Source organism: Lygodium microphyllum, chromosome 4 (genome assembly GCF_053477565.2).
Source record: "Lygodium microphyllum isolate KBCC chromosome 4, Lygodium_microphyllum_v1.1.10, whole genome shotgun sequence".
Taxonomy (NCBI): Eukaryota; Viridiplantae; Streptophyta; class Polypodiopsida; order Schizaeales; family Lygodiaceae; genus Lygodium; species Lygodium microphyllum.
This window is the reverse complement of record NC_141138.1, coordinates 160212682-160501039: the sequence shown is the minus strand read 5'-3', so window position 1 is coordinate 160501039 and position 288358 is coordinate 160212682. Positions and strand designations below refer to the sequence as shown.

At 40.3% G+C, this 288358-nt stretch overlaps 1 protein-coding gene and 1 pseudogene across 5 annotated transcripts; both read right to left on the bottom strand.

The window, feature by feature from the left end:
* Window positions 1-58823: 58823 nt before the first annotated feature.
* LOC148037837 (pentatricopeptide repeat-containing protein At3g12770 pseudogene) lies at window positions 58824-63350 on the bottom strand (annotated as a pseudogene). Of its 2 annotated transcripts, none has more exons than XR_015690701.1 (2): window positions 63280-63350; window positions 58824-63185 (listed from the first exon to the last, which is right to left on the bottom strand). The product of XR_015690701.1 is annotated as a pentatricopeptide repeat-containing protein At3g12770 pseudogene, transcript variant X1 (transcript). The 2 variants fall into 2 exon arrangements; XR_015690702.1 differs by lacking the exon at window positions 63280-63350 and having other exon boundaries at window positions 58824-62561; window positions 62704-62839.
* Window positions 63351-103212: 39862 nt separating this feature from the next.
* KEA3 (K+ efflux antiporter 3) lies at window positions 103213-229956 on the bottom strand. Of its 3 annotated transcripts, none has more exons than XM_087676787.1 (21): window positions 229416-229956; window positions 229162-229320; window positions 209356-209749; window positions 162749-162850; window positions 125929-126009; window positions 125702-125803; window positions 125456-125533; window positions 118443-118511; window positions 118308-118358; window positions 118089-118202; window positions 117899-118000; window positions 117663-117797; window positions 117028-117209; window positions 116711-116852; window positions 116559-116627; window positions 116372-116473; window positions 105832-105993; window positions 105661-105750; window positions 105245-105406; window positions 104568-105122; window positions 104291-104480 (listed from the first exon to the last, which is right to left on the bottom strand). In XM_087676787.1, the coding sequence occupies exons 2-20, from the start codon at window positions 229221-229223 to the stop codon at window positions 104622-104624; spliced, it is 2700 nt and encodes an 899-aa protein (XP_087532913.1). In that variant the 5' UTR covers window positions 229224-229320; window positions 229416-229956; the 3' UTR covers window positions 104291-104480; window positions 104568-104621. The 3 variants fall into 3 exon arrangements, with proteins under 3 accessions (XP_087532914.1, XP_087532913.1, XP_087532915.1); XM_087676789.1 differs by having other exon boundaries at window positions 209356-209730; XM_087676788.1 differs by lacking the exon at window positions 104291-104480 and adding an exon at window positions 103213-104020 and having other exon boundaries at window positions 229162-229956.
* Window positions 229957-288358: the final 58402 nt, after the last annotated feature.

The window sequence follows — 288358 nt, the reverse complement described above, 5'->3', positions numbered from 1 at the left end:
TTTTCATAAGAAACAAGTAGAGCATGAGCTCCTTTGGAGCTCATACATATAGACCTTTGTTGAAAGAAGAAGACAAAATCTCTTGATAGCTCCTCTTACTTCATGATACTGATCACCAATTATAGTAGAATAACATGCATATATTTCTTGAAGACTAAAGATAAAGCCTTTATAAAATTCAAATAAGGACAGGTTTTGGTAGAAAAGGAACTCGACAAATAACTTACCATGGTACATACACCTCAACAAAATGACATTGTGGAGCTCAAGAATTGTGTCTTAGTGGTGGAGATATTAATGAGTATTCTTGAAGGGAAGAATCTTCTAGATATGTTTTGTACTGAAGCAACAAACATTGTTGTTTACATCCTAAATCATAGCAATAGTAAAGTTGGAAAGGAATGACTCCTCCAAAGGTCTTTAATGGATAATAAATTTTCAACTCCTTGTTTTAGAATTTTTGAAGGTGAATGTTTTTTTGCATATACCACATGCTTGAAGAACAAAGCGGGATGCAAAGAGGAAAAAATGTATTTTCCTAGGGTATATAATGTAGAGTCAAAGAGTTATTGACACTACAACCCTACTAAAAGGAAGGTCATCATAAGTTGAGATGTGGCATTTTTGAGAAGCTACATCAAGTGAAGAAGGAAGGTCCTTCTTCATACATCCAAGAAGTCCCTACTCAACCATAACCACTAAACATAGGTTAGCCCACCCCCTATACTTCTTAGGAGTCATGAAGAACACCAACATGACAAAAATAATGAGCTTGACAAGCTCCACAAATGAAAATTATTGCCTAAGTGGGTAACTTAGCTCTTGGATAGCAAGGATCCACTAGTGGTTGAAGAAGATCCGAGTGTGCCAAACTGGTCCAAGAGGGTAGAGAAATAAAAGATGACTCAAGAACATTTGATTAAATATGCATTGATAGTGGCATATAAGATCTTGTTGCCTTGAAGAGGCAATGGAGAATCCACACTAGATGGAAGTTATGCAGGTGGAATACAATTCCATCAGGTTGTGTAATTGCACTTGGGACATTGTAGATTGTCCAAAGAATCATAAGGTGATTGGCACCAAGTGGGTCTACAAATACAAGGCCAATGGATCACTGGATAAGTATACAACATGGCTAGTAACAAAAGGATTTGCATGATAGAAGGTTTTGACTAGAAATATAATTTTACCTCTACAACTAGATTGAATACTGCTTGTACCATTCTAGCCCTTGTTGCATACATACCATGGGTGATGGATAATGCAAATGGATGTCAAATCAGCCTTCTTAAATGGATATCTTAAGGAGGAAGTATATGTGAAATTACCACACAGTTTTGAAGTTTCAAGTGTTGAAGGCTAAGTTTACAAACTTTGAAAGGCACTATATGGATTGAAATGAGCCCCATGTGCATGGAGTGAGTAGATTGACAAAATACTCGATAAGTATTGGTCTTAAAAGAAGTCATTTGATGCTAATTTTTATGTGTTTGAGGAGATTGGTAGGTATGTGCTCATTGCAACATATGTGGATGATCTCACTGTTTCTAAGGATCATGAAGAAGGGCAGCTTTATTAAACAAATGTAGCTTTAGAAAGTGAGTTAAAGATGATAGGTCTTGGACTTATATATATTTTCTCAAGGATTGGACTTTGGTAAGAACTAGACAAGATTTTCATCTCTCAAAGAAAGTATGTTGGTAAGTTACTTGAAGCTCTTGGTATGGATGACTGTAAGATAGTGGTTACTCCGTTTGAAAATTAACTTAAATCTTTCAAACGAAGACATATTTGCATTTATTGATGATAAAAATTTAAAAGAACCTATGGGAGGCCTTCTTTACTTGTGTAATGCATGCCATGATATAAGTGAAGCTATAGGTTTTTTTAAATAGGTTCTCCAATAAGCCAAAAGAAAGGCATTGGAGGCAAGGAAAGTGTGTTTTAAGGTGGATTGCATGTACTTTGGAGTGTGAAATCTCATAAAGTATAGGTGGTGAGAGCACTTTGACTATTATGATTCAAATTAGGTAGAAGATATGGATGGTGGAAGATTAGTAACATGCTATTGCTTCTCAACAAGATTTAGAGTCATGTCATGGATTAGTTAGAAGAAACCTACACTTGCTCTTTCTTCGACCAAAGTTGAGTACAAAGAAACATATTTCCTTGCATGTGATATCTTATGGTTAAGAAGGCCTTTGGTGGATTTGGGTGCATTGTAAAAGGAGCCTACAAACCTCTTATGTGACAACCAAAGTTGCACTACAAGAAACCCTATATTTCATTTCATGAGTGCAAAAAACATATTGATGTTCAATAGCATTATGTGCAAGACATTATTATTGATAAAGAAGTGGATTTGGAGTATTGACGCACAAAATACAATTGTGTAGACAGTTTCACTACAGCTCTTCGAAAAAGTGCATTCTTGGAGTGACATCTTGATAAACTGGGTATTAGACCAAGGGAGAAGTTTACCTTTGAGGTGAATATTGCTTTGTTTGTCAATTACTTATAAAGTTCATGTACTATACTACATTCTTTTTCTTTACATCCAAGACATAAGAATAAATTTAGAGCTCAAGATGGAGAGCTAAAGGGTGCCAAAGTAAATACTAATGGTTAGTTGGGATATTCAAAATGCTATTTTGGACTCAAACAAGTACGGACAACATGGAAAGACAATGTAGTACGAACAACATGCTCTAAAAACAATGTATATAGTATGTTCAAGTCATGAGACTATGCAATGCTTTTGTTGGAAGAGTATGGAGAAGTAAAACTAGACCTTGACTTATTAATAATTGGGGGGGGGGGGGGGGGGGGTGGTACACGCTCACCCCCCTTCAAGGTAGATCCTTTTCTTTTTCCTTATTTTCTTAAAAAGGTTGAAAAAATGAAGTTGAAAATTAAATTAAATGAAGATAATGAAGGAAATGTAATAAAATTTTAAAATAAATACAAATAAAAAAATATTAAATTAAATAATTATAAAAATTACAAAAGTCAAAATTTTCTTTTCTTGAAGGAAAACAAAAATGGAAAGGGGGGTTTCTTGGATTTGGGAGGGAGGGGGGACACTCTGTATGCAACCCCCTTTAAGGTAGATCCCTCTCCCTAATTAAGGCTTATAATTTTTTTTTTCAATTTTTTTCTTTTTCTTAAAGAAGTTAAAAATAAAGTTAAAAATTAAATTAAATTAATAAATAAAAAATAAAATAAATAAATTTATTAAATTAAAATAAGTATAAATATTTATACAATTTATGTTTAAATATATTAAAGTTAAAAAATAAAATAATATTAGAAAAATTAATAATACATTTAAAAATTTAGGATAGGTGATAAAATAATATTAAATATAAATAAAATAAGAGATTTTAGAGATAACTATAAGAATATAAAAAAAATTAAAAAGTAAAAAAATTATAATTGAGATAAAAATTAAAATAAAATCGAGCTAAATAAGATTGAATCAAACGATTTTTAAAAAATAATTTATTTTAAATAAAAAACCATAAAATAGAGCAAAATAAATTAGTTTATGAGTATGTATTAGTATTTCTACATAGGAACATAAATATATGTGTAAATTTTGATAGTTCAAATGCAAGGAGGGGAGAATTGGAAAGGTCATACATGTTTATTAGGGAAAATTTTGGGTATGTTACATTCTCTTTCTCTTAGAGAAATCAAAATGTTGTTATCTCAAGAGAAACTTTGGGTGATCCATTTAGAGGATGGGTTCTTTATCTAGGTCGCATCTTCTTCTAGAAAATCTTTCCATTTGATCATATATTCACATAAAGTGTAATTTCTTAAAGGCTTTTCTTTGGCTTCTAAGATTCTCTCAAGTTCCATGGATCTCAAGGATTCCTTGAGTTTACATTACAATCTGCTCATCATCTCAATGACATGCTCGGGGTTAGGGACATAAGATTTTAATGGGCTTATATAAAATATATAATGAATATTTAGATGAGGAGGCAAGGCTAACTTATAAGTATGCGTCTCAAGGCATTTCATAATTTTGTCCGACCAACAATATCTTGAATTGAGCTTTTTGAATTTCCCAAGAGATAAGGAACTCTTATTGGGCTGCTCGAACCCTTGGAAGACCATATCTCCTTCATTGAAGATTTGCCTTGTGCTCTTGGGGTTCGTATAGGCATTCTATTGATCCTAGGCTACCTTTATAACTTGATGAATTATCTTCACCTACTCTTGCATGCCATCTAGGATGCTTATGGAGGCTTCAACCTTCATAATTGTGTCAAAAAATTTAAGATGTGATAGGCACTCTTGCCCAAATAATGCTTAGAAGGCTATCATCCTGATGCTTTGTTGCATATTTCACCAATGGCAGGTATTCAATCCACCTTTTTCACTATCTGTTACAATAGGTTCTTAAAATATCATCCAAGACTTGATTGACTTTTTTGTTTGCCCCATCGGTTTGGGGAGGATAGACTATGCTGAATTGGGTTTCCATAGCTTGAAAGAGACTAGTCCAAAATTTGGAGGTGAAAGGGTGTCAAAATCACTAATAGTTCTTTTCAAGAGTCCATGCAATCACAATATCTCCTTGATGAATATCATGATGATATTTAAAGCTTTATGAGTTGTTTTAATAGGGATAGCATGAGCTACTTTGGTTAGCATATCCACAATCGCTATAGAATCATACCCTCTTTGGATAGGACTATGTACACTATAAAATCCATGTTGATATACTCCTATTGCATTTGGGGAATATCAAGAAAGGATAATTTGCCAAGTAGTTTGACCCTTTCGGTATTAATCCTTTGCTAGCTCAAGCATTGGGTCACATATTTAAGAGTGTTCACCTTCATTCTTGGGGTGAGAATTAGTTGCTTCTTACTACAATCAAGGTCTTTGCAAAGCTAGGATGTCCAACCAAGGGATTTTTCTATCCATGAGGCATATCCACTGGGTTGTTATTTACTTCCCATAAGATCTTCTTTTTCAGTTCCCAATTCTTACATACATACAACGTGCACTAATAGTATGAACATTCATATTGAAGGAGATATTATTTGAACTTGGCTTCACCCTATGGGGCCTTCTTTTCTAGTTAGATAATGTTCTTGATCTCAGAGTATTCCAAATCATTAGGAGCTTTAGTGGCCATAGCATCAAGGATGGGATTTTTGGGCATGAAACCAAGACTTGTAAGGCTTCCTTGCCTTGAAGGATCTTTGATTATTGGGGCATTTAGAAAGGCTTCGTAATTGAGACCATCAGCCATAACATTTTTCTTACCAGGGTAGTACTTGATCTCGAAGTCAAATTCTTGTGGGACTTCAAATTATAAGATCTAGCAAATGAAGATCCAGTAGAAGCTCTTATGATTAGTGATGAGAGTGAACCTTTGATCAAGCTAATGTCACCAAAGTTTGAGAGTGGGAATGATCGCTAGTAGCTCCAAATAATATGTAGCATAATTCTTTTTGTATGGTTTGAGTTTTTGAGATGAGTAGACTATGGGTCGACCCTCTTGTGAAAGTACACATCCCAATGATACTATGCTAGCATCTGTGACCACTTCAAATTCTTGGGAGAAGTTGGGGAGCTTTAATATTAGCACTATAGTGAGAGATATCTTTAGCTTATCAAAGATTTCTTGCTCCTTAGAAATCCACACTATCTTGGTTTGTTTCTTAGGAAGCTTTGTCAAGCGACCTTCTTCTTTTTCTTCATTATTATCTATCTTCCATTCAACAATCTACACACAAAGTATCTCACTAATGTGATAAATACCTTTTGACTCTAAAGTCTCTTTACACACAACCTCTCTTTTATTTTGTACATACATAATGTATAAAGATAGCCTATGTTATATTTCTCAACACTCCCCCTCAAGATCAGAGTGAGCTGATAGATACAATACTCCAATTGCACTTTTAGAATACTCAAGATTATCTTTGCCAAATGCTTTGGTAAAGATGTTCATTATTTGGTCATTGGTTTTGATGTATACCAAGTCTATCTCTCCAATTCATAACTATCTTTGATGAAATGGCAGTGCATTTCAATATGCTTTGTCCTTGCATGGTAGACTGGGTTCTTTGCCAACATAATGCTATTACTATTATCATAGTACATGATAACTCTACCATCTATCTCAATCTCCATATCACATAGAAGTAGTTTAGCCATGTCTACTCACATGTTGCAAAAGAAATGAAAAATTGTAGGTTATTTCTTGTTGCTCCAACTTACCATGGCTAAACCAAATGATAAAGTATAAGCATTGGTGGATCTCCTATCCATGATACTTCCTACCCAATCTACATTTGTGTATCAAAACAATGTAGGTTTGATCCCTTTCTCATAGAACAAGCTATAGCTAACTGTCTTCTTTTCATATCTCAAGCCTCTCCTCATTGTATCCAAATGTGACTTCCATAGATTTTACATGAATTAGCTCATCAATCCCACTGAATAACTCAAGTCCAGTCTTGTTAAGATTAGGTTGATCAAGCTATCACCCATCTTCCTAAACATAGTGATATCCTCAACATACTATCCATCATCAGCTATCTTTATGTTTTGATCCAATGGTATATCCACCATTGGCTTACATGTTGTTATCCCATCCTTCTCAAACATCTCTAATGAACATTATCTTTTGGAGCCCCAAGAGAGACACCAAGGAAAAGGGGATTCTAATGCATGAAAATCTATATTGTAACATCAACAAGCTTTTATTTCATTCTTTCGATGACCAAAACAAAGAAAACAACAATTCTTCACGCAGCATCATAGTAGATATCTCCCACGGATTTGATAGAATCAACCATAATCTTCAACATCTTCTTAGAATCCATCAATAGAACAAGGAATATAAAAGAATACACCATTTTTGAATGGAAATCAATCACATAGTATTCATCTTCAATGTCTTCATAGTTCTATCTCTCAATCTCTCATATACAGATACATTATTTTCATAGAATTGGCTATCTCTAACTCTCTCTCTCTCTCTCTCTCTCTCTCTCTCTCTCTCTCTCAATAATACATCATCTCCTCACTACAATACTCAATAATGACTCTCAATAATCCTTCTTAGGTCGTGGATGCACCTCCCAAGAGGTATGTTTGTGTCGAAGAGGCACCAGAGCCACTACAATGTCTCTTCATAGCTCACTTCTGTCTCTGTCACTCCAGTCTTCTCTTTAGTCTTCAGCAGCTACTTCTTCTATTTGTTTTAGCTCTTTTGAACTTAGATTCATCCTTTCCAAAAGTTAAAAAACTTTTTCAAAGTCACACATACATTCTACAGAACACTTACAGAAGATCTATAGAACAAAATAGAACAAAAACAAAACAGAGATAGAATAGAGACAGAAGAGAGACAGAGGCTCTACAGAAGGTTTACAGAGGGTTACAGAAGGTCATCAGAGAACATCGGAACCTTATAACTCATACTAAAACCATTCCAAACTATCAAAAACTATTCAATAAGCTTTCAAAAGATTTCAACCTTCATCAATCATCAATCCATGCTTCATACAGAAGAAAATCAGAATAAAACAGAAGCTATGCAGAAGGTATCATAACCAATCAGAACCTTAACAGAACCTATCAGAACATCACATAGAGCTTCATATTTCCACTAAGAATCATCATGAACATCCAAAACATAATCAATATCATCCAAAACACTCTTAAACACTTCCATTAACAACCATTCATCACTCCAAATCCATAAAAAACTAACCATTCAGACCTCAAAAACAACAAAAATCAATCAAAAATTCATTATTTTTCCACCCTTAACATATCCCCACACTTAGAAAGGAAGCGTCCTCGTGACCTAAGGAAAATAAGAATGTAAGTTCAGTAAAGAGTTCAATTTAATCTTCTTTAGTATCTTCAATAATCACCCCAAACCACGACCCCAACTTATCACCTGTATATCTAGAAAATACTACAACGAAAGAAAAACACCCATTTGGATATTATCTCAATTTTTAAAAAAATTGTTAGCAATCATAAAGTCATAAAGAATATAAGAGTTTTCTTTGAACCAGCATCATCTTCTACTAGCTTGTAGTCTAGCATCTTCTTCATCAATCTAGCTTCAACTTTAGCTCCATCCAACAAAGATACAATATATGCATACCACATATACAACTCACACAGACACAACACCATGTAATCTGAATGGCACATGCCCCCAAAAAATGGAGGGCACAAAAAAATATTTCCATTAAAGAAAAAGAACTGATACATCCAAAAAGAACTCCACTGCTAAGCAGGATGCAAACACTTCTTCTTAAACTGCATGCTAGACTTGAGACGCTCCAGAGTTTTACTCTCATCTACAAAATGCAAAGGCACATTCTGAAGGAACTATATACAACACATTCTTTCCAGCAAAATAAGAAATCTGGTAGGGAAAGCTTGTGTGAAGTAATACAGAATATCCATTTGAGCAGCAATCACATCCACATTCGGATTGATGATCAAACGGGGGATACACTTGCGAGTGTTCAGATTAGACTGCTAATGCATAAAAGCAAGGTACCAGCAAAAATGAGCTGCAAGACATACAGAGGTATCCTCAGAATGAGCATGCACCTGAGCAAAATGAAGGTAAGAGTTCGAACATGCTGTAGAGGTATCCCAGGACCTTGGAATGAAAGGCCAATTAAACACCGGTCCTGTCATAGAATCATGTAGTGTCCATTGTCATCGACGAAGTATGTCACTATCATACCCTGGTGTATCTAGCATGGATTGAGGATGAAGGTTAATGTAATCGGAAGGAGAGGGGAATGGAATAAGAGGAGAGAATTGTAAAGGAGGATAGGATAGATCATAAAAAGAAGGGAAATGAAAAGATAAGGAAGATGGAAGAGATGGAAAATTCAGCAAAACTTATGAAGGGAATCTGTGAGAAAACAAAAGGAATAGGAGGAACTACAGGAGGAGGTTCAGAAGGGGTAGGCGATGATGTCGGATCGGCAATGAAAGGACAAAAAGTAAAGACAGGAATGTGAGGGGAATTAGAAGGAGTAAAAGACAACAGAGGAATAGTGTCAGGGTTGGAAGTGAGGAGGGAAATATACAACAGAAAAGATAGGACATAAGAGAATAAGACAAAAGATCAGTGGGATCTAATAGATAAAAAGAACAACAATAAGCAAGATCTTGGAAAAAAGAATCAGTGAATAATGGATGATCAGCAATATGACACAACATTTGAGTTTGCAAAGGCTGGATATCAGATTTGTGGAATACACCCCTGAGATGACGAGGCTCCAAAGCAACATCCTCAAAGGTAGATGCCAAGCATGTCCTCTACACCAAGATGTCTGCTTATGATAAGTTTACAACCCTTCAGCTAAAAGAAGCTCCACTGAATGTACATATATCACAGCCTGTAAGATCACATCTCCCACATAAATATTCAAATCCTCCTCATTAGGAATCTGCAAATGCCCTGTAAGATACATGAAGGACAGCAACTATACTTCATGCGAAATCAGCTCATCAACAAATCTGTTAAACACAAACTTCAACAAATCTGTAGACCACAAATTCTGCCACCCATTCTCTGGAGGTTCTAAATCCACATTGCTCAAAGAGATACACAAGGCAAAACGCTGCTGATTATACTTGATCCAGAAAGACGGTGGGGGTGACACCAACTTAGCATAACTAGTAAAATCATCCTACACATAGTTCATTCGTTGTTGAAGGCGTTTGACCTTAGCAGAAAAACCATTACACAACTTCACCTTCTGTTGTAACTAGTCAAGCTCCTCGTTGGAAGATACTACATAAGAAACCACAGGAAGTGGAGGAACAGAAAGAGTAAGAATCTTCTGATTAAGCTCTGCAATCATCTTCTTCTATGACTCAATAGTTTCCTGAGAAGATTGTAGCTGATCCTCACAAGTACCCAGCCTACTGGCTACTTTTGGGGTAACTACTTGAGCTTCTAACTTTTGAATGGTGGCCTTCTGGGAATCCATAAGGGTAGTAGCTTCAGTCATTTGTTTGTGAATATCCATTAGGGCGGCTTTCTCAAATGCTAGATCCTCCAAAGCCTTACTCAATTGACTAGTCAGGGAATCCACTTTGTCCTGCAAGGAAGTATACACCGATGTGTAAATGGATTGAAGACAAGTCATCAGTGAAATCTCCGATGTAGCCTGAACACCAGAAACTAGTTGAGGAAGCAAAGGTCCAGCTAACATTGTTTGTAAGGAAGCAAAGGTCCAGCTAACATTATTTGTAAGGAAGCAAGGATCTGTTTATCCAACTACCCATCCCTTTGTGCTGCAAATAGATTATGACATGACAAGAATTAAGGGAGAGAGATGGTAGAAACATGAGGAATGGATTCCTATGCAGGAGAATCAGAAACTGAAATAGAAACAGGACTAAGGGGCCCTTTAGTACGCCATCTTTTACTGTGAGAGAATCAGGTAGGGGGACTCATCCTTCAAATCAGAATTGGGCTATAATGGAGGAGGAGTTGGAACAGAAGGTGGAGGCTGCTTTAGAATAAGAGTAGGATTAGGAACTGGCACACCACCAGGAGGAGGTGCAAAGGAGATAATCTTCTGAAGAAAAACAACGTAGGAGACATTACTGCCCTGACCTTTTCGAACTCTCTGAAAATGATGATTCATCTTCGCGAGCATGAATGATGCCCAATTGAACTTAGCTCCCTCCAGGATCCTAACAGAAGCAGTGAATAGCTCCTTGGAGAGACATTTGGAAGTAGGCTTCCTTGACATGAACCTGCTGTCTTATAGAAACTGGCAAAGTTGTTTCCATACCAGGGAGGAGATGTGAGCTACAGAAACCCTAGAATTGGTGATAACTTTGTTGAAGACCAAAGGAGTAGAGGTTTCTTTCTGCAGGAGAGAAAGGATCTCCTCAGATGTCAATAATTGATTTCCACTAGGGACGAAAGACGCTGAAAGAGGCAAACACAACGCATCACTGATATTGGTTGTGGATAAGCAAAAGCGTCGGTTATAAACCAAGCCAGACTAGTTCTTGTAGGATGCCAGGAAGAAGTAGCAAATTGTGTTGTCCACTGGCGGAAACTTCAAAGCCACAAAAGGACGAAGACCAGCACGGCAAATGTAATCTGCTTGCAGGAGAAGAGCATAGTCATGCACCAGCAACGGCACATGTTGGATGACAATAGGAGAAATAGAGGTAGATGCCATTTAGACTACAACAAAAAAACCCACACACACAACCAATGAAAAAGATAAAAAATTTCCTGCAAAACTGAGACAAATCAACACTGAGAAGAATATCAAAACAAAGGACAGACGACCAGACTAGACTGGACCAGACTTCCCCAAACAATCCACAACCTACAGAAATTTTTTTGACATGACATACGTACTTGTGCGACCGAAAGCTTCATGCTATGCAACCAGGAGGCACCCTGATCCTGAGTAATTAAGCAATCAAAAATAAAAATGGAAACACACCGTACCCCAAACAATGACTAGACTCAAACAGAATCCAAGACTTGGATCAACAGAATAAAGAGAGATGAACAAGATTGACATCTCGAACTTAACAAATCCCAACCCCTGTAAACGCATTGCGTAAACCTATGGTGCAGTGAACGTGGATGGGTGAACACTATCGAATTCATTTTAACCATGTACAAATTAGATTGCAGTTCATTATTAATTAACCATTAACCGCATAGTGAGTCAATTATGCAATCCCAACCCCTACTTAGACTGACTTGACTGACTGGGGGTCTCTAAAAATGCAATTCATTGTTACAATTTACCTGATCTGTGGTGCAAAGCGCATGCATTCGTGACGGCGAGGGTTCATTTTAATTACAAATAAATTGTGTCTGTAGCGCATGTGCGCGTGCATTGTGGATTTATTTTTAGAAAAGTATGTGGGTTCTTGTGCCATGTGCTCGTGCAATGGTGGGGTTTCTTTTACAATTAACGGTCAGGTTCCTTTTAAATTAAAAATTAATGAAGTGCATTCTGTTTATTTGGTGGGTGCAACGGTCTGTTGATTTTATTACAATTACATGTGTGTTATGGTGCAACGTGAGAGAGGGAAAAAGAGAAAAACCTGGCCATGGGTGGGGTTGTTTGCAAAGTCTGATACCACGTCCTTAAAAAAAAAGGAAAGGCGCAATCCACAAATATTCCACACAACGGACAAAAGGTCGACTACAACTAGTCCTCCTGTCATTAAAAAAAAACGAAAAAAACAACTAACACATTGACAAAAAATAATAATAAAAAAGATACATATGACCAAAATAAAAAGATGGATATGTTGGGATGTTGAATTGATTGGGATTTATGATTATGATTTTTTTTGGTTTTTTAAAATAATAGGTTTTGGTGTTAAAAAAAAAAAAGGAGTAAACATGAAATTTCAGCAACCAATCATGAGCATCAACTGTCAAAAAGATAATCAGATTTAATTCACATTATTCAGCTCATTTTTGAGATTTAAAATGAATTTTACATGAATTTGGGCATCAAAATTAGGGTTTTGTCTTCAAATAATACTTTGGCCACTTAGGGAAGCATTTTCAATTGGTCAAATATTCTCAAAATGTACAAGGGAGTTTATGAAAATTTTTGATTTTTTTTGAAATTATATCGATATTTTAATCAAATTTTAATGAATTTTGGCCAATTTTTAATATTTTTGAAAAGAATTGTCAATTTTTAAAAATTTTGCAATTTTTTTTGGATATTTCCAGTTTGAAAAATATTTCAATTGTTTGTAGAAATATTGGAGTTTTTAAAAGATTTTTTCTGTAATTTTTTTGAAATTTAATTGAAATTTAATGAATATTTGAATTTTGTATGTGTTTTTAGAGATTTCAGGATTTGAAGTACTCGTGACTGCATATGAACAATTGCTGATGAATGTGACTGCGTACGAATGGCTGCAAGACCCTACCTCACGAACAAGGCGGACGCGTGTGCTTGCGCGTGAATGCACGTGAACATCCATCGACACCAAAAGGTCGACCACATCGCGCAAAGGGGGGTGAATAAGTTAGAAGGGTAAAGGATGGAGGTAGGGGGTGGGATAGGGGGCTTAGGTGGGGGGTGAGGTAAATTGAGAGAAGGGGAGGAGGTAAATTTGGGGAGGGGGTCAAATTAGGGGGGGGGGGTGAAATTTGGGGGTGGGGGGTTTAAATTTGGGGGTGGGGGTAAAATTTAGGAGGGGGGGTTTCAAAATGGGGGTGGGCATTCAGAAATGGGGGGGGTGGGGGGTCGCAAAGGGCGGGGGGGGGGGGGGGGGGGGGAGGATAGGAGGTGAGGGAGGAGGAGGGTGGAGAAGGAGTGGTGGAGGAGGGAGGCCAGGCGGGCAGTGAGGGTGCCCACGGGGGGGGGGGAGACGGGGAGGGAGTCGCATCGAGAGGGGAGAAAGCGTGGGGGGGAAGTCGCAGTGGGCAGGGAGGAAGGGTGGGGGGGAAGTTGCAGGGGGGTGGGGAGGGAAGGGTGGTGGGGGGGGGGGGGGGATAAAAGAAGAAGGGGGGAAGGAGGAGGGAGAAGAAGAAGAATGGAGGAGGGGGAGAGGAAGAAAGAAGGAGGAAGGAAGGAAGGATGGGGGTGTGGCAGGGAGAGAGGGTGGGGATAGAGGGAGGTAGGGAGAGGGAGAGATTGGGGAGAGAGAAAGAAAGAAGAAGGGGGGAAAGAAACCGCTGGCCGTGGGGGGGGGGGGGGCAGGGGGTAATTTGTTGTTAAAAAAAAAGGAAAAATAAATAACTAAAGAAAGAATAAAGAAAGATAAAAATAAAATAATAAAAAGATCCCTATTGTCCCGTGCTAATGCGCGGGACCAGGTAAAAAAATTTGCAGTGGCAGGAAGCGATAGGGGCCAGGATGGCAAGGGAGGAGTTGCGAACACCACGGGGATGTTGCGAGACACGGGAAAGCAAAAACACGTGCGTTCACGCGTGAGGTGAGACGCGCAAGAACACGATAAAACAAATAAAAATTAATAACTTGCAAACCGTTCGTTGGAACGCAATGCGGTAAAAAGGAAAATTGGGCTGGAAGGTAAGAGGGAGACGGCAAAAAAGTACAATGGGGTGGCCAGGATCAAATCAGGGCGTTCCCTTGGAAAAAACACGAAAAACGACGCCAAAAATACATACAGGGATTAATATTGGAAAATTAGCATGCCGAAATGTGGGACGGAAAGAAGGAAAATTGTGCCAAATAACGTGCCTGACAAACCGATCACATCAAAACACGGTTCCGACCAAGAGAGGACATGTTTACATGGAAAAAAACCCAAAAAACGAACCAAAAAATGGGCTCAAAGATGAATACAAAAAGAATCGAGTAGCAAAAATGAAGGGCAGTAAAAAGGGAAAATGTCCGTGGGAAGGTGATGCACAGGGATGTCATGTCAAAACTCACTTCTGGTGAAGTTAAAAGGGGCTCACATGTGAAAAACAAAAAAAATGAAACTAAAAATATATTGAAAAATTAATAACGAAAAATCCAGCAGTCGAAATAGGGTGGAGAAAAAAGAAAAAATGTGGGGAAAGGCTGGGAGACACAACAGTCAAATGAAACTGGAATTTCAGTGAAAATAGGGCATGTTCACATGGAAAAATATTAAAAATATGCACGAAAATGACCTGAAAACGTGCAAGAAATAATATTGGATGAACCATGCATCGGAAGGACATGAAGAAAAAAGGAAAAATATTAGGGGGAAGGTGGAGGATAGGGCTGTCATGTCTGATTGTTGCTGGGAAGCAATAAATGTGCGTTCACAAGGAAAACCGTCCAATTTATGAGAAAGACGTCAAAAATTAATAACGTGAGAACCATCGACCAGAATAGGGGTCAGTAAAAAGGAAAAATAGTTAGGTCAAAGGGACAAACAGGGCTCTAAGGTGGGATGTGGGTTTCGGTGAACGTAAAGGGTGCGTTCTCATGGAAAATCATCACAATAAGGGATAAAGGGAAAAAGAGAAGGAATGGCCGCAAGGGTGGGTTGAACACGGACGGGTGGGTGGGGAAGGGACCCCATCAGGGTAAAATCAGGTCATGGCATACATGCAAGTTTTAAAGTAAGGCATATGCAGGGGGATACGCGTAGGGACACGTCCCCACACTTAAAACCTTAACAGACAGGGTTACATGCAACAACATAGCCTAGGACTCGTCAACCGACTGAACTCTGGTGTCCCCACACTTAAAACATAACGTACACTTGCAATCATAAGGATAAGGTTAGAAAGACTTTGCCCATTTTGTGTATGGTCGAAGGAACCATCACTGCTACTACAGAAGGATTGAAGTCAGCTGCAGGAGGTACCATGGCTCGCTCCAGTGTTCAGCCAGCATGGCAGGGACCATGCAGCAGCACCCAGGAAGGTAGCTGGTTGATGAAGCCCGTCAGGGGAGGTGTCGTTGACGAAGGATAGTCACTTAACTCAAGGGCACTCAAGAGGGATGAAAGAACAGTCACTCACCCGATAACTTACATCACTCGAGTTAATAATGATGAAATCCAAATCTCGCACCTGGTTTAGGAATCGAGGGAATGGGGTAGAAGGAATATGCCAGGGTGTACAATTGATGGTGCATTAGTGCGTCCAACCCGTTTGGCATAGGTGCAAGCATGAAGGCTAGGGAGCCTTGCAGTGCAGTGTACAGAACAGAGTGATGTGTCCTGTGCTGATGGCAGAGACCCATCTCGTGGGTGCAGAGGGAAACAAAAACGTACCTGACTCCAATTGTCGTAACGTTCTTCAAGCCTCACCTCTCAATACTTGATTGAAGAAACACCAATCATACTCAGCCCACCCTCTATCTCATGCTCTGTTGAAAGATCCAGGAGGGCAACTCATTCTTGAAACCCATTGATGTAATCCTCACTGGCACTTGTGTAGAGGTTGTATGCCTTGTGCGCGTTTGATGGTGCAATTGTGCATCCCACCATGTGCCGGCATACAGTGTAAGAAGGAAGGCCAGGGAGTCTTATGGTGCAGTGCACGGAAACAGATCGTGCATTGTGCATTGAGAGGCCCATCCCGTGCGTGCAACACTCCGTTCACACATCTCACCTCTCATTTGATTTGAAGGAAAAGACTGGTCACTCAGCCCACCCTCTGTCTCACGCTCACTGATAGATACAATGGGCAGGCCAGACACACGTCCCCATCCTGTTAGGATGAAAGCTCACATCACTCAAGGGGTTGGTGATGAAGATCGTATCGGCTATTATTGTCATCAAGCTATTGAAGACGAGGCGTACCCAGGGAGGCAGCCAATAAGTTTGGTACTTCAATGATTTGTAAGAAAGGTTGTCTGTTAAGAAGGGCAGACGAACTGATATATTATAGAGACAACGCACCAAGGGAGGTGGCTTCAAATTACTTGCTGGAAAGGTTATGCTGGTGAGTTAGCTATCCTAAACTGCGGGGTGTTACCACCTTTTCCACAGTCAGCTTCCCACCCAAGGGTATTTTCACATTTTCTTGGAACGAGGCCTGTTATGACAGGGAATTTCTTCCTTTTCTCCCATAATAGTTTGTTTGTTTTGTTTTGTTTTTTTTTCTTTTTTTTCATTAATAAAGAGAATGGTAGAAATACCATGTGTCAGGACCAACCTCACCAACGTTGCTGAATCAGACGAGAAGAGAACAAGGTAGGGTTGAGAGGTATTTGTGAGGGGCTAGCATAATAAGACCGCCTCATGAGGAGAATCATAAGGGCTATCAGAAGCACGAAGAGAAGGATAGTGCGATGCCAAAAGGGAGAGGGTAGGTCGATTGTGATTATCAAGATCCCCAGGGAAGGAAGTACTTCTTCAGACGATAGCCATTGATCAGAAAAGGATGATTAGAGGGATCAACAGTCTGTACCTGAACAGAGCCGTTAGGATTGACAGCAAGTACCTTGTATGGGCCCATCCATCATTGTTGAAGCTTGCTAGGAAATTTGCAAAATCTCGAATCATAGGGTAGTAAGGAGTGGACTTGCGATGGCAGATCTTATACAGCTCCTTTAGCTCCTCCATGATTTTGTTAAGGAAATGAGTACCTCTGTCACTTACCAGCTCGAGGGGACTGCCAAAACGGGTGATAATATTCTCATACATGAATAGAACTACGCTATTACCATCGTCCCGCTTCAGAGCTTTAGCTTCACACCACTTTGTGACATAATCCGTATATACTAAGACGTATCTGTTCTACTTCCATGTGGTGGGTGGACCAATGGGACCCACAAAATCAATCCCCCACTTCTCGAACGGCTTTAGGGAAAGAATAGGTTGCAATGGCATGGCACTTGTTTTGGTGGGTTTCCCCATTCACTGACAAGCATCACATCTCTTGCAATAGTCATGTGCATTCTTATGGAGGGTCAGCCACCAATATCTCGCCAATAGAGCCTTGCTGGATGTCGCTTCTCTTGCAAAGTGTCCACTACATGGTTCATCACGGCATACTTTCAATACTGTGCCGATTTCATCCCCTGCAACACATCTTTGCAATACTTCATCTTTGCCTCTCTTGTACAGTGCACTGCCTAGCAAAGTGTAGGGGGCTGATTCTAACAAAAGCTTCTTCTTCTCATGGCTTGAGATGCCAGGAGGATACTGTTGAGTTGCCAAGAGGTTGGCTATGTTTACATACTAGGGAGTAACTGTTTCAACTAAAAACAAGGAAGCATCAGGAAGGTTTGGATCATCCTGTTTTTCTCTTGCAATTTGAGGGATCCGTGATAGATAATCGGCTAGGACATGGGAACAGCCAGGCTTAGTGACCACTTCAAAATCTAACTCTTGGAATAGGAGCAACCATCTCATCAGTCATCCTTTAACATCTGCTTTGTTCATCAGGAAGGACAGGGCTTCATGATCCACGTAGAACTTGAAATGCGTTGACAATAGATAGTATCGAAACTTCTTTAGTGCAAACACCATTGCCAAGCACTCAAGCTCTGTCACTGTATAGTTCCGTTCCCTATCAGTGACCTTTCAGCTTGCATAATATATTGGTTGATCTAATTTAGAGAGGCCCTTTTGAGATAGGACAGCACCTAGCCCTTCGACTAATGTATCTGTGTGCAAGTGAAACTCCTTCGTCCAATCAGGAGGCTGCAAGATAGGTGCTTGGATAAGGCACTGTTTTAGGGTATTAAAGGCTCCTTCGCAGTCATCAGTCTCTAAAGGAAATCCACATCTTTCCTTAGGAGCTTGTGCAGAGGGGCTGCCTTGGTTGCAAAATGTGCAATAAATCTTATGTAGTAGCCCACATGGCCAAGAAATCCTCTCAATTGCTTGAGGTTTGTTGGTGCTGCCAAGGCGGCAATCTTCTCAATCTTCACCGAGTTTGTTGCAATCCCCTGTGCAGAGACAATATGGCCCAAAAGAACTCTTGATGAGACACCAAATACACATTTGTTGGGGTTGAGAGAAATCCCATACTCTCGGCGTCTGTCAAAACATTGCTCTAGGTGTCCCTAGTGCTCACGGATTAAACTATAGACACAAAAGTCATCAAGATACACCTCAATGAAATCATGAAGATGATTCTAGAAGGGCAGCCATCATTACTCACTGGAAGGTAGCAGGAGCATCACAGAGCCCAAATGGCATCACTCTATAGGCATAGGTCCCCCATTCTATGGTGAAGGTTGTTTTTGATTGGTCCTCTTCTGCAATTTGGACTTGGTTATATCCGCTGAATCCATCCAAAAGGGAATAGAGCTCATGGCCTGCCACTGTGTCCAATTGTTGATCTGTAAAAGGGATAGGGAAATGATCATTTTTTGTCTTCAAGTTTAGCTTTCAAAAGTCCACACATATTCAAAGTTTCTCGTTCTTCTTGGGTACAACCACAATGGGCGAAACCCATTCACTGTTAGCTACGGGATAAATGAACTCGGCTTCAAGAAGTTTCAATAATTCAGCCTTCACCAGAGCAGAATAATTAGGATTCATATGCCTTTGTCTTTGCCTTATAGGTTTGGCATTAGGCTCTAGGTCAATGTGATGTTGGCATACTATGGGATCAATCCCCTTTAGGTCTTTGTACGACCAAGCAAACACGTCTAAATTCTTCTTTAGTAGATCTCGCAGGACCACTAGTTCTTCTTCTGGAAGATTGAGACCCACTTTCAAGTGACATTTAGTACTGTTAGTATCCAAGAATGTTACTTGTCTTTCACCTTCCACTTTGCAGATAAATGTCCCACAGATTTCTTTTGGATAGAGGTCAGACTCTTTCAAGGGAGTAGTGTCCTCGTTTGATGTTCCACTAGAACCAGTGTCCTCCTTCTGAACAGATGACTCATTTGTTTGTTTAGATTGCTAGAAGGGTATCAGAGCTTTGTTTGCTTCTGTGTGTGGTGATTTCTTCTGGACTTAGGGATTCATCTTCAGAGGATGCGTCCAGGAATGTCACATAGCATGGACCTTCTAGAATCCGTGGCTTTGATGGTTCTGGCTTTTGTTGACAAGGGGCATCATCATCATATTTTCTCCAAAATGAATGGTCAGGGCGACAAGAGCCATTGGTGAACTTAATTTTTATATCTTTGATCCATTGCTTATGTAGATTCCACATGCTTTGTGGTCTATTGGTCAACCCAAATGGAACCATGGTCATTCCCTCCAACACCCCGAGATCTTCGACCTCTGAGGTCTTTGTAAGGACATCAACAAGATCGTCCGCTATCAGAGGATCTTCTTCAAGTGCACTTTCATAACCTACTTTGTTTTCTTCCTCATTGTGTTCATCCTCTTCCTCTGGAGACTCTGTCTCTACTTCTGTAGAGGCTCTGTAGGAGAATAATAGATCCTCCATCTCTGTGTCTGTTTTTGCTTCTGCTTCTGTCTCTGGCTCTGTCTTTGTTACTGTCTTTTGCAATGCCATGTAACATGAAGAATAGTACATGCATGCTTCTATTTTGCTGTTAGAGGTGATTTCAGAAGTTAATTCTAGTTGAGATAGGAGGTATTCTCCCATGGACAAAGACTTTGCTTCCTTTGGTAGTTGGCTTACAGTGCCCACTGTTAGGGACTATGCCTCTGTTTTCTTGGAAAAGATCTGTTTAACAGCCTCTTCGTCTCCTGATGTACCATCTGTTATCTCGTTGGAAGAGTCAGTTATGACTTTGATGGATGTGGATCCATTGCCTTTTTGTGATCCATACAATTTCAACACCACTTTATTGGGTCCTTTGCTTAGGGTTAGGGTTCCTTTGAACCAGTCCATCCTAGCTCTTGCTCCAAAAAGCCAAGGTCGTCCCAACAACAGAGGGTATGAGGTCCCATAAGAATTTTGTTTGACTACCAAATATGTCAGCCAATAGTCTCTTCCTGCAAGGGTTGTTTTTACGTATGGGAGGATGCCCAACGGTTTAATTCTGCTTTGGTCTGCCAATTTGATAAACCACTGTGTAGGTTGAATTCCTTACAACCCTAAGTCCTTCATTGTCACATCCGTCATTATGTTTACTGATGAGCCTCCATCAATCAATGCATCTCAAATAAAACATCCTTCAATCCATATACTAATCTTTGGGGTTCCAGGATCTAGGAAGGCGTTAGCCACATCTACTTCCTTTACATGCTCTGGGCGTTATTGATCTTAGTTGTTGAAGGAGCAATCCTTAGTCCATGTCTTCTTATCAAGATGCTTTTAAATTTCTTTTGGCAGCTGGGAGATAGCATTAGCAATTGTTGGAATGTTAAGTTAGGTTTAAAAGTGTCTAGGTCTTTTACCAAGTCATATTCTTTGATAGGATCCACAGGCTTTTCTAGCCTTCTGGGGAATGGGGCTACACCCATTTTTATATTTCCTTTTTCTTCTAGTAATGGCAACATCGGTAGTTCCTCTGTTTTTGGAGGTGCTTCTGTATCATCTATCTCCTAGACCTCTGGTCTTGTTTTTGGGACTGTATCTGTGACTCTATGTGGCACTATAGTCTTTCTGGACAACTGGTTCCTTATTCTTGGTGCATGTGATAGCGACAACTTCCAACTCTACCAAATTGGAGGCAGGCTCTTGTACCTTCTGTTGGCTATCAGTGGCATTGGCCTTGACATGGGCTGGACTTGGACAATCTTTTATAGTGTGGCCTTCTCCTTTGCATCGATTGTATAAGGGCTTATAGTCCACAGATCTTCTAGGGTTTGGACAATTCGGGGAGATATGACCCTTTTCTCCACACCTATAACATTCCACCTCTGATCTTTGACCACCGCCAGACTATCGTCCTTTGTAACTTTGAGAGGGAAATCTCCTTGGACCAAAATTAGGACCAAACTCCCTAGGCTTTGGTCCAATGTCCTGTGTTGTCATTTTGGATTCTAGCAAGTTGAATCTTACATTTTCATCCTTCTGTCTTTGTTTGTTCATCTCTTTCAGAGAGCAAATATCCTCTATATGGTTCTTCCTCAAACAGTAGGAAGAAAAGGCTCCAGGAATGATTGGTTTTCGGGTACATTCAATGGCTAAATGTCCCGCTTGATGACACTTTCCACACCATGTATTAGAACACATCACATCTCTCCCAGCTCCCGCAGGGGTGGATATATTGGTGGTATTCATCTTCAGCATCTGTAACTGCTCTGTAATCACATTCATAAGCACTTTCTTGATACTTGCAACTGAGTTGGATAAGCAGTCCTTCAAATTTTCACCTCTTGAAGTACTTGTAGTAGTGTTTTGTGAAGCTTCTGTAATTACTGCATACACTGGTTGGGTTGATCCAAAGGGTCCTCTGTTCTGGTTCTGATTCAGAGCTCCTGTTGAGACTTGGGATTGTTGATTCCAGTTGGTAGGGTTCCATTGTTGTTGAGTTGCCATTGGAGGAACTGTTTGAGGCCACTATTGTTGAGGTTGAACCATCATTTGAGGCACTGTCGTCTGTGGCGACCGCAGTGGATTAGGTGCATTATACTGCGGTACTGTTTGCATTTGGGGATAGGGGTAGGGAACTGTCCTTGGGACTGCATTTGGTGGGTATACCATTCCTGTCATGGGAGGAGGTAAGACTCATATTCCTGGAGTCATTGACAACCTTGCTTCAATTTCATCATACAATCTTGTACCTTCCACTGCAGCTTGCAGATTGACTGGTCTTCTCAATTCCACGAACTTGCAAACTTCTGGTTGTAGGCCTCTAAGAAACACTCCTTTTTGGATGCCTTCATCCTAATGATGGTTAGTCCATCTCTTCAGGATGGATTCCATTTGTGAGACATAAGCTTCTACTCTTTCTCCAGAGGACTGACTTAGGTTCATGAACTCCTCTTGCATCCACTCTTCAAAACCTTCATACCTAAATTTAGTGAGGAAGGCCAACTTTTGGTCGTCCCATGTGTCAAAAGTTCCTGCTGCTTGTCTCTCATACCACTAAAACGCCGCGCCTTTGAAAGTGGCAAGGAATATTGCTAACCAATGCTCAAGGGTTCTGGCATTGTTAGTCACACATGCTAGCATAAATTTTGCTACATGAAGATCAGGGTCTTCATTGTACTCTCCCTTAAAAATTGGCAATGGGACTACATTTGCTGGCCTGTTATCAACATTTCCAGGACGAATCTGACTAGGAAGGGGACCTTGAGTCGCCATGGGGACTTCTGTAAAGAGTGCTTTTAGGACATCAAAAGAGGCTTCTGCTGCGAGCTCGTTCTCAACCTTGATTCTTGCCTTCTCTCTTCTTACGTACCTCTAGACTCGTTCTAACGCTTGCCTCTTGATTGCGTTATTCATCAGGGGCTTGGCTCCAACCAGTTGTTCAGTACTCAACAAAATAGAATCAGAGAGGGACTTCAGTCTCTGGGGGATTCTCTGGCCAACATCCCTTCTACTTCCTTCTTTTCAACATATCTGAATTCGGCTTTCAAACCACTACAGAGGGGGAGATATTCCGTTCTAAAAGTATCAAAACTCATTCTTCTTAGGATCATTGTTGTGTCATCATCCTAATATTACCAACTTCTGATGGTTTCAATAGTGTATATTGTGAAAAACACTCTGTCTACCAACTTCTAGTGGGTTACTAATTGGACAAACAGAAGATTGTCAGACACTAAGCATCCCACGTATCTTGCTGTTGAGCACCCACAAACAAATTCTAACTCTTTTCCTTCTTGTTTTCGTGAACCTCCACTGACCACGACTCTTGAAGCTTCTTCACAATCTCCCACTGGATGATGTCTGGAAACTTCTCAATGAATTCTAAATCTTCCATGGATGGCCATTCTCTATGTTTCCACCCTTCAATTTGTTCCCAAACAATTTGCCACCAAGTTTTTGTTGCTTCAACAGGAAGAGGAAATAGTCCACTACATAGAGCTTGCATCATGATGGTAATATGTTTCCGCCATTGTGGGATGAACTTCTTGTAGAATGTGGCTTTGGCAATAAGAATCTCCAACTCTTCAATGGAAGAAGGAACTTTGCAAGCATCCATTGAATTATCCTCTTATTGGCAATGCCACTTCCTTCATTTTTAGCCTCTTTTGATGCCTGTTGATAGCAAGTTTCCCCAGCTGCACACTAAAAACATGGAGCCCCAAGAGAGACACCAAGGAAAAGGGGATTCTACTACAAGAAAATCTAACATCAACAAGCTTTTATTTCATTCTTTTGATGACCAAAACAAAGAAAACAACAATTCTTCACGCAGCATCATAGTAGATATCTCCCATGGATTTGATAGAATCAACCATAATCTTCAACATCTTCTTAGAATCCATCAATAGAATAAGGAACATAAAAGAATACACCATTTTTGAATGGAAATCAATCACATAGTATTCATCTTCAATGTCTTCATAGTTCTCTCTCTCAATCTCTCATATACAGATACATTATTTTCATAGAATTGGCTATCTCTAACTCTCTCTCTCTCTCTCTCTCTCTCTCTCACACACACACACACACACACACACTCAATAATACATCATCTCCTCACTACAATACTCAATAATGACTCTCAATAATCCTTCTTAGGTCGTGGATGCACCTCCCAAGAGGTATGCTTGTGTCAAAGAGGCACTAGAGCCACTACAGTGTCTCTTCATAGCTCACTTTTGTCTCTATCACTCCAGTCTTCTCTTCAGTCTTCAGCAGCTGCTTCTTCTATTTGTTTTAGCTCTTTTGAACTTAGATTCATATGTGATGGTACATACTTTCTTGCACTCTTTATTTCTAGAGTTCTAATATGTGGTATTCCAAATTTATGATCCATAAAGTCATTCTTTGTACTTTCATCCATAGGTTTCTTTGCTTGTGCAATTTCTGCCTTATTTTGTGTACTCCTTAACTTGCCACTCCATGATGTATAGATCCCATTGCTTTCTTCATGGACTTGAGAGCTAGTCTAGCCACTAGGATAAAAGTGTATCAAGCCCTTGGAGCAAGAACTAAAACCAGTTGACATGAACTCGTCCCAAGGATGTCCTCAATGCGCTCATTCCTTTTATCATTGTTTGCTGCAATTTTATTCACATAACCATCATCATCATCACTACTTTCATAAGCATCCATCTCAACTACAACTTTAGGTCTATACCAAGACTCATATTCACTAAACCGTACATCTTTACTTATATAGACCTCTCTATGATAATATAATAGCATTTGTAACCCTTCTTCTCATCTAGATAGCCAAGGAAAATACTTTTGACAACCTTCAACTCCATCTTTTTCCTCAAATCATCAAGGACATGAACATAGCATACACAACCAAACACCCTAAGTATGCAATTATAGGTGTTCTTCCATACATATTCTCATATCAGAGACAAGTGATGAGTTAAGGTTGTAGGTGTCATGTTCATAATATAAACTACAATATATACTACCTTAGCCCAATAACTCAAAAGCATGTGTATTTGGTTCATCATAGCCCTTGCAACTTCTGTAATGATCTTGTTCTTTCTTTCTGTAACACCATTCTATTGAAAGGTGAGAAGAATCAAAGCTTACACAGGAGAGCTATGGTGGGAGAGCAAGAGCAAGAGAGAGAGAGAGACTCACAATGTGGGAACTCCAACAATCACAATGTTGACTGGCCTTCCCTTTATTCATCTGTCACTAAAAGAATAAAGAATAAAGTGATGGTGACGGGTGCCCACTGCCTGTAGTGTGTAGGCGCGGGTACTATCAGTGTAGTAATACACGGGTGGCTAGACGGAGGTGCCTTTACCCCCAATAGCCTCCCACTTAAAGGCAGACAATGATCACAAGAATCAAAATGAGAATAGTCAAGGGGCAGCAAGTACTGCAAACTAGAAAGCATTTTCATTCCCTTAACAGACATGTGCCCCAAACATGCATGCCAAAGAGATACATGAGGTAAAGACCCCACAGACAAAGCATGATCAATTGTAGATCCAAAAACAACTAAGGGGTAGAGGCTACCAGCCTTGACACCTCTCGCAAGTACAAGCCTGCCACGAGTAAACTTCCATGCAGAGTCTCCAAAAGATACCTGATATCCTACATCATCAAGCTATCCAGCACACATGAGACTATGTGTCAATGCACGTACATGATGTACATCGTGCATAACAAAACTATTGCCAGAAGGAAACCACAGCCTAACATCACCAATGCCGATAATCTCAAGAGATCTGTCATCACCCAAGTGCACAGAGCTTGAAACAGAATGGTATGAATGTAACCACTCTCGACAAGGTGTCACAAGAAAGGATGCACATGAATCCAAGAGGCAACACTGTGCATATAGAGAGTGTATCTCTGTCATCTATGAAGCACTAGATGAAGGTGATACAAGGATATGATCCCCATCACTACCCTCGGGCTACATAACATTGATCTCTTCAATTTTAACACTTGACTTAGCATGTACTATGCTGCGATCAGAAGACTTTTTCTGCACTTTCTCTTTTCCCTTGTCTTTGCGCCTTTCATTGCGCAATTCATGACGCTGTGGCCTTTCTTCCAACAATGATGACAAGTCAGATTGGCATTTCTCCTGTGAGACTTACTACGCGACTTACCACGCGACTTGGATCAAGGTTTTTGCGAATCCCGTCCATGGCCATTACCACAGTCATTCTTTGCATTTCCATCATGTCGACCTCTAACTGTCAAAGCATGAGACACAAGAGAGGCATCCAAATTCTTACGTTTTATCTCTTCCTGCAGAAGAGAGCTCTCAATATCAAATAGCTTCAGAGTAGTGGCAGAAGCACATAAGGCAGTGCATCCCAAGACTCATTAAGAGTTCCAAGCAAGAACAATGGAGCAACATCCTCTTTGAAACTAATACCCTGAGAAACCAAGTTCTTCACAATAGCATGAAACTAGCTCAGATGAGTTGACATGGTCACATTCTCTTTCATGCGGAGATCCATAAGCTATTTCAGCCAATACATTTGACTTGTAGGACTTTACTTGTCATAGAGGTTCTTGATCTTATCCCAAAGCTGCCAAGCACTCTATGCTTCTTCAATCAGATTGTAAAGTACCTGTTCAATGAGAGACAAGATGAGGGTGGACTTGCATAACTCATCAAGCTCCATCAATTCGTCATTAGTCATAGTTTCAGGTTGCTTTTCACTCAACATTAGTGGCTTTATTTGCGATCTCTGCACCAATACATGCCAAACTTGGCTCTTCCAATAGGCATAATTCGTACCATCAAGCTTAACAATATTGAAGATAGCACGGTCAATGGAAGAAGATGCCATACTACAAGTTGAAATAGTGCAGATAGTTCAAAATTGATTGCTGTGTAAATGGCAAAAAATGACCAAAAACCACCAAAACCAAGGCAAAATGGTGAGAAATGAGTATTTAATGATGCGGCCCACCAAGTACTATCAAAAGTACATCAAACTAGGATGATTCAGTATGAAAAATACATGAGAGTTTGGAGATATATGTTTGATGTAATAATTTGCTGTAATGTACAATGAGAGTTGATAGTGTACAATGATTTAGCAATGTACAATGAGAGCCATTAGCTTTGCCACCCTGGGCCGTGCCCCCACCACTCCTCCCACCACCCCCACCATTCCTCCCACCCCCCCTATGCCCCCCTTTCCCCCCCACCTACTAAACCCCTTACCCCCGCCCCCCCCACCCCCACACCCTTGCAGGCCCCCCTTCCCACTCGAACCCCTAAATGCGGCCACACGCAATACAAAACCCAAACCCCCTTCCCCCCCTTTTCCCCATGGGTTTCCACACCCGCCCCAGGCCTCGTTTCTGGCCATGGATCATGCCTTGGTGTCTTTGTGTTTGGTGCTGGATTGAGTCTTGGTATGCTAGACTTTTCTATGCATTGGTTGTTGCTATTCACGCACTATGTGTATGTAGTCGCATACATGTGATGTTCAAGCACCCGTTCACGTGCGGGGATGCGCATTTTGTTCCATCCGTGCCACAAAGTTGCCGTTTGTACGCAATTATTGCCGGGTACCTTGCTATCCCGACTTTGATTATTTTATTCCCATAAATTAGAACAACTTGTAAATTCATTAAAAATTGGAAAAATGTGTAAAAAAATCAATAAGAAATTCATTAAAATGTTGCAAGTGACACTAAAAATAAAAAATTTCCAGCCAATTCTTGAAAATTTGATAATAAATATCAAAACACGACAAAATAATAATAAATTTAACAAAAGATTGAAAAATATTTAAAATACAGTAAACCTCATAAAAATCTAAAAAATGCCAAAAATACCCAAATTTATGATAAAAATTCTAAAAAATGGTTGAAATCATTTACCAACTTTTTGAAACATTTGAAATTTTTTATTAGTGGATAATATAAACAAAAAATTAGAAAATAATTAAAAACCTTTAATTTTATGAAAATTTACCTACACAATGGTTGAAAAATGCTTTAAAAAAATAATTATAAAACCCCCAAAAAACTTTAGAAAATCATATTCACCTTCCCTTATGTTTTTGGATCATTTGCATGTGCTTAAATGATTACCATTAATTTGAAATAATTAATTTTTATAAAAATATTATTTTCTATGAAAAAAACAAATTTCTTTTTCCACTTTGCAAATGGTTAGATAATTTTGGGAAATGTTGACAAATCGATTGGACCGCTCTACTTAGCTTTCAACCTATATTGGACTGAATGAACACAATTTTCAAAAAATTAAACAAAAAAAAACAAAACACAAACAAACAAACAATATATTAATCATATAGTCATTCTATAACTGATTTCAACCTAAACCCAACTCCACATATGTATACACAAATATTTTAAAATTAAATTAAATTAAGAAAACAAAAACATACGAATACATCTTTTCAAAAACAAAACAACATAATTAAAGAAAAACAACAAAGTCCACAGACCTAACACATAGTTATTTAAATGCCAAACCTTCTTGTGTCCCTGTTCAATTTTATATTTGGATGTGGTGTTTTGTAAATGTCAGGAGGCTGACTGTTCTTTGGTTGCCTTGTTGGTTGTGTACACAGATTTTTCCTATCTTTTGGATACTTTACAAGTGGGATTTTGCATGATAGAATTTGCGGGTGTCTACACACCGCCAGGTTCTTTCTTTTCCTCTTTCCCTCCTTCACATGCACATCAACATACAAGTAATTGTAAATAAAAATCACCCGACCGTTGCATCCACAAAATTAACACAATGCACTTTCGTAAATTTGTAATTAAAATGAACCTGACCGTTAATTGTAAAAGGAACCCCCGCTGTTGCACGTGCACTTTGGCACAATAACCCACCTAATTTCTAAAATTCATCCACACTGCCCTGGCACACGCTCTATTCAGACACAATTAATCTTTGTAATTAAACATGAACCCCCCAAAGTCACGTATGCATGCGCTTTGCGCCAAAGATCATGTAATTTCTAAAAATGAATTGCATTAGTAGAGACCCCCCGTTTAGTCAAGTCAAAATGAGTGGGAACGGGCTACGCAAATGACTCACCCTACATTAACGAATTAATTTAATAATCAACCAATCTTACTCGATCATTAAAAAAAATGAATTTGATAGCAATCACCCACTCACTTCACTGCACCTTAGGTATATGCCAATGTTTACAGGGATTGGGATTTCTTAATCAAAGGTGTCAATTGTATTGGTCTGAGTTTATTTTGATGGTCCGAATCTGTGATTTTGTTTTGAGTCTAGTTAGTGTCTGGGATACGGTGTGCTTGACTTTTTGTTCTTTTGGAGTGCTTGATTACGAGGTTTCTGGGTGCTTAACTATTTGCATTGCATGAAGCTTTCGGTCGCATGAGTGCATAGGTTATGTTGAATTTTTTACGGAGGATGTGGATTGCTTGGGGAGGTCCAGTCTGGTCTTGTTTGTTATTATATTTCTTTGTCTTGATATTTTTCTTAGTGGTGGTTTGTTTGGGTTTTGTAGGAGTTTTCCTATTTTTTTTGGTTGTGTGTGTGGATCCTGTGTAGTTTGAATGGCATATTCCTTTACTCCCCCGATAGTGATCCAACATGTGAAATTGCCGGTGCATGACTATTCCCTTACTTCATGTCTTCAGTCTATCTACACGGGGTTTTATAATTCATTGCAAGACAAAGTTGACTCCTTAACTAATCAATTGAGCAAAGCCTTGGAGGACTTAGCATATGAAAAAGCTACCCTCAGTGACATTCATAAACGTATGACTAATGCTACTGCTTTGATGGATTCTTGGCAAGCCCAAATCAAAGAGTTAGAAAATAAAGTAGCTACTTTGGAAGCTGAGAATGTAGCTTTAACTCAAGGAAAAAATGCAGCTCTTGAGGACATGATAGAGTCAGCTCGTAACTTGGGTACTTGTGAGGGTGAATTGCATTATTCCCAAGACACTATTGAATCACAGAAGAAGCTTATTGAAGAGCTTAACAAGGAAATTGCTATTCTCTCTATTCCTCCTTCAGCTTTGGTAGTTTCTTCTGTCTTGTCTTCTATAGCGGAGCTTGATTAGTTTGCAGCAAAAGGCTAAGCTGTGTGATGGGTTTTCTGCTAAGGTAGAACGCCTTCAGCAAACAAATGAATTGTGTGCAGGATGACTTTACTTGCTATGCTAAATTGGTGTCACCTCCCCCCTCCTTCTGGATTAAGTATAATCAACATAGGTTTACCTTATATATTTCTTTAAGCAATGTGGATTTGGAACCTCCAGAGGATGGGTGATCAAATCTATGGACTGCAAATTTGTTGAGAGCTGTCTTTGATAGATTTGTGGATGAGTTAGTTTCACATGAAACCCAATTATTATTTTTTATGTATCTCAAAGGATATCTACAAATTCCTAATGAGGAGGATTTGAATGTTTGTGAGAGGGATGTGATTTTGCAAGTAGTCATGTATGTTCATTCAGTGAAGCTCTTATTAGTAGAAAGCTTAAAGACTTATCATCAGTAGATGTCCTGGTGTAGAGGGCATGCTTGGCATCCGCCTTTGGAGGATGATGCTATTGAACCTCGTCATTTACAAAGTGTCTTTTATAATTCTGTTACCATCTCCATCTGTTTCTATTAATCTTCCTCCCTAATTAGTGATGGATACACCTGGATATGATAGTGATATTCTTCATTGAAGGCAATGGATGTTGCATGATTCTTTGACAGGACCATGGCCTCTTATTCTAGGGTCTTGGGAGACATCTACTTTTCATTTTTCTTGGGTGCATGTTCAATCTGAGGATACTTATGTCCGCCTTGCTGCTCACTTTTGTTGGTATCTTGCTTTCATGCATTAGTAGTCTTATTTGAATACTCGAAAGAGTATCCCGCAATTGATCATAAATCTAAATGTGGACGTGACTGTTGCTCAAATGGATGTTTTATATTACTTTGCACAGGCTTTCCCTATCAGGTTCCTTCTCTTGTTGGAAAGGATGTGTTGTTTACAACTCCTACAAAATGTACCTCAATATTTTGTAGGTAAGAGTAAAGCTCTTGAGCATCTCAAGCTTACCATGTAGTTTAAAAAGAAATATCTTTGTCCTACTTTGAAGTGAAGCCTTTTCTTGGTTGTATTATCTTTTCTTAATGGAATTTTTTTTCTTTGCTCTCCATTTTTTGGGGGCATGTGCTATTTAGACTACTTGGTATTGTGTCGGTGTGAGTTTTACATACGTTCTATGATATATGTGGTGTGGTGTATTATCCAATTTATCCTCTTATGTGGAGTTGAAGATGAAGATGGACCTAACTGAGAAGCTGATGGATGGTGGTTTGTGATTCTATTTGATTGATGGATGGATGCAACCTTTTATAACATTTACGAATTTGTCATGATTTTCTATTGTTTATAAGATATGTTAATGGATAAAGGTGTTTTTCTTTCATTGTATTCTTTATTAGATACATGTTATAAGTTGGAATCGTGGTTGGGTGGTTTATTGAAGATACTAAAGAAGATCGAGTTGAGCACTTTCATGAACTTGTATTCCCTTTTTCTTAGGTCAAGAGGATGCTCCCTTACTAAGTGTGAGGATATGTTGAATGCTGAAGTGACTTGATTTTTTGGCTGATTTTTGTTGTTTCTGAGGGCTAAATGGTTTATTTTTGATGGATTTTGAGTGATGATTGATTGTTTTGGAAGTGTTTGAGAGTGTTTTGGATGAGATTGACTATGATTTGGAAGCTCATGATGATTTTTAGTAGAGATATGAGGGTATGTGATGTTCTGATAGGTTCTGTTTAGCTTATGTTTTGTTCTGATTCTCTTCTATATGAAGCATGGATTAATGATTGGTGGAAGTTGAGAATGTTTGAAAGCGCATTGAATGGTTTTTGATAGTTTGGAACGGTTTTAGTATGAGTTATGTGGTTTCGATGTTTTCTGTTGACTTTATGTAACCCTCTGTTGAGCTTCTGTAGAGCCTCTGTTTCTGTTCCTGTTTTATTCTGTTCTGTATGCTTCTGTAAGTGTTCTATGGAATGTATGTGTGACTTTGGGAAAGTTTTATAGCCTTGGAAAGAGGTGAATGTAATTTCAAAAGAGCTCAAGGAAGTGGAAGAAGTAGCTACTGAAGACTCAAGAGAAGACTCGAGTGACGTGACAATAGTGAACTACGAGGAGTCATTGTAGTGGCTCTGGTGACCTTTCATGTTAGACACACATCTTGGAAGAGGTATCCACAACCAAAGAAGGCTTATTATGAGCTGTTATTGAGTATTTTAGTGAGCGCATGATGTAATATTGAGAGAGAGAGAGAGAGAGAGAGAGAGAGAGAGAGAGAGAGAGAGAGAGAGAGAGAGAGAGAGAGAGAGAGAGAGAGAGAGAGAGAGAGAGAGAGAGAGAGAGAGAGAGAGAGAGAGAGAGAGAGAGAGAGAGAGAGAGAGAGAGAGAGAGAGAGAGAGAGAGAGCTAATTTTATGCAAAACAATGTATCTATATATGAGAGATTGTGAGAGAAAGCTGTGGAATCTTTGAAGATGAATCATATGTGATATTTTTCCATTCAAAGTGAAGCATTCTTTTTTATTTTCAATGTCTATTAAAGAATAATATGAAGAAAATGAAGAGAATGATGGATTGTTGAAAATAAAGCCGTGAGAGAATTGTTTCTATGAAGCTGCGTGAAGATTTCTTATTCCTGGTGTTGTTTTCTTTGTTTTGTGATCATATAAAAGATGAAAAAGATGGTTGTTGATGTTACAAGATAGATTTTCTTGCAGTAGAAACCCTATTTCCTTGGTGTTCCTTTTGGGGCTTCACTATGCCATTATAAAAATCCTAAACAATGACTAATGTGAGATATGCAATTGGAAAAAATACTTTTCACATGTGGGTTGGTTCAAAGGTGGTCATCATATTGTTGCTACATGTCATCCATTTTTGAACTGGTACTATGTGTGGGCGAAAGGAAAAAAATGAGGTCATCATTATATTTTCTTGGAATCTCATTAATATAAAGAGGTCCATGACTCACTTGCAAGCATGCCTTTAACTTCTTACTTGCCAGTAAGTATCTCCTTTCACACTTGAGTAGGTGCCTTTGAACTCGAAGGCTAGTCACTCCCAAAGTTTATGACAAGGTTTTCTAAGGGTTTTTCCACGTTATCAAATGCTTCAAGCCCAAATTACTCTAGTGATGAATCATAAAGTGACACACAAGCAATGTACACCATTAAGATAAGGAACACACTTGGCTTGGGAAGAGAATCCATAAGATGCATACTAACATAGCTCCCTCCTATGCTACATCCTTGTGAATAGGAAGTTTGTGTTTACAAGATAGGATAGAACCAAGTAGATAATGCTCACATCCATGAATCCAATTGGATTTGAAGATCAATCCCACCATCCACAGTAGGTTTAATGATTGCGTTAAAGGCTGTGATTTGTGAAAGAATAGATTGCAAAAATGAGCTAATTAAAACTTTCCCATGTTTGAGAGGCACATTGCAAAAAGGAGCTAATTAAAAATTTCCCATGTTTGAGAGGTACATTGCATTTCAATTGTTGATGGGAGCCAATAGACCACTCAATGGTTGCCTTTTCCACTTAGAAAAATGAATGTTATATGTCACCAAGAGATAAGACTACTCATAAACATGCAAATTTCACTTGCACATTTGAAACAAGCAAAACTCAGTTGGTTCTAAAATAAAGAAATATGAAGTGAATTTATCACTTAAATTTGCACAAAAATTTCTCCTTTCATAATTTAAAATGTTTAACATTAGGATATAAATTAGACTAATCTAAAGGCACTACCCCTCAAGAATGACATTTATAACCACTCTTCAGCACAGTTGTTGCTAGTGTCAATGTAATAGCCATGTCGTTGAAGCACAATACTCCTCAAAATCTCCTATGAATCTTAATATTCTTTTTGAATGATTAAACACACAAGAATCCATGTGTTGTCTAGCAAGTAGCCTCCCTACATCCATCTCATTTTTTCGGTCTACACTCATTGACTTTTTTTATGACTACACTCTTTTTTCCCTCCATTTCTCCACATCACAAGTATTAAAAGCTCTCCTCCCTCACCATGGGGGACCCCACTCATTGCTCCCCTTAGAAATGGTGGTGGCTCCATTCCATTAATGTGCCTTCCATTATGTTCCTTTAGGAGTGGGCAAGGCTCCTTGGGCTCCCCCTTGCACACCCATAAGTGGGTGGGCACAAGGTGAGGCCCTCCTTGTGGGCACAAGGCAATGCCTTGTTTGTGGCCACCCTGCCCATCTATGTTGATGCAAATACACAAGGTGGCGTGCAAGGGAGGCACATGCATCCCATGGGAGGTCTCACTCTTTGTTCCCCTTATAAGTTGGGGGAAGATGGGGGCTTGTTAGTGAATAACCCCATTATTCACCATTATGAGTGGGCGGCTCGTTGGGATCCCCTTGCATGCTCATAAGTGGGTAAATCCAAGGGAATCCCACTCATTGCTCTTCTTACAAGTGGGGTGGACTCCACTAAAGAGAACCCCCCTTATGCACCTTGCCGGGGGGGGGGGGGGGGACTCTCATTGGCCCCCTTTGCATGTTCACAAGTGGGCCACCATGGGGGAAGGCCCCTTTTGTAGGCCACCCTAATTATCTATGTCAACGCAAACAAGCAATGTGGCCACAAAAGAGGCCTCCTCCCATGCCCACCATGGGTGGTGTCACTCATTACTTTCCTTAGGGGGGGCACTAAGAAGCCCCTCCTTGTCTACCTTTGGGAGTGGGGATAGACACATGACCTTGGTGGCTACAGAGGGGGGGGACTCCCCTCATACTTGCCAATGGGGGGGACTCATTCATGTGTCCCTTTACAATTGAGGGAAGGGGGGACTTTAACTAATGATCCCCCCTTGGAAACCTTTAGGAATGGGAATGCCTCCTTGCATTCTCCTTGCATACAATAAAAGGCATATGGGGAGACAAGCAAGATTAGGTAACCACAAGGGGAGGCCCCACTCATTACATCTCTTATGAGTAGGCAAGCATAGGGGAAGGTCCTAGTGATTGCTAACCAATTTATCAATGTAGATATGCTAGTGGCTAGCCCACAAGGGGACCTCCCTATGCTTACATGTGGGGACCCTTCATTGCTCTCCTTATAAGTGGGTGGAACCCCCATTGTGCGCCATTATGAATTGACAGAATGCCTAGGGGGTGCACCTTATAAAACATGTAAGATACCATGTGAGTTTAAAAGAAATTGTATCTTATTAAATAAAATTTACAAGATTATATTTAAAAGAGAGATTTTTAAAATTACAATTTGAAAAAAATCCATAAGTTTAGTAAAGTGAAAGGGATCATTAGGAGAAATATGGACTCTCTTTTTTGTCCCTTAAGGATTGAATAAACAAATATAGGCCTAACCAATGAGAGAGTTGGGATTCCAGATTCATGTAACATGAATCTTCTAGCCATATCTTGGCCCAAATATTTCCTCAACAATAAAATAAAGGGAAATGTGGGGAATAAAATACTGTCACTTCCTGGAAGTTTGTGACTCAAATTTTCACTTTTCTTATTTTTTTACATTTGACTTTTTATTCATCCCCTTTTCAGTTTTTCCCTCTTTCTTAGGCGAAACTTAAATTTATCATATCTATTTTCTCGCTTTTTCTTTCATGACGAAATTTTATAGTTTCATTGTTGCTTGCCCCATATGTAACCCTGTGAAATTTCATTTCCTCTACACAAACATAGAGTGAGTCTCACATGTTTTATGAGAGCAGAGCTTGTTCTACCAAAGCCCTAAGATTTTCTTCACAAAACTTTATAGGTATATTGTTCTCTTCCATGGGTGTTCTATGGTAAAGTTTTATCTTGTTTGGACAGAACCTATTCAAGTTATGTGCATTCTTTGACATGTAATTTCTTTTGTTTTGGTACTCTAGGAGTCTTTTACAGTCAATAACAATGATATTTTGAACACTCAATTTCTTCTTTAATATCTTACGGTTTCTCTGTAAACAAAGTTACAAGTATGTTGTCTTGTTTTTTTGCTTCTCCATAGTTAAATTTTATCTTGTTTGGAAAAAATGTATGCAAGTTATGTGCATACTGAGCTTTCCTTTGTTTTTTTACTCCAAGAGTCTCCAAGGGTGGAGAAAAATGATTTTTTAAAAACTCTTCTTCAACATCTTTGGGATTCTTTGCAAAGAGAGTCATAGGTATATTGTCATTTTTTTTTTGTTGCTCCATGGTTAAGTTTCAACTCATTTGGACAAAGCTTATGTAAGTTATATGTATGCTTTGACCTGAGATTTCTTTTGTTTTTATACTCTAGAAATTTGTCAGTGAGAAGGAACAATGGTCTTGTTATAAGTCAACTTCTTGTTCAACATCTCTGGGCTTCTTTGTGAAAAGAATTATAGGTACAATGTTTTTTTAAAAATTGCTCCATTTAAATTTTATTTCATTTGGAGAGAATATTTGTAAATTATACACATGCTGATAGGTAACTTTTCTATTTGATTATTATAGATGTCTTCATGGAGGAAAAACATCAGTAACATACTTGTAGTGGAGATCTTCAATAGGAAAGATAATGGCAATAATTGGATTTGTGATAAGTACTATAAGTTGGATTGGATTTTGATACAACCAAGTACTTGAGGGAGTTTCAAGGTTGGGCGTAAGGATGTTGCAAATCCCAACAAACATTGAAAAGGTAGAATTTTAGAGTTCAAAAAAGTGTTTAATGGAACAAGTATAATAATAGAAGTGTTGATCCAACATGTTTATACGCACAAACAAATCTTTGTACACACGAGAACTACATTGCAAATTATAAACAAAACAATAAGTTTTTAATTATTATCATTATTTATTCTTTTGCATCAAATTTTTTAAAAAAAATCTTTGCAATTTTCTAATTCAATCTTGTTTTACTGACAACTCTATATCCATCAACTTTGCATGAATGGTAGGATGTGGAATGTTTGAGCGGCAAGATATATGTTTGGCATGAAGACATAGGTTCTTTGATCTATGATAATAAATCTGTAAGTCAACTTGTAACTCAAAATATCTTTTTTTATAATTCATTGTATGTAGTAGAAAGCCAGAGATTACATCATGTCCCATTGCTGCCACTATCTAGTGGTGAATGGTTGATTGGTAGCTTGGAGTTGTTAGGAGCATGTAAGTCCAATATAAAATCTGACATCAATAGTGCTATGAAACCCAGTACAAGCTCCAAAGATGTGCATCTTAGTTGGTTTATTCTAATCTCATTGTTTGCACATTTGTTTGGTTCATGTGATGTTTTGAAGAAAACAAAGATTACATATCAATGCAAGTTTCCATCCAAGGAATGGATGAGTTAGCTATTGGGCAAGTCTTGGCAAGTCAAAAGAACACATTTTGATGAGACGATTGAGTATAGGTCAACCAATCTGATCTCACATTCAGGTAAATCTTTTTTACTACTTTGCATGCCTTGATTTAATTGACATAGATCTTACTTAGATGAATTGTTGTGTTATTCACATTTACTTACCATTATTTTTGTTTTTATTACATGTATTTCATCGCTAGACAAACTCTGTGCATTCGCTTTGATATAGAAGACGACGACTTTTGCGAGGGGACTAGATAAGCTTGGATTAAGATACCCAAGATGAGACACATACAACTCTCATAGATGTGGTTATCTTGTGGAATGGTCATAATCCTTTTGTGGTAAGCGTAGAGAGCCATTGGCCCATTTCTTTTATGAGACAAGAAATCCAATTAATGTCCAATGAGCCCATTTGCAACTTCTATTTCAAGTTAGATAATAGAAAAGTCAAGATTTGTAGAGTGAGCAATCCATGACATGTAAACAATGTGCTTCTTCCCATATCCTTGAGATAGTGGAATCCTTGTAAATTTTTTAAATAGAAAATGAATACAATTTTTTAAAAAAAATTTGAGTACTTTCAATTTTGATCATCTTTGTTTATTGTGATCCAAGCGTGCGATAGTACATACTGTAACTAGTTAATCGTGTTGATTAAAATCATAATTAAATTGTAGGCTGGAGTTCTATAATCTATGCAATATTGTCTTTTGCATAATGATATGTTGTAACTCATCTCTTCTACTCATTTCTTAAATGTAAATATTAAATTGGATCCAAAGGAATTTTAAAGGTATTTTAGATTTCTTTTCTTAGAAAAATTCTATATTTTCTCTAGTTGGACTTGAATATACTCTACGATCCAAGTATATTCAAGGATATAATAATGTAGAATGAAGTGTTTGTTTGTATGAGTAATTTTAACGGTGACTTTAAAGTATTCAAATAAAGAAACTAAGGTAAGAGTTTTAATTTGAAACTTTAGGGTTAAAAAAGAATATTTATTTAAAGCCCTAAATACATAAAAGCTATAACTCCAAACTTATTTTCACTTTCATTCTCTACTTCTCTACACTTGTGCTCTTATTTTTTCTCTCTTTGTGTGCCATGGCTACCACTCCTGCCTTTGCTGCATGGATTAGCTTCACATGCTATGCATACATATGAGACCAAATATACCCTAGGTTCTGGGTGACCTTGAGTCTAGAGAGCTCGCTTTCTACCCTAGACCCTAGCTCTAGTATAGTGGCATCGTTTTGTGATTTGGCAAACCCTCTCACACTTGCTCTATTCTAGACTCTACTCTCAAGTGGGGGTCCCCAAAGATTTCTTATATAGTTTACATGCCGGATCGAGCCATGCAAAGGTGATAAATTGAGCCCTGGTGCATATGGGGCAGCATCTCTACATCGCCAAAACAATGCCCACCTCATCATAGGACCACTCAACGATGGATCTCATCGAGTATGATGCAACATTTGCCATATATGTTTTGTGCATTGAGGTGCAAGAGGACATTGAGACGAAGACATTGATGCACCGTCTCGATCACATCTAGAGTATTTTGAGAGGGAACCTGAGGAGATCACACTCGATCTGAGAGTAGATACAACACATAGCTTAGCCATTGTGCACCCACCTCCATGCCCTGATGAGATGCCAACAAACGATAAGCCACCCCTCACTTCTCTCCATGTTGTCACCATCGAGGAGGTGGAATATCTACTCATGTAGGATGTATTAGAAATTTTAGAGCTAAGGGAAGAAAAACTATACTGTATCATGGTGCATGATGCACTTGATGATTTTATAGATTTTGATATACATGATGTCCCAACACATATTGATGAGGTGGCTTGATATGATGGCACGAGTGTCGATGACATCTCTGCCATTGTGAGCATCCAAGAGAAGATTGAGGATGTGGTGCCATAGTATGAGATCTCAAATGAGGAGTTTGAGAGGTTGCAAGAAAGCCTTTTTGGTCATCGACTTGACTACATAGTACATTCCTAGGAGAGAGACAAGGATGGCCTAGTTGCAGGAGCAGACCTAGATGCTCCATTATAGTAGCAGATAGATGATGTAGAGAAGGTATTGTTATCGGATTCGCGTGCAAATTCACTAGTAGGGTCTCTAGGGCATCGGGATCCTTGGAGTAAATTTTTATTGGGATCGGGCCCCCAGAGCAGCCCTAGCTAAAGGATCACATTTGGGGGCCTGAATCTGCAAGGGTCCCGATGCCCTAGAGGCCCTATTGGTAAATTTGCACGTGAATTAGATGTATATATATTTAGCACACTCCATGCATATAGTGAGTCTGACACTGAACTTGTGTGATGCAAGACATTGTCTATATTGATGAGTTTTCATCTAGGCAAGGTGGCCGATCTGGTAGCCAAGGAGGGGTGCAAGACTCGGCATTGAAGGAGTACATCGGCTAGCTTTTGAGCAACATTATTGTATTTCATAAGACATGCTCTCCGGATTTTGTTGAGAACTTCCTGAAGTTGAGGGCACTAATGAAGGCTGGGCTCTTCAAGACCATCCCGACGAACTCTAGCTTAGAGAAAGTAGTGTTGCTTTGACGTTCAAAGCTTCTCTACTCATTCTCGAGTACTAGGTTTGGGCTACTTTTTTCCATGGTGGCCCGTGGCATGGTTACTGGTGTTCAAGACCCTAATGCCATTAAACAGGAACTACTAGGGCAAAATGTGTTGCTGCCTATGATCAAGAATAGCTCCTGACCATGGGGAGTGTAGCTCGAAGAAGCCTAGGAGAGAGTAGATGTACTTATTGCCAAATGATATCTCATCTCACCAATGTAATGCACTTTGTAATCTTCTCTTAAAGTAATGAAAACCGATGTTTGTTGGATTTGCGTGCAATGTAGTTTATCATACATGTCAATTATTATTATTATTTACTTGAATGTTACGTTAATTTGTGTTGGATTTATATACAACACGATTCGTACCCTAAATTTAATATGTAGTGCTTTATTGAGTTCGTACGTAACATTTATTCATTCGAACTCATGTAACAATAACTCAAAGACATAAATAAAACACATAACAAGTGAATAAACAAAAATAAGACACGTGCCAAAAACTGTGTATTTATATTCATAACATTTTACATGGGATCCATTACAACCAGGGTTTTACAAAATCTATTTGGAAGCTACATTTTGTATGTGTTTTTGTAGTACATCCTTATCGTTGTTGATCTCCACGAGGACTATCCTTCCATCGTCGAAAGAACCTCACTATCCGTAGATCCCTATCAGTGAGACAGTGACTCTCCTTGCATGCACTACTGCATAGATTGAGTCTTCAAACAAGTCGATGAGGTAAGCTTTGATAGCTTCTTATAATGCAAGGAGGGCCCGGGCAATCCATCAATTGGGTTATTGCAAGTGTGATCCATCTGGGAAATGCCTCTTGCTATTCTTTATTAGTATGTTGTTCATAATCTCCCGCACCAGCTTCTGGAATGGAACCTTTTGTATCAGGAGGTGCGTGGACTTCTGGTAATGGCAGATCTCGTGAAGAGCCAATGTGCCTGGCATCCATCGACGCTTGTGATGTTGCGTGGTGGTGGTGGAGCTGGGGGAGTTGGCTTGTGCATGGTATTTCTAGGGGGTGTCTCCGGGCCTTGTTTGGTGCGTGCCATATCTTCTAGGAGAGAAAACTCAAAACTCAAAAGTGAAATGTGTAAAATGAGGTGAAACTTAGCCAAAATTTTTAAAAACCCTTAAACTTGAATTAATATATCTAGGCTTTGGAAAAATATGACTAGTGATCCAATTGATGTAAAAATTTACATGTGGACTCCTCTAGGACACATCAACTACAAAAAAAAGGCCCCATCAGTTGGCTTGTGCATGGTATTTCTAGGGGCATGTCTCCGGGTCATTTGCTTGGTGCATGCTATGTCTTCTAGGAGAGAAAACTCAAAACTCAAAAGTGAAATGTGTAAAATGAGGTAAAACTTAGCCAAACTTTTTAAAAACCCTTAAACTTGAATTAATGTATCTAGGCTTTGGAAAAATATGACTAGTGATTTGATTGACGTAAAAATTTACATGTGGACTCCTCTAGGACACATCAACTACCCAAAAAAAAAGGCCCCATCATAAGCCTTTGAGACACCTGTCCGGAGGCTCGCATCTAAGGCCCTGAATCTGTCCTAAAGGCTTTTGATGGGGCCAATTTTTTAATATCCACCATGAGTTTTTATGATGCCTGGCATGTGGGTGAAGTTTCATCGGATTTCAATTTATAAAATTAAAGATCCAATCATTTTTTGAAAATGCATTAATTGAATTATACTTCACTGATAAACATGTTAAATGTATTGTTAACCAAACTATGTGAAACATTGGAACCTTAAAAATTCACAAAAAATAAGTCATGGGTCAAATGAAATATCGCATATCGGGTATAGTGTTACCAAACCGCTAAATACAATAAAGATATAGTGCATCAGCCCATGTACAACTGATCCTAGATGTGTGCATGATTGCGCATTGAATTTATCCTCAATGAAACTACTTTCAAAATTGGAAACTTGAAAATACACATAATGCAAATCATGTTCAAAATAGAATATCAATATCGGATTTGGCATTACGAAACCATGAAATACATGGTAGATAGTGCATCACACCAAGTACAACTAGAGCTAGGTAAAATTTAGCTCCATTTTGCAAGCCACTACGATCAAATACTTGAAGGTCAATTGGAAAGATAACCAAAAACTAAGCTCCTTACAATCTACAACCAAACCTGAGCTAAAAACATAGATCCAATTACAAGATAGCTTCTCAAAGCATATTGTTGACATTAAGATTAAATGCATCCTTGTTGTTGCGGATCCTATGAACAAGAATCATATCTATGGGCTTAATAGTGATACATCGGGCATGAATGGCTAAAAGTTGACAATCACTTATTAGATCAATCAAGTAACTTTCAACTACTTCTTGGAGAGCAAGCAAGGCTTGGCTTGACCATCACCCCACATTCCTTACCTGGTTCCTTAAAAAGAACTTGTGATGATGCCCTAACTACAAATCTTGCAATATTTCTCACACCAACCTAGAGAATGGAAATAATCAAATTGGCACTCTTCTGGAATTTCCCTATCTTTTACCTCATCTGCAGTCTGAGGCATACCCAGCTCTGGCTCCTTTTCTTCACCTAAAACAAATTCATAAAGGCCCTTTCCTATGAGGAAGTTTGTCACACGAAACTTCTATGAAGGGTAATTATTCTTGTCGAGCTTCTCAATAATGGGATTTCCATTGTTCTCTACTATTATCACAAACATGGATATAGCACAGCAAGCTAGTCTTTTGCAATCTTTCATAACACGTGCACAGCACTATGCCAAGTAACCTTTTTCACTGATTGCTCAATAGTACATGTAATCTGCAACCTATTTGTAGATAAACCTTATGTTTGCTTTCTGCAAATACCTCAAAAATTACAGATTCAAAATGTGTAACCTGTGCACCCACTTTCGGTCAAAATAGTCAAAATCACAGTATACCCTGAAACTACTGTCCACAACCTTGCAGCTCTAAAATGGGGCCTTACTAGAAACATTTCTACAAGTCTTGGTAGAGAGCTAATCTTGCAATTTGTAGCTCCCCTTTGCATTCAATCAAATCTCAAGAAGGCAAAGGTAGAGTCATTATGGATGTAGTACTTCAAAGATCCCCGCAGTGGTGGGAGTTGAGACAATTGCAACAGCAAGGTAATTTGCCTCGATATATCTAATTACAATGTATTCAACCTTTGCATATGATTAAGATGTATTCAACCTCTGCAAAACATGAAATCTTGTGAGCTCTCATAGAAACATGGCTTTTTTAACATTTGCATCTGATTATGACGTATTTGACCTCTACAAAACATGAAATCCTGTGAGCTCTCATAGAAACATGGCTTTTTCTTTTGCCCCACTACAATCCCAAGCCAATGCAAGGTCTCTAGATTTCAAGCACAAAGTGACAGTAAATGCCTTATGGCTGGATGGCTGGTACAATCCAACCTGGGGTTTTGAAGAGCTCAGAAAAATTGCATCAATGCTAGCACTTGAACTGAGCGAAGTGACGCCTCGAAAGGAGAAAGGAGCTACTTTTCGAGAGGATATTGCTCATGTTGTGGGACTTTTGAAGGCATATGCAAAGAAAAATGATCTATTCAAGGGAACAAGTCTACATGAGGACATTCGCAAATGAGGGTTTCTTGAAAGAAGCCCCTATGTTGCAAGCACTTTAATAACTATGTATGCTAAATGTAGGACTCTTGCAAAAGCACGACAAGTGCTTGACAAAGGTACTAGTCATGATAGATTCTCTTGGACTACACTGATTGCACGATATACACAAAATGGCCACAGTTATGAAGCTCTAAAATACTTCGATAAGATGCGTCACAAAGGCTAGTTTCATGATTTAGTCACCCTTCACACATGCATTGAAAGCATGTACTAGCGTATGAGCACTCAATAAGGGAAAAAGTTTTCATGATGAGATTGCTAGATTAATATTGTTGGAGAAATATATTGTACTTGGCAATGCCTTGGTGAAAATGTGTGCCAAGTGTGATATTTTGGGAAAAGCACGAGTGTTGGATGAGCTTCCTATCCAAGTTGTAGTCACTTGGAATGCACTACTTTTAGGGTATGCATCGGCAAGGCAAAGAAGCAATGCAATGTTTCGATAAGATGTGACATGAGGGATAATCCCCCATTGTAGCCACCTTTATTTGTGCGTTGGGGCACTTGACAAGGGCGAACAACATTTCCAACCACACCAATCTAACAATTCAATGGTAGATTTGTTCGCCCCTGTCAAGTGCTCCAAGGCACAAATAAAGGTGGCTATAGTGGGGGACAACATTTCCAACCACACCAGTCTAACAATCCGATGGTAGATTTGTTCATCCTTGTCAAGTGCTCCAAGGCACAAATAAAGGTGGCTATAGTGGGGGAGTATCCCTCATGTCACATCTTATCAAAACATTTCATTGCTTCTTTGCCTTGCTAATGCATACCCTAAAAGTAGTGCATTCCAAGTGACTACAACTTGGATAGGAAGCTCATCCAACACTCGTGCTTTTCCCAAAATATCACACTTAACACACATTTTCACCAAGGCATTGCCAAGTACACTATATTCTCCAACAATACTAATCTGGCAATCTCATCATGAAAACTTTTTCCCTTATTGAGTAGCGTACATGCTTTCAATGCATGTGTGAAGGGTGACTAAATCATGAAACTAGCCTTTGTGATGCATCTTATCAAAGTATTTTAGAGCTTCATAACTGTGGCCATTTTTTGTATATTGTGCAATCAGTATAGTCCAAGAGAATCTATCATGACTAGTACCTTTGTCAAGCACTTGTTGTGCTTTTGCAAGAGTCCTACATTTAGCATACATAGTTATTAAAGTGCTTGCAACATAGGGGCTTCTTTCAAGAAACCCTCATTTGCGAATGTCCTCATGTAGACTTGTGCCCTTGAATAGATCATTTTTCTTTGCATATGCCTTCAAAAGTCCCACAACATGAGCAATCTCCTCTCGAAAAGTAGCTCCTTTCTCCTTTCGAGGCGTCACTTCGCTCAGTTCAAGTGCTAGCATTGATGCAATTTTTCTGAGCTCTTCAAAACCCCAGGTTGGATTGCACCAGCAATCCAACCATAAGGCATTTACTGTCACTTTGTGCTTGAAATCTAGAGACCTTGCATTGGCTTGGGATTGTAGTGGGGCAAAAGAAAAAGCCATGTTTCTATGAGAGCTCACAAGATTTCATGTTTTGTAGAGGTCAAATACGTCATAATCAAATGCAAATGTTAAAAAAGCCATGTTTCTATGAGAGCTCACAAGATTTCATGTTTTGCAGAGGTTGAATACATCTTAATCATATGCAAAGGTTGAATACATTGTAATTAGATATATCGAGGCAAATTACCTTGCTGTTGCAATTGTCTCAACTCCCACCACTGCGGGGATCTTTGAAGTACTACATCCATAATGACTCTACCTTTGCCTTCTTGAGATTTGATTGAATGCAAAGGGGAGCTACAAATTGCAAGATTAGCTCTCTACCAAGACTTGTAGAAATGTTCCTAGTAAGGCCCCATTTTAGAGCTGCAAGGTTGTGGACAGTAGTTTCAGGGTATATTGTGATTTTGACTATTTTGACCGAAAGTGGGTGCACAGGTTACACATTTTGAATCTGTAATTTTTGAGGTATTTGCAGAAAGCAAACATAAGGTTTATCTACAAACAGGTTGCAGATTACATGTACTATTGAGCAATCAGTGAAAAAGGTTACTTGGCATAGTGCTGTGCACGTGTTATGAAAGATTGCAAAAGACTAGCTTGCTGTGCTGTATCCATGTTTGTGATAATAGTAGAGAACAGTGGAAATCCCATTATTGAGAAGCTCGACAAGAATAACTACCCTTCATAGAAGTTTCGTGTGACAAACTTCCTCATAGGAAAGGGCCATCCTTGCAGGCGCATGGGAGGTCCCCTTTGGTGGCCAACTTGCCCTTGCCTATTTGCATCAATGCTGATAGTGGGTTGGCCCACAAGGAGGTCTCCCCATGCCCAACATGGGGGGCCCACTCATTGCTCCCCTTACTTATGGAGTCCTTGGGCTCCCTTTGCAACGAGCATGGGGGAGACCACACTCATTGCTCCTCTTACAAGTTCTTTTTTTCCTTACTCATTATTCCCCTTTCAAGTGGGTGGAGCCCCCCTTGTGTGCCTTTAGGATTTGGGGAATGGGGATCTTCTTTGGGCCACCATGCGGACATGGGAGTGGGTCCCCTTTGGTGGCCAACTTGCCCATTTGCATCAATGTAGATGGGTGGGTTGCTCCCAAGGATGTCTCAACCCATGATGGTCCCATTAATCACTCTGCTTATAGCTTGTGGGGTCCTTGGGCTCCATTTGCATGCCCACAACTCAATGAGCATGAGGAGAGGCCACACTCATTGAACCTCTTACAAGTTTTTATTTTTGGGTGGGGGGATGGCACTTCTTGCTCCCCTGATAAAGGGTTGGAGCCTCCCTCGTGTGACCTTAGGAGGGAGCCTCCCCCATGCTCATACTTGAGGACTTCCCTAAGAAGCCCCTCTTGTGGGCACAAGGGAAGGGCCCCTTTGTAGCCACCCTACTTGTCTACGTCAAGGGGTGGCCTACAAGGAGACCTACGTCAAGGGTGGGTGAGGAGGGGGGGCACTTATTGCTTCCTTACAAGGGGTTGGACCCCTTGTTGTGTGCCTTTTAGTAGGAGGGACGGGGGGGGGGGGGGGGACTTCCCCTGTGCGCGCACTAGGCGCATAGAAGCAGCACCCCTTGTGGGCACAGGGGAGCCCCCTTTGGTGGCCACCCTACCCGTTTGTGTCAACATTAGCCAATTCATCTAATTCAATTAAACATTAGATAATTAATAAAATTAATTGACTTAAGATATTTGTGTATATTTAATGGAATTTCACCAAATTTAACTATTAAAAAATCTTTAAATTTTTTTCAATAAATAAGCAAAATCAATCATTTTACTAAAATTAGATGTAACACTATTTTGATCATATTAACATTGCTTTTTAGTAATAAAGCCACAAATCTAGCTATTATATCCCTCATGGAGATTTTCATTACTCTTTGGATACACCCATTCATGAAATTCTAAGCGAATCTTTGAACTGTGATCTACAACATTAAAGATTGTGAAACATGTGTCACTCTTGTGGAATGCTAGGGCTTGAATTTAGAGGTTTCTACTACCTACAATTCTCTAATTATGGTTAGGTTAATGTTTGAACTTTATCATTACATAATTCTATTATCTTAAAGCACTAGTTGAAGAGGTTCAAGAATGAGAGATTGTGGTGGGCATACACATCCATGGAATTTTAATGGCTATTTGGATATTTTTTGAGAAAATTACTAATCACAAAGTATGAATTAGTGATATAATTTCTTTTGGAGATTTTTACATGTACCCACACCATAGACCACTTCATAGCTTTGATCAAGAGGTATCATCACATGTTGTTTCAGAGTCCACTAAAAATATGTGGTCGTAGTTGCCAAAAGAGGCTAACAATGATATATTGACTTGAGCTTCCAATGAAAAAATATTAGCTTTGGGGGGGACTCAAACACTTGAACAAAAGTAATTATATTTGCAAAATGTCCTCAAAGATGAAGAGGTCATTGAAGATGATAATGAAAACAAAGAGCACTATGTTGAAATCATATTTGGCACCTTGGAGAGCAAGTGAAGGTATGTCATGTTGAATGTATTGCTTCTTTTTTTGTGAAAAGGACAATGGAACATCCACCTATTCCATTCACCCTTTGTTACATGGCTAGGCCCTCACGAGAGTACATGGACATCATGGCTCAAAACATAGAGAACTAGGAACCTATGTGGAGGGAAGTCAATGGATATCCAAGGAAGAATTAACATATGAATGGGTTGATCTTAAAGGGAGAAAATGTTTAGTTTGGGATGCCATGTGCTTAAGGGTCTCTCTTATACATACTAGAAATACATTTGTCATTGGTCTTGCACTTGATTTGTGAATATAAATAATTGTAAAACATCGATGCATTAGTGTTGTGTTTTGTATTATGTTTATTGAGTAATATTTGGATTAAACCGGCTGTTGAACACTCTCTCTTCCTCTTTCATCCTATATTTATCTACATTACTCTCTCCTCTTATTTTCTCGACTAGTACTCTCTCAACTTACCTCATTACTATCTCTCTCTTTTTCCTTGTCTCCTTGTTCCTCTCTTTCCTTCTTCCTCTCACTACACATATAAGAAGGATGAGAGTGAGTGAGACCTTTAGTATGATAATGAACAAACTATGAAAATGAGAGAGAGAGAGAGAGAGAGAGAGAGAGAGAGAGAGAGAGAGAGAGAGAGAGAGAGAGAGAGAGAGAGAGAGAGAGAGAGAGAGAGAGAGAGAGAGAGAGAGAGAGAGAGAGAGAGTGTGTGTGTGTGTGTGTGTGTGTGTGTGCGCGTGCGTGCGTGCATGTGCATGCACATGTGTGTATGTGAGATATAATATCACTCATACACACACATATGTAAGTAATATTATGTCTCACATACACATGCTCTCTCTCTCTCTCTCTCTCTCTCTCTCTCTGTGGGACCTTGTGCATTATCATTCTAAAGGTCTATATTCATTTCTCTAATCTCTTCATCCATTAAGAAGAGCGTTAAAAGGTCATTATTGTTTACATTCTTATATGCTAGTGTTTAGGGTTTCCTTTATAGATCATTGCATTATTTTGTAGTCCTCTTGATTGAGAGTCTCTCTTGTAAAAAATAAAAGCATTAGACTTGTGTCCACAATGTGGTTTTGTTCCTTAATTTAGGGTTTACGTTTCATTTTTTGCAATCTCTTTGTTTACTCATTGTATTTAACAAGGGCACATGTTAACTAAGATTGAATATAAATTTGAAAGGAGGTGCACCTAAAAGGCTCAAATTTACTTGGTGCTACATACGAGTCTAAAAGAGAATAGTTCATTTGACAAAGAAGAGAATTGATTGAGAGATAATGGCTATATATACCTTTGCATAGCCAAGTTGGCTCATGGAGAGGAGTTTTTGCAATGCTATATGATTTTATATAGAATTAGAAAAACATGGTGGCGATTATAAAATATTATACAATTTGTATTACCGATGCGGTGAACTTTTACAAACATCACTAATGCATCACCACATTCATATTCAAAAATGATAAGTAATATTCTAAAATTACTATTTTTAATTGAAATAGGAAAAGGAAATACTGTTGTCTTTGATGGTGATGAAAGCCAACTATGCCTCCATGCCATATTTTCCTTATATTTAAAAAATTCATGTCTATATATGTCAACAGGTCTATTGATACCATCTCTTTAGGGAGATCTTGTTGATTTGAGTATTGTAGGTAGATAGTACTAACTTACCAAAGGGATTTGAGGCATCCTTTAAAATTCAAAGGTGCCTCCATGTTGTGAAGGCATTCTCCCTTCTACTTGTCCATATTAAGGATGTTGCTTAGAGAAGATGCCTCAGTTGTTGTAGTCAAGTAAGCAAGCAATTGGTTTGGAGGTGATTTACTTGGGTCTAAAAATGGATTCTAACATGCTTGCTTTGATTAGTTTCTATTGCTTATTGTGATCACTCAATGTAAACAATTAAATTTATAGATGGTTGCATGGCGTCCTATAATGGTTAGATTTACATAGTGATAATTGTATGTGCTCGAGGATATTGTTTGAAAGGGGACTAGTGCCATGGGGAACTTAGAAGAAGTTCCCAATGACTAGAAAACCCTCAAAAGAATGACATTAATAAACAAGAGATTTTGTGGGAAAGTATGATATTATATATGGAGTTTTTTTTTTCTATGTTATTAAATGCCTTTTCTATGCATTGACAAATTGCATTGGTTGTTTGCATTGCCATTAATCGAAGGTTCAAGTTAGAGACATGGCTTCTTCATGTGTAAGAGATGTCATTGAGTTTGAAAAAACTAATCCAGGCTCTCATTGCACAATGATCCTTCTTTGATAAACATCTAAGCTAGTGTTCCTATAGCCTCTTCTCAACACTAGGAGGTTTTTTTCCTTTTCTTTTTACCAAACCCCACATCTTTGGTCTCACTATAAGCTCTTCTTAAGTTTAGTAAGTTATTTTCTTCTTTTTTGTTTATTAGATCCCACATGCATAATACACATATGCAAAGAGTCAAGAAAAGTGACTTAGCTTGCATCTTCACGACCAATGAGCTTCAAACAAATGTGCCAAACTCCTCAATGAATCCACCACTTTCTTGTTCCAAGAATAGTTCTCTTCTTGTAGTTCTCTTCTTGTGTCCCAAGAAACCCATATCATCTTTCACAATAGTTGTCATCCATGTGAAATAAAACCTCTAACCTATGTCCATTCACACAATGCTTATGAAATGTAATAGGTATATATGTCCCATATTTTAACTCTACGTAGTAGGATACGGGGAAGGGCACGGATGCAAGTCAGGAGCTAGCGACGATGAAGACAGAGCTAGCAAAATTACAGAAAATGATGAGATGACCAACATGCCCTCACGTCCAATGCATGTGTTGTGGCGGAAACCACCTTCTAGGCGAGTGGCAGGACTCGAGGTCTCGACCTTGTCCCAATTGCGATAGGTTCGATCACGATGTCATGCACTACAAATTACCCAGGACACTGCCGTACTCACAACCATACAGATAGTCTTACCTAGCAAATAGATAGCAAAACTTTTTCAGGAGGGGAGCCCCATTAGCTCTCCCAGCACCTAATGATGCCAAACCAACCATTCCTAGGATGGAGATAAACCCTACATGCATACCTAGACCACCTAGACCATAACCCATCCATGAGTGACGATCCAGTTCACTATGTGGAGGAGCCGAATAGGTGAAGAGCCTTATGTGGACCCCTATATATCATATGACGAAGATGGCAATGCAATCCCTATGGATTACCGACCTATACCTCTGATGGCATTAGGTAGAGATAGAGGCAGAGGCTTTGGAGAGCGGACCCAAGAACTAATCTTGTGTTGGAACTGCGGTCACCCAGGACACATCTCCTTGGATTGTCTCGAACGGGAGCAGAATAATCGGAAAAAGGCCAATCTTAGATGCCCAGAGTGTGGAATCACTCACATGTTTGCCGAATGCCCAAGACGAAGACCACTCTCTAGTGCAACAAACAAGCCATCTACACCATTGGGGCTATTTGGAGTTGAGACATTTAACAGAGAGGAGATACCCATCCCATTGCATGCCATGACCCATGCACAGACAAAGAAGGCCGGCATATCACTACTTGAACCTAGCAACTTAGATGTAGCCTTAATCAGAAAGAAAAGTTGGAGGTGAAGAAGAAAGAAAGTTGATGCAAAGGTGGTGCTAAAAACAAAGAGTGCCATGACACTATCTATTGAGAAAAAGGTGATAGACATAGAGGCAAAAATGTTAGCTCCAAAGATGGCTGAGAAGGGGAGTGCGAAGGTCGGGGAGAAGCCCAATCCAAAACGCCAACTCAAGGCCATTGAAAAGGTCAAGGAGTGGGTGAAAAAATCCTAAGAGCACCTAAAGGATGCTAAGCCCATACTAGAAGATGAGATTGATGATCTCTCCAAGTGTAAGCATACCAGTCTCATCTCCACAACCAAAGTCAAGGGACACGGCTATGCCACAAGCAGTGCTACTTAAAGAGAGTCTATGCGTGTAGGTGCATGCACACACACAAAGAGAGGGAGTCTACAAGTGAGTGAGGAAAACTTTCATACTAATACACACTTAAAAATGAAAAAGTTCAATCTATTTTTTGCACTCCAAAAACACTTAGTTGGAACATGAATTGGAAAAATAGCTAATGCATATAATATACATGGAGAAAAATTAAGAATGAGACCATGTACATCATATTAGAAAAAAAAACAATCTTTGTGCAATAACAAATAAAGAAGCATTAAAATGTATCTGTAAGAAACATTATCACAAGTAGCACCCACATGTAGTATCTAATGAAACCATTTTTATAAAGAAGAATTTAAAAATATCTTTTGAAAAATATTCTTTACATGGACTAGATAAATGAAGTCTGGTACCATAGGTGCCACACTAATCCATTGTTGTATTTTCAAAATCATATTTAAAACCTTGCTCACTTTCATCCTCCAATGGTTCTTATGCTTGCACATCCAACCCCACCTACATGGCAGGTCATTTACCATTCAATTAGGTAGTTTAGTCTAAATAATTTAGAATTGGCTATTTTCATTCACTAGTTATAAGTGGGTCTAATAAAGAAGTAAGAACACCTAGTAAAAAAGTAAAAAAAGGTAGGCCTAGACCCTGGATCTAATAAAGAAGTAAGTCCATTTGTTAATTCAATGGAAGTAGAGACAAACCAAAAAATGGACACTTTACACCTCTGGTCAATCCATACATATTTATGATGATGATGATCAAGCCAAATCCATACTCTTTATTTCTCCAACCAAACCATGTGTTTTCTAATGTTGATATATTTCCAATCCTTAAGTCTATGTTCAAACTCCATAGAATATAGATTGTACTTGGCATATATGAAGCTGATTGGAACAAAGAAAGAGAATTTAGCTCACCATCAAGGAGTTTAAAGGTGGATGACATGTGAACAAGTGGTAGATTTGTCAGGAAAGTAAAGGATGAATGATTAAGTTCAACTTTGGATCCACATTTCTTGTTTATTCGTCATCCTCTCCTAGATACGTATTCTAAATATGCATACGATACCCACACATGTAAGATATAAGAGGCACATTTAAGAATATATCTTTGTTAGCTTTGAGAATAATGGGGCTATCAATAAAGTGGATGAGCTCAATTGTATGCATATACATGAGTGAGAATCAAATTATTGCATTGCATATATAGGAAGGCAATGGTGAAACAATGAATGATCAACAAGGGTGGACCATCCAAACCCCTTTGGGTTCCATTTTGAAGGTATCAAAAAAATCCTCAATTGCATAGCACTTTATGTATCAAGTACTAAGTAGAATATTAGAGGCTCTTTTTATTGGCCTACATTATATATGTATCAATGAAAATGGATTAGAATTCTTTGAAGCCAAGGAACAATTAAGAAACATTCTTGTATACATGGGAAGAAAGGATTATCAAAAGTACAAAAGAGACATGAAGGTGATAGCCTAGTTTCATTACTTACAAAAAAACATAACTTCATCTAAACATCACTCAACCACAATATATTGAAGTTTCAAACTCTTGTTATTGTTTGATTTTCAATAGTTTGCTTGTTTTTTGGATATGACAACTCTATAAATTTCACTTTTCCAATAAGTTTTACAAAAGAACAGAGTAAAGAGAGAGAGAGAGAGAGAGAGAGAGAGAGAGAGAGAGAGAGAGAGAGAGAGAGAGAGAGAGGATTTGGCTAGCCAAGTTTGTAAAGTTGGACCATGAATTGAGCAATTATAGATTACATAGATTTTTTAGCTTTTCTTCCAAAAGGATTCAGTGGAGATGAGATCCATTGTTCCAAAAAGAAGCCTACTATGATTGTCTTTCCTAGTAGGAACCATACTAGTCGGCTAGCTTGTTAATATACCTTATCCATATAACTCAATGCAAACTTATATGCTAGATCTATGCTTAACATTGTCAAAACAACCCATATTAGCTACGCCTCTATAATAAGGAAACCTACCTAACTCACTTTTAACACTGTCGGCTTCTATTGAAATACAAAACAAGTAGATGCAAGGAGAGCACCACCATGGAATGTGAGGCAAATTGTTGCTTCCGTAGTAATACCAAGTAAGTTAATATGGAGAGAACACTAACATGCAATATGAGGCAAAGGTATACAAAGGATTGGAGATGGAAGGAGACACGTGATAGCATAGGAGAGTGCAAGAGTGAGAGGAGACTTGCAAGGCCAAAATTTGATGAGTCCCTCAAATTTTTTTATGATAGACATTTTTTGAAAATGCCTTTCAAATGACAAATGATAGACAATACATGCTAGTTAAATGACAAAAAATATATATATAAATGAAGAGTACTATAAAAAGGCTCAATTAAGGTAAGTAAAACACAATATTGAAATCACATAGGTCATAATATCAAATGGACAATCCAATTTAAATCTCATAACTATATAGCTTAAGTCTATTAATACTTCAATAACAACATAGACATTAGATTATTGAGACGTTTTAGTGAACCCCATTGCATAAGTAGCAATAACATGAATCCATTCAATCATTCTCGTAGGAACAATATGAATCCATCTACTCGATGAAATCCATAGGTGAACTAACAATAATTCTTAGCTCCCATCGAAATATCCCAAACATCTTTCCAATCAATTTTAGAGCTCTCACGTGTATTAGTGGATAGCAACATTAAGGCGTCTAATGTGTCGAGGCATAAGCTACACCTTGAGTTACTTTTGATCAGAATTTGCCTTGAAAATTCACGCTCACATGAAGCTATGTTTGCTGGAACGACTGCGCTAGTATGCCAGAGACGCATCGTACTTGCATATAAGTCCATGTCTTTGTAGTGCTGCATACATTGGTAGAATCAACAAGCGATACCCTCGTCACTATCTTGAATCTTCCATAGAGGTTTGTCTCCAAAAAATGCAGCAGGTTTTGCACTTTTGATTTGCTTAGGGGGTTAATTATGTTTTCAGTTTCCTGCTAAGTTAACCACGATGGCGATTGGTAGCAGGAAATGAAGGGAACTCCACGTTGAAAAAATTAGGCCATCCCTCACGTGTGACAAAGGCAGCTGAAACTGCGTTGGTATAATGGAATGACTAGCTTGGTACTCGCTAGTTTTGTCTTGCTCCTTCTCTTGCATCGTGTTGCGCACCTCCATTGCCTCTGCTTGTTCCTCCACTGGTGCATGCTGCTCCACCATCTGTTTGCCTGCTCCTCCACCCATGCTTCTCTACCTGCGCTGCTCCTCCATCATGTTTCTGCCTGTGCATTAGCGTGTCTCCAGCGGAGTGTGGTCCTCATCAGCGTGCCTCCATCGACGTGTAGATTGGTAATTAGTGTCACCAAAATCTCCACCATCTCTGCCAACATCACCATCACTGAGACCAGGTCTCTCTCCTCCCCCCTCTCTCTCTTGTGGTGCCCTTGCATTTCTGGTTTGAGACGTACATTCATTGCATGATGGTCAAATGTACATTGATGGTACTGTGCACGATATGATGGTTCACACAGGTTTGCATGACACACATTGATGGTTGTATGTGTGGCATTATGGGGTCTTGGATGTTGATGGTTCTCCGCGTGACATGTGACCATTTCCATGGGTTTTCTCGACTTGGAAGTTGGAATTGTTATTTTTGGGAAAGTAGATATTATGGTTGTCTGTGTGACATCTGGTGGTGTTAGGGCAATGCACCTCAAGGGTTTTCTACTCAGGATACGAAAAGTTGCATGGGTATGGTGAGCTTGCGAGGGTTACTTACAGAGACCAGATATTATGGTTGTCTACATGACATGGGGCTGTTCTCATGGATTCTTTGAGGTTGCAAGGGATACGCTGGTAAATTATACAACATTTGGACAGTGCACATTCAAGTATCTCCGGTTGGGATATGGTAGGTTGCATGGGTTCTGCGAGCTTGCCAGTGCTACATGTGAAGATCAAACATTGTGGTTCGAAGCATGACATAGGGCAATTCGCATGGGTTCTCTGAGCCTTTAGGGGTTATCATGGAAAGTTACATAATATTGGGGTGATGCACGTTCAAGGCTTTCTGCTCAATATACAATAGATTGCATGGGCTCTTATGAGCCTGCTACGGTTGCCTTTGGTGTATACTCCGATAATGATTGTGCCATGTAAAGGAGGAACTGTGCTTTATGCCGAAGGTGTTACATCTCTCGACTATGTCTTAGGACCAAAGAATCCTAACATGCATTTTCATTATACACGAAGAGCCATAGGAGCAATTGCTCATGCATGTTAAGAAATTCCAATCGCAGAGAAGAATAGTGCGTGGATTATCAATCTTACTTTGCAAAAGCTTCTAGTTGTTAGTCCTGACTCCAACAATGTTGGAACCATAAACACAAATGACAATCCACATTCATATCTGAAACCACTTATATTGCGATCATGTGATCCATCTTATGTCTCACCAAATCTTTTCACAATCCCATTGTGATGTCATGTAAAATCATATGCACTCCTAGAATAAGAAACAAACCCCTTCCTGCCAAGCTTAGTATGTCTTTTATCCAGGAATAAGCTTATATGAAAGGTATTAAAAAGGTTTGGAGGGGAGCCTCTGTATGATTCTGGAACTGGTGGGCTAATTGTACTGCAGCAATAATTCGGTTTTCTAAAAACTATGGCTCTAATAATAAAGCTAGTAATTGGAGGATAGATATTCTCTAATGCTATAAGATTTCGAGATGCTAATATATGTTGTTACATTGGATCTTGCTGATGAAATTCTGCATTTCTTCCTCCAAAATGCTGAAGCTTTCTTAAAAAGTCCAGAACAATTTAGAGTTGACGGTACAAACTCCAACTAAGAGCACACTTAAGTCCTTATGTTTCTTCCTCCAAAATGCTGAAGCTTTCTTAAAAAGTCCAGAACAACATAGAGTTGACGGTACAAACTCCAACTAAGAGCACACTGGGAGCTTATGTTTCATGTCCAAAATCTGTTTTACTTAAATGCGTTGCAACAAAGCAGTAGGGGAACACTATGTTTATTGAGGATCAAAATGAGCAGCAACATGCAGCTGATGAGGGGGAGATTGGAGCCGTATTTAGGAGACTCCTTAGTTCATTGTGCCATTGAAACCTAACAGTGACCAGGGATGGCTGGAGCACATGACCGACTTCTTGAAATCCTATATGAGAGGTTCGTGAAGATGTTGCTCTTCTTGAGAGACCCTTCATGTAAGATGAATTCTTTTATGTCTTGAAGAATATGAAGGAAGGTGAATGATTGGGATCATATGGTTTGCTTATTGATTTTTTCCAAGCTTTGTATTCTGCATGTGCAACGGAGGACTTATTAAACTCATTTCTAAATCTTTGGAAACATCAAAGTCAAGTCAGTGGAGCCCCCTCATTATGCTGAGTATGTTATTATAAGGTTTTATCAAAGGCCCTAGCTCTCATGATAAAGTTTTTTCTTCCAAGATTGCTACACCAATTTCAGCTCCGACTTCAATTAAATGTGCAAGGTTGTTTAGCACATGTGATGCACATGGTAGTTATTTCATAGTAATAGGCCAAGGACCCCAAGAATGTAGTGGGTACCAAAGACAAAAGTTATAATAAGTTATGTCTGACAGGTACTAGATGGTACTTGGTGTCAGATTTGAGCCTAGACTAATTTATTGGCTACTAATGTCAATAATGATATTAGAGACTAGACATTAATTAATTTATTAATGCTAGTCTAAAGGCTAATAATTGCTCAAGGATACTTGGAAAACAAATTGGCCTAGTCAATTTAATTATTGGCTAGTGAAATTTATTTTTTAAGCATTAGAATAATTATCAAATTAATTTTTTGACAATCGCCTCAAATTGCTACTGAGAATTGAGGGCCTAAGACTTGAATTTCAAAAGTTTAAATTGAAGAATTTCAAAGAGATTCAAGAGGCCAGTCAACTAGATTTAGGGCTGAATTTGCTTTTTAAGGAGCAAGGTGAAGGCCAATCTCCAAGCAAACCAAGGGGCAAATTAGTTTGGAAGCTTGCTAGTCTGTTTTGATAGCAAGAGGTACTTGGATTAGCCGAGGAGATCACAGGATCTCAGTTATACTCTTTCCATTTGCAATATAAGATAAAGATATATTGCAAAGGGCTTCAATTTTGGGGCTAACCGAATGTCCGATGTCCAAGATTAAAGTGGTAAAGTGTGATTTTCTAATTAGTACTTAATGAGGTTATTTACCACCCTATCCATGGAGAAAGGCTGGTTTCACATGATGCAATCTTCAAACTATGGACTATGTTGTGGAAAGCAAGCAAGAATTTGTTTGATTAACATGGACTTAAATAGAACCTATGTTTGCCATGATCACCCAGCCCCTTTTGAGAAACCTAGATGCCAAGCTAGGGATCAATCTATGAAGGATATGCAGCTGCCCAATTACAGGCTTTTCTGTACTTGTTCATTGCAGATGATAAATCACACATGGTGGATGCAAGTGACTGTTCAATGGATGTTCTGAATCTGGAAGTCTATGAGCAATTTGCTGCAATCTCAGGCTCTCATATCGGCAATGAAAAGACTGAACTAGAAGTCCCTGACTTCATGAGTATGGTTTGAAGCCTTTCTACCAACATAAGCCTTTCAGCACCTGGATGTCCATTAGGGTTAGGAATTGCCTTAATGCTTTGAGTGGCTATTGAAGCTGAGTTTCAAAATTGGGAGAGCTGAAATCATGGTCTGGCAGGCAGATTGAGTATAGGCAAGAAGTTTTTTCTTCAATGGTTTATTTTTGTGGCCTCAAGTCTTTCCATTTTCCCAAATTAATTGGCAAAAGGTGGAACAGATGGTTAGGGGGTTCTTTGGACTTACAGAGAGACAGTCATGAGCAGTCTTGTGGAAGCAGATTTCTTCTTCTAAGAAGAAGGTGGCTTGGGTTTGAAGCCTCTTCAAGAGAGACAAGAAAAAAACCAGAAACGCAATCAAGATAGAAAGCCCTTGAAAGGTGCAAGCCAATACACCTTTAGAGCATCACCCAATCTGTGAGTTTATCTAACAAGCTGAGCAAGACAAAAATCTAAAATTATTATCAGTTGCTTCCATATTTTTAAAAACTGTGAGCATATCAATGTTTACAGCAAAGTCTGATGCAGCAAGGTGGCATCACCTTCTGACTATAGAACTGATTCTGTTTCATTGTACAGTAGACAAGAAGTACTGGAAGAAGCGCCTGCTATCTCCATCTCTTTCAACTGAGATGTGGATTAATCAATTGTGTATAAGGTAATCTGTTCACACAGCCTCTACAAAGTTGCAAGTAAAAGAGATATATGTACAGGATGTTTGTACATGGTCTTCGGAATTCAGAATGAACCACCCTGATTTGAACATGTAATGATTAAATGGTTGAGAAAAAGGTTGGAATCTGATTGCCTAGATGGATTTTATATCCACTTCTTTCCAGGCCAAAATGCTGCTATGTGTATTTACTGAGCCTACACACATACCCGCCACATTACTAGATCACGATGTGTCTTTGTCAGACTCAGAGACAAAAATGGTAATCTCATCATGCAAGGCCTTTATGTTCATGCCACTCTGGCACTAGATAAAGATGGTATATTTGTTTGATGGCAGTCATATTACCAATAATCTGCACATGAGCACAAACCATGCCTAAAGTGATGCAGCCTGCTGGAGTCTCTCAAAGTTATCTCTCTTCTAACAACCACACTGATGAATTTGAAAGCACTGTGGCAATCCTTGCACATCCTTAGGTTCTTGATTATTAAAAGTGGTGTTCCAGGAGGTGTCTCAATCAATCCAAAGGACAAAGCTAGCCTCTCACTATGATGACAGAGCATGAACTTTTTTATATCATCTCCTGCATTGTGGAGTGCCTGCTTAGTATCTGGGACATAACCTATCTTTTCCAACTGTTTGTTTAAAATTTTCAACCTGTGATATATTGCATCGCTTTCAGGGTGAGACCTGCCCCGGGCAAAAAAGCTGTGCACTGTATTATTAATTTCAATCATGCTACAGCCCGGCCTCTTCTGTAGCCCTCTTTCCATCATCTCAGTTCTTAATGTTTCAACATCGTCCCATCTCTGATGTGCAGCATAGATATTTGAAAGTAACACAAAGGGTGCAGCATTATGTGGATCCAATTTTGTTACATACGTAAAGGATCGTTTACCTCGTTCTATATCATTGTGTATTCTGCAGGTGCCAAGAAGGGCCATCCAGCTCACAGCAGTTGGTTGCATTGGCATTGTATAGATGATGTCTTCAGCTACATCAAGTTGCCCTAACCGTCCAAAAAGGTCAATCAAGCACCCATAATGAGCTACGGTTAGTTTGAATCTATGATTTTCAGTGACTGATGAGAACATTTCACAAGCCTCCTTAATAGAGCCAGTATGGCTGCATGTTTTTAAGACACCAAGGAGAGTTATCATATCTGGATCAATACTTTCTTGCTGCATCTGCTGAAAGACCTGTGTAGCCTCCTTTATCTGACCCTCCTGTGCATAGACACCAAGAATGGTATTCCATGACACCACATCACGTTGCATGTTACTGAATACCGAGTAGGCCTCCTCCAGAGCCCCACACTTTCCATACATATTGATTAGAGCATTATCCAAGCCAGTATGTGTCTCAAATCCCCTGGCAATAATGGACCTGTGAAATTGTTTCCCTTCCTGCAGTGCTCCCATGTTAGTACAAATAGTCAGACAATTTAGAAAGGTGAGCTCATCTGGGCTAAGTTTGCTGTCCTCAATTTCATGCACAAGCTGAAGAGCCTCCTTACCATATCCACACGATCCATAAACATAAATCATGGCATTCCAAGAGGCCAGATTCCTCACATTCATTTGATCAAAAGTAGATCGGGCATTCCGGATGGCTCCACATTTCCCGTACATATTGATGAGTCCATTGCCTAAAAGAACATCTGATTCAATGCTGCAGTCAATGCATGCCTGTATCACTTCATCATCTGCCATTATTCCAAGATTTGCATATGCGGATAGAACACTAACCAAGGTTATATTGTTTGCCTTCAGGCCCTCTGACTTCATTTTTCCAAACAAATGAATAGCCTTTTTGCTAAGACCTTGTTGAGCACACACAGAAATAATGGCTGTCCATGAATATATATTGTGTTCGAGCATCCCATCAAAGACGCATTGAGCATCTTCCATCACACCACATTTGCCATACATATTGATTAGCGTGGTGGAAATAGCTATGTCATTGTCGAACCCTTTAGTTATTACATAAGAATGCATCGCTCTGCCTGTTTCCAGTGATGCTTGGTTGGCATATGCACTCAGAACATTAGCGCATGTTATTTCATCCACTTCTAGGCCTTGTTGCTGCATTTCATGAAATAATTGTATGGCTACCTCACTGTAACCATGTTGATTGTAGGCACCCATAATAACATTCCAAGAAACCAGATTTTTTGTGGCCAATCTACTAAAGAGCAGCCATGCATCTTTGAGAGCCTCACATTTCCCATACATATGAACAAGTGCATTCCCCAAGCCATTATCCACTTCGATTCCAAAGGCAACAGTGCATGCATGGATCCTTTGACCTTCAACAAGGGCTCCTAGTTTAGCACAAGCATTCAAAGCATTAACATAAGTGATTTTGTTAGGGACTAGACTTACCTGCTGCATCTGGTGAAAAAGTTGAAGAGCAGCCTCAGGCTGCCCATGCTGTACATAAACAACAATCATGGAAGTCCAAAAGACTACATCATTGCTTTGAATTCTTTCAAACAGAGTATGTGCCTTTTCTAAAGAACCACATGATCCATACAAATTGATAAGGGCAGACCCTACTACAGCATCTGACTCCAACTCAGAATCAACTACATAAGAGTGGATCATAGCACCTTCTTTAAGCGCAACCTGATGGGAACAGGCAGACAACATACTAGCTACAGTAGCAGCGGTTGCCTTGAAGCCTTTTTGCTGCACTTTTTTGTAGAGGGCAATGGAAATTTCAAGATGCCTTTGCTGAGCATATGCCCTTACAATGGCATTTAAGGAGACATTGTTAGGTTGGTCCACTCGATCAAGAATCCAATATGCTTCTGCAGTGGCTCCAAATTTCAAATACATTTCTACCAGTGTGTTCCCTACGGTTGAGCTTAAATCCAAACCATCTTCAATAAGATAGGAATGGAGTAATTCACCATCTGTGACATCAGCCATGGAAGTGCATGCCTGGGCAAGGTAGGTAATAGTCATAACATCTGGCTTGAGACCATCCTCATTCAACTGTAGAAATAACTCGATAGTTTTCATAATATGACCTTGCAGTATGTAACACTCCATCATTGCGTTGTAAGAGTTCACAGATTGTGGACAAAAGTTTTTGAACACACAATAAGCTTCCTTTAATTCTCCACACATTCCATGCAATTTGATAAGAGCAATGCTGAGTTCGGCATCATGAGCAAATAAACTTTGAGTTATGTAGTTTTGAACAATTTTGCCTTCTTCGGTGGCATGCAGATTAGCACAAGCGCTGATCACTGCGTGTAATATGATCTTATTTGGCTGGAGGTTGCATTCTTGCATTCTCTTATAAAGATCAAGAGCAGTCTGGCTGTATCCTTGCTTGACACATATAGTAATGACAGCTGTCCAAGTGATTTCATTGGTTTGAGGCATTTTGATGAACACAGAAAGAGCCTTCTTCACGGCACCACATGTTCCATACATATGAATGAGGGCAGTCCCCACGTCAATATTGAGTTCAACGCCATCTTCAGCAGCATATTGATGTGCCAACACACCATCAGGTAAGGCTGCCAGTGAAGCGCATGCACTCAAAATAACTTTGACAGTTACTCTGTCAGGCCTTAAACCTATTTGCCTCATGTCTGCAAAAAGATCAAGGGCCTGCTCGGCGAATCCATGGTCATTATAGCAAGACATGATGGAATTCCAAGAAGCCCTGTTATGTTGACGCATGCGGTCAAACACAGCACGTGCATCATCAACAGCACCAAAACCGCTATACATTTTCATTAGAAGATTAGCTTCAAAAGTGCTAAACTGATATCCACTTGCAACAAGGCAGCCATGAAGGATCTCACCTTCTTCTAGGTTGCAGATCTGTTGCAAAAGGCTGCAAACACTCTGTTGTCGAGTGCGGTTTTCTATCCCGGTTCTACTTTTAGTCTCTTCCCAGCCGATTCGTTGCAATAATTCAAAGTTTTTGTCGATTCTGGCAATCTGACGGTCGTGCATTTGTGACTGACCGAGAAGGGTGTTGTCAGGGTAAAAGGAACTTCCGGCGTTAAGCGAAAAGCCAGTAATCTTTGCTGCAGTGTTCCAATTAGGGCAGAAGGCGTTGCTGTCAAGGTGCGGCCGTACTCGCAAATGAAACGGGCCATTGTTAGAGGCTTCGAGCACCTCCTGATGATTGGCAACGTCGGCGCAGAGGAGTAGCGGGTCTGCACGAGAAGCAGGGCAGGCCATGCCTGCGGTAGCCACAGCCAAGACAGGATCACCATTGTTCCCTTCGAGGGAAGCTTGCTTTGCCAACTCCACAACGCAGGACGATCACACGTCTCCGCTGGATAACGTGAATTATTAGATACAGAACGAAGAATAGTTTGCTTGTGATAATCTTTGCCCCGTCGACCTCATAATAAAAATAAAAACATTACCGCAGTCTTCTGGAATCTGGAATCTACATCACGGCAGTTTTGCACTATAACCAAAACGATTGTGCTTCCACTTCGCTTCGTTTGTCCAAATTTTTTTACTCTTTTTAAATCTCTCTCTCTCTCTCTCTCTCTCTCAATTTATCTTACTCTCTCTTCTCTTCTCTCTGATTCCTCTCCCTCTTTAATTTTAAGTATTTTCTCTTTCTTTCTCTCTTTTTTCTTCTCTCTCTCTCTTCCTCTTTTTCTCATGTGTATATATATATGTATGTATATATATATATATATATATATATATATATATATATATATATATATATATATATATATATATGAGAGAGAGCGTGTATGTTTCTCTCTCCTTTCTTTTCCTCTCCCTCTCTCTCTCTCATGTTTTCCCCCTCTCTTTCTCTCTTTCCTTTTCCTTTCTCGTTTTTCATTTTCTTTTGTTTCCCTCTCTCTCTAACTTTTTCTTCTCTTTATTTTTCTCTCACCTCATAAAAATTATTTCCTCTCATTTTTAAAAATTTCCTCTATTTTTCTTTCATTTCTCTCTCCCCGCTATCTTTCAGTTTTTAGCATTTTTCTCTCTCATCTGTCTCTCCTTTTCTCTTTCATCTTCTCTCTTTCCAAGAGCTCTCTCTCTTCCCACCCTTTTATTTATTTCATAAAAAGTAGCTTTATCAAAACGTAAACTATATATATATGCATTGACATAGCAACGATCACAATGCCACCGACATTGCACTCTTAGGGGCTGACTTTGTCAATGCCTCCCTCTACATGTCGAGCGAAGATAAATATTAGTACGGGCCCTAGATTTTTGCGGACGTATTGGTTCTCTCTCGGTTACTGGCCGGTCGTTTAAATTTTTGTATTTATTTGAATAATTAGTTTCCTAGATGTAGACCTTTCAACAGCCTGTTACACGGGTGCATGGTTTTGAGCATATGCCTCTGACAGTCAAGGTGTAGGGTTCGAATCAGGGAGAGTCCATCAAGGAGAGACCAAACCTCATTTTAGGGGCCTTTTTAATCCAAGGGACCCATAGTTATCGGGTATGGGCTGAATCCATGAAAATTTGTGGGGCTCGTGCTGATATATATCCACAGCCCTACATGCCTGGTCTCCTCGATACTACATGCGTCAAAGGCAAGGTAGTGCTTTGCAAGTCCAAAGACACAATGTTGAACATGTAGCCTAGTGTTGAAGATGGTGGCCTTCTCGTCGAGGGGGTAGTGTGGATAGATGCAAACTCGTTGACGGAATTGCTAAATGATGATCAAAGTATGAAGCTCAACATCATATCGAGGACATTGATGTCATGGCTACACATGTTAGGGGTGGTAGCACTACTGCAGACAGCGCATCCAGACTTGTATATGCCTACCTTCTAAGTTCTGCTACCTCCACATTTTCTTCTTCTTCTTCTTTTTCTTCCTACTCCTTCTCCACTAGGAAACTTATTGAGTGAGAGAGGGAGGGAGGGCTACAACCATGAGAGAGAGAGACGCACACGCATGCACATGCGTACAATGAGAGGGGGGAGATGTGGTGCCCTACTCCTTCATGGACCTCTAGCATGAGAGAGAGTGTGTGTGTGCGTGTGCATGTGTGTATGTGTGACTTTTATGGATGAGAGAGAGAGGGAGAGAGCTCCATGGAAGTTAGGAGAGAGAACAATATTCAAATTTCAAATTAGGTTGGAGGTTTGGGGCTTCCAAACATACAACCAAAATAATATTCCCAAACAAAAGCTTGTGGCTCTCATAATTGATCAATTGGTCATCACAGTCTGAGACACTGCGTCAGCATACCTTCTTGTGTACCAACACTCTATGGTTGTACTGCATGTCCCTTATTAAAATGGAAAAGTCATTAAGGTTAATAAAAACTAGGTGCTCTGCTCCTTAGTTGCATGTTAGTGGGGGGGATGCTTCACACCAGTTTTACCAATAGCAATTAGAGCACTTTGTGTCCTAAGATGGCAAGAGGGTTCACATTTGGTGCTATAGCTCGCAACTAATTTACACTACATGCCCATTATACTATATTACAAATGTTTTATAATATTATTTATAATTAGGCTTTATAATAAATATTTAATAGAAGTACATTGAGAAAAATATTGATTGAATTATTAGTATATAATATTTAACATTGCTTGATAGTAAAGATAAAATGTCAATCAATATATAATCTTTAACTTTTTATTTATAATAAATGATTTAATAAATAATATTTTATTACAATATAAATAATTATGTTTATGAATAACTTATAATAAAACGTAATTAATAGGATTTACCAAAACATAATTTTTATTTATAAAAATATTTGTTAATTTGATAAATACATTAATTATAGGGGTGAGCAAGTGGGTTGGGGGTTGTAACATGGCACACCCCAATGACACCATGTGGCAACCCCCTCAAAGTTTTCATTAATTTAAACCAGGCCTATTAACCATGTTTTGTGTGGTTGGCATTGTTGTGAAGCTTCCGAGGCCACATCTTTCATGCTTCACATTTTTTTTTGTGCAGTTGCTTCCCTTTGTTCACAACATAAAACAAAGAGCGAGTGTCACACCTTACAAATAATGTAATTTGCATGTGATGATGCACTTTTTAAAGCTACTTGAAGCTATGAAACAAACTCTTAGATATTGAACGCAGGCTTTATGTGAGTTGAACAATATATATTTTTCAATGTGACATTTAGTTTCACTCTATTGGCCTTTGGTTGCTTTATATGGGATTGCATGGTTGCCAAGCTAGATGTTCCTCATTAGTTTCATGTTTTTTGGGTGGGGAATATTCTTCTCTTTGCAAAACATGAAGGGGATGTGTCTTACATTGTGCTTCACATACATGGCTAGTTATATGTATAAATAATCTAGCCACTTGAATTAAGATTTAGCTCCTTTATTAGTAGACCTATGTGTTCCTAGAGATGTGGGTGCACCTATAGATGATTATGCGCACACACATGCTATGCATTTACACATAAGTGTCGGTCTAGGACTACATTCATAGGAAATTATGGGTTTCATGAGAGAGAACATTAGACCCAAATATGTTAATTGATATTAGGCAAGAAGGCTACCTAAAAGTAATTATAAATCATAATTCCATAGGTAATGTAAGTTGGAAGGGGTCTAGGGAGTGGGACGGCGTGGATGTGGGAAAGGTAGACCAAATTGAAGGTAAGGCGTCTCACTAAGCCTTTCATACACACTTTGAGAGAGAGAGAGAGAGAGAGAGAGAGAGAGAGAGAGAGAGAGAGAGTGTGTGTGTGTGTGTGTGAGTGAGTGAGTGAGTGAGTGAGTGAGTGAGTGAGTGAGTGAGTGAGTGTGTGTGTGTGTTGCATATGTATGTGGGGGAGAGGGTGGGTGTGGTTTTATGTGAAGCTACAATATTCACACCAAAGAGATTTTGAAAGAGAGAGAGAGAGAGAGAGAGAGAGAGAGAGAGAGAGAGAGAGAGAGAGTGTGTGTGTGTGTGTGTGTGTGTGAGTGAGTGAGTGAGTGAGTGAGTGAGTGAGTGAGTGAGTGTGTGTGTGTGTTGCATATGTATGTGGGGGAGAGGGTGGGTGTGGTTTTATGTGAAGCTACAATATTCACACCAAAGAGATTTTGAAAGAGAGAGAGAGAGAGAGAGAGAGAGAGAGAGAGAGAGAGAGAGAGAGTGTGTGTGTGTGAGTGAGTGAGTGAGTGAGTGAGTGTGTGTGTTGCATATGTATGTGGGGGAGAGGGTGGGTGTGGTTTTATGTGAAGCTACAATATTCACACCAAAGAGATTTTGAAAGAGAGAGAGAGAGAGAGAGAGAGAGAGAGAGAGAGAGAGAGAGAGAGAGAGAGAGAGAGAGAGAGTGAGTGAGTGTGTGTGTGTGTGTATTGCATATGTATGTGGGGGAGAGGGTGGGTGTGGTTTTATGTGAAGCTACAATCTTCACACCAAAGAGATTTCAAAACACACGTGGGTACATACACAATCTTCACATCAAAAGAGATTGCGAAACATGAGTTCAAGAAAGCTATTTTGTGTGTGTGTGTGTGTGTGTGTGTGTGCATGCGCGCGCTTTTGCGTGCATGCATGTGAGGTAGAAAAGTATAAATGTGAGGATGAGAGTACAAAAACCATCTCAAGGAATACCAAATAATACATGAAGGCATATGAGTATCTGAGTTTCAAGGAAATTTAACATGATAAATATTGATCACTATTGCATTTGTAAATGAATGCAAGTAATCGAATTTGGTTACACAAATGACTCATCAAATACCATACCAAGGGCAATGGGAGTGCTTTATTATACAAAAATTGATCTAATTGGTGTCATTTGGCCAAAGAATGATCTTTCTCATGTTTTCTCTTTTGGGTCCGATAACCTTTTTGAAAGATTCTCTCTGTCTCTCTCATGATATTTAATAAGCATATATGGGCCTCTTTTTTTTTTTTTTTGAAGGAAGCTTGAAATGTATATTATTAAGATAGTATAGTTTATATAGCTGAGGGGTTGATATAGCTTCTTTATAGGGAAGCTACCTATACGCATGTTTTCAAGTAAATACAAAAGGGGTGATTTTCTTTCTTGATTCTCTTTAAGTAGAGTTTGCTTTTCATCTCGAGGAGAATGCTTGCTACATCATACTTTACAGTCTCCAGCTGAGCAGCATCATGCAGCTTTTGTAGTTTCTCTGCATCTATTTCAGCCTATAGTAAAAAATCATTCTTAAATCCATGTAGAGGATCAACACACAACTTATAAAAAACCTTCTTGTTCCTGCAAATCCATATATTCCACATGTAGAGACTTCTCACCAAATTCTAGACAATTGGTGGAAAGCCATAAGTTTCACCCAAGATTATCTCCTTCAAAGTTAATCTAATTGGATGGTAGGGCATGAGAATGACCTACATGAAGCAAAAAATGTTAGTATTTTGTGGATAGCTACAAAAGAGGTGAGGAATAGATTCTACCTCTTGATTGCACCTTGGGCAAAGGCCATTACTCAATCCCACTTTTAGAGCCCTCTCATTAGTCCACAAACCTTAGAGAGTAGCCAGCCACATTAGACAAGACATTTTGGGTTGAATGACTCGTAACCAAAAATTGATGAATTTGTATTTCCATTGATTTGGATTCCAATTGATGTGCCACTTACCATATAATTTACAACATAGCTCTTTATTGCTCATTAGAATGTCTAGTAGGGGGAGCAAAGGTTTGTTTCTTGCTAGAAAAACTCCCCAATTGTTAAATGGAAGATTCAATCAAGCTCATGGCATCTTAGAGGTGGGGGCCCCATAGTGATATTCTACTGTTGATTAGTGCTATGTCAGAGATTTTCAGGCTGAATTGGTCTTGGAGCTAGTCTTCAGATAGCCATGTTTTGGCTATTGGCTCCCACAGGTCACCCCAAGTATTGATTCCTCTTTTGTGAAGTTTGAGAGCTTTGTTAAGTTCAAATGCATGTATGGAACCATGGAAGAAACTAAACCAAATTGATTGTTGAGCAGCACATAGGTCAAGTTGGGCAAAGGTGAGGGTATGAGGAGTTTTTTATATTTAAACCATGCCTACCAATTTTTTTTGGTCAATCCTAAACATGCTTTAACTTTAATTTCCATTGGGCTGATAATAACAGTGAGAGGAGGTAGGTTTTTCCATTTAGGGTATTGTACAACATGGAATTGAGTCACACAGGCATGTAATAGTGTAATCTAGTCCTCTTCCTCTCAGTTGATACTCCTAGCCATCGATTTGGTAGCAAGTTTATTTGCCAGCCCCTGGAGATTTGGTAAGCCTAGCCCCCCCTCTTTTTTAGGGATAGTACACAGATCCCATGATACCTCAGGGACTTTAAACTTATCCCCATCCCCACTCCACAAAAAGTTCCTACCAAGTTGTTTTAGTTGTTTAATGTCTGCTTCAAATGGTTGGCATCATGCCAGAAAGAAAATATTGGAGGGGATGAGCAAGTGTTTTGATATTAAACACCTTCCTGCCAAATTAGCTGGCATTCCTTTCTATCTTTCAAACTTTTTCCTAACTCTCTCAAGGACTCACTCCCGCCTTTGCTTCATAGTTACTCCAAACCCCATGGGTATCCCTAGCAGTCTGAAAATTGTGCCCTCTTCTATCTCCTTGCATCCTACTTCCAAGAGCCATCTCAAAGGGGGGGCGTGTGTGTATAAATCATGATATTTAATAGGCATATATGTGCCTCACATTGTGGAAGAGAGTGTGGGAGGATGGTATGTGCTCACTTATGATGACGAATTGTAAGTAGATTTCCAAAACCTATCGAAACATTTCAAATGGATTATGGCCTCGAGTTGTTCTTCTCTTTTCATTTGAGAGGCGCCAAAAGATGTCAGCCTGAAACACAGGTGAAGGGGATTCATGCCATGATAAAGTACTAGCAAGCGTGTGGACGGTCACCTGGGGACTCGGGAGGTTCTTGTTGGTGGCCTAGGCCTGAAGGGGCTACGTCATGGTCTTATGATGGCCCACCACCTTCCCCTTTCCGTCTCCTCCCTCCTCTACCACCATTCCTTCTCTCACGCCTGATCCTCGCAACTCCCTGTCTAGCCGTATAGCATCGACCGCCCATCCCTGTGTTTTTGCCTTGATCATTGTTTCTTACTTTGTGGTCGATGCCACGCTCGCTGCAGCCTACCTCCTTTTTAGCATTGCTGTCAAAATATACCATCCAGCGCTGCTTGTTGGATATAGCGGCTATTCCCTGCCATCTGCCTGCAGCCAACGATAATGTCCCTCACTTGGTTGGCGTGCCCTATCCAGAGTTCATGATGGACCATACTGTAAGGATGTCTGACACAGTACTACTACATACTGGAATCATCACCGAACTTGGTGATACGTATTACGTCCCTCTATGACCAACGCTGACGTCGATGCGGTTATCACTATTGAGATTTGGGCCCACCTTGAGGTTGGGCAATGATTTTACACGCAACGAGAGAGGACCGAATTCGTGATGGGAGCGCCTTATATGCACAATGACAATGGTGAAGGAGGTGAAGCACATAATGGACCTGCAACATCGCCTTCTACATTGTGTTGCAAGGAGGCAGCTTTTTCGTCGAGCAGGGCCTGGTGATGGGATACTGACATGGTTGGGGACGGGGGGGCTTCCGCATTGAGGCTGCCAAGATGAATGCGTTAACCTCGCGGATGTCATCATTGGACACCCCATCCACTACAATACAATCAGAGCACAGATCCAGATGCATGACATGCATTTATGGGTACATCAGTGTATCTGTAAAAAACCCCGTTTATATGTAGGGACTGCCTAGAATATACATATCTCAATTAAATATGGGTATAACCAAATCCAGTACGTGGCATGGTTAAATTTGCATAGAAAAGAGTTTGTATACGCACGAGTAAAGATGTGTGCAAACTTATGCAAAACTACACGTGCATGTGAATGCTTATACATTATTTACCGAGGTAACATATAAGAGGGAAAGTCCCAAACTTGACCTTGAGAAGGACCTCAAAACTCTTGGTATTTTTAAGTTCCAAGGACTAAGGGGGGGATCTACCTTGTGGTCCCAATGAATACATCTCTTTCTCTCAAGCTTGAGTGTGCCAATCTCACTCATGTTGGGGTCGCTACGCATAATACTTTCCCAAGTCAACTTACGAGAGCTCCAACCTTGCCATCCAACTAAGTAGAGAGATCATGAAGGACGATCCATACTAAACATTCATGCTAAAGCAAAGTGTTGGATGTGGAGGTTGCACTTCATGGTAAAGTAAAGACCAAATTACCATTATACCCCATTGTATACCTAAGAACCCAATCCCGCTCAATTGTTGACTTAAGCAAACCTATATATAAAGACTTTTCCAACAAATATAAATTATTAGAGCATTGCTTTCCTTGGAAGGTTGCTGGAAACCATATTTTGAAATCAAGATCTTGGGGATGTTTTCCCATAAAGTACAAGGAGATGCTAGTAGCCTTAAATCTACAAAAAGCTACTTAATGCATAGCTTGATAGCATTTCTTCCCCCTTGCCATGGCATCAACCCATCACAACTCATTGAAGGCATGTTGCTCTCAATAGACCAACTTGTCAATATCTGCCATATCTCTAAAGGGACCCTTTGAGACTCTAGCCACATATCGAGATTGTATCATAATCCATTTCCATGCCAAAGCCATCCTCCATAACTGCTTATTTCCTTGTCTTAGGGCCATTGTATTGCACCTTACACTTCATCCAAGCTTGCATCATGCATGCATGTAGAGGGCTTCTTTCTAGCTGGGAGATAGACTGCTTGCCCTTTCCTTGAGAATTGGCAAGCTTTCATTTGTAGAAAGGTGTGTTTATCTTGACACCAGGTAGGGTCAAGTGTATCTGGAGTGCTTCGTAGTCCACATCACATTTGGTTGCACACTTGAAAGATCTTCCAAGTAGAATTTTCTTCCCTATATCCTCTCAATTTGGAAGCATATAGAACATAATTGGCAAGATTTCAATGTCCAAGGTCATTAAACATTTGTACTTTCATAGAAGAGAGTATGATGATCAGATGTATAGGTTGATTATTGCATTGGTTGGCCAAGTTAGATTGTCCACTTGTAGTCCATGTATCATAGGTAAGGATATTATAATCCACTCCCTCATGGGATTTGATCTGCATAATATTTCAAAGATAGAGTCAATTCATTGAGTTATCTTTTCTTGAATGACGATGGCAATCCCATGTGCAAAAACGTTTTCTTAGTGCATGTCAAAATGGACGATATGATTCTCATTGATTAGAGTGTAGAACATATATATTATTGTATATATCGTAAGCATACAAAGATGAAACTCTCTTTATACACTGGTACAAAAGAGGTAAATCCTTCATACACAATTGCTGAGCATTGTCAATTGGAGGGTAGTTTTGCTATTGACATTTCATAGGACATGGCAAAAGGCAAAGCACTAGAGATGTGTGCACACATACACTTTGGTAAGTCTACCATTGAGATGCATGCTAAAGGCACTAGATTTTATGACGACAATACTCTAGGTATTCTTCCTATTGACTTTGATCAAGCCATGGGTCTCTATGATTATTGAGCAAGGGAGTCTAAAGTTTATAACATAACACATGCCACATTTTTATATATAGCTTTTTCATCTATTTATAAAATCCAACCAAGGCCACGAGAGCTTCTTCTAGAAAAATTATTAATCTTAATACAAGGTACTAAAGGCTCTTTTTTTGGTCATTTGTTTGATGCTAGGCCTAGCTAATCCAAAATGTCCAGCATTCATTGGCTACTCTAGATAGAGGATTGGAGTAGTGGCTAATCGTTTGGATAGGTGTTGATAAGCTAGCTAATCCAAAATGGATAGCATTCATTGGATCCTCCAAACAAAGGATCAAACTAGTGCTTGGACATTCTTCACCTTAGCTAGATGGATCGAGATTCCTTTAGTTGAGATAATTAAACCTACATACTCGATCTTCTTTTTGAAGAAAGCACATTTACTCTACTTTCCATTGAGCTTATTTTCCCTGACGATTTTATGGATGATTTGAAGGTGGTTTGGATGGTCTTCTTCTGCTTTGGAATAAGCATGATAGGACCTAGATTTTACTAATAGTTTGAGTTGATTTGTGTGTGGAAAATGATTCAAATCCCATATATAGAAATGGATGTCATTTAGATTAATAATGTTGGGATATGGTAGATGGGGTGTTGATAGGGATTTAGCGAGGTGTATTTAGTTGATTATGATGAAAGGTATAATTATATGTAGGGCTATTGATTTAGTGTATAGGGTCTAGAATTTAGGCCATTGATAGACTATGGCTACAATTTAGGGTATATGGTGGACTAGGGTCTAAGATTTAGGGTAATATAGGGTCTAGGGTTTAGGCTATAGTCATGATCTAGGTTCTAGGATTTGTGGTGCAAAGTTTAGGGTTTTAAACTTAAGGTATAGATTCTAGGACTTATTAAGGTTTAGGGTCTAGAATTTGGGGTAAAAATTTAGTGTTTAGGGTCTAAAGTTTTGAATAAAGGGTCAAGCTTTTAGGGTATTTAGTAAAGGGTTTAGGATTTAGAGTCTAGAGTTGAGGGTTGAGGGTTTAGGTTATAATGCCATGTTGGATTAGGTTAGGAAGGTGTGAGATGTAGGCAATTGTGTTCTTGTGATGGCTAAATAGATTTAGTGTAAGGTTTTGAGTTTAGTTTGGTGGCTTGGGTGAACTAGGGTTTGGGAATTGGGTCCCAATATCTAAGATTAGGGATCTATTTATTGGGACTCTCACACTATGTACAATGCATTGTTTTTCCCTTCTAACGAAGAGTCAAAATTAAATTATTATTCTAATGAATGGTACTAAATATACAAGGATGGTTATATGCATTTCTTTCTTACTTGTGATTTTTCATAGAAATTTGTCAAGATATCTACCTTAAAATTGCAAGGCCCCAATAATCAATTTTGATTTACCATTTCAAACCTATCATGCAAAAATCTCAAGAAAACTAGTAATGAAAAAATAGACCACACACAAATGATTCTAAAGTCTCCTAACGTTGCAAAACTAGAATCTGCATATACTTAAGTACTTTCAAATAACAATATCTTTTCTCCAACCAAGAATTATTCAAAGTCCACAAGTATTTTACTTTCACAATCTTATATATGCACTTTGAAATGTACATTTTTACTCAAATATTAATGTATCTTTAAACATGCTATTGATACACACAAATATTTGAGCCAGCCATCATTTTATTTTAGTTTTCAATCTTCTTTTGAGTTATTCACGATGAGAAATTGCTAGGAGCTCTAATTGAGTGATCAACAAGACTCAAACGAAGAGCATGAGCTCCCATGTGGGAGATGCCATGGAAGAGAGCCATCATGGAGAGAGCACACTTTTGCCCTCACCCACTATTTTTGTCCCCACATAAAGGTGAGTTTATTTTGCTATTATTTCCCTTCTTCTCTTCATCTTTGTTAATCTCCCTTTATCTGTCCTTTATTCTTATTTTCATTCTTCTTCTTCTTATATTTATAATCTGCAAAGGTAAGAGAGAAGAGAGTATATCCATCCTCTCAAAGCAAGTGAGGATATTTTAAAGGATATTTCGCTTCTCTTTCTTCTTTAGTTTTCTATTTTTTGCATGTATTCTTCCTGTTTACAACAATGATAAGTTTTTTCAATTTTGTTTTAATTTTAGGATTTAAATAATCTCTATATGCATATATGCAGTTAATGGTTATAGACGTAGAGGGACTATTTATAGTGTCATGTAACACCATGTGTATTTTGTAGGTTTATGCACCTTTTACCACTTGAGTAAACATGCTAGGGTTTAGGCTACAACTACCTCTCTCTATGTAGACTCATAAGACTATGCACATCATCCAAGGTGTTTCTAGTGGCATAAAACAAAGCATGTAAGTTGCAAAGAAACACATAGTTTCTCGTGTTGTTAAACACGTTAGGGTTTAGTGACTTTATTAAAATTTTATTTTTGAGTTTAATTTTATGTATTTTGGTTTTCTTTATAGATGTATGCAATTATAGCTACATATATTGTGGTTGGGCCATATTAATTTGCATATACTTATTTGCATTTTCATCAATTAGTTGCAAGAAAAGGTGGAGAAATGTGATGAAGAGAAAAACATTTCTCTCTTACTATGTAGAATGCATACATCACAAGGAAATTTGAATCCTCCTCCCCAACTCACCCTTTGGTAGGGTGCAAACCCCACATGCACCACACTGAGACATGCACAATAGGAATGTTTCCTATGTACATTTAGTAAGAATTTGTGTTTTGACTTGTACTATGTATTATATCCAAGATTTGGCTCCTACCTCTTATGTAAACTCATTTTAAGTTATAGTACACAAAAATTTAAACATATTTTCTTTAACATTTATTGTGTCAAGTTATGTTATTGGGTGTAATTTTTCACACCACATCGATTCTATTTATATAAATAATGCACAATGAACATGCAATAAACGACAAAAGAAAGGAGTTGCTAATTATTCAAAACTAAGGCTCCAAGCATAATTTTGCAATTAGTAGCTTCTTGGTCTTTTCCCCCTTTGATAAAATGTGTTTAAAATTCCATGTAAGTGTGCATGAAAACTGCGAACGTATATGCACATTTAGAAGTTTGTGAAAGTTGTAGATGTATCTAGTAAAAGTCATATTTAAAATCATGATGTCAGTTATATGTATGTGGCAATGTAGATCTCTTGACATGAGATTTTGTACGATTGTAGATGCACATGGAACTTTTCTTCTTAGTTAAAGAAATGCATCTATGAGGGCATCTATAGGCCTAATCCCTTATCATGATGTGTAAGTACAACTTTAACCCTAAGGCTTCACCTCCTCAAGTGCATGGGTTGGGTCTACCTTGTCAATGTCATCTATATGTGTTTCTTGTTTTCCATCCTATTGCTCAGCACTCACATGCTCATATTTACTTGTATATGTACCCAGCTTCATCATGTTGTAGGCATCTTACACCTTCACTTGTACCAACTCCATATTCTCATCATACAAGATAGAAGATGAGCTCTGAGTCCAAGCAGAGCATCAACTCTAAGAGAGAGAGAGAGAGAGAGAGAGAGAGAGAGAGAGAGAGAGAGAGAGAGAGAGAGAGAGAGAGAGAGAGAGAGAGAGAGAGAGAGAGAGAGAGAGAGAGAGAGAGAGAGAGAGAGAGAGAGAGAGAGAGAGAGAGAGAGAGAGAGAGAGAGAGAGAGAGAGAGAGAGAGAGAGAGAGAGAGAGAGAGAGAGTGTGTGTGTGTGTGTGCATGTGTTGAAGTCTTAGCATCATCATTAGTACTATTGTATAATCTTGACATTATGGATTGGTTAAAGCACGTAGCTCTCTGGGGAGTAAAATAAAAAAAGATGGCCCATTTTTAGTAGCTTGCCAAGAAAAAAACCTTACTGAAAGAAATGCAAACCTACCTGAAAGATCATATCTCTATCGAATGTAACACACACACACATATGTATGTATGTATGCACGCACACACACACACACACACACACACACACACACACACACACACACACACACACACACACACACACACACACACACACACACACACACACACACACACACACACACACACACACACACACACACACACACACACACACACACACACACACACACACACACACACACACACACACACACACACACACACACACACACACACACACACACACACACACACACACACACACACACACACACACACACACACACACACACACACACACACACACACACACACAGGCATATATATATAGATGTATAGATATATATAGATAGATCTCTCTCTCTCTCTCTCTCTCTCTCTCTCTCTCTCTCTCTCTCTCTCTCTCTCTCTCTCGTATGATGCTTGTACTCCTATTGAAAAAATACAAACCCTATCTAAAAATCATATCTATGTCCACCAATAGCAAGATCTTATACTTGTCTAGTAGCCTTCAATATGAATCTTATTTCCAATGTGTTGTATTGATTTATGCTTAGTTATTATGCCTTGTGGATATGAAGGCAACAACATAAAGGAGCATTTAAATTTCTGCAGATTAGTATGTAGTTGGTAGAAATACCTTTCAAAGATTATTCTTGGAGGGAGTATGGTCAGAAATTGATTAAAGGATATCTACATCCAAGGTAAGCATAAGTGCATGCCTTGGTGGTTTTATACAAAAAAATAATTCTTTTTTCTATATGCATTAGATTTTTGTCCAAATAATTTTTTGTATCAATTTTGAAATACATCAAGCAAGCCTATACGCAAGGGAGGGAGAGGGAGGCTATAGTTTAGATGTGCATCTTACAATTGAACTTGCATATGTCCTACCTTTCATCAATAACAACAATGTGGAAAGTTAAATCCTTACATTCCAATAGTGTCATTGACTGAAATTCTTTCTATTGAATTTGAAGTAATTTGTTAAATGCAATGTACCTAGCTTTGAGCTAAATGTTATGTTAATGTTTTTGTTGTAGTCTTGATTTGAGCTAAATTATTGTGCACTATGGTTAGGAATGTGAACTAAAAGGACCATTTAGGTTCCTTCAATTTGTACAAAGGGCAAACATACCTTTTGATGATTATTCACTTGTGTGTGTGTGTGAAGGGTGTGGTGATGCCTAGGAAGCCTTGCTGAGAGGAACATGTTGTGGGGAATTCACTATGTTGCAATCCCACTCCCTCCACCAATAGGATCAAGAAAGTTGGTTTTCTCTCCTTTATTTGAGTTGCCTCACTCTTCTATAGGGGCATGTAAAGCTTTCGATCCTAAGCTTCAAGCAAGGCCTAAAGCAACATATGAGAGAGAGAGAGAGAGAGAGAGAGAGAGAGAGAGAGAGAGAGAGAGAGAGAGAGAGAGAGAGAGAGAGAGAGAGAGAGAGAGAGAGAGAGAGAGAGAGAGAGAGAGAGAGAGAGAGAGAGAGAGAGAGAGAGAGAGAGAGCGAGGGGGAGGGAGGGAGGGAGGGAGGGAGGGAGGGAGGGAGGGAGGGAGGGAGGGAGGAGAGAGAGAGAGAGAGAGAGAGAGAGAGAGAGAGAGAGAGAGAGAGAGAGAGAGAGAGAGAGAGAGAGAGAGAGATCTTTTGCTATGACACTAAATTTTAGATGCAAGTGCTCTTGCCACAGTTTAGGTTTCTCTTGTCACTATTTTAGATATAGGTGTTGCAATTTGGGATTCAATCAAGGATTGCTTGGATTGGTGTCTAGTAATATCTTATCTTAGTCTAACATTTGTAAATGAGTTCTATGATGTGATTCATATGATGCTATTATTTATCATGCAATTTTGTTATGATTCAATGTGTATGTTGTAATGAATCATGCATTTTTGTTATGATTCAATGTGTATGTTGTAACAAATCATCTATCATGGATTTCTATTGTGTGTGTTGTCATCTATGATGGATTTCCTATTGTTCTTTCAGTAACTATGTTGTAACAAAGAAACTTGAAGTAGCCAAACATTGATCAATGAACTACAAATATGAAACATCTGTATAGAAAGAACTTTTCATGGACTAATTCACCTACGCTTGCATGTCTTCACTATATACTAGGATTTAGCTTAATAGAACCAAAGTCTCATTGGCTAGCATGTTACATATTCTACAAGTGTAAAAATGGTTATATTTGGTCAAAATGTGTGCTTGATATGTATCCTAGAAAGTGTATCATAATTGTTGATGTTTAAAATTTTAGATATTAACTAAAAATTCAAAAACTTTTATTTTTTATGTTGTACTATGGTTATTGAATATTGGATTGATAATCAATAGATACATATGATGCTAACACATTACCCAGAAAGTTGCAACTAATAAGACTTGGATTGGGGTTTAAAATAAATATTCTCATTTACCATAAGAAAACTTGTGTGGCTTTTTCATTTATGATTATACACACATCTTTCTCTTGATAAAGCTACTTTTGTATTATTATGTTGTAGATGATAATGTTCTTCACTGCAAGGGATTGTAGTATTTATTGTGAGTAGCATAGAGGCAAGGAACAATGGAGAATGAGTTCTAATCAGTGGCTTGTTTTGGAAAAGGCCTTGCAATATGAACAGTAATGAAACATCGAGCTTCCTATTTGGAGCTTTACTATTGTACAAAATAAAATATCAATTTGTTTTATATGTTAGGATACATGGAGATGTGTCTGTGGCTTTCACTAAAGGATTAACTTATGCTACATTGAGCATGGTGTCTAGATCCCAAGTCTTCATGGTATGGCATTAAACGGATACCATGTTCAATGTGATCATGCATTGGACTTAGGTTGTTTATACCTTGTAGCTTCAAACTTACTTTATGCAAAGCTTTGTGTTGGTGTCCTAAACCTCGCTTGGCATGTAAAGACACAAGGCTTTCCTTACGCTTGCGCTAACCATGGTGTCTGGGTCCCATGTCCTTATTGGCTTGGCACTCAAGGGACAGCATGGATTAATGTAGTCATGCATATGGCTTGAGTAGTTTATAGTTTGTACTTTCTGCTTTGTGTGAGTGTCCCAAGCCTTGCTTGGCATGCAAAGACATAAGGCTTTTCCTATACATGCACTTCATGGTGCCCACTTCCTAGATAGGATGGAAGTCCTCAAATTCTAGAAAAGAGGTGGAACGGCCTAAACGAGTCATGAGTCCTTGTGGAAATTGTCACGGAATAACTTTGTAGTGGTCATGATCCTTATAGATGTTATAGTAAAATAATTGAACCCTAATTAAAATGTATCTACTTTTGAATGTTTGACTATTGATTTGCTATGCCTTAAGGAAGTGCAACAAACCTTGTATATTGGGTTAATTGTATATGTTTAAACAATGTGGTAGCATAAAATGTTTAGATAACTGAAGCATGTTGAATGCATGGTGTGGAATGAGGATGGATGGAGGTCCCAAATACCCTATCTTGAGGATGGGTGAAATGGATTAGTTGAGTGGTTTTGTGCATGATTATTTAGACTAGAGTTGATTGATTATAAGTGCTTAAGTAATAGGTTAGAATCCAAACCAATATACAAGGAAATGATGTGTGGTAGAATACTGTCCTTGAGACTATGGATGTTCCCTACTCTCTATGAACCACATGCAATGCTGGTTACCCTCTTCGTTGAGAGGTCACAAAGTGATCTCTCAAAAGATGGGCATTAGACTACCATATTACAAGCTTACGAGTTTAGGGTAAGTTTGGTCCTTTGGGATTTAGCCCATGATGTTTGATTGCAAGTTAGGCTGAGAGACTACTCGCTACATCCATGCACTTTATTAGGGTTTGGATAGTGTTGCTCATTAGAGAGGTGTTCAAGTGACTACTAAATGTTGCCTCCTCTTACCTAGCTAGGGGTAGGTACATCACAATAGAAACCAATCCTTATGATTTCATTTATAGAGAAATAAAAATTCACGATGGAAAAAAAGTATAATCCTTATTATTTAATTGTTATAAAACAAAAAAAAAGGCTAAAAAGTATATTTTTATCTCAAGGATTAGTTATCTCCATAACAAGCAAAACAACCTTAAAAACTACTCTTATTCTAGTGGGAACACTTGATTCTGAGGGTTTGAGAGCAGCTAAGGAAATCATCTACTAATCTTTTCTTTCAAGTTTTCTCAGGTGATCCCAAAATGAGAAGAAATCTCCCCAGCCTATGTGGCAAAAGGTTGAGCAAGCCCAAAGCAAAGAGAGGACTATCAAACATGAGCAATGGTTTTTAATCATGAGGGTGATGTGCGTGCGTGCATGCGTGCGTGCGTGCGTGTGTGTGTGTGTGTGCGTGTGCGCGCGCGCGTGCGCATGTGTGCGCGTGTGAGTGTACTAAAGGGTTATATCCTTGCTAATTCCCAACATGCGTGTCACATGACTCAAATCTTGATCAAAGGGTACCTTCAGAGTTCTCAATTTCCCTCACATCCTAATTATCCGCATTGGGACCTTAAGAGTTCTAAATTTTGTGAACTGCTTCTAGAATCCCATGGGTCAACTAGGATATTCTCCTCTCATGAGAAAATTTTTGTATGTAAAGAACCATTGTTAAGATTTGTCATTGGCCTAGTTGACATTCTTAGGGACAAAGGTACTGTGCATATGCCAAAGCCTTAGTATCACTTGGCCTACAAATAATACATGTGCTCTCTCTCTCTCTCTCTCTCTCTCTCTCTCTCTCTCTCTCTCCCTCCTCAACAACCAAACCCTCACCACACAAATAAATGAGTGATAAGGTAAAGAAGCAACATGCTTAAAACTGTGGGGGAAATTTCATGCATGACTAAAGGGGTGTAATGTAGATAAAATTTTGCCTACTTTAGCCTAGGTTATGAGGAGCTAGGGTTTGCTATAAATAAAGATAGTCAACCAAGTGTAGGTAGCATCTTATCTTTTTATCATTCTTGGAATAGCACTTCCTAAGGGCCTTTGTCGTTCCTTCCTCCTTGGTATGGGTGTGTACATGCCCCACCGTGGCATAGAGGCAAGTTTCTCACCCCACCTTAGCACGAAGTGAGTTCCATGTTGTAGTTTATCATTGATTCTCAATAAGAATATGGCTTCTATTTTCATATATTCATGGTTTCTTGGACATTTTCCTCATATAGGTGATAGTGAAGGCTATGACTTCCAGCATTTCATGTATTTCATAAGCATTTTATGTTTGTGAGATGCTTCCTTTTCTTAGATTTGGTATTAGAGAAAGTCTTTAATCCATTTGATGTCATTATCAAGCTATTGAGTGGTTTTGTGCATGAAAGATTGGTTACTATGGTTAATGATCTAGTCTTTGTCTAGTTATTACCTATAATCATGACTAGGTAGGTTCTCCTATAGCAAACTATGATCATTTTGGAGGTTGCTGAGAAGATCATGTAGCAAATGGTGGCTTTCTTGCCATTTTGGAGGTTGTGACCTTTTTAGAGACCAATTTTGGAGGTGCTTAGAAAAAATGAGGCTCACAAAGGTTAGTGGAGTCTAAAGATCCCTCTACTTTCTGAAAGTAGGGTTTCATCATCTTCTTCCTCATCTCTCTCAAGCTCTTCCTTGAGCTTTGATTGTGGATTTTCTTACATATATTCTCTCTTTTACATCAATGACTTGACTACTTGTCAAAGCCTCATTAGAGAATGACACAAGGAGTATGCTCATAACCATTTTGGAGGGCTTGATGCAAAAACGTGGCCAACAGGACCAGCTCACAATGCATTGTCCATAAGGTAGACTATAGGCCAAAGAATAGAGTCCTTTGATCCATGATTTGTGGATGAAGCTCATTCCATACTCCATCTCCTGTATTGCAAGCTCTATGGATCAAGTTATGTTATTGGAAAGAGGTGTATTTTAGGGCAAGCTTTGCAATTCTTAAGTATATCTCTATAGAGACCTACTCCCAAACTTTCCATCTAGCATTAATGTTCTAGTGAAAGGGTGTGTTTGACACTTCCTCAAGACCTCCTTATCTAGAATTCTAGCTTTAAGGGATTCTATTTTGACATAACTCTTTTGAGTGCTATTGTTCTCAAAGATTGAATGCTGAGAGTAATTCCTCACAAACTTGAATGGATCTACATCAAAGGCATCATCCCACTCATAAGTTGGACCAAAAGAGTAGACAAATTGCTTGGTGAAAGGCTATTGTGTGAGACATTGATGAGAGATGAGTGAAGACAACATTGCCTAGGAGGCATATCCTTCTAAACAATGACCTAAAACACAAGTTTTTGAAGCATCTATCAAAAGGCTATTGAGAGGGCCTCCTTGATGAGAGCAGAAGTGGATTGGAATTGTGAAGTTGATGAACACGATGAGTATCTCAAGATTCTTGAAGGTTGCAACTCCATTTTTCTCAAGTTGATTCAATTCCTCTTGCTAAGACTTACTAATTGATGTAAGATGTATGTAGACATATATGATTCAGTGTATATACACCCATACTCATCAAATCCCCTTGCCTCACCACACAATATTCTTGAGTAGACATGACTAACCAAAATTTGGTTGTAGAATGAAACACTCCATGCTAGCAATCTAAACCTATTTGAAGCCATTCTCACCACTTGAGCAACAATAAAAGAGGGAATACATTGTCATAAGACATGGGTTTAGCATGCATTAGATTTGGTAGCAAAGGCAACATCCACAAGAAGAAAAAGCATTGGACAAGATCTTCTCATGTATGAGGTCTCGATAGGAGGGAAGACAAAACAGTAGGATAGTAGAGAAGCTCACCAATAGCAAGTAGAAGAGAGGTTGTAGATTATCCAAATAAATGCAGAACACTAGAAACTTCAAAATCAAGACAAATTTCCTTGTTATGGCATTAGAACAAGCGTTAGACTCGAAAAAATAGGTGTTCACATTTGAGCAATCACAATTGCATACTACTAAGTTGGAGTCATATAAAGATGATTCTAGAAAAAGAGGAGATCATATATTAAATTCTTTAAAGAACAAGTTCAAGAGGAAGCTAGCCAAGATATTAATAAGCTAGGAGAAGATTAATGATACATTTGCCAATTTTCCATACTATCTCAAAGAGCATACAAAAGATTTTGTTGATTGAGTCAACAATAGCTCAACTTTGACATCATAATGACACCAAGTTTGGGAAATTATTTCGAACTTCTAGCCACCTTATTTTAATGAGTGGACTTCGAGATAGATATTTTTGAAGAGAAATTAGTGAGAGCCCTTGCACAAAATCTCTAGACATCATTACTCATTCTTGATAGTTTTCTAGCTGTACAACATATCAAGGAGGAATATCCTTTTCTTGATTCTAAATCTAGAGAAGATAAGGATTTTAGCAAGGAAAATGTGAGAAGGATTTGGCAATTAAATTTTGTTGATATTAATGAATCTAATGATGACAATGATGATGAGTCCAAGAATAAACACCACCAACATGAAGCTAAACACTTTGCGCAACAATTTGAAAATCTTGTGAGGTTTCCTAACTCAGCTTCAAGAAATAAAGGGACCTTGTACTAGAGTAGAGGAGCTTGTGTTCTCCCATTATCTTTCATTGCAATAACAATTTGATTTCTATAGTACCTTAGAAAGTTTCTCAAGAGCATGACTTGGACCAAGGGCATGTGCTTTAATAGCTTGCCAATTCCAAACAAGGTCTTTTGTAATCTTCATGATGATATTAGATGGAAAGAAACCCATCTTCTCTCTCATTTTTTGTAGTTGGTGAAGAGGGACCATTTTCACATATTCCTAGTTTTACAAGGGAGGAGTTTATGAATAAATATTTTTCCTTTATGATAGTTGTTGAGAAAATGGAGAGAAAATGGCTCTATTTATTGCAACTTCAAGTCATATTCTAGAAAAGAGCTTTGAAGTTCATACAGTAGCTCTTGGTCACATTGCAAAAGGATTTATTGGTAAGAAGCCTCACTTGATTCAAGAGGCTGATGCACTACTTCTTTAGCTTCAACCCACAAATGCATCTCCTGATTTAGTTGGCAAATTTTGTATTGTTGATTAGCATCTTGAATTGTATTTGAAAGAGGAATGTGTGCACTATTGCTTGGAGAACTTGACACCTGCTATCCATGTGTGGGCTTAGATGATATAAATTCTCATTGCAGGAATCCATCTATAACAAAGCTTGTTAAGGAACATTCAATTGAAAGTGAAACAATGATTATTTGCCTAGCCTTTACAAACTTTTGGAGAGTTAGTTAACAGGTGTAGATTTTCTAAGCTCCCGACAATTTGAGAACTTGCAAGTGAAAATTAGTGATTATTATGACTATCTCAATGTTTTGAGCTTTCTCGATTCATCAATTAGTAGGAGTAATTAAACTAACTACTAACTAGTAACAATGAATTAAACTAACTAATTAAGTATTAAATCTCAATCATATCATTGAACTAAGAATTATCAAAGAATTAACCTCAATCATATAAGCTAAAAATGGAAATTAAATAATTAATAAGTAATAATAAATTAGTGGTAAAATGATTAATTAATTAATAATATGAAGTAAAAACAAAACGATTAACTAACTGGTGGTTAGAAATGATCGAATGAATTAGTAGTTAGAAATCATTAAATACTTAGTGGTAGTAGTTAATTAGTAAATGATTAATTAATTAGTCATAAAAATTAGTTAGATTAATGATCAAATAATAATACATTAATCAATCAATTAATATTTAGTGTAAATAATTAATTAGTTAAGATTAATTTGATTAATTAATTAATTCAATTAATTTATTAGATTAGAGTAGATTACTTAATTAATTCATCATCCATTGCATCGATATTCATTTTCTAGCATTAAATTAATAAAAATTTAACTTAAAATTAATAAATTGACTAATAGAATCTGTCAAAAACCCACCCTTGTTTTTAATTCAAAGTGAAGTATAAGTGATGACTAGAGCTTCAAGACATGAAATATAGCCTTCAATCAGCAATGCATGAGTATTTTGTGGCTATTTGGAGTTATTCAAAATAGTGCAATTCGCATTAAATATCCTACTTGGTTTGTTGTAATGGTTGACTTCTTCTCCATCAAAATGGTATGTGTCTTGTAGGCTTGATGTTTGGAAGCTTTATATGCTATTTATTGGTAAGGATGAGTGAAATTCATGGAGTAGAATGAAGATTAAAAGCTAAAGGTTCCATGGAGGTTTCAAGAATGAAGAAGGAGAAGCTCTTTCACAAAAAGTAAATGTGGTCTAGGGTTCAAATAAGTTTAGTTACTACCCTTTTGACAAAATTACATTCAAAATGGCATGGAATTGACGCACAACTTGCTATTTTAGCCATAGTGTTGCTAAATTTGTCTAAGGCTCCTATAAGAGCTTCCAAGATAATCTTTGCTTCATGTAGATGACCTGCAAGTAGCTACCGTGTATTTCTATACTGGTTGCCTTGGATTCTATGGAGTAAAATAGGGAAAATCTATATGGAAAATGAGGAAATCAAATGGACCAAGAGCTTAAGATCTAACACCACTTGTAAAGAAGAAGGTAAAGAGGAGAGAGAGTCTTTGCAAAAGAGAGAGAAAGTCTAGATAATGAGAGAGGAAATACTAGAAATAGAGAGAGAAAGACGAGAGAAAGAGAGAGAAAAGATAAAGCCATATATGTTGAGCAAGAAGGTTGGAGATGAAGAGGATTTGGATTACTAAATGAATAATGAGAAAAATAATCCTCTTACACATTATACTATGCAATGTGGCTGCAGCATTATTCTCTATGCAATGTGACTAGAGTATTATTCTCTTACTTAAATTAAATGTCTATTTCCCACTTCATTACACTAAACCAATATCAATAGCATTCATTATTGCCATATGGAAATTCTTTTGTCTATCATTGAGCATAGCTTCCATATATAAGAAAGTTTTCTCTTGTTTTGTCATAGCATAAACTTATTTGTCCAAGATCAGCGGTTTTACATGGTTCTGCATTATCACCTTAGGTAATCCATGCTAGTTATGATTAGGACAATATAATCTTCACTAAACACAATGGCCAATCTTCATTCCCATTGGATCTAGACAAGTGGAGAACCAAGTTAGAATCCTACTTTGATCTCTACCCCAAGATGAATGAGCAAAAGATACACTTTGTAACTCTTCATCTTGAGGGAATTGCACACACTCAATGGAACTATGTAAAGCGTGAGAGTCAACCTATCCATGGGTGGAGGACTTCAAGGCACACATAGTGTAGTGTTCATCTCTCTGATAGAACTCCTAGAGGCTACTTTAAAGACAATTCAATGAATGGAAGAGTTGAAGCTCATCAAAATATTCCTATTTGAGGAACCTAGGGTTAGTGCCATAATAAATATGAATGATTAGGATATTTATTAAGATCGGTATATTTATGACCAAGTAATTGACATAATCCCTCTTGATAGAATATCACATCTGAGTAGACTACAATGAAACAATTATGGCATGAAAGGTTTCCCAAATAGCCCAATCAATATCATCTTCTCAAAGTCTATGAAAAGCCCTATTAGCATTATACATATTTTATGCAATAAAACTTGAGGCTTTTGTGGTGTAAATAATCACACATAAATTTTATCAAAGTTTTTAAGGCACTTCCATCTCCAATCAATTTGTTTGATCGACAAGAAAAGAAGTTTTTGCTGAAACAAGTAAAGCAATAGGCAAGCATCCCATAATAAAACCCAATGTTGAGACTTTGGATTGAATAAATGGACTACTTTTTTGTTGCTATTGGGACAAAAGTTGGCATCAAGTTATGATCACTTGACTCCATCTCACAGGAGAAGCACTTCTTTGTTGGAAATAATGGTGGCATGACGAGGTTGGCCAAGACCTCCCTTACTTAGGAGTAGATTAAAGCAACAATCCAAGGAAGGTACCTATCTTCATCTTACCATATAGAGATTGCAAAGACAATCAATGTGCTATATTCTATATTAGTGGCACTAAAAACTCTACCCAAAGTATGCTGGGCATGTGAATAAAATATCAATACTGGCACAAAAAAAACTCTCAATTGAGCACCTATTCACATTAATGCAACTTCACCATTCTTCATTTGTTTCCAACATACCCTTTGCTGTGCAAGTCCCCTTAAAAGTGGAATACATCACATTATCAATTATATGCAATGCATCAAAGTAATTGCACCCCTTGGAGATAGTGAGAAGTAGATGCAAGTAGTATGGTACTCTATATCTAGGAGCAAAAAAAAGAAAATGGTTGCATGTAGTTCCTTGATTTCTTTTTATCTGGAGTGGAGAGTCTTGATATAAAACTATGTTAGCCGATGGTTGTAAGTAAACAAGTCTGTAAGAGTTTTTTTTTGGGCATTTTCATTTTGTAACACATCATAAATGCTATTAGAGTTATGAAAAGCAACACTATTCTCCATATAAATGTATTTGTAATTGTTGAGGATTGGATTTCTCATCCATGAAGTTTGTATTCAAATATTCGTCAACATGCTTGGGAAGTAGAAATACATCATGCATCAAAGTGAGGAAAGACTGTAATATTTTATTCACGAGACTCTAAAAGGTGGGTCAAGTTTTTATTAACCCAATTGACATTACTAGGAAATGATAGAGTCGTCGATCAATCCTAAACATTATCTTTACTTCATCACCTTCTGTCATGATCATAGCATGATCTCAAATCTATCTTTGTAAAGTACTTTACCCCCTTAAGCTCATCAAGTAAGCCATCAACTTTAGGGATTGGATACATTCTCTTTACAATGATCTTGTTGATGTCCATGTAATCAACACACATTCTAAAGCAACCATCCTTCTTCTTAAACAATAAGATCAAGGATGCATAAGATGAAGAACTAGGCTCAATAAATCCCATCTCTAATCCATCTTTGATTTGATGTGCAACTTCTTCACATTCACATTTGGATAATTTGTAAGTTAGTTTATTCACTAGTTTTGGGTAAGGCTCCAAATATATAGGGTGATCAATTGCTCTCTTGGGAGGTAGAGATATCTTGGAATAATCTTTGTACTCCTCTAGAAGAACCTTCAATGTTGAACTTTTTGCTAATTCCTTGGACAAATATGTTATCTTTTCATTAAGGTTAAAAACAAATATCTAGCTTCAATGCCACACAATGACAAGCCATAGTTGCTTATAAGTCGATGGAGCTTCACATTTGAAGAGCCTTCAACATTCTTGAATGCTTAGAGATGAAGAATTGAGATATTATACCAAGAAACCCCTAAGCCAACCCTATAATGGCTTCTTCTTGAAAAATTAGCTCTAAATCCAACCCCATTATGGATTATTGTTAAATTAGCTCTAATGCTTGAAACCTTGCACCAACCTTGAAGTGTTAACATTGTAGGAGAGCCTTAAGACCAAAATACTAATGAATATTCCCACTATTGAAAGCTTAATGCAAGCTTTAATGGCTACCCTTCTGTTGTATATTATGCTTTTTTTTTTCAAAATGCCTAATGAGTTATATGTGACTAACTAATTTGTATTTATTTTTGAATATTCTATTTTTAAAGCTTTTCTTCAAACCATAATTTTTTCCATTTAATCTCTCATGACAACCTAGTTTATCTTAAATACTTTTCCTTGATATCAGCTCTGTAAATAATTTGCTTACTTTACTAATTAAGGATTTTTAAATCTTTCTAATCTATCAAGTGACTAATTATTTGTCCATAATTCTTTCTATAATCACTTTGACTTACCTAAGTTAATATTTGAGTGTTATTTTAATGATCTACCTTATCATTGCATATTCTTACTTTAGTAAAGATTTTCCTAATACTTCTACTTATGTTTTGATGAAAGAAAATTCTTCTAAAACTAGCTAGTTTATTACTTGACTTTCTTTCATTAAATCATTCTGATTGAGATTCTAATATAAGCAATTGATTAAGACAAAATGCAAATAGTAGCTAGTCATGATTCAAAGCACTCACATGCATGATTGCATTATTGATAGGTTTGAGGAGGGTCTCACTGCATCCAAAAAGGAAGTTAAGGTTTAGAAATAGAAGAGAAAGGGGTCTCCGTGTTGCATGCTCACTTAGGCTTCGCTCACTTTGGACTTCATTTTGATTCTCTCTCTCTCTCTCTCTCTCTCTCTCTCTCTCTCTCTCTCTCTCTCTCTCTCTCTCTCTCTCTCTCTCTCTCTCTCTCTCTCTCTCTCTCTCTCTCTCTCTCTCTCTCTCTCTCTCTCCCCTCAAGGTTCACGAAGCTTCTCATCTCGGGAGGGGGGGATTTTTTAGGGGTTGAGAAGGGGGGATTGACTATTTGGTCTTGATTATAGGGGTTGAGTTAGGGGACAAGCCATTTTCTTTGCTTGTGTTGGGGTAGGGGGGTGCAATTAAGATGGGGAGGTGTCGTTTATCTCCTAGCAACTCCCCAATGTTTGTTTTTTTGGGGGGGCGGGGTGCTTACTCCTAATAATTCCCCCCTTTTTCCATCCTTAATCATCATTTTTTGAATTGAGTAATTAATTATCTAACTAACCTAGTTCCCTTTCAAGGAACCTACAAACTAACCCAACTAGCTTTCTTTTTGTTTTTTTCCTTTTCCTCTAACTAATTCATCAATACCCCTTGCCTTGAGTGATTCATGGGTGATGAGTCCTAGGCTTCTTGTCATTTCACATGTATAGCTACCCACATGCTTTTATTCATTCACAGATGTCATTAAGATCTCCTGGCTTCGCAATTTGGACATGTATGTTGAGCATATTTACATCGAGATGGTTAAATGGAAAAAATACATGCACCATGGAAATAGAGGATCAACATATGAAAATGTCTAAAGATCCTAGTATAGTACTTATATGGAACTCAATATGTTACAAATCATTGCAATATTCTAGTAATGTTGGATGTATTGCAAGGCCAAAAGAAAATAAATAGGGACTAAGCAAGGCCAAAAGAAAATAAAAAGGGAGGGAGCCATAAATAAAAAAGAATGATTTTGTGCAAGCAGTAGAAGGCCCATAATACAAGATTGCATATAGCACAACTACTATATCATAGTGATCCAATCACTATGATATCAAAGATTAGGATATATCACGAGAGGAAAAAAATTAAAGAAGAGGAGGGAGCTATATATGAAAAGAGTAATTTTGCAAAAGAACCAAGAGGCCCATGTGTGCATATCATGTTCCTATATTGTAGTGATTCAATTATTGTGACATCATAATGGTATACAAATTATTGTAAGTATGAAAGTAAAAAGAAGAATAGGGAGCCGTGGAGTAAAAAGAGAGATTTTGTGTAAGCACTAAAAGGTTTGCATGTATGCTTGTATAGCATGGCTATTGCATTATAGTGATCCAATCATTGTGGCTTAATGTACCACAAGACTAAAGGAAAAAAGGAAGATGAGGTATCCATAAAGCAAAAAAGTAACCTTACATGAACATTGAGAGGCTCACATGTACTCTCACATAGCATAAGTACTTTGCATCTTTGTGGCATCACATCGATGAAGGACATATTGCAAGGCTAACAATACAAAGGAAAGGGAAGGATCCATAGAGAAAAGGAATCGTAAGTTGGGTTGTAGGCTTCTTTCATGTCCACAATCGAAGCTCATAATAGAATGATAAGGTAAAGCTATTTTCCCATGGGAAGCTAGTATTCTTCAAAAGTGAGCATTGATTTTGGGACAAGGGTCTCTCTTATAAGAATGAAAATATGCTACTAGCAAAGTAGACAATAACTTGGATAAGTCTATAATAACTATGAGTGGCTCCTATGTTCTAGTACCAAAATTTACACGTTTTTTAGATAGTTAACATGGCCAATTTCTTACTATGATATGGGCATATTGGTTGTGGAATTAGTTTTTTTATCAAATGGTTATTCATAACTCACAAAAGAAATGATTTGGTGCATAGATAGATGATAAGTGATTTTATTGGCCTAAAAGTTCTAGTAGAGCCCACTCATCATAAGTTTTTAGGAAGAATATTGTTTTATAAGAGGCTTACATGCAACAATGGGAGAATGACATTTAAGGAAATGTAACTCACATGCATGGAAGTTTGTAAAGCATTAAGCTCAATTAGCGACATGATTCATATAGAGATAAAAATTTATATCTCTATGCAACAAGCTACGGCTTATAGTGTGTATACTCAACTTTAATGTAAGTACAAATAAAATATTGATATTACTATAAGTGTATTCAAAAATAAAAGTTGGACATAGGCTACAAAATAGCTCTCAACTATGTGGATCTTTGGTGATCTTGTATTTTGTAAATGTTCTCATTTTGAGACTAGCCTTGAAGCATGGGGGTTAGTTTCTTACAAGGCTTTCTCATGGACATGGTTTACTATATGCAATGCCTTAAAACACTCTCTACAATTCTTGAAACTAGGCAATACCATGAATTGAACAAAGCTCTCTACATTGCTTGAAAGTGCATGGAATACAATGCTTTTCAAGCACTCTATACCATGTACTCTTCTTATAGGTTTTAGGAAACATGGTAACATGGAAAATGTGTGCATGCATTGGCACACAGATGTTGAGTAGCCGAGTGAGAATGTCACAAGCTCAAATGAAGACATTGAGAGCTAAGGAATGCATCAAGGTAACCAATTATTGACTTTTAAGTAACAAAAACTTATATTTGATTTTTGAATTTCTTCACTCTTGAATATATGTTCTATATATTAACCAAAAGTTAGGTTTGATATCCCAAACCAAAGATATTTCTTCCAAGCCTATGTAGTGAAACTAGAGAAGACAAGACTAAATTTTTAAAAAGCAAACACATATAGCAAAAAAGAGGTTTAGAAAAGAAATAAGACAATCATCTTCTTTTTTTTGAAATGTCCCTCTTTACATATATCTCTCTCCTATTCTTCTTTATGTGTGTGTGTGTGTGTCAGGTAAGTTACTCATGAATATATGTGTGCATCATGTGGGTTCAAAATAAGGTATTTTTAAAATACAATTTTTATAAATTTTTTACATATAGAAAGCTGTAATATAAAAGAGTTATTTACAAATTGAATAGAAAAGAGTTATATTTTATTCAGAAAAATTTCACAGATAAGGATATTTATAAATAAGCATTGAACGCACATGATGTAGAGGATATACATATATTAACTTCCTTGAGGTGTGTGTGTGTGTGTGAACAATGTATAGGTGCAACAAGAGGAGACTTGTCATGCATAGGTGCAATGAGAGGAGATCAAGAGATTCTCTCTCTCTCTCTCTCTCTCTCTCTCTCTCTCTCTCTCTCTCTCTCTCTCTCTCTCTCTCTACACCACACACCCCCACCCAAAAATGGTTGGAAGAGCAACAAACCTTATGATATTATGTAAGTGGAGAAGGGAGAAAAAATAGGATATGTGAGGGGAAGGAATGGTATTTTATTTTCCCCACCACCTCCAAAAGGGAGTACAATAACATGATTAAATTAGCAATTGAAAAGAATAATAAGCTTTATAATCAAGAAGCAATGGTGACATTTGATTGGGGAATGGTTATGGCTTTGTTTGAGGCCTAACATAAGACAATACCTACTAAATGATAGTCTATGTATGTGACTATAAATTTATGGTAGGAACTACCAACAAATGAGTTAGTCAAGCTAAGCAAATGGAGTCTAATATGGAAAATCAAATGATTGAGCTACCACAACCCATCTTGGAGACATCATGTGTGAAAGGAGTGATTCTTAGAGACTATGGAGTGGTCTACCCTATGCATGTGATCATCATATCAAATTGTAATGGATAGATGGAAAATGAGACAACAAGAGAACAATATGGCAGCATAAGGCACTAGATGCAAAACAACCAAGAAATAAAAGTTCCCTGGCATGTGAATGACTAGTGACATGTGAATGACTAGTGACAAAAAGGAGAGACATAGAGTCTTCTCAAATTATTGTTGTCCTCATTTACTCATGTCATGGTCATCCTTCATACATACATATATATTTCTCCATATGCATAGAAAAGTTTATAAAAACCCTTCATTTTTCATTTTTATTTGTCCTATTACATGAGAGAGAGCCTCTTTCTATGTGGTTATCTTCATATCCACCTCTTGTTTCTTTTTCTCCATTTCAATACTTTGGAAACATCATGTGCATATATATACATAAATGTAGAACGTGGTGGCCCTACCATTTTGCTAATAGATTAAGGATTGATATGAAAGCACTAGAACACATGTACATTCAATCACTAAGTTTGAATTGGCAAAGGATAGATGAGGTGGCATAGTCAATGTGTCATAATGAGAGTGGAATTGGGTGTAGTCTAGCTATACAATCATTGGCATATCCTCCATGTTGGTCACCTAACACACCAGTGAGTCTAGACATCTCAACACACCCCCTTAAGCTCAACATAAGCTTGTATACTAGAAGCACAATCCTAAAGCGATAGATATTCTCAATTCCCAAGGCCTTGGTGAAAATACTGACATAAAACAAGCCAATATCACCTACTAGAACTCGCTCTCAAATAAAATGGTAATGGAATGTTATATGTTTGATTTACGCATGATACACTGAATTCTTGGCCAGTTGAATGCTACTAAGGTTATCACAATAGATGGCAACCTCTTGTCCACCTACAATTCCAAGTCATGAAGCAGCTTGCATAGCCAAACTACCTCACATGCTACAACTGCAGTACCCCTATACTCTACTCAATACTAAGATGGTGTAATTGAAGGCTATTTCTTGCTACTCTAAGTAATAGCACCACTCCCAAAGGAAAATGTAAGTAACAACACCACTCCCAAAGAATAAACCAAGTACAATAGAACTCCTATATGAAATACAACTGGTCCAATCTACATATGTGTAACCATGCAAGTCCAATGGTAGACCTATTGTATAGAACAATGCATATGTATACCACATTGCCTTCAGCATGAACTGACTCTCCAAACCAATTATGTAGTTTAGATTTGGCCTAGTGATTGTCAAATAAATGAGGCTACACACAATCTTACTATACATAGTAACATCCTAAATTACATCACTCTCATGTGCACAAAGCTTGCATTGATATCCAAAGGTATCAAGATTGGCTTATATTTAGGCATACCATACATTTTCTATATATCCAAAGTATATGGTCCTTGCGACAACCATATACCCTTTGGAGTCTTCATTACCTCTATAACAAGAAAATAGTGCAGCTCTCTCAAATCCTTCATTTCAAACTTAGCCTTGAGAAGACTCTTCAAACAGTCAATCTTTATCTCACTATCACCGATGATAATCAAGTCATTTACATATATAGCAATAACCACAATATCTACATTACTCTCACATACATAAAGTGAATAACCAGCCTATGATCTGCAGAATCCGATGCTAACAATATATTTGGCAATCATATCATGCCATAACTTAGGTGCATGATTCAATCCATACAAGGCCTTACAAAGCCTACATACATAATCATGATAATTGACATCCACATAACTAGGTGGGTGCTCAACTTACACTTCTTTTTGGCAACTCCCCATGCAATAAGGCATTTTTAATATCCATCTCATGCATGATCCACTTTTGATATAGCAGTTGTTGTGATAGCCCTCAGAGTAGCCATTTTAGCCATTTGAGAAAAAGTCTCCTCATAGTCAATAGCACGGGTCTATGCATAACCTTTGGTAACTAGCCTTGCCTTACAGCACTTACTTGATCTATTCAAATTATGCTTTACCTTGAAAACCCATTTGTAACCAATCACTTTCTTGCCTTTTAGTAAAGGTACAAAATCCCATGTATCATTTGCCTTAAATGTAGCCATTTCTTTATCCATAGCATTATCCCAATGCTCTTTACCCACTACATCCTCAAAACCAGTGGGCTCTACATCCAACACAACCTTAGCCATGTATGCATAGTGACAACCTACATAACTATCATACATTTAACCACTACATGGGCTTTCTTGCTCATGTTGACATACATGGACCTAGATCACTATAATATACCTTAGTATCCTCTTGTGCTTTCCTCGTGCCATATGTCTTAATAGATGGAATCCCAAACTCTTCATCCAAGCTTTGCTTAAAACCACCTAAATTCATATCAACATGAGAGAAACCTAATAATATATCAGTTATACTAAGTGAGTCCCCAACCTTCTCCTTATCTTTCCTTCATGCGTAATGTACTTGATAGAGTGACTTATGATTGTAATCTAAAACTCCAAGGTCTATCAACATACCCATGAATAGGAGACTCCTATGGTCCACTCAATGTTTGTGTTTGCTTTACTCTGGTGCATATCAACCCCAATTATGTTCTACACATTGCTATACCAAATACTTGTTTCATTAAAAACAACATCCTTGCTAACTCTCAACTCATGTGTAACAAGATTAACATCTGTATCCCTTTTGTTTAAAAGAATATCCTGCAAATACACATTTTTTTGCTTTAGAATCCAAATTACTATGCAACTTATCAGGAATATACACATAAGCAATACATTTGAATACTTTTAGATAGAACATATTTGGTCTTTTACTTATATACTTCTCTTGAATACTTTGCAACTTATTAGGAATATACACATAAGCAATACATTTGAAAACTTTTAGACAGAACATGTTTGGCCTTTTACTTATATACTTCTCTTGAAGTCTCATACCATGTATAGTAGCCATAGGTGTCTTGTTCATAATGTATACACTAGTAGCAACTACTTCAGCCCAATAGTAATGAAGGAAGTCTCTTTCAAACATCAATTCTTGAGCCACCACTACAATATACATGTTTTTCTACATTAACTCTATTTTTCCATAGAGTGTATCTACATGTACACTACTTCGAATATCATTTGTCTACAAAAAATTAAAAAAAATGTTCAGAGAAGTACTCAACCCCTCCATTTGGCCTTAGGTATTTAATATGTACCCTCGTCTCCTTCTCAATCAAAGCTTTAAAGTTTTTAAAGTCAATGAACATCTAATTTTTCTCATGCATAAAGTAAACCCATACTTTTGATCATTCAATGAAGGAGACATAATGCTTGCAACCACTCATAGTTTTAATCTTTATAAGATCCCACACATCAGAATGTATCAACTCAAGTGGCTTCTTGCATACTTGTGTTTCATGTGGAAATGTATGTCTTGTAGGCTTTCGAATTGACATGTTGTACATAACTTATGCATCGCATCAAGTCTGAACTTTGATAAGCCATCCACAATTTGTTTTGGCTACATATTTTTCAAATGTTGCACATTTATACGATCAATATGCTTATGCCAAATTTCAATGTCAACCACAACACTTGAACTTTGTGCAACCATAGTAGCATTCATTTCAAGCAAACCTATATGAAGAATGTACAATCTACTAGTATATGTACCTTTTGCAATCTATTTGTATCCATTTCCAAGGTCCTCTATATAACAACCATTAGATGTGAATTGAACCTACAATCCATGCCCCACCATCAGACTAATAGAAACTAGATTCTTAGTTATGTTTGATACATTCAAAACATTAGCCGAGTACTTTGTTTTACCATTTTGCATACTCAAAAATACATTTTCAATGTGAGTAATGGAATGAACTGTATCATTCTCTATCTCCACATAGCCTAGAAACTGCACAATGCATCTCTCTAAACCACTCTTCACGAGAAGTCATGTGGTTAGAGGCATCTCAGTATACATATCATACATCATTTTTAGATGAATAATCAATAGTCATAGTATTCATAAAATGCTGCATGATAAAAAGCTACTTACTTTTGTCACATCATTGTTTTTGCAAGTAGAAACATAATTACTTTGTTATTATTTTTTCATTTCTAGCATTCTTTTTGAAATAATTATTAAAAATATGGCCTTTCTCACCCCAATGCCAAAATTTCCTATTATTACTAGAATTCTACTATTATCAATTAAAAACTACAACAACTTGCCTCTTTGGCTCCCTCATCCTTATGACTATCCTCTCCTATATTGATGTGTACCATAACTTTGACCATGACCATCACCTTGGCCTCAACCACAACCTCTATCATTGCTAGTAGAGTTAAATGCCTATTTAGACTTGTTCTTACTTTTAGAAGAAGAGGAGTCCAAGCCAAGGTTCTTCTCCTCAAGTATTAGCATAGAAATTAGATCTACAAATCCAAGGGTATTATCCTCAGTATTCATAGATGACCTCTTGTAGTACACTAATAGATCCAAGAGCTTCCACAATGCTCTCGATCTATCTATAATGCATAGTCATTGATGGACATATTTTCTCTTTTAACTTGATTTAGCTCTGACTTGAGCTATAGCTTTCTTGTGTATGTATTTATCTCAAACAATCTTGCTAGGTTCTTGCATGCATTAGTGGGGGTTCAAATTATTGCCGATGTATCATACTATATGTGATAGTCACAAATAACCAATACATTACTTTAGTTTGTGTTTGCTCCCAATCCTTCTTAGCCTTTATCTATTCTACAGTAGCATTTCACTGATGAGGGACTTTAGGTGTCATAACCATGTCTTTTGCAATGTGATTCCAAGTAACTTTTCCCTTCAAGAAATTTATTATCCTTAACTTCTATGTAGGATAATTATTTTTATCAAGCTTCTCACTCATAGCCTGGATAAAATTGTCAAACATATTGACAAGATAAGCAACTTTCCAAAACATGCAATTTGTAACCAACCCAATACTAGGTGTACTACAATAAAAAAACACAACATTTTTAATTGTCTACATAATAATCATTGCAACTTGCAATTTGTATGAAAATGTCTTCTCTGTTCTCAATCTCGCAAATACCCTCCAAACACCTAAAACATTATAGATCCAAAATATGTAACCTCTACACCTATAAATGGCAACCACATCAAATCTATAGTAGATCTAGAAAATGCTTTCAACCAACTCATAGGATGAGAACAAAGGCCAAAACAACCTCAAATGGAAAAACCATTGCCCTCTATGCTCAGCAAGTTTCACTGTAATTAGAGACTATAACCCTGACAACCTTAGGAGCCTCCTACAACTATATTCCAAGCCAAATCGAACAAGATGGAAGAGCTTGCCACCCATTGCTTACTTGCTTGCTTCCACATTCCGTTGTCTTCACCTAGTCCTTCAATTAATCTCCTTGTAACATTGGGATTGCTTTGATACCATGTAAATAGACAAGAGGAGAGAGGTGAAGAAACTAAGAGCACACATACATAATGAGCACTCGAGAACATAGAGAAGTAGGGCGACTGAAATCTTCTTATTCTTTTCTTTTTCTTCCACACAAGAACTTAGTCTACAATATGATAAATGACTAATATGACAATGCTAGAATATATGTACACTTGGTCACCAAATGTGAACCCAATAAGGATAGATGAGGTGGCACAACCAATGTGCCATAACCAAGAGTCGTTTGGATTGCACGGGTGTAGTCCAAGTGTAGAATCACAATTTTTGACTCCTCCTTGATTTCACATGGGTTACTAAGTTAGTGATAATTCTTTATGTGAGATGTGGATGTGAGAGAGAGAGAGAGAGAGAGAGAGAGAGAGAGAGAGAGAGAGAGAGAGAGAGAGAGAGAGAGAGAGAGAGAGAGAGAGAGAGAGAGAGAGAGAGAGAGAGAGAGAGAGAGAGAGAGAGAGAGAGAGAGAGAGAGAGAGGGACTTAATACTTTCAACATATATCCCTACTCAACATTATCCACCTTTAAAATAATTATTCATACTTACCTCTATAAATGCAGTCCATAATGCAAAAACCCGTGTAATGCAATCCATAATGCAAATACCCATGAACATATACATGTTGTAAGATGCATACAAATAGCATGCATGTTTGCGAATTCCCACATCTCCTTAAATAGCAATCAACACCCTTAAATAATCATATATGTCTATAATTTCACATAGTTTGTAGATATGCATAGAAACATGCACACATGGATGCATGCACATGCACACACACTGTCTCATTAACTTACATATACATTCAAATACTCTCTTTTATTAACTAACATATACATATAAATACTTTGAAAATCCCATCCCTCCTCTTATACTACCACATACACAAACATATGATACACATATGCACAACCTAGAAAAATGAAAAAACCATATCCATAATCTCTCACATATACCTAACCATGCATATACACCTAAAAAATGGATTTAGCTTTGGTCCAAATTTAGACTAAGATACATCTATGTTTGGATGTACACACCTATCTATGTATACCTAAGGACACACATGCACCAAAACATGTAGATATAGATTCCCTCAAAGGAGACCTACACAATGCATATATGCATGCACAATTCCTTTCAAATGGTAGATTCAAAAAAGAAAACAATATGGTTATCTTATTCTTCTTATTTTTCTTCTTTGAGATAATGATATTTCCATATCTCTCTTCTTCTTTTTTTCTCTCTCTTTGGTGGGATTTGGCAAGGAAAATGGTAAAGAAGAGGGGGTCCATTGTGAAGCAGTAAGACTCTCTCCTTCTTATTCTCTCTCTCTCTCTCTCTCTCTCTCTCTCTCTCTCTCTCTCTCTCTCTCTCTCTCTCTCATGGTAGTTGGCAAGTGAAAAGGCAAAGAAGAGGGTGTCCACTAAGAACAAGGAGCAATAACTATTTTCACTACAGACTCTCTCTCTCTCTCAATCTTTTTTTCCCATCATCATCCATAGGTCCTAAAGGTCAAGGCAGTTGCGCTATTGAGGGCCATGTCCCATAAGAGGTCCTAAAGGTCAAGACAGTTGCCATTGAGGGCCATGTCCCATAAGAGGGAGAGTAGGATGAAGAAGCCACCATAGGCAATGAACACGAATAGTAACAACCTATCCCCATGACTGTGAATAGGAACAACAAGAGTAGGGCCTCTCTCAATCTTCCTTGCACTCATCTAACTAAGGCCTCTCTCTCTCTCTCTCTCTCTCTCTCTCTCTCTCTCTCTCTCTCTCTCTCTAGCAAGAAATTGGAAGAGCAATGGAATTGACTACATTACACGAGTGGAGAGGAGAGCAAAAAATGAGATGCGAGAGAAAGTAATTCTTTTTCCATTTTTCTTACATGTAGAAGGGCCACTTCCATACAAAAAGTGCAAAAGATGTGCTTCTGTAAAAAGAAACAAATGACGAAAAAAGAGAGAGAAATCAACCTCTCTTTCTCTCTCTATGCCATTATTTCTATCCTATAGGGGGATTCCATTGATCTATGCTAGGGGGGTTCTTTTAAAATTGGCAAGTCAATTGACCATTCAAAATGGATAGGAGCTTTTCATCCAAAATATGAATGCATTGATGTAGTGGAGATTCATTCCATCTCTCTTATGCACATACTTTTTTAATGTAGCTTTTTAACATGCTTGGACATTTGCATCCATTTCAATTATCATCCAAAATATGATTCCATTGAGGGATATTCCATCTCTTTTATGCACAGACTTTTTAGATGCAGCTTTTAAACATGCTTGGGGATTTGCATCCATATCCAGTATCATATTGTTCATACACATTTTAATGGACTTAATGCAAGTGTGGTTCATAATGGGGGTGCATATAAGAACATGATTAAATCAATAGTGTGAATATAATAAGAAGCTTCATAATCAAGGACCAAGGTGATGTTTGTCTTGGAAAGTAGATGTGCATTGGTACAAGACAATACCTACTAGATGATAGTCTATGTACATTATTATAAGTTTATGGCAATAACTCTACCAGATGAGATAGTCAAGTTGAACAAATGGAGTCTATTATGGAGAATGAAAAGGATGAGCTACCACAACCCATAATGGAGACATTATGTGTGAAAGGAGGCAATTCTTAGAGAGTTTGGAGTGACTCCATAGCTTTGATTACTATATCAAAGTGCAACAAACAAATAAGGAGATTGATGGAAAAGGAGACGATAAGATGAAAAGATGACAACATAAGGTACTAGATGCAAAAGGGACATGGAATAAAAATTCCCTATCATGCAAATGTATGGCGATTGAAGAAGAGACTCTGTGAGTCTTCTTAAATTATTGTCATCCTCGCTCACTCATTCTCATCAATCCTCCAACATGCATATATATTTCGCTATGTACATGGAAATGTTCAAAAAACCAAAACTTTTCCTCTTCATGTGTCCTACTACAAAAGACATAGCCTCTTTCTAAATGTTTACCTTCATGTCCTCTTCATCTATCCTATTACACAAGAGAGGGTCTCTTTCTTTATGTTTATCTTCATATCCGCCTCTACTTTTGTTTCCTTAATCACAATACTTGGGGACACCTTCATATTCTTTCACACGTATATAACTATGCACATGTAGAACTTGATGGGCCTATCATTTTGCTACCAGTTGATTCTTACTAATCTATGGGTTTTCCACATCTGCATTCTCTTGGTTGTCATAGGAAACAAGTATAAAATAATGTAAATAATGATATTTTCAATTTTCTATGTTCTCTATTGCTAAGAGTTTGCACATCCACAAATATGCTTCTTGGGCGATGTAACAATGGGATTTTAGTATTCTATGTTCTCTTTCTTTGTGAATGAGTTATCACAAGCATCAAGATGTTCAGTTGATGATATATTGGTGTGTTCTAATGCTTTTTGAAAGGATTGCATTACAGTGAGTCATGGATTATTTTTTAGTTACTTGATTTCACATACATTCCTAAGTTGTGATGACTCCTTATGAGAGAGAGAGAGAGAGAGAGAGAGAGAGAGAGAGAGAGAGAGAGAGAGAGAGAGAATCTTAATATTTTCCATACATACCTCCTCAATGCTATCACCTTTAAAAATAGATCCCCATACTTACCTTTCTAAATGCAATCCCTATTGCAAGCACCCATGACCATATACATGTTGCTAGATCCACATAGATAGCATTCATGTTTACAAATTTCCAAATGTTCTTATACTCTGTCAATGACGTATGTATACATTCCAACACTCTTTGTGATTGACTTACTTGTACATATAAACACTTTGAAGCAAAAAAGAAAAAGAAAAAAGTATACACATTAAAAAAACCTATATGCACAACCTCTTGCATATACCTAAGCACGCATACACCTACAAAAGGAATCTAGTTCCGATCCAAATTTACACTAAAACACAAGCACATTTGGATGTGCACACCTATCTATATATATCAAGCTGACCATCTTCTTTCTTTTGAAATGGCCGTATTTCCTTGTCTCTCTTCTTCTTCTTCTTTTGCCGGTTACACATCAAAAAAGGGACACCCACTTTGTAAGCTTTGACCGATCAAAACACTTATTTAAAGGTTGGCATCCGCAGTTCTTCACACACTGGAGAGGACATGACCTGCTGTTTACCTGCTAAACAGGTGAACTCCCCGCCCGCTTTTGGACGGGGAGTCTCCTCTGCCCACTTTGTAAAGTGGCGGACAAGGGTGTAGTTTTTGCATTTGCAACCAATCAAAAGATTTATAAGTTTATTTTTTAATATTTTTTTACAAACTTTGTCCCTTTGGTGTGTAAAGGTACGACGCCCATGTTTGTGCCCAATTTCAAAAAGTGCATGCCCACACTCTGGGCGGGGGTTGGCCGTCCATTACTTGATGTGTAACCAGCCTTACACACACACACACTCTCTCTCTCTCTCTCTCTCTCTCTCTACCCTGACATCATGCACAGGGTCCCAGAGGTCAAGGAGGTTGTTGTTGAGGGCTTAGCCCTGGAAGAGGGAGAGCAAGATGAAGTAGCCGTTATAGGCCACGAATAGGAACAGGAACAGCCAATTCCCGCGGCCATGAATAAAATCCAGGAACAACAAGGGCAAGGCCTCTTTCAATCTTTCTTGCACCCGTCTAAGGGTTAGTACAGACATGTCAATTGAGGTGAGAAAGTATTACTCTATTATATTGATTATAAGAACGTATAAATCTAGAAAAGTCTTCATGGAATGACTTGGATTTTAAATAGACAATCAAGTAGATCATATACGCATCCACTATAGATGCCTGTAGATGCCTGTTGGGATGGTTTGTCAATGCATGCTTCTTTAAACATATTGTTCACAACGGATTTGTAGCTTTGCCTCGCTTGTCCACAGGACATAGCTCTGCTGAAGTTTTACAAGATAGAAGCAGATACAGCAGGGGCAACAGGTCTTACCGTTCTCCAGGAGGGAAAAGCAGTACTAAACTTCAAGACAAGGCTTGTCACAAGAGAGTTTCCTTGCATGACTGTTCGAAGAACTATAGATTGTACTAATTAGCTTTTACCCTTCCCCATCAGGGCAAAGCTATAGTGACCTTCAACACAAGGCTCCCACAAGGAAATTTGTATGATCCTTCCAAGAACTACAGTTTGTACTAATTAGGAGTACTACACAAAGTTTACTCTTCAAATTGACATTCTAAGCACCCTTCGAATTTGGAGGACCGAGCTGTTGCATTGCTACTGATTTTATGGGTACTACTAACTAACAATATTTCTGTTAATGCGAATAAGATGAAGTCGAAGTTGGATCCTCCAACAGCCATTCTAAGGATCGTACCACTTCATCCTTTGAACTTGCTCCCAATAATGCAAGGTTTCCTGATCTACTTGTGCTTGTATGCGGTATGGCTATGGTTCTATGTTGTAGTTCTTGAGAAGAAGGCTGCTGTGATGGTTTGTCCTTTGTTTGTGTGTGCCCGAATGTTTGATTTGCATCGTGTGATACACTGTTTCATTCATAATCCTGGAGACACGGCATGGAAAGCATTTAATCATGGTCTGCAGTTATTAAAAATGTTAAAAATGTCATTTAAGAAAAGTGGATCACAAGCAGTTATTAGAAGAAAAGAAGTCTGCAGCCTTAAATTTAAAACAGGGATCTCTGTAGTACGCTGTGTGGAGCAAGTGCCTATAACCTCACTTCTCAAGTTAAGAAGACTTTTAACTGAAAGCACCACATAGCCGTTCGATGGCAGAAAGAATTAAAAAATGAAGCAGGTGCATGCACAGTAAAACCTTTGAAAGAATACATTTGCATGAATCAAAAAGCCACATTTTTTCTGGTAATATATCTTTGCTATATCAGCATGAGATCATTACACAGTGTGCTACATGATGCATTTGGCTGAAAAAATCCTGAAGATTGCAACAGCCGATAGAGAATGATTGAATGTAGGTTCTATTGCACAAGCATCAAATCCAAGCTGCAAAACAGTGTGAACTGGTTTAGGCACCATGCTTGTGTTAATGGAGAACTACAGATGAACACAGTATTACACAAAGCTGCATACCTTCAGAATCCTATACTTGCGCGATACGACTTTCGTTGCAACTCCTGCAAGAAGTCACGGCTTATCACAGTTGCTCATGTACTCGACAGTCTCATCAATATCATCTCCCATTACTGCAGTAGCCTCTTCGTAATCACCAAAATCATCATTGCTGATCAATGCACACCATGTTACCCCTCGCTCATCCTCATCCAAGTTTAATTCAGTCTTGGAATTTTTGTCATAATTGGAAAAGTTCATTCTTTGATGCCATGCCAGCTTAACTGTTTCTGTGTTGGACTGGGTGAGCGTAGTTGATACTGGAGCTGGTTCAATATGAACTTCTGGCTTCCCTTGGGTGTCTGCAAGACTCTGTGAATGTTGGCAAAGTGAATTTGAGGCATGTTCTACTAAGCTACCATTGGATTCCACTGAGGTGCCTGCGGAGTCATCAGCTGCAACTGCCTCTGTTTCAGTCCTGGTATCATCCTTTTCTGTCCCTTCAGAAAGGAGAGCTCTACTCCTTTCAGCAGCTTTCTTTTGCATTTGAGCATCCCAGGTCTGCTTAACTTTGGCCTACCGACATATGCAGAAGCAATCAGCAAACATGGATGTTAGAAGCAAGAAAGAAGAATAAAGGGTTTGACAGTTTGTTACAACTCTACAACTGTTATTCCTGTATTTCAATGCAATCTGACCTGAAAGGATGACAGCCAATCATCATCTTTCTCCTCTTGCTTTTCAAGTGCTACTCTTGCACGAAGTTCCATTGATTCTCTCATGATACGAGTTAAGAAGCTTACATCATCAGACAGTACACCCAATCCTCGTAGAAGAACAGACCCTAGCTGTAAACTGGTCTGAAAAGATGATCAAAATTTGTTGTGCAATCAAGTTAGACACAGTGTGCAAGGTTTGAAAGGAAAGTGGAGTTACTGTGTTTCCTTGTTTTAAAGCTACTCGATTGAGATGTTCAGAACAATCAAATGTAGCTCTCATCCCAAATGAATATACTTTCACAAGTGGTAAAAAGATAACTAGTTGAGACTTGGTGAGATCTGGAAGGTATTGTGTTGTAATTCCACACTAAACACAAACTAGGTTCATTCACTACCTCTGTATTTTCCAATATAGCATCTGTAGCCCCTGCAGCCTTGAGCTCAAGCAGATGTGCAAGGTCTTGTGCACGAGCATATATTGGTACCTGCTATGTTGCAGTAAATTGTAGGGTTAAACTGGAAATCCACAACGTCACATTACATAACTTGACATTCTACATGCTTACCCCAGGGAAAGATAGACGTAATCTTTCCACAGCTTGCACTGATTTTTGCCTAACAGTGTACATGACCATAACTGCCTTTGGCATATTGATTCCTGCTGTTTGCAGCACTTCAGGCCTTGAGCCATCTCCATAAAGCACTGGAAATCCTAGTTTTCTAGCAGCCTGGTTCATTCAAAAATTTGGTTAAAGTTGCTTATTTCTATTATAGAAATAAAAATGAAGAAGACACCTCTCTAGGGTGGATCACTCCTATTAAAGGTTTCAGCTATATTCTCTTGAGGGTGCTTTCAAAACAGTGAAGCACTTTACACTGACAGAACTACATCGAAGAACTACATTAAAGATTAGTTGTTGGACTGTGAGGAGCAAAGTCCGACTCAAGCAGATACTGTAACAAGAATTGAGGAATGAACTACCTTATCTGACGGTTTCCCCATTTTCTATATATACACATGAGTTGGATTGCACCTATGTAAGGGGTGATTAATCCGTTTTTGAAGTGCAAAGGTTTCTCTGTTAGCAATTCCCAGATCCAGAGCAGTGGTCTGCCTTCTCTTGCAAGGAGAGAGTCTTTTTTTTCCATTTAAAAAAACTGAGTCTTACTCAAATGAGAAATTTGAAAAAACCGTAAAAGATCTAGTTAAAATTAACATATAATTTTTAATTGAAATAAACTATAATTTTGATAACCCTAGCTCTGGGCATAGAGACCATTGCATTGGCTTTGTAACCAGCCTTCCTTCCGTGGATGGGTGGTAATTCCCTGATTACAACCTAGTTATAGCAGTAACATTTATTACAAAATTGAGAAATGCAAATTAACTTAACAATCTTGGACAATGGACACCCTGTTCGCCCCAAATTTGGCGCCCTTTTCGATATTTATTTATCTTAATTGAAGAAGAAATTGATGTACACTGGGATTCTCCCAATCCCTTTCGGTATTCCAACTTTCCTTGTTGTCCAAAATGACCAGCAAGTTTTCAATCTGATCTGCCCCTTGATTCAGGCAATCAATTAGCCTTCACCCGCTTTGATGGAGATAAAAAATGCCCCAAATTCATTGATTTGCTGGTCCCTCCACTTGAATTTGACTAAAAACAGCTTTAGCCCTGTCGAATCCAAGTCTTGGAACTTCCAATTTTTGGCTGCTTCTCGGGGCTATTGCTAAACTCTTAATTTTGTTGCAAATTAGAGTTTATAGAAGAGAAATCTAAAACTTCTCAGCCTTTGGTGATCTCAATGCTATAAACTTTAGAGCAAGGCTGGGAGATAAGAGATAATGTTGAGGAGAGAGAAAATTCAGACTTTCTTCACGAAGAACTAAAGAAAATTTGTCATTTACTGCTGCTGCCTTGTCTCAACAGCTTATAGATACAAAGAATTGAAGAAAATCAGTCATTTATTGCTGTTGCCCTGTCTCAACAGGCTGTAGATGATGTCACCTAGTGTTGATTGGTCTTCTCTTTTCCTTGGCTATCTCAAAGGTCCTCCAATGGCTACAAATCAGACCAGCAACATCTTCTCTCTCTCTCTCTCTCTCTCTCTCTTTCTCTTGTAGGCTAAATATACTAAAATGCCTCTCTTAAATCTCTGAAGACGTTTTTTAGTCTTGCATGGGCATTTTTGACAAGTGGCAACCTTCCCAAATGATTTTTTCAGCATTATCCATAACTAAATATTAATTTTTAGTCTTCAAATTGAAAAATAATTTAATAATTATTTTGGAGCCTTGAAAAATAATATGATTGGCCAATAATTAAATTGGCTACGGAACTTCCATTTCCGCATGTCTCTGCACCATATTTGACCATCAGATTGGGGTTAGTATTATTAAATACCACTTCTTTAGTGTCACCCACTGACACTTATGGTCAAATGAATGACCTGGGCCAACAATTGGTACCAAATACCACCAAATACTTGTGCAGCATAACTTATAACAACTTTTGCCTTTGACATCTTGTACAGGTCTATTGTCTTGTAAAACAATAGGAAGAGGAGGAAATTTAAGAGATTTGATAACGAAGTGAAGAATGATGGTGGAGAGAATTGTGATAAACTTTCGGCTATCTTCAGTTGTTATACATAAGTTTACAGTAAGGAAATTTGATCTAGAATGAGATAAAATGAGCTCTTTTCATAGAAGAAAGGTAGACTTTGTACAAAGAGAGAAAATGGAGTAGCACAAGACAAGTATCTAGCTAGTCATGAAGTGGGATAAGTGGTGGAACCATAGTGACAGGAACGGTCAGAACGGCTCCTCGGGATGCCGAATTGCCATTTCTGTCGGTTTAGAGTTAGGGTTTCTGCCGTTTCCATGGAAAAATGTATCTTATATCTTCTCATGATGCATCAGGATAGGACAACAAGTGCTATCATCTAGGAATACTATCCACATATTTCAATTTTATATTCTATGGCTCATTGCTTGAATAACCTATTCAAGGATATTGGTACCTTGTCATGCATTGCATCGATCATAGAGCAAGGATGTCAAATTATTGGCTCTATTTTGAACCACCAGTTTCTTCACTACCAATTCTCTCTGAGATCGAAGAAGATACTTTTAAAATACTCTAACACTAGGTTTTCCTTTAGCTTCTTGATGCTAAGCAGGTTAAGAGAATGCAGTGGTGCCTTGAGGTAGTTATTTCTTGGTGATGAGTTTACCTCATCACATTGGCAGATACTTCTATAGGTATCTTATGCTTGAAGAAAGCAAACAACTCAGCTTTTTGAAATGATGTAAAGCAGATAGATGCTATGATAGCACCTATTATGCATTTATTGAGAGTTATGGATGCCATGCATCATTACACTGGCAAGATACACAAGGCTATGGAAGGTTGAATGAAAAGTTCAAAGAGTTGGTACTAGATGATGAAGCATATGAGGAGATACGACATTTAGTTGAGACGAGATGAAACTCCTATAGCTCACCCATGCATATAGCTGCATTTTTTGTAGAACTTGAGTTCCAAGGCTAGGGCCAAGAGAATGACACTAAGGTTATGGATGTATGGAGACTTATATTGTCTCATCTAGTGCCTAATTATGGTACTAGACAAATGATCAGAGATCACCCTTCATGTTATAGGACAAAAGATCAGAGATCAGCCTTCTTTTGGTTGTGGGAATGCACAGGAGGATCACTGTAAGTTTGGGGCAACTTTGTGGCACTATGGTTTGAATGGTCTGAAGTTGTAGTAGCTAGCCATCCTTTTTTGAGTCAATGAGTTAGCTCCTCTCGTTTGGAGTAATTGTGGAGTACATACACTCACATTGCTTTAAAAAAGAGAAACCGTCTTGGTGTGGAGAGGACAAACGATCTGGTATTTGTTACTACTAATTTAAGAATGTTATGTAATAGTATGACAACAAAGCCCAATCTATTCACAGAGTGGGAAATGTAGCAAGAAAAGAAGACATATATTGATGTTGAGGGAGATGCCGCAATTCATGGTACACATGATCATGAGGCTGGCACTTTTGGAGCAACTAGAGAAGCCTTAGATCATGATGATACTTGGGCCATTATGCCATGCCGGCATTATATTTATACTTGTAGTCTTATAGTTGCCCTTTGGGCTATTTTTCGCATGCCACATTTTGCTTTATCATTCTATAGATTGGACTTTATGTTTGTAGAATTTTCAAGTTTTTTGACATGTTCTAAGTTCTTTCAGCTTAGTTTATTGCTCATTATTTTATAGTATATGTTTTATGCAGTTTATAATCGACTAGCTCGACTCTAAAGCCTTGAAAGTTGTAATTCAATTTATAGTGACTAGTTTTAGAATAATGCGTGATTTCTTTGAAGTTAATATGATTTGTACTTGTGGATTATATACCTTGGCTTTAACACTTCATATGAATTATGAGCGAAATATTAAAAATTTTAATGAATTTTATTTTTTTAATGTTGTTCATGTTTCCACATCTCCATTCCCTAGGTTTGGCATCCTCGTCATTGTCTCCCTTCCTATTCCCCGTTTCATGTTTATATGGATGGGACCCTTGGAAGCTTGAACAATAAGTATCCTAACACTTCTCTTTTCTCTATCTTTACTTTTCAGCTAAGAACATTGAAGAATAAAAACAATTAAGTTTTGTAAGAACTATCAAAACACAAACTTTCTATTTTTTGAACATATTTTCTATTTCAAGGATTAGCATTTTTGGACCAATTTGACGCTCTTAAAATTTAGGGACTTCCTAAAATTTAGAAATTTTCTAAACTTTAGGGATTCCCCAATACGATATTATATGAACGATCTTTTTTAATACATTACAAAAACAATCCTAGAATCCTTATGTGAGTTTTCTTTGTAAAGATACATGCATTTTAGACTTTTAGCCTACATATGCACGTTGCAAAAAAATTTCATGATCATACCATCTAGTTAACTATAACTATCTATTATGCTTGTTCCCTTTGCATACGACCATGAAAAAAGCAAATTTTAATAGAAGTAGAAGTCATCTAGTAATGCGGCCTAGACTAAAAGGCTTCTTCACCGAATATAGTACTTGACGGTTTACAAAGAATGTGAATGGGATAGCCAACTAGTATTGAAACTTCTTGACAACATACACCATTGCTAATCCTTCCCGTCCTATCACAGAGTAGCTCATTTTGTCTTTGGCGATCTGTTTGCTAGTAAAGCTCACTGGGAAGTCTATATTATGCTCATGGGTTGGGACAACATAGATTCAACTAGATTTTGGATATATGGATATGCACATGGAAAGTGATTGTCCAATCTAGGGCTTGTAAATAAATGCGGTCATGAGAGTATTTTTCAAAGCTTCGTATGAAGTCTAGCATTCCTTTGTCCATTCCCAAATAATTAGCAGCTTGTAAAGAGGTGCTATGAAAGCATAGTTTAGTACAAAGCAACAATAGTAACAAGTATGTTTGAGGAAACATTGGATGACTTTGTGGCTGGTGAATAGTGGAAGATCCATTATTACCTCAATCTTGGTTATATCTCTTGCAATGCCATTCCTAGATACTACATGGTCCAGAGTGATGTTGTATTTAACCTAGAATTAACACTTCAAGGATACTTTGAGGGATTCAAAGACAAGTGGCACTACTGACATTGCTTGAAGACTAGTCGAAGCTTTTAAAGTATTGGTCCTAGCTAAATTGGACATAGAGGTCATCCACAAATATTTCAAGGCAACATCTTAGTATATCCTTGAAAATAGTACATACAAGTCTTTGGAAAGTGGTGGTGCATTTGTAAAGCCAAAAGGTACAACAATCTAGGCAAACACCCTTCATTCGGTGGCAAAGATAGTCTTGAGTCAATCATCTAAGTGCACTTGTTCATGGTTATAGCCTGAAAAACCATATAAAAAGTTATAAGCTTTCTTTCTTGGCACACACTTACTCATATGGCCTATATACAGTAGTGGATGATGGTCTCTTTTAACTACAGAATTTAGTTTCTTGTAGTTAATGCATACTTGAAATTTTCTATTTTTCTTGAGTACCACAATGATGCCTAATACCCAATCTATATGCTAAATCTCATAAATGAATCTTGCTTTTTGTAGTTTCTCCAGCTCTTCTTACACATTATTGTATATATAGTATGGATTCATGGGGTAGGGAATTCTATTTAGTAAGTTTGGCATCCAATTTCGAATAGCATGTATCAGTACCTAAGAGGATATACCCTTGAGGTCAGAGCAATTCTAGACAAATATATCATAATACTCCTTGAGTAGATCGAGTAGTCGTTCAACTTTTGCATTGTGGTCCTCAACTACGTAGATCGATTTAGGGGTTTCCCTTGATTGAGCAAGGTTGACCTCCTTGATCTTCTCAATGGGTTTGTTGGCTTGCCCTTTCCTTTTTGCACCAAGTAACATAATGACCTCGTCTCCTTTTTTAATTTGATAAAAAAAATTGGGAGATCGCGTGGCTTCTTCTTGCTCTTTGGTTCTAACTTATTTTTAGGTGCGATGTTTTTAAGGTATTTACACTAGAGATGAATCAGGAGTTTTGTTCCGGCCTTGCGTGACATGGATGGTGTTGGTATTTCAAGGTTTGAATTGTCGCTCCCATCCATAATTAAGCTGGTGTTTTTTGTTGGTGGAGCATCAAAGGTAGGGTCATATTCCTTGTTGGCCAAGAGTATTCTGAAATTGGGAAGCAATTTGATGGATTGATATTCCATTTGCTTGTAGTCTAATACCTCTAGGTGTTCCAACCACTCAAGTTTGGATTTAAGTCTAACTACACTCGTATCGCTAAGCAAATCTTTTGTATGTGAGGGCTTAGGATCAGCCCAGATCTTCTCTATAATTCAACCATCGGTATCATAGTTGACAGAGTTGGTGTTTATGTCATCATCTTCATCATCCATAGATTTGTCACTTTTGTCCTCAATGTCAATCCCTTGCTTATGCATTAGGGAGACGAAGAGATCATTGTGATAGTTGAACATGACTTGATGGAGAGGTTCATTCATTGCCAAGTGGGACTGTTGAGTACCTCTTTGAAGATTAGGAGATTGGATTCGAGCTGTTATGTGCATGCTCTTGATGAACCTCAAGTTCAGCATCTTGCTGAATATTCAGATCAGCCATAGGCTGAATTTTTGCATTGTTTAATGGAGCAATTGGCTAAACATTTTGTTAATTTAATGAAATTCCAACTGTATCACCAAAAGAAATAGGCTGCAGCCCTTCAAACACATTATTTGTAGCCTGATATATGTCAAAAGCAGCAAGAGATAATTCTGATTTTTCATCAAAAATCACATCCCTATTGACAAAGACTTTTTGGGAAATAGAATCATATAATCTATACCCTTTGCTTTCATTGTTGTATCGCACAAATATGCACTTGACAGCCATAAACCTTTAGTTGGTCACTTTTGTGCTTTTGGGTGTCTACCAAATGAAGAAAGGTAAGAAAGGTAAGTAGCTGTCGAGAAATTCTCATTGTGAGATTCATATGAAAGACTAAATAAGAAGGTGGCAAGGAATAATACTCATCTGTGCATCAGAATAACACTCATCTACATTCATCAATTGCTTATGCAAGTCCTGAATTTTGTTAAGATGATCCTGCATACCATCACCTTCATCCATCTTCACATTTTCAAGCTCATTTTTCAAGAAAGAAATACATGTCTCATTTTTTCTAGCAAACATTTGCTCAAGTGTAAGCTATGCTACTCATGAAGAAGTAACAAACCATATATGTGGGATTATGGACCACTAAACTGCCAATGCAATAAGTAACAATGCTTGGGCATCCCGAGTGTCCCAAGCCTTCTGCGCAACTATTATTTGGGGCAGTGGCTGAGTTGGAACTAGCCTCTGACCACGTCCTCCTTGGGGAGGAGTTGCAAGAGCCACAACTCCAGGATTGACTTCTTCGCCACTAACATACTCTCAAAGATTTTTGGCAACGAGCACATTCTTTATCATGGAGGACCATAGAGAATAGCTATTGCCATCCAATCTATCCTCTTTAGATACATAAGTGAATACATCACTCTGTCCTTGATTGGCCATGATAAATGTCACTCTTCCAAAAGGCACAAGAGCAATAACCAAAGCTGGATTAACCTGGAAATCTACAAATTTCTAGAAATTACAGCAAACACCAAGCTATAATTAACAAAACTCTGTCACACTTGATCACTATTGTCCCAATGTGCTGAAATATTTACAGATTTCAATAAGTAGCATGTTACTCAATGCAAGAACAGTGCTCAACAGCACTGAAAACACAAAAGCCCCAAAATTTGACCATCCAATGTCCACAATTTCAATCAATTTCAGACTGAAACTTCAGCACATATAGCAATGCCAAACATGCAAAAGCCCCAAATTTTTTAATCCAAATTCCATGAAATTTCTGCAATTTGTATCGCAATTTCTATCCAAAAGCACTTATTGAAGTAGAAATGCACCTTTCCTCCTAGAAGCCCCCCTGCTGTAGCTCTGATTTTTCAAATGAAATGATAAAATATACTTGTGACAGCCGAAGATGAGCCGAACATGAGTTGTGGTTGCTGAAAATGCAGGTGAGACTTCCCAGGCTGGTGATGGAGCTGTTAGTGCACAGGCAAACTTGGCAGAGCAAAGCAGAACAAGGGGCAGTGCAACTGGACAGGGAGGTGCTGCTGAATAGGGTGGCACTGCAGGGTGGTGCAGGGTTGGTAAGCCTGCTAGCAGACAAGGCTAGGTAGGTGTTGGTTGGCCATAGGTGCCAGCTCTTGGAGAGCTGAAAAGGAGCTGGACCGGGCGAACCTAATTAGGCTAACGAGAGTGTTGCAGCTGATGGAGGCTAGCTTGACGAACCTCGAGCTCTGATACCAAATGTTGAAGATAGAGATGGCAGGTCTAAGCTGAGTACACAGAGTGAACAATAGAGAGGGAGTGAAAGTGTAGATACAGTTTGACATACGATTAGATTCAAAGTGTGTAAGTGAAAGTACAAAAGTACAACCCTTAGACTTTAGGGTTGTATAAGTGCCTTAAGGTCGTGACCGAACTGTGTAACATAAATACACAAATAAAAAGTAATATGACTGGAGGAGAAAACTTCTCTTACGGAGAGTAAAAAGTGCCCCAATGTCCTATTGTGGATCATCGACACTCCTATGTGAGGGTAGGCATGAGTAAAACCCAACACCCAAAGCATTAAGCATTCACAATTAGTGCGTGTGTGTTGGCTGTTGAGGTAAAGACCAATGGCCAATAGTTAGGTGGGCACCCCTTGTATATACACACATTGTACAATCATATATAAGTAAAGATAACAAAAAATAAGGGTACCAATCATTTTGTACTCACATAACTCTCTTGTGTTCTTGTCTCTCTCAACCCTCTTACACTCCATAGTTTATATCGCACATTCCACCATTGATTTCCTCTCAATTGGTATTAGAGTGATGTTTGATATTCGTGAGAGCTCATGCTTGAAGTGCGGAGCATGAGGAGTGAAGCTTTGTTGCGAAGGTTGAAGATTCGAGCTTCTTCTTCGACATTGATACTTACTATCTACACATTGATAGAGGTACAATTCTCATAGCTGGGATCTAGTTCTAAGTCAAGCATGTACTCAATTTGGGCTTGCAGGCCCATTTTGGAATTGATTTGGGAAACCGTTAGTGGCTGGCAGTGATACAAAACAACTTGGCTTTGGATACTCAGAAAGAGGGTTTGGATGCTTAAAGAGATTGAGCAACATTCAAGCCTTTCAAGAGGAGAGAAATCAACATTCTCTTCCATTTTTTTTCTCTCAAATGTATGCAAGTAGAGAAAAAAATTTAAAATACATTTCAAGAATTCAATTTGGAGCCATTCTATCCATTTTGAGTGGATATAGAGCATGTTATAGAAGTAGTGGACAACTACGGAAGCTTGGCAACACTCGTGTATTTTGGCCATAACTTTTGCATACGATATCAAATGGAGGTATTCTATAGCTCAAAACAAAGAGCACGACAAGAACTACGAATTTGAGCAATTATAAATTTGATTTTGTGTAATTTTCAATTCTCTATTTTACACAACAGAACAATTCTAGTTTGGATAACTCAAGCCAAAAAGTGAGAGAAATCTCTAAGAGTTGTAGGCATATTGTAAACAACCAAAAGTATCTGTCAAATGTAGAATAAGGGAATCTCACTCAGATAAGTAGACAATCTGTCCAGAAAATAATGAACTGAAGGGCTGAACCATAGAATATGAGGGACTATATCCAAAGGTGCAGTACATTGTTGACATGCTGAAGTGCTAATGCCCCTCTTCGCAAGAACAACAGAAAACAACACACACACTAGACATCTCCAAAAGGAAAGCCAGATTGGTATAAAGGCAGCTTATGTTTCCATATACAAAGTAAGATTTCCCTCGAACATGTTGAAGACTAGCATGATCGTTAATCCAAGGCGAAGGAAGAATATGCTTATAAATTTTTGGCAGTGGCCAACAACAAAGGTTAAAGGCAAGCATTTGATAAAGAATGCTGCAAACTCCAATCAACAAAGTTGCACTGAGAATAAGTTGAAAACTCATGATAAGATCTCTAATTTTCCTCCAAACAGGCCTCTAGAGCATGCTCAAATGATAACAAGTAGAGGTAACAACAAATGAACATATCCCAGATCGCCCATTTCTTGGTTCCTGGAAAGCAAGAGGTAAATCAAACATCCTAGGTGTCCATTTCAAATCAACCAAACTTTGTTTCCAACAGCGAACAAGCTGTGTGGATAAAGGACAGCCATTATTTTTACCCTCAAAGAAACCACACTGACATATTTTCGTTTCTGTGAAACCAATGTTCCAACTATGATGCTACCAAGAAAGTGAGCATTAGGGAAAATGTATCAGAAACATTGGGAAAACACACAATGTAGAAAGCAAACATGTCCAGGAAGAACATAAGCCTATCAAAAACAATGTGCAAAAAGAGAATACTGATCATGATCAATATCATGAAGTTGTAAATAATATCACTCAAACACAAACACACGGAGGCATGAATAGGATGTTATAGTACCTTGACTCTAGCAGGATCAAGTTCAAAAGCTATAAATTTCCATCCAGCAGAGTCTCCTCCAAGTCCACTAGCCAAAGGAGTTGACAAGAAGTTTGCCAGCACCTACAAAACAACAGAATATTCCTTAATATTCACATAGTAAATCACAGTACCCTTCTGTGCATGTTGGGAAAACTGATCCAAGTACCTGGCCCATTTGTCCAAACCCAATGATCACAACAGGTTCATTCACCTCAAAGTTCTCAACAACCATTTCCTGCTTGTGTGTACAGCTACACATTTCAGTCAAATCATTCATTCCATGATTTGTTGCAGTCAATGCGTTTGAACATTACTTACATTTTCTTGAGGTACATCAAAGCGTGCTTCTATAAATTCAGCCAGTTTTTGGCCAACCTCATTAAGAAAAGGTGTCAAAGACATGGAGAGAACAACAACTATAATTAGTAGCCTGTTCAACTCCAAAGGAAGAACTCCTAATCTGCAAAAGTCAAATTTGCAGTGTGTTAGCCATGACATCAAAATTCTAACCCAAAGTTCTGCATGATTTAATGGATGCAACTCAACAAAAATCTGATGTCAACTGTTCATTTGCTAGAGCTTGATGTGTCCCAAGCTTCAAACATATCATATTGAACTAGCAAGGTACAAGGCACCTGTTAGCAAGGGAAAACACAACAAATGCAAACTCTCCTCCCTGAGACAGCAGCAGCCCGATCCGAACACTCTCTGGTAAAGTCAACCCAACAGAAGGCCCTATTGCTGTTATAATTGCTGTCTTTATGGCAATGAGCCCTCCTAGAAGGGTCAATACATTTGGCCATTCTCGTAATAAGAGCTGGGAAAACAGAGCGACTGATCAGCTTGATGTCCATAAGTGAAGCAACAAAATTCTTATTCACAAAATAAGTGGCTTAAAAAAGCAGCTACTGGACATGGCTTTGGTGTGTAATTTTGAACTCATCCCTCTGTTTTAACATCTTACAAAAGACTCACTGGTGATTCTACCTTTTAAATATTTCGTATTTTCATCATCTGACCATCCTATTATATTATAAAGACGACTGGTGACATTTAAAACCGCTAGCCTTCTATTCCTATAAAACGTTTCGACTTCCCACATACCGTTAGATTTCTATTAAGAATCAACCAGACAATAAAAGTTTCAATACACAAGTAATGAGACCTATGCTGCCTGGACAGGCATCCAAAAAAGAACTTGCAGTTTGCTGGACTCTTAAGATATAAATAGATAAACTGACCTACTGTATATTAAACATAATGAAGAGACCTGAATATCAATTGAAGTTCCCGTTGTCACAAAAAACAATCCAAGCAACAGTCCCCTGAAAGGCCTAATTTCAGCTTCAATTTGTGTTCGAAAATTGGTTTCTGCCAGCAATGCACCAGCAAGAAAAGCCCCCAGCTGCAAAAATAAAATTGCATGTTACTGCTCATGCATGTAAAGATGACCTGTCTAAGGTTCTAATCTTTTCAGTAGATAGATTGCTCATCCAAGTGCCATACTGTATCACTAAATCCAAGTTTTTGTGTGACTAGAGATGTCCCAGTGACTGTCAAGAGACAAAGAGCATTGAATGCTTCTGCACTCCTAGAATCAGCTACAACCTGCACCATAGTATTGTTAATTCCCAAAGCTTCCCAGATAGTACATGGATAATAAAGTAATGCAATGAACAAGCCCACAATCTCACACCTCGAATATACGACGGATAAACACTTGGCCACCAAGAGAAAGGAGACCCAGCCCACCAAGAGCCTTAAGACTTTCAGCTGCCAGGAGGGGCCAGACACTCTCTTTTCCCAATGTCTGCATAGCAAGTGCTAAAAGGTTGGGTTTTATCACTTGGACTAAGCTAGATCAAACAGAGGTGACAAAATACTCATGTATAACACCTTCAGATCAGTGACATACCCCACTCTCGAGTATTGGCAGAATAACTAGCAAAGGGACTACTGCAATATCCTGCAGACTCAATACAGGAAGATGTTAGAAGCAAATCAAAGATGCACACCCGTCATCTAATACCAAATCGAAGGTAGTGATTGCCTGAAACAGTAGAATTCCAAGTGTAGCTGAGCCAAAACGAGTTGGAAGCTCCCCTTTCTCTGCAAGGAGCTGAAAATTTTGTCACACCAGTGCAAGTCAGGAATCTGATGATTTACAGAAAAGTGTTTACGACATCTTCTTAAGACTGAATATTCCAAATAACCCGATTTGTCTAGAAGACCAACTGTATTTCAATTGTTCTAGCTGACAATATCAAGGATCACAGAAAATCCTTGTACAGACATAGATTGTTACACATTTGAAATGTTTAGAGAAATCATTTTGAACTCTACTCCAATGAGGTTTTCTCCAATATATATTATAGACGATTTTCTAGATGTGTGCACAAGATCTGTAGCTCCCATTACACTCTTTCAAAGAGTGTACATGCAAGATTTAACCATCAATGGACATTGGTGTGCAGTGCATGTGCAGGGCTATTTCCCTACATAAAGATCTACATAAATCTTACATCAGTATGCCTACTGGGATTACTTGCTGTGCTGAGTTTAGATAATGCTTTGATTCCATGCTGTACTGCCAGATGGTCAGTACTATGCAACAGAAGCCAAGACAATAAGTTTGGCTGTCCATTTAAGCAAGCCCAGGGTAAGCATGGATATGTTCTTAATGCACTTTAGGGTATTTTGGTTTATTCTGATGGCACAAAGGTGGGGGGTGCAGCAGAGAGGAGGCAGATTACTTTTGTTGCGTCTGAGAAAACCTCATTACATTGTGAAGTTTAATAATTGTCCCACAGAATGATGCAACGAACTCATAAATTAAATGTACAAATTTTATCATTGTCAAATACCCTGTTTCCCCTCCCTCGAACCTTTGGCCTTTTTACAAATAGCTTAACTGTTGGCTTTTTTATAAATACCTTGATTTTCAAGATTGCTCAGCATAGTAGCATACAGACTTCATATCCATAACTTGTCATTTGCTAAGTTCTTTTCTCATTGCTAGTAGGTTTTGAGATGTTTGGTGGGAGGCACAGGCCATCAAGTTTCCTCCTAACAGCAAGATCTACTCCTGCTACTGTGGCCCTCAGTGTTGTCCCCTGCATGGATTGCCTAATGCTTGATTGGATGTTCTGTGTACTTACATGAAACACTGGATCTATGTTACTAGCCGAAGTTGAGCTTGTAAGCCCTTTCACCTATCTTCTTAAGTATTGTCAATGGACCCTAATACCTACGACACTCAGAAGACGGCTTGAGATATTATCCCATTTTCATGGTTTCAGATTGTTTACACACCCTCAAATACAATTGTTTTCCTTCCTCAGATGCAAGAGGTCTTCTATGTGGGTCAGCATAGGCTATGGCTCTATCTTGTGTCTCCCTAATGTTGCTTTGTGCAAGTTTTAGCAGTTCATTCCTATCCTTTAAGAAGACTTTTGTTGCCTGAACAAAGTTCTCCTCTTACAATTTCACATAAAGGAACTATATGTGGTAGAAGAGTACCTGGCAATGTTGTATGCAACCTCTACTATAGGTAAGTACTCTTCCCAATCAGTTTGCGTTTTACCTATATATGCACAAAGTATATCTTTTTGGATTTGGTCGATCCTTTCAATTTGCCCATCTGTTTCGGATACGCCGTTGTACTCATGCTAACTTTAGCGTTCAGCCTCATAAAAACAGCTCTCCAAAAGTAATTGTTGAACTTTTCTATTCTGATAAAAAACAATATTTGCAAGTAGGCCATACAATTGGTTCTGAACAATATAGCCAATTTTGGAGTTCTAACACTAGATGTGGTTGGAAAAAGCCTAGCAATTTTGGTCAATCTATTCACAATTAACTGTGCACAGCTGTTTCCCCTCTTATGTTTTAGGTAATCCAACAATGAAATCCAGGGAGATTCTCTCCCACTTTTTAAAGGAGTTAAAAGGTGGAAGCAATAAATTGTCTTGTAAACTAGACTGTAAGTGTAGTTAACTCTTTGGTGTCCTGCACGAGGGCCATCATGACACTCATAGTATTCGACACAACTCTCAATCCTTAGGGACATACTCTACCTTTGTAGAGTAAACAGCAATCATCTATGGCATAGTTCTTTCACCGGAATCCCTACATTCCTCGATGTTCCTTCCTAATTGACATCCCTTCCATTTGGATCCCCTTTTTCAATGGCCTCCTATATTTTGGAATATGCAAGATCAATGTGGCATTCCCTCTATTGGATTGAAGTAGATCAGAAGTGAACTGAGTAAAACTCAATCCATTAATCATGGGTTTTGTCATAAATTTTCAATTTAATTTCACTCTCTTTTCTCAGTGCTTTCTAAGTAAGCAAAAGCAAAACATACCACACCCAATATAAATTTGCCACAAAGACCAAGAGGAGGATACACTCTTTGGTTGTGGTCATAATATGCTTCATATAAAGCCAGTCACCTTGACCTGCTTCAAATCCGGTCATAAGATACTTCAAAGGCTTATGGATTATCCAATTTCTTCTCAAGAGCCAAATGTGAGCGGGAGTCCTCTAGATATGCTTAAGTACAAGAAAACAGGCATTTTGGACAAATATCTGAGAAGGGTGATTTAGTTTCACTTGAAGTAGTCAAAAGCGAGATTCAAGTTTTACAGAACTGCTTTTATAGAGTGGCCATGAAAGAGACTATGCTCTTCATTAAACTTGGTGGACTTACATATGCATTACCACTTTCCAGGGTTCCAATGAGATGTTTGACAGATAAACCACCCTATACCTACAGGGCACTTATATATTTGCAAGTAAAATGTGGCTGATTATATTACTCAAAAAACTGATTACAACAGAGTGCTCATGCTCAACAGACTAGCTGGAGCTGAAGCAGAGTCACCAGTACATCATGTATACAAGCCTCTCAAGGTGGTCTAGGGGGGATGGGGGCAAGAAGCCATTGGGGAGGGGGGGGGGGGGTATATATTGCCAAATGGGGCTGCCTGCCTGCATCACAAAGAACAGACCTTGGCCGCCCCAGGTACGCATGAAGTGACCACGGAGCTCTTGACTCGCCCTGGACTCGCCCTGCACTTGATCCCATCGGCCGTGGAGGAATTGATGATGGAGGTCCATAGCTCTGCTAAGGTCGCAAGTGCTGAAAGTCTCTCTCCGCCGAAAGCCACCTGGCATCGCGCCTTCCAAATATGCCATCCAGTAAGACTCTCTATGATCTCCCATACCTCCGAGTGGTCTGCTGTGGGCTCCAGTACCTGGCGGATGGGTAGAGCCTCCAGACCGACCACTGCGCATGACCCTGCCTTGATCATGAATATCGTGTCCTGCATCCCGGCCTCATACAAAAGGTGACGGCCTTGGCTGACTGCTTGCCAACAGAAAGCTCCCCATGAGATACACCCAAGGCTGGGCGCTATACGTCAAAGGATACGGCACGCTCCTCTCCACACGAGCTGCGCCTCCTCACAAGACCGAAGGCAGTGCTTTGGGGTTTCCAGAGGCTGCTGTGTGCAACGTATACAACCTCCCTCCTTCTGCATCTGGGCAAGCCAGCTTCCCACCGCCAAGCCTCCATGTGCCACCAGCCATAAAAAATACGACACCCTCCTCGGCCTCCAGCTATCCCATAGGCGGCGCCAAAAGGTCCGTCGGAAGGGCTTCGTGATGCTGTGCTCCGCTCACTGCCTGCTACGTGACGGCGCCCAGTCCATATCCTCCTATATCAGTACATGTCTGCCAATCCTGGCAGTATACTCTAGGAACCTGAGTGGCTTTTTGGCGACCGCAGAGGCCGGCCATAGCCACTCTCCTGGATCCACTCCAGCTCATCAAGTGGTCTGCCCTCCCAGATCCAAAGGCGCCACTCCTTAAGCTCCTTCCAGAAAACACAGGGGTCCAGTCACCAAGTCTTCCCCTGGAGACCCACCACCCGAATCCTCCTCCACGAAAGGGTGGCAATCCCCTTATCTTGATGCCCTCTGTCAAGGGCCAGACGTCCCCCCTCCTGAACGGCAAAGAAGGTCCCCTGGGGGGCACCACCCACTCTACCTGCCACCTTAAGGGGGATGCCTGCTGGAGAGAACCTAGCTGCCCATACCTCCCTAGGCTCTATCGGCTCTCGTATCGGGGGGGGAAGCCACTCTGGAGGTATTGCTGCGTCTATCTCTCTTCTCCTCAACTCCACTCCTCTCGTGCAACCTGATACTCGCTGCAGCACCTCCTCGTCCGCCATCTTGTACACCTCCTCCCATGTCCTGATGGAACGAGCCGGGCCGGCCTCCCACCCACCTCCCACCCAGCCCACTGGATGTGGGGGCGCTCACCTATCTGTGCCCCTTCCCAATCTTTGACTTGGATGTTCCAGATCACCTGACGGTCTATTTTCTCCTGGCAACTTGGGGGGCTCTAGATTAGGGCCTTACGGAGGCCCTGCCACACGTGGAATAGGCTCTCTGGGGGGGGTGATCTGGGCTGACGTGAAGATCCATCTTAGGGACGGCCTCCACTCACCACCAAGCCTCGGTTTATAGTCCTGAAGGCCCTCCTGCAGTAAGACCTTCCAGGTCTGCCCCCGCCAGGTGTGAGACCGCGGACAACTAGCTTGCCCAAGAGGGCCATACTCTGATACTCTGGGTCTATGATCCCAAGCCCTCCCTCTGATCGATGTTGTATGATGGTTGCCCATGCCACCTTGGCCCTGGAGTCCTTGGAGCCATCAGACCGAGACCAAAGGAAATTCTGCACTAAGCGGCGAAGCTGCCCTACGCACAATGAGGAGAAGCACCAACACGAGGCGATGTACCAGGCTATTGCTAGGAGGACCTAGTGAGGGGCGAACTATGCTCTAGTAGGTCAATTTCCTTTGAATAGAATTGAGGACAGGAAGAAACTATTGGGGAGGAGTGATGTCGAGTCCCACCTGGAACCCTAGGTATCGGATGGTTTGCCCTCTGCTCACCCATCTAAATCCCAGGCGGACATCCCACTTTGTGTTGGAGTCCGGGTCTGTGAGGAAACCAACCAACTTTTACCAATTGATTTTCGCTCCCGCTGCAACGCAGAACATGTCAAGAGCCAGCCTCATTCTCTCCAGCATTACCTCATCGTTCTCTATGTAGAGACCTGTGTCGTCTGTGTACTTTGAGTCTAACAACCCAGTCTCCTCTCTCACTGGAAGTCGGAGGCCGCGTAATCCACTCACACGTGACGTGAGGAAGTGAGACATCGCCTCTGCGAAGAGTAGGAACAGGTATGGGGCTAGGGGACAGCCCTGTCGAACCGATCTCTCCAGCCGAAACTCCTCCCCTCGCCTTCCGCCTATGAGAACTCTACTGGTGACCGATCTGTACAAGCCGGAGACCCCGCGAATCCAAGCGTGGGGGAATCCCAACTTCACCATGGTGCCCTCTAGGAAATCCCAGTCCACCCTGTCATAAGCTTTCTCGAAATCCAAGAGTAATACTATCAGTCTCTGCCCACTGTGCTGAGCCCACTTTGTCGCCTCAAAGAATGTAAATACATTGTCTAGGATGCTCCTATCCTGGACAAAGCCTATCTGTGTGTCATGAATGATATCTGGAAGTACACGGCGTAATCGCCTACCAATCATCTTTGCCAGTGTCTTATAGGCCACTGACAATAAAGTGATCGGTCTCCACTAGGAGAGCTCCAACCTGTCTCCCCCTTTGGGAAGAAGACTGATAAGGCCTGCCGAGAGACTCCTTGGCATCTGTCCTAAGGTGAAGATCTCCTGGAAAGCCCTCAGTAGGGGGTCCTTCACCACTTCCCAGTAGGTAGTGAAGAAAGCCTTAGAGAGGCTATCCTCCCCCGGGCATTTCTTCCCATCCTGTGTATGGAAAGCCTCCTCTAGTTCATTCCTTGTGAAGGGGGTTAGGAGGGAGTGTTCTATCTCCTCTGTGACGAGGGACGGGATGTGATCCCATACCTGCTGTTTGCATCTCTGTCCTCTAGCTGAAGCTGTCTCCTGCTGGAAAAGGCGTGTGTAATAGTCAGTGGCAATCTCCATCACCTCATCAAGGCTAGAACGGGTCCTCCCATATTGATCCCTAAGGCTGCGTATCTGCTCTCCTGCGGTGCGGGGCTGGTGCACCTGGAAGAACCCCCTGCACATCGTGTCCCCCTTCCGCGCCCAAAAGGCTGCTGAGGTGTGGAAAGAGAACTCCGAGTGCCTGTCCTCTAGGCCAGCAATGGCTGCACGCGCGCGCACCTCTTGTGCTTGGAGGGTGGGGTCCCCTGGTGCCTCTTGCAATAATCTCTGCATGGCTGCAAAGTCCCGCCGGAGTGCTCTCTCCTCCTCCCAACATTGCTACCTGGCCTGTATGGCTGCCTCTTGGCAAATTCTACTTGACTCGGCTAGGACCTCTGCAACCTCCTCTGCTATCCGGTCCCTCCTGTCCCACTCTCTAGTCCAAATCTGCTCTATCTATCTCGACACCTCCTCCCTCCTATAGATCGAGTCAGGGATCTGACAGGATCGTGTATCTAGGGCGGATGCTGGGGGGTCAAGTGTCAGGAGAACCGGGCAGTGGTCGGACAATGTGGTGCCTGCCAACTACTCAATCTGGCCTCCACGAGAGCCTCCCCACTCTCCCACATAGAACCTGTCCAACTGCTCCAGCAGGGCTCCACCTAGCCGCTTGTACAGGGCACTTATATATACATTACCACTTTCCAGGGTTCCAATGATGTCTGACAGATAAAACACCCTATACCTACAGGGCGCCAGGTATCCCAAGTTATTACTTTGAGGGAAAGATTTCCTGATTCAAGAAAAGGATCAATGACCTTGTTCATCCCCAAAGACTTACCAAACTTAGTCTAGCCTTATGGATAATGTCATGTTTCACTAAAAAACAAGTTGTATCCAGCCCGAATAAAGTGTGTGAACATTTCAAGGTCGAACCTTGTCCCAAACAGAAGAAATTCGTATAATCCATCATCCAACTATTGTGAACTTCATCCAATTGTAGAAGCTGCTGGCTGTATCTACTTGTTAAATGTGCACATATACTGAATTGAAGCACTTTACTTGTACTAACCTGAAGGACAAAAGCTGAAGAAGACATTGCCAAAGCTGCACCAATAACCACAGCTTCATCTATTGTTCTAATGTTCACCTGCGCCACATTAGTTATAGGACATGGCTTTGAGGAACCTATCTTTCTTTTCACAACTTTCATATTGAAACACTTGAGAAAGCTTTGTATTTTCTGTTATGATTCTGGAAATTAACAAGGCTATAAAAAAACACCCAAGTTATGATCTGCAAACCGTTAACAACTTACCAAATCTGGCCTTGAATGAAACAGAAACTCCAATATCTTAGTGCCTATAGCACCATTGGGTGGAAGCTCAAAGGCTGTGAATGCCAAAGTTGAAAATAAAACCTGTCACAAAGCCACAACCAATCCTTTGCATGAAATGCCTTTGAAAGAAATCTGCAAAAATACAATTTGCAATTAAATAATGCAGCCAACCAAAGGAGTGTTCATCTGGCAGGAAGAGCTGCCACCTGTGCGAGGCCCATTCCGAAGGCAAATTTTGCCAGTGCTCGAAGTCGTGCCAACGACAACTCCAGACCCATCTCAAACAACTGCATATACCAAAACAAAAACAGCTCTTGTGAGAAAATTTTGCTTTGTTCAGAAATGAAGACATGATGTGCTATCGGTAAGAGCACTATGATTTCCAGCCTATTTTTAATTAAGAGCTTGGAGATATTCGTTTTATTCACAATTTAAGATTTTCTAATCAAATTGTAAAAGCCAGTGCTGCTCAGGGGGTGAGTATCCCAGTTGTATATCATGTTCAGATAGAAGAAATAGATTTTATTTTTGTTTGCTTAGCCTATGAAAATGATGAAAATGATTGTGTTGTGGAAACAAACTGTAATGAATGTGTATCTACAACATGCTATTTTTCATGCAAAGTCCTGAAAAGTGCCTCCTAAACAACCCAAGGATCATTGACTTGATCTCATCCTTGGGGTTCTTCACCACCTAACATTCCTTATTATAGAGTCCGCAAAAAATACAAGAGGAGTGCACAAGGCAAGGAGAAAAGGTACTAGAAAAGCAATCAATAAGCCCTATTTCATCTCCTTTTCAATAGTACTTCTAATGGAAAAGAAAGATGACAATTGCCAGGTGTGTGGGCATGTGCATGTGTAAGGATTATATGAGCTCAGTAAATCACTATCAAGAACACATTTTTGTATTCCATGGATGATATCTAGGATATGCTGTTTAGTGCACCTATTTTCAGCCACATTGACTTGAAAAGTGGACATCATAAATTGTCTGTGTGAGAGTGCATAATAGAAGCAGGAGCAATAAACACAAGGAACAAACACAAACACACTGAACAGTGAATATAAAAGAGAACAATGACCTTCAAGAAGAGAACTCATGAATGGGCAATGGAATCCATAAAGAAGCATGCAAACAACGTACAATACCACCAGGGTAACCAGCACTCAGTGACCAGCCACAGTGCCTCCAATTTTCTCTTGCCAAGGATGCCAGGCAATGCTACACTGAATGAGGAGTAATGTCTAAATGCACCCACAGACAGCCTACTGAAATGCACATGAATAGAATATAGTGCCCAAATTCCCTGATATCCATCAAGCTAATAGTCTAGTACCTGAGGATGTTCATAAGAGCTTTCACGACTTCGTTTGGACTCTTTTGATACCTTTTGGTTTGACAAATGCAAAAGCTACATTCAATTCCATAGTAAATAGGCTTTTAGGCCCTATAGAGATTTCATTGATAAATTCTTATGTGACAGCTTCAACCTTTTTCCCAACAAGAGGAAATTCTACTGATCACACCTCGATGAAAAGCCCCCGAGGTAAAATACAAAGTACAAAGAAAGCCCGATAAGGGACTGCTAAATACAACATAAATATAATGGTTGAGTGAACAACCAATCTGGTGGGCTATAATGGCAGACCATATGTGGTGCTAGATGAAAGAAGGTGCTAGCATCCATGTCCAAATAAAAGCATCTCTCCTCCTCTTCATCCACTCCCAAGTTGCCTCTCCCATCTCCCATGCAGCGTATGAATAGTCTCTTTCCACTTCCTAGAGAGCTTCTACAATGGAGACATCCTTGTAGGTCAATAGCATGGCTGCACCTAGCAGTCCAAATGAACCAAGTGATGATGCTGGCAATCAGCCAGCTCCCAATTGTGACATGTCCATAAGTCCACCCAGTCTAGTAATAGTGTAGAGCAATTACCTTCACTTTTTATCAAGCTACTGGAGCAAGACATGATGATTTATCCCTTATGAGGAAAGAGCACCCCCCTTAACCTTCAACATCAATGCAAGAATAGATAGAGTGGCCATGATACAACTGCACCTACGCACCAGTCTTGTCCCATCCTACTGTGAGGCACTACTAGAGGACATGGTGGACAACTGATTTGCTGGTGGACAACTGATTTGCTTTCAGTACCCATCCCTTTTATCCAAAGCATAGTACCATGGGGCAGGGTTTGGAGATGGGAATGGGAACGGGGACGAGGGCAAGAATTACCATTTCCTACTACCACAAGAGGGGGCTCAAACATGGGGATTACTATGATGGTACGGGGATGGAATGGGATTGGGACAGGAAGCTAGAAAATGGTCATTCCCTATTACTATGATCCAAAGTCTTCCATCAAGCTATGAGATAAGAACACCTAAGTACAAGTGTGGGCGGTCAAGAGGCCACAACTATGGGCTGGATGCCCAAAAAGGGTAGGAAACTCAAACTTTTGTATAAAAAGGATAAGAGATATTGAAAAAGGCTATTTATGTGTGTGCAAACTTGTGATCTTCATGCTTTTGTTATCTTTTCTTACAAGGGAGGGAGTGAGGTTGAGGGAGACAATGAGTGTGAGAGTGAGAGACATCCAATGAGAAGCTTCTGCGCCTTTCTCCCTAATCAATTCTCTTGGAGCAACTCAAATGGTAGTGAGAGCTTGTGAGGGAGGGAAAGTGAGGAAGCAAGGGACATGGTGTAAAATATTACACGGCGCAGCGAACAGAATCTGAGAAAGAGATAGAGAGTACACAACAGATAAGAGGAGAATCAGTAAATTCTTTAACTCCAAACAACTGATACAAAGATGGCTCTGTCCACCCGTGCGCTTCCACTGAGTGAAGCTTAGATGGCGATCTAGACAGAAGATAGGTGAAGAGCTTAAGGCTAGCTGGAACAACAACTCTGACTGGGTGAAAGATGAGTGTAAGATGGCTGCGAAGGGGTTTAGCTTTTATAGCCCGCGAAGGTCGTTAGGTCGGCCTGCTGACCGACCTACCATATGAGCCTCCACTAGTCGGCCAGGGAATATTCCAGGGAATATTCCCTTTACCATCGGGCCGGGGGCGCTGCCCCCGGACCCCCGCCAGGGGGGCCGCTGGCCCCCCTGGGACCCCCCAGCCAGGGGCCGCTTCCGCGGCCCCCGGACCCCACAATAGGGGCCCCTTTTAACTCCCTTACTACGCAACTCAATGCAATGTGCCTCGAGTTGCTACCAGCTTAACCACTCCGTCTAACCCAAAGATTAGACCCACAACAGTCACCTTTTTGCCATCCGGTCACATAGACCTCATCTGATATACAAGTCAGGACTCAACCAATGTCCGGGCTCACATTTGGCTTCTCCTCATAATGGGGGCCTTACAACTTTGAGCACCATGGATCATTGGTAGTACCTAATGAGGGTGGGGCATTGATCATATCTAACACCCCCCCTCAATGTCCACCCATAGGTGAACTATCTCCTCGGCCCAATGCCGAGTCTCTGAAGATGAACTTGAAGCAGATCCTTCGTAAGTGCTTTGGTGAAGATATCTGCTCCATTCTCCTCTGTTGGACAGTAGACCAATTCCACTATCCCATCCTCCATCAAATCACGCACATAGTGATACTGGATCTCTATATGTTTGGTGCGTGCATGAAACACTGGATTTTTGGCAATGGCGATGCAACTCTGATTGTCACATCTCAGCACAGTTGGTTCTTCATCCTGCACTCCCATATGCCATAGAATCCTTCTCAACCATACGGCCTCACATGCAGCAAAACAAGCTGCCTTGTACTCTGCTTCGGTAGAAGACAATGCCACTGTTGGTTGCTTCTTACTAATCCAAGAGAAAATTCCTGAACCCAAAGAGAAACAATAACCAGAAACTGACTTCCTGGAATCAATGTCTCCTGCCCAATCTGAGTCACAGTTCCCCACAAGAGAAGTTCCGAAACTGTATGTGATACCATAGTCAAGAGTTTTCTTCAAGTATCTGAGCACCCGCATCCCAGCATTCCAATGACTCTCATGAGGTTTGTTTGAGAACCTGCTCAAAACACCAACAGCAAAACTGATATCTGGTCTGGTGTTACACAAGTAGATTAGACTGCCGACCAACCTCCTATACCTCCCAATGTCTGCTAGTGCTGATGTATCCTCAACGGATAACTTTACATTCACCTCCATAGGTGTAGCTATCTCCTTGCACTCGGTCATGCCAAATGCCTTCAAGATCTCCCATGCATACTTCTTCTGAGAGATGAAGATCTTTCCTGGCTCTTGCCAGACTTCAATCCCCAAACAATAGTGCAGCAAGCCCAAGTCTGTCATTTCAAACTCAAAACTCAAAGCCTTTCGAGTTTGGTTGATCATATCTTCATAGTCACCTGTAATAAGAAGGTCGTCCACATATAGGACAATCACTACAGACTTTTTACCATCCCTGTAAACATACAAGTTAGCATCTGAGGCACATCTTTTGAAGTTTAGGTTTAAAAAGAACCTATCTATCCGCTGGTACCATGCTCTGGGGGCTTGTTTCAGCCCATACAATGCCTTCTTCAGTTTACACACTTTGTTCTCAGAATGGGGGGCCTCAAACCCTGGTGGCTGAGCCACGTACACCTCCTCCTTGAGGTCACCATTTAAGAACGCTGACTTAACATCCATTTGGTACACTGGCCACTTCTTGTGGGCAGCCACTGCAAGTACCGTGCGAATAGTGGTCATTCTGGCAGTTGGGGCAAATGACTCTTGAAAATCAAACCCTTCAACTTGTGAAAATCCTTGGGCAACCAGTCTAGCTTTGTACTTTTCTAAGGTACCATCAGCCTTGTACTTTACCTTCCAGATCCACTTGGTGCCAATAATCTTCCGCTTTGCTGGCCGATCCACTAGCTCCCAAGTGTCATTCTTCATTATGCTGTCATACTCCGCCTGCATAGCAGCCTTCCATGATGGATCTGCAAGTGCTTCTTCTAAGTCAGTTGGCTCCTTTACTTCTCTCATAATCTCAACCATCAAGGCCATGTTGACTATGTGAGCAGAAGCCCTCCTTTGCTCCTCTATTCTCTGAGACCTCCTTGGTCCGTCTGCCTTCTCCTCAACAGATGCAGGCATAGGATTATTGTGGTCATAGAGCTGCTTCACCCAGCGCGGCAATGGCTTTTCCGGTGGGGTGATGTCAGGTTGGTGAACTTTTTCCTCATCATCTGAAGATGATGCTTCCTCCTCCTTAAGGATAGGGATAGCTCTCGGGACAGGTTCATAGTGGACTACTTCTTCGCTTGATGATAAAGTGGAAGACCTTGCCTTCTCCTCCTCCACTGTATGCGGCTCCTCCTTGAACACCACATCACGGCTCGCGATGATCTTCTTTGCCTCTTGGTCATATAACTTGTAAGCCTTCTGCTCATCACTATAACCCAAGAAGATACATTTTCTGCTTTTTGGTTGTAACTTGTTTCTCTTCTCATCTGGAACATGTGCATAACATTCACATCCAAAAATTCTGAAATGTGAAACAGATGGTTTCTTACCAGTGTAAGCCTCATGAGGTGTTTTTCCCTTGAGAGCCTTTGTGTAGCTCCGATTTAGAATGTAGACTGCAGTATTAACAGCTTCAGCCCAAAAATGGTTAGGCAATCCCTTGCCCTTTAGCATGCATCTTGCCATCTCCACAATGGTACGATTCCTGCGTTCCACAACACCATTCTGCTGAGGTGTGTGAGGCGTCGTCAATTGACGCTTGATCCCTTTGCTCTTGCAAAAGCCTTCAAACTCCTTTGAGTTGAACTCACCACCACCATCTGTTCTAAATTTCTTCACACTTTTCCCTGTTTCATTCTCAACAAGTATTAGCCATTCTTTAAACTTACCAAAAGCTTGAGCCTTATCACGAAGGAAGTACACCCACATCTTCCTACTATAGTCGTCGACAATCAACATAAAATAAGAAGATCCCCCCAAGGCCTGTGTAGGCATCTTACCACACAAGTCAGCATGCACCAACTCTAGAGGAGCATGTGCTCTATTCTTGCTTTCTTGTGGAAATGCCTTTCTCTGTTGCTTGCCCATCATACAAGCTTCACATGATTCCTTCAATTCAGTTATTGTAGGTAGGTGAGCAACCATACCTTGCTTTTGCATCTCCTTCAATACTGCAAATCCGATGTGTCCAAACCTTTCATGCCAAAGCTTACTTGTGCCCACTCCAGCGGTGGCTGTAAGAGCACTTAGCTCATACAGGTTGTTCCTCCTTTCTCCTTTGCCAACAATTGTGCCAACACTATCAATAATTTCTGCACCTGTCTTCTTGAACCTTACTTCATGACCAAGATCAGTTATGGCAGCAACTGATAAGAGATTTCTTCTGATTTCGGGAACATACAACACATTTGAAAGCTTTTTGACTTCACCATTTGCAGCAACAAAAGAAATAGTACCTGTGCCCGCAGCAGGGCATTTAGCATCATTTCCAACCGTCACAGTGATGGATTCTTGTAGAGGCTGCATAGAACTGTATAGACCTTTCTTGTTGGTCATGTGACGGGAGGCCCCACTATCCAACACCCAAGAGTCAGTGGTAGATTCTTCTTGCGCCGAGGAGCACACTTCCTCAATGGTCGCCATGAATAATTCCAACTCTGCTTCAGCCGTATTGGCTGTCTCTTTCCCTTTAGTTTTAAGGGTACCATTCTTTTCATCTGCCTTCTTGACACGACAATCTGCAATTGCATGTCCTTTCTTCTTACAGTAGAAGCACTCTCCTTGAAACTTCTTCTTGCCGCCCTTTTTCTTTTTGTCACCATCATTTTTGGTGGAGGAAACACCTTTGCCTTTTGCATTGGCAGAGAATGCAGCATCTCCATTGTTGCTTCCTTCTCGGGCTTTCAGCCTCAACTCCTCCTCCATTAATAATGCACAAAACTCCTCAAAAGTCAAAGCTTGAGGTCTCACCTGAGTATTAAGGGCAGTTACTAGTCCATCAAACTTTTGTGGACAAATCCGAAGACACCTCCGAGCTAGCTCTTCGCTAGTCTTTTGTATCCCAGCGCCAGCCATCTGGTCGCGCAGATTCTTAATCCGAGTGATGAATGCTTCAACCGTCTCTCCTTCAGCAAACTTCTCCGCTGCTAGTTGATTCTCCAAGTTTTGAATCCTTGTTTGGTTTCGTGTTTCATACTGACTCCTTAGTACATTCCAAGCCTCTGACGCTTTGGTTGTATGCTGAATCAGAGTCAAAACACTGTCAGAACAGCTTGTAACTAAGGCACACAATGCATCTGCATTCCTTCGTTTCCAAGCTCGTAGAAGATCTGCATTCGGAGGAATCATCACACTAGGATTTGATGGGTCGGGGGTAGGCTGTGGTTCTGCGTCAGTCCCCAGCACAGTCTCCAGAAGCTCATAAGAATCAAGGATAGTAGTAATTTTGAACTTCCACAAGGTGTAGTTTGTACCATCTAACTTGCCTTCGCTGAAGGTTGGTGGACGAATCCTCAGTGTTTGAATAGCCGGTACAGCAGCACCACCTCCTGCACCGCTTCCTGATGCGCCAGAACTGCTTCCCGGAGTCGACATCGTTTCTCTTTGCTGTTGAAGCCTTTGCCTCTTGCACTCTCTCCGATCTCTAGAGCCCCCTGGGCTCTGATACCATGTAAAATATTACACGGCGCAGCGAACAGAATCTGAGAAAGAGATAGAGAGTACACAACAGATAAGAGGAGAATCAGTAAATTCTTTAACTCCAAACAACTGATACAAAGATGGCTCTGTCCACCCGTGCGCTTCCACTGAGTGAAGCTTAGATGGCGATCTAGACAGAAGATAGGTGAAGAGCTTAAGGCTAGCTGGAACAACAACTCTGACTGGGTGAAAGATGAGTGTAAGATGGCTGCGAAGGGGTTTAGCTTTTATAGCCCGCGAAGGTCGTTAGGTCGGCCTGCTGACCGACCTACCATATGAGCCTCCACTAGTCGGCCAGGGAATATTCCAGGGAATATTCCCTTTACCATCGGGCCGGGGGCGCTGCCCCCGGACCCCCGCCAGGGGGGCCGCTGGCCCCCCTGGGACCCCCCAGCCAGGGGCCGCTTCCGCGGCCCCCGGACCCCACAATAGGGGCCCCTTTTAACTCCCTTACTACGCAACTCAATGCAATGTGCCTCGAGTTGCTACCAGCTTAACCACTCCGTCTAACCCAAAGATTAGACCCACAACAGTCACCTTTTTGCCATCCGGTCACATAGACCTCATCTGATATACAAGTCAGGACTCAACCAATGTCCGGGCTCACATTTGGCTTCTCCTCATAATGGGGGCCTTACAACTTTGAGCACCATGGATCATTGGTAGTACCTAATGAGGGTGGGGCATTGATCATATCTAACACATGGCAAAGGAAATTTCCTCCATCTTTCTTCTTCTCCTTGAGCTATCCTTGGTGGTTCATACAAGCAAGGCAACGACGGGAACTAGAGGACCAGCAAGTCAGTGTACATATGGATCGTGGAGTGACACTTGTGCTGGCACTACAAATAGTGTTACTAAGCACACTCACTACCAACATCTCGATTCAATCTATCATTGATATGTTAGTTCGTTGTGTGCCATACGCGTGTGAGTAGGCTAGGTGAGAGGGAGCCGTGACTTCATGAGTCAAACCCTTGAAACAATAAGGGTGTGTGCATGGTTCCACCTTTAGCATGTGAATGCTACAAGCTCACTTAGGGAACTTAAGTTATTAAGAAGATCAGACATCAAGGAAAATGTATTCGAACATGTGGATGTGATTTTCTAGACATTGAAAGCATTAAATTTAGCATCCAATTGCAGGGTAAATGCATGACAAAGATTAGGGTTTGTGAAGAGCAAGTTCATAGGTCTGAATTACTGCGATTTGACAATAAATTGAAGATGCATTGGTTAGGGAAAAGCTCTAAGATTATTGGAAAGTCAAGGCAAAGGCCTCATTCTATGAATCACCTTCGTCAGGGATTGAGATTCATGCAAATTCCTTATGGATTATAGTGTGCTAGCAGTGAGAGACCATCAATGTGCATTTTTCAATGTCATGTTGGTCAACATTGGAGTGATTGCAAGTCTACATGCTTGAAGATACACTAGTTTGAGTGTATAATTGAGAGAAATTCAAAGCTCATTGCTCAATGTTACTGAGAGCAACTGAGGACATAGCAGTTCAACCAAATCTAGTCCATTGCAGAGTCAAGCGCGTGAACAATCATTAGCAAAATGAGTGCCTGTCCGTGACAACCTCGTTGATCATACCGGCGGGTCACAAGTGGTTTGTGTAAAGGCTCATCTTCAATATTAAAGAAATATCATAAGGGGTGCTCACCTTGAGGACCAATCTAGTGTCATCTACTATGCAAAGTGCTCTAGCTCTTAGGTTATTTGTATCATTTATTTTCCTTGCTGAATTGAATAGTGTGTGCTCTCTAAGTTTATGTTCTCTACCTTGTAGATTAGATCTACAGGCTAGTTTCATGGTTCCATCACCAGGACATCACCACCTTTCCTAAGGGGCTGAGCTCTGTTTGTCTCGAGGTGCATGCACAAGTTTTGGCTTGATGTAATTCACTCTACAACAGTGAATTTCCGCAAACTCAGCAAAGATGTCTCGTAGGGAACGAGGTGTAAGTGATGAAAACTCAATTGGAGCTCCTACCAACGCACAGCTGCCCTCGCCCCCATAACCCTGTCGACCTGCGCCCCTGCTGACTGGCCATCGCACCTCCCCCGTCCCTCTCGCCTACCTCCTCGCCATTGCGCTGCCCCTCCTTCTCGTCATCAAGCTACGCCTCCTCTGTCAAGATTGTGGGAGAGAAGGAAGGAGTCTCACTTGTAGCTTTCTCACTTACACAATGGGGGAATACACACAAAGGTGAAGGCTGAAAACAATTTTCCTCTTCTTAGTTGTGTAAGCCAAAAGAACTCTAGTACAAAGAAATAGAAAAGCCCTATATATGGGTCTCAAACCAAACTCAACTAACTAAGGTGGCATACTAAGCTGAGCCACGAACTAGAGTAGATAAGGATAGCTCTCATCTCGCTATTATTCATGGGCGGTGTACCAACCGCATCTGCAGCTAACAAGTCAATGACATAAATGCACAACGGTCACCCTGGTATATCACGAGTGGAGCTCGATATCTCAACACTTCCTCTCGAGCTCAATCCCAATTCCTGCACACCAAGCAGGTCTCTGAACTTGCGCAGCTTCTCTGCACCCAATGCCTTCGTGAATATGTCAGCTACCTGATACTCTGTGCTGACATAAACTAGATCAATAAGACCTAGTAAAACCCTCTTCCGCACATAGTGATAATGCACCTCAATGTGCTTTGTTCTAGCATGATAGATTGGGTTATTTGCCAAGTGTATACTACTCATGTTGTCACAATAAATGACAACTGGCCCATCTGTAGGCTGATGCATATCATAAAGTAGCTCATGCAACCAAGCTACCTCACATGCAGCCATTGCTGCACCCCTGTACTCGGCCTCTGTGCTTGACAAGGCAACTGTAGGTTGTTTCTTGCTGCTCCAAGTGACTGCAATACTCCCAAAAGAGAACACATATCCACTGGTAGATCGTCTATCAGAAATACTACCAGTCCAATCAGCATCAGTGTATCCATGCAACTGTATCTGAACCCCAGTCTCATAAAATAGTCCATACTGCAATGTGGACTTCACATACCTGAGTATACGTCTAGCCGCATCCAAATGGGGTTTCCTTGGAGCCTGCATAAACTAACTTACCAATCCAACAGCATAGCTCAAAACTGGCCTGGTAATAGTCATATAAATCAAACTTCCTACTATGCGTCTGTACATAGTAGGGTCTTCGAGAAGCTCACATGCATCTGCGCTCAGCTTCACATTCTGCTCCAAAAGAACTGAAATAGGCTTACAGCTTGTCATCCCATATTTGGACAGCATGTCCAATCCATACTGCCTCTGCAAGAGCCGTATCCCACTTGGTGATCTAATCACCTCAATGCCTAAGAAATAACGCAGCTCTCCCAAATCCTTCATCTCAAACTTCTGCTTCAATAGCATTTTCACATGAAGGATATCTTCATCACTATCACTTGTCATAATCAAATCATCAACATAAATGACAAGTAAGTAGCATAATACATTTCTCTGTTTTTCTCACATAAAGTGAGAAATCTGCCTTGGAAATCTGAAAGCCAATAGTGACAAGATACTGTCCTATCTTGTCAGACCATGCTCTAGGTGCTTGCTTCAAGCCATACAAGGCTTTCTTCAACTTGCAAACAAACTCAGGATGAATAGCATGCACATAATCTGGTGGCTGCTCCATATAGACCTCTTCTTGCAAATCACCATGCAAGAAGGCATTCTTTACATCCGTCTGATGTAAAGACCATCCCTTTGATGTAGCCATAGCAATGACTGCTCTTACGGTTGCCATCCTTGCAACCGGACTGAATGTTTCTTCGTAATCAATGCCATATATTTGTGCATACCCCTTGACTACTAATCTTGCCTTGTATCTATTCACAGAACCATCTGCATTGTGCTTCACCTTATAAAGCCACTTACAACCAATTGCATTCTTATCTTTAGACAAAGGTACCAATTCCCATGTAGCATTTGCTTCCAAGACATCCATTTCTTTATCCATGGCTTTCTCCCATTTTTCTTTTCCCATGGCTTGCTCAAAAGAAGTGGGTTCTGGTTCCTGTATCACTTTGACCATATAGGCATATCGAATGGCTATAAATCCATCATATTTCAGCCTATCCATAGGATACCTAGCTCTGATAGACCTGCGCAAAGTAGATTCACTCCCAAGTGCTCTCAAAACATGCCTGGTCTTCCTTACTCCAAGTGTAACAATAGAAGGAATACCCAACTCATCATCAATACTCTGTTCTGAGCCACTGGATTCACCATCCATATAAGAGTGACCTGCATTCACATCAAACATGGGCTGATCTACCTTTTCTTTTCCTTTTCGTGAAACCTGCATACCACTATCTGCATTGTTTTGAGGAGATTCTCCTGATCTCAATCTGCCTGTCCATGGCGAAGAATGTGAACCACTGCTAGAGGATACTCCAGGTCCACTAATATTTTGTGATTGCTGCTGTGAATTCTGTGCAGCATTACCATTTTGTGCATCTACATCATCAATCACATTTACTGGTTTATGCCAGCTACTCATCTCATCAAAAACATCTCTGCTCACTGTAAACTTACGAGTAGAAGGGTTATAGCATCTATATCCTTTCTGCTGCAGAGAGTAACCAATAAAGATGCACTTCTCAGCTTTTGGATCCAACTTAAATCTCAACTCATCTGACACATGAACATAGATAATACAACAAAAAATCTTCAAATGAGAAATATCTGGTTTCCTACCAGTATACGTCTCCTCTAGAGTCATCCCATGTATTGTTGTAGTGGGAGTCCTGTTCATTATATAGACTGCTGTAGCAACTGCTTTAGGCCAATAAAAATCTGGCGAGTCTTTTTCGTTGAGCATGGCACGAGATACCTCTCCAATATGCCTGTTTTTCCTTTCTGCAATTCCATTTTGTTGTGGGGTATGACTGCATGAATATTGCTGCTTTATGCCATGCTCCTACAGGAACCTTGCAAACTCATTTAAGAGGTACTCTCCCTCTCCATCTGACCTTAGGGATTTTATTTGCAGGCCTATTTCTTTTTCAACCATAGCTTTAAGGGTTTTGAAATGCCCAAACACTTCACTTTTCTTTTTCATAAAATACACCTAAACTTTTCTGCTATAGTCATCAATAAAAGTGACAAAATAATGACAGCCTCCAATAGATGCAGCTTTAGTAGTCCATACATCAGAGTGGATTAATTCCAATGGCTTCTTACTCTCTTGAACATGTCTAGGAAATGGTTTTCTTGCCTGTTTTCCAAATTGACAGGCTTCACATACCTTATGCATTTCTACAACCTTGAATTTAGGCAATTCTGCAACAATATTTTGGGCTTGCATTGATTTAAGTCGTTGTACATTAACATGACCAATGCGTTTATGCCAGATATCAATATCTGCAACTACACCGGTCCCATGTACAAACATTGCTGCACTTAATTCAGGCATGTCTGCATCCAACATAAACATTCTGCTCTTCTTCTTTCCTTTTGCTATCAAGTGACATTTATTTTTCATATCCTCAACAAAGCATCCATGAGAATTAAATCTGACCTGCAAGCCCTGCTCAACCATTTGACGAACAGAAACCAGGTTCTTTGTGATATTCGGGACATGAAATACATCCGACAAGTATTTTTTTTTCCCATCCTGCATAGACAAAGGAAATTTTCCAATCTGCACAATAGGATGTGCAATATCATTACCAATCTCCACAAATCCTGGTTTTTCCATTTTCCTTGCATCCTGCATCCATTCTGCATGACCTGTCATGTGGTTTGATGCACCTGAGTCAACATACCACACATCGTTGCTTTCTTCTGTACTTGTCACAGAATTGGTCATATGCTGCACCATAAACAAATGCTCATTTCTGTCATCACCCTGTCTACTAGAAGATGCATAATTCCCTTGTTGCAATTTTCCATTCATGATGTCATTCTGCTTTTTATAGCAGTCTTTAGCCATATGACCCATTTTACCACAGTAGTAACATTCAACATTGTTATTTGCATTTTGGCCTCTTTGCCATCCACCACGACCTCTTTGGCTCCCCCTGCCTCTAGAGTTACCACGTCCTCCTCTATAGGACTGGTTTTCTTGAGTTTGCTGCATATTCTGATTTCTACCACGGCCTCCAGATCGGCCTCCTCTACCTCTACCTCTACCTCTACCTCTTCTAGCATTTGAGTAGAAGACAGCTTCTTTTGAAGTTCCTCCTGAAGAAGATGCACCACCATTTCTCTGCTCCTCAAAATTAGAAAAGCAATCAACTCCTCAAATCAGCAAATCTTTCACGGACGGAAATGGATGTTCGGAACTGTGCATAATCCTTTCCTAGACCATTCAAGGTCACAGAAACTAAATCATTATCTTCCACTAGCGACCCAATGGAAGCAAGTGCATCTGCAATCTTCTTCACCTTCATGTGGTAGTCATTGATGCTCATACTTTCTCTTTGCATATTATGCAACTCTTGCTTGAGCTGCATTTTCCTGGCTTGCGTATTTGTGCTATACATTTTTGACAAAGTATTCCATGCCTCCTTTGGCATACTTGCATCCTGAATATGCACAATCATAGAGTCTGAAATACTGATAGACAGCCAGTACATAACTTTTCTGGCTCTCTCATGCCATCCTTTAAATGCATGCATTTGCTATTGATTGGGAACATCAGGAAGAACTGGTTCTTCTTCATTTCCTGCAACAAATTCCCAATATCCTTTTCCCATAAGGAAATTCGTCATTCTAAACTTCCATACTTGGAAGTTGTTCTTGTCAAGCTTTTCAATGACAATTTGTGAAAGAGAATCAGACGCCATTATAGAACACTGCAAAAAATTGTCACTGCAAAAAACACAGCTTCAGCCTCACAAGGGCAAATCTGCAAAACTGAAGAAAGTGGTATTTGACCACACAGTCACTTCCTAGTGACGATTTTGCATCAACAGGCAACAAGGATGATTCCGTAACTCCCAATGTCTCTGCGCACAGGATTACGATGCAATTTCTACGGTAACTTTTCACCGACCTGTAGAACAGTGTTCGCACAGCAAAAAACATGGCCTTTTCCTGAGTGCGTACAGAAAACTTCCGCCTCCAAAACGGGCCCTGAAATGGCCTCGAATCAAAAAAATTGGGCAACCCAAGGCTAAAGCCCTTTCCCGCAGCATATACTGCCCTCTTGCTACACCGCGAAAGGCGTCTCAATCTAAAACAATGCACTCTTGCACTTTCTGACTGTGCTACCTGCAGAGACTTGCTCCCAAACTTGAAAAATGGAAGCAACACTGGTCCTCTTACCACAACACCGCGAACTTGGTTTGCTTTCTTGAGCTCCTTACCACGAACCAGGCTCTGATACCATGTCAAGATTGTGGGAGAGAAGGAAGGAGTCTCACTCGTAGCTTTCTTACTTACACAATGGGGGAATACACACAAAGGTGGAGGCTGAAAACAGTTTTCCTTTTCTTAGTTGTGTAAGCCAAAAGAACTCTAGTACAAAGAAATAGAAGAGCCCTATATATGGGTCTCAAACCAAACTCAACTAACTAAGGTGGCATACTAACTGAGCCACGAACTAGAGTAGATAAGGATAGCTCTCATCTAGCTATTATTCATGGGCAGTATACCAACCGCATCTGTAGCTAACAAGTCGGTGACATAAATGCACAACGGTTACCCTGGCATATCACGAGTGGAGCTTGATATCTCAACATCCTCCCCCTCCTTGCCATCACACTGCACCCCTCCCTCCTTGCCATCACGCTGCCCCCCCTCTCCCCCTCCCCCCCCCCTCCGCTTGTCCTGGTACCTCACCCACGTTCTCTCCTGTCTCCTCCATCCTGTGGCCACCTACCTACAGGCCTCCCACGCGGTCATCCATGGCACCCCGGTTGCTTCCTCCATTTGCAGCAACACCCCCCCCTTCGGCAGTATAACAGTGTGTTTGGTAGGCTCTCAGTAGGGAAGCACAATGGAAAACTCTGGTCAGACGCCGGTGCATTCTACAAGTGCCCCCCCAGTCAAACACCTTGCGCGTTGTCCACTTTGAGGAACAGCTCTTGACCGTCTATGCCACAGAGCTGGAGCTTAAAGAAACAGCGATTTTCGGTTAGGTAATAGAACACTCTCCAACCAGGGCCCAACTTCGGGATTGGTTTCACTCCACGTTGCGCATTGGCACTGTGCAAATCGTGGAGGCAGTCCTCATGGGCCATGGAATCTTCATGGCTCGTCTCACCTTTGCGGACGCAACTCATAAGTTAGTTGAGAGCTCGCCCTATGCCTCCACGAAGGGGGTCATTCACATGGTTCCTTGGTACAACAATTTTACAGTGGAGTCATTTGAGCTCCACAACAGATTTCTCAGACACCCAGTCACTTTACTTTTCCCCGAACTGGCGGTAGAGCCAGTTAGTGGAGGACCTTGGTCGGCTCTTTGGCACAATTCTTCCTGCCTCCTTCGCAGATGTTGTGACAGCTGCAGGAGTCCCCAAGGTACGAGTGGCCGTGAAAGACACAAAAGAGTATACCCAAGTTCCTGAAGATAGAGACTGGAGGTCACTCCTTTAGGCAACAGGTCACAGTGACCGGGCAACCAAGGCAGTGCTTGCGCTGCCATGACTTTGGGCACTAGGCAACAGACTGTACACGCTTCGGAGCCAAGGCGGCTCCATCGATAGACCCACAAGTGGACGTTGACGGCTTCACACGGGTCCAAAGACGACAGAGAGAGACGGGAGGGGGGCCGTAACTAGCTCCGCAGACACAGCCTCGACAGTAGTGAGCGGGAGGGCGAGCGACGCCCCCCCTGGCAGAGCACTCCCCGCCCCACTCGGCAGGACCGCAGCCCCCCACATCCACCACCCGCACCACAGACCCACCCGCCCAGACCCAACCCCCCCCCCCCCCCCCCCCCCATCCTCCCCTTCCACAGGAGATAATGAGCCGCACACGCCTACATCCTCCCTCGAACTAGCAATTCTCCCCCTCCCATACAACCACCAACTCATCTGCCCTTGCCGCCCGTCACACTTTCTCGAGACAAACATAGTTGTTGCCACAGGAGTTCTTCCGCAGTGGCCCATGGTCCTACCTAAGAGTTGCGGAGCGCAGAGAGTTCCCACTACCTTTAGAGATGGGGAACTTTGTGGTTCATAAGTCAAGGAGGGGCAAGGTCCATCTACTAGCACCACCGGATGGATCAAACTACGATTTTTCTTTCAGTCCTCCCACTCAAGGGATTGGACGATGACACAAATAGAGGAGGAATTGAAGAGTCAGGTGGAGGACCACATCTCCCAGTGGATGGGAGATGAAGGACTAGCACTGTTTGCATAACAGTGGCCTAGTTGCATGATGGACATTAACTGGTGGGTTGGTGCTGAGGTCCCACACTTAAGCATCATCTTTCGAGCCCCTCCACAATGGAGAGCTCCGCAGGATGTGATCGAGTGGCCCATGGCACACAAGCCAAGCAACAGAGCTGGGAGGAGGAGAGAGCTTTGTGGCAGAACCTCGTAGCCATGCAGAGACTATTACAGGAGGCACCAGGGGACCCCACCCTTCACACACAAGAGGCGCCTGCGCGAGTAGCCATTGCTGGCTTAGAGGACAAGCGCTCAGAGTTCTCTTTCTACACCTCCTCAGCTTTTTGGGCGCGGAAGGGGGATACAATGTGCAGGGAGTTTTTCCAGGTGCACCAGCCTCGTACCTCAGGAGAGCAGATACGCAGCCTTTGAGATCAGTATGGGAGGATTCGTTCTAGCCCAGACGAGGTGATGGAGATTGCCATCGACTACTACAAGCGCCTTCTCCAATAGAAGACAGCTTCAGCTAAAGAACAACGATGTAAGCAACAGGTCTGGGATCACATCCCGTCCCTCGTCACAGAGGAGATGGGATGCTCCTTTCTAGCTCCCCTCACAGAGAAGGAACTAAAGGAGGCTTTCCATACGCAGGACTGGCAGAAATGCTCGAGGGAGGATGGTCTCTCTAAGGCATTCTTTACCGCCTACTAGGAGGTGGTAAAGGACCCCCTACTAATGGCCTTCCAAGAGATTTTCACATCAGGACCAGATGCCAGGGAGTCTTTCAGTAGGCCTTATCACTCTTCTCTCCTAAGGGGGAGACCGGTTGGAGCTTTTCCACTGGCGACCGATCACCTTATTGTCAATGGCCTATAAGGCATTGGTAAAGATGATTGGTAGGCGACTACGCCCGGTGCTTCCAGAAATCATCCATGACACACAGACAGGCTTTGTCTAGGATAGGAGCATCCTAGGCAATGTTTTCACCTTCTTTGAGGCGACAAAGTGGACAGAGATTGGCTGTACTAGTCTTGGATTTCAAGAAATCTTATGGCAAGGTGGAATGGGATTTCCAAGAGGGCACCATGGTGAGGTTAGGTTTTCCCCAGGCTTGGATTTGCGGGGTCTCCGCACTTTACAGATCAACCACCAGCAGGGTTCTCATAGGTGGTAGGGGAGGGGTGGAGTTTCGACTAGAGAGATCGGTCCGATAGGGCTGCCCCTTGGCCCCGTACCTATTTCTACTCTTTGCAGGGGTGATGTCTCATTTCCTCAGGTCATGTGTGAGCGGATTACGCGGCCTTCAACTTCCAGTGAGAGAGGAGATTGAGTTGTTAAACTTAGAGTATGCAAATGATACATCACTCTACATAGAGGATGATGAGCTGATGCTGGAGAGAGTGAGGCTGGCTCTTGAGGTGTTCTATTCTGCAGCAAGAGCGAAAATCAACTAGAGAAAGTCGGTTGGTTTTCTCACAGATCCGGACTCTAGCACGGAGTGGGGCGTCCACCTAGGATTTAGATGGGTGAGCAGACCGTCTGTTACCTAGGGTTCCAGGTGGGACTCGACATCACTCCTGCCCAACAGTTTCTCCGAGTTCTCGATTCTATTCGGAGGAAGTTGACCTACTGGAGTATGGCTCGCCTCTCACTAGTAGGCCAAGCCTTGGTGGTTAACCAGGTCCTTCTAGCGACGGCCTGGTACATCGCCTCATGTTGGTGCTCCTCCTCATCCTGCATAAAGCAGCTTCACCGCCTAGAGTGGAATTTCCTTTGGTCCAGGTCAGACGGTTCCAGGGATTGCAGGGATTCCACGGCCAAGGTGGCGTAGGCAACCATCATACGGCATCGATAAGAGGGAGGCTTGGGGATCATAGATCCAGAGTATCAGAGAATGGCCCTCTTGGGCAAGCTAGCGGTCCGCGGTCTCACACTAGGAGGGCAGACATGGAAGGTCCTATTGTAGGAGGGTCTTCAGGATTGTAGATTGGGGCTTGGCGGTGAGGGGAGGCCGTCCCTGAGATGGATCTTCATGTCAGCTCCGATCACCCCGCCCAGATCACCTTTCCTGGGCAGCTTGATCCCCGTGTGGTAGGGCCTCTGCAAGGCCCTAATCTAGAGCCCTCCAGGTTGCCAGAAGGAGATAGATCGTCAGCCGATCATTCGGAACCCCCAAGTCAAAGATCCGGAAGGAGCACAGCTTGGCGAGCGCCCCCACATCCACTAGGCTGGTTGGGAGGCCGGCCCGGCTCATACCATCAAGACATGGCGGGAGGTATATAGGATAGTGGACAAGGAGGTGTTGTAGTGAGTATCAGGCTGCCAGAGAGGAGTGGAGCTGAGGAGAAGGGAGATAGATGCAACAATATCTCAAGAGTGGCTTGCTCCCCTGAGACGAGAGCAGATAGAGCCTGGGGAGGTATGGGCCGCTAGGTTCTCACCAGCAAGCATCCCCCTACAAGTGGCAGGTAGAGTGGGCAGCGCTCCACCTAGGACCTTCTTCACTGTACAGGAGAGAGGGCACCTGGCCCTTGACAAAGGACAACAAGATAAGGGGTTAGTTGTCCTCTCATGGAAGAGAATCCAGGTGATTGACCTTCAAGGGAAGACATGGCGGTTGGATCCTTTTGTCTTCTTGCAGGAGCTCATGGTGCCTCTGGATCTGGGAGGGCAGGCCGCTTGATGAGTTGGAGTGGGATCCGGGAGAGTGGCTATGGCCGGCCACAGCAGTCGCCAAGAAGCCATCGAGATTCCTGGAGTACACTCCCAGGATTGGCAGACATGTACTCATGCAGGAGGATATGGATTGGGCACCATCACGTAGCAGGCACTGGGCGGAGCACGGCGTCACGGAGCCTTTCCGACGGACCTTCTAGCGCCGCCTATGGGATAGTTGGAGACCGAGGAGTGTATCGTATTTCTTATGGCTGGTGGCACATGGAGGCTTAGCAGTGGGAAGTTGGCTTGTCCACATGCAGAAGGAGGGAGATTGTATGCGTTGCACACAGCAACCTCTGGAAACACCAAAGCACTGCCTTTGGTTGTGTGAGGCGGCGCAGCTCGTGTGGAGAGGTGCATGCCGCATCCTTCGTCGTATAGCACCCAGCCTTGGATGTATCTCATGGGGAGCTTTCTGCTGGCAGGCAGTCAGCAAGGGCCGCCACCTTGTGTATGAGGCCGGGATACAGGATACAATATTCATTATCGAGGCAAGGTCGTGTGCAGTGACTGGTTTGGAGGCTCTACCCATCCACTACGTGCTGGAGCCCACAACAGACCGCTCTGAGGTATGGGAGATCATAGGGAGTCTTATTGGTTGGCATATCTGGAAGGCGCGGTGTCAGAAGGCTTTCGGCGGAGAGAGACTTTCAGTACAGGAGACTTTAGCAGAACTCTGGACCTCCATCATTCACTCCCTCCGCCGTCGATGGGATCAGGTGCAGGGCAAATCCAGGGCTCATTAGGAGCTCCAAGGTCATTTCATGCGCACTTGAGGCGGCCACGACTTGTTTTTCATGATGCAGGCAAGCAGCCCCAAATGGCAATACACCCCCAGCACTCCGTTGTAATCAGTTTTTCTGAGTAATATAATCAGCCATATTTTATTTGCAAAAAAAAAAAAAAAGTGATGAAAACTCAACATCCTCTGCCAAGGAGCAATTGTTGCATAGTGCATGTTCAATTGAAGGATCTATCAATATTGAACAACATCACACTAATGCAAGCAATACCACACAAGTGAATGTCTCTCCTTCTAGTGGAGCTTCTGAGTCACCAAAGGAAGATGGTACAAATGCAATCTTCGGATGCAATTGATGAATGTAGTAAATGCATTGGAACAGATTGCTCAACATCCAAAATTTTATGATGTAATGCTTGGACCTCAAAAGTCAAAGCACAAGAAGAGGCATTTACATTCTAGACATATTAGAAGAGCACATGGACTGCAACCTTAGTCTGCCATTCAATGGGCAGCAGCTCAATGCGCATGGGGCTCGAATTCAACAATCAGTGCATGGACATAGTGCTAGTGTATATGCACAAGGGAAAAATTTTCAGCATGCATACACATCCAAGTTATTTCAGAGGTGGTTCTTTTTTCTAGGCCATGGATAGCAATGCATTAGGTGGTCTTGGTATGCAAGGAGCTTATGTTGCTGGTTTAGAACCTTGTTTTCCAGAAATTACATGGTAATGCTTTTTGATAGTGCATAACCAAGAATGCAACATGGTGTTAATGGAAATATTGGCATGCAACTAGGGTTCAATTAGGTTTGTATGGAAATGTGGGAATGCAACATGGTGTTAATGGAAATAGTGGCATGCAACTAGGACTGCAATTAGGTTTGTATGGAAATGTGGGAAGCCCTACAAAGTAGTATGAAATGCAAAGTTTAGGGGCTGATCCTTATAACCCAAGCATGGATGTGGCTAATGTGAATATAGGAGTGGTACCTCTTGTGTCTCCATATTTGCAGCCACTAGTTTATGACAATCTCATGCCTAAGAACAAGGCGATCTCTTGTGAAGGCCATGACATAAGTCTTGTGAAGTAGTATGGATCTCTATGGATGGCTATCAACATAAGTCTTGTGAAGCAGTCATACCTATGGGCATAAGTCTTATAAAGCAACCATTATGGGTGACTGAGGTATCTAGTGGAGCCTAGTATTTGTGAAAGCATTAGAGTGTGGCATGTGGATTCATGCATGGTATTCTCTTTCATTCTTGAAGAACAAACAAGGGATGTGATGCTTTGGTCATACGAGGTATCTTTGCTTGTGGACCATTGATATGCTTTTTGGAATGCACTCCAGGATATTCCTTCCATTTGTATTGTTGGTAAATGCATGTTCGCACAAAACATGGCTTTGGAATGGCCACAAGATAGAGCAATGGCATGAAATAAACTATTGTTTTCTGGTTGGTTCCAGCTTTCCATGGCCTTTGTATTCATGATCTTACAGGTTTCAATCATGGACTTGTGTTGAGGGCTTTTGCATATGTTGGTTGGCTGTTTTTGTACACCCAGTCTGTTAATCGTAGGTGTGAGCTTTGAGGATGATACATAGCTAATATGGAGTGGGTGAATCTCTCATTGTGGCAACTTGGCATGTTTGGACATCTAACAAGAAAAGTATAGGCTATGTTGAGTTTCACAACTAAATGGGATAGATTCTTTAAACTATATGGTCATGTTTGGTGTCAAAAGAAGTTGTGCTTTATAGTTACAAAGCATTGATGTATTGATGATACTGAGAAAGCAGTTAAGACTTTCTTTGGCCAACTTTGAGACAAGAGATTGATACTTTTGCAAGGAAATTGCATTGCGTCAATGAAGCTCTTGGGTTTGTTGTATCTTTTTATCTTAGTTGATGTTGATCTTTGAGACTTAATACGATCAATGTGGTAGACACGTGTTTCTACAATTATGCTTGAGTGTAGTGAGTACCATTTTGATAGTTGTGGATTTGTACAGTTGTGATTGGTTGTATACTAGTGCAATGACTAACATCTAGAAAACAAATGTGCACTACTAGAACATGGAGTAACAATAATGTTCTTGGTTACTTCGAAACATGTATGGCTAATTATACATTGATAGTATATGGAGTAACAATAGCATGCTTGATTACTTGGAAACATGTACAAATAACTATATATTGATAATATCTCGAGTAACAATAGTATACTTGGTTGCTGGAAAAGATACAGTAACGGCAATATGCCTAGTTGCTAGAAAACATAGAGTAATGGCATTATGTCCGGTTGTTGGAAAAGAATCAAGATGTATTGGTCATTTTGTATATCATATTGGCATAGTTGCACTCGTACGTAGTACGAACTGGTTCGTACTATACAGTTCGTACCATACTATACCGTACGAATTCGCACCAAAAAACAATTTTGCGTGGTTGTTGTTGTTGGTGGTGGTTTGGGTTGTTGATTGTTGTTGTTGTGGCGGTGGTGGTGGTGATTTTGTAGCCTTGATTGATCAACCAAGAAAGGGGGTGGAAGCTTTATTAGACTCCTCATACATGTTTTGTTATGATTTATCCTAGAGTCAAAGGCCATACATAAGGTATTCAAGTAGTTCCGAATGTTTCTAATTGATGACCAACAATTACCAAACAAAGCACCAAAGGTTTTGGTAAAAGATTTATGAATTTTGTTATGGTTTTGTTTGGCATTGCTAAGGCTAAAGTAGCTACCGATGGTACATTCACTAATTCGTGTACTCTCAGAAGGTACATTAGGCCAAGCTATCCTCTGGCCTAGTTTTATTAGCAATGTGTACTAATGCTTTGGGTTGGGTGGTGCAAAATGAGCTGTGAACAAAGGTAAAATCAATAGGATTAAGCTACTTGATGATTCTCAAATGGTGCTGAATTTATTTATTGATGACACCCCATGCGTTTGGGGGTACATGCATGCAACCAAGAAATCCGTGAAATGCCTGCATGCAAGGAGTCCTTCCATAACATGAAACGAATGTGCTGAGTAAGAGCATTCAATGTAGTAGTAGTCCAAGGCAGCAATGGCAAGAAATATGTGAGCATTGGCAACATAATTGTCTGAGCCACTTTGAGGGGAACATGGAAGGGCCAAGCCTGTGACTTTCAACACAGAAACTTAGCTGCCAGTTTCTATAAAATCCACTCGAGTAGTTGCTTTGGCCGAACATCAACACCCAAAGGGTACCCAAGATGCCTAACAATGGAACCATGGGGAACAACCATTCCCTGCCAGTCCAATGACTGCAAATCTGACTCCGTGCAACTGAGAATGGCTGATTTCAAAGCATTGATATGAAGACCAGAAGCATGACCAAAGAGAGTCCAAACATCTAATGCTTTGCGAAGGTTATCCTTGTCCGCACGCAAAATCATAAAGCTCTCATCAGCCAAGGATTGACTAATGAAGTGCTGTCCAAAAGGAAGAGACAATCCAGCTAACTGAGTAGAAGCTGCCATATGAGATAACATCGAAAGAACCGGATGAGTTGCAAGGGCAAAAAAGAGAGGACTCAAAGGGCAACCCTGTCTCACAGAGCGTGCAAGGACAAATGGCTTGGTAACAGCACCATTCAGCATAACTTGCGAAAAAGCCGCAACACTAATGCTGTAGATCAAACGAGACATCCGAGTACCAAAGCCCATAGTAGACATAAGTTTTACAATGAAAGACCAGTCTAAATAATCAAAAGCCTTTTCCAGGTCCAATTGAATCAATACCACCTCCTGATTAGAGTGCCTTGCATAGTCAATAGCCATTTGCACATTTAAGACATTATGCAGAATGTTTTGGTCCTTAATAAAACCATATTGAAGAGGATGCACAATGGCAAGAAGATGCTTATGGAGCCGATTCACCATCACTTTGGAAAAGATTTTATACATAGAACCCATCAAAGAATTGGTCGCCGATGTTTCAATATAGACGGGGAAGGAACTTTTGGAACCAGTTTGATAAGTCCTTTCCATGAGGAAGGTATGAACCCCATTTCCCAAACCTGCTGAAACATAGCCGTCAATGGTTTCACCAGTCGGGTAGCAAAAACCTCAAAGAATTCATTGGTGAGACCATCCCAACCGAGACTTTTATCCTTGGGCAAGTGTAGCAAAACATCCATAACCTCAACCTCACGAATATCTGTCTCCAAAGTAGTTTACATGTCATGTGGAACCTGATTGCGGACCAAATCACAGAAAACTGAGCGGACATGAGTAATTTGGTCAGAAGGTGAAGGAGTAGAACCAAGAAGGTCTAGAAAATAATTCCTACACATATTCACAATAGTCTGAGGATCAATGACCATTTGACCTTCTACATCCTGGAGTCTAGTCATATTCTCTCGAGCAGGAGATGCATGGAGAGCTCGAAAGAACTTATGAGTCTGATAAGCACTATCTTGCAAATTCTCAGTTAAATTATGCAATTTGGCATGCTGATAAGATTTCAACTGAAACTCTTTAATAAGATCAGCCAAACGCATAGCCAATGGCAGCAGAAATACATCATCTGGAGTCTCCACCAGTAGAGAACGAACCAAAGCCAATAATTCCTCCGCCGCTTATCGACGCCGCCGACAAAGAGAGGCATGATGGATCCCATACTGCCGAACAACCCGCTGCACATTAGAGAGCAATCGTTCAAAAGAAGCATTGCCCTCAGAGGAGAAGTCCAATAAAATTCTATCAATAAATTGCTGTATATAACCCTGAAAGATTGACTGTATATAACCCTGAAAGATTGAATGCTTCAAATAAGACGAGTTGAAACGCAAAGGGAGTCTATTCAGAAATTGCTTAAAAGATGCAATGGGTTGTACAAGCATCTCAAGCTGTAGAGGAAAATGGTCCGACAAGGCGTATTGCCGCAACACTTTCATTTCCAGCATCTCAGGAAGAAAAGCATCATCCTGCATGATGTACATGCGGTCCAACCGCGACCATGTAGTTGTATACTGCACAGAATGAAAAGTAAACCCTGTAGAAGAAGGATGTAGCCATGACCAAAGATCTTGCTTAAGTACGGCAAGAGCAAACACATTCTACATACAGCTTTCTGGAGCGTCCATCACCGAATGCTCTGATGTGGACTGTGAAGGATCAACACACATATTAAAATCCCCCATAAAAAAACCATGTTTGCCAAGTGACAAGGAGATCTGCAAAGTATTACAAAGATCCTGGCGGGATAAAGGGTCATTTGGAGCATAGAGCCCAATTAACCATAAGATCTCTCCTTCAAATAAAACTTCAATCACCACAAAACGACCATGTACATCATTTTTAATAAGAACAGGCTGATATTTCTCATGTACAATCATAAGCACACCAGAATAATGCATGGCATGTGTCCCTCCATAAAACAAGCGAAACCCATGGCAATCCACAACTTTTTTTGCTTCACCGTGACTCTTGTGCTCAACAACACACAAGAAATCCCACTGATTCTCATGCAATAAACTCCACATGGCATGTTGCTTATTGCGAGAACAAATGCCTCGCACATTCCACGTGGCTATCTTCATGTGTATTCAAAGAAGAAAATCAAGAATGAGGCAAAGCTTGCCTCGATTTAACCTTTTCTGCTAGAATGTCAAGGACTCCCTCATCCAAAAATCAGCTAACACGGCAAAAGAGTTCTAAGGGCCAGATTTAGAGGTAGACGGTGTATCCACTGTCTTGGGAATGAAACGGGGATAACGACGATCCCATGGGGTAATCACGTTACCTCTAGCATCAAAAGCCAACTTAGCAGGTGGGCCCTTCGGACCATCCGTATATACTTTCCTAGTGGGCTGATTGCAAGGAGCAGAAGAAATCATAGCATAAGTAGTGTGCTCTGAAGACAACATATCTTTCCTGCGCATATAAGTACGCAAGGAATCTTGTGAAGCATTAGGCACAATATCCGCCATGCCACCATCAAACCTTTTACCTTTTTTGGCACGTACATCTACCTAGTCATTGTCACGGAAATCCAAACCCGAAACATGTTGTTTGCCTTTATCCAAAACTTTAGGTGGCTGGGTCGCATCCTGCGACGGAGCATCAAGCACCATATCTTCCATGGGAGGCAAAACATGCTCAGCATCTGAAGTCGGTTGCTTTGTTGGACATTCGGCCATAAAATGCCCTGATTTTCCACACGAAAAACAATGCCCTGCAAAGCTACCCCATTTCAAACGAAAGTGCAAAGGATGCATGCCAAAGCAATTAAGACGTAACCAAGCAGGCCTTTTCCGAGCAGTGTCCCATAACATACACAAACGGTTACGATTCGTGGCCCTTAGGCTCGGGAAAACCAAAACAGTGCCCACACGGCCATGGCATCCTTTAACAGTGGCCAATAGACGGCCGAACAATTTTCCATTTCAACCCATACCGGGCATTCGCATTGAAGCAAGCGCTGAAAATCTGCCATGGGCGCTGGCGCCATGGCACAACATGGACCAAACGTCGATGAAAGAACAATGGCAGTTTAGTCAGCAGATCGGCACGATGCTTCTCAGATTTCAACAACACCTCATAAAAGCCTCGGGGCCCAACAAAAATCTCTTCAACACACTCCCCTTGTAGTAGACTTTGCAACCACTTGCGAATATAAGAAAGCAGTGCGATCCTACTAGTGAAGAAGAGTATAACAGCACGTTCATAAAACACCGAGAATGAGCGCAAAACATTTTTAGGATCCATAGCGGCTTCCAGAACATCTTCAATTTCAGAGTCAAAAAACGCTTCATGATTATGTTGAACATAATCACCAAGCAGAGTGTTGGCAAACTCCAACAAATGCTCCCAGTCAACATCCTGAGAATCCATAGAATCACAAGCAACCTGAGCATAAGAACATTCTTGATGATTCATTGTATCTTCCGAAGTATGCTTGGTATGTTTGCTTGCAGGCTAGAAGTCAGGACCAGGTGGCATCTCCTCTGTGCAAGGAACCATATCCTATGGTTCCTCTGTTTCAAAATCCGGATCAAGGGCTGCCACCGTTTGGTCAATAAAGGCCACGTCCAGACCAGCCATGTTGTATCACCACTTTAACAAGAGATCTGAAGCTATTTGCAGGGCGCTATCCAAAAATTGCTTAAAAGGTGCAATGGGTTGTGCAAGCATCTCAAGCTGTAGAGGAAAATGGTCCGACAAGGCATATTGCTGCAACACTTTCATTTCCAGCATCTTAGGAAGAAAAGCATCATCCTGCATGATGTACATGCGGTCCAACCGCGACCATGTAGTTGTATACTGCGCAGAATGAAAAGTAAACCCTGTAGAAGAAGGGTGAAGCCATGACCAGAGATCTTGCTTAAGTATAGCAAGAGCAAACGCATTCCACACACGGCTTTCCGAAGCGTCCATCACCGAATGCTTTGATGTGGACTGTGAAGAATCAACACACATATTAAAATCCCCCATCAAAAAACCCTGTCTGCCAAGTGACAAGGAGGTCTGCAAAGTATTTCAAAAATCCCGGCAGGATAAGGGGTCATTTGGAGCATAGAGCCGAAGTAACCATAAGATCTCTCCTTCAAATAAAACTTCAATCACCACAAAACGACCATGTACATCATTTTTAATAAGAACAAGCTGATATTTCTCATGTACAATCATAAGCACACCAGAATAATGCATGGCATGTGTCCCTCCATAAAACAAGCGAAACCCATGGCAATCCACAACTTTTCATGCTTCACCGTGACTCTTGTGCTCAATAGCGCACAAGACATTCCACTGATTCTCATGCAATAAACTCCACATGGTATGTTGCTTATTGCGAGAACAAATGCCTCGCACATTCCACGTGGCTATCTTCATGTGTATTCAAAAAAGAAAATCACGAAGGAGGCAAAGCTTGCCTCGATTTAACCTTTTCTGCTAAAATGTCAAGGACTCCCTCATCCAGAAAATCAGCTAACACGGCAAAAGAGTTCCAACAAGCAGATTTAGAGGTAGACGATGTATCCACTGTCTTGGAAATGGAACGGGAATAACGACGATCCCATGGAGTAATCACGTTACCTCTAGCATCAAAAGCCAACTTAGCAGGTGGGCCCTTCATAGCATCCATATATACTTTCCTTGTGGACTGATTGCGAGGAACAAAAGAGACCGTAGCATGAGCAGTGTGCTCTGAAGACATGTCTTTCCTGCGCATATAAGTACGCAAGGAATCTTGTGAAGCATTAGGGACAATATCCGCCTTACCAGCATCAAACCTTTTACCTTTCCTGGCACGTACATCTACCCAATCATTGTCACGGGAATCCAAACCCGAAACATATTGTTTGCCTTTATCCAAAACTTTGGGTGGTTGGGTCGCATCCTGCAACGGAGCATCAAGCACCATATCTTCCATGGGAGGCAAAACATGCTCAGCATCTGAAGTCGATTGCTTCGCTGGACATTCGACCATAAAATGCCCCAATTTTCCACACGAAAAACAATGCCCTGCAAAGTTACCCCATTTCAAACGAAAGTGCAAAGGATGCATGCCAGAGCAATTAAGATGTAACCAAGCAGGCCTTTTCCGAGCAGTATCCAATAACGTACACAAACGGTTACGATTCGTGGCCCTTAGGCTCGGAGGAACCAAAACAGTGCCCACAACAGCCATGGCATCCTTTAACAGTGGCCAATAGACAGCCGGACAGTTTTCCACTTCAACCCACACCGGGCATTCGCATTGAAGCAAATGCTGAAAATCTGCCATTGGGCGCCATGGCAAAAATGAACCAAACGGCGATCAAAGAACAATGGCAGTTTAGTCAGCAAATCGGCATGATGCTGCTCGGATTTCAACAACACCTCATAAAAGCCTCGTGGCCCAACGAAAGTCTCTTCAACACACTCCCCTTGTAGTAGACTTTGGAGCCACTGGCGAATATAGGAAAGCACTGGGATCCTACCAGTGAAGAAGAGTATAACCGCACGTTCATAAAACACTAAGAATGAGCCCAATACATTTTTAGGATCCACCTTGGCTTTCAGAACATCTTCAGTTTCAGAGCCAGAAAACGCATAATCACCAAGCAGAGTGTTGGCAAACTCCAACAAATTCTCCCAGTCAACATCCTGAGAATCCACAAAATCAGAAGCAACTTAAGCATAAGAACGTTCCTGATGATCCATTGTGTCTTCCAAAGTATGCTTGGTGCGTTTGCCCGCAGGCTGGAAGTCAGGACCAGGTGACATCTCCTCTGTGCAAGGAACCATATCCTCTGGTTCCTCTGTTTCAGAATCCAGACCAAGGGCTGCCACTGTTTGGTCAATAAAGGCCAAGTCCAGGCCAACCATAGTATATCACCACTTTAACCCGAGATCTAAAGCTATTTACAAGGCGCTCTCTCTCTCTCTAGGCAGGTCGTTGTACCTTAGGTCCTCTGCATAAATCTATATTCTACAGTACTGTTTGTTTATACTTTAACACAATCTGTCTCCTTCTAGGATTAGAGCAGGCCGTCACAGACAGATCCTTGGAGTCAGACACAGGGCAGTGTGCCAGAGGAATGTCAGGATGCAGATCAGGTCAATGATAATACCCGGGGGTGCTGGGACAGAGTGCGCGCAGGACAGAAAAAGGACGTCTAGAAGGCAAGGGCAGGATTCGACGGGTCGGGCAGGATTCGACGGGTCGGGCAGGGAAGACGGCTCTCTCTCTCTCGCGTACCTTCTGTACACAGGGCCAGGTTCGTCGGCCAGGGAAGACGGCTCTCTCTCGCTCTCTCTCTCTCGTGTTCCTTCTGTACACAAGGCCAAGTCGAACCTACGCGGCCCTAAGGGAAGGACTCAGGCTACGCACAGGGCACGGAGGCGCGCCCACAGAACAGGGCTAATCTGATCCCCCATCGCCATCGCTGAATACTCTCTCTCTCACATTTTCATAGTGATAATTGATAAGTTGGTTAAGTTCAAAGCATTGTCATTCTCACGTTTTTTTTCCGGAGTTACTATTTTTGGACCAGAATCTGTTCGTGTCATTATCTTCGTTTTTATAGGAGGATTAATTCTTTGGTCTGTGCCGAGGTCAAATTTTGCACCGATCATGGAGAATTTTAGACCGGAAGGTTTAAACGGAAAATTTGTTACATGTATACCATGTGGCACAAATTTCAGAGAGAGAGAGAGAGAGAGAGAGAGAGAGAGAGCATTTTAAAAAAACGTAATTGGCATAAGGGGCAAATCTGAGAATGAAGTTTTGAGGAGCTTAGGATAGTTTGTTGCAAGAACATCAGCTATGGAGAGTACTTCTTCGACTCTGACTCATGTACAAAGGTAGAGATTGCTCCCTCTGGTCAACTCTCTCTCTATTCTCAGAGGAAATGCAATGCATGATGGGCTGATTCCATCGAAGGGTTTTTCAGCTCTGATTTAGTATTGTTTGTGGGATTGTTTTAATGCTGGAATAATGCTTTCCTAAAAGGAATGTTGTTCTAGACACGCTGGACAATAAGAATAGTGAATTCAGAGATTTGTAGAATGCAATTCTGCACACGAATCATTGAGTTTTGGTCACAAGAAATGCTTTTCTGAAAGTGATGTTATTTTGGACATACTGGTTCTGGACATGCTGGACAGTAAGAACAGTGAATTCAGAGATCTGCTGAGTGCAATTCTGCACACGAATCATTGAGTTTTGGTCACAAGAAATGCTTTCCTAAAAGGGATGTTGTTCTGGACATGCTGGACAGTAAGAACAGTGAATCCAGAGATTTGTAGACTGCAATTCTGCATATCATATGAATCATTGAGTTATGGTTACAGAAAATGCTTTCCTAAAGGAATGTTGATCTGGTCATGCTGAACTGTCCTTATGCAGTTGGGATTTACTCAAAAAAGATGAAAACCAACTGTTCACAAGTTATGTATTTTGGAACATTTCATTTTTGTAACTTTCCATCTTTTAATTGATAAAATCGAGAGAGGTGCCAGTCTTCAGGGCCAATCTGGGATTGAGAGAGGGAGTGAGGTTTCTATTTGTGTGTGTGTGAAAAGACTAGGTATTAATTAAAGGAACTACCGCTTTATGTGAATCATAGACCAGTTTCAGTTACAACTGCCTTGGGATGTATGCTCAAGATTAAGAACCTAGAACTTGAATTCCAAGAGCTGAAATTAAAGAATTTTAGGGAGATTCAAGAGGCCAACCAGGTAATATTAAATTTGGTGCTAAATTTGTCTTGCAAGGAGCAAGGTGAAGGCCAACCAAGAGGCAAATTGGTTTGAAGGCTTGTTGGTCATTCATGACAACAAGAGGCACTTGGATTAGCAATTGAAATTAGTGAATCTTAGTTGTACTCAATCCATTGGTAATTGAAGATAAAGAAATACCGCAAGGGGCAACAGTTTTAGGGCCAATAGGCTCTCCATTGTCCAAGATTAAAGTGGTAAAGTGTGCATTTCAATTTATATGATTTACTTATTGTAATTATTGTTAAAGGGGATTATTACAACCCTCTTCGAGGAGGAAGACTATTTTCAGCTACCATTACTTTATTAATTAATGCCTAGTCCTAATTATTGAGATAAAATAAGCATTACATGCTGAATTATCTTAAACAGCCCCAAAAATACTTGATTAATGAAAAACCCTAAAATGGGGAGCGGTTCAAGACATTAAAACGGGGACAGGTTTGACGTCCAAAACTTTCTATAAATAGGTAGGCTGCCCTCCATTCAGCCCAATCTTATCTTTGCAAGTTTTAGGTGCTAGAACATCATTGTCCACACCCCGTTCGCGAAGGACATCTCAACCAAAGCTAGCCCACACTTTCTTCACCCATCCGGCGACTGTTTCCAGCTTATATCTTGCAGCTTGTGCCACTTCCTACCGCTTAACTGTTACATTTTACTATGGCATGTTACTATCGTATTTTACTCTTGTATTCTACTGCAGTGTTTTCCTGCTACGTTGTACTGCTCCGTCTATCATAGATCCAACATCTACTGCTGCCTTGTTGCGATTCAAGATCCATCAAGAGTACAACACACTCTTGAGCTCATTACCTCTAGAGTTTGCTTGAGTTCGAGGCTGAGTGCTTATTCCCTACATGGTTTATTTACTGCATGAGCATTGTATATTTAGTATTCAATCATTTATTTCATTGAGTGTGTTCATTGTCTCTAAGTTACACTAACCCTAACTATGTTCTATTGATTTTATGCTTTGTCGTATGCTTTCATTTATGTTTCTGCGTTAGGGTATTTCTTCACATGGTATCAGAGCAAGGTTCTCTTTAACGAAACCTCTACCTTTGCTGTGAAAGCCCTTCACAAGAAGTAGGAACAACAAGAGGGCAAGATAACTTCAAATAGATCTTCACTACATCATCATGATACTCCTGAGCCTAGTACATCGAGACACAACATAGAGTGGGCCTCACAACTTGCTCCTCCAACTTCCGACATGGCTAGAGTCTTCAGACTACCATGGAGTCCACAGTCCATACGAGATCTCATAAGCTGAATACGATCTCATCCTCATGTATTGAGCCCAATAATAGGTTGAAGGTAATTTTGAGTTTCCCCTTTAGATTTGGTGCACCGGTCTAATGATTTTGTAGGAAGGACACAAGCTTCACAAAGGAATGGCCATTCTGACTTGGAAACTAGCATGAAGTACAAACCATTTTCCTCTCTACCACCTTCATCTCCATCTCTACCATTTGTATTCCATACACATCTCCTCCTTCATTCACTCTGTCATGTATGCAAATCAATACTTCTAAATCCTTTGGATTTACTTCCACTTTTTTGCAAGACATTGGTGATGCTCAAGATGAAGGAACTTTTCACACCAAGTATTGGTTCATAAGCCCTAAAGAAGATAGGTTTTTCCATTTGAACTCAAGGAAAGATAAGCAAAAGTTACAAGATCCATTTGTGAGTGCTCCTCTTTCATCTTTTCCTCCACCTTTTACATCTCATGGTCAATTTGACTTTGATGAATCATCTTTTTCATCATTTGTATTTAATGGACAAAAGGAACCTAATTCATTTTCCACAACTACATCAATCACAAACCCATTTAATCTCCCACCCATCCCAACCATTGGTTCTACTGTAAATTCCTTTCAACCTCCATTAATGCATCTTCCATACTCCACACATCATACCAAGGGTTTCCTTCACCCTTAGGCACAGTCTTTAGGACCTTGTCTTTTCCTCAACCAAGTAGTGTCTCCATGATGGGGGTTCATCCTCCCATCCACACACTTTCGGGATTTTCACGGCCTAGGAATGCCACCCAACCATTACCAAGTGTGGATCAATTGATACCATAGTTTGTCTCCATGGCATTACCTAGTGGGTCTTCTGGTCATTTTATTGTGCCCCATCCAACAATTGAACAAGGCTTACGTGTCCTAGTCTCTTTATCTCTACGTGCACTTTATGGACACATTCATATTCCAATGTCTCTGCATAAATTGGCACTTAGTAAACATTTTCAGCTTTTTTCTGCCTACCCGCCTCCTCCACCTCCTACTTATCCCTCTTCACCTCCTCCTCCTTATCCATCTTATTCCACTTATCCAATACCTTATGGTTCTTCCTCATCATTAGCCAAACATGCCTTTAATGACAAGCCCCATTTTAGCGAATCGACCTTCACTACTTGGTAAAACCTTATGAGACATGTCCTTGAGTCACAAAACCTATGGGATATTGTGCAAGTGTTGAAACCCCAACCTAATCCCACACTTGTTCCATACAAGGTGGTCTGCTCATGGAAGGCTAGAAATGCATGTGCTATTGCCGAGCTGATTCATGGTCTATTACTCGAATTTCATTCACAACATCAGTATTTTGACTTAGCATCCGAGCATTGGGCACACTTGACTGACTGCTATGTAGCTCGTGATTAACAAATCAAACTTTACTACTTTGTCAAACCTAATGAGGCATGTCCTTGATTCACAAAACCTATGGGATACTATGCAAGGGTTGGAATCCCAACCTGATCCCGCACTTATTCATACAAGGTTGTCCACTCATGGAAGGCTAGAAATGCCTCCGCCATTGTGGAGTTGATGTAGGGTTTGTTACCTGAATTTCATTCACATCTTCAATATTTTGACTTAGCATCGGAGTATTAGGCACACTTGACTAACCGCTATGCAACTGAAGATAGGACTTGCCACATCAATTTGAATCATGAGCTCCAAAACTTTAAAATCACTAACTGGACTGATTTGAAAGTCAAGTTGGATGAGTATCAACGTCTTCTTGCCAAGTTCTTTGCCACAGGGGCTCCTAAGTCTTCAAACGATCAGGTCATACTGTTTCTTAACAAGCTACCGAGGAAATACTTCCATTTTGTGTAGGAGGTGATCTCATAGCCCACTATGTCCACATTCTATAAATTTTAGTATTAGCTACAGCATTACACTCAATTGTTTGAACAATTTCATAAAATGACCTCTATAGAGGGCACTCTTGTATCTTCTTCTCAGAAGGTGCAACAAGGGAAGAGTAAACAATATCAAAACTCCAATCAAAATAAAAAACAAACTCAAAATCAAAATCCAAATCAAGCTAGTGAGACCAAAGGAAACTCCCTCTCATCTCTAAAACCTGGGTGGCAAAATATATCGAAAGAAAATTGGTACTATCAATATTCTTATAAGGCTGGCCACTTTGACAACGAATGTCAATCAAAGGTAAGAGACACGACACCAAAAGCTAAGACTCAGACCCCCGCCCCTAAGTCAGGAAACCTCCGACCAGGGAGGCACGGTGATAGCAATCCTCAACAAGGACAGTGGCAAGGCCAAACCCACACTACCATTGGTCAGCCCATCACAATGCACATCATTCTCAACACCAAAGGGCATGTCAGATTGATCTGCAAAGGCCCACATCATCTCCTTAGAGACATTTGAGGATGAGAGTCTCATCCACATCTACGAGTTGCCTCTCAACGAGGTGACTACAAAGGCCCACTAATCACAGCCGAGTACTTCAGCTACTCCTTCAATTATGAACAGTGAAGCTACTCATCATATGACCCATCTTGGACATTTTCATCTCCTAAGCCCTTGCAACCGAGATAGTCCGTGTTTGGAACAACTCCTTGGTCAAGATTCAAACTCACGATCATGTCAGTTTTGCCACTGACCAAGGCCTGGATCTCGCTATGCTGCAAGGATTTTGTGAAATGGGATTGATGTTTGATTTTGATTAAGGGATGATGAAGCACCAAAAGCAAATTCATTGGAGTAAGTATGAGACACAGAGGTATTACTTGACCTCTTTTTATAATCTCCTCTTCTTGCATTTACACAAATATGGATTTGGATCTTCATGATAACCTTCACCCATTACATGTGTTTCAGAAGGAGGAATAAAGTAAGAACTTGTAAAATTTCAACCATACATACCTTGCTTTGTGTTTGCTGAAACAGATGGCATTGAATAGATCAGGTTTCCCAACTTTCTTTGTCATCTTTTGTTGGGGGTTTGTGATGCGCACCAACATGGATCTCCAACTAACATGCAAGATCCTTTCAGTTGCAAACTTAGTTTGTGAACTCAGATGCCGAAGATGTTTTGTGAGGTGGATTAAGAGCATCAAGCTTTTCTTTATCCTTGGGTTCCAATCAAGGATGAGGAACTATGAAGGTTATATACTATCTTTTTCTTAAGATGTTTGTGTTTTGGGTTTAACCATGGATCACAATGGCAAATGCTTAAAGATATAATGAAACAATTTCATATCAAACAAGGTATAAAATTTTGATTCCTTTCACTTTGATCAGAGAACATGCTGATAAGATTTGGAGATGACTAAGCTGCAAAAATGGTGGTGGAAACTTTCAACAGGAATCTGGAAAAGAGCTGCCCTAAAAGCAAACAGTTTTTCTTTGGAGATGTATTGTGGGTGTATCTACTGGTTGATGAAAGCTTACAAAAGTTTAAGATATCATCATCTCACTATGGAAAATACAACACAGCTATCTGACATTGGAATTGCAGTGATGTGTGTTTCCCGATTGATGAATAGATTGGGAGGGTGAAATAGGTACATTTCTGCATTTTAGAAATATTGGGAAGTTATTTTGCTTCTTTGGAAGATTTCTGAGAAAATACAAAGACTATGCCCACTTTCTTGCCTAAACTAGGTTGGAGCTTTGTGGACCATATAGACAGTTCACAATCATACTGTCTTCGAGGATGAAAATTTCTCGTCAATGGCTTTTTATATACATTTTTGTGCTTGATGAGATGGATGATACATCTCTATTTGCACTTTTCAGATGTTTTGGATATGTGGCTTCTAGAATAGACTGCCCTTGAACAGTGGACAGCACACAGAGATGTCCTCAGTAGAGTTTAGAAACAACAGACTTCAGAACTTTGTACCGATTATCCAACTTGCATAAATGTACAAAATTGAAGATTAAGGATTCAAAATTCAATGCATATGAAGAAACCGTGTAATTGGATGATTAGTTCTAACATGGTTGAATGACTACAAGTCCATTCTGACAACCAATTTTGAAGGGAGTAAAGACTTACAAGGAAAAGAATGCCCAATTCTGACAAGGCTTTGACATCTACAATATTCCGTATCAGATTCAGCTGGTTCAACACAACTCCAGAAAGGAAAAAGCCCAGGATCTGCAAAAGCAACACAGAAGTTAAATTCCCATAGAATCACAACAGAAACCATTAAGGGGCATCCCAATGGGACAAAACATGGATTTGCCAAACTAGTCTTGTGATATTTCTATACTAGGAACACTGTCCAAATTAGAACATTGAAGCCACTAAATTAAAATCAAGCTCTATAAAAAGTACAGTAACAATCATCTAAACTACATGCTGTCACAGAAAAAAGGAGGTTTAAGTACTAGAAGTGTGAAATACAAGAGTCACAAGTGAACTATATGGCTGGCAAATGCATGGTAACTCCAACTATATGACACCAAACATTGGCCAAAAGAGAGCAGATCTTCTTGCCACTTGATAAGAAATAAACCAATGGTGACAAGTCTCAGACCCTTGTAGTACAAAAGAAGCAAGAACCATTGGAAATATTGTGTCATGAGAGTGCAAAAGCCAGAGGGAGACCACCCACCAGCCTTCTCCAATTAAATATTTTGTATTTGAAGGGGTTTTACTAAGCAAGCCTACCATCACCATCGATTTCCACCAAGTTCTGCTTTGTGAAGACTCCAAATGGAATTGCCAATACGTGCCAACCAACCTTGATCCTTAATAAGAAAATGATATATCTAATTGATTGATGCATCTTCCAACAATAGCCATCCTTTAATTCTGTCAGGGGCATGAAAGGGTTTCAAAACATGCAAGGATATTAAAGCCATTTTCCATAAATCACAGTATCATCTAGGGAATCCTTCGAACTAAACGTAATGACATCAAGGTTTGCCACACAGGCAAAAGCACATCAGCAACTAGAAATCAGGCTGCAAGCCTTGCAATTCTGTTCAATGTGTGGCGTGTTTTTTCCCTTCCCATGAAACAATCTTATAGCAGCTAGCAGGACTAAGTGAGTCAATACATGGAAATTTTGAGGTTGACAGGCTGATCGGCATTAATAGCATGCCACCATGAGGCCTAAATTCAAGTGTTTCAATGCAAGACACTCTAGTCTTCAAGAAAGAATCTCCCTATAGAAACCCAAGGCTGCTAACCAAGACACATAGCTTCAAACAAAGACCATTGGAGTGTTATCTTGTGAGCCTTCACATCTAACATTGCTTAACCCCCATTCTTTTAGGTGTACAGATATAGTTCCAAGAAATCCAAGGAATGCTAGAATGCATAGAGTCCTTGCAGAGCATGAAACAAATAGATTGTGTGATTTTCCACAAATTGGCTTTCAACCAAGGAAGCCATGGCAAGTAATATGAAATCGTAGGCAACATGATTGTCTAAGCAACCTTATAGAAGGCAGCCCTATTTGACATGCTTGGAAAAAATGAGTGGCTCTACAACACCACCATTAAAGCATGACTCTCAAGGAAGAGCCCATTAATACTGTAAATTGAATGAGACATTCTTGGATTTTGAGTGTATCTTTGCCTCCCTTCCCTATTGTTAGAAGAAATAGAACATGAACACAAAGAAACACAAGAGAGTGGAAAGCCCATCTTTTGCATGAGTTGAGCTAGGAAAGACCATTCAAGATAATCAAAGGTTTTCCCTAAGTCTAATTGAATCATTACTAATGCATGATTTGTACTTGGGCATAATCAATTCCCATTTGCACATTTAAGATATTTTGCAGAATGTTTTTCCCCTTGATAAACCCATATTGAGTAAGGTGCACAATATCAAGAATATCAAGAAGGTGTCCATGCACTTTTTTGCCATTTGCACTTTTAAGATACTATGCAAAATGTTCCATCCCTTGATAAACCCACGTAGAGCAAGATGTACGATATCAGGAAGGTGTTCATGAGTCTATTGGCCAACACCTTTGCAAAAATCTTAAGCATGCTGCCCATCAAAGAAATAGGTATCCAATGTTTAATTACACCCTCTTTCCACCAGGTAGGCATAATCCCAGTTGCCCAAACTTCTTGACACATAGTGTTCAAGGGTGCTGCCAAGTGCATATTTTGCAAAAAGCGTCACATATGTTTGCATCTAAGCTCATAGATATATCAAATGAGACTAGATCCTTGATCGAATCATAAAACATAGACTAGGCTGTTGTTACTCTGTCTACAATGTGTACATGCAACCCAAGTAAATCCATAAAATATTCCCTACATATTTGCACAATAGCTTGGGGATCTATGATCATTTGATGGACAGAATTTTGCAGCCTTAATACATTCTCCCTTGCCAAAGAGGCATGCAAATGATTATAAAACCCATCAATCTGACAATCATTATCCTACAAGCCCTTTATTAGCCTATTGATAAGATAGAAACTAAATCTCTTTAATGAGATTTTTGTCTACGAAGTGAAGTATGATGGATTCCATATTGCTCGCAACTCTTTGCACATTAGAAAGTGATAGGAGAAAGGAGGCAGTGCCCTTAATTGAGAGATCAAGTGAAGATTGATCCAACACTCGTCTCATATATCCATCACATGTTTCATCCTGAAGAAAGGAAGAGTTGAAATGCAATGGAAATCTGCCTTAGTAACACCTAAAAATATCAATACATTGTTTAAGCATTACAAACTTTGGCAGAAAATGATCAGAAAGGACATATTTTTGAAGAACCTCAATCTTCAAAACCTCTCGCAAGAATGAACAATCATGCATAACATATATGCAATCCAACTCCCTCCAAGTTCCCAAGTATTGGGCAGAATGGAAGGTATAACCATGATCTAGTAGACACAACAAGACCACAGAATTTGCTTCAGAACCAATGATACAATTTCATTCCAATCAAAACTTTCAAACACATCCATGACACCATGTCTCGAGGTGGAATGAGAGGCATCCATGCACATGTTACAATCCCCCATCAACAAACCCGGCCTACCAAGTGAAAGACATGATTGTAATTTTCTGCCATAATTCACGATGGTGTGAGACATTATTCAGTACATAGATACCAACCATAAAATCTCACCTCATATGTAATCTCAACAAGACAATCTACCAAATACATCCCTTTAATCAAAACAGGTTGAAATTTCTCATGCGCAATCATCAACACACGGAATGCTTCACCATTGGGACTCCTGCATAAAACTTGAAACCATGACAATGGACTATCCTTGCAACTTCTTTATGACTTTTATGCTCAACATCACACAGAACATCCCAAGGATTAGCATGCAAAATTCTCCACATAACGTGCGATTTGCTACAAGAGCAAATGCCATGAACATTCCACATGGCTATTTTCATGGAGAATGATGGCAGGAATTAAATCTGAAACTGATATTGCCTTCCCTTTGCCTTAGTTTCCAAGGCTACAAGAATACAGTCATCCAAGAAATCTACCAAAACAGCAAAAGCATTTTGCCTATTACTATCCATCTTCAAAACATATGGTGGATCCACATTCTTAGAATTTGGATGCAAATACCTTCTATTCCAAGGAGTAATCACATTCCCTTGTTTGTCAAAGACAAGATGCGCAAGTGGATCATGTCATTGATCCAAATTATAATCTCCCAGATCCACGTCCCTTTATCATTTCAAAAGTGTTTGATATCTCATGCCATGCAAGATGGGGAGACCACTCCGTGAATGAGGCTTTGCAGTCACACCATTGGAAGAAGGCTACGGAGCAAGAGTTGGATGCAATTGAGCAGAATGGCACTTGGGATCTTGTGCCTCGGCCCACTCATAGGAAGATGATTGGAGTCAAATGGGTCTTTAAGACCAAGTACGAAAGTGATGGCACTTTGGATAAGCACAAGGCACAGCTCATTGTTGCAAAAGGCTTCCGCAGCGGCTAGATGTGGATTTCCATGGCAATTTTACACCTGTAGCTCGGATGGCTACCATTAGGACCGTTCTTGCCTTAGCCAGCCATAGGAACCGCTTTATCAGCTTCAAGAGAAGTCTACCTTCGTTAATGAAGATTTGAAAGAGGAGATCTATGTTGAGTAGCCTCTTGGCCAAGGAGTCATATCAGCGACCCAATCAATTGCCTTAGTGGGTAGCATCCACCATTGGTGAATTTGTATGTGCTGTAGCCCTCAGTTCAGATCCATGGGAGTAGAAAGAGCCTTACACCCCTCCATCTTAAACGTAGTTAAAAGCTCCTACACATACTATTGTTAGGAGATGAAAGTCCCCCTTGAAGTCTGCCAAATCTCATGACATAGAAAGAAGAAGAGAAGGCCCATATCTGTCGTCTTGAACATCTCTTGTAGTGCTTTCTTTGCCTCCTTGACCGTCTTAGCATGGTCACTGGTCAAGATGAGATCATGCACATAGAGCATGAAAATTTCCCTCTTGGATTGATTTGTGTTTTCTACTAGGTTTGCTTGTAGGATTCATGAGTGAACATAAGCTGGTTCATTGGCACGCTATTATGAGGATTTTGTGGTTCCTAAGATGGACCCCCCACCTAGGTATTTATTATCCAGCAGAGGTAGATGAGATGTAGCCTTGGTTTTACAGTGCTAGAGAGATTCAGATTGGGTTGGAGATGTTGACCATAGGGGGTCAACCACATGATATTGCTTCACCTTGCGTGCAAGTGTTATCTCTTGGAGTAGCAAGAAGCAGCCCACTATTACCCTATCATCTACATAAGTGGAGTCCTGAGTGGCATCTTCTACCACATGTGAGATGGTGTGGCTTCCACAATTGCTAGGAGAGCTTGGTTGTCCTTAGAAAAGTCCTACTATATTGCATTGCCACGATGAGACTTGAATTGCTTTGGCACAGAATCCTCTATCCCATGCTAGGTCAAAGCACATTGAGATACACTAGTAAGAACCATTTCATTTGGGAGAAGATCTTGGATGAGACCACTGATGTGGCTTACTACAAGACAGAGGATAACTTGGTAGATTTTTTTTGGAAGGCTCTTCCTCAGACCGTTCTTCAACAGCACTCCAAATCCCCGAGCCATATGCCCTATCCAAGATCTCAAAGGGGGTATTAGAGATTTATTCATCCCCTAGACATGCATTGTCAAGTCACTATTGTGCAATTAGCACTCTTGGGCACAATTATACATTTTCTATTTTTCGGGTCAAACAGTTCTATGCTGTTTACATGCTATTTCCAGCATTTCTAGGCAATTGGGCAGGGCAGGCCACGTAGGATGCCACATGTCAGTCCAATTTTTTTTGCGCAGCGTTATTGATTATTTTATTCAGTGATTTCATTTTTGCTGCAGTCTGCCAGTAAAAAATTGACCGACTTGATCAGTTTTTCTTCTTTTTTTTGCCTATTTATTACTGGCCTGCCCCGGTCATCAGCCACTTGTCATTTCAGGTGGGGAGAGAGATCAGCTCATGGAGATACTTCCAAAGCCCGTGTATACATCTGTCTTCTTCATTTCAGCATTCATCTACTGCAGATTTTTGCATTCTGCTGTCTCTTTTCTCTCTCCCTCTGCTTTTGTATTCATTGCACTTTGGCACCTCTCTCACCATGAAAGGGTAAGATGGGGATGGGGATGGGGATGGGATTGGGATGGTGTGGAGACTGGAATCTAGAAAATGTTCATCCCATGTTTCTGTGCTTGGTAGCCTATGGTTGCCTTTCAACAATTACTTATACAAGAATACCCTATTTGGGTGAAGGTGTAAGGTTTCCCAGCTGTATATTGGCTGCCCTTGATAGATGCCATGGTTGCAATTGGAAAGGTTTTAGTACCCCCTAGGTGTTTATGCAACAAATAGGAATCAAATGTGCATGCTTCGGGCCACAACAAGGAAGCATCCAAAGTGGTCACGTATTAATTCCACATACATGTATCCTCAAAGGTTTTGACTGAAATGGGAAGCATTGAAGTTTGTTGCTTCTCTTATGGGAAATTAGGTTATTTCATGGTTAGGAGGGCCACACTAATTTGAATGATGAATTTGGCATGCAACATAATTGTTCTGGCTTGGGTTTACACGTGGATGCTTTGCTTGTTGTGAGAGAGACACAGAAAAAGGAAACAACCAATTTTGCAATTACTCACTACTGAACCTGGTTGGAAGGAAGTGCATAGGAAAAAATGATAAAGGCATGATCGTGCACAACATGTGGAGACTCCAATGGGTTCTCAAGATGTATTTCTCACCTATGTGCGTTGAAAGGATAAAACCTCTACAAAACGCACTATCATTGAGTGCAATCTCCCATTCCGTTTCCTTTAATTGGATTGGTGCAAAAGAATAATCAAAGCTATTGCCGCAGTTGGTCTATGCGAGGGGTGGTACGATGTCACCTACAACAAAATGCAAACCAAAAAACTCAACGAGGAGAGCGAGAGAATCAATAAATCTCTCAAGCCTATGCATGCCGGATGGGCAAAGTAAGATTGCACCATACTTTCTCATGGCGGATGAAGCAACTAATTTATTGTCACTCTTAACTTACGTATGTTATGGACCATGCATGAGATGCCTATGGCTAGACAAGTACGTTGTAATAGTCCAATGTCTTCCAATTGCTAAACATTGCAAATAATTAGTAAGATTTGAATCTTCATATGCAACTTATCATTTTGCTTCAATTAGGTGAATATTGATGAGTTGAAGTTTAGTAGGCCTAGCCTTCTAAAGAGTATCAACAAATCACAAAATGAGAAGCAAGAGGTTATCTTCAAGTATTTCTACATGATATCTACATGGAGCTAGAGGAGATCGACTATCAAGTCTCACACACCCAGAAGGGCCATCGAGTTGTTACTTCAGTTGTGAGCAATAGGACCACCACTACTTTAGCCATCAAGACCTATGTGAGACAAGGCTCATGACAATGTCATCAATTAGAGGATGCTCCAATTAGAGAGCCTAAATATGACGTCATCAATGATGGTATTACCTCCCTCAACATCTAGACAGACACTAGTAGCATTGGTCATAGTTATCATAAAGTGACTTAATGCAATTGCACTCAGGGCACTGAGGGATTAGGTGAAACTGGCCTTTTTCATTGGATAGGGTGATAAATAACCTGACTTAACACTAATTACAGCAAGTATAAAATTTCTATAAACTGAAATGCACACTTACTTCTTAATTCTTGGACAATGGACAGCTTGTTAGCCCCAAAATTGACACTCCTTTTCGTATTTCCTTATCTTCTATTGCAAACAGATGGAGTACAACTGAGATTCACTGATCTAATCCACTAATCCAAGTGCCTCTTGCTGTCATAAATGACCAACAAGCCTTCAAACCAATTTGCCCCTTGGTTTGCTTGGGGATTGGTCTTCACCTTGCTTCTTATGAGACAAATTTAGCCCCAAATTTGACATTGGCTGAGTGGCCTCTTGAATCGCCCTAAAATTCCTCAATTTCAGTTGTTGAAATTTAAGTCCTAGACCTTCAATTCTAAGCACCCATCCTGAGGTGGCTATCAAAACCCTAACTTTTGCTCTAAATTATGGTTTACAATAGAGATTTACCAAAATCTCTAAGTTTGATGACTCAATTGATTGGGATTTTCTAAGATAACTTGAGAGATGACTATAGGATGAGAGAGAATGTTGTAGAAAGAGATATTTCAAAGTTTCATCTTGAGAAAGACTAAAAAACTACTTCTGCCCTATTCAAACTGACATGAAACCTATCGCCTATAACTTAGAACTACCAAAAAGGCTGCTGCCTCCTCTTGGATGCTGTCACCTCCACCAAATGTACCTTGGGCGGTTGTCACCTGGACTTGGAGGGCTCCAAACTGTTGTCACCTACTATAGAACTCGTCTCTAGTGGCTGCAAATCACATCAGTAGCATCTCCTTGCTCTCTAACAACCTCCTCCTCTCTCACCATGTTTGGAATAGACTTTCACCAAGCCCCAAAAATATTTTCTCACCTACATGGGTAAGTTTTGCCAAGTGCCAGTCTTCTAATCCCATTTTCTAGCATTATCCAACTTATTAAATTAATTTTTAAAATATTAATTTTAAAAGTTTATATCATAATTATTCTACAAAAAAAAATTACCAACTAATAATTAAATTGGTTATGCCAACTTGTCTCCCAAGTATTACTGAGTAGTTATTAGCCCTTAGATTGGCATTAATTAATTAATTAATACCTAGTCTCTAACGTTACCACTCACATCAATGGTGGCCAATAAATTAATCTAGGGCAAATCTAACAATATACCACCTAGTGCCTATTAGGAATAACTTATTACAACGTTTGCCTTTAGCACTAACCGATATCTCAAGCTCTTGGGTCTTTATTTTTGTGAAATAATTGGCGTGCACCTCACATGTGCAAGTCAAATTTGCACATTTGATTAACTTTTAATTACATGCTAAGCAAAGCAATGAAATTTCATATCCTCGTGACAAATCACCCCCTTGAAATCTTTGCAATCATTCTCAATTGCACTACAATGTGCCAAAGCCATCTATTGCCACTACTAGAAATACATGTTGGCATCGTAGTCAAACATATGCACCTATTGTTTAACCATACTCATACTCTCTGTGAAATTCTAGTCACTCAAACCAATTACAATCCACACACATGAATTATAACCATTGTCCGAACCATAAGGGATGCTTCCACATGCCAAAACCCCACACTATTGTGATCACTAAGGCATGGTAAAGCATAAAGTGAGCATAAACCACACCTCATAGCAATGATGGAGCATATGATAGTCATGTAAAGCATACATCAGTTGATTGCAAACCACATATAACTTATCCAATTGTACTAAATATATGCATTGTATACTATCCATGTATTCCATATCTTGCAAATGTACATCACATCAAAATGTGCATTCCATGTCTTCCATACATGTCAATAACCTTGCAAATGTATAGTTTCAGAGCCTAGATGCAAACCATATCATATGCATATTGACTCACAGTTACTAGTACACTGAATAGTGATTCCAATGGCGGAAATACTATCAACATAAAGTACCCTGGATGCAAACCAAAAACACCCAAGATCCACTACATAACCAAGCTATCCATCACTAGGGGAGTGGAGGTGCAACCTTTCCATTGAGCATCGGGCAATACTATGGACCTTCTATACTCTGCTAAGCCTGAAATAATCCGATCCATAATGGGCTAACTGAAACACATCAAGGTAAAGTGCATCACTAAAGATGATCTATGGGTCACCCTCCTCCATCCTGCTGCATTTTTTCATAGGTGAAACAATGCTTCACCAAGTAGCATATGGAAACTTTATCTCTAGCTTTACTTGCCTCAAACCTCCACTAGATTCTAGATCTTTTCCCCTCTTAAGCATTGCAATGCTTTATACTTTCACATTGTTGCAATTTCAACTTAACTAATATGCAACATTACACCCAGCTGACTAGCCCCTCGTGTACTTGACATGCTAGGAGCACTAGATGTATTAAGAAACATTCATATTTGCATACTTGGACTATTGCACTATGATTGTGTATGAGACCTTGCATAGTAGCAACCATACCAAGATACATTTTTCCATACATTGCATGCATCAATAGCTACATTTCCCTCATACAAGTATTACTAGCTGCATTTTTTCTCGTGACCAGCACTACATGGAGCATTTACATAACGAGTCCCAAACACAATGGCAATGCCAAACTTGCCAACTTTGTATCCCAGCATCATGCCAACATTGCTATACATGGGGTTATGCCTATTACAACCATACCCGGATACATCGAGCCTTGCACAACACGCATTGGTTGTTGGGAACTTGTGCCATGCGTTCTTGTATGCGGTCCATGACCCACCATAGCATGGAAACTAGTGCCACCACCAAAGCATCCTAGCTGCCCCATAATTGTATGCATTCCTTGCTATCCAAAAAGCATTTGATTGGCACTTCCAAGTTGGCATTGCACCTGCATCGATTGCCCCATTGACATCATTTACTTATACTTGCTACACACATTTAGAACATCATGTTGTTGTATTGGCTCTTCCTTCAATGCATCTTGCTGTCTCGAATCTCTTGAGGACAATTTCCTCTTCTTGCCTTTGCTGCCCTTCTTTAAGGGGTTCAAAAAGTGCATGAATTAAGAATCATTTGCCAATTGCACAAACATTTCAGCTATTGTCCTCAGCTAATCTTTAAACTGGCCATGAAATTCCTCTTTCTCTTGTTGGTCATCAACTTCAAGAGACCTAGAAGGATCCACATTTTGATTTCAACTAACATTATTAGCTTGATGTCCATGCTACATGCCTTGTCTAAGATCAAGCATTGCATGTCCCCCAACACTATGTGAATTTTTAGATTGGAAGCATCATTGTTACTTGATCCCATCTCACTATCTGAAGCCATTCTTACTCTAATGCTCATCTGAATACAATTTCAGCACTAGAGCAAAACTTTTGACCTTCAATTATGTGCCTCAAGCCCACCAAGTGGAGGGAATTGATGGTATCCCAATAATGGAACCATGAAACTAGCCTTCTGCCCCGGATAGGGTGGAAAATAACTTGACTTAACACTAATTACACGAAGTATAAAATTCACAAAAACTAAAATACACACTTTATCTCTTAATTCTTGGACAATGGACAGCTTATTCACCCCAAAGCTAGCACTCTTTTTGGTATTTCTTCGGATAAGCCGCATAAAGATCCCTTGAAGAATTGTTTACTGCCTGCATGTGCCATCCTGGATCTACATCAATCGGCCAACCTCCATTCTCATACAAGTTGTGTGCCACAACATTGATTTCGGAACCATAATCCAAGAGAGCTATGCAAGGCATCTCTCTTTCTCCCACTTTAACAATTGTCTCTGTTGTAGCACGAGCCCAATGCGTTCGTGAATAATGGCTGCTTGGAATAAAACGAGCATCTTCTTCTTCATGTACTTGTTGATGGACATCCCCATTATACATAGCCTTGTCTTTATGCTTACTGCTTCCCATAAGACCAATTTCAACCACAAGCCTGCTATCTACACTCCCATTCTCCTCCACTAATCCAAGTGTCTCTTACTGCCATGAATGACCAGCAAACCTTCAAACCAATTTGCCTCTTGGTTTGCTTGGGGATTGGTCTTTACTCTCCTTGCAACACAAATTTAGCTCCAAATTTGACATTGATTGGCTGGTCTCTTGAATCTCCCTTAAATTCCTCAATTTTAGTTGCTAGAATTCAAGTCCTAGGCCTTCAATTCTGAGCACACATCCGAGTGGCTGTTAAAACCCTCAATTCTGCAGTAAATTATGTTGGATGTAAAGGCTCTTTACGTGCTCTCACGTGTATATATTACTTCACACATGTGAACCCATCCTAGCAAGTGTAACTGTACCGTACCTTAGGTATAAATGCATTCTTTTATTCTTTGTGTGTACCACATTGGTGCACACCTATCCGACGATTCACTCTCACTCCATCACTATCAAACACTCTTCAGCTCTAGGTCATTGAACTCCTCGATCACTATGTCAGCCCTCAGCTCACAGCTCTCTTTCTCTCTCTATCTGCTTCCGCTTCGCCTTTGTAAACTAGTATCAGAGCATATGGCTCACACAAGCTATTGAGTAGTAGACGAGCAAGTATTAGGTCGATCAGGTGCAAGCATAACATGCGTAACAATCTTGCGAACTGTTGAGGGGCAGATGACAGGCAAGCAAAGACAGTTGACGGCAAACTGATGATTGTTCAATAGGCGGTTGGTGCACGAGGTTACTGTCCAACAGGGCTGGAGGCAACGTTGCTACGCGACAGGGCTGCACGACGATAGCTACGTGATGAGACAGGAAGGCTTTCACGTGATGTGCAACAAGTCATCCCATCACACAAATGACGGATAAAAGGTCAACAATACATTTTTTTCCCTTTAATTTTCTTAACCCTATTTTCCCCTTTCTACCGAGCGTTTACACCTACAAGCACAGAGTGCAAATCTGTGCAAATCTATGTCTTGAAATTTGGGGCTTTTCCCAAATTTGGTGCTTGACACACATTGTAGTGACCTCTGGACCATAAATTGCAGACATTGAGTGCACAGGCCTTAGAAATTTTTTGGGGATTCTCAAATGCAATTAAAATTTTTGCTTGGATGAGCCAATTTCTTGGAAATGTGCACTATTGGACCCCAAAATTTGGCAGAAATCATGAAATTTCTGCAACATTAGCCCGCATTTGATGCTCAAGATGATGTATTTATGCAATTGGAGCAGATTCACTGCAGAAATTTTGGGGCTTTTCACATTGGTAATGTATTTTTGAGTCATTTTGAGACTAGACAGTGAAATTTGCAGCAGATTCACTGCTGAGTGGGAGTCTTTAGAGTTTTGGATGCTTCAAATGTTGAAAAAGGGCAGCTTCTCTTAGTACATGCATTATTGAATACTCATTATGCAGTGAAACAGTGGTAAATACAACATTTGGATCATTGCATTTGGGAATTTTGGTAATGTACTACTGAAGTGGGAGCTATTCTTAATGCAAATGTATCATATTTGATTCGTGCATATGCTGTAATCAATACTTGAGACTGAAATTTGCAGCTAAACGTCTGCTTCTTGGACACTTTGGAAGTACAAAAGTGCGTACTTGCTGTTATAATTCAGAAACCTTGCTATTGGTTGAAAGCATTCAGCCCTTTATTGCAGTTGTGTATTGCTGAAGATGGCTGGCAATGCATCTACATCCGACACAAAGAATCTCTTTGAGATCCGTAAATTTGACGGAAATGGTTTTGATCTTTGAAAAGATCGTATGCAGAGTATACTCTTTCTAAAGAATTGTAATGATGCTTTAGAAGAACATAAGCCTGTTGCTATGTCAGATGAGGATTGGGCTAAAATGAATAAAAGACCATTACTTACATTAAAATGGCCATCACAGATGATATCTTGGTTGATATAAAGGGGCTTGATATTGCCTATGTAGTTTGGGAAAAGCTTAAGGCTACTTATGAGAATACAACTCCTGTCAATCAGGTACATCTCATGCGGAAGTTGGTCAACTTGAAGCTTGATGAGTCCAAACCTGCCTCAAAGCATTTGAATGCTTTCATTGGTATTTTGAGTTAGTTACACGATGCAGGTTTGCCAGCTTTTGATCCTAAATTGAGGCCTATCTTCTTGCTCATGACCTTGCTCGATTCATGGGAAGCATTGGTTGTGTCATTAAGCAATAATCCCAACTTGACATTTGATGGTATGTGTGATTCTATTCTGAATGAAGAGATTAGACGCAAGGCAAGTGGAGAAAACAATGGATCAGTCTACAATGTAAGAGGAAGACTTGAAAAAAGATATAATGCTGCAAATAAAAACAAAAATCGCAGCAAAAGCAAGGAAAAACAGCAAGGTGTAACTTGTTATCAATGTGTTCGTAAAGGGCATAAAAAGCCCGATTGCAAGTACTTTAAAAAGGAACAAGAACGTAAGAAGCAGGCTAATGAAAAAGGCAAAAAGAATGACAAGGATGGCAGCTCTATCCCTAAAGGGATAGAAAAAGCAAATGTGGTATCTAGTGATGTTATTGAGGAGATAGAAGATGATAAAGATGCTGATTTGCTGGTTGAAATTTCAGATCCGCTTGCTATGACAGTGGAGGACATGTATATCACTAAAATAGATGTGATAGATGCCTTGTTGTTAGCTCATGATGGTTTGTCACAATCGTGGATTGTTGACAGTGGTGCTTCTTTTCATGTAACTCCATCTCTAGAGTGTTTTTTTGCTTATGCAAAAGGTAATCTTGGAAAAGTCTACCTTGGCAACAATCATACATGTGATATTGAAAGAATGGGCACCATACATCTAGCTCGAGAAAATGGTTAGGAATTCATACTTCATGATGTTAGGTATATTCCTAGCATCAAGAAGATCTTGCTTTCTGTTGGGCAACTAGACAACAAAGGCTATTTTACTACTTTTGGTGGTGGTATATGGAAAATACAGAAAGGATCTATGCTAGTCACTAGAGGTGGTAAAAAGGAAACTCTGTATTATCTCTATTGCAAGGCACTTCCTGGAAAGTTTGTTGCAGTTGCTGAAGTACAATCACACATGGAGTTGTGGCACAAGCGTCTTGGACATATGAGCCAAAAGGGTTTGTATGCACTCTCTTCACTTGGAAGAGTTGATGTGAAAAGCTCAAAGCTTGATTTTTGTGATGATTGTGTCTTTGGTAAACATATAAAGAGTCCCTACTCTCATGAAGCCTCTAGAAATGCATGTATCTTGGATTTAGTCCATTCTGATGTTTGCACCATGACAATGAAAACTCATAGTGGTTTCTGTTATTTTGTGTCTTTTATTAATGACCATTCTAGGAAGTTATGGGTCTACTTGCTTAAGCAGAAAAGTGAGGCATTAGATGATTTTAAAAGGTTTTATGCATTGGTTAATACTCAAAAAGGCCTAAAGCTAAAATGCATAAGAACAAATAATGGGGGAGAGTATGTATCTAAAGAATTCAATAAGTTTTGTGATGAAAATGGGATTAAACGAGAGCTTGCAACTCCTTACAATCCATCTTCTAATGGTGTGGCTGAGCAAATGAATCGCATGTTGTGTGAGAAGATTCGGTGCAAGCTGTCCACAACTAATTTCTCGTCGCAATTGTTTTGGGAAGAGCCACTTAAAACCACGGTGCATATTTGCAACCAATCTCCACATCATGCACTTGACAATGGCATCCCTGAAGAGCTTTGGTCTGGCAAACCTACTTCATATGACCACTTAAGAGTCTTTGGCTATGAATGCTATGTACATGTACCTGTTGATAGCAGAACTAGAGGCATCTTCATGGGTTATGGAGATAAGGGTGAAATGGGCTATCAAGTTTGGGTTCCAAGCATAAAAAATGTGCTACGTGTAAAGAAAAATATCCTGACACAGAAACATAAACAAGAACCGTAAGACAAAGCACAGACTGATAAAAAGAACACAGTTAGGGTTAGGGTTAGAGTAACTCAGAGACAATGAACACAGTGAATAAATGAAATGATATGACTACTAATAATATGATGCTCATGTAGCAAATACACTATGCAATGAATGAATATTGAACCTCGAACTCCTGTATCTCTAGGATTAAGGCAGGGCTAATGAGCTGGAGAGTGTGGCATACTCCTAACGGATCCCGAATCGCACCAAGAAGGCCTCCGGATGTCGAATACTAGCAAACGCAGCAGTAAGAAGTTGGATCTGATGCAGACAGCAGTGAGAAGAGAGAAAGACTAAAAACGGAGCTTGTAGGAGAGAGAAAGACCAAAAACGGCACCTGCAAGAGAGAGAAAGACTAAAAACGCAAGCAGGACAGCCTGCAAGAGAGAGAAAGACTAAAAACAGAGCTTGCAAGAGAAAGAAAGACTGAAAACGCAGGCAGGCAATTTGCAAGAGAGAGAAAGACTAAAAACAGAGCCTCCAGGAGAGAGAAAGACTGAAAACGCAGGCAAGACAGCCTGCAAAAGAGAGAAAGACTGAAGAAGTAGGCAGGACAGCCTGCAGGGAAGAGAAAGACTGCAGTGACTGCAGACAGGAGAGAGAAAACTGTCAGGGCGACAGCTGGAGCCTGCAAACGCAGCAATTTGCTTGCGTGATAGGCTATACAACAGCACTGCAGATGAACAATAGTCAGTCGCCAGGCAGAAACAGCAGCAATCAGCGTGTGGAGAGTTCGAAACAGGTGCCAGACTGTAGGGAACAGTGATGGACAGCAAGGGCTGAGATGTCCTCCATGATCGGGGTGTAGGTAGCAAGCTAGTAACACCTGAAACCTGCAAAAACAAGATTGTAAAAGAGTGGAGGACTCGCTGCCAATTTATAGAAAATTAGGATTCTAGATCCTCTCCCACTTATCTTTCTCGATCCACTCCTCTTTTTAGGGTTTTGGCTAAAATAAGCCTAAAATAAGCATGTTTTGGGACTGTTTAAGTGGCTAAGTGCATTTCTTAGCACAACACCACTCTTAGGCCCAAAATAAGGCGAGAAAAGTAGGTCAGCCTAAATTTTGATTTACCCCAAAGCGTCCCACTCCAAAGCAGCCAGGGCATCAGACAAAAGGTGCACGTCGGCTACCCAGTGACCTATCAAGACTACAGAGGCGACAAATATTTTACCAAGGGAGCCCAAGTGATCACCCCAGAGAGGTCAGGGCATCCGACCAAGGGTGCTCCTCGGCTGCCCAAGGGCCTACCAAGGCCTACAAAGGCGGATGAAATCAACAATGGACTTATTTGTTTTGTTTTGTTTTCTTTTTTCTTTTTTTTTTAAGTGTTTTGAAAATACATAAGTAATATAGGGGCAGCGGCTGATTAAGTGACAGATAGAAAAAGATAAAGAGAGTTTTAAACCCAAGTTATCACAAAACTAGCAAGCCAATCCCTCGCACTGATGAGGATAAGTGCCTAAGGATGATAAAAGTGAGTGTATGTGCCGATCATGTGTTGAATATATGAGAGGCAAAAAAAAACAATGGGCTTAGCAAGACAAGCAAAGCAAAGCAAGCAAGCAAGGATAGGGAAACTGCATTTAGGAGAACTGCCATGTGTTATGCTTCGAATATGGTGGATCCTAGAGTCGACCACTCCAAAAGACCGAAAAGGGATAAATCCACACAGATGCATGTTGATATGAACAGAATGCCAATGCATAGGATAATGCAAAGGGAGATGCAAGATGTCATGCTCATGCAATATGCTATGCAATGGTGCCACTGGGACAGTGTCCTCGCAGGGGAAGTGTTTACTTGTCCAAGTGCCCTTTTACAATCAGGTCATCCTGATAGTGCGGATGAAGTAACAAATGCCCATAATACAATACAAAAGAATAAGTGAATGTAATGTCTAAAAAACTGTAAGCATCATCACTGTCACGATCAACAGTAGGAGTCGCCCCCTCTCAAACTGGAAGGGAAAGCAAGAGGAAAGCACCCTCTCTCCCGTCAAGCTGAAGAAGTAGGGGAGGGTGTATCCAAGCCGATCCTGGGTAGTAGGTACTGAAGAACCGGCCGGTTGACCGCTTTGGTCAAGATATCTGCAAAATTATCCGATGAAGGCATAAACTCTAGGCGAATAGTGCCTAACTCAACCTGCTCTCTGGAAAAGTGGAAGTGGACTCCCAACTCACAAATGTGGATGAGACTCACATCTGATGTCTCTATGGAGACCATATGGGCCTCTGCAGACCAATTAGACAAGCCCTCTAGAGTTGAGAACGTTGTCGACTGAGATGACTGTTATGTGGCAGTGTGAGTCTGACCTTTAAGCTACCCCTTGCCATCACCCTGCCTCCCCTGCTGGGGGTTGCCCAACTAAGGGGAGGGGGGGGGGGGGGGGGTCTAAGACTAAGGTTTTGGTACTGTACCTTGTGCCTTTGATCAACACTCGTCATCAAAATGGCCAGCCTTTTGACAATGTTGACAATACCTATTCTTTTTAGGTACATTCTGCCACCCAGGTTTGAGTTGTGATTAGGAGTTTCCTTGAGAATCCCCAGATTGATTTAGCTTTTGAGTTTGATTTTGTTTTTGAGTGGAGGTTTGGTTTGGTTTGCCCTTCCCTTGTTGCCCTTTCTGAGAATGAGCAAGAAGAGCCCCCTCTGACGAGGAATTCATATGAAACTGATCGAACAACCGTGCGTAACGCAACAGCTAACACTCAAATTCATAGAATGTAGGCATGGTAGGCTTTGAAACTATTCCTTTCACAAAATTGAAGTATTTCTTGGGGAGTTTATTTAGAAACAATGTGACCTGATCGTCAAAGGACTTGAGAGTCCCCGTAGTGGAGAATTCAACAAGGAAACGCCGATACTCAGTCAACTTGACTTTCAAGCCATCCAGGTCAGTGATTTTGAAAACCTTCATGGTCAAGATTAATACGATGGATCCTATCTCGAGCCGCATAGCGGTCAGTCAAGTGTGCCCATCGCTCTGACACTAAGTCAAAATGCTGAAGCTGAGAATGAAACTCTGGCAATAAGCCCTGCATCAGCTCAACAATAGCGGAGGCATCCCTAGCCTTCCATGAGAGGACAACCTCGTATGGAGCAAATGCGGGATCGGGTTGGGGTTCCAACCCCTGCACTAGATCCCATAGGTTCTGTGAGTCAAGGACATGTCTCATCAAATTCGACCAAGTAGTAAAGTTTGACCCGTTAAAACGAGTCTTGTCATTAAATACATTCTTTGGCAGAAGATGAGCTAGAACCATGAGGTGTCGCGTGGATGGAGTAAGACGATGGTGGAAAAGATGGTGGAGGTGAGAGTGTCTGATAAGAGTAGGAAGAAGGGGAAAGAGGTGGGTAGCCAGAAGTAGGCTGTGAGTGTCCAATGAGTACCGATTGATGCAGAGGCACTAGAACATGAATGTTTCCATAAAGTGCCAGTGTAGGTGGAGGCACTGGAACACAGTAAGCCTTGTCCAAAGTAAGGCTGGGACACAGCATTATGACCAGAAGGTCCACTAGGCAATGCCATGGAGGCAAACTGTGGAGGCAACTAATCCACACTCGGGAGAGACTGAGTGGGATACCTAGGCTGCAATGATCCTGAAAGTGTGTATAAGGTAGGTAGAACACCACCCGGCCGAGGGAAGGATGAGGTCCTAAAGGATGTGCCTATATTTCCATAAGCCCCCGGAGTGATGTGCAATGCGACATGAGGTGTCTGAAATGGAAATGTAAATGGTGTAAATGGAAGTAGTGAAGCAGCGGAAGAATGTGGTGGGATGGGTGGGTTTTGAAATTGAGGTATATGAGGTGCAGATTCTTTTTATTCATTTTTATCATTTAAAGACTGAAAATGAAACTGTGAAGATGATGATATACCATGTAATGAAGTGAAAGAAACACTAAATTCAATCTCATTATGTAAAGTAGACGGAAAAGAAGGAAGGACAAAAAAAGAGTTACCAAGCTTTTTCTTATAATCCCCGCAACGTGTGTTAACATACAAGAATTTGTCCTCTACGGGACTTTTTCCGTAGTCAACAGACTGGACTCTTTCTTCCACATGATCTCTACCAGTATATTGCAAAAGAGAAGAGGTAAAAGAAAAAGACACAAAAGACGAATCAAAAGTACCTTGCATCGAAGAGGATGGAAGAGTCTGAAAAAATGGAACATACTCCGAATCTTGCTCTCCAAGAGGGAGCCCCATCCCTGATGGAGGTCTCGACGGCCCTGCAACATCATCAGACTTACGCGCAACATCTGAAGAGTGAAATCCATGCATACCTTCATTTAGAAGCTTTTCTTGAATGGCAATCCTTCGGTCGAGCTCCTTAATCTTTTTTTGTCAATAGACTATGATCAGTTTATATTCCTCAGAGGTCAACTTGCCTATCTTTTCTTCCATGTACTCAGATGTTTCTCCCACCATGTCAAAACTTTGTGGAGCAAGTTGATTGGCCTACTCTCCTTCGGTTCTCCACATAGGCTGATCTAGAGACTGAATTGGTGTTGATGTGTTCGAAGTCATTTGAACCTACTGTTGTTCTTGTTTCTTGCGAAGAGCTTTCAGATCAAAGGCCTAGGTTTCTCAGAAAATACCAGGCTCTAATACCATGTAAAGAAAAATACCCTAACACAAAAACATAAACAGAAACCGTACGACAAAGCACAAACTCATAAAAAGAACACAATTAGGGTTAGGGTTAGAGTAACTCAGGGACAATGAACATAGTGAATAAATGAAATGATATGACTACTAATATTATGATGCTCATGCAGCAAACACACTATGCAGTGAATGAATACTCAGCCTCGAACTCCTGTATCTCTAGGATCAGGGCAGTGCTAATGCGCTGGAGAGTGTCGTACTCCGAACGGTTCCGGAATCGCAGCAACGCGGCCTCCGGATGTCGAACACCAACAAACGCAACAGTGAGAAACTGGATCTGATGCAGACAGCAGTGAGGAGAGAGAAAGACTAAAAACGGAGCTGCAGGAGAGAGAGACTAAAAACGCAGGCAAGACAACTTATAGGAGAGAGAAATACTAAAAACGGAGCATACAAGAGAGAGAAAGACTGAAAACATAGGCAGACAGCCTCTGCAGGAGAGAGAAATACTAAAAACGGAGCCTGCAGGAGAGAGAAAGACTGAAAACGCAAACAGGAGAGCCTGCAGGAGAGAGAAAGACTGCAGCGACTGTAGACAGGAGAGAGAAAACTGAGTGCAGATGAACAGCAGTCAGTCGCTAGGCAAAAACAGCAGCAATCAGTGTGTGGAGAGCTGAAAACAGGTGCCAGACTGTAGGGAACAGTGATGGACAGCAAGGGCTGAGATATCCTCCGTGACCGAGGTGTGGGCAGCAAGTTGGTAACACCTGAAACCTGCAAAAACGAGATTGTAAAAGAGAGGAGGGCTGGTTGCCAATTTATAGAAAATTAGGGTTCTAGATCCTCTCCCACTTAACTTTCTCGATCCGCTCCCTGTTTTAGGGTTTTCGCTAAAATAAGCCTAAAATAAGCATGTTTTGGGGCTGTTTAAGTGGCTAAGTGCATTTCTTAACACAACACTACATAGCCGGGATGTGATATTCAATGAGTCAAAGCTGCTGAAAAATGCCACATCTAATGACTCAGATAAAAAGAAAGTTAAATTTCAGCATGACCAGTTACTTGAGCAGCCATCAGCCATTGAAAATTCAGCTCCTTTTGATGTTGATTATGACAATCAGCGTATCATCATTGAGCCAGATGAAAATGGGTAGCAAGGGCAGGCTGAACATCAACTTGAGCACCAAAATCAGCATGCTGAAAATGAATTACAACAGCCTGAAATTGTATTACAGCAACCTGAACATGCAGTTCAGCAACCAAACAATGAGGTCATTGACATTCCACCTATGGCTCAAAAGGGCTTAGTGCGCATCAGATGCGTCTTATGACCTTGAGCATAAAAATTTGAAAACATGTGCAAAATAAACTCTATGGCCCAAAAGGGAGAGGTGGCAAAATGAGTCCCTAGGGGTAGACGCATATACTCCGAGGGTGTAGGGAGCAAAGGTCCATGGCGACAGCATTGGTAGGGATTCTAGTGATGCCAAAAGAGGAGCATTCGTTGGTCTATCCATCTACCTACGGAGAAGTCATAGCATCAGAGTGTCAACCTAGAAAAGGAAGGATGGGTGGAAGAGAAAGAGAAGGGTATCTATTTCTCCTAGTGATGTAGCAGAAATGAAGGGAAAATCAGTGGATGATGCCGAATCTGCAACCTGTCTTTGCCTTCTCTGACACAGAGGATCTTCATGGCTCACTGAGCCCCTCTAGCTCTAATACCATGTCATGAAATGACAGAGACCAGAGAGAGAGTACAGTTTGTAAAGAGAAACATAGAGTATATACAACAAACACTAAGAGAGAGGAGAAACTCAAAAACACAAGAAGAACATGGTGACAATACACTCAATCATGCTATGAGAAGAAAAGCCGATATAGTGGAGCCAAAGCTCAGAAGATAACTACACTGTCATGTCTGAATCACACAACAACACCTGTGGGAATCTACACAGTGAAGAAAGTAAAGCGCAGTCCTTCGGGCAAGGGTTTATTAAAGTAATCACTCAAAGGTAAAGGATAGCTATCAAGCGAGCGAACCACAGTCCCTGATGTCATCGGAGGTAAGGAAGATGATCACTAGCTATTGAGGGAGCGAGCCACAGTCCTCAGATGCTTGGGCGTGAGTCTGAGCAACGCCAAGGGATGGATGATGACACCACATAAATGGGCAATTACTAGGAGGGTAAACGTAGCCTGTGAAGGCCTGTCAACCCAAAAATGCAAGTATCTGGGACTGCACTAACTGACGCAAGATGTGGAGTGATGCCAAGCAAGATGATGCCAATGCCAAGCTAGGAAAGGTAACGCCAAATGTGGAGGAGGTCTCCAAGCAATCAAACGCAAATCTTGTGAAGCCTAAAGGGAGTGGAAAACTTGGCAAGCTATGGAGGACTGACACTAAGGTAGGAGTAATGTCGCCACCAATCTGATGATGATGCCAGCAAAGTGGAGCCTTCAAATGCATAATCTGAGTGATGGGATAGGGTGTTTGAAGGAGAAGAGAAAGAATGACCATGAACTGTGATGTCCTTCAGTAGGGGTATGGGCTGCAATGGAGCGAAGAGGGAAGAGTGTGAGAGTGATGGAGGAAGAGGAGTGAAGAATGACCGAAGTGGAGTGTTGATGGTGGTGAAGAATGAATGAAATGAGTGCATTTATAGGCATGAGCTGTCCAAGGTGGCACACCACTATGTGGGTGCCCACTAAGAAGTAGCCAAAATGTGGACACCAACCCTTTTTGGGGTTTTCAGTGCAAAACCCTAAATGAAGTGGTTTCTCAACACCCCCTCTCAAGCCCAAAGAGGGATGAAGAAAGACAAGGAAGAGAAATACAAAGAAGATGTAGAGAATTCCAGAGATCCAAGATTTCCACTTGAAAGGTAACATGTAGTAAGGAACAATAGACAGGATAAACTATAGAACCTAAATCCACCTCGGGAAAGACTAGCTCTATAACTCCATGCTAGAAGGAATTCAAAGGCCTCGTCACCAAGTTGCACTGAACCTCGAACATCCCAATCTAGGCAATACCTGAAGATCCTGGGTATCAAGAGGAGAAATGACTACTCAAAGACAACCATCCCAAAACAGTAGATAGTGGGTGATGAACTTCATGATGAACAGGTGTCCCTCTTGAGGGTGGAGACGCATGGCCCCCTCTCAAGCCAAAGAAGTAGTGGAAGACCCCTTGAAGCGCACGAAAATTACATCCCCCTCTACGAAAGATACAGAATATAAAAAATGATGAATCATAGACTCCAAATCATCTAATGACAAAGGAAGTGCCATCGGTCGTGCCAAAGAAGGTAGCTAAGGTATCAAAGATATCGAAGAACTCCCAAAAGGTGGCTGCTTGAACCTAAGGAGTCAAGGGTGTGGAAAGGGAAGGCTCAGGTTGTGGGCAACAATCACTGCTCTCAATGGAATGGACTATGGAGCCAAAGTAATGGAAGGTCTCAAGCAGCCATTGTCTCGTGAAGAAGCGGACTGCCAATGGAACACTATCCAACAATCACTATCTCTCAGTGGAGCAGACTATAAAACCACGCATTGTTAAGGTGGCATTCCTGAAACCCTAGAGGAAGTAGAGGCAACCTGCGTAGCACATTGCCACGATCACGAGGAGGCCGGGTACTAGTCGATTCTCCCGTGGCTTGAAAGGGCGTAGTGTGCATCGGACGCATCTTACTACCTTGAGCATAAAAAATTGAAATCGAGTGTAAAATAAACTCTATGGCCCAAAAGGGAGAGGTGGCACAATGAATACCTAGGGGTAGACGCATATACTCTGAGGGTATAGGGAGCAAAGGTCCATGGCCGCAAGCATCAATGGGGATTCCCATAATGTCGAAAGAGAACCACCAATCAATGTGTCCATCTGCCTGTGGGAAAGACATAGCACCAAAGTGTCAACCTAGAAAAAGGAGGATGAGTGGGAGAGGAAGAGAAGGATATCTCTTTCTCCTGGTAATACAATGGAAATGAAGGGAAAAATCAGTGGATAATGCCAAATCCGCAAGCTATCTTTGCCTTCTCTGACACAGAGGATCTTCATGGCTCACTGAGCCCCTCTGGCTCTGATACCATGTCCAAAAATGACAAAGAGACCAAAGAGAGAGAGAGTATGGTTTGTGGGAAGAAACACAGATTGTGTACAGCAAACACTAAGAGAGAAGAGGAACTTAGAAACATAAGAAGAACACGGTGATGATACACTGAATCATGCTATGAGAAGAAAAGCCGATATAGCGGAGCCGAAGCTCAAAAGATAACTGCACTGCTTGTTTGAATCAAACGGTAGTACCTGTGGGAATCTACACAGTGAAGGGAGCAAAACACAATTCTCTGAATAGTGGGCTATCGAAGTAATAACTAGAAGGTGAAGGACATCTATCAAAGGGAGTGAATCACAGTCCTCTGATGCCATTGGAGATGAGGAAGATGATCACCAGCTGTGTCAAGGGAGCAAAGTGTAGTCCTCTGATGTTGGGGCCAGAGCCTTGGCAGCAAAACGCAGACAGCCATAAAGAGGATAAACGCAACCCGTGAAGGCCTCTCAATCGAAAACCGTAGGTGTTTGGGGCTACAAAAACTAATGCAAGATATGGGGTGAGGCCAAGCAAGAAGATGTTGACATCAAGCTGGGGAAGGTGATGCGAGATGTGGAGGAGGTCTCCAAACAGCCAAACACAAATCTTGTGAAGCCTGAAGGGAGTGGAAAAGGTCACCAACTATGGAGGACTAACCCCAAGGTAGTAGTGATATTGCCAACAGTCTAATGATGACGCCAAAAGGGTGGAGCCTTGTCACGAGGACATGAAATTTTGAGATGCTTTAATATTGTTGATAACGTTTGATTAAGTTATTAATCAAATTTGCAAGGTTGTTTAGCATGTGATGCACATGGCAGTTATTTCAAGGTAAAAGGCCAAGGACCCCGAGGATGCAGTGGCATGGGTGTCAAAGACAAAAGTTGTGATATGGCAGCTGGGCTTTGGGGGCCAATTGGTGTTAGTTTTGACTTTGAGACAGTTATTTGACCAATAAGTGTCAATGAAACACTAGAGACTAGCATTTATTAATATATGCATACCAATCTAAGGGTCAACAGAGGTTGGGGACCACTCTAGGTTGCAAATGGCCTAGGCAATTTAATTATGGATAGGAAATTTTAATTTTAGACAGGGTTAGAAGGGCTGAAATTAATTTTCAAGATTATTTAATTTTGAAGATTAATTAAATGGCTGGATAATGCTAAAAAATGGGCTTAGAAGGCTACCACTTAGCAAAAATGCCCATGCAAACTAAGAAAACGTTTTTGGGGGCTGGATCTCAGCCCTTTAGTTAGTTTACAGCTTAGGAGTCAGAGACAGAGAGCTGTTGGTCAATTTTCTGGCCAAAGAACAACAATTTGCTGTAGAAGACAGCACAATAGACAGCAAGGAGTCGCCTTCCAAGGACTGGCAATAGCATTGCTGATCAGGTGATAGCATTTTGGAGGTGTCTAGCAGTAGGTAAATGTATTAAATGCAGGCTAGAGGAGGCAAGAAGCTGAATTTACGATTTTCTCACGAAGAAAATTAGATTTCTCACTCATCTTGACCTTCTCTCACCTTCTCCAACCCATTCTCAAGAGATCTCAGCATTTCTCAACCATTTTGAGCAGATCTCAACCAAATTTGGTGGACTGCAAAGAGATCTCTGTTGTAAACCCTAAATTTCTACAGAAATTAGGGTTTGACAGCCACCTTAAGACCCGTGCCAATTGTGAAGACATTGTATACTAAATTCGGCACCTGAAATTTGTGTGATAGTCAAGGAATTCAAATGCCATCCCATTCATTGTAATTTGGGGTAGCATTTGATCAATTAGAGATTCCATTCGTACAAGTCCTAGGTAAAAAATCAAGGGGCAATTGGCCTAAATTGGTCACTGACTCTTGCTACAGCAAAGAGGCTTTTGGAACATAAGAGATTGTAAGTCTTTGCTTGTACTCATTCTATTAGCAATCGAGTTAAAGAAATACCGAAAGAGGCACCAATTTTGGGGCCAATAGGGTCTCCAATGTCCGAGATTACTAAGGTAATTTGTGTATTTTAAGTTATGTTCATTTGATGATTAATGTAATTAAGTGCTTATTTAGGGAATTACCACCCTTTCCAAGAAGAAAAGTTGGTTTCATGGTTCCATTGCCAAGATACCACTCAATCCCTTGATTTGGTGGGCCTAAGGCACTTGATTGCAAGCCAAAGCTTTGTGCTAGTGTTGATTTTTTCTCTGAGCTAAGAAATTATAGTAATATGTATTCATATAGTGAGATGCAATCAAGCAGTGATGATGCCTCTCAGTATGAACATTAACATGGAAATGAAGGAAATGTAATGCCTCATCTTGGACAAGGCTCAGACCATGGACAGCAAGCTGAAAATGTTATTGGGCAAGATGTAGTGCCTTCAAGGCATAATGAGGTTGATGACCAGCAAAGTGAAGAGGAATTTGATGACGAGTTTAAAAATCGGATGAGGACAACAGCAAATCTCTTTGTTGAATTAGCAAAGGATTCTCAAATTACCCGATTTTTGAATGCTCCGAAGAAAGACGGCAAAGGCAAGAAGAAGAAGACATCTACTACACCTTCGGGACAGCAAGGTGCACCGAAGGTAATGCCAAAGCCTTCATTTGAAGCTCCCAAAGATACTAATGAAACAAAACAACTAGTACCTACAAGGCAAGGAATGCAAATGCAAGGACATAATGGAGGTGCCAATCCAATGGATTTTGGACAACAAGGCATGCATGCTATGATAGGGCAGCTAGGATACTTTGGTGGAAGCACAATTTTTCATGCTATGGTTGGACAGGGACTATATATGGAAATGTATGGCACAAATTCCTATGGTATGCAACAGCCAATCCACGGTGTACAAGGGTAATGCATCTGCTCCCCACGAATGCTGATGAGGCTCAAGGAGTGAGTACTTGTCATACAAATGCTCCGTTTGGTGTTTGTTTTGATGTAAATTTAGCGAACGCACCCTTTTTGCAACAACCAGTGTATGACAACTTGACACCCAAAGGGGCAGCAAAAGACTATGATGAGGATAGAAGAGCAGTGAAGTTTAAGTCCTCCAGCGTTGCACAAGATAAGCCGAAAGCTTTGACTTTCATTCAATAGTTTGATGCGGCCTATTCAGGGGGAAATTTCACCTTGTTTTCAAAGATTCGAAAGGTAGCCACTTTCTTGAAAGGGAATGCACTGCAATGGTGATCTACTCTTTTAATGCAAAATAGAGCACCATCAACATGGGTACAATTCAAGCAAATGTTTCCATCGAATTGGTTGACAAGCACCTTTGAGATGGACATTATAACAACTTGGAATAAGTTGGATGCTAAGGAATACAAGAATTTGAGCAATATAATAAGAAGTTTTCGGATACATTGCTACCTATTATTTCTTATCACCCTGTACCCCTTTATGAGCAAGTGGAAAATATGTTTGTGGATTGCCCAAAGGAATCAAGGATTTTTGCACTAAATCTACCATGTCTAGCATGTCTCAACTCATAGAGATTGTTGCTACAGCTAATGAGTTGTTGCATGGGAAGGATTCGGGCTTTATAGAGAGTGGGGAGAAGCCAAATAAAAAGTGAATTAAGGCTGAGAAAAAGGGAAGATCTGAAAATCAGCTTGTAAAGAGGCCAAAACAGCAAAGAAAGGGCTTGAAAACATTGGCACAACATAGGGAATTGATGGCTGCAAATAAATGTTTTATTTGTGAATAGGAGGGTCACATTACAAGGGACTATTCCAATAGGCTAGAAAATTAGAAAATCAGAAAGATTCTAAAGGAAAAAAGCCCAAAACATCAATAGGATTGGTGCTCCATATTGTTAGTAATCAGCCCAATGATGATGCTACTGAGTTGTGCAGAACATGAGGCAAAATTAGGTATCAGCATACATTGATTTTCTTTGATAATGGTACACGTGCCAACTTCATCTATGTTGAGATGGCAATCCATCTAGGCATTAGAGAGAATGAGATGGGACCCATGGGGGATGTTGAAATGGCTTGTAAAGACCATGCAGAGCTTGTCACACCACTCACTCGAAAGCTTCAGACGCATATATAGGGATATGTGGACAGTGAAGAGTTCTTCATTGCTCCACTTGAGGGTTGTGATGTATGGCTTCGAACGCCATGGTGTCACCATATGCATGTAGTGATTGACTCTCGTACAAAAAAATCCCTATTGAGCATAAGGGAAAGGCACTCACACTTGATGTAAAATTTGAAAGGTGAATCTGTCCCTATTGTATCTGTAGAATCATCTTTTAGTGTACTTGGTTTTTACTAAGAATAAAGATGATAGCAAGAATATTGGAAACATGTCTGAGTTAGAGAAGAATCACATGTCATTTCTGAAAATGTATGCTGATCCCTTCTCTCGATCACTTCTAGGGCAGCTACCGCCTAAAAGGTCGGAAGACCATAGCATAGATCTTATCCCTGGAAGTAGCCCATCTAATAAGCCACCCTATAGAGTCAATGCAGCCCAAAAGGAGAAGATTATGAGTCAAGTGAATGAGTTGTTAGAAAAAGGGTTGATTCATCCCAACTCATCTCCCTTTTGTTCTCCAGTGCTTTTGGTGCTGAAAAAGGATGGTGCATGGCATATGTACATTGATTATCGTGCTTTGAACAATATCACGATAAAGAATTGCTATCGATCATGATGTTATGGATAGATTGCAAGGAGCAGCCATATTCAAACATATAGATTTGAAAAGTGGATATCATCAGCTACGCATTGGACCGAAGGATGTGTCTAAGATAGCTTTCAAAACATCTTTTGGGCTACATGAGTTCCTTGTCATGCCTTTTGGACTTATGAATGCTCGTACCACTCTCAATCGGATGATGGATCATATCTTCAAGCCACATAGATGATTTGTGGGCACTTTCTTAATGATATGATTGCCTATTCAAAGAATGACGCAGAGCATAGAGGACACTTGGACATTGTGTTTAATGAACTACGTGAGCATAGATTGGTTATCAATGACAAGAAAAGTGAATTCTTCTTACATGAAATCCACTTTTTGGGGCATATTGTATCGGTTGATGGTATTCACATGACTCTACAAAGGTTGAGACAATACAATCATGGCCACCCTTAAGAAATGTGCATGAGATCCACAACTTCTTGGATTTATGTTCTTGCTACAGGCAGTATGTGCGTGGGTTTGCTAAAATTGCATCTCCATTGCATACTTTGCAAAAGAAGGATAGGCCACTTAGATGGACAACAATGGAAATTTCAGCATTTGAAAAGTTGAAGAAAAAGATGACTTCAGATCTTGTGCTTGTGTTGCCCGATCTAAGGAAATCATTCATAGTTCAGTGTGATGCATGTGGTAATAGCATTGAAGCTATTCTTGTGCAAGACAGCTGAGTTATAGCTTATGAGTGCCGAATTCGAACCAAATCAGCCTATGACCCCGAGGAACATAATCCAAGAGGGATAGGAATGACAGCATCCCGTATAGTCCTCAAACCCAATCATGCCATCCTATTAAACTTATCATGTTCCATGTGTTTATCAAGCCATTCAAGCAACCTAGTTGTGGCCAAAACCTCAACTTGCAATGAGTTAGCCTCCTTTCTAGAGTCAAGGGGATGCCAAGTGGTGAAGTGAAGGATCTCCTACCAGAAAGCAATCAGTGTGACATAAGAAAAGATTACGGCATTTTGACTACTTGAGTTGAATTCAAAACATGCCACCAAGAGGCTTGGTTTCTAATGCAACAATGTGAGATACCAATTTTCTCAATCAAAGCCATAGCAATGTCTACCCAAGGATGATGTTGCTCACCTAAGGACTAAAATAGAGCCATCACTGGAAAGCTGTCATACGAATCTTGACATCCAACAAGGCAGCACCACCCAAATGCTTTGGTATGGTAAATGTTGCTCCCTCCTCTCTCTTTTTTTCTATAAAGGGTAACTACATTAATAACTATGAGCATCGTCTCTCTCTCTCTCTCTCTCTCTCTCTCTCTCTCTCTCCCCCCCCCCTTTTTTTCATGAATAATTTTGAATTAACAAATTGAAGTATTTACAACAAGCCTTATGGCCATCTACCACAATTAAAGACAAGTAGCAAACACTCATGAAGCCGAAAGGCTACAAAAACACAATGCTACAAGGACAAAAGAAGGGGTCTATCTTTCTTTTTTCATGATGGGCAATTATATCGATCGCATGAGAAGTACAAGAGTCATGGCACACCTCTCTCTCTCTCTCTCATTACTTATTTGTAATGTTATCTTTACCTTACTAATGAGATGATGTCACGGGGACGTGAAATTCTGAGATGCTTTAATCTTACTAGTAACATTTGATTAAGTTACTAATCAAATGTGCAAGGTTGTTTAGCACGTGATGCACATGGCAGTTATTTCATGGAAACGGGCCAAGGACCCCGAGGATGCAGTGGATGTTAAAGGCAAAAGTTATGTTAAGTTATGCCAACTGGGATTTGGTGGTCAGTTGATGCCAGGTTGGACCCTAGGACAATTGTTTTGCCATTAAGTGTCAGTGTGGTGACACTAGGGACTAGCATTAATTAATTAATTAATGCTAGTCTAAGGGTCAATAAAGGTTGGGAACCACTCCAAGTTGCAAATGGCCTAGCCAATTTCATTCCAGATAGGCATGTTTAATTTTAGGCAGGGTCAAAAGGGCTGAAATTAATTTTCAGAATGAATTAATTTTGAAAATTTAATTTAATGGCTAAAAATGCATTAGGAAGGTTGCCACTTGGCAAAACTTTCCCATGCAACTAGGGAGAAGGCTGTTGAAGGGTGGTGGAAGCTGAATGGCAGCCATTCAGAGCTTGGTGGAGGGAGAGGAGGTGATCAGATTTGGCTCTAAGAGGCGACGACAACTGATCGTGCGCCGCAACAGGACAGGGGGCAGCAGGTTTTCTCTTCTGTCTCAAGAGAGGCGGTGGCAGGAGAGGAGGGCTCGCCAGCCGAGCTAATGTGTTACCCCCCTTTTGAAGCTGTTGGTGCCATCAAATTTGTCATCAGAGCTACGAATCAGAAGATACATTTCAGCTGATTTTCTCTCTTTCTACAGCATTCTCTCATCTCCTCCAGTCTATGCTCAAGTATTCTCAACAATTCTCAGCCATGGGTAGCAGAGTACAGCCAAATTTGGTGGACAGCAGAGAGTTTACTACTGTAAACCCTAAATTACAGTAGTAATTAGGATTTAGCAACCACCTTGGGACCCATGCCATCAGTCAAAGGCATTGTACACTGAAATCAGCACCGGAAATTCGTGGAGTTGTGAGGATTTCAAATGCCACCCATCTATTGTGAATTTAGGGCAGCATTTGACCAGTTGGGGTTCCATTAGAGCAAGTCCTAGGTGAAAATCAAGGGGCAATTTGTCCGAATGCATTGCTGATTATTGGAATAGCAAGGGGCTTTTGAATCAGCCAAGGACATTGTGAAATCTCGGCTTGTAATTTATCCATCAACAATTGAAATTAAAGAAATACCGAAAGAGGCGCCAGTTTTGGGGCCAACAAGGTGTCCACTGTCCAAGTTTATGAAGGTAAAGTGAGCATTTCAGTTTATGTTCATTTGCTAATTGCTGTAATTAAGTGCTTAATCAGGTTAAACCACCCTATCTGAGAAGGAAAGCTGGTTTCATGGTTCCATTGCCGGGATAATCACTCAATCTCTTGATTTGGTGAGCCCGAGGCACCTAATTGCAAGCCAAAGCTTTGTGCTAGTGCTAATTTTTGTGCTCAGCTGAGAAATTACAGCAACATGTCTTCATATAGTGAGATGGAATCAAGCAGTGATGATGCCTCTCAGTATGGACATTCTCATGGCAATGAAGGAAATGCAATGCCTAATCTTGGACAAGGCTCTCAGGATGGACAACAAGCTGAAAATGTTGCTGTTGGGCAAGATGCAGGGCCTTCAAGCCGTCATGAGGTATATGACCAGCAAAGTGAAGAGGAATTTGATGGCCAGTTCAAGAATCGGATGAAAACAGCAGCAAATCTCTTTGCTGAATTGGCAAAGGATCCTCGGTTCACCCGATTTTTGAATGCTCCGAAGAAGGATAGCAAGGGCAAGAAGAAGAAGTCAACTTCTACACCTTCGGGACAGCAAGGTGCACCGAAGGAAGTGCCAAATCCTTCACTTGAAGCTCCTAAAGAGGCCAATGAAGCTAAACAGTTGGTACCTATGGGGCAAGGAATGCAAATGCAAGGCCATTATGGAAGTGCCAATCCAATGGATTTTGGACAGCCGGGCATGCATGCTATGATGGGGCAGCCAGGATACTTTGGTAGTAGCACGACTTTTCATTCAATGGTTGGCCAAGGGCTGCATACGGGAATGCATGGCACAAATCTCTATGGTATGCAGCAGCCAATGCATGGTGTGCAAGGCCCATTGTTTTCGGGTATGGCTGGAAATGTGCAAAACCCTATGTATGGTAGCATTGGCTTGATGCCTGGGGCACAAAGTGGAATGTTTGGCAATGCATCTGCACCCCTGAATGCTTATAGGGCTCAAGGAATGACTGCTGGTCATCCAAATGCTTCGTTTGGGCTTGGTCATGATGTAAATACAGCAAATGCACCCTTTTCGCAACAGCCAATGTATGGCAACTTGACTCCCAAAGGGGAAGCAAAAGACTATGATGAGGGTGGAAAAGCAGTGAAGTTTGGGTCCTTCAGTGGTGCACAAGATAGGCTGAAAGCTTTGACCTTCATTCAGTAGTTTGATGCAGTCTATTCAGGGGGAAACTTCACCGAATCCTCTAAGATTCGAAAGGTAGCCACTTTCTTGAAGGGGAATGCATTGCAGTGGTGGTCCACGCTCTTGATGCAAGGTAGAGCACCGTCCACATGGATACAATTCAAGCAAATGTTTGCATCGAATTGGTTGACTAATACCTTTGAGGTGGATATCATGACAGCTTGGAACAAGCTTGATGCTAAGAAATGCAAGAATTTAGAGCAATACAATAAGAAGTTTTGGGATGCATTGCTGCCGTCACTTCTTATCGTGCCGTACCCCTTCATGAGCAAGTGGAAAAATATGTATGTGGCCTGCCCAAAGGAATCAAGGATTTTTGCATTAAATCCACCGTGTCTAGCATGTCTCAGCTCATAGAGACTGCTGCTACAGCCAATGCTTTGCTGCGTGGAAAGGATTCGGGCTTCCAAGAGAGTGGGAAGAAGCCAAATAAAAAGTTGTTTAAGGCTGAGAAAAGGGGCATATCTGAAAACCAGCCTGAAAAGAGGCCAAAACAGCAAAGAAAAGGCTCAAAAACATTGGCACAACGAAGGGAATTGATGGCTGCAAATAAATGCTTTATTTGTGAACAAGAGGGTCATATTGCAAAGAACTATCCCAATAGGCAGCAAGCTGCAAAATCAGAGGGATTGGTACCCGATGTTGTTAGTGATCAGCCCAATGATGATGCTACTGAGTTGTGCAGAGCATGGGGCAAAATTAGGAATCAGCATGCATTGATCTTCTTTGATAATGGTGCACGAACCAACTTCATCTCTACTGATATGGTAGCCCGTCTAGGCATCAAAGAGGATGAGATGGAAGCCATGGGGGAAGTTGGAATGGCATATAATGGTCATGCAGAACCTGTCGCACCACTCATTGGAAAGCTTCGGTTGCACATACAGGGGTATGTGGACAGCGAAAAGTCTTACATTGCTCCACTTGAGCGTTGTGATGCGTTGCTTGATATGCCATGGTGCCACCGTATGCATGCAGTGATTGATTCATATGCAAAAGAGATCACTATTCAACATAAAGGAAAGACACTCACACTTGATGTAAAGTTGAAAGGGGAATCTATCCCTATTGTATCAATAGCTGCTATTTCTAAAGTAATGAAAAATCATATTTCAACATATTTAGTTTTTACTAAGGATAAGGATGATAGTGAGAACGTTGGGAATATGTCTAAATTAGAGAAAGATCGCATGTCATTTCTAAAAATGTATGCTGATTACTTCTCTCACTTCCAAGGCAGCTATCACCTGAAAGACCTGAAGATCATGGCATAGACCTTATCCCTGGAAGTAGCCCTCCTAATAAACCACCCTATAGAGTCAGTGTAGCCCAACACGAGGAGATTATGAGTCAGGTAAATGAGCTGTTAGAAAAAGGGTTGATTCAGCCTAGCTCATCTCCTTTCTGTTCTCAAGTGCTTTTGGTGCAAGAAAAGGATGGTTCATGGCGTATGTGCATTGACTATCGTGCTCTGAATAAGATTACGATAAAGAACCGCTTTCCGATGATGTTATGGATAGATTGCAGGGAGCAGCAATATTCAACGGTATAGATTTGAAAAGTGGGTATCATCAGATACGCATTAGACCGGAGGATGTGCCTAAGACAGCTTTTAGGACATCTTTTGGGTTACATGAATTTCTTATCATGCCTTTTGGACTTACGAATGCTCCTGCCACTTTTAATCGGATGATGGATCGCATCTTTCAACTACATAGCATTTTTGGGTACTATCTTTGATGACATGATTGTCTATTTAAAGAATGAGGCAGAGCATAGAAAGCACTTGGACATTGTTTTCAATGAGCTACGTAAGCATAGGTTGGTTATCAACGACAAGAAGAGTGAATTCTTTTTGCATGAAATCCACTTCTTGGGACATATTGTATCGGCTGATGGTATTCGTATGGACCCTGCTAAGGTTGAAGCAATACGTTCATGGCCAGCTTTGAAGAATGTTCATGAGATCCGCAGCTTCTTGGATTTATGTTCTTACTATAGGAAGTATGTACGCGGGTTTGCTGAAATTGCATCTCCATTGCATGCTTTGCAAAAGAAAGATGTGTCATTTAGATGGACAGCAGTGGAAATTTCAGCATTTGAAAAGTTGAAGGAAAAGATGACTTCACATCCTGTGCTTGTGTTGCCTGATCTAAGGAAGTCATTTGTGGTTCAGTGTGATGCATGTGGTAACAGCATTGGGGCTGTCCTTATGCAAGATAGCCGAGTTGTGGCTTATGAGAGCCGAATTCTCCACGGTGCAGAGAGAAATTTACAGGTTTATGAGAAAGAGCTCTTGGCTGTAATTCATGCACTGTCTACGTGGAAACATTATTTGTTGGGGGCTAATTTTACAATGCAGACAGACCATCAGACTTTGAGGTACTTTCTGACGCAAACAAAGTTGTCAAAGAAGCATATGAGATGGGCAAATTTTCTCTCTATGTTTCATTTTCAGATTGTATACATTAATGGTAAAAAGAATGTTGTGGCTGATGCATTGTCACGTAAGCCACAAATTTCAGCTGTTACTATGGTTTATCACACTAAGTTGGATACCATGAAAGAGCAATATGCTTCTAATTCAGACTTTGCTAATGTTTATGATCAGCTTTGCAATGGCCAAAGGCATGAGCATTTTATGCTAAGAGATGGATTTTTGTTGATGCATGGACGACTGTGTGTCACAAAACAGTTGAGGCCTAGAGTGATCATTGAAAGTCATGCTTCTCCGTATGCAAGACACAGAGGTATTGATGCCACAATCAAGGCAATGGAGCATTTCTTTTATTGGCCAACTTTAAGGCATGATGTAGAGCAGTTTGTTAGGGCATACATCATATGTCAGAAGGTAAAGCATGATAGGCAAAAGATGTCGGGCTTGTTACAACCCTTGCCTATTCCAGATAGGCCTTGGCAGAGTATTTCTATGGACTTTATCTTTGAGCTTCCTAGGACACCTACAGGGAATAATGGGATATGGACTATTATTTGCAGGTTTAGCAAACAAGCCCATTTCATTCCGATGAGGAAGAAGATAAAGGCTAATCATATGGCACGATTATTTATGCAACACATTTTCAAGTATCATGGTATGTCTGAGTCGATCATCAGTGATCGAGACCCTCGGATGACCAGTCTATTCTGGAAGGGGTTGTTTGAAAATATGGGTGCCACACTGAAATTCTCATCATCCTTCCATCCGTAGACAGATGGTCAGTCTGAGGAAGCAAATTCCACAGTGTTGGATCTTTTGAGGTGCTATGTTTCAGACCACAAGACACAGTGGGAGCAGTATTTGCCATTGGTTGAGTTTACATACAATAATACGGTGCATAGTTCCACTAGCAAGGCTTCATTTGAGGTGGTTGAGCATGGCAAGAAGGTTCCACCTATTTTGCACACTAAGGATAAGATCTTTGAGGTTGATCGCTTTGTGGAAAGCTTGGATACAGCCTATGCAAAGATAAAGTATACACTTCAGAGGTCACAGGAAAAGCAAAAGCAGGCAGCTGATTGCCATAGACGTGCTTTGCAGTTTGCAGAGGGCGATTATGTATTGCTGCGTTTCGAAAAGGCAAGGCTGAAAAAGATGAAGGGAAGAGAGAGGTTGTATCCGAAGTTAAGCATGAGATACTATGGGCCCTGTCAAGTGTTGGAAAAGGTCAGCGATCTTGCATATCGGCTGAAATTACCTCCACATTGGCGGATACACAATGCCTTTCATATTAGTTTGTTGAGACCTTTTCGTAGTGATGTGCCAAAAGATGTAACTGCTGAAATTCAGCCAGAGGTTGAGGAACTAGATGAGATTTTGGTACCCGAACAGATTTTGGCACATAAGGAAAGGAAGGTCAAAGGTAAAGTTTCCAAAAGATATTTGGTGAAGTTTCAAAATTATTCACCAATGGATGCAAAATGGATGGAAGAGGATGACTTGGCAGACCATCCTCAGTTGTTGCAACTTTATCTCGTTGCCTTTCAGTTAGAGCCGACTTTGGATCGGGCTTACTCAGGTTCAGCAGAGCAGGCGTCCGGAGCATTGCCTAATGCTCAAGGGGGAGGTAGCACTTCCACTCCACCGGTTTTGGACAACTCTCGTATGTAGTGGATCTCGGATGCATTCAGCATGCATCCAAGGTACTGTGCTGACAATATGTCTGCCATGAGGTCACTACTCGGTGTACTAGTCACTGTGAGATGCATGTATATGAGTATGGTTGTCACCGCGGCTCTGAGACTATACTTATGCATGAGTTTTTGGACCAGTTTGGCATGAGTTTTTGCCTCAATTTTGAGATCAATTTCTGATTAGTTTCAGCTCAGTTTTTGATCAGTTTGAGAACCGTTTATGATCACTTTGGGATCAGTTTTGCATCAGCTTTTGCATTAGTTTCTGATCAGTTTTTTTTACCATCAGCTTGTGATCGGTTTGGAGTCACATTTGTAGCCATTTGTGATCAGTTCTCATATCAGTCCATGATAAGTTTATGATCAGGTCATGCTCAGTTTTTAATGGTTTACAGCTGATTCCATGGACAGTCGCATGTAAACAAATGTCATTGAAAGTTTCAGCCATGGTTTATGCTGAGAATATGCTTTACTGTGGTTTTGAAGTCAAAACGGTTGAGAAACATGAGTTATGGATGCATCCAATGGTTTCTAGCAACAGTTTTGAACTATTTTTCAGTTTTCTATTATGTTTTGCTGGCTGGAAATTTTCAATAAGTTTTGCATATATGCAATGGTTTGACAACAATGGCCAATGTTGTGGTGACTGTCATGCCAAATTGAAATTCCAGTGCAATATACTTTTGCTTCGGCCCAATGCAGTGCAATCGAGGACAATTGCAAGGTTTTCAAGGGGGAGGTTTGTCACGGGGACGTGAAATTCTGAGATGCTTTAATCTTGCTAGTAACATTTGATTAAGTTACTAATCAAATGTGCAAGGTTGTTTAGCACATGTGATGCACATGGCAGTTATTTCATGGGAACAAGCCAAGGACCCCGAGGATGCAGTGGGTATTAAAGGCAAAAGTTGTGTTAAGTTATGCCAATTGGGTTTTGGTGGTCAGTTGGTGCCAGGTTGGACCCTAGGACAATTGTTTGGCCATTAAGTGTCAGTGATGACACTAGGGACTAGCATTAATTAATTAATTAATGAATGCTGAGGTTGGGAATCACTCCAAGTTGCAAATGGCCTAGCCAATTTCATTCCTGATAGGCATGTTTAATTTTGGGCAAGGTCAAAAGGGCTGAAATTAATTTTCAGAATGAATTAATTCTGAAAAATTAATTTAATGGCAGAAAATGCATTAGAAAGGCTCCCACTTGGCAAAACTTTCCCATGCAACTAGGAAGAAGGCTGTTGGAGGGTGGTGGAAGCTGAATGGCAGCCATTCGGAGCTTGGTGGAGGGAGAGAAGGTGATCAAATTTGGCTCTGAGAGGCGACGACAACTAATTGCGCGCCGCGACAAGACAGGGGGCAGTAGGTGCTACGAATCAGAAGATACATTTCAGCTGATTTTCTCTCTTTCTACAGCATTCTCTCATCTCCTCCAGTCTATGCTCAAGTATTCTCAACAATTCTCAGCCATAGGTAGCAGAGTACAGCCAAATTTGGTGGACAGTAGAGAGTTTACTGCTGTAAACCCTAAATTACAGTAGTAATTAAGGTTTAGCAGCCACCTTGGGAGCCGTGCCATCAATCAAAGGCATTGTACACACTGAAATCAGCACCGGAAATTCATGGAATTGTGAGGATTTCAAATGCGACCAGTTGGGGTTCCATTAGAGCAAGTCCTGGGTGAAAATCAAGGGGCAATTTGCCCGAATGCATTGCTGATTATTGGAACAGCAAGGGGCTTTTGAATCAGCCAAGGACATTGTGAAATCTCACCTTGTAATTTATCCATCAACAATTGAAATTAAAGAAGTACCGAAAGGGGCGCCAGTTTTGGGGCCAACAGGGTGTCCACTATCCAAGTTTATGAACGTAAAGTGAGCATTTCAATTTATGTTCATTTGCTAATTGCTGTAATTAAGTGCTTAATCGAGTTAAACTACCCTATCCGAGAAGGAAGGCTGGTTTCAGATGACATTAGACATGGATGTACTCTAGATTTTGTCTCGTAGGCCACATTGGCCTTATGTAGACATTAATATATCTTTATTTATTTCTTTCTCTCTCTCTTTTTTTTTTCGTAAAAGGTAATTGTAATAATTACGAAAAAAATACAAGATTACTTGATTACAAGATACATGATGACGCTACGCCATCATGTGAAGAGGTTCCAGTACTATGAGTTGCAAAGTCATGGCAAAGACACGGAGGAAATTGCCATATGCCAAGGACGTAAGTCCTCCCTAGAGAGCATGTCAGAATGCTGGAGAAGATCTAGCTGCCAATACAAGAAGCCCTTAAGCCTAGCAATATGCCGCTGAACATTATAGGCGGAATCAAAAAGGAAACCATTCCGAATGGTCCAGTTATGCCAACAGCCCCAATATCGAAGAAAGTGATACATGAGCTTCATATGTGGCTGTGCCGGAGTGGGGTATTTGGGCTGCCCAAAAACCCAATCAAAGGGGCGTAGTGTGAAACCAACCACCGCTCGCCAAACGGTTGACAAGAATAACCAAACTTTCTTAGCGATGGGGCAAGAAATAAATTGGTGCCGGGCGGATTCCACAATAGTGGTGCAAAAGAAACAGTTGCCATTGGAGATTCGTTGCTTGGAAAGAGCTGAAGCAAGAGGAAGACCACCAATCATCACTCTCCAAAGAAAGACCTTATATTTGAAGGGTGTCTTGTTCAACCAGCCCTCCATCACAGTTGCCCTCCACCATGACCGGGATTTACGCAATCCCCATAGAGTATTCGCTTTAGTAACCAGCCATTGATGATCTTTAATCAGAAGATGATACACCTGATTAGCAGAAGCTTTGTTTAAATTCAGCCGGCCTTCAAAGTCCCAATCCTGCCAAGGATGATCCGAAGCAAGGGCAGGAAAGGGTTGTCTGCTCTGGAGCACCATCAAAAGCTGTTCCCATAAATGCCTATATCCACGAGGGATCCTAAAAAGCCTCCTAGCTGTACGAAACGATATTAGCACATTGCGACTGGCAAGGGTGGCATCCGCGACTGAAGATAAGCCCAAACGTGCCATCCGGTTGAATTGTGGTCGAAGCTCGTGTTTACCCTCCCATGAAAGTAATCGCAAGACTGCCAGCAATTCCAATTGAAAAGAATTAGTAGCTACGTGATCCTCCGCTGGATGCCACTGAGCCTTCTGGAGGACCAGTTTCCAGGAACATACCAAATGAGTAAGCAGCGACGAAGAAGAACTGGAGAACCGCGAATCAGCATTAAGAATATGCCACCAAGAACTCCGGATTTGGGTATTGCCATGCAGAAGCCCATGATCCTCAAGGAAATAACGGGCTATAACGACCCACGGATGATCATCCGAGCACATGGCGCGGAAAAGAGACCAACGGAGTGCCAGCATGTAAGTATGGGCATCTAAAATAGCCCCTCCACCCATGCGTTTGGGGGTGCACACATGCGACCAAGAAATCCAGGAAATACCGGCATGCAATGAATCCTTCTTCCATAGCATGAAACGAATAAACTGAGTAAGAGCATTCAAAGTCGTAGTAGTCCAGGGCAGCAATGGCAAGAAATATGTGAGCATTGGCAACATAATTTTATGGGCTACTTTGAGGCGAACATGGAAGGGCCAGGCATGAGACTTCCAATACAGAAACTTAGCCGCCATTTTCTGAGAAATCCACTGTAGAAGCTGCTTTGGGGGAACATCAACACCCAAAGGGTACCCAAGATGCCTGACAATGGAGCCACGAGGAACAACCATACCCTGCCAGTCCAAGGACTGCAAATCCGACTCTGTGCAGCTGAGAATGGCTGATTTGAACGCATTGATGCGAAGGCCGGACGCCTGACCAAAGAGAGCCCAAACATCCAATGCTTTTCTAAGGTTATCCTTGTCCGCACGCAAAATCATAAAGCTGTCATCAGCCAAGGATTGACTAATGAAGTGTTGTCCAGAAGGAAGCGACAATCCAGCCAACTGAGTAGAAGCTACCATATGAGATAACATCGAAAGAACTGGATGAGTCGCAAGGGCAAAGAAGAGAGGGCTCAAAGAGCACCCCTATCTGACAGAGCGGGCAAGGACAAATGGCTCAGTAACACCTCCATTCAGCATGACTCTCGAAGACGCCGCAGCACTGATGCTGTAGATTAGACGACACATCCAAGCACCAAAGCCCATAGCAAACATAAGTTCAACAACAAAAGACCAGTCCAGATAGTCAAAAGCCTTTTCCACGTCCAATTGAATCAGTACGACCTCCTGATTAGAATGCCTTGCATAATCAATCGCCAGTTGCGCGTTTAATACATTATGTAGAATGTTTCGGCCCTTAATGAAACCATACTGGAGAGGGTGCACAATGGCAGGGGGATGCTTATGGAGCCGATTCGCCATTACTTTGGAAAAGATTTTATACATAGAACCCATCAAAGAAATTGGACGCCAATGTTTCAACGTAGACGGCGAAGGAACCTTTGGAAGCAGTTTAATAAGTCATTTCCATGAGGAAGGCATGATCCCCGTTTCCCACACCTGCTGAAACAAAGCCTTCAATGGTTTCGCTAGTTGGGTAGCAAAAGCCTCAAAGAACTCATTGGTGAGACCATCCCAACCCGGACTTTTATCCTTGGGCAAGTGTAACAAAACGTCCATAACCTCTGTCTCACAAATATCTGACTCCATAGTAGCTTGCATGTCCTGCGGAACCTGATTGCGGACCAGGTCATAAAAAACCGAACGGGCCTGAGTAGTTTGGGCTGCAAGTGGAGAAGTGGAACCAAGAAGGTCACGGAAATAATTCCTACACATATGCACAATAGTCTGCGGATCAAGGATCAAGTGGCCTTCTGCATCCTCGAGTTTGGTCATATTCTCCCGAGCAGGAGAGGCATGGAGGGCTCGAAAGAACTTATGAGTCTGACACACACTATCTTGCAAAGTCTCCGTCAGATGTTGCAATTTGGCCTACTGATACGATTTCAACTGAAATTCTTTAATAAGATCAGCCAGCCGCATTACCAGTGCTAGCAGAAATGCATCATCCGGAGTGTCCACCAGCAGAGAACGAACCAAAGCCAGCAGGTCCTCTGCTGCTTGTCGACGCCGCCGACAAAGAGAGGCATGATGGATCCCATACTGCCGAGCAACCCGCTGCACATTAGAGAGCAATCTTTCAAATGAAGCAGTGCCCTGAGAGGAGAAGTCCAATAAGAATCTATCAATCAATTGCTACATATAGCCCTGAAAGATTGCATGCTTCAAGTAAGACAAGTTGAAACGCAAAGGGAGTCTCTCCAGAAATTGCTTGAAAGGTGCAATGGGTTATGTAAGCAGCTCAAGCTGCAGAGGGAAATGGTCTGACAAGCCATATTGCTGCAACACTTTCATTTCGAGCACCTCAGGAAGAAAATCATCATTCTGCATGATGTATATGCGGTCCAACCGCGACCATGTTGTTGCATACTGGGCAGAATGGAAAGTAAAGCCTGTAGAAGACGGGTGTAGGCAGGACCAGAGATCTTTCTTAAGAACAGTAAGAGCCAACTCATGCCACATACGACTTTCCGGCGCGTCCATTACCGAATGCTCCGATGTGGACTGGGAAGAATCAACACACATATTGAAATCCCCCATCAAGAAGCCCCGTCTACCAAGTGACAAGGAGGTCTGCAAAGTCTGCCAAAGCTCCCGGCGAGATAAAGGATCGTTCGGAGCATAGAGACCAAGTAACCATAAGATCTCCCCTTCGAATAAAATTTCAATCACCAGAAAGCGACCATGCACATCATTTTTAATAAGAACAGGCTGATATTTGTCATGTACAATCATGAGCACACCCGAATAATGCATGGCATGTGTCCCTGCATAGAACAAACGAAAGCCATGGCAATCCACAACTTTTCCGGCTTCCCCGTGACTCTTATGCTCAACAACACACAGGACATCCCACTGATTCTCATGCAATACAGTCCACATGGCATGTTGCTTGTGGCAAGAACAAATTCCTCACACATTCCACGTGGCTATTTTCATGTGTATTCAAAACAAAATCAGGTACGAGACACAGCTTGCCTCGATTTGACTTTTTCTGCGAGAATGTCCAGGACTCCCTCATCCAAGAAATCCGCCAACACAGCAAAAGAGTTCTGAGGACCAGATTTGGAGGTAGATGGCATATCTCCTGGCTTGGGGATGGAACGGGGATAACGACGATCCCACGGGGTAATGACGTTGCCTCTGGTATCAAAAGCCAGCTTAGCAGGTGGACCCTTTGGACGATCCGAATACATTCTCCTGGTGGTCTGAGGACGGGGAGAAGAGGAAACCGTAGCAGGAGCAGATCACTCGGAAGACAACATTTCCTTCCTGCGCATATAGGTACGCATGGAATCTTGTGAGGTAGTAGGCACAGTATTCTCCATGCCAGCACCAACCCTGTTGCCTTTTTTTGCACGTACTTCAACCCAGTCAGTGGCACGGGAATCCGGACCCGAAACCTGTTGTTTACCTTTGTCCAGAACTTTAGGTGGGTGGATAGCATCCTGCGACGGAGCATCACACACCATATCTTCCATGGGCAACGCAACATGGCCAGCATCTGAAGTGTGTTGCTGCTCCGGGCATTCGGCCATAAAATGCCCCAATTGTCCACAGGAAAAGCAATGTCCTGCAAAATTACCCCATTTCAAACGAAAGTGTAACGGATGCATGCCAGAGCAATTGAGACGTAACCAAGCAGGCCTTTTCCTTGCAGTGTCCCATAACATACACAACTGGTTGCAATTCACAGCCCTTAGACTTGGAGGAACCAGAACAGTGCCCACAACGGCCATAGCGTCCTTCAACAGTGGCCAATAGACAGCCGGACAATTTTCCACTTCAACCGAGACAGGGCATTCACGTTGCAGCAGACGCTGAAAATCTGCCATTGGGCGCCATGGTACAACATGGACCAACCGGCAATCAAAAAACAAAGGCAATTTAGACAGGAGAGCAGCACGATGCGTCTCAGATTTCAACAGCACCTCAAAAAACCCTCGAGGCCCAACAAAAATCTCTTCAACACATTCTCCTTGTAGCAGACTATGCAACCACTGGCGAATACGGGAAAGTAGTGGGATTCGACCAGTGAAAAAGAGTATCACAGCGCGATCATAAAACACCGAAAAGGATCGCAGGACAGTTTTCGGGTCCATAGTGGCTTCCAGAACATCGTCAGGTGCAGAGTCAGAAAAGACTTCCTGATTATGTTGAACATAATCGCCAAGCAAAGTGTTGGCAAATTCCAGCAAATGCTCCCAGTCAACATCCTGAGAGTCCATAGAATCCGAAGCAACCTGAGCATAGGAACGATCCTGATGATCCACTGTCTCATCCGAAGTATGCTTGGTACGTTTACCCGCAGGCTGGATGTCAGGACCAGGGGGCATCTCTTCGGTGCACGGAACCATATCCTCAGGCTCCTCAGTATCAGAATCCGGACCAAGCGCTGCCACCGTTTGGTCTACAAAATCTAGATCCAGACCAGCCATATTGTATCACGATTGGAACCCGAAGGAGGACTGACGCGCGGTGAAGAGCGGGAGACGCGACCTTGTCCGCCGCAGTCACGACCTGTCCCAAGAGGGCGTGCGGCAGGGCACAACCCTAACCGTGCAGGGGCAGGAGGGTGGAACACAGGGCGCACAGGCCTCTCTCTCTCCCCCTCTCTCTCTCTCTCTCTCTCTCTTTCTGTGTATCTTGCTGCAGCACAGGTCTCTGTCTGCTGAGTCAGAAATCTGCACCCCTGAAAGCTGGTTTCTCACACGGCGGAGGCCGACCCTCTGCTGTATCACAGAATTCTTTCTGCTGTGCCGGAAACCTAGAAGACTGCGTGCCAGTCACTCTTAGTACAAGGGCTTCGAAGGCGAGACGAGACGGGGGACTGACGGTGAAGTTTGACGGTGGAGTCAACAATGCAGCCGCCTGCTATACAGATGGTCGGGGTCGTCGGGTAGGAAAACGGAGCAAATTCGCAGGGTCAGGTCGCTCCTGCGCAGGGTCAGGTCTCAGGGTTAGGTCGCAGGGTCAGGTCGTAGGCAGGGTAGGGAGGCGCTATCAGGGAACCACACGGACGAACGAACAGGGCAGGGAGGCGCTCTCAGGGAAAGGCGGACGGACGAACAGGCGACGTGACGGGGCGAACAGTCGTGATAGGGCGAGCGGGCGAACAGGCGAACTGACGGGGTGCGCGAACGAATGAACAGGTGAACGGACATGACGGGGCACGCAAACGAACCGACGACGTGACAGGGCGGGAGAAATCAATGGCACGGCACCGAATGAACCCTGCGCAGGTCCGACGACGAGCTCCCGTTTTCCATCTCTCTAGCGTGCCAGGGCCGATCTCTCTCTCTCTCTCTCTCTCTCTCTCTCTCTCTCTCTCTCTCTCTCTCTCTCTCTCTCTCATATGACAACCAAGTCACTGTGTGTGTGTGTGTGTGTGTGTGTGTGTGTGTTTCATAACAAGAGTCACATGACTACTAAGGATCACATAAAGTGACTAAAGAGAGAGTAGAACACCAAGGAGCCAAATCATCCTTGGAAAGAAGACCCACATACTCAATGGTGCTCAATTGCCACTAAAGGATACCTTCTAAATGGCTGATATGGTTATGCATGCCAGGATGGGAATCAAAAATGAAAGCACTACAAATAGTCTGATTATGCCAATATCACCAAAAGCGTAGAAAGTGAAAAACCACCAGCACATGAGACTATGGGAATCCTCCCTCCCCCCCCTCTCTCTCTCTCTCTCTCTCTCTCTGGGGCAAGCTCAGCATAACTCTTTATCAGATGAAAAGTTAGGACTAGAATAAGGACATGGATAATAATCATCTTATGAACTTCCAAGCCTTTGAAAATTATTAAAGATAGAAAAGGCATTCTATGCTCAGCTATGCCAAATTTTACTTTTCTTTGGATTAAACTTTTTTCCTTGATTGGATTTACGTGCATATAGCCAGCCCCAGGCCTTTTAGTAATGTATGTCAAGAGTAAAACTGAAAATACCTGGTGCATATGAAACTTAAAACACTCAATTTTGTGAGTTATTTACATGTTCTACTATCATACTAGTTCCAATTCAAATGGGTTCCACTCAGTCTTGTAGTTCACTCGAAAAATCTTGCGCAGTGTTTGGAAGGATTCCAGACTGATGCCATAGTTTAAATCCTTGAGAGAGGATTATTACACTCATCACTGACTGCTTGGCTCCATATCTTTAGTTTTCATTTCCTTATCCATCAACAAAAATTATAGTCACCATGTGTTATCAATATCCTTGCACAACCACCACAAAAAAGATGATGGTTGCACTTAGTACCGACACAAACAAACTCTGACATCACTTTCAACGGTTGAAGAGTGAGACATAATCACAACATAGGAATGAACTCAAAACTAAATAAACAATATTTATATTACTGGAACTCAAGGACAATACACCAAACAAGGACCAATTGGTTACAATGTAGTTCTCTAGAGGTACAAAGATTGGACAGTCAATTGATACAACTGACCAAGGTAGTACTAGTGATGAAACCAATGACTAAAGATAGTATAAATAGAAGCTCGTTTTAGTTTGCTTGAAAAATCTCAATCAGTTTTTGGGAGGACTCAGCATTGTGATGCCATTGTTTTAGTTCTTGAGAGAGGATTATAGCAGATCCTTTCACTCATCAGTGATTACTTTTCTTCATAGCTTTAGTTTTCATTTTCTTATCATAGTTTACACAGTTTCGTAATGCCCTTTAAAAGTGAACTATTTGAAACTTTTGTCTACCTTACGATGAGATCTCAGCATACTTGTATTACATGTTTGGGGCTCATAGGCCATCCTGGCCTTTTGCAGACATTAATATAACTCTCTTTCTTCCTTTTTCATAATGAGTAATTTAAATTATCTCAAATGACTACAACAGTACAAAAAGTCAGATGACTAAAAGAGTGCCTCTCTCTCTCTCTCTCTCTCTCTCTCTCTCTCTCTCTCATCTCATCTATTATTATAGGGATAATAAGCATCATACCGGACTAGCCTTGATAGCCTTGAATGCTGGAACCACCAGTACAGTAACCGCAAGAAATGTCAGAGTGTCTAATCCCAAATCATTGATAACCTCTAATCCTGCTGCGAGGTTGACTTCAGCTCGTGGAACCAATGGTGATCTCCTTGGACCCCACCACCTTCCATTTTTTCCTGTTCCAATCCCTTTGCGCAGCAACTTCCTCAGCTGGCATTTGCCAAGTGCAGGTAGACTCAAGCTAAAGTTTCTGCTTCTGTACTGCATGGACAGGGCCATTACTCTTGAGGTAATACTTATTCGGGTACATGTCTTGTACCTTTTCTGAGAGGCTGGCCATAAACTCAATGTGGGAATTTTGTGACCTGAAGCCGTATTCACCTGAAAACCCAGCCAAAATCTGAAATGAAGACATCAATTTGTTTTTTCCTTCGCAGAAAAAATTGTGCTTTTATATTGTATCGTTAATAATGCAACACATCATTTTGTGCGAGTGCCAAGAAAGTGTATTTTATAATAAATGTTCCACTTCTAAAAACAGCAGCAGAAGTGTGCTTGAACAAGGACTATAATTCTCTCTTTGAGGTCAGAAGAACTAGAAGGTATTCGGTTTCTCATCAAGAAGATTCTTCTTACATTAATACACAAAGGGCATAACAAAGCTTAAGAAATGGATAGAGTATTCACCCTTTTAGTATGCATAGATGTAATACTTCATTACATTCCACAACCAGGTCAACAAACCCATTAACATACAACTGGGCATACGGTCTAGAAGCTTAGGAGCTAGTTAGTTCACTGTACCACCCAATCATTTCTTATCATTCATACTACTAGTCATTTGATCCATGCGACCAAAAATAAATTCCCATTTATTGATATATTGTATGCACACCCCCATGTGGGTGTTTATGGATTCATATCTAGAAGACAAATTGCTGACAGCTTAGCCAATGCATATTTGGCAATTGAAAACGTCAAAGACACCAAAGCTTCATGTATAATGAGCTCTGATTTGACAAATGCTTGGAAGCTTGGTGAATTTGTCTAGCAAGGATGCCCTCTTAATTAAGTGCTTTATGTGATTGTCCATGGCATGCACCAAGTCCTTTCAATCTCATCGAGAGACTGACAATAAGCCCTCGTGGAGACAAATGCAAACTATTACACATGTTTCCTCTCTCATTTCTTCATCTACTCAAGGCAATAAGACATCCATGATGCACATTAAGACATTTTGAGCATCACAAGGCTCTAAGACCTCATGAGGCCCTAAGCCCTCTTGGAGACTGCCACAATGCCCTACAAAGTTTTTCCTCACCTACTTTCAGGTTTGGTGGCTTCCACAAGCCTCAACCTTGCAGTCCGCTCCACTGACAGACAATAGTTGTTCACCACCATCTTCATCTCCACACTCAACTCCATTCAGAGACAGGCTAACACCCACTTGTGGCTCCCCATGAGTTGCACATACCTCCATCATATGACTCCTTGAATACATGTTTCACCACAATCATTGAGGAGATTATTTGTGTTCCAACTTCCACTCCCTCTACCACAATCCCAACTCCACCTTCTTCAACACTTTTGGTAGCATAAGCTCCCTTCCTTGAACTAGCCGAGTAGTTCATCCATGAGTCTCTAGATTCCCTCTCTCTTTCAGAAGGGGCTTCAGAGGAGGTCACTAACAATCTTGATCATTCATTGGAGGACTATGTTTCGCTCCCTCCATCCCACCATCATCCATCAAGGGAATGTGTTTACCCTCCACACAGCACCTATCTGCACGATATGGCAAGAGCTCTTGCCTTTGTCCTTTTTTGGCATCGACACTTAGGATCTACATGTTCTAACACCACATTACAGCGGGCGCCATCACCATTGCCTGTGATTATTGCTGGTTCTCATCTCTTACAAGCTAGTGAGCATCTGTTCATGGTGATTGATCTTCTTCTAGCTGTTGCCCGTCATCAACAGCAAGTTTCTTACCTCCCTAGGCAGTCACTACATTCTCTACAGGGCTAGATTGCATTTTATGCTGCTAGAGTCAGATACATCAGCTATAGCATCCACCCTTCACCCTAGAGGCTCTCTTCACCAACAGACATTTGCATTTTTCCTGTCACAGGTCCTTCCAACAGCAGACATTTTCAATCTTTCTGCTACAGCCCCTGGAACTCACCTTTGTCATCACCTACAGCTACAGAGGGCTGTGTTTCACTCCCTTCACTGCTCTCCACCATCATCTGGTATTTTCTTCAATATCCCCAGCCAGAGGACTGCATTTCAGTCCCTCCACAAAGTATTCTCATTCTACAGGTGCTGTCACCCAAGGACGATGGACTCATCTTGAGCCACTCCATCAACACCAAATTCAGTGACTCATCCTTCAACCTCAGTCCTAGAACACAAAGGCCTGAGGCCCCCTTGTATTACCACATTATACATTATTTGTCATTTTATTCATTCTCTGATTCATAAGTTCATTCATTGTTTGTATTTGTTGTACATTCTCTTGTATCCACTGTAAACTGTACTGCTGCTTCACATTCTCTCAGAGCAGTCTTAGGGTTTCCCTGTACTTTCTTCATACAACATTAAGCAGTGGTTTAACTAGACAGCTTGACCTTCAATAGCTCAAAGTTAGGACCCAAGCTATGGTTTTCAAGTTAATTTATTAATCGGCATCTTTTAGTTAAATCTGAAGATTTTTCTCATGGTAGAAAGCCATATGCATTAACTTCATTACTCTCAAGTTCAAACATTTATCTGCATAGTTAGCACTGTATTTTGGTTTGACTCAAAAACCACAATTGTAAGCGTTGCAAAATCACTTTGTGAGGGTTTAGACACTACCACTCAAGTGGTAAGAATTACCCATTAATTTCTTTGCATTAGTGTGCACAAAGAAGGCTCAAAGCATATCATGTATGTGCATCAAAGGATGTCATGTATGGTAGCATTAATGTATGTGATGGTCAATGTAATACTACTACATCAAAGCCTAGGGAAAAAACCTTGTAATCACAAGCCAAATGCCCCAAAATGAAGCATTGCAATAATGCCAATAGCCAATACCAAGCCTATGAGCCAATTCACATATACCCTGAGCCAAAGATATATGCAAAAGCAATGGAACTATCAAATGACTAATGTAAAATGTGATGTCCCAAACACTCATGTATGCCAAGAAGCTATTAAGCAAAGGCCATGCACCTCCAAAAACAATGTAAAGACAATAAGAGTTAAACCCATAATCCCAAGACGTATTGTTACAAAGCAAACAAGATATGTGTGTGTATCAGCCATACACGTGCTGCTTTCTACCAAAGGGTAGATAAAGAACAAGAAAACAAGAATGGAGTTCAAGAGCTAGTGAGCCACAAACAAGAGGACAATCGAGTAAGGAAGAAGGACCAGAAGCCAAAAGAGCATTAGTCCAACATGGAGAAGACCAAAGAGTCAAAGATCACAAGGACTAGACGCCAAAGAGCAAGAGTCTAGCAAGAAACAACTGAGTAATTAGTCAATTGTCGAAGACTTCCAAAGTAAATGTCATGGAACAAGAAGACATGCCCAGCCTCAAGACCACTAAATCAACAAAATTTCTTTACAACCTTTGTATCTATTACAATTATTGTATCTCAATCAAATAGCCAACCACCCAACAGGGGGGGGTGACTCTATGTCCACTAGCCAAAAAGATTCTGTAGAAGCCATTGAGCCATGAGTCTTAATCTAAAGCTAAAAGGCCAGGATTAAGGGGGGGACAACTCAATCATCCAATGTAAATGAACCAGCACAACCTAATAACCTACCCTTGAGGGCAAGTATTGCAAAGCAAGGGGTGCTCTTATGTGACATATAAACAACTACTAGGAAGTGATTGGTGTAAGCAATGGGATATTCAATGATGGAGTGAATAATGGGGTGCTTCATTATTCATAAAAGAGATGGAGTTAATTTAGAGGTGGCCTTTGAGAACCACAAGTTGTATATTTGCCTTGTATAGGCATCAAAGTTAAAAAATGAGCAATCGTGACTTTGTTCACTTCTGGGTAGTCTCTTTCCTCTCATGTCTGTTTCCACAGATAAGTGCATGCCACTTAAAAAACTTACCAAAACCCTCCCATGTCTATTTGAGAAAACACATCCAAACCCTCCTACGATAATTATCACTGAAGAGAGTAGAAAATGTTGAGACAAGGGAGTGAGGTGTGCTTCTCTAGCTCATGCAAATTCACTGAGCAAGGTCAAGAATACTTGCAACTCTATGACTAGCCTCCACAAGGGAGGAAAATGATGCAGTCAGCCTGCCCAAAACAGGCCAACTGGGGCAGGCTTGGTCTTCTGCAGACAAGCAGGCCAACTGGCCCTGGTCTGCCCAACAAGCCCAGCCCAGCCCACAGCTGACTTTTCCCACCATCCTTGCCCTGCCTGGCCCACCTAGCTCCTGCCTGCACCTGCTGCCCACTGCCCGTGGTCATGGCACTGGCCCTGCCCATACTGCCCACTAGCCTACCCACCTGTCTCAAGAAGCTACATCTTTTACAAGACAATTTGATGCTACTTTTGGTGGTTTAGATTATACGAAAAAATAAAAGATCAAGATGGTTTAAATGCAACTGAAGGATGTCACTTTAAATTGGTGGCTCAATGTTGTTCAAGAGGGAAAGGAACCCAAGTATTGGAAAGATTTTTAAGGAGATGTTCAACAAGAAGTTTCTACCTTCGTCCTTTGAAGCCAATGCACAACAAGAATGGGATGAGCTGAAGCAAAGTCATGGAGACAGTGTTGAAACATATATCAACAGGTTTACAGTTGTTTCTCTTAAATTTATATCTCTTAATGAAGTTCCTTCCAATATGGAGATGAGAAAGTTTATCTATGGTTTACACCTAATATTACGGCCAATTGCCAAGATGAAAGCTTGATACTTTGGAAGCAGCCCAAGATGCGGCCCTAAAAGCTGAAGGACTGCATATGCCATGGATGCTTGGTAAAGCCTCAAAAGAAGAACCACAAAGGAAGAAGACCAAGATGTTTGACAAAAATAAGTCTAATAAACAAAAATCAAAGCATAAGGATAGAGGTACACCACCTTTGCCATTCAAAAAGAAGCAAACATATCAACATTTAGCAAAATATACAAGAGAATGATGATGTTTCTTTTGTGGCGAAAAAGGGCACATGGCTGATCAATGTCTTAATAAGGCAAAGAAGGAAAACCAGCCCCAAAAGACACCTTAGGCAAATGTTGTACCTAAGGAATCCTTGCAATAGGATTAAGCTCCGTCAAAGAAAATGAAGTTTTTTAAGGCTTGGGGTAAGATTGCTATTCAACCTATTCTCATTAATTTTGATACACGGGCTACATATCATTACATCCATCCTTAGATTGTCGAAACTCTATATCTACCAAAGGAGAGGTTTGGAATACCAGAAATGATAGGTGCTACTTTTCAAGAAATGGAGTCTGTCCCATTCTTGGGAAACTACAAATTGAGATAGTAGATAACAAATCATGAGAGTTTTGTCATGGGAGATTTTGGTCATTGTGATGTTATATTAGGAATACCCTAGCATAGAAGAATAGATCCAACCATTGATTGGAATCAAAATAAGTTTAGATTCCCTTTTAAGGGCAAGGTAACTGTGAAATGTTTCACCCTTGAAATGTTTCATGCCCGAAACATTGTGTTTCAGTACGAAACGTTTCATCCTTGTGTAGGTGCTAAGTGAAACGCTACATGAAATGGCAAAATAACACATTCAAAGTACATATATTTAGTAAGTCTTTGATAGAAATTGCTTTTTTTTCTTGGAATGAAACAGATATGTGAAACATTGCATACCGAAACATTTCATTAGTGAAACGTGTTTCGCATTTCATGCCTATTGAAACGTGTTTCATGGTTATCATATTCAAGGGTAAAATGTATCTTTTGATGTGTGAGTGGAAGGAAACTTTACCATGTACAAATTTGTAAAGCAATGAAAAAGTCTATTTCTTCGTACTTGATTTTTGTCAAAGATTCTAACAAAGAGTCTAGAACTGAAGAGTCCATCTCACATATGAACGAGAAGAGAATGAATTTCTTAAAGCAGTATGAAGATTGTTTTACAGACACTTTACCTAACAAGTTATCACCAAAGAGGCCAAAAGATCATCACATTGATCTCATACCTAGAATCTCACATCCAAAGAGGTCACCCTATTGTGTGGGTCCAATAGAACAAAAAGAGATTATGAAGCAAGTGAATGAGCTCTTGGAAAAGGGTCTAATAAGACCCAATTCCTCACTTTTTCGCTAAGCTCACAACAAGAAATTATGGGTTTAAGTCACTGAAAAGATTAATTATGTTTGTTACAGGTTACAACTTCCAAAGCATTGGAGAATTCACAATGCTTTTCATATCCAACTTTCAAAGCCTTATGAAGAGCCTCTACCATTGGGATCCATCTAATGTAGACAAACAAGAGGAGATACTTCAACCAGAGTAAACAATCTTCATATCATTAAGAAATGAGAAAGAAACATTTTTAGAAATTTTCTTTTGAAATTAAAAAATTATTCTCATTTAGATTCTAAATGGATGGCAAAAGAGTATTTTAAAGACTATCCAAAACTACTTGTAGCTTATAAAGAAGCTATAGAATCAAAAATACTTCAAAGCAACGTCTTAAGAACGAGACGAATTTCAAGCGGAAGGTATGTAACCAACCTTTTGTATATCAATTGAACCAAGAAATATTGGCCAATGATTCAAATTAATTTGATCTTCATATATTGTCACAGGGACATGAAATTTTGAGATGCTTTAATCTTGTTAATAACATTTGTTTAAGTTATTAATCAAATGTGCAATGTTGTTTAGCATATGATACACATGACAGTTATTTCATAGTAATAGGCCAAGAACCCCGAGGATGCAACCAGTGTCAAAGGCAAAAGTTGTGCTAAGTGATGCCAACTGAGTTTTGATGGTCAATTGATGTTAGCTTTAACCTCGGTACAATTATTTAGTTGATAAGTGACAGTGATGACACTAGGGACTAGCATTAACTAATTAACTAATGCCAATATAAGGATCAACAAAGGTTGCAGATCACTCCAAGTTGCAAATAGTCTAGCCAATTTAATTATAGATTGACACATTTAATTTTGGGCAATGTCAGAAGGGATGAAATCAATTTTCACAATTATTTAATTCTAAAATTTAATTTAATGATTCGATAATGCTTAAAAGTGGATTTAGAAGGCTGCCACTTAGCCAAAATGGCCATGCAAAGTGAGAAAACGTTTTTGAAAGCTGGATCTCAGCCATTCAGGCAGTTTTCAACTAGTGGAAGAGAAAAGAAGGCTGCTAATCATTTTTTAGCAGAGAAACAACAATTGGCTACAGGCAACAGCCATTTGAGACCCTCCAAGGGCACGCGACAGTAGGGAGGCACCTTCCAAGGGCTAGCAATAACATTGCTGATCACGCAACAACATTTTGGAGGTGCGTAGCAGTAGAGATGATTGCATTAAATGCAAGCTGGAGCAAGCAGCCTGCAAATTTTAGGGTTTCCTAGCAAAGAAAATAAGATTTCTCTCTCATCTTGGCTTTTTGTCACCTTCTCCAAACCATTCTTAGAAAATCTCAACTTATCTCAGTCACTTGAAACAAATCTTAGCCAAATTTGGTGGACAACACGAGAATTTTTGCAGCAAATCCTAATTTAGGGTAGTAATTAGTAGTAATAAGGGTTTAGCAAAATAGGAGGACACATTGTATACTGAAATCAGCACCTCAAATTTGTGAAATTTTCAAGGATTTCATATGCCTAACCATCCATTGTAAATTTGGGACAACATTTGGCCAATTGGGATCCAATTAGAGGAAGTCTTGGGTGAAAATCAAAGGGCAAATAGCCCAATTTGTTTGTTGATTGTTAAAATAGCAAAGGGCTTTTGGATTAGCCAAGGAGATTGTGAAATCTCAGTTTGTAATAAATCCATTGGCAATTGAAGATAAAGAAATACCAAACAAGATGCTAGTTTTGGGGCTAACAAGATGTCCATTGTCCAAGAATTTTGAAGGTAAAGTATGTATTTCAATTTATGTTTATTTGTTGATTGCCATAATTAAGTGCTTAATCAAGGAATTACCACCCTCTCCAAGAAGGAAGGCTGGTTTCATGATTCTGTTGCCAGGATACCGCTCAATCACTTGATTTGATGGGCCTAAGGCACCTAATTGCTTACCAAAGCTTTGTGCTAGTGCCAATTTTTACTCTCAGCTGAGAAATTACAGCAATATGTCTTCATACAGTGGCATAGAATCAAGCAGTGATGATGCCTCTCAGTATGGACACTCACATAGGGAAGAAGAAAAGGCAATACTTGATCTTGGACAAGGGCTCAAACCATGGACAGCAAGCTGAAAATGTTGTTGTTGTTGGGCAAGATGCAGGGCCTTCAAGGCATAATGAGGCTAACGACCAACAAAGTGAAGAGAAATTTTATGACCAATTCAAGAATCGCATGAGGACAGTAGCAAATCTCTTTGTTGAATTGGCAAAGGATCATCAATTTACCTGATTTTGAATGCTCCGAAGAAGGACAACAAGGGCAAGAAGAAAAAGTCATCTTACACACCTTCGGGACAGCAAGGTACACCGAAGATAATGCCAAAGTCCTCACTCCAATGTCCCAAAGATACTAATGAAGCGAAATAGTTAGTATCTATGAGACAAGGAATGAAAATGCAAGGCCATCATGGAACTGCCAATCCAATGGATTTTAGACAGTAGACTATGTATACTATGATGGGGCAGCCAATATACTTTGGTGGTAGCACGATTTTCATGCTATGGTTGAACAAGGACCACATAGGGGAATGTATAGCACAAATCCCTATGCTATGCGGCAGCCAATGCATGGTGTGCAAGGCCCAATGTATTCGAGTATGGCTAGAGATGTGCAAAACCCTATGTATGGCAGCATTGGCTAGATACCCGAGGCACAAAGTAGCATGTTTGCTAATGCATCTGCATCCCCGAATCCTGACGGAGCTCAAGGAGTGAGTGTTTATTATATGAATGCTCCATTTGGTGTTGGTTTGATGCAAATTCAGTAAATGCACCCTTTTTGCAACAGCCAATGTATGACAACTTAACACCCAAAGGGGTAGCAAAAAACTGTAATGAGGGTGGAAAAGCAATGAAGTTTGAGTCCTTCATTGGTGCATAAGATAGGCTGAAAGCTTTCACTTTCAGTCAGCAATTTGATGCGGCCTATTCAAGGGGAAACTTCACTAAATGCTCAAAGATTCAAAAGGCAACCACTTTTTTGAAGGATAATGCATTGTAGTGGTGGTCCACGCTCTTACTGCAAGAAAGAGCACCATCAACATGGATACAATTCAAGCAAATGTTTGCATCAAATTGGTTGACAAGCACTTTTGAGGTGGACATCGTGACAGCTTAGAATAAGCTTAATACACAGGAATGCAAAAATTGGAGCAATACAATAAGAAGTTTTGGGATGCATTGCTACTCATTACTTCTTATCGTCCTGTACCCCTTCATGAGCAAGCAGAAAAATATGTTTGTGAGCTACCTAAAGGAATCAGGGATTTTTACATAAAATCCACCATGTCTAGCATGTCTAGGCTCATAGAGACTGCTGCTACAACAGATGCTTTGCTATGTGGAAAGGATTCGGGCTTCCTAGAGAGTGGGGAGAAGCCGAATAAAAAGTTGTTTAAGGCTAAGAAAAAGGGCAAATCTCAAAATCAGCCTAAAAGAGACCAAAAAATCAAAGAGATGGCTTGAAAACATTGACATAACATAGGGAATTGATGGGTGCATATAAATGCTTTATTTGTGAACAGCAAGGTCATATTGCAAGGGACTGTCCCAACAGACAGCAAGCTGGAAAATTAGAAAATTAGGGAGATCCTAAGGGAAAGAAGCCCAAAACATTAGTGGGATTGGTACCCAAAATTGTTAGTGATCAACCCAATGATGATACTCCTGAGTTATGCAAAGCATTGTGGCAAAATTAGGGACCAGCATGCATCAATATTCTTTAATAATGGTGCACGAGCCAACTTCATCTCTATAGACATGACAACCGGTCTAAGCATCAGAGAGGATGATATGGAACCCACAGGGGAAACTGGAATGGCATGCAAAGGCCATGCAGAGCCTATCACACCACTCATTGGAAAGCTTCATTCCATATACATGGATAAGCGAACGGCGAAGAGTTGTTCATTGCTCCACTTGAGGATTGTGATGTATTGCTTGATATGCCATGGTCTCACCGTATGCATGCACTAGTTGATTCATGTGCAAAAGATATCACTATTCAACATAAGGGAAAGACACTCACACTTGATGTAAAGTTAAAAGGGGAATCTATTCCTATTGTATCTACAACTACCATTTCTAAAGTAATGAGAAATCATCTTTCAACCCACTTGGCTTTTACTAAGGATAAGGATGATAGTGAGAATGTTGAAAATATGTCTAAGTTAGAGAATGACGGCATACCAGCCTGTAAAGAAAAATACCCTAACACAGAAACATAAACAGAAACCGTATCACAAAGTACAGATTGATAAAAAGAACACAGTTAGGGTTAGGGTTAGAGTAACTCAGAGACAATGAATACAGCGAATAAATGAAATAATATGACTACTAATAATACGATACTCATGCAGCAAACACACTATGCAGTGAATGAATACTAAACCTCGAACTCCTGTATCTCTAGGATCAAGGCAGGGGTAATGAGCTGGAGAGTATGTCGTACTCCGAACGGATCCCGAATCGCAGCAAGGCAGTCTCCGGAGGTCGAACACCAACAAACATAGCAGTAAGAAGCTGGATCTGATGCAGACAGCAGTGAGGAGAGAGAAAGACTAAAAACGGAGCCTGCAGAAGAGAGAAATACTGAAAATGCAAGCAAGACAGCTTGCAAGAGAGAGAAAGACTGCAACGACTATAGACAGGAGAGAGAAATACTAAAAATGTAGGCAGGACAGCCTGCAGGAGAGAGAAAGACTGCAACAACTATAAACAGGAGAGAGAAAACTGCCAGGGCGGCAGCTAGAGCCTGCAAACGCATCAGTTTGCTGGTGTGGCAGGCTATACGACAGCACTGCAGATAAACAACAATCAGTTGCCAGGCAGAAATAGCAGCAATCAACGTGCGGAGGGCTGAAAATAGGTGCCAGACTGTAGAGAACAGTGATGGACAGCAAGGGCTGAGATGTCCTCCATGACCGGGGTGTGGGCAGCAAGCTAGTAATACCTGAAACCTGCAAAAACGAGATTGTAAAAGAGTGGAGGGTTGGCTACCAATTTATAGAAAATTAGGGTTCTAGAGCCTCTCCCACTTAACTTTCTTGATCCGCTTCCCGTTTAGGGTTTTGGCTAAAATAAGCCTAAAATAAGCATGTTTTTGGGCTGTTTAAGTGGCTAAGTGCATTTCTTAGCACAACACCCCCTCTCAGGCCCAAAATAGGGCGAGAAAAGTAGGCCAGCCTAAATTTTGATTTACCCCAAGGCGTCCCACCCCAAAGCAGCCAAGGCATCGGACAAAAGATGCACGTCAGCTGCCCAGTGGCCTACCAAGACTACAGAGGCGATGGATATCTTACCAAGGGAGCCCAAGTGATCAACCCAGAGAGGTCAAGGCATCGGACCAAGGGTGCTCATCAGCTGCCCAAGGGCCTACCAAGGCCTACAAAGGCGGATGGAATCAACAATGGACTTGTTTGTTTTCTTTTCTTTTCTTTTTTCTTTTTTGAAAAGTGTTTTGAAAATACATAAGTAATATAGGGGCAGTGGTCGATTAAGTGACAGATAGAAAAAGATAAAGAGAGTTTTAAACCCAAGTTATCACAAAACTAGCAAGTCAATCCCTCGCACTAACGAGAATAAGTGCCTAAGGATGATAAAAGTAAGTGTATGTGCCAATCATGTGTTGAATATGTGAGAGGCAAAAAAAACGGTGGACTTAGCAAGACAAGCAAAGCAAGCAAGTAAGCAAGGATAGGGAAACTGCCTTTAGGACAACTGCCATGTGTTATGCTACGAATATGGTGGATTCTAGAGTCGACCACTCCAAAAGACCGAAAAGAGATAAATGCACACAGATGCATGTTGACATGAACAGAACGTCAATGCATAGGGGATATGCAAAGGGAGATGCAAGATGTCATGCTCGAGGAGTTGTTTCCTACACGGACCCGCCCGGCTACAGAGACTGGGGTACGGAAAATGTCCTCTATACGAGTCCTGTGATGTGTAGCTCCACTATCCACAATCCAAACTAGAGCTGAAGTGCTTGACTGTGACGAGTGGGTCTCTGCAGTAACCTTGTCGAGAGGCAACTCACAAATGTGGACGAGACTCGCATCTGATGTCTCTATGGAGACCATATGGGCCTCTGCAGACCAGTCAGACAAGCCCTCTGGAGTTGAGAACGTTGTCGACTGAGATGACTGTTATGTGGCAGTGTGAGTCTGACCTTTAAGCTGCCCCTTGCCATCACCCTGCCTCCCCTGCTGGGGGTTGCCCAACTAAGAGATAGGGGTCTAAGACTTAGGTTTTGGTACTATACCTCGTGCCTTTGATCAACACTCGTCGTCAAAATGGCCAGCCTTTTGACAATGTTGACAATACCTATTCTTTTTAGGTACATTCTGCCACCCAGATTTGAGTTGTGACTAGGAGTTTCCTTGAGAATCCCCAGATTGATTTAGCTTTTGAGTTTGATTTTATTTTTGAGTGGAGGTTTGGTTTGGTTTGCCCTTTCCTTGTTGCCCTTTCTGAGAATGAGCAAGAAGAGCCCCCTCTGAAGAGGAATTCATATGAAACTGATCGAACAACCGTGCGTAACGCAACAGCTGACACTCAAATTCATAGAATGTAGGCATGGTAGGCTTTGAAACTATTCCTTCCACAAAATTGAAGTATCTCTTGGGGAGTTTATTTAGAAAAATGTGACCTGATCGTCAGAGGACTTGAGAGTCCCCGTAGTGGAGAATTCAGCGAGGAGACGCCGATACTTAGCCAACTTGACTTTAAAGTCATCCTGGTCAGTGATTTTGAAAAACTGAAGCTCATGGTCAAGATTAATACGACGGGTCCTATCTTGAGCCGCATAGCGGTCAATCAAGTGTGCTCATCGCTCTAACGCTAAGTCAAAATACTGAAGCTGAGAATGAAACTCAAGCAATAAGCCCTGCATCAGCTCGACAATAGTGAAGGCATTCCTAGCCTTCCATGAGCGAGCGACCTCGTATGGAACAAATGCGGGATCGGTTTGAGGTTTCAAACCTGCACAAGATCCCATGGGTTCTGTGAGTCAAGGACATGTCTCATCAAATTCGACCAAGTAGTAAAGTTTAACCCGTTAAAACGAGTCTTGTCATTAAATGCATTCTTGGCAGAAAATGAGCTAGAACCATGAGGCGTCGGGTAGGTGGTGTAAGATGATGGTGGGAAAGATGGTGGAGGTGAGAGTGTCTGATAAGAGTAAAAAGAAGGGGGAAGAGGTGGGTAGGCAGAAGTAGACTGCGAGTTTCCAATGAGTGCCGATTGATGAGGAGGCACTAGAACATGAATGTTTTCATAAAGTGCCAGTGTAGGTGGAGGCACTGGGACACAGTAGCCTTGTCCAAAGTAAGGCTGGGACATAGCATTATGACCAGAAGGTCCACTAGGCAATGCCATGGAGGCAAACTGTGGAGGCAACTGATCCACACTCGGGAGAGACTGAGTGGGATACCCAGGCTGCAATGATCCCGAAAGTGTGTATGAGGTAGGTGGAACACCACCCGGCCGAGGGAAGGATGAGGTCCTAAAGGATGTGCCTATGTTTCCATAACCCCCCGGAGTGATATGCAGAGCGACGTGAGGTGTCTGAAATGAAAATGTACTTTTTAGTAAAGTGTCAATGTCACTGCCCATACACAAGATTGTGTTTATGAGTCCAAGTCTCAATCTTGGAACCTAATTCACTTGTGTGACAATTTGTCTTTGTCAAGGTCAATGTATTCATGAGTTTCTTCTTCCTCTTTCAACCTCCATAGCTTTCACATCTGCCATGCTCTAGATCCCGCACATCTCGACATGGTATCAGAGCCCAGTCGGGCATGGCACTGCTCCTCCAGCTCCATTGTACTCTCGAAGTAGATGGAAAAGAAGGAAGGACAGAAGAAGAGTTACCTGGCTTTTTCTTATAATCCCCACAACATGTGTTAACATACAAGAAAACCTTTTCCGTAGTCAACAGACTGGACTCTTTCTTCCGCATGATCTCTACTAGTATATTGCAAAACAGAAGAGGTAAAAGAAGAAGGCATAAAAGACGAATCAAAAGTACCTTGCACAGAAGAGAACAGAAGAGTCTGAAAAAATGGAACAATCTCCAGATCTTACTCTCCAAGAGGGGGGCCCATCCTTGATGGAGGTCTCGACGGCCCTGCAACATCATCAAACTTACACGCAATATCTAAAGAGTGAAATCCATACATACCTTCATTTAGAAGCTTTTCTTGAAGGGCAATCCTTCGGTCGAGCTCCTCAATCTTTTTTTGTCGATAGGCTATGATCAATTTATATTCCTCAAAGGTCAGCTTGCCTATCTTTTCTTCCATGTACTCAGATGTTTCTCCCACCATGTCGAAACTTTGTGGAGCAAGCTGATCGGCCCACTCTCGCTCGATTCTCGGCATAGGCTGATCTGGAGACTGATTCGGTGTTGCTGTGTTCGAAGTCATTTGAACCTACTGTTGTTCTTGCTTCTTGCGAAGAGCTTTCAGATCAAAGGCCTAGGTTTCTCAGAGAGTATTAGGCTCTGATACCATGTAAAGAAAAATACCCTAACATAAACATAAACAGAAACCGTAGGACAAAGCACAGACTGATAATAAAAAGAACACAGTTAGGGTTAGGGTTAGAGTAACTTAGAGACAATGAACACAGTGAATAAATGAAATGATATAACTACTAATAATACGATGCTCATGCAGCAAACACACTATGCAGTGAATGAATACTGAACCTCGACCTCCTGTATCTCTAGGATCAGGGCAGGGCTAATGAGCTAGAGAGTGTCGTACTCCGAACGGATCCCGAATCGCACCAAGGCAGCCTCCGGATGTCGAACACCAATAAACGCAGTAATGAGAAGCTGGATCTGATGATGCAGACAGCAGTGAGAAGAGAGAAAGACTAAAAACGGAGCCTGCAGGAGAGAAATACTGAAAACGCAGGTAGGACAGCCTACAGGAGAGAGAAAGACTAAAAATGGAGCCTGCAAGAGAGAAATACTAAAAACGCAGGCAAGACAGCCTGCAAGAGAGAGAAAGACTGCAGCGATTGCAGACAAGAGAGAGAAAACTGTCAGGGCGGCAGCTGGAGTCTGCAAACGCAGCAGTTTGCTGGCGTGGCAGGCTGTATGACAGCAGTGCAGATGAACAGCAATCAGTCGCCAAGCAGAAACAGCAGCAATGAGCGTGCAGAGGGCTGGAACCAGGCACTAGACTGTAGGGAACAGTGATGGACAGCAAGGGCTGAGATGTCCTCCGTGACTGGGGTGTGGGCAGCAAGCTGGTAACACCTGAAACCTGCAAAAACGAGATTGTAAAAGAGTGGAGGGCTGGCTGCTAATTTATAGAAAATTAGGGTTCTAGATCCTCTCCCACTTAACTTTCTCGATCTGCTCTCCGTTTTAGGATTTTGGCTAAAATAAGCCTAAAATAAGCATGTTTTGGGGCTATTTAAGTGGCTAAGTGCATTTCTTAGCACAACACAGCCTTTCTTCTCAAATAGGGTGGTAAATAACCTAATTAAGCACTTAATTACAGCAATTAACAAATTTGTAGAATTGAAATGCACACTTTACCATACAGTCTTGAAGATTGGACAACCTGTTAACCCCAAAACTGGCGCCCTTTGCAGTATTTCTTTAACTTTTATTGTAAATGGATAAAGTTCAACTGAGATCTTCTAACTCCTCCACTAATCCAAGTACCCCTTGCTATCAAAATTGACCAACAAGTCTCTAAACCAATTTGCCCCTTGGTTTGCTTAGGGATTGGCCTTCATCTTGCTCTTTGAAAGACAAAATCAGCCCCAAATCTGATATTGGCTATAGCTGGCCTCTTGAATCTTCCTAAAATTCCTCAATTTCAGCTATTGGAACTCAGGTCCTATGACCTCAATTCTCAGCACATATCCCAAGACACCTATCACAGTAAACTAGGGTTTACAGCAAAGATGAAATCTCTTCCTCTAATTGCTCAAACTGCTGGAAAATGTTGAGATAACTTGAGACATGGCTAGGGAATGAGAGAGAGTGCTATAGAGAGAGAAATTTCAGAGTTTTATTGCGAGAAATGCTGAAAACCTACTTTTGTTCTGCTCACCAGCCATGGAAGCTATACCTACGGCTTAGGACCACCAAAAAGAATGTTACCCCATTCTATATGTTGTCATTTGCACCAGAAGGCCCTTGGGCTCCTGTCACCTGCTCCTGGAGGGCTCCAAACTACAGTCACATGCTATAGGACTGATCCCTAGTGGCTGCAAATCACATTAACAGTCTCTCCTTGCTCTCTAACAGCCTCCTCCTCTCTCACAATGGTTGAAATAGACTTCCACCAGCCCCTAAAAACGTTTTTTCCACTTGCATAGACAAGTTTTACCAAGTTGCAACCATCTAATCTCATTTTCCAACATTATCCATCTTATTAAATTAATTTTTAAAATATTAATTCTAAAAATTATTTTAATAATTATTCTAGCACTCAAAAAATCAATTTCACCAACCAACAATTAAATTGGCAAGGCCAATTTGTCTTTCGTGAGCAGTTATTGACTCTTAGACTGGCATTAATTAATTAATTAATACCTATTCTCTAATGTACACCACAAATGCTGATGAAGATGGAGCAATGACTACTCCAATGACTCGGACTCCTTCCTATTCTTCTCCTTTTTGTCTTCCTCCTTGTCGAGACAATCTTTCTTGCAATGTCCGGTTTCGCCACATATATGGCAAGTAGTGTTTTTCTCCTTCTAGGACTTGTCATGCTCCTTCTTCTTGTCTTTACCCTTCTTTTTATCCTCACAAGTCTAACCTGTAAGAGCCTCCAAAATGGATTTTTGAGGATTTTGGGCTTGGAAACGCTCCTAATTCAAAATCAAGGGAACAAGCTCTTTTCGCTTAATGGTGTTAGCAGGCTTTGAGATCATTAAAGAAGAGTACAAACCACCATACCGGTGCGGCAAATGTGACAAAAGAGTCGCAACCATTTCTTCTAAGGAGATCGTCTTTCTAGTATTTTGTATCTCCATCTACCATTAGCAGAGTTTCTTAATGGGATTCCTCATAGACACGGGCATGTTCAGGTCCACGGTCCACATCTATAACTCGAAAGAGACCCTTTCATAGATGCAATCCTATTATATCATTGATCAAGATCCAAATGTATCTAGCAAGCGCCCATACACTTGACGTGAGCAATGACAGCTAGTGTACATGAGAGGAATAAGAACGTGTTAATGCTATCATTCAACTTGCCCAATGTGTCACGGCCTTCTCCAACAAGAGAAGGGTTGAAGACTCCTTGACCGCTGTGCAATCAATGGCTTCAGTCACTACCTCCGCTAGATCACAAGACTCCAAGATAGCCTCCATCATCACTCGCCAAATGCTGTAATTTTCACCATCAAACTTCTTATCCTGAAGTAGAGTCAGAAGGACAAGGGCCGTGCCATCCATAATGGCCTGAAATTCCATGTTCACCTTGGAAGACATCCTACTCAGCTAGTGACTAACTCCGCATGTGCTAGGTGGCCCCCCTATCGCTCCAAAAATGTAGACGGATGAGATTGCCTTCACCCATTCACAAAAGAACTTTACCGTTGGAGGCGATAATAACTCAAATCTGCTCCAAAAAGCTAAAAGTGCAGACTTTCTTACACTTTGACAGCTGTTCCTGCACAAAAAACCAGCAGACAAGTCTCCGTTCAAACGCATCTTCACTTGCTCCAGCCATTTGATGTTGCACAGCACTCCCACTTGCATCCATATGCTGGAAACGTAGCCCTTGTGTCCCACCAAATCCTCCTCTTCAAGTCTGTCCACAGTTGATCAGCCTTGAACCTGCTCTGATACCATGTCAGAGTGCTGCGATACAGAAACGTGTGCTCAGACTGCTGAATAAACAGGGCAGAATGCTGAGGCCAAAGGCTGTGCACATATGACAGCCAGGAAACTCAAAACCTGTGCACACAATGATGGAGGACAGCAGCTGATGTGTGGACCTCCATCAGGCCAAAGGGGGAGGAAGATGATGCAGTTGGCCTGCCTAAAACAGGCTGGGCTGGTTGGCCTGCTGCCACATGCCAGTACTGACCCTGGCCAGCCCGATAGGCCCTGCCTGGCCTGTCAGGCCCAGCCTACGGCTGAGCCCGCCCACACCTGCTGCCTGTGATCTGCTGGCCACATGGCAGTAGTGGCTGGCCCGATAGGCCCTGCCTGGCCCATCAGGCCCAGCCAGTGGCTGAGCCTGCGCACACCTGCTGCCTGTGATCTGCTGGCCACTGCCTGCAACAGTGTCTGCCCTGCCCATACTGCCTGCCTAGACTGCCCACCCATCGAGGAGGACCGAGGTGCATTCTCTAACAGGTGAGTCTATACATACCGCCTTCTTGACACCTTTGGTTGACCTCCTTTGTAGCAGCCTAGTCTATAACAACGGATTTACTCCACTCTTCGAAATGATCGTACAGAAGACTACTATTGAGAAAGAAAGAGTGCACATACAAGCAAGTGGTACACTTTGATAAATTTTTTCATATCCAATATTCTTGTGCAGTTGCAAATTACAGAACTGGAGACAGGGATGAAATGCTCTGCAGTGGCAGCCATGAATTTCCAGCATGCATGTGGCGTGCCTTGAGGTAGGGTGTCTTTAGCAGCCCGGGCAAGCACTAGAAGGGCCACCCTATAGGGCACCACACCTCAGAGGGAAGCCCCATAGATCACCCAAGTGAAAAAGATGATGGGGGTCCAAGGAGTGCAGTGCCAGAGTGCAATACCAAAAGGATGATCACGCCCTATAGGCAACACAAAGGGACACAGGTTAAGCTACCAAAGATTTAGTCTAAATTACAAGCTGATTTGTTCAGGTCTAATACAGCCCAAATACACAATTTTAGACAATTAATTTCAAAAGATGGCCTGTTAGAAAACGTGGCTGTCCAGTTAGGCAAATCACAGAGCCTGCCCAATGGTGCAGCTATGATTTTCGATTATCAGTCATCTAGATTCATCTAGCAGCATGCATGTGATTCAGTGGTCTGGCACATGTGTTCCTGCATGTGGCCAACAGTACCACGAAGCCATGGACACAGCAATCACAAAGCCACGCACTAGGACAGTCAACAGTGCCAACACCTGAATGTGTTTAAATATGTGTGGACACAGACATCGCACGGAGGGGCATAAAGTTCAGTGTGCCCGCCCACAAGCAGGAGGTCCTCATTTCAATTGCTACAAAGCACACATCAGAACTCATCATCTGCTCAACACATGGCAAAGAGATGCCATATCACAGTCACGCTTTATATGTATATGCACAGCCCTGCACACTCACTTCGTTGTCATGGCACACACTGCAGTTACAAAGTCAAAGGATAGCTGCTCGGCCTAAACTGAGTCGTCAACCCTTGCACTTTTACATCATTGTCATGATGCACACTGCAGATACAAACTCAAAAGATGGTCACTCACCTGAACTGAGTGATCCACAGTTGTCCATTTGAAAGGTCCCTGGTGTGAAAAGGCTCCTGCATCGCCCACCATTACTCACTTTCCTCAAGAAAATAACAGTTGGCTGCATGCCTCTGCAATAATTGGATGAGCTGGAGTAATCAAGGACTGGATTGCATCCTGTAGAGAGTGCAAGCTATTTCATAAGTACGACCCGATGTTTATCGGACATACAAACTCCGGGTGGCAATTTTTTGGGTTTCCCAGGATAAAACCTTCTTGCCAAGTAGACAGTTTTATCTGGTAAGCGCCTTCTCTTTCAATTCAAGTAGGTAGGAGCGCACAATCTTCAAAACACTGTACCATGACTTGATGTCGATGCAGCAGACTGCAAGCAAGTCTCTATCAAATTGTCGGTGTCCTGATTCCAGACCCTGATTCTAATGCCAGCAACGCTTCTAATAGACACGGAATTCCTCTGTACGCTTCAGCTATGAGCCTTTGGCAGTTTGACGGAACTCCTCTGCAGAGTTCAGCTATGAGGCTTGGCAGTTTGATTCTGAGCTACAGCGGAATCCTCTGGAGAGATGCTTCTCGGGTGTGAGCTATAAATGCTACAATATCTTGTCTATAAGACGGAATCAAACTGCCAACACCTGTTGAACCTGTGCATGATAACCAACGCAAGCAAAGGGTGATAAGACAATTTGAAGGCGCATCATCACCGATCATCAATACAGGCTCTGGTTTTCACACGTGACACAAAAAACCATCCGAGCGTGGAAAAGTGGATAAAGCTCAACAGTCGTGCTCCTCTAGCCTCCACGTAAGCACTCTCCTCTTCTTAACCTAAGGCTCTCATCTTCCCCCACTAAGGAAAATTAAAATGTTTAGCCCCAGTTCCGAGGGGGGGGGAAAAACAACAAAAAACGGGATAAAGGGGTACAGGCCTTCTATCATTGTGCAAAAGAATGAATTACAACATTGCCAACCTTATCACCATATCATCCAAGCAACGTCAAGACAACAAAATGGTAAATCTCTCAATAGGTGAAGATCCCAAGGATGGACTCCCAAGCAGTCCAAAAAATTAAAACCCCATTTTTTAACTATTCCTCTAGCTCTCTCTCTCTCTCTATTAGTTGAGAGGAATTCTCTCTCTATAGCTAAAAGCCCTAAACATGTGTCCAAGTTCTTCCTAATGAATCCTTGCATACATACATCACAATAGATGTAGGAATTGGTGTTCCTAAAATTATGCATCCACAACAAGTGATGATAGTAGGTCATGACATACTCACCTCTAGCCTAGCCAAGGAAAAAGACGTATGCTAGTCACTCAGGTGCCCAGTCAAGAAGGATCACATTATATCAGTATTCTAGCGCCCAGCCAAGAAGGATCACATTGTATTCAATCAAGGCTAAGAGCAGACTAATTGCACACTTACTTTGAAGAGAGTGAGAGACGAGAGGGAGCTAGGCTCGAACCCTTTGCCTATAAGGTATAACCTCGGCTTTGGTCTCCTAAAATGGTGCTTGGTCAGGATCTAAGACCTTGATCCTAGGTAGTCATCATTTAGCTTTGTTTCTATTTCCATTTTTTGGAAAGCACTCAACAACAAATCATGCCCATCCATGCATCGCACAATGTTCACAACCATCCACCTATTTTCCATGCACACATCTAAGCATGTTGAATTATCTAACTAACATCCTGCCATGATATGAGACATATAAAAGAAGCTTCCTTAATTATCTCATTATAGTGGGTCTATTGAACACCTTTAATCATGATTAAAAAACAGTGAAAATAGCATTTTCCAAATAGAGTTCAAGTAACTTATATTTTACTATTTTCTAACTAAGACTATCGAGTTACTTCTACTTCATCTTGAAATTCTTCCAACCTTTGATATCTTGCCATTAGATATCCTCAACCCTAAACCAGGTCAATGACCCCTCTTTTCTTATTAGAGTCCCCCCCCCCACAGTACCCATCATCATGTACTATGGCCACAGAGGGTTTCTTCCTTATCGTAGGACTAGTCACAAGTATTACCTAATTGACTAGAACCCCACTAATTATTGTACTACCATAAGCACTAACCTTCCTTGCATGTTTGACCTCTTATTTAGGTGGCAATCTACAAAATAGATGATAATAACCAACCTAGTGTAAGCCATGATAATAAGACTCAGGAGAGAGAACAAGATGGCAATAATCACATCATAAACCATTTTCATGACACATCTTTTGGACACACTTGTAAAACCATATCTAGTTAAAGACATTTCTATCAAATGGTAAATCCACTTTGAACATCCAGCTTCCAGCTTGCAACATCTCAATGGCCAACATCAATCACAATATTTACTTTTATGCCTACACAAGAATACAATTCAAAACCATTGTAAATAAAGTATATGTATTTACAATAGCACATCCATGCACTTGTAAGGTTGATCTCTACAATCTACCACCAATACATGATCCCTGTCTTCAAACAATGGGATTCCGTACACATCACAGCATTACCATAGATAAAACATCACCCTCATGCATAACATAAGATATAATATCATAAAATCACTATATCATTACAGTTCTTTCAATGCCATGAGATACCATTGCATGGTCTCTATGCATGTGTATCAAATACTGTTGCATCCATACAAGCAACCAAAAGCATGTGGCATTGCTTAATCCTTATTTTAGAAAACAATACAGCACACACAAGCACGAGAGGTAATTCAAGTAACTGGCCTATCTCGCTGTCATGACTTTCCAAGTGCTATCATTGTGTAATTCTTATCTTATACAACAACTCTATCCTACATTCACAACATTACTTCCTATTGACTATTCTTGATAGCGCTATTACATACTCTCCTAGTATCCTAAAATTCCCAATACCTCTTAAGGAAACCCATCTCATGCACACACCTATTTCTTCTATCCTTCTTGATTCAAGAATGTCCTAAGCCACTTTCTGTTACACTCTTAAGTGCAATTCCTTTCTCTAATACGGGTAGTAGTCCTCCATCCAAGTCACATGCAAGTACTCAAAACCCTTAGATAAATCTATGGTTTGGTGCATATTCACATCCTAGCAAAAATCCTCGTATGTTATTTAGGAAGATGGTATATCAAAAAAAAAAAAACACCTAGAATCCTAGTGATGTCAATTAAGCAATACCTTATTTATTTGCCCAATTCCTACAACTTGTTTCTATTAATAGTAATGTTTCCAAGGCCTCACTTTTAGACATTCATAAGCTTGATTGTTATTTTTTAATTCATGTATCTTCATACTGCGTCATATAGGAGATCTTACTATTATTATCTAGAAGAGATCCTTATTTTACCTATTAATTATCTCTCTTGTCAATCCACATTAGTTTACCACACTATCCTATTTTTTTGGTTCCATCTAACACATCTACAGTAGCACATATTGCTATAAAGGAAAGCATTGTATGCATACATGTGCTAGTTCTATCATCTTGGTATGAAGATGCATCTTTGGTACTATCTAGATCTAGCTCCTACAGCTAGGCTCTTTCTCTTATTATAAACCTATCCATTGTTCTAACTATATTTTATAAAAGGTTTCAAGCATAAATCAAATAGGATTACACGAAAAAACATGGATTTGTTACAAATAATGCTCAACGTTCAGATTCTTGGCTGTATTTGAATAGGGTCCCGTGTGCATCTCTGTCACATTATAATAGTGTGGGAATGAAAGATAGAATTAAGAAGAGAAAGGTTTTGGATGTAGTGTCCTCACACACTTTGTTGATCACATGTCCTACATTCTTCAATTCTTCCATCACGTTCTTCATCTCTTCTTTTTTGCTCCTTTGTGTGTGTGTGTGTGTGTGTGTGTGTGTGTGTGTGTGTGTGTGTGTGTGTGTGTGTGTGTGTGTTCTCTATGTCTTTCTTATTCTCTTTCAGTTTCTCTCTCATTTCCATTTCTCTCTCTCTCTCTCTCTCTCTCTCTCTCTCTCTCTCTCTCTCTCTCTCTCTCTCTCTCTCTCTCTCTCTCTCTCTCTCTCTCTCGTGTGTGTGTGTGTGTGTATGTATTTATTTATGTATGTATGTGTCTCTATATATGTCTATGTCTTTATAATTTTATGTTTATATTTATATGTGCATGTGTGTATGCACGTATTGAGTGAGTGAGTGAGTGTGTGTGTGTGTGTGTGTTATAGCTTGCTTTATCCACCCCCAAGATGTAGTTGTATGAAGAGGGATGTTCCTTTCCATAATGGAAGAAGGAGAATAACATAAAATTTTTTAAATTGTCATTATTAATGGAGGAGGTCTATCACTTCATGTGATGAGGAAGGGGGTGTGATGCACTTGCACTTGTTCACTCACTCAACACGACATAGAAAGGTAACATGATATGTGAGAGCAAAGTATACTCTTGTATTATTCAATGAAAGAAATGGTACAACATAGGCATATCCTTGGACTACACCCTCGTGACACCACACATAAGAGAGTTCACCACTGGGTATAGGGAATCACACATAGAGTGGAAACCAAGCAAGGCTTAGAGTCACTACTATTCGCTATATAGGTGTTTCTGGTAGCAACGCCATGGTATAGCTACAAAGCCCTTACACTCACCTCTACTTCTGGATTGCTGTCCTCAGCAATCTAAGGGTAGAAGTTATTGACTCGTCCGAGGTCTTAACACAGCTTCTTCTAATAACCTAGCCAATGTCTACTGGTCTAGGATTTTGATACATTAGCGGGGTCTTAATGCAACCTTAACTATCAGATTGGTCAGTGTCTATAGCACTACAGCTTGGGGATCTTAACATAACTTTTCCTATCAAGCTAGTCAATGTTTGCCCAACTAGATTGCTTTGTTGCTTTTGGTTTATTCTTGCTACCATGCAGATTCACCCTTGACTCAATTACATTTGAGGAGTGGAGGCGTTATTAGGCCTATGATAAGTCAAGTGATGACTCAAGGGGCATTGGAAGAATTGTTGGGATTCTCCTTGAGCCAGGTGGCGAAGGTGTCGTTGCCACATTCGCGGGCCTCTGCTTCCAAAATCCAAGTGGCTTCTTTGAGACAACTTCCTTTCCACTTGGTGAGGTACTTGGGGTACCTTTTGTGTTCCTGGAGCTAGAGAAAGGCTTTTACTTCAAAGGGGTCATTAGAGTGAAGCTATGGAATGTGCCACCCCCATTGGTTATTGGGGTAGAACATGCGCAGAAGATGGGAATGAAATGCATTATGGACACAAATGCTTTCTAGCAGGTCAAGCTTGTATAATAGTTTTTTAGGACTTGAGTGATAGGGAAGGATCCATAGTAGCAGTGATTGAATTTGGGACTCATATTCTTTGTTTGGGAGAGACATATGCTTGGAGTTGACGAGGACCATGTCTCCCTTGGTAAAGAGTACTACCTTTCGCTTCCTGTTGGCATGTTCTGTCATGGTGATTTTGCTCCTTTCTAGACTCTGCTTAGCTGCTTCATTGCGGTCTCTTCATTTCTTTAAAAATTCTTTTATATCCCGATCTTCAGTTTTGGCAGCTCTTGAGGCTAAGGTAAGGGGTGTGATGGCTTATTTTCCTACATCTAAATCAAAGGGTGTGTAGCCCATGCCACAGTGGATTGAGCAATTATAGTGAAACTCAAGCACATCAAGGTACAAGGCCCAATCTTTTTTATCCACTCGAGTATAGCTCCTAAGATAGTCTTCAATGCCTTGCTTCACTCTCTGTTTGTCCATTTGTCTCGAGGTGGAAGGAGGATGAGAATCTCAATTGTGTTTCCAGAGTCTTAAAGAGTTCCTTCCACATGTCACTCATGAATCTATCGTCTCTATTTAAGAGGATGGCTAAGGGTAAGCCATGCAGCTTGAACATGTGCGTGAAGAAGAGGTGGGCTACCTCCTTAGCATTTAATGGTGGCTTAGCAATATGAAGTGAGCTTGCTTAACAGTATGAAGTGAGCCGGCTAGGTATTGGAATTGGTTGAAGTAATCCTATTGGCTTGGAGCGTGGTGCCTTCATGAGTTGGCACATAGGACACGTCTTTATATAGTATATGACTTCTTCCTTCATATTTGGCCACAAGAATTGCTTTTTGAGTGCTTCAAGTGTCTTGCTTTATCCCTTATGCCCACCTAATTTCCCATCATGCACTTCATGTAATATGACCTTCAATTATGAAGACATCTATTTTGGGCTAGAAGACCCTATCCATTAGGCCACAAAAGGTGCCTGGCCCATTACTCAATCCAAAATCTAGGACGAGCCATTCAAAGCTTCCATATTAGATACGAAAGGCTGTTTTGGGAATGTCTTATTCTGCTATATGAATTCGATGGTATCCTAAACTAAGGTCTATACAACTAAAGTATTTGGCTCCATGTAGTCTATCTAAGAGGTCTTCAACTAAGGGGATGGGATACTTATTCTTGATGGTGATCTTATTAAGGGCCCTATAGTCTACACATAGTCGGAGTCCCCCATCCTTCTTCTTGACTAACAATACTAGGGCGTCGAATAGGGATTTGTTGGGTAGGATGAAAGAGGTCTTCAACTAAGGGGATGGGATACTTATTCTTGATGGTGATCTTATTAAGGGCCCTATAGTCTACACATAGTCGGAGTCCCCCATCCTTCTTCTTGACTAACAATACTAGGGCATCGAACAAGGATTTGTTGGATAGGATGAAACCTTGCTCTTCCAATTCATGTAGTTGTTTCTTCAACTCCATGAGTTTAGTGTAACTCATACGATAGGGGGCTTTAGTCGATGGGACTGCCCCTGGGATTAGTTCGATCTTGCGGTCCACTTCTCTTTTGGGAGGTAGGCCTTTCGGTAGTTCCATTGGCATCACATCCTTATACTCCTCAAGTATTGCTTCCACTTCTATATTGCCAACTTGGGGTTCGAGCCTCTTGGTGACTTCTTACCGAATCGTGCATAAGTATACCATGTCTCCATGGTTTACTAATTTCTCCACTTGTTTGGCACTACAAGTCATCATGCGAGGCCTAATATTGGTAACCTAGTGAGGCAATGCTTGGGTTGGTGCTCCTAGCTTGTTAGCACCTGGTTTCGCCATTTGGCATGAGACTCCAAGCTTGTTCTCTTTCATTAGCACTTTGATTGATGTCTTGCCTAGTAATTGCATTCTTTCACAGAGTACTCTAATGCCCTCTCCTTGCATATCCAACATCATCTCATTAACTCCCTTTGTTGGGAGTAAAGGCGCCTCTGCCTAGTCGCCCGTGTATTACTACATTGGCAGTACCTGCCACTGCACATTGCAGGTGGCAGGCACTTGTCACCATCACTTTATTCTTTATTCTTTTAGTGATAGTTTGAATAAAGGAAGGTTCGGTCACACATTGTGACTGTTGGAGTTCCCATTTGTGTCTCTCTCTCTTCTTGCTCTTGCTCTCCACCATAGCTCACTTCCAAGCAAGCTTCGATCCTTCTCACCTTTCAACTGGTATTAGAGCTTTGAATTAGAGCTTGATCATGGAGCTTGGCCTGTCATTACTTCAACCTGGATTGAAGACCTAGAGCTTGGAGCTTCAATGCCAGCCATGGTTTCTTCCCCCCGAGGTAAGATTTCATCTCCCGCCTCTCCCCGACCCTCATAGGCTCTTTGTAGGTGTTTCTTGGCTTCATTGGGCACCTTGTGTGCCCCCATTTTCCCTCTTATCCTCGGCTCCTCCTGTATTACACCAAATAACTCCATCAATCTCCCCCTCTTCTCAGTTCAACGAGAGGCTTGGATTGAAGTAAGATCATCTAAGAGCAAGGCGAATCACTCATGGCATCTCTGGTAGCCTCTCTGGACCTCAAAGATCAAATCACCAACATCAGATTGCATCTTGAAAGCTTCTAGATTGCTGATTTGCCAAGATATCCTCCATAAAAAGCTCCTCTTCTCAGCTCACATTTTTTTGCGCCTGTTTCAAAATCTAGCTCAAAAATCCCATTTTTTCTCATATCTCGGGCATTCGGAACCCGATTTAGGCAAGGTAAGAGTCTAACTTGGGGTTTTGGCATGCTCTGAATGCGATACTGATGCCAGATCTGCCAAATTTTGATCCCAAATTTTTTTGCAATAGATCTAGTTGATATACATCGAGAAAATGTCATGCTCTTAGCTTATGTGATGCTCCCGAGGCTTAGTATTTGATGCCCAGATACTTTGGGGATGTTTGCCCAATGTTTTGACATGCTTTGGGACTTGGTTTGAGCTTCCATAGCTCGATTTACGCAGGGATTTATTGCTATACATTGTTTGGGCAGCAAGGTTTTATCAGGGACGGCTTATGCATAATGCTCTTTATTGACATTCAGGTGTCATGTTGGATGTATTGATGCTTGGTCATCATGGTTTATGCTTGGATATGCTATTTGAGAGCTATTGAGCCTTGATTTGGATGTGGACACTTCGTTGTTGGTTGGGATTTACACTATCTTGGTTGACAGGTTATTTTACCTCCAATTTGGTTATGCCTATTGGTTTCGGGCTATGTCTTTGGGATATGCAATGAAGTATTGACCTTCGGGGTATGAATCGAGCTTGTCTTTGGTTCTGGATCTTCATTTGAGCTTGAGCTCAGCTTTGGAATGCATTTGATGCTCCGTCTTGGATGTACATATGGCATGTATATTACCTATGTCTGACTGGTCTTGACATGCTTGGCCTATGCCATTACTACATGCTACTTACATTGTTTGGAGCCGATTGCTACTAGTGCCTAGTCTTGGCTTGCATCTGGCTTCCGGGAACTTACTTGGGATATTTCTTGGCTTGCCAGAGTTGTATTTGGGATACAGTTGATGTCTATGGATGCTCTAATTGGAGGCTACATAGCCTATATGCTCATGATGTCTGGTCTTGGATCTTTCGTCATTGGTGCTCTCATATGCCCTTCTTGAGCTTCTTGGCTTGATCCATATGGCTTTTGTGCTAGTGGGAGCATCGTTGGATGTTTGACAGACATTGAGCAAGTAGTTTATGCTATTGAGCTTTGAGTCTTCTGAGACTGGGATCTTCTTCACTTGGATGTAGTATGGTTGATATGCTATGGTCCGCATACATGTACTTGGGCTGATTTGGGCTTCGCACTCCCTGAGCATACACCTCTTTGTGTTAGGTCTTTGCAATACTTTGCCCTATTACACAGGGGGTGTGTCGGCCTACTGACGGATTTGTTTGACATGCTTGGGTGTTTGCTCGATGTCCGTACGATTGTCATATGCTGATTTATGCCCGCTTGATGCTGGTTATGCTTTGACAGTCAGTGGTTGACTTGGTGCATTGATTTTGCCTACAGTTTGCTCTCATTGTACCTGACTGTAATTTATTACAGCAAGCAGTTATGTATGGACAGATGTGGAATTTTCATGCTAAATCATCCTGATTTTATGTACTTTTGATGGTACTTGGTGGGCAGCATCATTAGCTATTAGTTCGTGGTCATTTTGCCTTGGTTTTGGTGGTATTTTTTGGTTGTTTACAGCAAAAAACAACAAGTCGTTTTGAACTATTTGCATTGTTTTGGATTGCATTATGGGTTCTTCTTCCATTGATAGTGCTATCTTCAACATCACTAAGCTTGATGGTACGAATTATGCCTATTGGAAGAGCCAAGTTTGGCAGGTATTGGTGCAGAAATCGCAGATAAAGCCACTAAGGATGCATGGCGAGCAGCCTAAAACTATGACTGATGACGAATGGGATGAGTTTGATGAGTTATGCAAGTCCACCCTCATCTTGTCTCTCACTGAACATGTGCATTACAATGTGGTTGAGGAAGCATAGAGTGCTTGGCAGCTTTGGGACAAAATTAAGAACCTCTATGACAAGAAAATTCCAGCAAGTCAGATGTATTGGTTGAAGCAGCTTATGGACCTGTGCATGAAGGAGATTATGATAATGTCTACTCATTTGAGCCAGTTCCATGCTATTCTCAAGAACTTGACTTCGTAGGGTACCTAAACTGATGAGGTTATTCCATTGTTTTTGCTTGGACTCTAAGTGAGACATGGGATGTATTCTGCACTGCCTTATGTGCTTCTCGTACTATTTTGAACTTGCCTAATGTAGAGAGTGCTCTTCTGCAGGAAGAGATCAACTGTAAGAACTTGGATGCCTCTCGTGTGTTGCATGCTTTGACTGTTAGAGGCAGAGATGGTAATGGCAAGAATGATCGTGGAAATGGCCGTGCAAAGACTCGCAAAAGTCTAGGTCTAAGTCGCATGGTAAGTCGTGCAGCAAGTCTCTGGGAGAAATGCTAATATGACATGTCATCATTGCGGAAAAAAGGGTCATATACGCCCACAATGTCATGAGTTGTGCAATGAGAAGCGCAAAGAGAAGGGGAAAGACAAAGTACAGGAAAAGTCTTTTGATCGCAGCATTATACCTGCAAAATCCAGTGTGAAAATCGAGGAGATAAATGTCATGCAGACAGATGACTTTGATGAGGAGTACATACTTGTAGCTAGTTCTTGTGATGCTACGTCATTGACTGATGTTCACTCTATGTATGCGTAGTGATGGCTTTTGGATTTTGGTGCTTCATTTCATGTTACACCATGCCGTGAATGGTTCCACTCCTACCGCACTATCTCTTGTTCAGCTCTCTTGGGTGATGATAGGTCACTTGCTATTGTTGGCATTAGGGATGTACGGCTGCAGTTCTCTGCTGGCAGCACTTTTCTGTTACAAGATGTACATCATGTACCTGCGCTTACATGCAATCTTATGTTTGCAAGGCAGCTTGATGATGCTGGGTTTCATGTTTCTTTTGGGGATTCTGCCTGGAAGATCACTCGTGGCAGACTTGTGCTTGCTAGAGGTGCCAAAGCTAGCAGCCGCTATCCTCTTGTGGTTGATGGGTCCTCTGTTGACCATGTTTTGTCAGTGGATTCGATCCCACATGTATCTCTTTGGCATGCCCATTTGGGCCATATGTCCTTGAAGGGAATGAAAATGCTTTCTGGTTTGCATTACTTATCGCCCCTTGACTACGCATGTTTTGATTCATGTGAGCATTGTCTTTATGGCAGACAGACTAGGAATACACATAAGAAGTCTGGTAGGACACACATGAGTAAGCCCCTAGAATTGGTACATTTGGATGTCTGTGGGCCCATGCCCTATTAATCTATGGGTGGTGCAAATTATTTTGTGACATTCATTGACGATTTTTTGCATAAAGTCTGGGCTTATCCTATTAAGCTTAAGTCTAATGTCTTGGCTGTATTTCAGAGATGGCTTGCATTTGTTGAAAACCAGATTGGGCATAGGTTGAAATGCCTTAGGACTAACAATGGGGGAGAATATGTGCCATGTACTTTTGAGAAACTATGTGACGAGAGGGGTATTAAGCGTCAATTGACCGCCCCCTATACCCCACCCTAGAATGGTTTGGCTGAGCAGATGAATAGAACCATCCAAGAGCGTGTACGCAATATGCTTAGCCATGTAAGCTTACCACAGAGCTTTTGGGCTGAGGCAGTCAATACAACCGTGCATATCATAAATAGATCACCTTCTAGTGGTTTGGATTTCCTGGTTGTAGAGGAGGTATGGACTGGGAAACCTCCATCTTATGCGCATCTACGTGTCTTTGGATGTGAGGCATTCTGCCATGTGCCCAAAGACAAGCGTACTGAGTTGGATCCTAAGAGTGTCAAATGCATTTTCCTTGGCTATGAGGATGCAGGCGAGATGGGTTACTGCCTCTAGGATCCGCAAGCACAGAAAGTCATCCGCAGCCATGATGTAGTCTTCCATGAAGATAAGATGCATAGGTAGCCTGAGAAGGTGGTAGATATACACAAGGTTATATTCCAGGAGGAGCCACGTGCTCCTGCACAACCAGTTGGACTGCCTGCAATAGCAGTTGGTACACATGGCCGGGGTGTTGCATCGGCCGCAGATCCTGCCGTGAGATGGTCTACTAGAGATAGACGTTCACCTGATAGATTTGAGCCCTCGATGCATTATGTCTTGGTTACAGATGCAGGAGAGCCTCTCTCTCACCTATGATGAGGCTATCCACAGGGGTGATAGTCACTCCTGAGAGAGGGCTATGTAGTCTGAGATAGAATCCCTGCATAAGAATATGACTTGGGATTTGATACTATACCTACGTTGCATTCGGATTCTATGTGTGCTATTCAGTTAGCCAAGAATCCGGTCTTCCATGCGAAGACAAAACACATTGAGGTGAGGTATCACTTCATACGTGGGGTCATGGAGGACAATTTTGTTGACCTTGTGAAGATCTCCACTGATGAAAATCCTGTAGATTTGCTCATGAAAAGCCTCACTACTGAGCGCTATGTCTTCCTCAGGAGATTAATATGCGTTGGATGGGATGACGTTTTTCCTCATCCTATTGTACATGTCTACATTGTACTGTCTTTTCTTTTTCTTTTCACTCCTCACTAGGACAGATTAACCTTTAAGTGGGAGGTTATTGGGGGTAAAGGCACCTCTGCCCAGCCGCCTGTGTATTACTACACTAACAGTACCTGCCACTACACACGGCAGGTGGTGGGTGCTTGTTACCATCACTTTATTCTTTATTCTTTTAGTAACAGTTTGAATAAAGGAGCCTGGTCACACATTGTGATTGTTGGAGTTTCCATTTGTGTCTCTGTCTCTTCTTGCTCTTACTCTCCGCCATAGCTCAAGCTTCGATCCTTCTCACCTTTCACCCTTCCCAAACATTGCAATGACATACTTGTTATAGAACTCCATGCCTAAAATTACTTCGAAATCGTCCATGGAAATGACTAAGAAGTTTAGTTTGGCTTTCCATTTCCCTGCTTCCACTTGTATTTGCAAAGACCTATTTGACTTCCTTGGCTTCTTCTTGTGCAAAGGTTAATGTTAACCCTTATGGGGGGGCTTAGACAATTTGAGTCCATGTTTGGTTGCACAATCTAGGATGATGAAGTTATGGGTGGCTCCTATGTCTACCATGATGGCTTGATCCCCTTCACTCACTCTGCCTTTGAGGTATAAGAATTGGGTTGCTGCTATATGGGTTGCCATGCATTAGGAATAAGCACTAACTATCCCCACCCTTAGGTGGTCTAAGCTCTCCTCGCTTCCATTGGGGATTTCCTAGATGTGTGGGGGTTGCGGCTCCTTTCCTCCATATGCACTAGTGACTTCTACTCTAGACCCACTTGATTAGGTTGTGTAGTCCATGGGGCACTTGTTTTGATAGTGGGGTCCCCTGTATTTGAAACATCTAATCTATGTGGTTGGGCCTTGGGATCTCCACCATGATGTATTTGCCAAGAGCTTTTATAAGAAGTGTGTTTGGTGGGATGTTAAAGATTATGTCATGCAATGTTTACCATACAACGAAATAAAGATTGCATACTTCTACTCAGTGGTCTGCTTCAACCATTGCCCATTTGTTAAGGAAAGTGGATTGATATAAACATTGATTTTATCATAAGATCACCTACTATGAAGCATGGATGAAATATCATTTATATGGTTGTGGATAGGTTAACTAAATCAATCCATTTCATCCCAATTAAGACATAATTTTTTGTTAAATAAGTTATTGAATAATTGATGAAGGGTGTTTTTAAGCTCCATCGAATGCCATTAAAGATATTTTTTGATCGTGATACTAAGTTCACGAGAAACTTTTAGTGGAGTTTATTCTCTTCTATGGGCACCCAATTGACTCCTAGCATGGCATATCACCGCTACATAGATGGGCAAATAGAGCATTTCAATAAGTGGCTGGAAGTCTATCTTTGTCACACTTTTGTCATGATACTCAAGCCTCTTGGGACAATGCCTACATTCGGCTGAATTTTCTTACAACAACACTCACATGAGCATTGACATATCACAATTTGAAGTACTTTATAGTTGTGATATCCTGACTTTGATTTAAAATCTTTTTGACTTCTCGCAAAATGGACTTGAAGAACTCTAAAATAATTAAATAGAGAATATCTCAAGCAACAAAAAAAATCGAGGGTCGTAACCCAATATTTTTTTTTGGATTAACAAGGACTGTAGCTACCCATCATGGAAGTTACCAAGTGAACGAGAGTTATGAGCCATATTAGTCATTAGTGTCGGTGTGTATAGTACAGATGGTCCAAAAATACTAGATTTTTGGACAAAACTAGCATATTTTTGATATTTTGAATATTATTTATTGTAAATATCCTAAAAAATCTATAAAAACTTCTAGAATAGGGTGTCATGTAAAAAAAGCAAGTGGGGTTTTCAGCCAGTTTTGGAGATTTAATGCAAAAAGAAAGATTGTGAAATCGTGCGCGTCACGATTGCAACTTACAGTAGCAAACAATACTCCAAAAAAGGAGAAGAAGAATGAGTGATCTGGAAGATTTCTGAGCAGGTGTCTTGGAGTTTTACCCTCATTTAAAAGCCAATGGAACCATCAGATTTGTGATTTGAGCATCAAATTACATCTTGGAAGCTTCAGATTGCTGATTTTGCCAAGATCCCCTCCATAAAGAGCTCTTCTCCTTAGCCACAACTCTTCTTTTCTAATTTAGCTATAAATAAGAGACATGGGGAGCGGTTTAGGGAGGCACAAGGAGACCTCGAGAGGCTATGAGAGAGAGGTAGAGAGAGGGAGGTAGAAGGATACTCCTCTAAGAGACTGTAAGACGGAGATAATATATATATATAGAGGGAGGGAGGGAGGGAGAGAGAGAGAGAGAGAAGATATTCGGAGAGGCTGCAAAGGAGAGAGTAAGCTCAGCCCCCTGTCTCGGAGCCATCTTCTCTTACACGCTCCCATCCCAAATTCATTCCTCCTTTTTTGTCTCTTGAATCCACATGCGAATGGAATATTGAGTGTGGTGAACGCAAGTAAAAGCAAATACAAAATTCCCAATGTCGTCGTGCCAAACCAGGTTATTCAAGTTTAAAAAATAGGCTATTATTTTCATATCACCACATAAAATAATAACATTTTTACCTAAATTTTACATAAAATATTAGTTTTTGCATTAAATGGTACAAGATCTACTTGTTAGATTGCATGGTCATCATCCATATAAGAGTTAAGTACAAAAAATATTAGCTTTCATATTTTTCATTGACAGGAATTGACAGTTTTATCTAAAGAGCATATTGATACATGTATAAATGATTAACTGCTATGGTTTGTAGTTAGATTAATCAAGATTATAATTTGTAAGATCATGATGGAAATAGTTAGACTATATGCGCACTTGAGATTAATAAAATAACTTGATATATTGTCAACGCGACAAGGTTAAGGTTGATTGATACTTGTTATGAAAAGTGAATGTCTATTTAAGGGTCTTGTAAATCATCTCGTTAAATTATTATCCCAATATTTTTTTCTAAAGGGAATTCGCTTATGTTGGGTAAGTTAGCCCCAAATAGGAAATTCATGTCTTGCTTAACATGTTGTAAGAGATGTACTCAACACTTCTTTATGGGGAGGAGAATCCTCATTAGAATGTAAGGTTACCTTAGGATAAGATTTACCTTGGCTATGGAAGTTGTGAACTGCACGATGGTGTGATTGTCATTGTTTGAAAGGATTGTTTCTATTTGCTAGAATCTAGATCTCTGATTAAAAAAATTGAGAAACAGGATAAAAGGAAAGATCGCGCTAGGTGCTCCCAGGCTAGGTGCGAGATCCTACTCCTAGGGGGTCATGGTTATCACTTCAAGAGGCTTAGACCGGCTCCGTAGTAGCAAAGGGTCTGTCCATAGGGATAGCCTCAGGCAGTAGGAAATGTGGGTGCCAGGGGGGGCTCTGGCCGTAAATTCCACATTACTCCTAGAATTTGAGGATCCCCTTCGTGACCCAAGATGGGATCCTAGAACCCTAAATACTAGTTACAAGGGTGAAATCTTGGTGGATAGAATAACCTTGTGGAATTTTGTATATCTTGTGCAGCGTTGGAAAGATGGAAATGGTAATAAACTTTCAATATAATAAAGAAATTTGTTTTATTCAAGGGTTGTTTGAATTGTATGTGTGTCCATGAGATAAATTATATGAAAGAACATGCGATTTAATGAACTAATTAAAGAAGTTGGTTGTATATGTTCCAATAAATATACTCTAGGTAATTAAAAAACTAAAGATGATTCTATCATCAAAGAAAAGCAGGTGGATGTAACCCCCCACACAGGTCCACTGCCATCCAATGGTAGGGTGGTCCTGGTTAGCTGGGAGCTTTTTTAAATCGGTGATAGAAATAGGGAGACGATAAATTGACCAACTAGTCATTAGGTAGATCCGACTTGCATTGTGTTAGGGGACTAGAATGGGATTTTGCCTTATGGGCAGGAGGGTTGACGTATTGCACTCCTCTCCATTTTCCACTCTCTTTGAATCAAGTGCAATGGCAAGTTTGCTTTAGTTCGAGTAATCCTGTAGGAAGTCAAAACTCAAAATTATTGATGCTAGCTGGCTGTTAGGAGACCCGTTTGATTTTAGAAACCCAAGAATTCAGGTCGATCCTAGTGGGTTTGGTCGGAGCACTTCCGTTGCGATGTAGACTCAGTGGGGTCTAGATGAAAAACCCCGTGATGTTCCAAGGGAGTGTCGAGCAACGTTATTTGGAAAACCTACTGATGGACCACAAAAAGGTGGGCTTTGGAATGAGCCCGGCGGACACCACCTCACAATAGTTATAGAGTGTAAATACCTTTTGTCATTTTCCATGATGATGTGAATCCATAAGCTAAGACTAACTTGAGAATATGGAAGCTTTGATGAGTCAATGTAAGGACAACATTCACAAAGAACGAAATGTCATGAAGGCTTATGTGGATGAGAAAAAGAGACCTTTAGAATTTGAAGAAGGCGATTGGGTCTTTCTAAAGGTGACCAAGCCTAGGTATGCTTCTTTGAAAGGAGCCCATAATAAGCTGGCTTATGGATTTTATAATCTCTATCATATTCTTAAGGGAGTTTGAGGGCTTGCATATAAGCTTGAGTTACCGTCTTCAATATGCATCCATGAGCATCCATGATATCTTCCATGTTTCTCAATTAATATGTGGGTCCAACCATTTAAGTTTTGAAAGAGTTGTGTCCCATGGATGAAGAGGTCTCATTATTTATGAGTCTAAGAAAGTCATTGGAAAGAGAGAGAAAGTTTTGAGAAACCAAACATTATTGAAATACCTTATTAAAAGGCAAGGCTTATCTATGGAAGAGTTCGCTTGGAAGATATCTTCATATCTTGACTTTTTCCTTGGCTTTTAAATGAAAAACAATGAATTACTGAATAGGAAAACTTATTGTATTAAATTTTTGTTGCAAAATAAATTATTATAACTTTGTCAAAATGCCATATTTATGGATGAAAAAGCTGCTATATAGTGTCTATTTTCTAATGACATTTCATTTTATCAATTTGGACATGGATATCTAAAGTTATGACACTTTTCCTTCTCACACTCTTGTTTGGACAATTACAATTGTCAATAGTTATGTACTTCTTTGTAAATCATTACTTCAAGGATCTTCTTTAGCTTATGAGCTTCATTTTTAGCATGAATCTATATCCTCAAAAGCTCTTTTCTACATTTCATTGTGATTCTCATCTACATTCCAAGCTTCAAGGACAAACTTCTTTAGACCATGCATGCTTGTTAATAAAGCATAGGTTCAGGAAAGAGTACAAAGGCTAAAAATGTAACATGTGCACATATTTTTGCTCATTAATCAATTTTATACTTGAGGACTCTTTTAATTTTGGACCTCCCACCATAGCAAAAGGGTGTGTGCCTTGCTCCACCATAGAAAGAGGTGGATATCTTGTTGTCTTTCTCTATTTTTTTCCCTATTGTAATACTTCATCACATGGCAATGGTTACCAAGCTATAGTCACCTTGGCTATAGTTGTTGTAATATTTCTTGTTGAATTTTGATTCATGTTACAGAGAAACTGCCTTCTTTATACTTTATACATTTCTTCTCCAATCAAACCATGCATAATTTCAATAAAATTAATAATAGACTTGACTAGTTGCCATTCCTCAAGATTAGAAGTATAGACATCTACAAAAAAAGAAGCATAATAAAACTTAATACTAATTTTAATAAAAGAAAATAATTGAGAATAAAATACAATTTGGTTTATGTAATAAAATGTTTTGAAGCTCCAGGTTCCAAATACAACTCTTTATGCATAAATACATGTTGCATAAAACCTGTTTTATGCTATTTTTGTTTTCTCAATACATGTTGCATAAAACCTATTTTATGTTATTTTTGTTTTCTCTAAGTTTGAAATTTTTTATTCTACCCTTCCAAGTAAAGATGAAAGGGCTCTCACATCTCTTTTTTTTCCTACATTTTTCTTGTTGCATAGTAATCCAAGTATCTTTGCTAATTATAATAGTAGAGTAGTAGTAGGAATCCATCTTCCATCTATCTGGAATGAAATTAATATATATATGGATGTGATTTTAGATCTTGGGTGTCTTGTTGAAGGTCAAACATCTATATCCATGGCAAAGGGAGAGGAGAGAGAGAAATCAACTATCAATAAGGAAGAAAAGAGATGAGAAGAACAAAAGAAGGAAGGAAAAAAAGTTAAACATTAAGCTTTTTGGTAATTTTAATTTAGTTTCAATTGTTATTATCATACAATCTCACATATGTCATTTATATAAAGTGATCGAGACCCTATGTCATTAATGTAAAGAATATCATAGTCACAATTATGAGATATTAAAAATGGATATTCATAATAATTATTTCTAATAATTTTGCATTCATATCTTTTTATAACATTATTTTTTACTTTCTCAAAAAATAGAACTTCCATTATGGAGACTTTGCTCCCATTGGTCTAGACCACTCTCTCTCTATATCCTATAAGGCATTTTTGAGGCCTCAAAACTCCCCTAATGCTCTCTCTCTGGCTATAAGTTAAACAAAAAAAACCTTTGCCTACATGCTTAGGGGCCTTTGTCTTAACACTCTAATCATTTGGCTCTCATCTCTAGTCCAAGAATGATGGTTTGATGTATTGCAAAATCACATATAACATTCTATGACAACTCCTAAATATGTTTGTCACTCCCAAAAGTATGGGGCAAACATGGACATTACCCTCTCTACCACTATCTTAAATGTATTGTTTACATTGTTGATTTGGATTGTAATTGGATATGTGCACAACCTCTAGCACATACCCAATATAAGGAAGTGTGAAATACTCTACATACATTACTAATAAATTTGACATAATATGAAAAGTAGAGCATGAGTGGAAATACACAAGCAAAAGTAAGAGCAAAGTACAAGCTATGGTAGATGGAGTAAGAGAGTAAGAAAGTGGGACACTCTATGTGGGAACTCCAATAGTCATAATGTGTGATTAGTCTCCCTTATTCTATTAGTCACTGAAAGAATGAAAAATAAAGTGATGGCGATGGGCGTCTACCACTTGAAGTGTATAGGTATGCAGGTACTATCAGTATAATGAATACATAGGCGGCATAGATACATACACCTTTACCCCTAATAACCTCCCATTTAAAGATGAATGTGCCTCTAGTGAGGAGTTAATAAGAAAAAGTAACAAAGTACAAATGTACATAAAGTACAATAGGATGAGGAATAGATGTCATCTCATCCTACACCCATAATCTTTCTAAGGAAGGTAAAATTTTCTATTTTGAAATTTGTAGTGAGTAGATTTGCAAGATTTTGTTTAGTTGAGATATTGACAAGGTTGATGGACTTATTCTCAATGACCTCTTTGATAATGTGGTAATGCATCTCAATATGCTTTGTCTTCATATGGAAAATTGGATTCTTGACCGATTAAATAAAAATCACAGAATCCAAATGCATGTAGGAACCAAATTAGTAATACCAAGGTTTGCCACTAGATAACCTAACCATAGAGGCCTTTTGCAAGCCTTAGTTGGTTGCAACATCCTTTGTCTCTGTAGTAAAGAGAGCTGTGCATTTCTGCACCCTGGACATCCAAGAAATAGCACCTCCAACAAAAGTGAAGACAAACCCAGAGGTGGACTTCCTACTATCTACATGTGCTACATAGTTGGAGTCAGTGTAACCCATGACTGTAGTGTCTTGATCGCCACAGAAAATGCTTATATCTATAGTGCATTTCAAGGACCTCATGATACCCTCCATGGCGTTCTAATGTCATTGGCCAGGTGTAGCCATATAGCATGTCACAACTCCCATTGCAAATGATATGTCAGGTGAGTGACTATCATGGCATACATCAAATTGCCATCTATGGATGCATAAGGGATCTTGGCTATCTTGGCCTTTTGCTCATTTGGATGGGGACAATTTTTCTGAGACTAACCTTCACATTGGAAGATAAAGGATAGCCAATAGGCCTAACATCTTACATATGGAAGTGCTCAATGACCTTTTGTATATACTCCATCTCTGATAAGTAAAGGATCCCTTGAGAGTGATCACCTGTGATGCACATTTTAAGAATATATGAGGCCTATCCCTTGTCCTTCATCTCAAAGCTTTTCTTGAGCTGAGTTTTCAAAGCATCTAGCTTATCATGAGCTCTCCTAGAAATCAATATATCATCCACATAAAGTACTAAGATAATAAGGTTGCTATCATGAGCCTTCTTCATGTAGAGATATGGATCCATATCATTATGAAAGTAAGACTATGATTGCATAAAGGCATCAAACTTATGATACCATTCCCTAAGTGTCTACTTAAGACCATAAAGCATTTTTCTCAACTTACAAACTAGGTGTGTCTTGTGCCCTTTTCTTGAAGGTCCTTAGGTTTACTGCATATAAATCTCAACATATAAGTTTCCATGTAAAAAAGTCATTTTAACATCCATTTGATAGAGATCAAGATCTAACTAGGCAACTAAGGCTAACATTAAGTGTAGGGTAGTTATCTTGACTACAGGCAAAAAGACCTTATACCATACTCTTGCTTAAAACCCTTAGTACCAATCTAGCCTTATATGCTACTTGGGGCATCCCCAAGGGTACACCTTTGTGCATGGTCTCCTCATAAGCAAGGGACTGACCAAAATTTGTCACCATAATATAGTCCATAGAGGGCTCAAACTGATCAGGTTGATGTCTATCTCTAGTAGACCATCTCAAAATAGGCTATAAGGCTTATACATCCTATCCAACATCATGATCATGGACCATTAGAACATCAGTTACATGATGCCTAGCTAGTTGTATGGTAATAGGAGGCTCCTCTTGAAATATCACCCTATGTATCTCAATTACCTACACAAGCTACCTATGCATCTTCTACTCATGGAAAACAACATCATGACTATAGATGACCTTACTAGCCTACAGATTCCATAGGTGATATCCCATCTCACATATATCCCCATGTTAAGCCAAACACACCAACAATCAAGACTTTGGATGGACTTCTATTCTTTCAGAAGTTGCAACTCGCTTCGCTGACAACCTCCCACCTTGTCTCTTGACACTATGCTTTAACTAACTATGCATCCTTCTCTCCAAACCAAGAAAGAAAGAACACAAGACTACCTTCAAGGTGTAGTGAACTTACCTATCTTACCTTTTTGTATTGTAGTCCAAAATCTTGAAGGCTTGAAGATGGTTCCATGACCGCAATCAATAGAATCTAGTACCATTGCTCCTTCACATCCACCACTAAGCACACCAACAAGTCAAGAAGCTAGTACATAAGAAGAAAAAAACAAGAAGACGACGAAGAGCTTCACCTTCCCTTAGTTCGTCGCTCAATACACCTCTCACTCACTCTCTCTCATTAGCTCAAGAATGGAGGCAAGATGATATAATGGAAAAAGTGAATAGAAAGCTTCAATAGTTGCATTGATAGAGCTTCTGCACCATGGATGCACCAAAAGGTGAATACAATTGAGACCTCCCACCCTTATATAGACCAAGAATTCGATTAGGTTTAGGTCAATACTCTTGAGTCTCTCCGCAAATTAGGGTTAGGGTTTGTGCCCCTTTTGTGTTTAGGATTTTCATAATTTTGAATTAGGGATTGCACCTTCTCTTGGGCATCCTATCCACTTTGGGGGTTCTAGTCCAATCAATCCTCATTGCATGCTCATACCTTAGCCTAATTAGACCAAGCCTATGCTAATCTAATCACAAATGCATGTGTACAACCCACACAATAGTTAAGGGTGCAACAAATACAACTACAAAAGATAAATACAATGCGCACAGGAGCTAGGCTGATCAATCCTCATTACATAGTTTGTACCTTAGCCTAATTAGACCAAGCCTATGCTAATCTAATCATAAATACATATACACAACCCATGTAATATTTGCGGGTGTAACAAATACAACTACGGGGCATGTGATAAATACAATGTGCACAAGAGTGAGCGTGGCTCCCAAAGAATAATACATCCATGATAATTTGGTGTCCATGAGTATAATACAAGTACCACTTCTCAAATTATCGTTAATACCCCAAAACCAAGAAAGATTTCACTGATTTGGGAGCCAACTTATTGTGTTTGTCCTTGGTTCATATCAAAAGATACACAAATGAGTATATGATGGAGGTTTTCCATTTAATACATTCTCTGCAACTTGACAACCAATAGCAGTGCTTGGGAATCTGTTGATTAAGTGTATGGCAATGGTAAGTGTCTTATCCCAATAACACTAGGGTAAACTTACTTGGCTAAATATGATGGAGGTTTTCCAAACAATACCTTCTCTGTAACTTGACAACTAATAGCAGTGCTTGGGAATCTGTTTATTAAGTGTATGGCAATGGTAAGTGTCTTATCCCAATAACACTGGGGTAAACTTACTTGGCTAAACATACTATAGAGTCTCTCTTGAATCATCCTATTCATGTGCTTTGCAACACCATTCTAGGGTGGGATATAAGGGGCAATCAACTAATGTTTAATACCCCACTTATCACAAAAATTGCTCAAATGCTTTAGAGATATGTCCACCCCCATTATCTAACCTTAGGTATATTTTCAACTTATATTCAAACTGGTTCTCAACAAGACTAAGTCAACATTGATAGGGCACAAAGTAGTTTGTGCCACCTTATGCGAATAATCATCAATGAAAGTCACAAAGTACTGTGCACCACCTAGTGATTGATAAGGAATGGGACCACATACATTAGAATGAATAAGAGCCACAGGCTTACCCATGCATGTAATGCTGGACTTCTTATGAGAACTACATGTCTACCCTAGGGGGTCCACCTATAAGAAATCATTTATATAATATGCATTCAAAGGATATTAAAAAATACCCTTTGTTTAAATGCTATAAGACGTTAAAGTGATCCCTTTTACTTTACTAAACTTGTGGATTAAAAAAAACCCATTTTGTAAATATAATCATGTAAATTTTATTAAATGTAATACTCTTTCTTTTGAACTCATGTGGTATTTTACATGTTCTATAAGGTGGACTCCCTAGGGTGTCTGCTTGGTGCTGTAAGGACAATGATCACATGAATAAAAATATTGGTAGTCAAGAGGAGGAAGATATTGCAAATGAGAAAGTATTTTCTTTTCTTTTAAGAACATGTGTTCAATGCGATGATGACATGAAGATACATGTGATCTGTTAGCCATAGCCAAAACATGGTCAATAGCCCCAAATACTGCAAGAAATAGAGGTTACCAACCTTGGCATCTTGAGAAAAGATAAGATTATCATGGATAAACTTCAACGTGTAATCACTAAAAGATACATGATAGCTTGCATCATCCAGCTGTCTAGCAGAGAGTAGACTTTTGGTCAAAGCCAAAAAATGGCATTTATCATGCAAAGCAAAAGTGTTGCGCTTGAACCAAATTACAGTCTAATATCATCAATGCCAATAATATCCAATGCCAAGTGATTTCCTGATTTCACAAAACCTATCATATTGCAATAAGAATGAAACCAATCCCTATGCTATAGGGTAACAGGGAAAGAAGCCCCCAAATTAAGTAGTTAATCAACACTGAGAAAAAGTAGACGTGCAAGGTACCTTTCAACACATGTTTCAATCAATTGATTCCTTAGGATCATATCATAAAGTTCTTGATTCTTATGGATTTCTAATGTGATGATGAAAATTTAATGGACTTTCTAATCACGGCCTTGCTTTTTGTGACTATAGTTTTTGCCGCATGGACTGTGATGAGGAGTTTGCTCACTTGATGATGATGTTGGAAATATTTGAGGTTGAAAGTGTTTCGTCAAGGGAATTGCTTCTTGGAGCTTTCTTGTTTTTCTTTACTCTCTTTCCATGCACTATTTTGACTAGCTACTCTATTCGTAATTCATTCTAGGAATGGTGGATTTTCCTAAGACAACATGCTTTTGGTTTGAGGTGTAGCAACATGTGTGGTTGCATGAGCTTGATGTAAGAGACATTCTATTTTGCAAGTGCTACAAGATGCCTCACACTACATTTCATGATTTGTTATGCTTCCTCAGTGGCCCAAGGATGGCGATGGAGACATAATTCATCCACCAATTGAACCTAGGAGATTGCTCAATTGCACATTCCTCTGCCTTGCTCATAAATGACTGGATTTACACCATTGCTTATACATTTGGCATTGGTGAGTCCATAGTTAGGAAATATTACCATCCCATTGTGGAAAGTTTGGCAAAAAAAAAAATCCCTTTCCTTTTGGGGATCATCACCAAAACATAATTGCATATTTTCAAGCCTTGACACTTTTCCCCAATGTGTGTAGGACAATTGATGGCACCCACACCAAGTTGGCAACAAGGAAGCCCACACATCCTTGCTCAATATTGGTGCATGCACCACTTCCACCTTCTCCTACAAGCCATTTGTGATACACAGAGATGCATATGAGACGTTAGCATCATTGGTCCAAGTGGCATGAACAATGTTCATCCATTGGGAGGCATTGTCCATTTACATACACTTTAAGGAGTAGTCTATGCTTCAGGAGCCTATTCTCCACATTAGAGGTGTTTGCATTACTCCATATTTGTTGGTCACCATTGATTATGGGGCTTGCATAGACGTCTCATCACACCACCCTTCAAAGACTCCCATCCACTAGCATTAGAGGATTGAGAGCTCTTTAATTGTCACCTATAAGGGGCCATGCTCACATCTAAAACACATTTGGGATCTTGAAAAATCATTGGTAGATTCTAAGGGACATAGGTGTGGATTTGGAGCGGGTTCCTATGTACCTTATTGCTTGTTGCATTCTTCACAAATTTGTCTTGGAAAATGTAATAAATGAACGTAGGGAGAAAAACATTGATATACACCTAAATGATATTAATGTTATGTGTAGTGCTACAAGATCAAAACATACACAAGACCAAGACGACATTTTCCAAGAATGAACTAATTGTGTCAATTTATGAGTCCATCTGGCACTTCATGTCTCCATTTGATTTGTTACGTCCACTCATTAGTTTATGATTGAGCTTGAATTGTTTATTCTTTCTATTTTAAAGATGTGCATTTTTACTCTTGATGTATTGTGACCCTAGACTTTTCATTCTACATTGCACGCTTATTGCTCAAAGTTCTAGGATGCATGTTCATTGTCTCTTCTTTGTATTTCTACAACCTCCTTGCTGTTTATGTGTTCTCAATGTATGTTTCAAGTTTGCACCATCCATTGCACTAGTAGTACTTCTTTGTATTTCTACAACCTCCTTGCTGTTTATGTGTTTTCAATGTATGTTTCAAGTTTGCACCATCCATTTATGAGTCCATCTGGCACTTCCCGTCTCGATTTGATTTGTTACATCCACCCTTCATTAGTTTATGATTGAGCTTGAATTGTTTATTCTTTCTATTTTAAATATGTGCATTTTTACTCTTGATGTACTGCGACCCTAGACTTTTCATTCTACATTGCATGCTTATTGCTCAAAGTTCTAGGATGCATGTTCATCGTCTCTTCTTTGTATTTCTACAACCTCCTTGTTGTTTATGTTTTCTCAATGTATCTTTCAAGTTTGCACCATCCATTGCACTAGTACTACTTAATATTTACATTACAAAGCTTTCATAAAGTCCACAAGGAGCATCATAAATTGAATCATGTTGAAAGACTACATTACAATAATGTGGCAAGGAATAAAAAGTGCTCAAGGGAAAACCTTGGACTATTATTCATAGCTGCTCATCCTAAACCTAATCCAAAATACTATGGATTGCCAGTGCTCAATGTGTAAAACTACTCACAATCAATGGTGCATTTCCTATGTTGTGCAAGGAGTTGTGCTATCTGTAGCAACAAGTAAACCTTCATGCACTCCCATCTCCACCCTCTCAAATGTTGCAGCCAATATCCCCACACCATGATCCAAGGAGGCTCCTAATCCCTCGAATGAAGCATTGGAATTTTCCTAGCTACAACGGCTAGTGTATTGCTTAGTGTTGAAGATATCTGGGTGGAAACATCCACTAACATAGCATGAGAGGCCAGGATGGGCAGTGTTGAAGGTATGAGAGGGGGTGTTGGTGATGGGGGGCCTCATGCAAAGGTCGGCCTCTATAGTGGATGGTGTTGTTGCGACATAAGAGCCGATGGCTTGAGCAAAACTGTTGCATAAGTGACTTGAAACTTGCACCATATGGCATCATCGGGGGAGGGAATGTATGCGAGATGGGGACCAAGTCATCAAATGCATTGGAGTTTGACATCTCAAAATCCATGTGAGACATCTCCAATTGTTGTCAAGGGTCATCAAAAGTGGAGAATTGATGAGGTTGAACAAAGTTATAACTCTGCTCCATAATAGTTTTGAGTTTGGAGCATATACCACCATGAGTTATAGAGCAATGAGTTCCATCATGAGTGTCTCATTGATGAAAAAATACATTTTTTTAATGCAATATGTGCTGTAAGATCTATATGATTTTGATCTCAAAGGAGACTCAAAACATTTTGGAGTCAAAATGTTGAATTGTGGATGTACCTAGAGGCATCTAAGGTGTAAGAAACAACTTGAGCATATACTAATATGCATCCCAAGGCCACACTAGAAATAAACTTATTTCAAGTATTAGTGACATGCAAAAGTTCTTTCACATCAACAACTCATTTCCCTTTACTTTGTTGCAATACCTACATGTTAATTGACCATTCAAATTTGATTACAAGTTTGCTCTTTCTTTTGTGACAATTACTTTCAAACATACTTATAAGCATCCGCATAATTAAACCACCAAATCGACACCAACTTGGAAGTGCCCAAGAAAGTAGCACAAAAATATTAAATCAATCTAACTGAAAACAACCATCGACTATAATTATAAAATAGTCACAAACCAAAATGAACATTTTGATGAATCTAAAAGATGGTTGTGGACTTGCATGTGTGCGCTCATTACAACTTAGATTTTTTTTGCTAGTAAGTCTTTATGTTCACAATTGTATCTCTTTAAGGAGAGATTGAATGAAAAATATTTTGTCTCTAGCTGATAGCCATGCCCAATCCAATAACTATATCTCATTATTGATGAATGATGAAAAATATACAAGTCTCTTACATCTTATACTTAGGCAATGTGACTTGGTATTTTATTTTCTATTAAATCTTCCTAGTCCTTTACATTGCCATGAGGGTCTAGGCTTTCATAATCAGAAGGGTTCTAGAAATACTCAATCATCATCATACTACTGGATGGAAATAGGTTTTACTTGGGGACTGCAGTAACTTCAATGAAGTTTTAGAAAAGTTTTGGGCATAATTCTTGGTATCCCCTTGTATAACATTTGGCGCCACAAGAATGGATTGTCATTTGGGTGTCACAATTCTCCCTTTTTTCTATAGTTTCTCATAGCAATGTAATTCTTGTTGAAGCCCACCTCATCATTAGGAAGCTAGCTGAGCAAGATGAAGCCTTTAAGCTATATCCTAACTTTTTGCCTTGATATAGCTAAACCTACCCTATCTAAGTGGTGATGTACATATTTACATATTTTAATACAATATCATGCATTATAAAAATAGTACGAGTCGCAATCACATCTCAAGCACAATCCCACTGAGATGTCTATATGCTGATGTAGTGAGTGGCAAATAGAGAGTGAAGAAGCTAGTACTTGTGAATTATTACAAAGAGTGATAATGTAAATGATTGATGAGAGATGTTGTGTTGGCAAATTTTTGGATTTTTTCTTCCAAAATGGGGGGGTAAAAAAGATTAGGAAATCGCCCTGTTATGCCAGCACTCTTCGTGTTGACTCCCCACCATGCTTATGAGGTCTGGCTAGATCCATGTACTAATAGTGCCCCCCTCCAAAAAAATTGCATCAATGCTAGCTGTTGGCATGGAGAATGGACCCCTCATTATCTTTGATAATCACAAGGTGCCTTCTAGATCAACATTGTGGTGGGTGGGGAATCAAGATGTTGGTGGTGGTATACTATTGATGACCTTCCCACCACCAAGTTGTCCCTCAAGTCCATTGCCACCCTTTTAACACCCTCATCTCCTCCTTCTTAGTGACTTGTAAGCTAGTAATGCAATAAGATATTCCATTTTTGGCCTGCTATCCTCCCTAGGAATGTTCGCATGAATGCATGTGAGATGTTTAAGACATCTTTATTAAATCCAATAGGAATCTTTAGCATCTCAATCCTCTCGTATTGTGATACAATCATCTTCTCCAAAACATGTGCAACAGAAAGAAAATCTAGCATATTTAATGATGTCATTATGATGCTATTAAATTAAATGTTAAAAATAAACAATAAATAGTCGATGACTTGAAGGTCTAGTGAGTTTACATTAGCATTATGCGTTCATGTTCGGGTTGAGTTGGAATTTGAGGGATAGGATAGCTCATTCCTCATCTAGCTCATGTGATCACTAATCTAATTTGTTTCCATTATGCTTTCTAGGCTTTAGATTAGTTTTTTATACATGCAAGATTTTTTTCATCATTTGTTTGCTTTAGAGATTATTAGCATTCAATATTATTATTGAATTTCAAGATCCATGTGTATTATCATATTGTTTCACAGACAAATTCTGTGGACAAATATTAGTATCCAAAATACATCTTGTATACAACTCACGACTCTGTAGTTGTATTCCGCTACTGAGAAAGTGGAAATGCAAACTTGGTATTTATGTTGATAGGAAAGGGTTCACTTTATCCAGGATTGAATCTCTGATTGCCTACTTTGGTTTTTAAATTATAATGTAAAGTCTCGTGCAATAAATAACTACAGGTGGGACACCTACTTTGTAACAATAGTACTAAAGGTTCATCTTTCTCATCTCCCCAGAAATGATTTGACCACTTTATTTTACCTTTTGAATTGCAATTTTAATGACTTTAATTTGAAGGCAAGTCTTCCCTCACAGGTGAAGGGAAATCTCATTTTAAGTTGCACCTATTAAAGGATTGCTAATTGTTTCACCTATCTCTATAAAGACAACTACTAATACTCATTTCAGTTTGTTGATATTTGCTTTATTTTTCTGTTAGTATAACTTGCATGACAATGGTTTTGAACATCTTTGATGTTTTGCAAGCATAATAATTAATATGCCAAGATCATTCAAATCATTATTAAAGAATACATCTATCCTTTTGGTTGAGATTTGGGACGTAAATACTATTTTTTGATTCTCTGAAGAAGACATACACTTGAATGCCCATTAGGGATGGCATGTCCACTCATATTATAAGCCAAGGGAGCATATAAGAGCCATGTTGACATTATTCTATGATAGTCCACGGCTTGAATGTATTTTGATGTGTTTGCTTGTTTTAACGAATACATTGGAATTCCTACACATCTGTTGGTTTTTCCATCATGGATACATTCTCACTACTACAAACCATTGGTTTTAACCAAGTTTCCTATCCATCACAGAACATTTATGTAAGGCAAGTTTGGGATATTTCTTTGATTTTTTAAATTCAATTTACATATTTGAGGCTCTTTACAAAGCAAAGTACCTGCCATATCACCATCCAAATGAACTACTTTTACCATGGCTAACAAGCATCTATGTGGTCCAAATGTTTGCCACCCTTGTATGAAACCAACCTCAATATCACTTGGTGTGTAACCATCTTATTTGTACATCTCTAGGTTCCCAACACAAGGACTTGATCATTGGGTAACGATATCGAATGGCAAGCCCTATACCTATATGTATACCTATATCTCTCTTCTTTGACAACATTCCTCCTACCAGCATGTTTTCAATCATGCCATCCTTCATTATTTATCGTCATTCATTACCTTTTTTTGTCCATTCCCAACCTAGCCCTTTCCATCATTATCATATTGTAGGAGAAGCTTTAGGGTTTAAGGGTTTGATGGTCCAATGGTGTGAATAGCTTTCCATCCCACCTCTTCCTCTAGTGATCTAAGGTTGGATTATGTTGATTTAGCCTTTGAAAATAATGTTGATCATCATCATGACCTCTTTGTGTGTTATGCCTCAAGGCATGCCTCTTATCTTAGCCCCTTGATTGAAACCTTAGGTATTGTGAGTACGCTTATTTCTTCTTCGCTATTGTGTCTCTCACCTCATCCCCTCTCAACCTTGGCTCCTACTACCTCCTATCATCCATGATGTCCATCAAGGTCCCCTCAAACTATTGAATTCCATGTATGATAGCCCTCATGGCTTGATTGAATAGCTTCCATCAACGCAATACCCCCCAACTAATCTCTTGAGCACCTCTTGGTCTTAAGTTGTTGGGCTCATGCAATTAGTGAGATGACTTGCAATTAAGCCTACATGCATAGGGGCATCCACATAGCTGCTCTACAGCCTTCCCATGGTATCCTTGCATACATCGACACATATATGAGTATGGAAAGAAGGTATCTCTTGTTTTGTAGCTATCACATGGTATCTATGAACATCATTCATTATGTGGGAGGTATTACTTCTTAATTCTATTATGATCATTATTCCAACCTACTAGTATTAAATTACAAGCAAGAATACTTCCGATGGCCACATGATTCGAGTACGTTCCCCTTGTGCACCAAGCTCTCAATGTGCCACCACTCTACTCTAGTCCACACCACCAAGGAGAAGTATAAGAGCAATACAAGAGAACGATTATCTTGCTTGATTCCTCACTCTCTTTCTCCATTTTTAATATATATGGAGGCCAAAAAATGCACATATGGCTTGCAAAGAGGGAAAGATGAGGAGAATAAGATGAATAGAAGAAAGAAAAGCTTCACTTTCCAAACCCTCACTCTTTCTCAATAACACACTTGAGGACCCAATCGATAAGGTGGTGGTTGCATGGTGGAATTCAGAGTCTACCAAACAAACCCAAGGCTTCCTAAACTTGATGTGCCCTAAATTTATGGTGTGAGGGAAAATGTTGTAGGGGGTTAGAGATGAGGGTTGGTTGATTGAGGCCACGAGACACCTCTAACAATAGGTTCCCTAGGGGCAATGTTGAGTGCATGTGTGTGTATATAGGTGGAGTTTCTCTCTTTTATTGATTTTTTTCTTTTCTTTTTGTTTTAGCAATATTTTTGCTTCTCTAATAATGTTATTGCCTTGTGAATACCCACTCTGTGTATATCTCCCTTTTAGGGTTTGTCTCAAGCAAAGGTCAAAGTGAATATAAAAGGTGATGGGAGCCTACATGTTGAATCCCCTCTTCTTCCTTCTAGCTTTAACAACACTTTTTATCTCTTTTGCCTTCCCACCCTATCAACTAGCCCTCCAAGGTACATATATGCTTGTCCCTTCTTACAACATAGAATACTTGGCCACAATCAATGTCTTGTTAGTGTTGGAATCGTCAATCACTGGTGGTCAAGCTTACGAGTTGATTGTGCTGCTACCTATCTAGTAGGTCAAGTGCAGTTGTCAAGCTATTGGTCGGTGTTGCATTGTTGATCACTCAATGAGCACACACGAACGGGTATCTCTTGATGGAAAGTGTACATCACTCATTGTTGGTTAGTTGGAGCTGATTCATAGCTAGTATTGATTGTTGCCACTCAAGGGGAATTATTGTTGATTGTGAGTGATAGGGGTTTCCTTGCATTCAACTGGTCCTACACGAGTGCTACAATTGATTTTTGATTCATTGATCCTTGGGGTTTCACTATATATAAACATTCTATATCATGTGCATTTAAGGCCTATTTAAAAATACACGTAGTCATGAGTTTCTCTAAAATAAATCATATCCCTTTTCTATTTCGATCTATAAATGACCCGCTAGTATAGCACCCTTTTGTATGTTATGATGGTCTCACCACACTCATGATCACTCAAGTTGGCTTATTAGTTTGACCATTGAGTTTCTTTGACCTTCACAAGCTTAGTCACACCCCTTATCACAAATATTGTTACTAGTTCAATCTTTATAGATTTTGGGGGTTCACATGGCACGGGAAGGCACTTTTTTACGAATGTGTTTTAACTCTTAGGTTTGAGGATGGGGCCATTTGAAAACTTAAAATTATTTGGATTGATGGTAGTTTCTCTTACCATTGATCATCTATGGTCAATACATGTGTTTACGATATACGATAGTTACACCCTTGAGGCTTGTATTTAGGGGGTTGGGAATCAAATGAGGATTTGAATTGTGGTTGTTTACTTGAGTAAACCACTTGAGTGTTTGGAGCATCAGAGCATTTGTCTAGCACTTGATCAGGGCATGGCATGTTGGTGAGCAAGTCTAGTTGGTGGCCCTCAAGTCTTGAGTGGTGGTCTTAGTTAAGTCCTGGACTAGTTGCCTTTAAGCAAGATAGTTGGTCAAAAGATGATGAAATGACCAACCTACATAAAAATCTTGATAAGTGTTTGGATGCAAAGGACACATGCTATCATCAAGCACAAATAAACCTTAGCCACTAGCTTCCCTTTAATAGATGAAGTTGTTGATTTTTTTGTATGGTAGGAGAATTGGAAAATGTCATAAATCTCACAATGACAAAAAGGCTTTGCCCAAGAATTGAAAAGGAACTATTCTGGAAGGCACATGACTCCTTGTTCTTAAGATATTGATTGAGTGGGATACTTGAGTGCTTCTAAATTCAATAATCAAGTGAGAGTTGTCCTTGCACTAAATCCTTTTCATTCCCTTGATAAGATTGAATGTTTTGATGGTAGGCCATTATTTGTTGTGCAATTATTATTCTTCCCATGTATGTATTAAAAATATTCCTTCTCTCAATGCAATGGCATTAAAAATATAATCTCTCTCTATGTGTGTAGCATTCATTAAAGCCCTTTTTCAAAAACATTTATCCTTTCCTTTCTCGAATCCATTTCTATACAATTGAAAAAGACTTCTTGGCTCTCCTTTTTCTCAACTTGTGCATGACCTCAATTGTCACACCATTTTTCAAATGCATTTTCCTTCCCTATCAGCTAAATCACCACAGGGCATCATGTTTTCTTCTCCTCATGTTAGCATGCTTTAGTGTTGGCCATTTGTCTTTTCTTGTCTCTTCTTATTTGTTCACTTGAGTGTAGTCACTATGGCATTAGTAGTAGAGTTTGGCCTTAGTTTTTGGCCCACATGCTAGTTATTTAGAGGCTTATTTTAATCTCTTTACTTTTTCTTGGCCAATCTTATCCTTTCTCTAATGTAGACAATAATAATCAAAATATAGATCAAAGCACAATTATTTTACTATAGTAACCATCATCAAGCAACTTCATAATCTCTACTCTAGTAAATCCATGAGTTAACACAAATGTTTTTGGGATTTTACGTATCTTCTTGATTTGTGAAACTTCTACCTAATCTACTCTATTTAAATAATAAATCATATTTAAATTAGTTTCTCAAAAATATGATTCTTTGGTCTATCTTATCCTACCTATATTGATTTTTTACCTAATCCAATTCCTACCTAATTCACTCTATTCAAAATAGTTAATCATCTTCAAATTAGTTTATCACACATCTGATTTCTTGCTCTATCCTATCCTAGCCACGTAGGTTTTAGGTAAGCGCAGCATGAGATTAGGATATCATTGGTTCATTTGTTAGTTCCAATCTCAAGTGTGTAAGCCCTCTATTCTACCATGCACAATGGGAATGCAAGCATCTTAGAGTGATTGATTCAGTCTTCATCTCAACAATAGAACCAAATATGTCGAGCTAAACACACATCATGTGGGACTTGGATAGGACTCCTATTGTTTCAAGAGCTTCAATACTCTTAAACTCAACCGCTTCTCACACAATTGACTTATACTTCAATCTCATAGCCATCTACTCTACCCTCACTATCCTAGGAAAGCAAGAAAGAAAATAATCGAAAGCTGGTAGTAGATTCATCTTCTCACCCTACTCTACCCTCACTATCCCAGGCAATCAAGAAAGCAAATAATTGAAAGCTTACGTAGTAGATCCACCTTCTCACCTTTGCATGTTGTAGTTTTGTATGCCTTGAAAGCTTGTGGCACTCTCACGATCCAAGCATGGATCCTTTGATCCATTCCTATTGCTCCATCACAATCAATCATTGCCTCAAGTGTTTTAATGACAATAGAAGATATAGAGAAGAAGGAGATATGGTAGTCTCAACCTAAACTCCACCTCTCATCCTCTAAGCTATGGAAGAAGAAGGAAAAAAAGAGAAAAATCCAAGGCAAGCAAAAAAGTTCACTCTCCAAGTCCCTCACCCACTCTCTAGCACTCATACGCTCACTTTCTCTCGTTCACAACATGATGCACAAGAAGGTAGGATGGAAGTAAGAAGAAGAGAGGTCTCAAATTTACACATATAAAAATGAGCACTTTAGTCACTTTTTAGCTTTTCTATATGGGTTGAGGATTTAGGGTTCTCTCCATAAGTTGGGTGCCCTTCCTACTCTTTAGGCTTTTGATTGGTCTCTTTTAATACATGCATATATCTGATGTTACTTGGGCCTCCCCTCAAATGTGAATAAAATATTAACATTGTAACCTTTCACAGTGCTTGGCCTTCCTATCTACTTTGTGACTATTTTACATTTTGAATATGAGTGAGCTTGGCTCTTAATGATATTACAATAATAGCACGATGCAAAGTTATTGGCGCTTATGCATATAATATTACCTAAAATATAGGCTCTTAATGATATTTCAATAAAAGCACAACCCAATGTTATTGGCACTTATGTGGATAACAATGCTTAAAATATTACAATGCAAAAGTATAATCCTTTCTAAATTAGTTTTGGCTCATTGCTCTATTGCTTGACTTGCATTCTTCTCGGTATTTGTAGTTAATACCAACCATGCATGCAGATACCATCGAGATGGTTCAGCAATGTCATATCTATTAGTGGCTCAACCAGCCTAATGCACGTCACTAGATGCCCCTAAATCCGATTCTCTCATTCGAGACAATTCACAAGTGAGGGTTGGCTTTTGTTGGGCTTATTAAGTGTATAGTTTCACCAACCAAAAAATATACACATTGACTATCATGGACTATTGCACCAAATGGATAGAAGCTTGGGCCTTAAGAGATAACATTGCTAATTCAATAGCTTCGTGTTTGTTCCCGAATATCATTACTCATTATGGCTACCCAATGGGATCGATCAGTGATAGGGAAAGTCATGTTGTCAATAAGATCATCCCAGGATTGACTACTATTATGGACTATTGCACCAAATGGATGGGAGCTTCGCCCTTCAAAGATAACATTGCTCATTCAGTAGCTTCCTACTTGTTTGTTCCCAGATATCATTACTCATTATGGCTAGGCGGTGGAATCCATGAGTGATAGGGGAAGTCATATTGTCAATGAGGTCATCCAAGATTGACAAGTAGGTTTATATAAGATCACCGATAAAAAATCGTCACCCTACTATCCATAAGGTGAATGGTTTAGCAGGTCGACTACTAAAACCTTATGCAAGATCCTTACAAATTTGGTGGATACCCATGGGACGGATCGGGATGTGAAGCAAATTAGAAGTTTTAATATCCTGACGGACCTTCATCTTGGCTATGTCTGTCGACTAAGAAATATAGGTGGTCGCAGCACTCGCAAATTAAGCGGTGCTAGTGCGAGTGCTCAACATCCGAATGGCAAGTCGCCTAGGAGGGCACAGCTGGGGTTACTCACTTTTATTTGAACGAAGTAATTTTGCAGGGTTGGGCGACATGCATGCTTTGGCTTTACCATGCAATATCAGGCCACCTCCAGCGCCGTCCTGTTCGTATGAACGTTTTGGTGATGGAAACGGCTGTCCTGGCAGGCATCATCACGTGACATTCGGCAACTGATTCTGATTCCCTGGTGGCGCACGTGACGACATCATGATCGGGCAGGGCAACACGGCTAGTATTTTAGTGTCCTTTGTTGACGTTGCAAAACGAACTACCTCGTTTGAGTTGAATCTTGATCATGGTCATGATGTGGTACACGGGATGATGTTTCGAATATGCACTCGTCCAAAAAAATTTATGCCATTTTCTTTTGGCTTGCATATACTTTTAACGTATGGCATCTCTTTGATCTATACTCATTCATTTCTACCTTTGTGACATCTCACCTTCTTTTGTGCTTGGTCTTCTTACTCTTGTGCGCTAGTGATCTTACCATTTTGTGCTTAAGCTTGACCATGTGTTGAAGCACATCTGTATAAGTGGTTGTTGTTGATCAACCTCTATGAGTTTGCTATAAATGTCTTGGCTATCGACACCAACGCATCCACATGCACTGAAGATTTGTAAATAGCTAAGAAATGGCGACACATGTAAGTTTGATCGTCATGCTTATTAGCTCACACATTAGATGGTGGCTGAGTGAGTATCTTCATAGACTTAATTTGGATTGGGGGTAGTAGTATGATCAATAAGCCTCCATCCTCTGACGAGTAGTAGATGAGAGTGCAGTAATTTGGCCAACCCACTAGTTGCAATGAGTCTCGTTTGACGAGCATGATCGATATCAAGATGGTCGGTGTCCTCAAGTTCTTAACAGATGAAGGAAGTGGCCACATAATGTTCACTATGCCTCTTTGATTCCAAAGCATTCAACAACTTCAATTCCAACTGTTGACACTTAACCTCCGACATAGACACCTTTTGAACCAATGCTTCTTTCTCATGACAATCAACATCCTGTTGGTCTGAAACAAAGACACCTTTAAACATAGTATAAGGTCTAGAAACCAATACATCCAAATTCTATGCCACCTTTTGCCATGCTTGTTTCACCTCTAAGAGCAAAGCATCATGAATATCATGATATTAAGATTAAAGCACCACGGATGCATCAATATCCACCTTCGAATTATGCAGTGCTTGTTGTTCAACCACTTTCAAAGGATTTAATCTTTCCAACAATAATTGATGATCAACCTGCAACTTCCCATGCATATCCATACATTGCTGCAATTCATCCAAACACTTTGACCTAAGCTCTTCAATCCATTTTTCAAACAAAAGCACAAAAATCTTATTATGATCTATAATCTGCTGCAACTCTCCAATCTTAACATAATGCTGTGACAATAATGCATCATTATCAACCTATTTGTGCTGCAACTATTGAGACAACACCTTGAATTTCATTAACATTTGGTGGTTTATTCTTGGACTAAGGCCTACCATGAAGCCAAATTCTTCCAATATTTTGCTTCTTCTTCACTGAAGTTACATGATTCAAAGACTGCAAAGCATTCATTTTATCCTTCTTTTCCACATCCACCACATGATCAAAACCCACATGCTTCCCATGCTCTTTAACAAATTCCAAAGCAATTTTCCTCGCATAGGCCTCCTGATACCGTGCTTGAATAAAATCCTTATAGATTTCATACTTGTCTTTATCACCCCCAAGAAGAGCATTAATATCCTCACTATCTTTACTATGGATATTATCCTCAGTTATAGTATCTGCATCACCCGCATCGACTTGCATAGAATCAGGGGTCCATTTAAGCAAGCTATCCATAGTGAAATCAGGAAACTACAACCTAGCATACTCATATAGAGTAGCTAAAAAGCATCCCATACGAGACTTGTGAAGCACCTTCTTTGTTTTCAATACTTTAATCTTAGTCATGAGCCTGTCATGCATTACATTGGCCCAATAGGGTATACCATATTTTTAGTATAGCATATGAGACCATATGTCTCCCAAGCAATGCAATCGATTTTAATAAACACCATGAAGCATTCCATAAACCATCCGAGTTGCATCTTCTTGGCTGCATCAATCCTCTTCAAAACATAGATATTGCATAGACCTACGAAATCCCCAAAAGCCTAAAACATTTGATCTTCAAAACACCACCACAATTCATCGGTAATGCAAACACATGGCTCACTACTACTCTAGTAAGTTCAATTTGACCTACTATTCTGCCTTGAGATTGCCTCAAAATGTCTAGTTGAACTGAGGCATGCACATTGACTGCCTACTTAGCCCAATGCAAGCATGCATAGTCATATAGGCCAATCTTCTCCAACCATGCTTTATTGGCAACATGCTCAACATCAAGCACCAATGTAGAATCAACAAACAATGTTTGACCACACTAGGACGACTGTATACCCGATATGGAAATTTTGGTGCTACATCGATGTCATGTTGCTGCTCAGATTGCTCCTCTTTAGCCAGTTCAAAATCCTCATTGTTGTCATCATTTTGTCTAGCGTGCTTCTGCAAAGACAACAGCGGTTGGGCTGAGCTGCATCGCATATGAGCCATGGCATAGACAACTAGTTTGTTCACGGAAGATGATGGTGAAAAAGAAGAAGAAATAAATGAAGTAGTCATCTTCTCCATTTGAACCCACAAGTGGAAGTCTTCTTTGTGTTGAGAAATTTTTGTGCTATTTGTCCCATCACCGTGAGAAACACAAAACCACTCCTTGTTATCATTGCTTGTCACTGATAAGTTTGTACACCAAGGTATAATTAAATTAATATCTGAGTCATAAGGTTGCACAAGCCTTTTCATCCTAAACCCATTAACTGCAAGCTTCAACAAATTCCCTTGCAAATCCTTTATTAAAAACGTGCCCTGACCAAGATCCTTGAAGATGACAAATGGGCCTGCATACTGAAGCTTTAATTTGTTAGGAAGTTTTCCAAGTCAAGGATTATAAACAACAACCCAATCTCCTTCTTGAAAATTTTTCTTTTTAATATGTCTATTTACCGAAGCCTGTCTTAGTTGTATAATTGTTGAAATGTAGGCAGCTACCACCCTATCCTCCTCTAACTTTAGGAGTTGTTCCAATCAATGTTATACTGACTTCATAGGATCTAACTTACGTGCAATAGCAACTCTCAAGCTTGGTACCAAAAATTCCACAAGCACCATAGCCTCTAATCCATACACAAGTTTGAAGGGTGTAAACCCTGTTCTAACCTTATATGCTATCCTAAAAGCTCCCAATGCTAAATCAAGTTTAGCATCCCAATCTTCCATGTTATCCTCAACATTCTTCTTTAAAATCCGAAGTAAAATCCTATTAGAGCTCTCTACTTATCCATTAGCTTGAGGATGATATGGGGTAGACTGCTTATGTAAAAACATATGCCTAGCAGTTAGTTCTTGGATAACCTGATTTAAGAAATGCTTATCCCTATCACTAATTAACTTAATGGGACATCCAAACTGAGCGATAATGTTAGAATATAAGAATTTGGCCACACTAGTTGCTTTATTATCCTTCAATGCTTGAGCCTCTATCCATTTGGTACAATGATCCATACAAACCAAAATATATAAATTACCTATCCTTTTAGTTGTTGGTTTGATTGGCCCAACAAAATCAATCCCCCACTTCTGAAATGGCTCAAGTGAAAGCACAAGATGATCCTGCATCCTGTCCTTGTCAAGAGGTTGACCTTCTTTCAATCATTGCAAACACTCTTTAGCATATTGATGTGCATCTTTCAACACAGTAGGCCACAACAAACCTGCCTGCAATATTTTCCTGCCTATAATCTCACAGAAAAAATGATCACCTCTGACAATCCAAAATGAGCTTCATAAAGAACTTAGGGTTGCTCATATTCAGGAACATACCTTCTCAAGACATTATCTACTCCCCTTCTATACAAAGTTTTCATAATAACCTGAAATGATATGCTCTTCAATGCCAACTTTTGTCTTTGATCAATTGTATGGTGTGCTGGCATAATACCTTCATTAAAAAAATGTAATAATTTATCATAATATGAATGAGGATCATGAAATTAAACTTCAAAGAGTTTAGCATCAAGAAGTTGATCTGAAACTCTTACTTCAGCCTCATCATTCTCCAATCTACTTAAATAATTAGCCACTACATGTTCTTTACCAAGAGTGTGAATAACCTTGAAATCAAACTCTTGCAACAACATCATCCATCTAGCCAACCTACCTACGCAACAACATCATCCATCTAGCCAACCTACCTACTAATTGAGGTTTGTTAATTTAAAAAAAAAGTGTCGAGGATGATCTGCATGAAATATTACTTGATTTTCCAACAAATAATGCCTAAATTTTTGCATAGAGAATGGAGGAAAACCATCCCAAGTGCTTCTCTTTTTGTAACTGAATAATTATTTTTCAATAGCACTCAATCTCTTGCTTGCATAATAGATTGGTCTATACCAGCATGATACCTTATCCTGCATCATTACAGCTCCAATAGCTAGGTCATGGAAAGGTAACTCCCATGCTGGAGGTTGCAGTATTGGAACTACAACTAACATCTTCTTCATCATATTAAAGGCTCTCTCCTAATCTTCCCTCCAAATAAACTGCATCCCTTTCTTCGTTGAAGTTGTAAGAGGAGAACAAATATGTGAGAGGCACCTTAAATACCTACTATGCCACTTCACTTGCCCCACAAACCTCATAACTTCTTGCACATTAGCTAGAGCCTAAGCTCTCTAAATAGCTACAATCTTTCTTAGATCTATGCTCATGACTACTTCAGACAAGATGTGGCCTAAAATCACACCCCTTTTTGCTACAAACATTGACTTGAAAGGGTTCAAGGACATGCCAAATCTTTTGCATCTCTTAAACGATAACCTAAGATGTTTTAAATGCTCTCTCCTATTGCTACCAAAAACACAAAAATCATCAATAAATACCCCCATAAAGGTTGTTAAATATGGCTCAAATGTCTTATGACTAGCTCCTTAAAACTTGAGAGGTCCATTCTTCAGTCCAAAGTTATATGCTCCCCACTCATAAAGGCTAGCTTATCCATATCTTCTGGATGCATTCTAATTTGATTGTATGGTGAAAACCCATCCAAAAAATTGTACATTTCGTGGCATGCCACATCATCAAGGAGAGATTCAATAAAAGGAATTAGAAAGGGATCGATAATGGTAGCTGCATTTAATTTCATGTAATTCACACATACACTATTCTTCCCTTTCTTCTTGGGCACCACCACTATAGAGGATAACCAAGTAACTTCATTAACCGATTTGATGAACCCAACCCTCAAAAGCTTGTCAATTTCTTCCTTGACCTGTTTGGCATAGTTAGGGTTCATTCGATACCTTTTTTGAATGATTGGCTTAGCATCTTTCTTTAAATTTATCATGTGCTGACACACAACTGGATCAAATCCTTTCACGTCCATATCATCCCAAGAAAAAATGTCCTGAAACTCTTTGCATAGCTTAATAAGGTATTGCCTGAAGTTTTCTTCCACAAACGTACTGACCTTAATGGGTTTGCCTCCCCTTCCATATTCAAATTGACCTCCTGAACCTCGTCTTCAACTACCCTAGCAGATCTTCTCATTGTATGCTCATATCTCAGCGCTCAGTAGCTTGAATAATAGCTTTTTGTCCTTTTGCATCCAATACATATGAACTGTCCATAGGATTGTCCACACCAGTTTGTTGATTTTCAGGTGTTTCTTGTTGTGAGAAACTTTAGGATGACCAATTCCCTGGTCCTGAACCATTTTATACTACTCATTTCTTGACACGATCTAAAATTTAGGCTGCCTTTGACCTTCAAGAAAGACTTCAGGATTCTGTCTTGATGATGATTGGTTTTGGACTATAGTTTGAACATCTTGGTGTTCCAGAACTTCATTTCCTACACTCATAGGAGGATCATGGTACTCTTGAATAATACTGTGAACATCTATTTCAAAGACTAAAACCATAGAAGGATTTGTCTAAATACATAATTCCTCCTCATCATCTTCCACTTCATGTGCAAGGTTAATAGTCTGAGCTACTATAGGTATAGAGGAACTCTTTAAGATTTCCTCATTAACTGTTGACAATTTGATCTTCTTGAGTCCTCTGGGGATACATACATAATCATTCCCTCAGTCTTACTTCAATTTGGCCAATTTAAACCACAGTCTTAGGTAGATCCAAGGGTTGTAACCTCCTTTGATCTACTATCCTGGCCTAAAATGGGACTGGTAGTAGGTCCTCCTACTTGGTTGCCAAATATGTATGTTCATGAAGTATATTAACTCTTAAACCCCCATCAAGGAAGACATCATCATGCTTTCTTCATGCATACTCAACTTGAATGGTAGGCACTTAATAATCCACTAACTTCTTGTTGGATTGGTATAATTGCCTAATAGTCACGAATTGCTTGATCTTGAAATACTATACATTCAAGAACTTCTGATTGCTTTTGCCTAATCTTCAAGAGCAACTTTTCCTTAAATCGTGGCATTAAATCCAAGATTTTCTCTAGGGTTAATTGTAGAGAGCACTTTGGTAGAGCTCAAAATAGCTCTTTTGAACCTCCTCGCTATAACTTTCCACAAAATACACTATCAAGGAATTGTTCCTATTGATTAGAGAACTGATCCTATTGTTTAGGAAAATGATGCGCCTATTGTTCAGGAAGATGCTCCTGCAGTTCAAGCTTCTGAATACTTGAATTCCCTACATCATCAAATTGATCAAATTCTAGTTTTTCAGCAAGTTTTTGCAACTTCCTAACTTGCTTTGTTGCCTTTTTCCTTATCTTCTCATGTTCTTGCCAATCAAGCTTCAGACATGCTTGACTTTTGGTAATAGCTAATACCATAGGTTTTTCCAGACAATCCTCAACTTTAATACAATTAGAACAATCACATTCAACATGCATACTTATAGTATTCGAATTACTTGACACCTCCTCACTATTTTCTTGAAACTGTTCTTGTTGAATTTACTCATAACCAACAAGACTTGTACCACCAAGAGATTGCCTTTGATTATATTGGTTTGGTAATTCTATAAGCATTGCTACAATCGAGGCAAGTGGATGCTATGGATGAGGTGCTCATGTAGGTCTTTCATCATTGCGGATCCTTGCTACTGGCATTCCTCTCTTAGTCCTATGCCTTGCCCAAAGTTCACAGTTTGGTCCAACAAGGTGTCCTTGACCTCTACAATAATGGCATGCTCCCGTTTGGGTAGTTTGTTGCTATGGACAAAAATTTTCCCAAGGCCGTCTTGCCTGCATTCTTCTAGGTCCCTTGAAGGGCCTCTGAGGCATTGTGCCAATAATAACCTGATTGATTGTAGTTGGTTGAGCAGATCTTGGCCTAGGCTACATCACAGGCATTTGCTGTGCCATCCTAATATTAGGATTATATCAACAAGTCCTCGTCTCATGCCCATTTCTTTGGCATATGTCACAGTACTTTTCTTTCTTCTTGGTGTTAGAAAGACCTAAATCCTTCAACTTTTGTTTAATCTTCTTATCTAATTTGCTCTCCTATACACTCCTCTTTGACTTATCTTTTGATTTCTTCTTCTTAAATTTTTCTGAAATTGATTTCTTTTCCTTCCTCCTATGCTTCCCTCTACTAGACTCATCATCCAAATTAGTGGAATCATCCTCTGATTTTGAACTATCCGATTTTCAGGAGTTCGATTATCAAAATCGGACGTCCGATTTTGGGGTGGTCCGATCGGCCTAGTGGTCCGATTTTGGTCACGTCTGATTTTGGGAATCAGATCGAAAAAGTGGTCCGATTTTCGGAGTGGTCCGATCGGCCCAGTGGTCCGATTTTGAACTGGTCCGATTCTGGGTGGTCCGACTCGGATGGCTTGGTCCGATTTTGGGTGGTCCGATTATGGACTAGTCGGATTCTGGGTGGTCCGATTCTAGGACTTAGACGGCCTGGTCCGATTCTGGGACTCGTACGGCCTGGTCCGACGATGCGGACGGCGGCTCGCGAGTTGTGCGCAATGTCTCTAGGTCAATGTCTACTCCAGCGAATCATCTAGCGCCTTCCAAATAGGTACAAAACACTACAAGGAAATGCCAGACATGCCTGGAATCACTATGGTGCTCGAATCAAACGGCACTCCAAGGATCTGTGTCCCTATTTCCCTGTTTTAGGCTATTATACAGCAATAGAAAACCCTACTATTTGCTTTTTTTTTTTTTTTTTTCCTATCCTAAATGCATACAAATCACAAAGCAATCACCTACACTACTCCAACATGCTTTTCCAAATCCAAAAAACCAAAAACCTACTTGCTAAGGAGATTGAATACCTCTTCAATTCCCTCGCTTCCTACCTATCTACCTCAAGCACCGGTTCGGCGAAAACCCTACTCCAATGCTCTATTTGAAACACGCAAGCGCTCAAGGCTTGAATCCGTTGGTCGCGGCAATGGAACCAAAATGTGGGAGCTTTTGCTCAACCGCCAAGACCCACGGACTGCTTATTGTTTCAAGCATTACAAGCTGAGCACTAATGGCTATCTCTCACATAGCCAACGCATCATCCATATCTATGGGTGTAGTGGGCTTACCTCCATGCCGATCGAGTTACCTCCTCTCCTGCGCACTCCGGTAGCTCAATGATCCAAGTGCAAGCTTCAAGCAAGCTCCATCCTCAAGCTCCACGCTCCAAGCTCCATTGCCGCGAGCAAGACAAGAGAAGAGAAGAGAAGAGAAGAGAAGAAGAGAGGAGAAGATGGAGAGCTTCTCCTCCTCAGTCCCTCACCCTCACACACTCACTCCCTCACACTCTCACACTCCCTCTCTCAAGCACAAGCTCAAGCAAGCAAGAGCAAGAAGAAGAAGAAGAAGAGGAGAGCCACTTTTTGCCAGACACAAGAATGAGCTTTTCATTCACTTTTCAACTTTATATACAAAACCCTAAATCCCTTTTGGGCGGTCATCCCCTTTTCCCATTTTTTACATGGCCGGCCGTAGCCTAGGCCCCTTTTTCGCATTGTCCTTTTATCTTCCTAGCTTCCTTTCCACCGCCCGTCTACATTTACAAATTGCACGGGTGAGAGCCCGGCGCTCCTTGAATTAAACCATGATGCGCTTGTGCTCTTTTACAAAAGTTTTGACTTGCGCTTTTCCTTGTGCACCTTTCTCCTTTATTTAGGACTCTTCTCTTTGTGCGTCTTTGTCTTCCATTTCTCTTTGCCTTGGCCTTTGTCTTTGTCTTCTGCTTTAGCTTTTTCGAATTTTCCACCTTCGTTTGTTTGAGGGTTAACACCGGTTCTCACCTACCATAAGGGAGAACCTTCTCATATGGGATGACCTTACATAAGTAATGGTCGACTGCCTTAGGCAGTTTTATTTTACTCTAGGTGAAGAGCTTTGGGTGAGGCCTAGAGAAAGGCATGCCGCCCTAATCTCATCGAGTTATTGAAGGCACACATATTATTAGTATATTTTTAAAGAATTTGTGCCAAACAAAAGTAATCATACAAATTAATGAAATAACAACAGTTATTTCTAGACAATGTCTACCTTAATCTAATGCAACTTTTCAATGGATAATTTCAACAAGTTTTTATTTAAGCAATAATTTCACAATCAACTTATTGTTTGAGTCCAACCTGCATACATATACACACATATATTTAAATACAAAGGAAACTTGATTAAATTTAATTACTAGGAAGAAAGAAAGGAAAACTAAGTAATTAACTTATCACTCTTAGTTAAGTTATTGATTAACAATGGGTAAAGTGAATTAAACAAGTGTTATTTATATAGAAATTAAGTTCTAAATTATTTATAGAATATGATACTAATATTCTTTGGCTATTTGAATGATAGTTTAAGTAGAAAGTCATCCAAGGATTTTTTATAATCCCAATATAAATTTATTACATTCTACTTTTTCTTAAATTTTCAAGATTTCTTTAGTAATTTTTGCTAACAACTTAAGAGAAACTTGAATTTAACCTTCAATCTAATTTTCTCATAATAGATTAATACTTTATTAGAGAATTTGAAAATCTTCCATTTTCACTTTCAAATAAGGAGTAAATATTTGACCATGTGGCTAAATATTAATACCACATTTAAAAGTGGCATATGGAATAATTTCTTGTATATATGAAAAACTCCACCTTTAAATAATGGGATAAGATTTGACTATGTGGCCAAATATTAACCATAATGAGAATTTTCAAAGTAGAGTAAGGTTCCCAAATTCTCTAATATAAGGTTGATTCTAATTATTTAGGGTTTTATTTAATTTTTAATATTTATTTATATTTTAATTCTAACTATACAAGATAAAATTATTATATATATATATATATATATATATATATATATAAGTTTTTTATATTTCACTACACTCTTTTACTATTGATTTTAGTGCTTACTTGAATTACAACATTAATTGAGAATTAATGATTATAGGGTTAAGTTTAATATTTAATTTATGAACATTTTAAGGATAATTTATTGGTTTATTTAATATTTAAAAAAGTTTTTGACATAAAAGTGATAAACTTGAGTTGATTTGATCATCGTATTTTGGGAATTAGGGGTGGAGGAGGGGCTCACAACTTCTATTGACTTCTACGTTCTTCTCAAATCCTTTTGAACCACAGGTGGATTACTCCACCATATACCCATAGAGGTTGCCTTGTTTGCTTGTGCCTAATTTGGACCTCAAGCCCCTTTAACTGATTGGCATGTGCCATAGAGGTGTATGGCAATGTTTTGGCAGATAGTATTGATTACATTTTGTGGTTTTTTTTCCCTTTTACGTTCTTCAAGTGCGAGATGATTCTTGAGAAATTAATTGGATAAGTATGTGTCTCTAAGAATAATAAAAAAATAAATAGTAAACATATGTAGAAGTCCAAGGCTAAGTATGATTGCCTGGGCTTGAGGATTGAGAAAGGGGAAGGTGTAGTTTAAGTGGCTATAGCCTCATCAACTAAAGTGGTATCACCTCGATAATCTCATTAGAAGAAGCCACGGTTGAGAAGAACCTCTTGATTCAACTTCTATGGGTGATTATTTAGTCCATCATGCCAATGATTCATTCAGCCCCGTCTATACATGTCCTTCCTTTTATTAGAAGCTTCTGGCTTGACCACACATTATGAATATTTGAATTTGTTATGTGTATTTGTGTCACATTGAGAAGTTATACTCTCATAGTTACATCTTCCTCATGAATGATCAGAAAGAGAAATGTCCTTATTATATTAATTAGTGTTATTGCAATATAGCCATGATTACATAATGTAACATGCCCACTCGAACTTTCCTTGGTGGCATGTTCATAGTAGCCCATCACGAGATGTCCTAGGAAGCGCCGTCTGGGATTTTTATGAAAACCCTCGGAGTTTGCTGACTAGGCTCGCTTGAGTCTACCCCGTAGTGGAAGTTCCAGTCGTTCCCATGAGGATCAAACCTGAGTCTTTCCGATCAAATCTATTACTAATAACTGATTAGTACTAGCGGTTTGAGACTCCATTCCGTATGTGAATTTGTTGACTGAAATGGACTTACATTGTGTTGGGTTCAAAGTGAATGGGAGAAGTATGACACTTTAATCCCTTCTACTCGGGGTTCTTAAGTGATGTGAGTCAGGCCTTCTTGTTTCATCAAGTGCGATTTTGATTCCTTCTTAGGAAAGCTCTCAACTTACTAAGACCACCTAGCCATAGGTTTGAATCTTTTGGGGGTCCATCCACCCGCTTCCCTCGAGAGAGTAGTTTTAGTTACCTAATTACTACTACCTTAGGTTCAACATATAAAAATAGCCTCTTTGAATTATCTCGTTATACAAATTCAATACACGCCTTTAATAATTCATGACACAAAAATAGAGTAAAGCAATTCCTTCTTCATAGTTCCTTTCAAAAAAATGACTTTTACAATGTTTTCAGTTCGAAGTATTATTCTCTTCAAGTTCTGTTCCCCAACTAGTATTGGAACTTCCAGGACACAGTTTGAAAATCAAAAGGTACTTGGCAGTTCGTCAGAGCCTAAGGAGTTTATGACTACAGCCCCATGGTATCCTCACCTCCTCCTGCCAACTAAAGTTTCCTATGACAAGACCTTTTGCATTATGATTGGTCTATTCTCACTAACACGAAACAAAAAAAGAAAAATTGCTTTGAGTAGGTTTTATTCACGTTGGCCTTGGGGAGGTCTAATGCCATTAAGAACACTGCATTAGTCGACGTTCTATGCTCACTAGGATATTGCCTTGGTCGTCGACGATCTGTACTTAGTCATCCATCTTTTTAGCCTGATGATTTTAGAAAAGATCAATACCTGGCTTGCAATCACAAACATCTTATTTCGAATGCATTATACGTACACTTTTAACAAGTTTATTTCCAAGATAAATCTTTTCTTTCTAAAAATTAATAACATTGAGACTATTTAGCATTAGCGTAAGTGGCAATACCTTCCAGTAGTCTTCCTAGATTCCCCCTTCCCTGGGGGACTAGTTTGGACTAAATCTAAACAAGAATTTCATATTTGAGAATAACTCCCTTGGATTTTCATGGGTCCTTGCTTGCAATAAATTAAAATCTTGGTTAGTTTAATTACGAACATCATCCTTTGGCAGTTTCATCTCGAGGTCTCTTATACACTGAGGATTAGGGTCCATGATTATCCATTAGAGATTTCGTTTGATCACCACAAATAAAAAATATTAAATCTTTTAGGAACACATTCCTTGTACTTGCTTATGTTCATCTTGTACAAACCCAAGTTACCCCTTGGAATTTGTGGTTACGAATTCTTTTAAAAATATTATATATAGGAATCCAATAAAATCTTATTTTTTGGATGTAGCTTTTGTTACTTGTTCATGGGATGAAGGTCTTTTGGCTAATTTTATTTTTTTTTAAAAAGTGCATGAGGAATGATGACAAGTGCTTGGTTGATGGCATTCAAGCCTTCATTTGTAATCCCCGTACTCACCATTCTATTTGTAGTAATTGTATCCACAACATTATTCGCAACCCCTGCCTCCACGATCTTCATAACTTTCTTCTTTGGGGTCATGGTCTTTAATCACGAGATTGCAAAAAGGGGATTTTGGTAGAGGAGCTTGGGGGGTAATTAAATTGACAGAAATTTGATTGACCAGGGGGGGGAAGGCAATCACCAAAAATTTAGAAAAATCGAGAAGAGTCTTGATTTTGTAGGGGAATAAGATAGAAGGGATGGAGGAATCGAATTTGAGAGCTCATGGAGTATCCTCCTTGTCTTCTTGATGAGAAATTTTTGTGCTTGTGCTTCTCTTGCCCCACTCCCTTTGCTCTATACTCCTAAGAAGGGCCTCTCCCCTCGTGCTCAAATTGCCCTCAATGGCTCCCCATGCATCATATTTATAACTAAATTGAAGAAGAAGGATTGTGGCTAAGAAGAATAGCTCTTTATGGAGGGGATCTTGGCAAAATCAGCAATTTGAAGCTTCCAAGATGCAATAATCTGATGATGGCGATTTGATCTTTAGGGTCCAGCGAGGTTGTCAGAGATGCTATAACTGATTCGGTTGGCTCTTAGATGATCTTACTTCATCCTAAGCCTCTCGTCGAATTGAGAAGAAGGGGAGATTATTGGAGTTAATTGTTGAATCTCTGGAGCTGAATTTAGGCTTTTAGGTACAAAATTAGAGATGTTAGTTTGGGGTGGGATATTGCATTGTTTTTTCCCATTAAAAAAGGGGGGGGGGGTGACTAGATCATCGTCATTTTCCTCTCTTCCTTCTATTTTCTCAAGCTTTTTGAGCTTTAAGGCTTAAAATTTTTGTGATTTATCTCTACTTACCAAGTTTTAAATGTGTGTAGTCAAATTCAACTTATGATTCCTAACTCTCATTCACGCAATCACTTCCGTGATGAATGGCTACAATCTTTGTTAATCCTGTCGGGTTACAATCCTTGGGACTTTTTGCTTGAGATCTTCTCTATTTAATGATTTTAGAGTTCTTCAAGTTCATTTTGCAAGAAGTCAGGAAAATTTTAAATTAAAGTCGAGATATCACATCCTCTCCCCCTTAGAGGAATTGAAATGTCCTTATCTCGAATGAAACTAGGGAATAGATTGACATGAAATACATTATGTATTTTCAAGCTATTAGGGAGTTGTAGCTTGTAGGTATTTGGCCTTAGACACTTTAGCACCTTATATGGCCCACAATACCTGGGACTTAGCTTCTTGAATTCTCCCAAAGATAAAGAACTTTTCTTTGGGCGCGAACTCGTAGGAAAAACATGTCACCTTGTTTGAAGATGCGTTCTTACCTTTGTTGATCGGCATATGCCTTTTTTTGATCCTTGGCAATTGAATAACTTGCCTTATAGGTTTCACTTGTGCTAATCTATTTCTTATAGCATTTGCCTAGATGCTTCTACCCATAGGGTAGTATCGGAAAAATTTAATGGTGTAAGACAATCTTGCCCATGTAGTGCTTGAAAAGGAGTCATTTGAATACTTAGATGGTATGATGTATTTTAGGCAAATTCAACTAAGGGTAGGCATTCGATCCACCATTTGGGTTCCCTATTACAATAAGCCCTTAGCATGTCCTCAATAACTTGTTGAGTTGCTTTATTTTGACCATTGGTTTGGTGATGGTAAGTAGTACTAAAGCAGAGCTAGGTTCCTAGAGCTTCAAACAAACTCTTTCAAAAGTTTGAGGTGAAGAGAGAATTACAGTTCCTAATGATTATTTGGGGTAATCCATGTAACCTAAAAATTTCCTTAGTGAAATTCTTGGCAATATCGGAAGCCTTGTAATTGGTTTTTACATGAATAAGATGTGTACCTTTTGTTAGCATATCAATGACTACCATTATGGAGTTATATCCTCCTTGTATCGGGGGTAATCCAACTATGAAGTTCATGCTAATATACTCCCATTTCATTTGAGTGATGTCAAGTGGTTGGAGCTTTCCTAGCAACTTGACACACTCAGCCTTAATTCGTTGTGGTAGTTTAGGCATTCGGTGACATACTTGAGCACATCACCCTTGAGTCTTTCCTAGTAGAAGCTTCTTCTAACTATATTAAGAGTCTTAGCATAACTAGGATAACCCAAAAATGGGGAATTGTGAGGTTCCTAGAGTATTGTCCTTTTGAGTTCTTGACTTGCATGAATACATAGTCTTGTCCTGTAATATGCATGCTCCTTGTTTATGGAAAAATCTTGATACTTAGTCTTGAGTTTTGGATTTGAATCCTTGACGGAAATTTCTCTTAATAAGTTTTGATAGCTTGGATCCTTTGTTGCCTCTTCTCTAGCCATTTCTATGAGAGGGTTACTAGGTATTGAAATTATTGTGGCAAGAGTTCCTGCCCTAGAGGGTTCTTCTAGGATTAGAGCATTAAGAAATGATTTACGGCTTAGGGCATTTGCAATAACATTCTCCTTGCCTAGTCTATACTTGATTTCAAAGTCAAATTCTTGCAAGGTCTCAATCCATCGGCATTGTCTTATATTGAGATCCGACTAAGTAAAAATCCACTTTAGGCTTTTATGATCAGTGACTAGAGAAAACCTATTACCAAGAAGGTAATGTCTCCATAGTTTAAAGGCATGAATTACGTCAAGTAGTTCTAGATCACGTGTGGCATAGTTTCTTTCACGGATCTTTAATTTTCTTGAAGCATAGGCTACTGGATGTCTTTCTTGCATAAGCACACAACCTAAAGCAAGAGAGCTTGCATCGGTTATGACTTCGAATTCTTTGCTTAGGTTGGGTAGCCTTAAGATAGGGGCGGTTACCAAACTCTGCTTAAGCTTATCAAATCTAGATTGTTTGGTGGACGTCCATGTAATGGAGATCTGCTTTTTAAGAAGGTCAGTGAGAGGTGCAATGATTGAGGCATAGGCTTTAATGAAGACTCTATACCAACTTGTTAGCCCTAGAAAGATTCGCACTTCCTTGATCATTGTTGAGGGTGGCTAGTCTTGTACATCTTGGACCTTGGCAGGATCCACTAAAATGCCATTTTCCGATACTATGCATCCTAGATATTCAATCTGCTTCTTGAAGAAGGCACATTTCTTCTTTTTAGCATATAGTTTGTGGGCCCTCATTGTTTCAAGAAGTATTCATAGTTGTGGTCCATGGTCTTCTTCATTCTTGGAATATGTTAAGATATGATGAAGATGAGGACGAAGTCGTCAAGATAGGGTAAAAAAATGTATTGCATCACGATTGAAAGTGGCAGGGGCATTTGTTAACCCAAACGACATCACAATAAACTCATAATGACTGTACCTTGTATTAAAAGCAATTTTAGGGATATCTTCCTCCCTAAATCTTATTTGATAATATCCTGATTTGAGATAGATCTTTGAAAAGACCTTTGCTCCCTGGAGTCAATCAAGCAACTCATCTATCCTTGGAATTGTATATTTATTTTTCAATGTCACATGGTTTAATCCACGGTAAGCGATACAAAGATAGAGTGTTTTATCTTTTCTTTTTTGAAATAAAATTGGGGCTCCCCATGGTGAATTACTTAGTCTAATATCTGCTTGAGTTGTCCTTTCAGCTCAATGGCTTTAGGAATTGACGTTTGGTAAGGCCGTTTGGGCAGTGCTTGGAATGAGTTGAATTTCATGATCTACTTCCCTTGCTAGTGGGAGCTCTCTTAGGTCTTCTGGAAAAACATCCACATATTCTTTTAGCCAAGATGGTTGAACCTTGGCTTCACTATCCTTCTTAGCCTTTTTGAGTTTGATTAGATAGACATGTAATCCTTTCTTCAGTCTTTTTACTATTCATGAGACTTTAGCGCCAGTAGAATCTTAGGGTTTCCTACTTCTCCTTGAGTGGTTACTTGTTCTCCCTTTGAGTTCTGGAATGTGATTTGGCCCTTTCCAGAATGGATATGGGCCTTATTTGGAATTAGCCAATCCATTCCTAGCAAACACTCATAAGCCTTGAGGTTCATAATTCGGAAGTTCATTTTAAAAGAATTGCCACCCAAGCTAAATTCTACCTTGCTAGTTTATTGTGTTGATAGAACTTTATTCTCGTTTTCTAATTCCACAAGCATTCTAGGTGCGAGAATAGTGTTTACGTCTAGCCTTTTTGCACATTTTGGTGATACAAAAGAGTGGATACTTCCACAGTCAATCAAAATTCAAAAGGGTTTACCTTGATAACCTGTTGGTGTTTGAATTAGTGAGAATTGGTGATTTGGACCCTTCTTATTGAGAGTGGTGTGTACTCTAGCTCTTTCCATATCCGATTACATCATGGGATCTTTATGATTACTGATCTCCTTTAGGTTCATTCTAGTGACCTTTCCCTTAGCATCTTGGCTTTGCCCACAAAATTGACATTGGCCAAGCTTCGAGCATAAGCTTCCGGCACTACCTCTTGAAATGTCATGGTTCCTTGCAATGGAAGTACCTTGGAGTCTCATTGCTCCTTCCTGTGGGTATAAAGCTTCCCACTACATTTGATTTGGCCTTCTTCGTCTTGTTTGGTTTGTACTGGCTCTTTTTTTTGCATAACCTTGGAAGTTGCCCTTATTATGACTATTTCTGTTCCAAATTTTTGCATTTCTTAGCCTTTGTTAAATCTCTTGTATTCAGGAGTGGATTTAGACCATTGCAAAATTTGGATACTTGCTGTGAAACTCCATCGTAGGTGCATATTTTAGAAGTGTTACAAATTTGGAGTACTAGGCTTCTAGTCTTAGGCTTAATTACTTCAGATGGAAGAAGTCGTTCATCTTTTGGGCTTAATATGTGGGCAGAAGATATCTCCCACGTATTGCATCCTTAATTTTATCCAAAGCGATAGCACTTTCAAATGTTCTTTGGCCCTTGCACCATTCTTTCCACCAAAGCCAGGCATCTCTTGTGAGTTTTAGTTTGGTGACCATGGCTTGATTTGACAATGCAATCCATGCAGTAGTGAAATAGTCTTCCATAGATTCTATCCATGTTTCTGCCTGAGTTGGAATGTCCCTCCCTTTACCATTAAACTCCGATGGTTTGTACTGCTTGAGAATAACTTCTTCTCTTTAGCTTCTGTAGAATTGAGATTTAGGGTGACGTTCTAAAGAATTATACAATTTTATGATCAATCTCCCCTTCAATCATATTCAGAAAAAAAAAGTTTACTTGCTTGCTCTATCTCATTAATTTAGGAAGGAAATTACGTACTACTTGTCCTTATGATATAATGATCAAGATTTATTCTTCAAAAGAGAGTTTTATTTTTAAATAAAAAAACTCATCAAATAGATTAAATATTTTCACTATTTTTGATTATCAAGGAGACAAATAGATGGGCAAAAATAATTCTTTATGTTAATATAGGAAGGGAATACATTATTCGAGTAGTTCAGGAGCTCATATTATTCTTGGAAAAGAATTTTCTACCACAATCTAGGCATGGCATTGCAATACATGCATCGCATAGTAATTAGGATTTTGAGAATAGATATCCAGAAATCTATATTTCAGGGGAAGATAAGGTAATCCATCTTTCTTGTAGTTGCGGCAACTGGACTATTGGTTTAGTTTGACATGCCACCTCTAGTGAACATGTTTGAGTTTACTCTGGCATCATAGAAGAGATAAATCTTGGCAACCTTAATGGCTTCCATCCACCTTAACCTCTTTAAATTATTATGGAGGTAAGCAAGACGGTTTGCGTCAATATAACAATACCCTTCGCTTAACATCCATAGCCTTTCATAATATAGGGGTGAAGAATTGTATATCTGGTCTAATATTCGCATCATCTAGTTTCTCCAGTTGAAGCTAGAGGAGTGCATTGCTAATATAAACATAACTTGGAAAATCAAGAATCGTTTCCAAGGTTTGTCTTTCTGCCAAAAATTGAGAACACATATTAATAAGAGAAGATTTCACTATTTGAGGAAATGATATTTTATGTTCTAAATATAACTAGTTTTATTTACTTGTGTCCTATCCTATATCAAAGTGTGCTCTGATATCAATTGTAACGTGCCCGCCCAAACTTTCCTTGGTGGTACGTTCTTAATAGCCCATCAAGAGATGTCCTAGGAAGCGCCGTCTGGGATTTTGATAAAAATCCTCGAAGTTTGCTAACTAGGCTCGCTTGAGTCTACTCCAGAGTGGAAGTTTCGACCATTCCCACGAGGATCATCGATCTGAGTTTTTCTAGTCAAATCTATTACTAACAGTTGATTAGTGTATTAGCGGTTTGAGATTCCATTCTATATGTGAATTTGTTGACTAAAACAGACTTACATTGTGTGTTGGGGGTAAATGTGCCTTTTACTAGCAGCCCATGTATTACTACACTGATAGTACTTGCCATTGCACACTGATAGTACTTGTCACTTTATTGTTTATTCTTTTACTGACAATTTGAATAAAGGAAGGCCCGGTCACACATTGTGATTGTTGGAGTTCCCATTTGGTCTCTCTCTCTTTCTTGCTCTTGCTCTCCCGCCATAGCTCTTCCAAGCAAGATTCAATCCTTCTCACCTTTCAATTGGTATCAGAGCATGGTTGCTTGAGCATTCCAACTTGGTTCATGACTCCTTTAGCTTTCTATCGATTACCTATACTCATTGGGTCTCCTTCCCAATAGCCATAGTCGACTCTCCCGAGCTCCTGTCACTCCTCGACTTTTCGAGCACCTACCTAGTCCATTTGGGCACCCTCAGGGCATTTCTTCAAAGGTATTGGAGCTCCCTTTTGTTATTTTACTTCAGTCCACAGGTTTTGTGAAGCAAGGAATCCATGCCCTCTTGCTTCTTGTGATGCCTACTCTCTATCGGTGACTTTGCACTTCAAGAGGGAGCTCCCAAGGGTCCTTGACTACTCCCCCAACCTTTCCTTGACCTTTCCCAGCCCTTCCACAAGCCCCAAATCAATTTGGGGTAGCTTGAAGACTTGCAAAAAAATTCGTTTTTTTACTTCAGCCCTCCCTTGGCACGCATTGGCAGCTTGAAAACACTTCATTTGGCAGTTGGGAACACCCCCTTGATACTCGACATTGATGGTTATCATTGGCATTGATTTGTGGACTACTTTATCTCAGTCCAAGATTGTTTTTCATAATCCACATGCAGGCACAAACAACGTTACATCATCACTTTATGTTTATGCTTGGTTGGCATTGACATTGGTTGCTCGGTTGGTCCTGAATGCCCCCTGAATGCTAGGGGAATGTATAACTATGATGTGAGATGATTTTGGGGCTGAATTTACTCAATCATTGATTGTTTTACATAGTCCAGAGGCAGCCCAAAAGAGGGCAGCTCTCTGCCATTACACTTTATGCTCATGCTACTCAGTCATTTGATGCTCGATTATGCTCGCTATACATATGGGAAAGTATGCCTATGGTTTGCCTATGGTTTTGAGCTTGGATTGAGCCATTGTTTGCTTAGTTTTGGACATTTATTTGTTGCTGGAATATTCAGTGTTGAAGCACTTTTGCTTATGTTTGGATATGCCTATTGCATTCAGGCTGTCTTGGATGTATACATTGATGTAGTGACTCTCGAGGATTGACATAGAGCTTAGATTTTCTCTCGAATCATTGGTTGAGATTAAGATCACTTCACATAGCATTTGGATCTTCATCTTTAATGTAATTATGGCATGTACTTTGCTTATGTCTAATCGGTCTTGACATGCTTTGACTTATGCCACTACTACATGCCAATTACACTGTTTGGAGTTGGATTCTACCAAGCCTTGCTTTGGCTTGACATTTGATTACCCAGGACTTACTTTGGCTATTTCTCAGCTTGCCAAAGTTACAGTTTGGATGTACTTGATGTCTATGGATACTATGTATGGATGCTACATGACTTATATGCTCATGAGGTCTTATTGATGCTTGATCTTGGATCTTTTGATAGTGGTGCTATCACATGTCCTTTTTGAGCTTCTTTGCTTGATATTTACAGCTTTTGTGCTAGTGGAAGCGTCTTGATATGCTTGACAAACATTGAGCAGGCGGTTTATGCTACTTGAGCATTCGGATACTTGAGACTAGGATCTTCACTTGGATGTTGCATGGTTGATATGCGGTGGTCCTCACAGATGCACTTGGGCTGATTTAGGCTTTGCACTCCCTGAGCATACACATCTTTGTGTCAGGTCTTGCCAATGTTGTGTACACTTTACCCTATTACACAGGGGGTGTGCTGGCTTACTGATGGATTCGTTTAACATGCTTGGGTGTTTGCTCGATGTCTGTATGATTGTCACATGCTGATTTATGCCTGCTTGATGCTGGTTATGCTTGACAGTCAATGGTTGACTTGGTGCATTCATTTTGCCTACAGTTTGCTCTCATTGTACCTGACTATAATTTATTACAGAAAGTAGTTATGCATGGACTAACATGGAATTTTCATGCTGAATCATTCTACTTTTTTCTACTTCTGATGGTACTTGGTGGGCAGCATCATTAGCTATCAGTTCATGGTCATTTTGCCTTGATTTTGGTGGTATTTTTGCTGTTTACAGTAGAAACCAACAAGCAATTTTAAATTGTTTGCACCATTTTGGGATGCAATATGGCATCTTCTTCCATTGACAGTGCTATCTTCAACATCATTAAGCTTGATGGTATGAATTATGCCTATTGGAAGAGCCAAGTTTGGTAGGTATTGGTGCAGAAATCACAGATAAAGCCACTAAGGATGCATGACGAGTAGCCTGAAACTATGATTGATGACGAATGGGATAAGCTTGATGAGTTATGCAAGTCCATCCTCATCTTGTCTCTCACTAAACAAGTGCATTACAATGTGGTTGAGGAAGCACAGAGTGCTTGGTAGCTTTGGGATAAAATTAAGAACCTCTATAACAAGAAAAGTCCAGCAAGTTAGATGTATTAACTTATGGACATGCGCATGAAGGAGAATATGACAATATCAACTCATTTGAGCGAGTTCCATGCTATTCTCAAGAACTTGACTTCGCAGGGCATTACCTTTAATGATGAGGTTACTCCATTGTTTTTGCTTGGGACTCTGAGTGAGTCATGGGATGTATTTCGCACTGCCTTATGTGCTCTTGCTACTATTTTGAAAATGCCTGATGTAGAGAGTGCTCTTCTGCAGTAAGAGATCAATTGTAAGAACTTGGATGCCTCTCGTGTGTCGCATGCTTTGATTGTTAGAGGCAGAGATGGTAATGGAAAGAATGATCGTGGGTATGGACATGGCAGAGACTCACAAAAGTCTAGGTCTAAGTCGCATTGTAAGTCACGCAGCAAGTCTCATGGGCGAAATGCTAATGTGACATGTCATCACCGTGACAAGAAGGGTCATATACGCCCACAATGTCATGAGTTGCATAATGAGAAGTGCAAAGAGAAGGGAAAATACAAAGTACAAGAAAAGTCCTCTGATCGTAGCATTATGCCTACGAAATCTAGTGTGAAAATCAAGGAGATAAATGTCATGGAGACTGATGACTGTGATGGGGAGTATATACTTGTAGCAAGTTCTTGTGATGCTACACCATTGATCGAGGTTCACTCTATGTATGTGCAGTGTTGGCTTTTGGATCATGGAGCTTCATTTCATGTTACACCATGCTGTGTTCCATTCCTATCGCATTGTCTCTAGTTCAGTTCGCTTGGGTGATGACAAGTCACTTGGGTGAGGCAAAGAAAAAGTCATTGATTTGATCATACCCGCAATCTTCTTCAATGTTTTGCCTTGAATCACTTGTCTCTACTCAATCAATGGCTGTTGGGATGGGAAGAATAGAAATCAGTATTTCTCTCTCCTCCCTCTCTCTCCTTTAAGAGGCTATTCATGAGGGTGGAAGGAGAATAAGAACAGGATGAAGGATGCTTGTGGATTGGTGTGAAATGTTGAGAATCAATGATCCATGCTATGTAGCATGTATGATGGTGGTCCACGCATTCAATTTCCATGGCCCAAAACATGCAATTTAAATGTATGTCTATTTTATAAAGAAAATTTGCTTGTTTTTTATGGTTTATGCTCCAAATGAAGTGCATATGGAATGGAAATTTGTATGAACCTTGTTT

Bases quoted from the DNA above. Each gene is read 5' to 3' on its own strand.
- KEA3 (XM_087676788.1), bottom strand. From the start codon at position 229,223: ATGCAGGAGCCTTTTCACACCAGGGACCTTTCAAATGGACAACTGTGG. The intron at 209,750-229,161 runs GTGAGTGACCAT...TCTTCATTTCAG, and splicing joins CTGTGGATCACTCAGTTCAG to ATTTTGGCTGGGTTTTCAGG. The intron at 118,001-118,088 runs GTGTGAGATTGT...ACTATGGTGCAG, and splicing joins TTATCCGTCGTATATTCGAG to GTTGTAGCTGATTCTAGGAG.